Source organism: Equus przewalskii, chromosome 13 (genome assembly GCF_037783145.1).
Source record: "Equus przewalskii isolate Varuska chromosome 13, EquPr2, whole genome shotgun sequence".
NCBI classification, from domain to species: domain Eukaryota; kingdom Metazoa; phylum Chordata; class Mammalia; order Perissodactyla; family Equidae; genus Equus; species Equus przewalskii.
The window spans coordinates 46,567,883-46,856,240 of NC_091843.1; the positions used below are offsets into that span (position 1 = coordinate 46,567,883).

Consider the following 288,358-nt stretch of genomic DNA (forward strand, 5'->3'; position numbering starts at 1 on the left):
CCTCTAAAAAAAAAAAGGAAAGAAAAATAGCCTCTGGGGGCCAGCCCAGTGGGCAGTGGTTAAGTTTGCATGCTCTGCTTCAGCAGCCCGGGGCTGGCAGGTTCAGATCCCTGGCGCAGACCTACACACTACTTCTCAAGCCATGCTGTGGCAGGCATCTCACATACAAAGTACAGAAAGATGGGCGTAGATGTTAACTCAAGGCCAGTCTTCCTCAACAAAAAGAGAAGGATTAGTGGCAGATGTTAGCTCAGGGCTAACCTTCCTCAAAAAAAAAAAAAAAAAAAAAATAGCCTCTGTTCCTCAGCCCAGGCTTTGTGTGCCATGCTGTCATCATGAGAGTTCCTCCTCCATCAGCCCAGGAGGAGAGCAATTGGTGGCACACACAGCCTTCCCAGACAAGGAACATGAGACTGTCACCTTTAGCAGGGCTGTGAGTCACCAACTGCTTCTGTCTGGAATTGGGACAGGAAGTGCTGTGACTATGGGGTTGTGCTAATTTACCTGATTCCAAAGGCAAACATCAGCGTGCGAACATCACAGATGTTTCTGTTTGTTTCTGAGATGACATCTACTTTGACTTTGCACAAAATATGGAGCCATTAGGTATCCAAAGACCTCTTCATGTCAATGGAAAAAGTGCAAAAATACAGGACACAACCAGTATCACAATAAGATATTGTCACTCTTTCTGCACAGCTATCTCCACCACTAGCAGACAATCATTCCTTTGTAGATTTTGAAGGGGCAAAAGAAGATAGATTCGCCTACTCAGGCAGTCTATTCCAGAGAAGGCATTGTCTCTTTGAGCCAGAACTGAAAAAAGCCAGAGGGAAGAATCTGGAACAGGAATGAGAGGGGCTCTTGGGGAGAGGCAGCTTACTGCTCCAAAAAGAGACTGTGTTGGCACCATCCTTTTGGACACAAGGGAAAGAACCATACTGCCTGAAGTGCAATTTCAAACAGGTATCACAAGGGCATGGCTGACGAATCCTGGGAGATGACAACCTCTTCAGCGAGGGAAAGAAGGGAGATCATTTTTACTGATTATCTACATGACAAAAACAACTGTCATTTATTAAGGACATATGCCAGGTTCCTTGCAAAAATCATCTCATTTATATGCACAATAACCCTATAACAGGTACTGTATTAGTTTGTAGGGCTGCCATAACAAACAATCACAAACTAGGTGGTTCAACAACAGGAATATATTTTCTCACAGGTCTCAAGACTAGAAGTCAAAGATCAAGATGCCAGCAGGGTTGGTCTCCTCTTAGGGTCATAACAGAAGGATCTGTTCCAGGCCTCTCTCCTTGGCTTGTCGGTGGCCAGCTTCTTACTGCCCCTTCACATGGTCTTCTCTTTATGCATTTTCATCCCTGGTGTCCTTTTGTGTGTCCAATTTCTTCTTCTTATAAGGACACTAGTCAGATTGGATTAGGGCCCATCCTAACAGCCTCATTCTAACTTAGTCACCTCTTTAAAAGTCCTATCTCCAAACACAGTCACATTCTGAGGACTTCAATATATGAATTTTGGGGGAAGACAATTCAGCCCATAACAGGTACTATGATTTCTATCTTACTGATGAGGATTTTAAGGCCTGTCATGTGTAACATAGCTACTAAATGGTGACGGCAAGATTTGAATCTGGGTCTGTTTGACATGAAAGTCTGTTATCTCCACCATACAACACTGCCTCTAAAAGCTGACGAGCAGTGCAGAGATGAGGCTAAAAGTGACATCAACATCAGCATTTACAGGCTACTGATATGTCTAGAAGGTTTTGGTGGAAGCTTTACTTAGAAGCTTACTTTGAAATGCATAGTAAGTGTAAGTCCTGCAATTGTGGGTTAATTTACATTTCACTCCTTTGATACAACAGAAAATTTCTCTAAGCAACAGAAAAATCTGTAATCCACCCCTGCACAGGCACATACCTGCCCTGGCTAATTATTTAAGACATTGTTCAAAGCTATGCTCCTAATTAACAGTGTGCAGTGCTTATGCCAAAACATGAGCACAGTGTCTCTCACAGTTTGTAATCCATCTGGTCTCCAGGCCCACGCTGCCAGTGTCAGGTATGGCTGCCGTCCACACATCACCTCTCCTCCTGCATGGGGTGGGAGGAGGGCTCCACGGTGGGTAATGAATCAATAATGCTCAGCCAATTCTCCGGACTCTGTTGACACGCATGGCCAGTTTTCTCTCATGATTAATTATACTTGCTTTTGCAGGAGGATTATTTCACTTTTCTGGAGAGCTTTTCTGATTTCTGCTATTAAAAAGCAAATCTCAACAATCCCCCTAGCTCAGAAGCAACGGAGTCCAGTTCAGTGTGGCTGATCACAATTGTCAAAATCCATGGCTTTAAAGGGAACATGGTTGCAAATAGAAGGAAGGATTTTGTGTGTGTGTGTGCATGTGTATTTATAGATACATATAATATGTACATATATGAGCATAAATATAAATCTTGTACCACTATGATTTTTCTCATTAAGATGACTCTCCCTTTTTTCATGATTGCCACCTTTTTCAAAAAGCCTACTAAAATAAATGTACAAGCAAATCAGATACTGCACATCTCGGATAATAATATAGTCAAAAAAGAGGAGTAGATAACTGGAGACATATTCACAATTAGACATAACTCTCTTCAAACAAAGAATGACCCCCAGTTGATTAACGTTTGTCAAGCACTTTAAAATCACACAACTCAACATCCTAGACATTTCTACCTAAAGACAGGAAGACAAAAGATGGGGGGAGCAGCTTAGGCTGGTTCTGGGTCTGTCTTGCTCAGTTATTCATCAGATTTACCAAAGGGGAGGAAAACCAAATGCACACAAAGCAGCTGGAACTAAATTTCCTTAAAAGCTATTGCTCTGTCTCTACCTCTCATTTTTCTTTATGAGCAAATGGGGAATAATTCTTCTGAAAATCATTTCACAGGAGCAGTAACATCAATTCTTAATTATTAATATCACAATTTGTTATTTATTGAGCATCAACAGTGCATTAGATGTTGTACAAAACACAGATAGCTCCAAGTCTTAAATCAAGCTGATTCACTCTGAATGTGGGTCTTTAGCCTTTTTTTTTTTTGCACAGGATTTGGGCAGTGAGCGGGATAACAAGGTGCTGCCTGCCTTGGAGGAAAGTATCTTTCTAGCACTTAGGTTTTATCACCCACCAAACAACAGCAGAGCATCTAGCTGAGAATCAAAGATTCCAATCCAGGGAATGGACCTTGAAGGGCGTCACGTCCAGTGGTCTCCAAACTTGGCTGACCATGTGTCCACCTTGGTAAACAATGTGAGCATGCACCCTCTTATATATTCATTTATACATTATATACACACACTGTTGTACTGATACATTACAATTATCATAAAGCATACAAAAACAGAAAAATTTTAAAGATAACATGAAGATAAAATATTTTAAAATAATTTTTATTTATTTTATTAATAGGAACAAAGAATTTTTGCTCTTACTAAAAGATAACACCATTGATAAAATTTTTTACTGAGAATAATACAATTGAATATAATTCAGTTTTTTTTCAATCTTAGTTTAATATTTGTGATACAGGGATTTGAAAGTTTGGTGCAGCTTTAACAGCTGCCACTGCTAAGAAAGATACTTCTAAAAAATATATCCATCCAAATGGGGAAAAAAATGCTTTGTTGGCTGGCCTAAATCATGAAACTTATTTTTAATCTCATCCACCAACTATGTGAAATTTCTGTAGAAATTTGCTAGTAAAATTCTATTTTTCCTGGCCTATTATTTGTTCTTGCCAACAAATCAAAACTTACTGTATTTTTATATATTTAATAAATGAATTAAAAATACACTGAAACTCTTCATTTTTAAATTAGCTTTGAAATTCTATTGCTAAATTTTCCAAGTTTGTGATGTTACGGTTTTTAAAGTTTACACACTTACACAGCTTTGGCAACAAAAAAAAATTAATGAGGGAAAAATTTTCAGCCATTATTCTCAAAATGGTTTCTCCATAACACAAAAAGCAACTTTCAAAAAGCAACTGATTTCTCATTTTAGAGAAGGAGCAAATTAGTTTACTTGACTGATTAGAAGCCTTCATTTAAACTCCATTCTTTCATTGACTAACTGAGTGATCTTAGGGACATCACTTCACGTTTCTGTGCCTCAGTTTCCTCATCTGTAAAATGGAGTAAGTAGTCCCTATCTTCTAAGACTGTGTGAAGAGTCAATGACTTAACCCATTTAAAATAGAACAATGCCTAGCCCATACTAAACCCTATATAAATGGAACATGTTAAGTGTGTTTAGTTTTTCAAAAATTTCCGCCAAGAGTCCTACTACCAACAGCCACTTGTCATCACAGGAGGTCAGCAAAATTGGACACGTGTTTTTGTAAAAGAAAAATGCACAACTTTAAGTTTGACTATGCTTTAATTATTTTGATCCAAGATAACCCACAAGCCTCTTTGTGACGTAAAAGATTGTGATGGTGGGGCCGGCCCTGTGGCCTAGTGGTTAAATTCAGTGTGCTCTGCTTCAGCTGCCCAGTTCAGTTCCTGGGCTTGGACCTACACCACTCATCAGCAGCCATGTTGTGGCAGCAAACCACACACAAAAAAGAAGAAGACTGGCGCAGAGCTCAGGGCAAATCTTCCTCAAGCAAAAAGAGGAAGACTGGCAACAGATGTTAGCTCAGAGAGAATCTTCCTCAGAACAAAAAAGATCATCATGGTTATTCCCCATTTCATTCAAAATATTGAAAAAAACCCTACTATTTGCAATTATATTATTTAAGATAATATGGTCCATAAATTTCTTTAACAGGGCACAATAAACTTCATGGAAACATGTTAAAGTGAAGGAACAAATGAAGACACTGCTGCGGCTTTCAGTGCTAGAAGACTCCTGCTGTGCCTGCAGTATCCTACGTGACAGTTCAGATGCGATACCAGACTGCATCAAACATTAGCAAGTTTACTTCCTTTTTTTACTTTTAGATAAAATATGAATATGAAGGAGATGTCTTTTTTCTTCTGCTCTCTGCCGTGGAGTCCACTGATCTCCTCTAGTGGTTTCCTCGCAGAGACTCTCTGGATTCTGCCCAGAGCTGCCGCATCAGACTCCCAGGTGCAGACTGCTTCTCAGTCAGCTTCCAGCCTGCATTAGTCTGACAACTAGATGACCAGCTTCCCCACAAAGGTGGCTCCCTTACCAAGAATGTAGCCTTGACAGGTGGCCACCTTCTTGAACATTTCCAATGATGAAGAGCTTATTACCTTCCAGGGTGGCCCACCTCGTTTTTGGACTACTATAATCATCAGAAAACATTTTCTTCTGCCTCTCTGTCATTTTCCCCAGTGGTGTGAGTATTTTGCTCTCTGGTGTCCCACAGAAAATGATTCACACCATCTCCTCTCCCATTCGCCTCTCTCCTCCACAGGCCCTTCAATCAATCTCCATTTGACTTGGTTTCTAGGATGTTTTTCCATCTCAATTCCACTTCCCTGGCTGCTCTCCTATTTGGAAATGTTGCTCAATATCCCATATGTCATCACACCAGATCAGGTGGCTGTGGGTGCGTGACCTCCTCTGACTGCTGCTGCAGTGGAATCCTTAATGCCAAAGAGATTCATCATCTCCAGGAGAGGTTCATGCGTGCTCTCCATTTGTGTGCTTCATGTAGATGTACCACATACATTCATTAATAATAATGGAAATACCTTTTGTAATTGAGTCAAGGTATTTTCAAACTCTCATCAAAACATGTATGTAACATGTTGGTCCACAGTGCAAAGCCCTAAAGATCTGATATCGTCTATTTTGTGCCTCTCTTAGTCCTGTTTCACACCATAAAAAATATGGGATCAAGACAAACACTGAACCTAGAGTCAGGTCAGCTGGTACCATCTAGGCCCAGTTCTGCTGTATAACTTTTATCAAGACACTTACCCTTTCTACATCTTTCTATGCTCACCAATAAAATGAGAATATCAGCGCCTACCCTCCTGACCCCAGAAAGTTTTAGCAAGAATTAAATGTTACAAATTGTGAAAGCCTTTTAAAATGGTTAAAAACGTTTTATTATAATAATACAACCTGTAGGCACTTAACAAATATTGATGGGGAAAGGAAACAGATAAACGATAGAGAGCAGACTGAATAATGACAAGAAGGGAGGATCAGAGGAAAGATAAGACATAAAGTCAATTCAAGCTCTTGGCACCTTAAGCCAGTTTCTGTCACTGATGGCAACACAGAAAATCACAGAAAACAATGCACTAAGTCCAGTGTGCTGTTTAAAGAGTGCAGGCCTTAGTTTCTGGCAAGGGAGCATACCACCCATGATTTCTATAGCTCCGTGCAGTTAATGAGGCATCTAGTAGCACCTGTTCAGAATTTAGCCAGGAAGAAACGTAGTAGGAAGCAGGAGCTAAGAGGCAAGGCTCACATTCATCAATGCACATTGCTAGTCTTCTGGAGACAGCAAAATATTTAACTGCTGAGCAGCAAATCCCATTTGACTATTTAAGTAAAAGGTAATGATTAATATCAAGCTAAAAGCGTGTGCCTTTCTACATTTTATTAAATAAAAATTCATTAATGGTCTATGTCTGAAATAAAATTGCATGTTCAAGTTTTTCATTCTCCCATGAACTAAGCATCACAGGATAGTTGGTTCTCTGCATTTAGTCATCCATCCATTTATTCAAACAAATATCTCTTAAGTGAATATTCTAAGCCAAGCTTTATTCCACGCAGAGCAGGAATAAAAGATGAATAACCTTATAGTCTGGGAACTGCAGGTGGTGAGAAGGAGAGAGAGAGAGACAGAGAGAAAACAACTTAAATGCAATATGATGTGATAAGCACAGGCTGACTCAGGGTGCAGTGGGCTCACACGCGATCTTTGAGCAGCAGTAAAAACAGGACTCAGTTGCAGGTCGGAGAAACCACTGCAGCGAGTTTAAGTAGAAAGAGATTTAATACAGGGAATTAGGTGCTAACAAAATCATTGAAAGGACAGGAGGAGCAGTCTCTATGCTGAGCCGGAAAGAAGAGTCCTAGAACAATACTGCAGAACTCCACCCCCAGGGGAGCTGCCCTCTCTGTCATATCTGGAAGCTTGGGAATCAAGAGGCTGCCAATGCAACAGTGGCTCCAGGAATACACCTCATTAGCAGCTCTCTAGGGATCATAATTGTTGGTTCCTGCTAGATCCCTACTGGAAAATAAATAAATAAAAGGCTAACAGACCACCATTGCTGTTGCCATTCAACTCAGTTCTGAACATAAGTCTCTTGTGAGCACATTTAGTTAGCAGAGCCCTAAATCATATCTGGAGCTCTAGCTGCAAAGGAGTCTCTTTCTAGCCTCTGCAGTCCAGGAGCACCGGCAGGAGGTGTGAACAGCTGCAAGTGGCCCATCTAGCACATCCAGCCAGTGGATAAGGCAAAGATGGAGAGATCTCAGGGCAGAGAAGGGGACAGGCTGAAGGTAGGAGGAACAGCAAGTGCATGAACCTAGCCAACATTGGAGCTACATCCCTGATGAGCTATGAACAGAACCGAGGACAGCAACTTAAATATCATCATCTTTTCTGTCATCATTGTTACAGACATTGTAACACTAAAGTCAAATCCACATTAGTGAGTGTTCTGGTGGAGTGACTATGAACTCAGAGTTGAGCGACAGCAATGCTGCTCCTGGCTCTGCCACTAACAGTGCTCCCTTGTGGGGGAGGGTGTCAGTTAACATTTCTGGCTTCATTTTCCCCCTCTGTAAAGAGGAAGAGTTTCCACGATTGCTAGTAAACCAGGAATTCATAAGAAATAGAAGCATTAAAACTAACCACCTTGGGGGGCTGGCCCCGTGGCCGAGTGGTTAAGTTCGCGCGCTCCGCTGCAGGCGGCCCAGTGTTTCGTTGGTTCGAATCCTGGGCGCGGACATGGCACTGCTCATCAAACCACGCTGAGGCAGCGTCCCACGTGCCACAACTAGAAGGACCCACAACGAAGAATATACAACTATGTACCTGGGGGCTTTGGGGAGAAAAAGGAAAAAAATAAAATCTTAAAAAAAAAAAAAAACTAACCACCTTGGTGTGAGTAGTTTTACAGACACTAGTTGAAAATTCCATTTAGGAGGAAGAGGAATCTTCACAGAATTTGCAGAAACTCACCTTGTGGCCAGTAAATTCCTTTCCTAATAATACAGTATTGCAATTTTGTTAGGATAATGTCGGAACAATGGGCACCCATAAATATTTGTTGATATGAATAAAAATGTAATCAAATCATCACAGAATTCAGTTCTCCTTGGAAATGCAGAACTCTTCCCAGCTTTCTTCTCATGGTGTGTTGTAGAAACCTGCAATCGTGCTGCACATTTTGACTGGCAAGGTAAATCAATGAGAGAGCCAGAGCTTTGCACTGATTGCCAGGCCTTACGCTCAGCCAAAGTGAGTGCTCGGCAAGTGGCGGAGTCTTCTGTTTTGCAGTTTTCATGAATATGTAATTCATCTAGTCACAATAGATGTATTTCATGCAGTTTGGAAAGCCACATGTTATCTCCTTGCTGTAATGGCCTCTTCTGCCCCTGCTTAGAGACAAAGAGGCTCAGCAGCTGTTGAAGGTCAAGCTACCACTGAGTTACTGAGTTACAGCGCACAGATGGGGGTGGGGGGCTGTGGCCTGTAAATCACCTGCAGGAGCACAGGTGACGTTAGATGGCTAAGAATTTTAAATACCTCCCTCTCCCTCTCAACCTCCAGAACAAGAGAAAAGAGGAATCCAAGCAAGCTGTGAGAGATAATATACAATCAGATAAGCTTTTAAAACAGGTGATGGGCAGAGAAAATACAATGAAACATAAACTCACTATTTCATTTGGCTAAATTTTCTGCCTCATAATCTGCACTTATATGAAAGTCAATGATGATCAGAAAGGAGACCAGTGCTAAACCAAGAAGCCACAGATGACACCAGAATTAGGCCCTGGGGGGCAAAAGACCGTGAGTAGATGTCTTCAAAGTGACTATCTACCTCACGACAGTGGAAGGAAAGAGTAATTCTGGGTCGTGAGCTTTCCCCAGATGAATGGAGCTAGTAACATATGTCTCTGCTGTGTCTTCATTTCTTCATTTTTACACACACATACAAATACATGCACACATACACGCACTCACACACGCTTGAGAAGAAATAAATTTCATAAAGATGCTCTGTGCTATAACCAATTAACAATTACAAACATAAGAAATATGACTATACTATAATTGAATTGTCATTAGCAGTACAAGAGGGCAATGTCAAAGTTTCCCTGTACTTATAATGAGTTTTTCCTTATATTAAGTGTCTTTTATTCCACCAAGCTTATGCCAATTACTCCTGTCTTGTCTCTTTGACTAATGGGAATAACTGATCCCCACTTTCTTTCTAATATTCATATCTGCCAAAGTATTGCTATCCTTCAATCTTCCTGCTTTTTCCCAGAAAATAGCTAACACTCCTGATTTTATAAGAATCTTTTAAAATTTATTACCATTTCAAGAGGTTTCTTCTGAATCCTAGCCAACTTGACTTGCTGTTATTAAAAAAATGAAACGTTTAAAACTGAAGAACGCTTTACGCCTGCAGGGTAAGGAGCACCAGTGTGTGGTTATATGGCTAGTTGATGCTGAGATTTTTTTTTCTGCTTTAATCTTTTTAACGTGTGGTAGCCATCGAGAGTTGTATATAGCTATGAGAAGATGGTCTTGGGCTTAGAGTGTGGTCAAAATGTGGGTGTTGTAGAAGACTGGCACCTCTTACAGTGGCTGAATAACTGTCTCTAAGGAGTTATTTAAAGGGACTAACAAAAGCATAGCAGGAACTGCGGAAATAGAATCCCACACAGGAATTATGGAAAAGAACGCTATACAGAACTAGAGAGCCTGGCGCATGGTGTAGGCCTTGGGCTGAACCTTGGAGGCCATTCCTTCAGCATTCTCTGGGCCCTCTCAGGACTCCTGGCCCTGACATGAGTGTCTTCTCTGTGGAGGACACCTTCCCTCAGCAGGCAGGTGTCATGCAGAAATGGCTTGGTTCCAGGGCGAGACCAGTTGGTTCTTGAAGGCTGAAGAGAATGACTATCAGGTTCACCAAGACAGCCCATCTTCCCTCAGCAGCCAGAGATCACAATTTCCCTGGGATAATGCAGGGGAATGAATGGGTCATCCAACTCCTTCAGGGGTAAATAAGAGCATTATCCAGCGACTCCAACCAACAACCCATGTAGGATTCACAAAGTGAGAGAAGACTTTAGAGATTTCTTCCCTAAATACCCGAACATAACCTCATATTGTGTTCACAGTCTCTGGATAATTGTTCTGCTTTTTGCTTCACTTTACTTGAGCAACCTCAGTGCTCATGAAGTCCCTACAGCGTGGGGTGAAACCTTCCACAGAGACAAGATGTATTAGCTACAAATAATACCTTTGCCAACTGCAAATTTTCTCATTTTCTTCAAGCATACAGAAAAAAACTGCTTTATTAATTATTCTAACCATTTGCCAGTTACTTAGGTTTTAAGGAGGCTTTCATGTGTTTTAACACCACATTTGTGTTAAATACCAAAGTAAATGAAGCATAGAAATGAAGAGAAAGGCTGTTGTATGGGATCGCAGTTCATGGAGATGATAGTTCTCCTCTCATTTCAGCTATTTCACTCCGAGGACATTAAACTATTGTCAAGATTGTCTTCCCTTCCAGGCCTCAAGGACAGATTTAATTTCGTACAACTCTCAGACGCGATGGCTAATAGCAATAATGCTGAACACAAACATCTGGACTCACTACAGGAAATCATTTCCTTCACTTGGAGAGCCAGGCACAGTCCTGAGTGAAAGGCCTGGAAGAGCCTCCTCGCCTCAGCCACCGACGGAGAAATGAAACGAAAAGGTTTTCTGTGAAGTAATCAGGGAGACTGACAAGAAATGAAAACTGAACTTCAGAGAACATTCTCCTGCCATCAAGGTGGTAGCCTATTGGGAATTTCTGTATTTAGAAAATGGTAAGGAAGAGACATAGAAAACAAGATTTTTTATTCTTTTTTTTTTAAGTAACTCATAAATATTCCTAATTTAGCTAAAATCATGCATTGTACCCTAAAAAGACTGACAGAACAAAATGAAGGGGAAGATCTTTAATAATTATATTTGAAATCTTGGTCCTAGCCCAACAAGATGGAGATAAGGTTGACCCAATCATTGTGGAAATGCAATATATCTCTAAATATCTGGCTGGGGGCAGGGATTTACAGTCACAGAATTACTTTTTTTCAGCTTTCCAGCCTCTATTGAATTGTTGTTCTCTGTGAGGTTTCCAGTGATCAAACCCTTTATGTCAGTCACCCTAACATGGGACCCAAATTCCTCTCAGTGACTCCACTTGTCACTTCCCCCCTCACATCCAGCACCAAAGCATCAGCAAACTATGTAGCAGAACTTTCACTGGAAAGGTAGAAGCCAACACATGGGTACAATGGGGGAGACATTATGCAGGCTGTCACATCTTCCACTGTAAGAAAAGCACTTGAAAACCCCAGATTAGTCCTTTCGGCTATCCTACCACCAGTGATTTTTTACTGGTTGTAGCCCCCCTACCATTTAACCTCCCACGATTCTGCTGATCATTCTCACCTCTCTCCCTTCACATCTGTTATGGGTTGAATCATGTCCCCCGCAAAAAGATATATTCAAGCCCTGACCCCTAGCATCTGTGGATGTAACCTTGTTTAGAAATAGGGTCTCTGCAGATGTAATCAAGTTAAGAGGAAGTCATTAGAGTGGGCCCTAATCCAATATGACTGGCGTCCTTATAAGAAAAGGAGAAGCGGCACAGACAGAGACACACAGGGAGAATGCCAGAATCACAGGGTATGATCAGAGCGGCAGAGATTGGAGTGATGCAGCTGCAAGCCAAGGAACACCAAGGATCGCCAGCCAGAAACTAGGAAGAGGCTCCTGTAGGAAACATGGCCCTGCTGACACCTCGTTTCCAGACTTCTAGCCTCCAAAATATGAGAGAATAATTGTGTTATTTGAAGCCCTCAGGTTGGGGTACTTTGTTACAGCAGCCCTAGGAAACTCATATAACACCCCTCCTTCCTTCTTTCTCCCTCCCTCCCACTTTCTTAACAGAGATAACCAGCATCTCTTTTACTATCTTGACGCCTACGCTTGGAGCCTCAACTTTGACCCACAAGCAGCTAATGTCAAGGACAGTTGCCGCCCTAAGACAAATTCTGGTGCCGGAAGTTGAGAAAATATTTTTTTGTCCACTACCTATAGTGTATTTAGATTGTAAAAACAAACAATCCAAGCGCCCAAATTAGATTTTAGGGTCAAAACCTGACAAATCAGCTGTTGCTCTTGATCAAATAAGCATACCCGTGCTTTATCACCATTGATGGCTTCCCGTTGTCTATAAGGATGAAGACACTTATCCTTATCAGAGCCTATAAAGCTGACCCGAACTAGCCCCTACCTCCCTCTGACTCATCCTGGACTTCCCTCCCACTTCCGCTCTTTGCTCTGACCATACTGGCTTCTTTCAGTTCCTCATTTTCAACACATACTCTCTCTGCTCTCACAGCATCGACTCTGCTGCTCCTGCTGCCTGGAACACTTTTCTCTGGACCCCTGGCCGAGTCCCTCTCTGAGCAAATGCCTAATCATCCTCTGATCTCAGCTGTCAAGTCCTCTAAGAGGCCTTTCCTGATGCGCCAGGACTGAGTCACATCCTCCAGTTACAGACCTTCGTGGTGCCCACTGCTTTTCCTTAGTAATGTTTATTAGTTTTTAATTACAATAGAAACTCTTTTAATTGAGCTCCTCGGGGAATTAACTGATGTTTTCAGATCCATCTGTAAAACGTATTGACTGATTGCCCAGAGCAAGATAAATGCTTATGGCTTCTGCCGCCTAATACCCTCATGATTTCTACCCCCACCAGCTGAGCTGTATCCTTACTAAGAGGGGGTTGTTTTTGTTCCCAAACCTGTTTAAAGCAGTTGTACTTGATTACTATAATTATGTGGTTTAATCAAATATCATAAACTGATGAAATATGAGCATAAAAAGAGAGTTGCTATTTCTATGAAAACTTAGTTAAATGCTTTGGAAAAACTTGAAAAAGCTGAAGAAGAAAATTGTTCTTAAATTAGTCACAAGCAAGACAAGTATAAAAGACTGGGGAAAACATAATAAAAATCTAAATGAATTCAAATTACTTCACAAGTGTTTTTAAGTTCTCCCTCCACTTCAAATTGTCTGAAACGGGAAACTGTAGATGATATACATTTTGAGTGGGCTTTATTTATGTAAGAAAGATGACCCTATCAAACTTGGTAAATAAATGTTCATTTATGTATTTTAAGTATAAAATAAAATTATATATATATACACACACACACACACACACATATATACATATACACACACATATACATATTTTAATGATTTCCCAGTTTAACTGCATTTTCCAATTACCTAATCAGCTACTAGTCTTACTCTCAGTGGAGAAAAGACTTCCTACAATAAATATTTATTGATGTGATCATTTGATTAACATTCATCTCCTCACTTGACTGTGAGTTCCATTACAACAAGGGGCACGTCTGTTTGGTTCAACCCTAGGGTTCTAGTTCCTAGCACTGGTATATAGTATGTACTCAGCATTATTCTGAATAAATGAATGAAAGATAATTTCCCTTTATTTTGTACTATGCAGACATAGCAGATAATATAGCAAAATATTTAAGCATATTTCTCAATGATGCTCAAAGCAGTGAAAAGAATTATCCTTCCGAATTCTTCTGAGCCGTAAGTATTAACTCCCGTTCTGTGGAAGACTGTTCAGTGTGTCGGGGCATGTCTGAGGACAGTGGTGGCTTTTCTTCCCAACTGATAGGCTGGCCGCCCTGTTTTGTCTGAACAGGACTCACTGTATGCGTGTGGATCTGAACCAGGGAAGGAAGGAGGCACTTTTTACTCTTCTCTCCCTTCTTTACGCTGTGAGAAATCCATCCTCCTCCATGATTCAGGCTTAGTGAACACAACAGATGGGATTAATCCATAAAAATGAAAAACTTTTCCCATTTCAACTCCATTTCCTGCTTTTCAAGGTAAAACAAAACTTTCCCTGAGGAAATGACGTTAATGCACTCAAACGTTCTTAAAAGATCCCACATAGAGCAAAATATGGCTATGAACTAAACCGTGTTTCTTTTCATTTACATTTAAAAAGAAATATGAACGTGGTAGTAGAAAAAATATAGACAGGAATTAGGAAATGCTTTCCAATCCTCACGTCATTGTGATCTCCCTCCCTAAGCTTCGATTTCCTTGTCTGTAAAATGGAGTTGGTAAAAACACACGCCCTACCTATCCTATAGAATTATTGTGAAGAATCAAATTAAATAATGTACATGGAAACCCTTGAAATACCACAAAAGGTGATACAAATATATCCTGTCATTGTTACTACAAGGTCCCCACACCATATTTCCTCAACAGCTTCAGTGCCTGCCCCTCTTTGTGCCTGGCAGGCTGCACACGATTCATTTCCTTTAGCATAGACACAAGCAATCTTCTGTTACTGCACTTGAGCAGACGTTGGAGGCTACTGACTTTGGAGTAGACAGTAATGGACCTGCTCCAACAAACCTTCGGGGGAAATCCACGGGACACTCAATCCACATCTCTGCTGACACTCTTTTCAAAACAGATATAGAGAGGGGGCAGGAGTCAAGGCCCTTGTGAAAACCATAATTTCATTGTCAGTGTGGGTTTAAACTTTAACAGCTTTGGTATCCATCTGTAAAATGTCATTTCTGTTGGTTCCATCCTAGTAGCTCAAACAATAGAATATCACAAATCCACTTCCCCCAATAAAACGTAAAAGTCTACAGTCTGTGTATAATATATGTGCACTCAAGCTATACTAATTTAGTCTACAATTACTTTTATTTTTTAGCCTTTTTTTTGGCTCTTATACTACATAATTAATGGTGTTTACATGGCAAGCTTCTTTAACTAATGTAAATGGCATAAGTGGATTACTGAGCAAGCCTTAAAACAAATAAACATTTTTCTCTTTTTAAAATTTTCTTCACTCTCCTCTGAATGTCTGGGACCAGAGCAGAGGTTTTTAAATGTCAAGGGGGATATAGAAATTAGGTTTCTGGGGTCCATTCTCCCCTAGTAAGACAGGCTTATAATTCTGTTTCCTGTAATGGTTGGCCTGGGGGAGTCAACAGTGACCCTTCTGACCCAGCTCATCCAGACTCAGAAGGCTGTCTTTTCTTTGGGAGGTTGCCACTGTTTTTCTCCCCCAGACTTTAAACAGAACACAATGTCTGGCCCATACAGATCACTTCCTGCAGAGTTTGCAGTACTGGGGATGAGAAACTCATGATATAAACAAATCAGCTCACTATAAAGACCAGAAAAAGACCAGGGAAGAAAACCTCCCAGGTTTCTAAATATCTCCACCATCACGATTACATCACCCAATTGTGGCAATTACTGGCACTGTCCCTCCTAGTCAAAGTTCAGATTGCGTGTATTTTGAGTGGCAGCATGGAGCAAGGTAACTGTAAAATAGAGTTGGCATGACAGTCACTACCTGTCAGGACACACATTATTATCCTAAGGAATTCTCAAGGGAAAGCATTGGCATCAAAAGCCATTTCTTTACTCCTGCTCTCCCACAGGAAAAGCCAGCAGGCCAAAAGTGAAGATGACTCCCACCACACATACAGCCCTTAGGAGGCCTTGGGGGGAAGCCTAGGTCCAGGTCGTCTGGAAGAACAGGCAGTGTGTCCTCTAAAGGACCCCTGGAGTTATCTCAGGAGCTGCAGACCAGACAATACCAGCAGGCTTTCTCTAGAGGAGGTTTCAGTCTCAGAACTGACCATAGAGCTGGTAGGGCGTTGAGATGTAAGAGAAGAATTCAACTCAGGTGAGTTCTGAACTGACATTCCAGAACGCGGAGATCCTTGCACCTGTCCCATCCAGATTCCCAAAGCATAGTTTGGAACTGGAGTCCAGACCTAGAGGACAAGATGTAGGTCAAATGCCTATGACAAGCATGTTTTGAGCAAACAAAATTCTACAAGACCTATCCCTATTCTAAGACCTTCATATACTCTGAACACTCTTACTTTAACATCAATTGAAATACATTAAAATGTGTACACAGTCCACATTTAATACTTTTGCTATAAAAGATTTTATAATTTTGCCTTTGAAATTATTTGGCTAAAGTAATTTAAAATGTGCTATGATTTCTCAACACTCATCACATATATTTAGGAACTCTCACTCGATTACAGCATCTCATCTAAAAACTGTTTTCAAATGTAATAAAATGGTAATGAACACTAAATCTAGCAATTAATGAAGCTGAAACAGTATTATATTTTGTGACCATTTAATAAACGTTTATTAATTTTTCTTTGGCAGTTTTCTTTTTTTCTTTTGGAGACAATAGTTTTTCTTGGTCAGACTCCAGACATTTTCCAAAACACAGCTCATATGTCTATCAATGTAAGTGCTGAATCTAGAGGCTAAACTTGTCCTGTTGGCTCATGGCACTCAGTTAAGCATTCCCGGAGTGACTGGGCGTTAACTACAGTGAGTTCTCAGGGTTTTCCAGCCATTTCATGGGACTTCCACCCTTGACTAAAACAATCATGTGGAAGACCAAGTCCGGTACCATCAGCTGAAGAAAACCTAGGAATTCTTACCAATTAAACTCAAATTCTGAAAATTTTTGTGAATTTTTGGCTCCTTAGAGAAATTTACCCAAAACCAATGCTAAAAGCCTTCACTGTTGGCCTTTGGCGAAGTCATTCTTCTCCTTCATTGATTGAAATCAGGTTTCATAAATCCAATTTATTTCATTTTCCAACAAGAAATGAGATTTGGAAGCTGATTTGCAGTTGCATTTCCAGGAGGCTTTTCTATCACTCCACAAAAATGTAAGCTATGGATGCTCCATCAAGGTGTTTATAACTAGACCCAAGATAACTCCTTTAAAGATATTATATCAGAAACTGATACATGGAGTGCACTTTGTTGATTGACTTTTTTTTTTTTCAGAAAGATTACGTCTTATCAGAGTGTATCAACTCAAAAATAATCATAGGTAGTCTGTTGACAGTCACAAAATCCACTCTTTTGCTATCAGCAAATGCTGAAGTGACAAAGAATTTGAAAACTCTATTTTCTAGGTGTGTCCTTAACAATATCACAAAATCAGTGTGGTTTGTTTACGGGATTCATTCCTGACCTTGGTTTGTTTTGCATCTTTTTAAAAATCACTGAATACATATTGAGTGTATAGTGGTAAGCTCATGGATGCTGGCACCAGACAGCATGACATGAAATTCCAACTCTGCCATTTCCTAGCTCTGAGAATTAGGGCAAGTTATTAAGCCTCCATTTCTTCATCTGTAAAATGGTACTAATAATACTTAATAGGATTGTTCTAAGGATTAAACAAGTTAATGAGTGTGAAGCTGACGGTGAGCAATCAATAAATGCTAGCTTTCAGTATTACTCTTATTAGCATCCATCATTTTCTCACTATTTACAGCACCACCATTCAAGCCACCACACCTCCCTCCTGGACTACTTAGCAGCCTTCTGCCTTCCCCGCTTGTACTCTGCTCTCACCTACCCCCAAACCCCTCTCATCTGCTTCCCAAAGCCGAGTGATTCTTTCAGAATGGAAAGGCAATCAGTTCAACACCCTTCCCACATACAAACAAAAATAGAGTAAAACAAAAATTCCTCCAGCTTCCCTTAGCAAAAAACTGAAAGGCCCTGTGTGGCCTGGCTCCTGCCTCCCTGCCAGCCTGTGTGAGCCTCTCTCCCCACTCCCTCTATCCTCAGCCATACTGTCAGTCTTCTGCATATTGCCCATGCTTGGCTCCCTCCAGTCCCAACCTTCCCCAGGCCTGGAGAGGTCTGTCCTTGCCCAAGCGAGTCCTTCACATCCCAGCCCAAAAGCCACTTCTTCAACTAGATCCTACTCTTTTCATGGGTCCATATTTTCTTCCCTTTCAAAACTCCTACCTCAGTGAATGCGTGACCCATTTAAAGGCTAATTTCCTAATGTCTGACTTGCTTACACAGCTTTAAGTTTGGGGAGGGTACGGCTGCCAGTTTGGTCATCATCTTGTTCCCCATAACCGAGCTCAGCCCGTATTGACAGGAGGAGGACAGTAAACCGTAAATTAATGTACGAATGAATGCAAGGGGTTAAAATGGCCTGGACTGCACATTCTCAAAAAGTGGGCTCCCACACCCGAGGCTCGTTATTAAATGGTCCCAAACACACTTGGTCACTTTTCTGTGGCCTTTTTTTCAATAGTTTGGTCTTGGTCTTGTGTCTCTCTTTTCACGTATAACAGCCAAGGGCGACCATCCTTCAGACGGGCAACCGGCCCCGCCCTGAGATCCCGGGAGCCCAACCCGAGGGGGCGGCGGGCCGGGGCGGAAGTGCAGGGCGGGCCCGGCGGCTCGGGCGGAAGTGCCGAGCGCGGGGCGGAAGCGGCGACGTAGGCGGCGGGAGGCTCAGGTGGGTCCCGGTGCTGGACGCTGCCAGGTGGGTGGGAGAGGCGTCGCGCTGCCAATTTCGATTGACGTTAGAGGGAATTTCATTAAACCGGGAGCCATAAATCCATGAGCTACGGGGGCGGATATCATAAGCGCGAGGGCGCTCTGGGTAGTGAAGAAAATAACGGGCGGGAAAGAGGCAGCTTTTTAAGAGAAAGCAGAAAACTTCATGTTTCTACCAGTGATTCACAGGTGCCCCATCCCAGGTTTAATTGAATTCTGTGAAGTGGTAATATAATCTAAGTGGCAGCCCGCTGAGATGACTGCCCTTTTAAATAAATATTTTTGAGCAGCCATGTTGACCTTTAATTGGGGTGAAAAGGTTGAAAGGGGCAGTAAGGAACACTGTGAGTCCCAGGGCTCTCTGGGCTTCCTCTCTGCTTTGTTGGGCAAAAGCAGCCCTCTGGGTGTTGAACAATGAGAGAATAAATCAGACTGTACAATTCTCAACAAATAGCCTTTAAAAAAAAAAACTTAGCCTTGTCAGTCACCCCTAAGAAATATCAGCTCATAGAATTTTTTAATAAGTCCAGAGGTAGAAGAGTCCCAACTGAATTGTTACTTACATGAATAGGCAAGTTACGTACTATGCCCGTGTTTAACAAGGAGCTTTGTTGCCTAAGTGATCTTTATTCTTGTTTCTTAATAGAAAGTGTTTTATATAGTACTTTATATTTTCGAGCACTTAAAAACAAAATCCACAGTACAGCCCAGCTTGACCTCAAGATTCTCAGCTCCTCCAGGACAGGGATGGTGTCTAGGATCTGTTATATCGCCAACATTTTCTAGCACATTTCCCAGCAATGAGCAGGTCTCCTGTTGGTACACTGACTTGGTTAAGCAGCCACTAGAGCCATGTCTCAGTGTGCATGACCCTGTGCAAGCTGAGGCAGCTATTAGAGGCCACAGTCTTCTCATTTAGTAATTCTGAGGAATAGCTTATGAAAGTGCATTTGAAGCTCTCTACCAGTATTTGAAGCTGTATACATTGAGATTTAAAACACTGGGAAAAAGAGGTGTACCCTGGAAATATTGAGTGATTATAGTAATATTGGGGTAAGGCAGAACTAATCATGGTTCTTTGTGAAATGTTACAGCCTAATAACCCAGGTCTTGCTCTGCTGAGGAATTGCGTAGAATCAGAAAGGACCTGTTGTGAAAATTAAGATTGGTGAGGCTGGTGTTTTAGACAGGCAGACTCCCCAGATTTTCTTTCTTCATGCTTGCTGTGGTCAGTAGTAACAGCCTGCCAAGGAAGGATCAATATTTTTTTGTCTGCTTCACCAGAGGAAAATGTGGCTGTGCAGTTTTATTTAGATGGATTGATGGCAGGTAAGGTAATAGAAATGAGGATTTTCCAACTTGGGAATTTATTGGACTGTATTTCTGTTTTATTCCAGACGCCTGGCTTTGTCATGCTCTTATGTACCCAGAGGCAATGTGAAGATAGGCCTTCAAAACAAATTTTTTTTTATTATTAAAGTTTTTATATTTCATAATGTGTGCATACCCTACCTGGCTGATGCTTTAGTTTTCTAATGCCAGAACTTGGGGTTTCACACATAGCAGGACCTTGAGGTGATCTGATACAAGTCGTAAGCTTTTTTATGTTCCTTATTTGAAATGTAATTTTGCCACTGCTTTATTCAAGGGGTGTACATCAGAGGAAGCCAAAAGCCAGCTGGAATAGTTCCTGCATGCAGTTTTAATCTTGTTTGCAGTTATTTTGAAGGGGAGAAACCATCTGGATCCGGGGATGTGTAGCTGCACAGGTAGCAGGGACGAGGCAAGCTTACTTTACCCTTCTCGTAGTATTACACAGCAAGTTTGAGGGACAAAATTGAGAAAGAATATGCAAAATGAAAGATTTTGGCTAAGTTTCACATAGGTGTTATCCCTGTATCCCGTTACAGCCACGGGGAACTGGAAGCATGAAAACATTACTCTCTTTTTATTCCAATCCTTACCCAACATAAGGTTTCCAGAGATAGAAGCAAAACTCAAAGTACCTCTATTTTAAGACAGTATCCATCTCTAAGGATTTCACAGCATTTCACCAGTAACATCTAGTAATAACCATTTTACTGCTATAGGCTTCATCACTGTGGTATTATTGGTAAATCCTTCTCCTGCCCAAAGTGTGAGTTCCTGAAGGGCAGGGAAAGTATCTTAATCACTTTTATATTTCTAGTGCCTGGCATGTTGCAAACACTTGGTACCTGGTATAGAAATGAAAAGACAGTGTTCCTGAAGGGAGGCTGGATCTATAAGGAGGGTGAAAACATCACTGGAGGTACAGCAAGGTAGAGAAAAGAATATAAGTCAATAATCTTTCAAGAGCTTACTAAAAGCAGTTATAAATGCTGCAGTTACTAATGCTTTGATAAACAGCTTGTAGTGGGGAAGGGCCTGTTTAAGAATCCATAGATGGTCATCAAACTGCTTTCTGAAAGAAGATCTGGCCTGCTCAGCTGCTGGGCCTTTGTTGTGTTGAATGGAATATGCAAGCTGAAAGGCTCCACCAGCCCTGTCTCAACCCTCCCTCCAGGCCTGATGTGTTCAACCTCTCACCCAAACACTTGAGCAACTATTTGAAGAGCATCCATTTGAAGGTATACTAGAATTAGCTTACCTAGGGCACTAATATCTTGGTTTGGTCCTGCCTTAAGGATAGAGGACCTATGTATGGTCACTATTTTAAGGCTAGGTTGCCTAAATAATACTGAAGGACAGCCACAATCAGCTTTTCTACTTTACTAACATTCCAAAGGAGTTCAAAGTCAACAGCTTTTCGCGTTGTAATAGGGGATGCTTGTGGTATATGCTGCTTCCTTCTGTTGACAATGGGTCTGCAGCAGAAACCAGAATGTTACTACTGGAAACAGATGAACTTCCTCTCATTGTTTCTGTAATTTTTCATATTAATCATGAAATAATGGGGAAATGGCTTCTAGTTTAGTCAGGAGTAAGGACAGAAGATTGAATTCTTTGATTTTTTAACTCTTTACTTTTTAAAACATGTAGTTCTCCCAGTCAGCCAAAAGAAAGGATACTGTTATTTAATAGAAGTTCAGGCAGCTGAGGCAGCTTAGGACATAAGACTGAAAAAATGGAGATCTAAATTCCACTCTGTTTCTCCAGGTTCAAAAATGAACTTAATCTGAATCTTCTTAGATTTAGAGATCAGAATCTCACTATTATAGTAAAAGAATTCTGCCATTTGTAACTGAGACGTTCCTCATTCTCTCCATCCTTAAATTAAGCCTTAATATCTGTTATTTGGTGTACTCTGAGGATTAATGTATAAAGCTTTTTGAGATTTCTTTGGAAGAAAGGAGGTTGAATTTGGAGGTCCCTTCTAGTTTTGAAAATTCTGTGTTGGTCTCATTATGTATAAAAATAGGCCATTGTTCAAGAAGAAAATATAGAGAAATGTACCAAAAAATGCAGTATGAGTGGCCTTAGTTAAACATTAGTTTATTTATCCATAAAGCAAGGGGATCTCCAAAGTCACTTCTCAGTTCCAAAATATTACGACAGTCTATCAATGATAGCTGTTAAGTAACAGACTAGAATTCAGAGGATCATGGAATCTCACATAATTGCGGATTGCCAGGGCCTGACCTCAAGAGTGGATGGTTCCCAAAATTTAGATTGAGCACTGTTCTTCTGCTGGCCTAGGGGTTGTTGGGATCACAAGTCCAAGGAAGTGCTATATTTAGTAACTCAAATGCTCCAAAGTCATTTGCTACAAAATGGCTAAAAATGAGTGAAACATCTTTCAGGTCTTGTGTGGTCATAAGAATAACTTCACCTCTCTGGAAATAGTGGCGTCTTAGTGACCAATGAAAGACACTGCCTGGATGGTTGGATTTTGGATTGCAAACAGTTGTTTTTGGAAACAGGATTGTGTGCTTTTTAAATAGCAAGGCAGTACTAGCTGGGTACAATAAGACTACAATGTTTTAGTGAAATTGCCTTCTTTTTGGGTCAGTATTAAGTATCAGAGATATCTTCAAAGGGAATGGGTCATTTTGGTTAAGGATAATGTGGAAAGGAGTCTGCATAATTCCTTACGCACTTTGTTCCCATCCCTTGAACTAGAAGGATTTTGCCCTTATCTTAATGTTATCTTTATGGAATAAAGGAATTTTCAAATTGGTTTTAAACTCTATTAAGCCCTCCTGTATGATATAACCCAACCACATTACTCAGGTTTTCTTGGCTTTCAGGGACAGCTTTACAGCCATTATGTCATAATTGTACTGAACATTGTTGCACTCTGAATTCAGAATATGCCTCCCTGGCTCCAGGCCAGATGCTAAGTCTGTATCTTTGGGGTTGAGGATGAGGGGAGGGTGGCAGTGTGTGCAAGCCCTGTTGTGTTAACATGAATTAGCCCAGAATCCCCTTTGAACCCCTAGGTGTTAGAGGGAGTGTAGAGTAATAGTACATTACTGTTTTTGCTTAGCATCTTCTTTTTATTTTTCAGCTGAATGTTTTTCTGGAAACCCTTCCCTGACATTGTCATGTGCACCAACCCCATTATCGAGTAGCCTCCTCTGAAGCAATGATCAGGAAAGTGTGACTGCTAAGGTCCAAAGATTTTGAAATAGACTCTTGCTTACACTGAAGATTCCTCTCCCTTTCCACTTCACATCTGTCAGCTTGCTATAGGCCTAGGCACCACAGTAGTGCTCCTAGACGTGGAGGAGAATGCCAAGATGACAAGGGTCTGTCATTAAAAAGCATTTTTAAAATGTGTCTAATAGTAAGAAATAAAAATACACTATTCCTTTTTGGAGGTGCTTTTCCAACTCAGATGCTCAAACATTTGTGAGATGAGTGCCTGGCCACTCTAATGTCTCCTCCCCCATTTCCCTCCTGGGTCCTTTCTGATGCCAAGGCTTCCCGGTTATTGAGGAGCTAGAGAAGCAAGTTTGCGATGAGTAAGTGCCTGTACGCTTCTACATGGATCTGTGCATGAATTTTGGTCCTTTTTTTAAATGGACTAGCATTTTAGGCTCCTACAGGTAAAAATGACTTCAGAGTCTCTGTTCGGAGCCTTTTGAAGTCATGGGCTATTGCCATGGCATTTCTTCTGTGTGTGATTTCCCCCTCTCTGATCAGGAGGACCCAAAGCCTATGGCACAGTTTCTCCACGTCTCTGAAAATGAGAGAACAGGACAGGGGTAGTATTTCTGTTTTACCATTGATGAAACTGAGGCTTAAAGAGGTGAGGAATTGCCTGGCATCTTAGAACTAGTTAGTGGCAGTTGCCTGTCTTTAGGGTTTATATTTAGCAAATCCTCACCCAGGAATTCAAACATGCTGAATTCCAACTGAAACTCTACATGCAGAGCAACTTTAAAGTTCTAAATGAAGAAGTATACAATTTGCGCTTAACTGAACTGACTGATGAGTTAGTGAGAGCTGTGTAAATTTAAATTATTTTGACTTCTCTACACAATTTATTCAAAACTACCTTGGAATAAGTTTTGTCTTTAAAAATTATTAATAAAATTCAACTTTACCATTACCTAGGCAGCTTCTGTTTTGATCAACATGGGTTGAGGATATCATTGGTAATGTAATAGCGGTACTGAATTTTCCCTTCTTTGAAAATATAAAGGCAAGTATGGGGAAGCAGCAACTGGGCGGGAACTGACCTTTGTTCAAAACCTATCAAGGGGAGGGGCCAGCCCAGTGGCACACTGGTTAATTGTGCACGTTCCGCTTTGGTGGCCCAGGGTTTGCCAGTTTGGATCCCGGGTAAGGACGTGGCACTGCTTGGCAAGCCATGCCGTGGTAGGCGTCCCACATATAAAGTGGAGGAAGATAGGCACGGATGTTAGCTCAGGGCCAGTCTTCCTCAGCAAAAAGAGGAGGATTGGCAGCAGATGTTAGCTCAGGGCTAATCTTCCTCAAGAAAAAAACACCTATCAAGGGGAAACCTCAACTCCTCAAAGACTAAATTTCAGTGCCCTGTTCTGTAATCTCATGAAGCCTGAGTAAGCTGAGACAATACCTGGTACCCAGGTATTTGTTGGTCTAGATATTCAGTCTTAGTAGAAGATAAGCATATTGGGTCTTTAATCAGTGATATCGTATCTTGGAAATTCCTTTTTATGTTCACAAACTGAAATTTTCGGCTATTTCTGTTTGAAATATTTTTCAGTTTTGCAGTTCGCTATTTCTGAGATTGTTATTCCTGGAGTTTTAAATCTTCCATTTGAGGCCAGTAAAAACACATTTCAGCCAATAGAATCATCATTATTAATAACAATACCGTACTTTTAGTATTATTTAGTAATAGTTAAGCCTTATTTCTCTATTCTGCTTTACAACTTACACAGAGATTTTTACATGTATTATCTTTTTAAGACGCCCAGTCAACTTTTGCCTTCACTCTTCTCTCCCAAACCACTGCCTCCATCCTCACCAGAAATACCTCCTTTTGGTTAAGATGTTAAATTAGGCAAGAAGCAGACAAGGGAGTTTATTTTAGGGGTTAGCATTGGTTGGAAGATTTCATTCCCTTGGAGCAAGATCAGGGACATCTTGCCTGATTTGTGGTAGATTCTTTCACTCCCCCTTCCTAGTCCAAGCCTTCGTCACTCTTTGACAATGAGCCACTCCATTCTGGAAACACTTTGTCCTGCTGGCTTCTGTGATGACACACTTTCCTGGATTTCCTCCTACCTCACATCCTTTCTGTCTGCCTCCTTTGCTGGCGCCTCTCTACCCAATTCCTAAATGTTGGATTGCCTCAGAGATCTGTCCTGGCCCTCTTCTTCTCTCCTATTGAGATCATCTCATCTACTTCCACAGCTGTAAATACAGCCCTTAGAATGATGGAGTCTCAAATTTTTATCTTCAGCCCTGGCATCTCTCCTGACTACCAAACCTATATATGCCACACTCTAGTTGAGCTCCAACTTGTTCCTGACTGAGCTCCCAGTCTCTACATCCCTCAATCTCTTCCTGCCTCAGTTTCCTCATTTTAGTAAATGGCACTGCCACTCACCCAGAGGCTCAAGACCAAAACTGGAATTGTCTTTACCATTATTTTTATTTTTTTATTTTTTTTAGAGTGGCACCTGAGCTAACAACTGTTGCCAGTCTCTCCTTTTCTTTTAAAAGATCAGCACCTGAGCGAACAACTGTTGCCAATCTTTTTTTTTCTGCTTTATCTCCCCAAATCCCCCCGGCACATAGTTGTATATCTTAGTTGCATGTCCTTCTAGTTGTGGCATGTGGGACGCTGCCTCAACGTGGCCTGACGAGCAGTACCATGTCCGCGCCCAGGACCCGAACTGGCAAAACCCTGGGCTGCCACAGCGGAGCACGCGGGCTTAACCACTCAGCCATGGGGCCAGCCCCTTTACCATCATTTTTAATTCCTCATATTCAATTCATTGGCAGGTCCCGTTGGCCGTGTCCACACCACCATCCTTTCTCACCCAGACTACTGCAGAAGCCCCCTAACTTGGTCTCTGCTTCCATCTTGCCTCCTTAAAATCCATTCTTTACACAGCAGCTAAAGTGATTTTTAAATCTATATGAAATCATGTCACTTCCCTCCTCTAAATCTAATTGTACTTAAAACCTCAATTCCTTTTTTTTTTTTTTAAAGATTTTATTTTTTTTCTTTTTCTCCCCAAAGTCCCCCAGTACATAGTTGTATATTCTGAGTTGTGGGTCCTTCTAGTTGTGGCATGTGGGACGCTGCCTCAGCGTGGTCTGATGAGCAGTGCCATGTCCGCGCCCAGGATTCGAACTAACGAAACACTGGGCCACCTGCAGCGGAGCGCGCGAACTTAACCACTCGGCCACAGGGCCAGCCCCTCAATTCCTTTTTTTTTAAAGATTGGCACCTGAGCTAACAACTGTTGCCAATCTTCTTGGGTTTGCTTTTTTTTTTCCTGCTTTTTCTCCCGAAATCTCCCCTAGTACATAGTTGTATACTTTAGTTGTGGGTCCTTCTAGTTGTGGCGTGTGGGACGCCGCCTCAGCATGGCCTGATGAGCGGTACCATGTCTGCGCCCAGGATCCGAACCAGCAAAACCCTTGGCCGCTGAAGCGGAGTGCACAAACTTAACCACTCGGCCGCAGGGCCAGCCCCCCTCAATTCCTTATCATAGCCCACAGGCCTTAGGTGATCTGACCCTGCTGCTGACCATTTTTGAGCCCTCCTGCCACTCTCTCACTTGTTTACTGTGCTTTAGCCTTATGGTCCTCTTTGTTTCTTCCAAAAAGTCAAGGTTGTCCTCACCTTGGAGTCTTCGCACTTACTGTTCCGTCACCCGAAATGCTCCTCCTTGAGATCTTTGCACCTCACCCTTTAGTCTCAGAAAAACGACACCTACTCAGAGTACCTTATTGAAAGGACCTGCCTCAGTCACCATCACATCACCCTGTTTTACTCCCTCCCCTCTACTTAGCACTATCTGATACTGTCTGACATTAAAGAGTCTTTAACGTCACTAGATTATAAGACCCCATGAGGGAAGGTACCCTGGTTTCCTGTTCACCACTGAACCCAGCATCTAGAATAGTATCTAATACATGGAAAACATCAGATAATTGTTGAATGAATAAATGAATGACTCTCATCCCACAAGTGGATTGTCATAATTGACCTCTAACTCTTTCCCGCCTCCGTTCTCCTTTCCTCTGCAGTCCATCCTGCATGCTGCTGCCAGATCACTCTTCCAAAACACTGATTTTATCACATCACTCTTGTTCAAAACCCTCCGGTGGCTCCCATCAAACAGGCCACAGCATTCCTCCCTCAGTGCCTTTGTGTCTGACCCCAACTTTAGAATGCTTCCCCTTTTGTCTACATATCTAAATCCTACATGACTTAGATCCCTTATGAAACCACCTCCAATCTCAGCACCAGTACTCTTCTCTTCCTTTCCCCGTATAACATTCAAAGTTGCCCATTAGATGTCCCTGTTGTAGTCTCTCTTGTATTTATAGTTTCAGTTAAGAATTTAACTCCCTGCTGAATGCACTGAAATAGATCTTTCTTGTTGCTTATATCCAGCATGTGGAGGTGATATCCCCACCTGAGAGTTTTATTTGGAGGGAAAGAAATGGGCTCAACACTAGGAAGGATGAAGAAAAAAAATAATGACTTAATTTTACTGAGAATTTGAAGGGAGGGGGATATGGGGGCAAAGTGCATGTAGTAAGTGGTGGATATGTAAATGCTGTATACCTTCAGTGAAATTGTAGTCTTATTGGATAGGCAAGGCCCACACTTCAAACAGTTAAAAAATTTTTCACAGAGCAGAGTGTTGAATGCAAGTGAACGCAGCACCCTTTGAATACAAATAGTAGAATAGAGACTTCAAGATACTTGGAAATCCCAGTCATAGTAATAATTTGAAGTAAAAAGGGGTTTTGTCACTAGGAACTCATGTGACCATTCATTTCTGGGACTGATTACTGGCTTCTCTGGACCCCTGTGAGGTGATCCTGTGGGCACTGAAATCTGGAAGTAGAAGCTGCAGGGAGTGTGGTGGACACATGGTGTGAGAGGCTGCTTCTTGCACCCCAGGGCTGGGGCATAATGTGGGCCTACTCATGGTTTCATGTGTTATATGGGTCCAACCGGCAGTCCAACTGCATAGCCAGAATGAAGCTGTTTTTGCAGTGTATGCAAATAGTGAATCATTATGTTGTACACCTGAAACTAATATATGTCAGTTATAATTTAAAAATCTTAAAAAATTTTTTAAATTTTAAAAACTTTAAAAATTTAAATTTAAAAAGAAGAATGAAGTTGAGCATGACACCACATACATGTGGGCCCACAGATGGGTAGTTAGCTCGGGATCTTTCTTGTAACGTCATATCTGAGTTGGCTCCACCTCGTAGGCAGTTCCCCTGTCCAGGTACCCTGATTGCTGAGGTGCTGGAAAATCACCTGAGATCCCACCCACACCAGTGAGTGAGGGCCGCTCTCCAAGTTGGGCCTTCCACCCCGCACTCCCTGTTTCTGTTCTATAGCCTCATTCTAGCCCTGCTTAGCTCCTTGAATTGGCACCTCAAAGTATCTCCTCAATTTTCAGCTTTGATTGTGTCCCTTTATGCTACCTCTCCTCGTCACTCTTGGCTCCACACTTGTCCCCAAGATCCCAGGCGAGGCTCCCACTTCTTTGCAAGAAAGGGAGGTTTGGACACAGCTGACTGACCAAAAGCACAGAGGAACACTGGGGAGGCGTCATTTGTCCCTGTTTCCCTGGATTAGGTAGAGCTCAGTGACCCAGATGAATCTCTTAAGAGCAGCCTCACCTCATTACATAAACCTTCAGTAATCTAAAATATGGGTTTTGTTCCCAATAGAGGGCTGTGTGTGTGTGTGTGTGTGTGTGTGTGTTTCTAGTCATTTGGGTAAAAATAGGAACATTATACTTAGACGGCAGTGAATGTGAAATGGAGCACTTGACATCTCACATGGCACAAATGACTAAACGGAAGCCCTGAGCCTCTCTTTATGGAACACAGGTTCAGTGAGAGCTACGCTAATAGTGTTTGGTTAATGTCAGCTAAGCATTAAATTTACATTATACTCTTGTGAAGAAGCTCCAGCATTACCTGTTAATAACCAAGATGTCCCTGGGTTTATATAGACTTTTTGATTTTGCACATGAACTAACACTGCAGCTTGCTGATGAGGGATCACGTGAACTTAGAGATTTGGTGTGCCAAAGGATTCTTTGTATGCATAAAAATTCTGGTCAGTGAAGGTCAGTTTCTCTACTCAAGTGAGAACAATGTTGTTTCCCTTCTAATCAGACACACACAGTGTTTGAAGAATCCAGGAGCCCCACATAAGTGATGAGCAGCCATAGCCTGGGCAGCTCCTCATGCAAGAAATGAATAATCCTTAATAAAGGCTCCAACGACCCTGGCTTCTTTCTGTACTGTAATCAGTTGCTTTAATGGTCTGCCCTTCAGTGCTTCGCAGGGAAAATGCTATAAAGTTAAGTTATCGTCCTTATCTGGCTTCAAGGAGGACTGAATTGGTCCAATCAGTCCTCCCCCCATGTTGTATTTGATTCTGCCATAAAGACCACTGAAGTCAGGCTCAGTTTGGTTGAAAAGCTAGCATTCTCTTTCTCTTTCAGGGTGATCTGTGCCTCTGAGCAGCAGTGGACTTGAAACAGCAGGAGTCACCATCTTTTATTGTTAGGCTGTGGAATTTGTTTTAGGCACATTCTAAATCCAGTCTTATGCCTTTTGCTTTTTTTTTTTTTTTTGTCTGGGACAAAGGTGACCCAATTGTGCTTCTTAGATATTACGAACATGGCTCTTTTTGCTCATATCACAGAGGCATAGAACAAAATACAAAGGATAAAACTGTGTCTGTGTGTGTAGTAAGGACACATATTTCATGACTAAATTCAATGACATAATCAAAAATGTGTTGTCCTCTCCCAGTCAAGAGCTAACAGGCAGAGACCGCCTTTCAGAATATTTTTATAGTGCTGAGATACTGTTCAAAAATAATAGAACTAATGAAAATGTCACATTGACACAGTAGCCCATATTAAGATTTTACTTCAAGAAGGCATGATTCGGTGAATGTGACATTGACAGCAATGGTGTTAGGGTTTACAGAGTTAATAAAATATTCTAAGAAGAATATTACAGACTTCCAATTGGAATGTATTGTTTTTCATTTTATTTTTTATTTCTAGAACTAAGTGGACTCCAGTGTTCATAATTTTAGCCTTAATATCTTACTCTGCCTAGGAGATGTGTAGGGAGCTTTTTCTTTATATCAGGCTCTAATATGATTTTATAATACAATGCTTACATAGAAATCAGCTAATTTAACAAGTGGTAAAATGCATCTGCCTTAGGGCATTTGGAAAATATGCAGGTAGTAAAATTGCATAATGCTAATGCATTTCTCAGTAAACATTGTGCCATGTTTAAGTAATTAAATATATGTAAAAAAGTAGAAATGGAGACTAACTGTGGAAAAGAGAACTAGTTTTAAACAGAATGGTTGTAGCATCACTGAAGACTTTACTTAGCTCTCTGCGTTGGTTGAACAAATATTCCAGCAAATCTGGAATGAATAGCAACTCTGTTTACTATGACAGGTTTTATTTGTCTTGGGCGCAACCAAGACCACATGCTGTGTTTTGTCATGTTGGAAATACTGAAGCAGATTTCCATTGTGAATGTGAATCTTTTTTTTAAAGCTTTAACACCTCAGTCTTAACTCAGCTGGGTAAAAGCAATAAGTTTTCCTTTCCTTACCAGCCAGACATCAATAAATCTTAAATCCCCCCACTGTTTACCGTCCTGGTTCTAGTCTTGGGTCACTGCCATAGATGGCCTGATCCATCTCATTTCCAAAGGCTGTCTCTCTGCCTTTACTCTGAGAAAGCTAATTTTTTATTTTCTTTCTCCTCCATACAGTACAGCTTTTCTAACTTCATACTCTAGGAGGGTAGGCCACTGTTGGCATACAGCCTTCCCAAAACCAATGATGTAGAAATTTCTACCTAGCGTAAACATGGCTAACACTATACTTTCCCCTCTCATTTCCATCCTTTGTAGACAAAGCCACACAGTGTTTAGAAGCTGTTGTCTCCAGCCACATTCACCTATTGGAGTTGTTGATTCTGCTGAATTTATAGAAAATGTGCATACCAGGGCTTAACACTTAGTTGAGAGTACCACAGCATATTGTGAAATTGTTTAGATCTGCTTTCCACCCTGGAATAATGCTGGGTAGCAGATCCTTGCAAAATTCTCATAACATTCCTTTTTAATGCATTATCAGGATTGTTTAGTTAGCAGGAAGATCCAGGGGGAAGTGGAAGGCTACAGGTTTAAGAGTGAAGGAAAGATTATTGTTTTCATGAATCAGAATCCAATCTTTTTGTCCTGTGGTCTTTACACTAGTTTGATATGCGTTGGTGTTCTTCTCTAAAGTCATGTCATTCTGTTTGAAATGAGTTTAAGGCTAATCTTACACTGAAAAGCCTAGTCACTAGTAGAGATTAGCACATAATTAATTTAGTCATGCTCTGTGGAGCAGAGCAGGGGGAGATTCCAGGTGGTGGTGAAGGGTTGGGACCAGCTGCAGCACCCTGGCCCACAATCTCATGGACTTGCTGAGGAGCTCTCACCTTTAGTTACGATATAATATCTGCCCGAAAATAGTGACTGCTCTGCACACTGAGTATCTGATCAGGGTTAGAGGTGAGACTAAAGAGGGGGAGAAAGGCTCACTCCATTACTTTTAACATTCCAGCAATATTTGCAATATTTAACATTTCAGCAAATATTTGAACACCTACTGTATGCCAGGTTAATTGTAGATGCTCAGAGATACTAGTGTGGACAAGTACCTGCTCCTATGGAACTCTCATTGTAGTAGAAGGACAATATACTTGTAGTAGAAGGAACATATAGGTAAAGAAATAATTTTAGATCGTGAAAGATAAAAGAAAACTATAGCAAGGTATGAGGATGGAGAGTGATGGGCTGGCCACATTGGTAAGAAACTCACTAAGGCATCGCTAAGGAGGTAACATGAGCCCAGGCCAAAAGAGGAAAAGATACTTAAGAGCTTTTCATGAAGAGGGGCAGCAAATACAGAGATTCTGATGATCTTTGGGTATTCAAGGAACAAAGGGAATCTTTGCAACTGCAACTTGCTAAGATAAGGGAGGGAAAGTGATAAAGTTGGAGAGAGGAGTAAAGTCAAGAAACGAAGATCTCAGGAATGAATCTGTCTTGGAAATACTGATAAATCATAAAGTCAACAGTACATGTGTGCTTTAAAAGTGAAATTATCATATTTGTAGTTTTAAGGACAAAGTTCGAGGCTCAATAGAATAACTAGGAATAAGTAAGGTATCTTATGTCAAGCAAAGTAGCAGGATGAGGGAGCTTCAAAGCCTAATGTTTGACATGCTGCTGTTACCAAGCTGTTCTTACTGGAATATCTCTGGTAGAAACACTAGTACATTTGTGTATGTTTTCGAAAATGATGGGAATCTCCTTTTAAAATACTTCTTAAGGAGATGAGTAGTTTTTATTTCTGACAAGTTAACTCAGCTTAATTCTCCCCTGCAGTTCCACTAAGTACAGCCCTGTGTTTCCCCATCTCTTGCAGCAGAGGAACAGATCTCATAAGTGATAGCTTTAACCTTCAGCTGGGGACCTGTGCTGCTTGGCTTATTGTTTCTTTTACCATGAAGGTGGCTGGGTGTTGTTGAATGCTTGTCCATAAGATAAGCTATCTCCGTGAATAAAAACCATCTCAGGAAACGTCCACATTTTAGGGGATCATTAGGATGTTAGCAAAATCTGCAGGTGAAATTTAATTTTGTATTCAACTTAATAAACCCATGCAGTTTGCTTATAGAAACCAAGTGATTAGGCACACAGCTAATCCATAAATGTGGATTTTTTCCCCATTCTAAATTCTCTTTTGTTTGGAATATAGTGAACTTCTGGGCCTCTCTGACACTCTGGACTCCAAGAAGCAATTCTGAAGTCTTCAAATTCCATCATAGGCTTGCAGTTTATTGTTCATATTATAAAGAGCAAAGTCTAGGGCACATAAGTTTACTGGTCTGTTTTTCTTTTGGCAGAATTAAGATGCTCTGGTTTCAAGAAAATAGCATGCAACTTGCCAAATGCTCCTTTCGACTCCTCTTGAGGAATCTCTCTGCCTCTAAGACTGCTCTGCCTGTGCTGACCTTATTCACAAAGGTACAGAGTGAAAAAGAAAAATTACTACTTTAAAAACATAAAGTTTTAAAATTGTTGGGTAAAAAATGTTGTACATTTAAGAAAGGGAAAAATGTTGAAAGGAAAGCAATGGAATAAACTTTCTTCAGACCTGTTCCTCAAGTTTTCAGTTCCAGTTACGACAGTAGTAACTCTGTTTCCTACTCAGATACCTCATTGTCTCACAATTATCAGAAGGGAAGTTAATATATTTAATAGTCATCTGATCCCTACATTGAAAGAAAGAACTATCAGATTATAATATGATGTTTACAAATGTATCACTTAGAAATATAGTCAATTCTTGTTACTTGTGATACTTATGTCTTACAAGGTTGCCACAAACACTGAATTAGCAAGTACGACACCACTGCTCCTAGGGGAAATATAGGGTTAGATTCCTATGAGCTTCTGGTCACAATATATTGTGTCAACTGATCAATAGGTAACCTTGTTTTATGTGTGTTACTGTTTAAAGACACCTTATTTAATATATATTGTTGATTCATTAACATTGAACTCACAGCTAACAGCACTATACACTCATGCCTGAACAAAGCTTATCTAATACAATATTTTCTCCATAAGGCAGATCTTGCACAGCCATCTTGTACTTAGAAACACTAGATAGCACTTCAGCACTGTGCTTGGGGACTGTTTTAAACAGCAAAATCACCAACAAAAGGCACAAAAATATGAAAAATGTGGCACTAAGTAGATCACGAAAAGGACACTAGTTTACAGTATGAGAGCTGAAACAAGAAGGCAGAGCATTGTCTTGGTCCACCTTTGCTAGGAACGTGCACTTTGAGAGACTCAAATTTTTCACTGCTCTCTACACGCACATGTCCGTGAATGACTGCAATTCTCCATGTGTATTGATTTTGGGTTACAAACAAGTTTTAGTGAATAGGTGAATTCACAAATACAGAATCACAAATAATAAGCATTGGCTGTACTTGTTTTCTTATCCCTAATACTAGTTTTACGCCATAAAGGTAGTTTAAATATTTAAGAGCTTTTCCCTGAAATGTATCATACAAACATTTCTGATTTGCTTTTGCTAGTTAACATTATTTCGTGTGATTTATAGTCAAAAAAGAAATAAAGTACAAGGTAACAGAATTGACTTTAGTGAATAATACTGTAATTCAAACAAAAAAGTCTCTTGTTTAATAGATTTTTCAGATTTCAGGCATTTTAGCAATTTGAAAATATCTGATGGTTCTCTAATAACAAAGTTTAAGTAGTTTTTTAAAAATTAATTTCTTGCTGAGAATAGTTAATCAAAACTACTTTTCATAGCCATAAGTATATATTGCACTGCTGGAAATTATGGAACAAAAATATTTCATTATCTGTGTCTGCACATGAGAAATGTATGTGACAATTAACCACAAAAATCAAATAATCCCTAAAGGCTAATGGAGCTCACTTAGCCTAACTATTCTGCACTATTTTTCAGTTTGAGCAACAGCCAAGTTAACTGAAAACATCTGCCAAAAAAAACACACTAATCTTCCATTCAGCTTAAAACTTGTATGAAACCCTTGATTTGTGTCATTAAGCGTATAATAAGATATCACTGTCACCTTGAGGAGTTCACAATCCAGTGAAAGAAAAAGTACAATATCAGGTCTCTTTCAGTTATAAATAATAGAAAGTACTTCCCAGAGTGGCTTAACACAAAAAAGGGATTTATGAGTTGGTCAGGTTTCAGGAGTAGCTTGATTCTGAAACTAAGCATGTTACCAATCTCTTCAGCTCCACATCTTCTGGGTTAAATCTGTTCTCACTCGGGCTCTTCTCTTGGAAGACTGCAGCCATCCCAAACCCCAGATCCCACATCTCGGATATCTACAGAAACTCCAGCAGAGGCCTCATGGCTGTCCATTGGCTCTAACTGGCTTATCCCTGAGCCTTTCAGAGTCAGAGGGACAGGATGTGCTGATGCCTCAGTCTAAGCCAGGTGTCCTAACTTCGTTGTTCAGGGATGGAGTCAGCCACATGCTGAGAGCAATTCCTGTGAGGCAAAATCACAGCATTTATGTTACAAGAAAGGGGAGTGGGTGTTAGATGGCAACCCAACAAATTTCCACTATAATTCAGGGACAGAGTAAATAAGTGTTCTTTTGGGACCATGGAAAATCCTAGATAAGAATGTTTGAATGGTCCAGACTTCTGGGTCTTACGCTTTTTCAGTTCATAAGCCTGTAAAATTTGGCGAACCTTTCCTCATAAAAATACATGTACACATGATATTTTGCATAGAGTTCCATGTTTAAAAAAGCAAAACAAAATGAAAAACGTGATCTGGGTAAAGTTTTTTAATATAAAAGCAAAATGTCAGTGCATTTGGTACTTCTGCAATTTAGCTTGTTCTTGTTTTGCTTTTGCGATCCTCTGTTGACTTTTGAAACTTTCTCAGAAAATTTCAACATGATTATCTTAAAACATCGCAGACTATCCATAATCTGTTTATTGATAATGCTAATAATAACATGAGCTGCCTAATTCTCTGGGCCAGACAGACCCTTCTGAAGGAAGACTGCCTTTTGATGATCTGGGTCCTTATTTCAAAACAAGCTGTGAGTTAAGCTGGAGGAGGGGCCTTTCTTTTACATAACAGGTTATCTCCTCCTGTCATGTTAAAAAGCAGGTTTCATATAAGCATCGGTAATGTTCAGTCTATTTTGAGCTCCTGCAAGAGAACCTATAGCTAGTCCCTGTCCAAAGAGTCAAGGGCTGAGAAGCCTTTACAATCTGCCAATGATCCAAAACATTCTCAACAGACTTCTCCACTGGGTGGTTAAAGAGTGCAAACAACAATGGGCACTAAAGCTTGCTTGCCCCTCAGTGCAGAATTAGTTCAAGAAACCTAATGCTGACACTTAGAACTAACAGGCAAAACATTAATGAATTGGTAGAATCATCATCCAAATTAAGGAGAGATTTTTCCCTTTTTAAAGATGAGGCAGTCACTTTTAACTCGGTTTCAGTGGGTTTGTTCCTGTGGACTGATTAGGAAAAAGGCTGCCAAAGCTCAGTGTCCCCTAGTCAAAACAGACTTCAAGCCATTCTGGTGATGTTAGCTAGGCCAGGAAAGTGCTCCTGACATAGGAAGGACAAAGCCCTGGGACTATATAGATCAGTGAAAAATAATCTTCCAGATATCAATTAGATGAAGCCAGTAACAAAAAATCTAAGCATCTAAATTTAGTGTATGTGCATATGTATGTATCTATCTATACATATATATAATAAATTTAGATGCTTACACTTGTCACACACATATGTGTGTATATATTATATACACATATATACATATCATATATACACACGTGTAACAAATATAAGCATATAAATTTATTAGATATGGATAAAATCAAAACAAAACAACTACAAAATGCTGAGAGCCCATTTACCATGAAATACTAGCTATTTATAAGATTCTATGGCAGCGTTTTGCTTTGGAAATAAAACAGTGTAATTAACCTAGTAGAAAACAGTCCTTTAAAATAAGTATAATCTGCTTCTTGTGGTTTTTGTCAGGCTGCATGCCATTCTTATGGTTTAATGGCTTTATTTTTTTTCTTCCTCTAGCATCCATGTCCCCTTTGTGATGAAGCCAAGGAAGTACTGGAGCCTTATAAACACAGAGTAATATAATACAGTGTGGCTTTATGTATATGGAGCGGATAATGTACATGGTATAAAGTATCTGCCTAGATCCTTTCTTTAGGAAAAGAGATTAAATGATTTTTCATTTAAATTTTCTTTCTGCTCTTCAGAGAGAGAATTTAGTGCTGATTTCCATAAAACTCATTACCCCTTAAGTGTTTTTCTCTGAGCAGTACTGGTTTTCTTACTCTGACTTTTAATATGAGTCACAGTTAACTAGCAGGTGCAGTATTCCTGCTTGCTTTAAACTTTTGTCCCCATTCATCTTATTTTGTCATTTCCAAGGAATTGTTTTCTGTAGCAAACCATGACACCTTTCCCATTCTTATAACTAAAACACGTCTGTCCTGATTCTCGGGCAGCTTCCCAGTTGGGACACATTTTATTTCACTGGGAACTGAGTAGTGCCCGAATGTAACTGATGTAGCAGAAAAGTAGCAAATTCAGGAGTTAGGGAATACAATGAAATCAATCAAGTTGTGGAAATCAGGGACATTAGATCACTTTGGACCTCAAACAACAACCTCTCAGCATTAAAATAAGTCTGGGGATCGGTTTGTCACTGCAGTTATTGCTTTGTTCCATGTTCTTTAAAATATAGAGCTTTAGTCTTTCTCTGTTTCAGTTTATTTTACAGGAGGTGGACATCACACTTCCAGAAAATTCTGCATGGTATGAAAGGTATAAATTTGACATCCCCGTCTTTCATTTGAATGGCCAGTTTCTGATGATGCATCGAGTAAACATCTCAAAACTTGAAAAACACCTCCAGAAACTTGAGCAGCAAGGTGCTGGAGGCTGATGAACACCCTCATGATTTTCCAACCTCTCTCTCCTGAGGAACTGACCATGGCCTCATATTCTTTTTGTCACTTTCACACAGCCCTAAGAATGTTGTGAACTCAGTGGTGCCAAATATCATTCCTCTTCTGATTGATGGAAGTACCAATGTGGGAACTGTTTAACTGTTGGCAATTTATAAAATAAGAGGAGTGTATTGGCAGGGAGGGGATGATGGAGGGTGGAAGAAGTCCATTTGTTTTATTTACTTTTCTCTTTTGTATTCATATGGAAGCATTTCATATTCACTGGACAGAGCCATTTATAGGAAGAAGGCTCTGTGTCCCTCCTGCTGCCCTCGGGGCTTAACTTTTTAATGAAAGAATAAATGCGCCTTCGTTCAGTAGGTACAGTGAAATGTGAATTGTTAATAACTGTGCACAGTCAGTAAAGAGATGTCTTAACAAATACGTCTGCATGAAGCCTATTTCAGTGGGATTTAATAATACCTGTTTAAAATTAAAGTACATTTTTTGGGGTGGAAGAATAATTATCCTAGTTGAAGAGGCTTCATTAGAATAAAACAGAAGAAAGATTTAAACCCCTAAAATGTACAAAAGAATCTCAACATGCTTTACAGTCAGTGAATTGATTTGTAATATTTGAAGACTGCCTTTGATAGTTATTCAGTTATCATCAACTGAGTTAATTCAACTTATAAAACAGTAGTTTTATCAGGTTTTAATCTCTTGGGGAAAATTCACTTCTGACCATAACTGGACTGATATGTCATCTAAAGACAAAATATTCTTCACCATTTTATGTAAAGTATTAAAAATATAGTTGTGTACCCTTATTTATATTTAATCAGGTTCAACCAATATAGGAATAGATTCACTTAAAAACAAAACTGCCTTTTCCTCTTAAAATCACATCATTGCGGGGCTGGCCCCGTGGCCGAGTGGTTAAGTTTGCGCGCTCCGCTGCAGGCGGCCCAGTGTTTTGTTGGTTCGAATCCTGGGCGCGGACATGGCACTGCTCGTCAGACCACGCTGAGGCAGCGTCCCACATGCCACAACTAGAGGAACCCACAACGAAGAATGCACAACTATGTACCGGGGGGCTTTGGGGAGAAAAAGGAAAAAATAAAAAATCTTTAAAAAAAAAAAAAAATCACATCATTGCAATTTCATCTATAATGAAATTCTTTTGTGAACTATTTTAATGAATTTGGATATTGTGAGTCACTTAGCTGGATTTTAATTTCAGCAGTATCATTTAGACTTAGAAATTACCAGAAGACTAGAACTGGCAACCTTATACATTGTCTAGTCCCACTGCCTCATTTTATGCATGTGGAGGAGTCTGACATTCAGAGAGTTTCAGGGTCTTAGCCTAAGTTCACACAGCCAGTCAGCTGTCAGACCAGGTCTTGCCACCCACCCCAAATTTCCAGTGCTACCTGGGCCCCAGTGCAGGGGTTTCATTGTATTATCTCACATACAGCATCCTCAACCATTCTAGAATCAACACAAATTTGGAAGCAACTTAAAAAGCCTTCCAAGGTGACAAAAGAAAAAAAATCTTACAATCGAATAGCAGTGTTTATAATTTACAAATTTCTGGAACACATCTTATTTGATATTATATATATTCATCAAGCCCTGTGGTAAGCAAAATTCTAGGATGACCTCAATGAACTGTCACCCTTGTATAACCTCCTCCCCTTTAAGTGTGAGTAGAACTCATGAATATGATGAAATATTACTGGTGTGGTAATGTTCCATTATATGGCAAAAGGAAGATTATCCTGGGTGGGCCTGATCTAATCAGATGAGCTCTTTAAAAGCAGAGAGTTCTCTCTGGCTAGTTGCAGAAGAGGAAATCAGAGAGACATCCTCCAGCTAGCCTACAGGGAAGCAAACATCAATGCTGTGAACTGCCTAGGGGGCCACACGGCAAGAAGCTGTGGGCAGCTTCTTGAAGCTGAGAGTAGATCTTGGCCAACAGCTAACAGGAAAATGGGGACACCAGTCCTACAGCTTCAAGAAATGAATCCTGGCAATAATCAGTGAGCTTGGAGAGGATCCTGAGCCCCAGATGAGAACCACAGCCCTGGCTAACACCTTGATTTCAGCTCAGTGAGATTCTGATCAGAGAATCTAGCCACACCATGCCTAGACTTCTGATCTACAGAAACTGAGATAATCAATGTGCATTGTTTCAAGCTGTTAAGTTTGTAGTAATTTGTTACACAGCAATAGAAATTTAACAGACGTCCCTACAACAGTGAAGCACAATGGCAGGTGGTGGGTGTTCAAAAATGAATAAGGCACAGTCCTTGTCTTAGACAGTGTCTTTTAGGGAGCAAGGAGAGGCAAGTTGGTAAAGCACTACAACATAGTGCAGCAAGGGCTGGAACGGAGACATGTATAAAATGGTACAGCAGCCAGATGGGGAAAGTAGCAAGAAGGCTTCACAGAAAATTAGACTTAAACTAGGTTTTGAAGGTTGAATAGAAGCAATGGAGGGGGATTGAGAATGAGAATGTATTAAATATAAATACACCCAGGGTACAGGGGGCCGTAGACAAGATGGCCCACTTGAGTGTCTGAGCATCCTGGTTCCTTCTTCCCTTCTCCAGGCAGAGTGACAGCTGTGTGGCCCCTGTGTCCTAGTGTTGCTGATCCTTCTCCTGGGCCACCACTTGGAAAAGTTCAAAGAGTTTCAGGGTCTGCTGAGCTGAGAGGGGGAGAATCTGTGGGCTGGCGAGACCCAGGAGGTTTGTTCTTTAGGAGCACTTCTTGCCTGAGTATAACCATGTGGTTATAGGTGTATAGGAAGTACAGGGACTTCAACGAAATGACAAATTTCTGACATTAGAATTCCAAACAAGTAAACAAAACTCCATAAGATACTTCCGGGCATTAAAATTAAAGTGTTGGGTGACGCACCAAGAAACAATAGGTGTTACACTCCAAAGGAATACTAGATGACAGAAGGATTGATGGAGATTGGGGAAAGAGGATATTTGGAGGATGTTTTAAAATGAAATGTGTGCTCTCACTTCCCACCAAAGTAACCAGTTGGGGTCACCTGATGTCAAGAGAAAGGGACATAAGTGGGACTCAACAAAAAGCCTAATGTGTGTCCCTGAGTAGGAAGAACGCAATGGCTGAACTCCCTTCTGGGAAATCACATGAGAGATGGGCTAGCAAGCCAATTCTGCTGTAGAGTGAAGGGCAGCTGCTGTTGCTCTGAGTTCATCCAGGGAGAGAACACGTGCGTGTTTCTTTTGATCCAGATGTGGGCTAAACACGAAAGCGGGATGGCTCGGGGGAGGCTTAGGTGCAGGCAGGCCTCAGGAGAAGCCAAGGGAGAACACTGGGTTCCTAGAGGCTGAGGAAGCGAGTGGCTGCTCAAATGGAGAGCATGTTTGCCTGAATCAAGGGAACTGCAGGTGAGACACCACCAGCTGTGAGCACAGTACCCCCAAGAACCTACAAAAGCCTCTGAAATGTGGTCAGCTCTAAATGTTTACCAGGCCCAGAAAGCTGGAGGCCATTTCACAACTTCACCATTCAAGTGACAGCACTCCTGTCCCTCACTTCTCTTGCCTTCTCCCATCCCAACCCCAGATGAATCAGAAGCTGGCAGGAGCAAGGAAAGAAAGACCTTCCCTTTCCACAGTTTTCCATTGGCATATGGCTTCTCATTGGGCTACAAGTATGATAACTTTAAACCAAGTTCTAAGTTTCAATTGTGACATAGGAACAGACAGACTAAATGCAATTTAAAGTGACCATGGGACTTTCAGTTGCCTGAGAATGCTCAAAACAGTCCTGACACTGCCTGTTTGTTGTGTTTTTTTATCCAAAACAGAGTAAGAAGTTTCCCATTGAACACATTTTATAGGGATAGTGAGAGACATAAATAAAGATGCTTTCTGATTGTAGTCCAAAGTATTGATTATATGTGCCTACTGTTGTTTTTACCTATAAATCTTCAATAAATTTACTGATTTGAGAGAGGAATGTAGTCATGTGACTAAGAACCTGGAGACCTTCAGCAATCCCTCTGGTCTACCAGCTGGCAAATCGAAAGGCAGATATTGAGAAATATAGCATCTAAAAGGTAGTGATTATCCCACTGTTGAAAAGTATCAGACAATGTTATGTCACTTATTGTAGTCATCTTCATTCTCTTCCTTTCTGAAATTATGTTTTCAGGGATCAGTTTGTTTATATAAAAAGACGAATTTTGACACAAGCAGCTCATCATAATATTCTCCCACCCCAAAAGGAAATAGTGCTATAAGCTTCTCTTTTTTTTCCTAAGCTAGTGATTTAAAAACGAGTGGAATAAACATTGAGTTTGGGACTGCATATTGCTGTTCTTAGAGCAGTTACAGTGCTGCTTTCTTCCAGATGTCTCATCATAACATTAAAAGGGCTTACTGGAACACAGAACTCTTTGGCCAGTTTATTGCAGGAAGCAGGGGTTCACTCACACTAGGGTTGATTTGTTTGTTTATAATAATGCAGCAACTCATGGAAATCTGACAATAGGACTCATAGTAGGGCCAGGCCTCAGGGAGTAGTCTTAAAGAACCACAGAAACTGAGGCAGCACCCTTTTCATAGGGCCTCAAGCTTCTTTCTTTCCCTGTTCTCTCCTGGTCCACCAGCAACCCTGCTTACTCACAGTATCTGCTTTCTCAAAACTGTAGCTTGCTCATGCCTATCATTTCTGCTGACCTTTATGTTCAGTAATACAGTTGTCTGAGTCTCTCAGCTTCTCTATTCTGAAATCCCAAAAGAATAATTTTACTCAAATTTATAGATAATTTAAACACAAGTTTACAACCAGCGACCCAAGTCATACGTTGGCTGATCAGACCCACAGAATGAGCCACCGTTGGGTCAGGCACCTATCCCTGGCCCAATCAGCTATGGGGACCAAGATCATGTGATATGCGAACCATAGTCACTGCCCACTGAGCAGAGACTGAAAGCATGGCTAGCAATGATCAGTAGTTCTGGTACACATCCAGAAAGTTTAAGAGCATGTCATTCTATCATATGCAAGAGAAGTCAAGAGGAAGAGTTTGGTAACTTCATTCATTTCTTACTCATGGGAGTAATGAGGACTTGAACCAGGGCAATGGGAGTTAGAAAGAGATATCAGGAGACATTTGGGAGTAAGGTTGACAAAACTTCATGATTGACTGGAGGAGTTGGGGTAAGAGTGAGTAGAGAGAAAGCATGGAGTCTGGGATGACTCCCAGTCTTCTTGCTTTGGCTATTGGGTAAATCCTGGTACTTACTATTCCCTGGGACATAGCATAAGAGGAAGGGGAGGTTAGTTTTTGGTTGTGTTTGATGGATGAGAAAGATGGGACGTGGGGAATTTGCCGTGCTTGTGGGACATCCACGTAAAGATTAAAGTTGGAAGTTCAAATCAGAGGTCTGGGCTTGAGGTGCAGATTTGAGATCCCCCAGAAAATGTTTGGAACTACAACATCTGGCATTGAGGAGAAAAGTAGGCTAGAACTAAGCCCTAGGGAATACCAAATTTGACCTCATGGGTAGAGCAAGGGCCAGTGAAGGAAAATGAGAATGAGAGGTGACAGAACTAGGAGTGAGAAAAGTTCATCCAATTTATACTATTTGATGCCTTTCATTATGTGATAGCACCAGGCACTATTCTACGCAGTGGGGATAGAGCAGTCAACAAGATAGCCAAGGTTCCTACTCAGGGGCTTGCATTCTAGAGGGAGAGACGCACAACAAAAATAACACATCAATGGAAAATAGCCGTATCTTGAAAGTCAGAGGAGGAGTTCTTCCCACAGTAGTTGACAGTATCAAATGTCTAAAGAACTAGGATGAGGACTGAAAAGAAGACAGTGGATTTGAAAATTAGAAAATCAGTGCTGTGGTAGGCTGAATAATACAGCGCCCAAAGATATCCAGGTCCTAATCCCTGGAACCTAGAAATGTTACCTTATATGCAAAACAGACTTTGCAGATCCGATTAAGTTAAAGATCTGGAGATGGAGAAATTATCTTGGATTATCCAGGCAGGTACTAAATGTAACAAAAATTGTCCTTTTAAGAGGGAGACAGAGGGAGATTTGACCACAGAAGAGGAAGCCAGAGATATGACAATGGAAGCAAGAGGTTGGAGAGATACAAGAAAGGGGTCATGAGCCAAGGAATGCAAATGGCCTCCAGAAGCTAGAAAAGGCAAAGGAACAGATTCTCTTCTAGAGCCTTCAGAAGGAACAAACTCTGCCAATATCTTGACTTTATCCCAGTGAAACTGATTTCAGACTTCTAGCCTACAGAACTGTTAAGAAAAAACACTTGTGTTGTTTTAAGCCACCAAGTTTGTGGTAATTTGTGACAGCAGCAATAGGAAACTAATACAAATGGTAACTTGACCTTATTGAGAACAATTCTGGTGGGGAGAGTATCCATCTTTCAGGAAGTTTTCAAACATATCTCATTTGACCCTCTAAGGAAAAGCATCAGAGAGAAGAGTTGATGACCTGATTCACTGATTATCTTAACACCTAAAAATGGCAAACCGTGATGGAGAAGTACCATAAACTTCAGACAATCTCAAAAGAGCTGGGCAGCAGACTTTAGGGGTTTCCAGAGTGACCCTGACACTCAAGCGTAAACCATGGCAACCCATCCTAGTCCACAGACACACACTAGACCCAGGGCTCTTATTCACCACATAGACCAGAATACTTCAATATTGTGACCCAAAATTCTGCACCTGACACAGATCTTATCTCTCTCCACTGACAGAGAAATCCATGTTGACTGTTGAGGCACAGTCAACAGAGAATGGCCTCATCTGCCCAGTCTTGAATTTAGGCACTGATGTTTTGCACTTTACCTTCTCATTCAAAAAGAATGACTACAAAAGCCAAAGTACTTCTGAACTCTAAAGACTGGAAGGTCATAAAACTTCAGGAAAAGGCAAATATTAGAATCATACAAAAGATGGAGAAGAACAGCTCATAGAGGCAGTGCCAGCCAGTAGATTAGACACAATAAGAAGAATCCAGCCACAGGCCCACACTGAGTGTCAAAGCTGTCCCTTCCTCATGCCAAAATGTTATGTTTGAACTATTCCTGATGGAAAGCTTTCTACCCTCATAAACAGGGTAGGCCTAATATTGGAATTTTTCTTAATGATTCAGAAACACCAAGAAGTAGACAGGATGTAAGTTAAAGGTAAGTTAAGCCTATGACCTCATTGTTCTACTCACAATGTATAAATATGACCCAACTCCCCTGAGAAACCCTGACGACCCTACTGCAGAATTGCATTGTGTAAGAAGATCCCAGCAAGATCCCCAAGTATTCCTGAAAAGGTCAACCCACTCCCTGCCCACTAAGGCAGGAGAGAGGGAAACCAACCAACCAACCATAGAAAACACTGCCTTAAAAACTGGAGTCAAATGTACAATTGCATCACTGGACTAGGTTAACTATCAGCTGGGAAAATTCCTTATTTCTTTTCCAGGCAAGGGAGGTGTTGTGTCATATGTTCTTTGTTAGGAATGTAATGCTCAGAAGAGAAAATGGGCATCTACTCATAATTTGGGTAATAAAAAGGTGTTAGAAGTTGGGAAAGAATTCCAAGAGGAGCTAAGTTTTAGGATTTAACTCCACCTCCCCTACATTTTCTTTGTAAAGTTATCGTCAAAGTAAGGCCAGCATCACTCTTTTAAGGTCAGAGGAGATTAACACATTCAGAAACCACATATTGTGGGATTTATTCCCATTGTGATTCCTGACTTCTAGTATCAGCCTTTTGTTCTGCATGACGGCTCTCGCCTTGCAAACTAGCAAGATTCCTGAATTTGGCAAGGATCCTGCTCTGTGAAGCATTTTCAAGTTAGTTTTTAGCAATGTCACATTTCTCCAAGCCAGTAAGAAAGAAAACGTTGAGAGGGCAAAGGATGCCACTGAGTTCTCACCTAACAGCACAAAACAACCTCCTAGCTGGCAGGTGCAGGCCAATACATCCAGGTTGATCAAGGCCTTTGAGTTACAATAGTAATTTTTAAAAGTCTTTACCATACCATGTAACTTTAATAGATAAAACATAATTTAGATATTCCGCCTTTTGCTCTATTCATTTAAAGTGGTGTTTTCTATTTTTATATGTGTGACTACATGGATAATACAATATTGTATTCTTGATATGTTTTATAACTTGTACACAAAGTGAGGCCAAAAGATGCCTTCAAGAGAAATAAAGGACACTGCTGTCATTCTCAGTAAATTTTCCAGGAGGAGGAAAAAAGGGTGGAACAGATGATTACAAATACTTAGGAAGAAGCATCACTTTGCCAATGGTGCAGAGCCTACAATTATGTGCAATTGCCTACTTAGACTTTTTATTTTTGCTGAACATTGAAAAAAGCTAAATGATAGGGAAGAGAAAAGAGAAGGGGGGAAATTTAAACATTCGATGTAAGGCATTCATTTAAGTGGAGATGTTGCCTCACCATAAGGGGGCAGTTAAGAGTTTGATAGTCCCTCTGCCATCCTATGGTCAAATCATTTTTTTTTAAACCATGGATTTGGGATCCTTATAAATCTTCCTTATTATTTTGAAAACAAGAATGGTTCCTCCTGCTCACAAAACATGATCACTTTTCATTGATATTTTTTAATGCTCTGACTGGTTTTGCATACTTGGAAAAGATAAATCTTCAACCCTTGGAAAGAAATCTTCTTTTTCCTCCCTGATTTCCAAATCCATCATACAATCCTTTCTCTCACTGACAGCATCATCAGATAAGCAGACGTGCCTTGCTTGCTGAGAAGTGTGCAGTGATTTTCAGCAGGAACAAGAATGTAGTTAGAGACCCAGACTAAGACATATTCAGTGCACATTACAAATTCTTTTCAGTTCTGTCTTGGATGTGTCCTGCAGTCTCAATTTGACTGTGGGACTCATTCAGAGCTGACTCTTCCCAAATCAGGTATCCTAGAGAGGAGAGAGAGGTGTCCTTCAGGACTTGGGCTGCAACAGGTGATGTGAAGATATGAGACTAGATGGATGCAGGGCCTTGGCCTCTTCAGATTCCTAGGGCCTCCTCCACCCCTCAAATTGGAGATGATTTTACACTAGAATTGGCACTCTGGGGAGAGGGAGGCAAATTTGAAGATAAGCAAACCACAGAACCACTCAGAGGCATCAGAGAATGGAGTTTGAAATTCTACAACAGCACAGATTTTTTTCTTGCTCCCTCTCGTCATTTATAAGTAAAATGTGGAACAAGAGAAGGGGAATAACGGTTACATTACCTAGAGTTACACAGCATTTTCTATTTTTCCCCAACTTTTATTTTTAAAATATATATATTTTATTATATTCTTTCAGCAATCCTGTGATATAAATAGGGCCGGTATTATTACCCTTGAGACCAGAGAACAGTGAGGCCCAGAAAGAGGAAGCGACCTCCATCAGGTCATGCAGTGAGTCAAAGACAGCCCAAGGAGTAATACCCAGTTCTGCTCTCCTTTAATCCAGAACATTTACCCTATTGGCTTTAAGCATCTATTTCCTCCTTCATTTAGTGGTCCTCTTTCAAACATGATCCCTCACCAACTGTGGAGTGAAGATGGATCCATGTTCAGAGTTGCAGAGAACTATTGTTTAAAAGTCCCCAAGGGACCTATTTCCACTGCTTACCTGCAAAGACAATGTTTGGACTTGTTATGGAAGTCCCTCAGGTGTCTGCTGGGATTCCTCCCACCTGAGACTGCTATAATTAGCTCTGCTAACAACTGTGATTGAACATGGTTTATTGTAGTCATTGTTCACTGACATGCACAGATAACAGTCACATCACAGCAAGTGGTTTACTAAATGGTGTTCCCTGCTTGGTTAAACTCATGTAATGCACTTGTCAGGGACACTGTTCCTAGACTCTGCTAGCAGCCGGCAGTGTCATTGCCACACTTTCCAAAGCCCACAAAGGAGGCCATAACAGATCCCCAGGCAGTAGGAGAGACTAATTCTATTTTGACCTTGCTCAGGATCTGGCTGCCCCTCCTTCTTATGGAAAACCTAGGTGTGGCCTTGCATGATTAAGAGAAAAGGCAGTCTCTGTCTTCCTGATCCTTAAGACTCCCATGGTTTCAGATCTTCCCTGCAAGAACACGTCAGTGACAGTTATAATGTGTGGTACATTCAGCCTGTTCTTGTCAGAGACTGTGCTCTTATTAGAAGCAAAACAAAGTGGTGCTTATGAACACCTGCTGGTGAGGACCAAGCCAGGAGGCAGTGTGGGTGCTGGATGGGAGGTGTTGCCCTGGCAGTAAATCCAAGTTGCTCACACCAAAGGAAGTGTTTCTAGGGAAGCTATCTGAGCAAGAGGTAAATACTTAGTCATTCAAACAGGCGATAAATAACTGCTTCATCTCCAAGAAGGGAAGGTCTGATTCCAAAGAAGTCACAAAATGATGGGATAGCATTTCTCTTTTCAATCCACCTTTTATTCACAATCTACATTCCTCTGTTAAGAAATGTAAGAGTCTGTAATCAAACCCTTTTTGGCAAGGTGTTAAAGAGCTACAATTTGGCTGCTTGGTGTTATTTCAACAATAGTTTTTATATTATGATTCTAAATTACAAAAAAGGACCATAGCCCTTCTGTGGTCTAAAATACTGTGTTGTATATATCCTGTGCCCTCTCACCTACTCCCCAATGTCACCAAGTTTTATGATTCTACTTAAACGTTTTCTCAAATTTGTCTCATTCCACTGCTCAGTGCTGTAGTCATAGTTGAGGGCTTCATCATCTCTTGCCTACACATTGCAATAGCCTGGCCTCCTAACTGGTCTCCTCTGCTCACTGCTCTCCCAACTCATCTCCCATCTACCTCATCACCACCTCCAATTATGCTTACAAATCACAGGCCTGATCAGACCACTCGCAAACCCATCATGGCTTTCCATTGTCTACAAAAACGAAAACCAAACTACAGAACTTAGCATGGCAGTAAAAACCCTGCATCTAGCCCCTAGTACTGTACCCTTCATGTATCCTAAACTCCATCTATTCTAGATAACTTGCCCTTACATGAAAGCACCATCACTTTGACTCTATCATTGAGCATGCCTTCCCTCCTTACAAAAGTCACCCTTTTTGATTCAGCTCAAATGCCATTTCCTCCAGGAAATTTTCCACCACTTTCTTACAGTTCAAATTAGTTAATCATTCTTTCCTCCAAGTTCATATAGCGTCATGTATATATATTTCGTTGAGATATAATTCACATACCATACAATTCACCCATTTAAAGTGTATAATAATTTTTTTTAGAATAGTCACAGAGTTGCACAACCATCACAATTTTAGAACATTTTAATCACCTCAAGAACAAACCCTATACTGATTAACAGTCCCTCACCATCACTGCCTCCCCACCTCCCAGCCCTAGATAACCACTAAACTATCTCTATACATTTGCCTATTCAGGACATTTCATATAAACGGAATCATACAGTATGTGGTTCTTTGTGACTGGCTTCTTTCACTTAGCATAATTTTTTCAAAGCCCATCCGTGTTGTAGCATGTATCAGTACTTCATTTATTGCTAAATAATAGTCCACTGTATAGATATACCATATTTTATTTATCCATTTATCAGTTGATGGACATTTGGGTTGTTTCAACCTTTTAGCAATTATGAATAATGCCTCATATACACTTAGATTATCATTTAATATGTGTGGCTTAGTACTATAGGGTTTTTGTTGTTTGTTTGTTTGGCCTGTGTCTGTTTATCACTTGATTATAAACTCCTTGTGAACAAAGCCCATTATTTTCACTCTTTAATCTCCACATAACAAGCATTCAATAAATGTTTGACAGATGTATGAATGGGCAGATATTATAGGTTCTTACTGTGTTGATTACCATACAAGGTACTAAAAATAAAAACATTAGAGTGGATTCAGTAAATTTACCCAGTAAATTATAACATTCAAACACTTATGGTTCTTAAATAAACTTTAATCTCTGCACTATTTCCTAGAATTCCACAGATGGATACTACAGTTGATTATTTCATGGCGGCAGTTCGTTTGCTAATAAGAGTTGTGAACTGGGTGGACAGAGGCCTGGAAGATGCCAGACTTTTTCTTCTGAATTGACTTCACAGTGTCTTGTTGCTCTTGACTTGACTGAGGCTATTATTCTAGTCTAGAGTGGTGGTTCTCAACCCTGGCTGAGCATCAGAATCCTCAATGGAGCTTTTTCATTATCTGGGTCCCACCTCCCAGATTATGATTTGGTAGCTTGGGTAGGGGCCCAGGTGCTCACGTGTACTAAAAGCTGTAAAGATGTTTCTGATGCATAGCCAGGTTCAACAATTCCTATTTCAAAAGTTGCCCTGAGGTTAGAAAGAATCTTACAGGGGCCGGCTGGTGGCACAGCGGTTAAGTGCACACGTTCTGCTTCGGCGGCCTGGGGTTCCCCAGTTCAGATCCCAGGTGCGAACATGGCACCGCTCATCAAGCCATGCTGTGGTAGGAGTCCCACGTATAAAGTAGAGGAAGATGGGCATGGATGTTAGCTCAGGGCCAGCCTTCCTCAGCAAAAAGAGGAGGATTGGCAGAAGTTAGCTCTGTGCTAATCTTCCTCAAAAAAAAAACAATAATAATAATTTAAAAAATTAAAAATTAAAAAAAAGAAAGAATCTTACAGAGCAAGTATGAGCACTTTACTCCTGGAGAGTATTTTACTCATCCTGGGATCACGCCCATTGATACTACCTAACATTTATACAGCACTTTTTATTTGGAAAGAGCTTTGCAGTCATCTTTTATTAGCTAGGTTTGAATGCTGGGTGACCTTGTACAAATCACATAATCCCTTCGTGTCTCAGATTTTCTCAAATGTAAACTGTAGGCAGTAATACTGACCCACCCCCAAGGGGTGCTGTGGAGACTAATGAGGGACTGCAAGGCACTCAGCAAACATAAAAATGTTCCATGATGCTTATTAGACAGGTATGAAGTCCTACTCACAGCCTTTTAAAATGAAACAAATACCCAAACAAACTCTGAAACAAGCCTTCCTGCAACCTTCATCATCATCTGACAAGATCTTTTCCAAGCACCAAAGTACAGCAATTCCCCCTTTCCACCAAGACTAATAAACAGGCATAATCAGCAGTCATAAAGAAAGACAGAACTAATGATGGCAGCAAATAAACATATAAAACAGTCCTGAAATATAGTTTGTTAACCTTCTCATTTATCATTCATAACGCAATTAGAGATTATATCTATAAATACACTCTTCTGAAAAATATTCTTAGAAAACATTTGTGCATGTTCACACAGCCTTTAAGCTGACGCTACATACTCACTGTTGATATTAAGCCTGAAGTTGTTTTCTAGTTTGCTAGATGGTTAGATGGTTTTTACATGGCTATATTTAGCATCTTCTCATCTCCCCCATGTGGCTGAAAGAATATATGGTAAAAATGAGACCTATCTCAAGTTAGGAATAGGTGAGAATGAGGAGGCAGAGGAAGAGTCTCCAACCTTGGAACCAGAGACAGGTCTTGTAAGGATGATGACCCACGACTAAAGGCTCATTTGCACTATATTTTCAGCTTGTTGGAAAAGGGAGTGAGAAAATAGACATGGTTTTCCATTTCACTTTGAAAGGGCCACAAAAGTTTCAAGGGCCAGGTCCAATTATATATTCCAGTTCATTTACAATTGAATGGTTTCTGTGACTATGAATGAGAATTCGTGCCTACACACCCACCATAACTGATTTGAGCCATAAATCCTAAGCAAGCATGACCTTTCTGGGGCCACTTGACCTTGACCATGCTCTTTCCTCTTTGGGCTCCTGAGGGTTTGAGTTTTATTCCCAAGGGCAGTTGTCTGCTTTGATTAAGCACAGGACCTGATAACAATTAAATTCTATCAACCAAATATTTATTGAGTACTTATGTCTGTGGATAATACTGTAGTGCTTACTGTGGAGGCTACCAAGAGTTCCTTGAGGTGCTTACTGGGGTTGCTATAACTGGATGACCTTGGGTCCTTGAGTCAGGACAAGACCAACAACCTCCCCAGAGGGACTCCCAGGTTTTGGTCAGTTAACATGCTGGTTTCTTGGGGACTCCTAAACGGGCCTCCAGCAGACACCAAGTTGAAATGTCATTTAACTTCTCATATGACATTTTTCTACCTGTGATATCCCATTAGATCTCGATCAGAATTCAGAAGTTCCTGTGAAAAGAGCCTCTGTGCAGGGAGGCTCATTGATCGGGGAAATATCTATTATGCATAGTTATTGTTTTTTAAATAAGGTTAATTCCAGCATGTTTCCACCTCAACAATCTCTGAGAGTCTCAGCAATTTTGTTGAACATCTTAAGGGGAGAAAGATCCACATAGGCTTCATTTCAATAGTTAGGAGAAATTAATGCTAATACATGCCTTCAATGGGATTCACTTAGGTATCCTGAACACTTTCTTCCATCAATGTGGAAAATCCCCGGAAGTATGCATTGTAGCTTTTTCCTCTGTAAAGAGATTTAAATGGTTACAATAAGTTGTATGATTTCCTCTGGGTCTTTCAAAGTCCTGTTTTCTCTGTATCTCAAGGTAAGCCTCCCTGCTTTGCAGATCTAGAAGCTGAGACATCATGAATTGGTTTCATCATGTTCCTCAGCGAAACACAGGCCACTGTGTCCCAGCCCATTGCTCTCCTTGAAATGAAAGGAAAAGTCATGACATTTTAAGAGAGAGGAGAAATCAGGTACAATACTCTGTTCTAGTGCTTGTCTGCCATATCTTTCATAGAGGATCCTTAAGATCTTAGATGAAATTTAATCATCCTTACATGTTAACTTTACTTTCTTTCAACTTCCTAAAAAACAAACAAACAAAAGCACAGAGAAACACTCAACCATTTACTCACTAATCCTCATGACTTGGGTCATAAAATACAATCTGGGCAAAGCCAAACAAGGCACTAGAGGGCTGAGAGACAAGGAGAATGCTGTGTGTTGGGTTTAGGATTTTGAAATGCCCCATTGTGGTGGTTTCCCATTTGTCTTCATGCAGAAGGTCAACATTGGTCTATCATTTATAGCAGATATTTGCTCTAAAGGAAGACTTCTTTGACTGATCATGGACAGGCATTTAAAAAAAACAAAACTCTTCCACAAAACCAGATCAATGAGAAGCATCCTATTTAACAGACGTTAAAATTTTCACTGTTTTAATTTTTATGTCACCAAAGTATCCACCCACCCCTTTAGAGCGTCTCTTTATTTCTTTATAGGAAGATTTAAATAAGCAATCTGTTTCCTTTCTAAATATTTTTGGGTTAACAATAACACTTCTCTCACTTGAATTTTGTCCTGATGATTAAACAGTAAAATGCTAATTGGTAGCCTGTATCTCAAGAGAAAAAGCTATTTCTTGATGGTCAAAAGCTGAGATGAAGATCTTATAGGGCGCTAAGATAAATGGGTTAGGTTGCATGCTAAGGGGAAGGGATTAAGGACCAAATTGACTTAACTCCAGAGAGAGATTCTGGTTTAGTGGAAAAACTAAGCTGAGATCAGAATGTATTAAAGATACTCACAAGACTAAAGTTTTCGAAATGCAGGCATTTGTTATTAATTGTAGGGCAGAGAAAATTGGGAAAAACATCCTTTGTCTTTTTGGCCTGGAGATGACTTTAGACATAACATAACTTGCATGTTAAGAAATTATTTTTGTTTCCCTCCTATCTACTTTTTATTTCTGGAAAGACATTGAGCAAGGGTAAGGGGCATATTATTAGATGGGCATCCTGAGTACACTGTCCAGAATCTGCACTCCTTCTTCCCATAAGTATCCATGAGGAAGTCAAGAGCGGGCCTTTCAAATTCCACATCTGTCAATTATTAACTACATGATTGTGAGCAAGTCTGAATCTCTAAATGCTTTAGTTTAAGCATCCATTTAAGGAGTGATAATAATAATACGTATCTCATCAGAATGCTGTGAAGGTTAGAAAAGCCAATGTATGAGAAAACACCTGGAGACTAAGCATATATTAGCACTCAGTACATGTTAGAATAATGAGCAAATGGGAGAAGTCAGAGATGAATCCAGCCCCACTGCCCACAAGCTAAAATCTATACATTTAGCTGGGCATTCAGTGTCCTGGAAAATGTGCTCCTATTCACTCTCCAGCCCTTTTTCCACAACTGCCCTGCTGTAGGCTAACATTTTCCAATACACCTTAAATTTGTCCAGCTTCGTGTCTGTGTCATTCCTACCACCCTCAGCCTCCGTTTGCCCAAATTCTACCCATCTCTCAAGGGCCTCAAATCCCACTGTCTCCAGGAATCCTAGGCGACTCATCTTCTCCTCCTCTAAACCCTGGTCCTTGATGTCTAGAGCACTCCTGGAAATATAATATATGAGTGCTTATTGCCCCAGCAGACTGCAAGTTGCTGCAAGGCAGAGGCCATGTATATAGCAGATACCTCTGTGTACCACAAACCATCGGGCCTTGCCAAGAGTAGGTGGTGAATAGACTTGTGATTGAATGGATGCACGATTTCTCACCCTGTCACTGTTGTGCTCTTGGACAAAACACTTTACCTTTTCAGTTTCAGTTGCCTCAGCTATGAACAGAGGATAACAGCATGGATGCATTCCCCAGGTGTGCTTTGAAGAATAAGCCAATGACTGAAAAGCAATTTGAAAATGTAAAATGAAATGCTATATATAAATGTTACATAATCAAAATCATTTCCCTCTGTATTATGTTTTATTTGGCTTTATATCTTGGAATCCTTTGTGGGTTTCAGAATTTCACAGATGCAGTACCATCCACATTAGCACCTAAATTCTCTTGAGTAATAAACGATTGTGTGTATTATAGCTCATGGCTACTTTTCCCTGGCATACTTACAAGCAAATGTCATAATTTGGGGTATTCATAACTAAAGGTACAATTCATTTCTAAGGGATAATCCATTTTTTTCTTTGGCTGGCCAGTTATCGTTCCCATATCGCTGCCTCAAGGGAAGTAATTTCCATTAAACCCAAAATCCAGACAATGATCACACTATTTAGAAGCCCAACTCTGCCAGGAGCTTACAATCTGAGACCTGGAAAGTGGTTTGGGGTTTTGAAGCACTGATTGTTTCTATGGTCCTTTTTGTCCCAAACTGAATCCCTCATTTGCCTTTTTGTAATACATGTGTTCCCAAGCGCTCACAGCAGCCTGATTTCCTAGGTACCAGGAAAAGCTGGGTTAGCCCCTTCCACATGAAAGCAAGGGTATCATTTAGACCAATGATATTTAAAATGCTATTTTCTCTCTTAATATGTTCAAGAAAGAGGTTCCTATAGAAAAATAAAGTTTCTTAGAAATCTCCAGTACCTATAAAAAGAGACTTTTGGGGGCCAGCCCAGTGGCATAGCAGTTAAGTTTGCACGCTCTGCTTTAGCAGTCCATGGTTCGCCGGTTCAGATGCTGGTGTGCAGACCTACGCACGGCCCATCGAGCCATGCTGTGGCAGGCGTCTGACGTATAAAACAGAGGAAGCTGGGCACGAATGTCAGCTCAGGGCTAATTTTCCTCAAAAAAAAAGGCTTTTGACTTTTAGTGCATAGCAGGATATTATTCCTAGAATAGTCCTTCTACACAGATAGAAACTGAAGACAAAAAGAACGCAGTGACACCTTAGGGTGGTAATGAGGATCAAGTGAGTCATTAGATGAAAAGGCTTAGAACAGCACACAGCACATAGTAAGTCCTCAATAAATATTAGAGGTTATTACCGGCAGAGGGCCCACTATGAACCCAACCCTGTGCCAGGAGTTACTTAGAGCTTCTTGCTTCAAATTCAAAACAAGCCAATGAGACAAACCTAATCCCTACACCCTTCACCTTTCTGGCTCAGAGAAGCTAAGCAACTTGTGCAAGGTCTCAAAATTAGGAAGCAGTTTGTTTTAGTTTTATTTATTTATTTTTTAAAGATTGGCACCTGAGCTAACAACTGTTGCCAATCTTTTTTTTTTGTTCTTTCTGCTTTTTTCTCCCCAAATCCCCCCAGTACATAGTTGTATATTTTAGTTGTGGGTGCTTCTAGTTGTGGCATGTGGGACGCCACCTCAACATGGCCTAATGAGTGGTGCCATGTCTGCGCCCAGGACCCAAACCCTGGGCTGCTGAAGCGGAGCACGAGGACTTAACCACTCAGCCACAGGGCCGGCCCTGTTTTGTTTTATATCAGGCCATTTTTCCAAGACCATTCTAGTCTTTCATCAGACTTGTCTTTACATAGTGGCATGCATTTTTAAGAAGTCTGATGCAGTTTTTCTTCCGGAGCATGTATGACGAAGAAATGCCATGTTTTTGTGGAATAAAAGCTTCCCTTCCCCACCTACTTCTGTTATCACATTTTTACTTAGTTAAACCTGTGGCAACATAACTCTCATATGGGGCAGTTGCACCGTCATTCAAATGCAGTGAGATATCATTGTTTTGTGGGTGGTATCACCGTGGCTGCAGATATTGGGCCAGAGTAATCTCTCTGCTACAAAAATATCTCCTAGTTGTGATGTACAAACTAACATCATACTTTAGTTTGCCAAAAACACCTACATGATATTTTGTAGTCTATACAGCAATTAATAGTTCAAAGTACATTATCACTAGTTCTCTCTCCTAGCTCTGTGAAATTAACTAGAAGTACTGCTGCAGTTTCACAGATGGAAACTAAGGTATGGGAAGGTTAATGGCTTGCCCAAGGTCTTACAATGTACCCATGGCATAGCTGGTATTAGAATCTGCTGCTTCTGATTGCACTTGTTTGCTAAGGTCTTTAGCTCAACCTGTTCAAATTCTGAATAATTTTCAAAGTGAATATATATTGAAAGAGGTGGTCAAAATGGGAAAGAGGGAAAAGTACCACTCACTTAAGCAAAGCTTCTGAAACATTGGTAATCAAATAATAAAGACTGTGAGGGCCCTTTTCCTTCATTTCCATTTATGGAATGAAAGGACAATAATCCAATGAGATTAAAATGAATAGAAATTGCAAGTGCAAACAGGAATTGTTCAGACCACACTATTTTCCCATTTCAACATCATTTTGTTCTCCTTTTTGGCAGTCAGTACTGCTATAAATGACATGCATTTGCAGTGCTTTGTAACCATTGTCACAGTGTCCCCCTTAAGCAGATAAACACAGTGGACCAATTCCGCCACTGCTGTTTTATGGCCAAGGAAGCAAGGGTAAACAGAGGTTAAGTGACTGCCAGGGGCACTCACCATGCCAGCTGCTCAGATTAGAATCCATGGCTCCTATCAGTCACACCCTATTGAAATTTAGAAGGTCCCAAATATTGTTTCAGTGTCAGAGATGGGTAACAGTGCCTGAAGGCAAATTTGCTCACCATTCACAAAGGGATCAGCCCTGCTTCCATGGTCCCACCTCGATCTTCTCATTCCCAAGCCATTCCACAAACTTCCTTATCTCTTTGAAAGACAGAAATTTCCTTTGGTGGAACAGGTTAGAACTAAACAAACGACTTCCACATACAGATTTCCCTGGTTTTGTGTTTGTTTCATACAGACAGGACTGCAATAAGTTCTTGGACAAGTAACAGACCTCATTTTCCCTTGTAGGATATGCAGATGGCCTAAACTCAAGAAGAGATCCTAAGGGGGACTGGCAACCAAAGGAATAAGCCTTTGTTCAAGGAAAGCTTTTGTCAAATATCAATTACAAGAGAAGATGGTGTGGAAATATGAATGTAGTCTAGATGTGCTCTGTCCCTTCCACATCATCCATTCTGTAAAAGAAAATGAGACCAGTTACTTGACCAAGAACCCATGGGCGATCATGTCCACATGAAACAAACAAATGGAAAACCTTGGAAATTGGGACATGGAAGTCAGTTGTTTAGTTCTAATTTCATGAATAGAAATTTCCTATTTCCTTTTTTCATTATCTAACATAAATACTACAGCAAATACAGTCAACAGCCAGTGTTTGGCTCTTATTACCAAGGTGACTTTTAAAATAATCATCAGCATCTGTGAAAAACCTTCACAGGGTGTTAATATGATAAACACTGTTGGCAAACTTTTTGTCTAGTTATATCCAGGAGTGGGGGGGGGGGCGGAATCCAAGGAAATATATTTTTCCCCTTGTCCCCCGATCCTAACCTGGGGAGAGACCTGGTGTATATTCATTCCATTCATGTGATCTACATCTAATGCCTTCTGGGCAGAGGCCATTCTCCCAGGCCACTCAGCAGCTTGCTAAGCAACCCTTGGAACTGAATGGAATGGTCTCCCTCACCTGTCTCAGTCTTTTGGTTCACTAGATGAGGAAGGGTTAAATATGCACAATTTCTGCATCACTAACCACTTTTTCAGGGCCTAGTAAGGACTGTCCAGATCGTGATTTTCTTGCCCTTCTGACAGCCTGCCTTATGACCTTTCCCCACTGAGACAGGGAGCTGAGGAGATAAAATGTGAAACTCAGTCCAGGCCAGAGCTCACCTCAGAGCTGCAGCCTTCCCTGCTGGAGGGGCCATTTCACTCCTTTTCAAGCCACAGGCCATCTGCCTTCCTTCTTGCCAATGACCCTCATCAGAACTTACTCTTGAGAGAGGAGCTACAGATACAGGCCCTCATGAGGGCCAGGCAGCCATTGAAACAACACCTGCAAAGATTCATACTCCGTCACATATGATATCCTGAAGTTACCCACGCTGAGAGACTAAAACCTTTAGGACATCTGGGATCTGAGGGAGACAAGGGTCAGTGGTAAAGGTGTCAGATACCAGGAAGCTTGACCCCTTTCCTGCCATGCATACCTTCATTTTACTAACATGGGTTGGGTGCCTACCTACGGCAAGTGCAGTTTCAGGCACACAGAGGCCACTAGGCACCTACAGCTTACCATGTAGGGCTTGCTACCATTCTAGGTCTCAGCCTGGAAAGTGACACCCAGCTCTTGGTTTTTTGGCTCTTTACACCCACAGCTACGTAGGTATGTGCGCTGCAACCAAGGTAAGGGTTTAAAACCCGCCGAAGGGCTCATCCGCTGACAAAAAGAGCAGCTCTGACCCGGCCGCCGGGAAGGGCAGAGCCCACAAAGCCTTCTTCCGGGGCTACTCCGCCGCGAGTGACCCAGCGAGCTCAGGCTACCCCCACGCCCGCCGCTCCGCAGGTCTCTGAGCTCGGTCCAGGGGCTTCCGAACGCGAAGGGGGCGAGAACGTGCAGGGGGACAGACTGGCTCGCTCTGTGGCATTCCTGCCCGCGAAGATGGACTGTCCTGGCCTCTCTGGCGGACCCAAAGGACAGCAGCAGGAGTTCCCACTGCTGCGATGCCACACCGCAGGGCAGCCCGACCGGAGGAAGGGTCTGGCGGTTTCCGGCGTCGTCGAGCGCCCGAGCCGCCCTCTCGCCCCCTGGCTCTGCGAAAGTGCCCGGGGCGCCTGGGGTCGGGAAGCACGGTCCCCGCTGCCGGGGGTGTAGAGAGCAGGGGGGAGGAGCGGGCGTGCAAGGAACTTTCCGGAGGTGTGCGGAGTCCGAGGTTTCTTTCGGGGATCACCACCAGACCGCAATCAGAACCTATCCGGAGAGCTCGGGGCTCCCAATTCCGGGCCCGGGCCTCCACCGGTGCTGGGTGATCTGGCTCGGGACTCACCCTCTTTGGGTCTCGGTTTCTTCCGACTGCGGGGGCTCCTGTAGGGCCGCCCAGCTCCGCGCCTCCTGCGGGCGCCAGGTGTGGGCGTTGTCCACCCCTTCTCGGCCGGCGCTGCTGTTGGGCTTCTCGCCCACGGCACACGGCGGCTCCGGGGGCTCTGGGCAGCCCCAGGCCTCTCTCACTCACGGGCTTGTCCAGGCCGCCACTTCCCTCCGGCAGCGCCGGGGTCGCGCCGCAGCCGCCCCAACACCCCCCGCCCGCAGCCCGGGTTCCCCACCGCAGCCAACTTGCCGGCCGCCGGCGCTTCTCCCAGCCAGCCCTCCGCCGCGGGCGATTGGACAGCGGCGGCGGGGCGGAACCGGGTGCTCGGCACCACCCGCGGCCGCCCGGGGCCCTGGAGAGACCGCGATTGGCTGCGGTCTCCGCCAGTCATGGGCTGAGGGGCGCCCCGCCCCGCAGGGCCGTCCCGGGGCTGGCTCCGCCCGGCCCGCCGCCTGACCCCGCCTCCCTCAGGAGCCCGGTCGGCTCAGCCAGGCGATCTGCCTCAGTCGCTGAGCAGGTCGGTGAATTGTCAGAGCGCTCGGGGCGGCTGCTGAGCCTGGGCGGCCGCCGGGCTTCTGCTCCCTCTGAGGTGCTTGCCCGAGCCAATGTGCCCGGGTCAGCTAAGGCGAGAGCAGTCGCCGGTTCGGGGCAACTTGGGATTCAGGACCCGCAGCAGGGGCGTCGGATTGCGATCGGGACTCGGCGAGGAGGGTGAGTGGCCGCGCGCAGGGCGAGCGACTCCTCTAAGCGCAGTTCAGCGAGCAGGGGGACTGGACGCGTCCGGGCGCGCTTCGGTCCGTCGGTCCGAGCGTGGCCGCTGTGGGGAGGTCAGGGCTGGGCGGAATTTACTCCTTGCCAGTATCCCCGCTCCTGAACTTCTTGTTTCAAAGCGTAGCAACTCGGCCCGGGACGCGGCTCTGCGTTCGCGCGAACTTGGCGTGTTGTGATTGCCATCATTAGCTGGGGCCTGGAGACGCGTCCCCTCGCCCTCTGCGGCGGCGACACGCGCGCTGGGGGCGGCCTCCGTGCCCAGTGGTGTAGGGACAACAGTTCCTAGATGGCTTGCAGACGGGTTCCTAAAAAATTAACCCGCGCCGGAGCCGGTGCGGAGCAACAACCCGGCGTCCCTGTCTGACCTGTGGCCTGAACCAGCGCTCGTCGTATTCGGGGTGGGTCTTCAGGGATCAGAGAACCTGAGTGACCAGCCAGGTTCTGTAACAGGGGCTTCAGTGCTTTGCGATTATTCCTTTGAAAGGAATTGACGACGTGGATATTAAACTTTGCCAAGTAATTACTTTCGATTAGCGCTTGAATCCGCATCCTTCCTGAGGTGCCAGGACCTCCACATCCACCTGCAAGGTGTGTCTGAAGGACTTCGTTAGGACCAGGGGAGAGCTACTGTCTGTCCCAGTGCCCGGAGCCCCGGGAGAATCCAAGACTAGACCGTGCAAGGGACCACCACGCTGGTTGGTTGGTGTTTGTTTGAGCACCTGTGTGTTTAAGTGATGAAGTTGTGACAGGAACTGACAACAGGATTCAAGGTTAAACCTGACACTTCGTTTGTGACTCAGTCTGGGATGATTTTTTTTTTCTCTCGTAATGATAAGGGGTAAAAGCAGCTGGCTTTTCTAAGGGCAGTTGCATACATGTAATTTATATTATGTGTGGACTAAAAAGAATTCAATACAGTATTTTCTTGTGATTCTTATTTGACGTGACTGAGAGCTTATTGAGAGTACTTGATAGAGACAGGTATAGAATTTGGGAATATTTTGATCTTTGAAAATACATAAAAACGTTGAGCTATATGGCTATTCATACATATGTAGATGTGCATGTCTGTGTGTGTACGTGTGTGTATAAGATTGATAGGTGAATGAAGTAGAAATACACGGAGGGGGAAACAGCCTTGAACTTTCCCCGGGTGAACACCTCTGATCTGTGTGGTGTATCATGAATGTGTGTGTGAGCATGTCTGGATCTGCCTGGTCTGTCTGGGTCAGTGTATGCCCATGAACTTTACCAGCATGCAGTTCAATACCACTCGGTACAGATTCTGCGTTCCTGTTTTACAGCCCAGCAGCCGCCAGCCAGCCCATCTGTTAAAACAGAACATGTACACTTCAGCGGGAGCACTAGGGCGGAGCGTGGGTTGGGGGCGACCCTCAGTAGAAACAACAAGCTACAAACAGAGCGGGCCTCTCAAGTTTTATTTTCATTCGGTATTCAGCCTGAATTTGTGATTTTAGTGAAGGCGAAAAGGAGTTTGACTCTTCAGAAATGGCAAACTACATTTTGTGAAATAATTATAGCTGTACTTTGGGGAGGGGGAGTTTATAGGAGAAAAAGATCTCTCTAGAAAAGAAATGTGCTTGTCACATCATTGTTGCAGTGCTGGTTTACTGCTTTGCAGTAGCATGTATATCAGAAACTGTTTTCTTTTGCTTCTCAAGAGAATGCATTAAAACTGAACTGCACCAACAAAAAAAATCCTTAGAAGTAAACAAAGCTTAATTCAAGAGGCTATTTAGTCTACTAGAGCTAAGACTGCCTTAGTAATTGTAATGAAACATGTTTTTAGGAATTTATAACTTGGATATAAATTCTTATTCAGCCTAATCACCAGGTGCAATGTTTCACAATTTATAGTTTCAAAAGTAATAAAAAACCTTTATCACAAAAATTCTGATGACTAAAAGGCTATGGGAGGAGTATAACAGCTTAATAAGTTCCTTCAGCCAAGTGACTGATACTTAAAAAAACTATAAATTCCTTTAATAGCATAATTACTTTTGGTGACAAAATAAAGGCAATATTTTGGAGAAGCATACTTGATATTTCTCCCAATAATTTTATGCTCATAATTACATTTTAATAATGGTGTTCATTACATGTGGGCAGAATAAACTGGAATGGTTTAAGAACTTATAACAAGGGGCTGGCCCAGTGGTGTAGTGATTAAATTTGCGTGCTCCACTTCGGAGGCCCGGGATTCCTGGGTTCAGATCCCCAGGGCAGACGACTCATCAAGCCATGCTGTGGTGGCCTCCTATATACAAAATGGAGGAAGATTGGCACAGATGTTAGCTCAGGGACCATCTTTCTCAAGGAACACGAGGAAGATTGGCAACAGATGTTAACTCAGAGCCAGTCTTCCTCACACATACAAAAAAAGAACTCATAACAAGAAGTATTGTTTTCATTTTTGTGATACTTAAACATTTTGCGGAAAATATGCAAGTCCCTAATCTGCGAATGTCTTTAAATTTCAGTTGGACTACAGAGACACAATAATTCTCCTGCCTTGTTATGGATTATCTGATGTCTAAGGATCATCTGCTCCTTAGATATTCAGTTCATGGGCTGGACTCCAGTCTCTGGGATTCCATTCAGGAGTCTGGGGTGGGACTTACTGCATTTTTATCCAGCACCCCTAAGTGATTCTGATGCCAGGGATCCCCTCACCAGATTTTGAGAAACACTGGAAGAGTGTTTATGATATAAAAGACAATTATAGTCTGTGAGTTGATTCAACAAACAATTGTTCCAAAATTTCCAGGTGGCATTTACCAGCCTTGTGAAATTTATAGGCAACACTTTAACTTTCTGTCCTCAATAATGGCACCTTTTGTTCTTGTGACCACAAGCGTTTTGGATTCCTCAACTATCCCTATTCCAGGTTAGCCCCAGTTCTAAGGAAGACTGTCTGGGGAAGCAAGGTAATTTAAGACCCCAGCCCAGTCTTAGTCCCTCCATTCCCTGCTCCAAGTCCATTGAGCTCCTGGGGTGCTCTGGGGTGATTTTGCCAGTCCTAACTCACATTGTTGGGCGTATGTCCCTGGACGGTAGAAGGATCCCAGTCCGTGGTAGCCATCTTTGACTCTTCAGAGCAGCTCCATACTTATCCAAGGTCGAGGATCTCCTGGGAAGCTGTAGCTGGTCTGCCTCTCACTTAGGAGAGTGTCCCAGGCCACCCACTCAGAGGCCCAGGGAGTCTCATTTTTAGAAAGTCATCTTAGAAGTATTTTGAGCTGTTCAATCAATTGGGTAGATAGATTTTTTTTCAGCATCACAAAGAGGTTCAGAATTGATTGCCACCTCTCCTTTCAAATCAGTGTGAATTTTGATTTATTAATTATTGTCAATTAGCTCTTTTATTTATAGTTTGATACTGACATCTGGATTCTATTCTCCCATTTCAGGCTGGCATAGTTCTCAATTTAAGACTCCAGGTAAGGTTTAAAAGAGAAAGGATCTATCAGAAATTGTTGCCCTTCCCTCTTTCTACCATCCAAGTACCTAAAAAGCTAAATGACTTCTCAGAGGTCAGAGGTGCCCGGATGTTTACTTCCCTGATGACAAAAGGATATGAATAGGCTGGGACACTGAACTTGGATTGTTCCAGGCCACTGGATCATTACTGGGACTTTTATGCAGCAATTTCTGTTGTAAGGAGCACTTGGCAGGCATGTTTATAGGTCACTTATCTTAACAATCCTTTGAGTACGATGATTTTTCTCACTTTGTTACAGATGAGCAAACAGCAGCCACAAAAGGATAATAATATTTAGATCCTGTCTTTCATAGTCAAAGATGACACCAAAAACTGAGAAATAGGCCTTGCATTTTGAATTGTTTTTATTTATCATCGTGGTGATATAATAGGGTTATGCTTAGTCATTCATATCATCTACAATTTTTTTTTACCTCTTTCTTCAAACTTTTTTTTATATTGAATGTGACCTTGGAATAGTTTCCTTTATAAAGTTAACCACCATATACGATTCACCATTGGTTCAGTGACCCTCATCTTAACCAGCCAGCCTTGACCCAGAATGGCAAATGATTTGCTAAAGGTCATAGAGCACAAAGGCAGCAAAGCCTATATGTCAGATTCTTTGGGCTAGTATTTTAGACCTGTTCCGTTTGCCTATTGAGTCTTGTTCTGCTGCTAATGTTTTTATGCTGGCAAAATAGAGTTGCTTATATTTCCTTTGACCAGTGTGTGCATGATTGGATGGACCTAGAACATTTTAAAAGCCTAAGATGTAATCACAGCCCCTGACTATACATGGGAGTGATTTGTGCCTAATAACTACAGTAGAAGGCTACTTTTCTTGAAACTGGGCCATGGGTCATAGCAAGCTTCTAAGCAACAATTCTTGCTCTTTTTTCTTTGACCATAGTATACTTTTGGCAAAAAGAATTTGACAAATTCTTTTCAAGTTTTTGACTCTTCTTTCCTTACTCTTATTCCCATGACGAAATCTACTTATAAAAATTTACTTTTCAAGTCAATCTGCCCTTTTAACATCTCCTAATACTTATATTTTAGCCATTTTGACTATTTTTCCTCCAAACTGCCCTCTCAAGCTCCTATCTTCGCTTTAGTTTTTTGGATCTGGTGACATCCTCTAACATAGAACAGTCATGGAGCTGTAGAATTTTTACTCTAGCTTTGTGAGTTTAACTATACCAATAGTAAGGAAAAAAAAGAAGGATAATATTAAAGTCAGATTGATAAGTGTATCATATTAGATATTCCCAGCTTATAGTCTCTGTGAGGAGTTTAAGATCCAGATGAATGAAGTAACAGATGCACTCATCTGTGGCCTTACAGACAGTCTGCTGATAGAGGTTGAGAAATATAACTGAAGACGGCATCCTGGGCTACAAAAGAAAAACAAATGTTAAGCTCTGAGAAAAGAACTGGCAAGAAGTGAAGGGTGGGGGTGTGGGATGGGTTTGGAAGAGGGATGGGAAAGAAATACCTCACATAAAATGTCAGACAGGTTGGTAAGAAATTTATAGAGGTGCTGATGGTTTGGGGTTTCTTGGGGGCATTGATTCTGTTTTATATTGTCTTCACAACCCACTCGCCCTGCTTTCTTTAAATAATTTATTATTGCAGCAGGCCTTCCTCTGGTTAGTTTCTTTTTTTATAACTTTTTCCTTCTCATCTCTGGGTCTAATCAGAGGCATATATAATAGTGTGGCTGCTCTAGAGTACTTAGGAAAATCCATGATCAATATCACTACATTATAAAGCCATGGCTGTTCTGTTCTATTTTGCAGTGTTTTCTTCCCTGTTATATTAATTCAGTATCTATGTTTTAAACAATATTTTATTAATCTTTGTACAATGAGACTTCTGGGCTTATTCTTCTTGGCTGGAACTATCTTTTGAGTAATCCGTCATCAGACCACCATGGATCTAATGATGTATTTATTGCTCACTATTGCAGCACTGGCAAGAAACCCAGTATGGTTCTAAAAATTTGATTAAAAAGAAATCAAGTTTTTGCAAGGCGTTGCCATCCAATTATGTTAGCAGCTGCCAAGTGTATTTTATGCTAAAATATACACACATATTTCAAGTGAGCAAAATGTGATCTTTTCAAAAGCTTTTAAAACTTTTTGCTATGAAATAAGTAGAACAAGATGTCTCATAATTAGGAAAACTATGAGTTCACTCCCCACCTCAGCCAAAGGTAAGGTATAGTATTTTTTAGGATTATTCCCTGGACACTAAAATGGACAGATTGATCTTTTCAATTGACAATAATAAAAACACTGGTGGGGCAAGCCCAGTGGCGCAGCAGTTAAGTTCGCACGTTCCACTTTGGCGGCCTGGGGTTCACTGGTTTGGATCCCGGGTGCGGACATGGCACTGCTTGGCAAAGCCGTGCTGTGGTAGGAAGATGGGCATGGTTGTTAGCTCAGGGCCAGTCTTCCTTAGCAAAAAGAGGAGGATTGGCAGCAGTTAGCTCAGGGCTAATCTTCCTCAAAAACAGCAAACAGTGGTGATACGAACTAGCTCCCGGTCCTTGAATGATCTTCCAGGTAATCATTACAAATCAAAATGAACTGAAATTAATTAACAAATAGTAATTGAGTATCAATCACAGGAAGCACCTCTTCTCTCCCTACCTAACTCAAAAAGCAGTTCAAGCCTTAGCGCCTTTGGGAAGCTTTTCCATGTCCCTCTTTGGACTGGTGTGTCTTGTCCACAGAGCCCTTATCTCCTGTAATCTCCCCCTCCAGACTGGGAGCCACTTGAGGACAGGGACCACACCTTTCACCTTTAGCTCCTCAAGAAAGGGTATTCAAGAAATAGTTGCTAGGTGCACTAGAGGCTACAAAGAATTACAAGTGAACACTTGCCAGCCTTTGAAAGGATATGCACAAAGATATTCACTAAACGTTTGATGGTAGCAACAACTGAATCCTAGTGCCAAACTTTGGGCTTCGGCACCAGTCTCAGCACCTCATATAACTGTCATCCATTGCTGCCCCCTCCATCTTCAGAGTCCCTTTGCTTCATTCCTGCCTTGCCTCCACTCACCACCTCCCTGTCGTTTCTTCTGCAAGAATGACTCCAACTGCTACGCTAGTCTAGGCCATCTCCCTTGGTTTCTTTTTCGTTCCCATACTTTGTCATACCTTGAAAAGGCAGACTCATGGGCCCCACTTTGAGACTTGGGACAGCCTCACTGTCATATCTTTCAGAGTCTCCGATGGCTTCATTCCTTTCACCATCCAGTGCAGGTGACTAGCTAGCTTTGGCTGTGGGAGGGTTGGGGGCCTTGGAGGAACAAGTTGGTGCTGGGCCTAGAGGCTGCTAATATCCAGAGCTCAGCATAATGGGGAAAGTTGATATTTGTTAAGAGAAGATTGAAAAAAAAATTCCAGCAGATTTTTATCTCAGACTAATTTTCATAATATTTTTCATTTATAAATCTCCTTTGGTTCGAGAAGTGCCCCCTACATGGTCACGTTTATGATGTAGTCTGATGGCTTAGGTAAGCACTAGTTCTTACGTCAGAGCTGGCTTACTGAGGTTGTGTACAGGCTGTGTGCCCAGGTGGAGTTTATAGATCAGCCGCATTAGGCATAACTGCCTGAGGTCAGGGCCATTAGCATAGCCCTTTTATGTCAGCTCTTAACGGGCTTTAAAGGACTGCAAGAGATCAAGGACCCCGATTTTCTGTCTCATCTGGGAGATTAAGCCTCACTTAACATAGGTGCTTTCTTCTCATATCTGCCAAGAAAATATCATGAGAAAATTGAGTGATTACATCTGAAAGTTATTTAGATGTTCAAGGCAAAAGAGAAGATGAGCAGTCCTAGATTAGGTCATGGACTCAAACACTGGTTTCTTTTGGAACTTGTAAGTCAGGAGCACCTGCCACTGCATATCCCAGGGCTTCTGCTTTCACCTGGGAGCTGGGGCCTGGGAGGACTGAGGGAGGCTCAGGTGAGGGGTAGAGGCAAATGTCTGTGGAACACATCGCTCATCCCCTTCCCTGCAGCCAGGGAGCTTCTGCCAGCTTTGGCATTTTCTCAAATCTGCTTTTCAGCATCCCAAATACCAAATCTGCTTCCTCTTACACTTCGAGACTATCTTACGCAAACAGAAGTTCTCACAGTCAGAAAGTTCTCATCCTTCAACTTCTAAATTTCCCTAACTTCAACTTCCCTCTTTCATTTAACCCCACCCTCCAATAGTGTCTTCCTTTCTTTAACATTCTCTTTCCTTTCAGTTCAGGTGAGACCTCTACTTTATAAAGTTTCTGTTATAATCAGTGTGAATCTTATCTCTGCGGGAGTAACTGCATTTTTGACCATTTTCAAAGGACTTTCCTAGAGCATTCCAGTGTCTTTCTGATAACTAAGAAAAAGATCCCAATAATGTGGCTTCTTCTCCCTGGGATATTACAGGCTCTGATGGCCTGACACAGTGCAAAAGTAATGAGGCTCACACAACCTCACTTTTCACCAACCTTACTCTTACTTGCCACCCCGCTACCTGCCTAATCACTCTTACCATCTCCTGCTCATTTTTTCTGTTATTAAAAAACAAGATCAGCTCTTTCTTGACTCTATCTTCATGGAAGTGTCAGTGGTGGCCTTGGTTCACTCCTTACATGCAGCTTTTTGTCCACACCCAGGAGCTACACACCCTCAAGGTGACCAGCCAGGAGAACCCACAAATCAAGGCTCATGTAGCCTCGCCAGAGGGCATCACTCCAGGAGATCAAGTTGTGCTCCTGGCAGGAACGCCCCTAGAGGATTAGGTACCCTAGGCCGGTGTAGGGTGGAGGCTCTGACCACTCTGGAATTATCTGGCCACAAGCTTGGAGGTAAAGTTCCCTGGCCTGTGCTGGGAAAGTAAGAGATCAAGCTCCGAAGGTGGCCAAACAGGAGAAAAAGAAGACAGGCCGGGGCAAGCAGCGGATGCTGTACAAGCTGCACTTTGTCAATGTTGTGCCCACCTTTGGCAAGAAGAAAGGCCCTAATGCCAACTCTTAAATCCTTCGTAATCCTGGCTTTCTCTAATAAAGCCACTTAGCCCGGGGCGGGGGGGTGGGTAAGGGGTTGGGGGGTAGATTACAGGGCTCTACTAGCAACACATATTCATTATACCAAGGAGAGGACTTTCTACAAAAATCAAGACAGGTGTCCACAGAATGAGGAAAAGAAGGGCAGGGCTTCCTTAATTTCTTTAAAAACAAGACATGTGGACTGATGCGCCTGTGTTGATAAGTTCTTCATTTGTTGTTCTGACCAAGCATGGTCTGTTTCTCTTGTGAGCTACCTTGTAGCTGATGTCAACAGTTGTCACTTTTTTCTTTCCCTCCAGAATTATTGCCAGTGAGTTGCAGTTTTCTCTCCTTCAGTTATTTTACTTAATTTTTATTTCTAGTTTCAGGTTACTTTTCCTGGTCTACCTCCTTACATTGTGTTGTTTCTGATCGCTCCAGATATTTTTCTGCCACTCTCCTGCCCCTGACTAAGTCACGTAGTTAGAGACCATCCGCACATTGAATGAATTTCCATTTCGCTGCAGATTTATAATGAAGACACTAACTGGAATCCTGATAGTGACCCTTTCCAGAGCTAAGGCACCATGTACTATTCTGTTTTAATTATGATCTCTTAGCAAATTTTCACCAGTTATAATATTCACCCCATTTTCTAAGTAATGTTTCTCAAATACTGTACAAATTATGATATCTGTGTGCATTACGTTTTCTGCTCCCCATTATGTGCTAAATTTATAATTCCACAATTTTCTTGTAGGAAAAATGCTTATTAGACTGGAATGATTTCGAGCCATACTGCTTTTTTGCTTATTGTGAACTATTAGACATTTATGTAATCTTTTACTTGATTCCCAGCCCCAACTGGCAGCTCCTCAAGCAGTAATCCTGCTCCATCCTTTCCCTCCACAGTCAGTTATCATATATGCTTTTTTTTGTAAGATGGGTATTTTATTTTACTGGTCCCTAATATTTTCAGTTTTAAAGTAACTCTACATAGCTAGAAAAAAACAGCTGTTGTCCTTTGATGATCATGGTATTTCCCCCTTCCTTTTCAGGCAGGTCTGCCTCCTGACTACAAGTCACAATTTTGTACCTCTCCTCTGGATTGCTTCTGCCCCTTAATCCTCTTGTCCAGTGGAGTGTGAAGCTGCTTCTGCTTCCTTAACATCTGGCCTGTGCCTGGGATCTGTGCTAGTCCTATGTGGTCTCTATTGAAATTCTTGTAATTGGATAAGGGCTCAGAATTCTTAGCCTTATGGAAAAAAAAAGACCAATGAAAGGTTTACTTCATTTAGGTTTGGGGTGAAAAACAGATGTCCTAAGCAGGCAGGAGGTGAAAGTCAAGGTTTTTAAACAGGTTGGGAAAGCCACACTCAGGGACCATTTGGTACCAGCTACCCATGCCAGAGTACCATCTTCCTTTTGTGATTTTGAGGGTGTTTTTCCCTTGGGCTTTTCCAGGTGACTGTCCTAGTGTTGTAAGTTAAAATGCTGTATCATCCCATATCCAGGATTGTTGGAGTTCACTGAGCTAGAGTCAGAAGTTCTAGTTCCATTCCAAGACCTTCCCAGACACAAAGAAATGAGTGATGTTGCCAAAGGGAAATTTTCATGTGGAGTTAATATGTTACACCTGCTAGGAGACCTTCTGTACATAACATAAACCCCCAACTCAAATCGACCTAAACAATAAGGGAAGTATATTTTCTCATGTGAGAAGTAGGGCAGACAGACAGCAGGATTGGTTGATTCAGTGACACAATGGCATCATCAGGGATACAGGTTCCTTTCATCTCTCTGCCTCTGTTGTCCTCAGGGACCAATTCACTCTAAGACAGGTTCTTTTCTTGTTTGCAAGATGGCTGCAGTCATTTGGATGTCACTTGTGGGTATGCCAATGTCTAGAGCACAGAAAATGGATACCCCCTTCCTGGGTCTCCTTTTGAAGAGTATGAAAACATTACCAAGAAGAATCTGAGAAGACCTTTCTTCTCATCTCATTGATCAGAACAGCATCACAAACCCATCTCTAAATCAGTCACTAGTGAGAAGATTGCCATCACTGCCTGCGGGAGAGGGGAGGTGAATTTGAACAAAATTGAGATTCTTTTAGTAAGAAAGAAGTATGTATATGGAAGTCAAGGAGCAAGAGATATTGTCAGGCAATTGTAAGTGTCTGCTACACGTTGTGACTTGGAAGGTAACCATGAAATTGCCCTTATGACTGCTGTGTAGTTGGTAGGTACCATGAGCTGCTACACATTTCTGGATACAAAATGGCAAGATTAGGTTGACAGAGAAAGAAAAGCCACAATGCATGCTAATTAAGGACAGAGAAATGAGCCTAGATCAATAATTATTCTGATTAGAACCACAATAAACCCTAATGAATTTGAATGCACTAATTTATGTCTATTTGTACTCAATAAATATATGATCATTATTGAATAAAAAAGATTAAAATAATTTGTTTAGTGCTCAGTAATTCTATATTTCTGATATGTTATTTTGCAGTATAGGCCTATTTGAATGTAAAAAAATTTTATTAACTTTACTTACATATCATAGCATTAACAATAGTGATAAAATTACTGATGATTGTAACTGGCCATTATTTATTGAGTGCCCTTTTATAAATTAGAAATTTAGCATCCAAGAGTAGCTAGTAATTTGCTTACGTCACATAGCTACTGAGTGGTTAATCTGGGATTTAGACTCAGGTTCATCCGCTCATGTCCCTTCCCTGCTCTCCATGGCTTCCCTTTGCCTTGGAAGACAGTCCCAAGACGACTGCAGGGCCTTAAGTGATGGGCTCACCCCATCTCTGCGACCTCATTACTTACCCTCTTGCCCTCATTCAGTTTTCCAACCACACTAGCTTCCTTGTTATTTGTCTAACAAGCCCGTCTTATTCCCACTTCTGACCCTTTGCATCTGCTGTTCCCTCTGCTTGGATCACACATCCCCGGTTCCTGTGGCTACATCCTCTCCATTCAGGGCTCCTCTTCATGGAACCTCTCAGGACTATCCCATTTAATCTGTTATAGGAGACCTCCCCCACCCAGTTCTTTGTTTCTTCCTCATTTTTCTTTTCTTTGAGGTTCTAGGCACAGTCTTATACAATTTACCTCTTTGTCTACTTGTTTTTCTCTGTCTCCCCCTCTAGAATATAGGTTCCATGAGGGCAGAGACCCTGTCTGTATTTGTAAATTGAATGAGTAATCAAGTGAATAAGTTAATGAAGAAATGAATATGTAGCAGTTTTGACCTCTAATGATCCATAGTCAGTCTTTATCTCCTACACTAGGAGTACAGTAAGATGCCAATTGTCGTTTGAGCTGAGTACATGCACCTTAGATTTTTTTCCTATAAAACTTGAAAACTAACAAAGCTTGCTTTTCTTTCTTTCTCTCTTTGAGGATAAAATAAGATATAGATATCAAAGTTCTTTGGAGAAAAGATAGGCTTACTACAGTAGTGTTACATAAGAGGTCAAGAGAACTTGGCACAAGAAGGAAATTTGAGTAATACTCAGCTTTATTTTTTATGTTGATTATAGTTTTAAGGATTCCAACTCCCTTAATTGGGCATAAACTCTTAAAAAATGAGGGTATACATATAAGGATAAATTGTAAATTGGGAGAATTATGATTGCATGATAATTTGAAGTGGTAAATTCACTTAAAGTAAAATTGTTTTCTCTGCTTACCCATAATTTTTCATTTGAACTCATGTATCTACTAAAATGATTTATTCTTAGTACTCTGTTCTTAATTATTCTAAAATAATTATGAAGGTGCAAATTGAAAAATAGCTTTACCTCACATATTGATTTGGAAGAGATTGACAGAAATGAAGCAGAGTGCCTTCCTCCAAAGTCCTTTTGCTCTGTCTTTCAGCTCAGAACCTTCTCCACTAAAATACTTGCTTTTGTGTTCTTTCTTTCTCTGTCCTTCTGCGGGTTGCTATGTCATTTACTGAATATGTTGTGAGCCATTATTTTCTGAAGCTTGCAGTGTGACTTTACAACCCAACTAAATAAATCATCATTTCAACGCTGACAAGAACTTCACATTCCCCCCACCTCCTCATCTTCCCTGGATCTTTCCCCAGGTGACCTTGCAAGCTAAGGTGTCTCTCTCTGTGCAAAGTATCAGTCTAAACCCACTTGACACGGTTTTCTGCCTCCTGGGGTCCCCACTATCACGAAAACCTGTAGAGTCGCTTACTATGAAATATACTCCTCAGCTAAACTTCTTGTATCAGATTTCCAAAAGCAGATCTAAATTTTATGGTGAATAGAATACATATATGTTTGAGAGTAATTTTTAATCTGGTTCTTCCAGATTGTTTTTATGTTTTGCATCAGAGTCAAGTCAGAAAAAAACTGAAGGGGGAAGACAGGGAAGAGGATGTTTTGATGTTGTTCACATTGTACTTTCTTCCTGTGTGTCCTGGTGGGGTACTCTCTTTCTCACTTTATAACCTAAGTAGATTTGGGTGTATAATTGGGTAAGAGCCTATAAGGGTCCAGGTGACAATGAGATCGGTAATTAAAGGGCTGGGTCAATGTGTCATTATTATGTAAGTTAGGTGCACAATCTATGTAAGCTCTTGAGAGCTTGCCTTTGACAGGGTAGTTTTCATATACAGTACATTGGCTCTTTTATGGCTCAACAAAGGCTTTCTTTTTTTCTTTTTCTTTTTCTTTTTTTTTTTGCTTTGTAAGCTGTGTGGGTGGGAAACAGCATGAAGTTATAGAAGATGTATAGCAAAAGCAGTAGCAATGGGAAGGAATCCATAATGGGTACACACACATTGCTGGAATATTTCCTAAGTACTTGGGGGGATGGCAGTGAGGCTTCTTTGGCAGAGGCAAAGTAGAACATGTGCTTTTCCATGTGTGAACACTGTGCTTTGAAAGGTCTTTTATGATTCACTAAAGCAGCTGCTTTCTAGCTGGTGTAGCCACAGAGTTTTGGAAATTCACTTAAATAGGTGTATTGCAGACTCCTGACATCTGTTTTGGAGATTTGGTTGAGTGTTGAGAATTTGCTAATTCACAAGTGACAGTAGACAAGTGTAGTTCATTAGAATGTAGGACCTGTTGTTCATTTCTTTAGGGTTTGTGGATAAAAGCTAACAAGAAAAGACAAAATTTTGAACAGTCTTTTGCCATCACATACATACATAAATTTGCAATGATGGCTTTCTTCTTAATTTTGAAAACTGTGTATGACAGTTTTACTTTGCCTAGTAAATCAACTTTCCTGAGTTACTGTCAGACATATTTTGTCATATTGGAAGGCTCTCTTGCTAGGTATTTGTAATCTTATTATGCATTGTTTTTTGGTGAGCTTTTTAGTTTTGCCCATAGTTTTTTACCTAACAACTCCTGTGGCTCTGTCTTTTTGGAAACTACTATTCCATTTTGGAGTGTTAGTTTTTGTCTACTCTTTTATCATCATTAGTAAGTTATTTTCACTTTTCTGAACATTTCAAACCTAAATGATAACTAGCAGAGTTGTTTCCTATCACTTTCAACAAAAATCATTTGTGTCCAGTTTTTCAAACAAGATAAGTAACCAGGTCATGATTCTTTCACTTTTTGCTAGTTAGTTTTCAATTTACTAGATACTAATATAAGTTAGCATTTTCACACATTCCTTTAAAAAAAGGTGAAAGCTTTGTTTTTAGTGAGTCATAACTGTTATTATGTTTCTAACAGAGCAAAAAAGATTATCACAAATCAAGATTAGTGTGGATATCTTGAACTGGAAATCATTTGAAATGTTTCATGGCGACATTTTGTGCTAAATATAAAAATAATTGTGTTTCCCATGTGTGAGCATCAAAAGCCCTAGTTGGAAAATCACATGGTATAGCAAGTAGGTCACTATTGATGGTAGAACATGAGACAGGAAATGTCACAGCTAAGATTAGAGGCCCAAGCAGTATGTCTCGCCATGCTTGCTGCATTGTTCGTTCTAAGTACAAGGACTCAACAGGGTATAACTAACTTTAGCCCAATTTGAAAGTATTAGCAAGAATAGCCTTTTAATCTGTCACTCCCATTTGTTTCTAGGTAACTCACTTTCCCAGTTTGGCAAAATAATTGAACTGCTTGGGTTTGCACGTTTGCCGACCTCTGAATACCAATTAAAATGGCAGCCTTTACATTCTAAAAGTATAAATGGGAAACAGTATCAGCTATGTACAGTCATAACTATAGCTATCAATTTACCTGGTGTTTGAAATCACTAACAAGGAACAAGCAACCAGTTAAAAGTGAATTCTCTTAAAATCTCATTTATCTTCCTATTTGAAAGTGAGGTGGTGTAGGATATGAGGGAAAAGTATAGTTTTAGGGAATCCAGTTACCTTTTCCTTTTCTTTTTTGGAAAATTTAAGAAAGATTTTTATTTGTAAGTGGGAATTTTCTCCACAGAATGTACCTAATTTTGCATACATTTGCATATTCTAATTTTTAAATACAAGGCTAGGGAAAAATAGCAACGCTGTCCTGTGTCTGGCCCAATGAGAGAGAATTGTTTGGGTGGCCAGACCAAGATGGAACCTTGGCTTCTGAGAGAAGCCGTGCCCTCATCTAGATGAAGCAGTTGAACACAAGCCCAGAGAGCTCCCAGTTCTTTGGATGAGTAGATGGAGGCATGCCGAGGTGATTGCATTCGAATCTGTCATTAGAGCACCGAGCATTTGTTCACTTCCAGCACAGAGTCCTTCACAGAAGTACCCTGGCTTGTGGATTCCGTGTACTCTGCATGGATAGGTTCATTGCTTGAATCTCAGAGGCCTTCCTAGGCTCCTGTTTTCAAAGGTCCTTAATGCAGATTAATACATTCTGCTTTGAACTAGGATCATTTCATGCAGGTTATAACTTTCAAGAGGAGAGGTAAGAGGTGTGGAGGCTCAATGCAAAAGTGTTTTGACAGTGTTTTTAGTCTTTATTCCTTTTCCAGCTTAAACACAGAGCCTAGATTTTTATTCCTGTTGGGCAAAAAGGGCTGGTATGTTGGAAAAGGGGTTGGAAGCACAGCTCTTGCAGACATCCCTCTGGAATCAAAATTCTGGGAGTAGTTTCCAGTTGGCAGTAAGAGGTCTGTTGGCTTCTGATTGGACACAACACAAGTGATGTGGCAGTTGGGCCTGGTTGCGCCATTAGGTATGCCTGGTTCTGGCCCGTCGTGAAGCCAGCTAGTTGTGAGCTATAGAGTTAGCTCATTTTCTGGGTCTCTGTCAGAGACTGTCAGTTGACAGAGGTTGGGGGGAATACTGTGGAAAATATATAGGAGTGTCTGAAATAGGTTTTTGCTTTGAAAAATCCCTTTTCTAGTTTCAAGAATATACAAATAACTAATGAATATTTCAATCTTTGTGGGCCTCATGGAACTCCTTTCCACCTTATAAAATTGGTTATCTAGCTTTAGTTACTGCTCGAGATGTCACTTTGATGGCAATGTAAATGACCAGTGGGCCAGGTCCCCCATTCTGCTTCGACCCCAGTCAGAACCTTGAGCCTGGATCTGGCTCTGCTTCTGACTAGAGGTGGATGCAGAGTAAGTTCCCAGGTTCCTTTCTGGGCCTTACGCTCCTCATCTGGGAAGGGAAGTGGATCATTTCTCTAGACCTGTCCTGACATTCACACTATATGATTCTATTAATCTTTTAAGTCTGTTTATTTTTCCTTTTTGTAGGGAGAAAGATGTAAAATTTCCTAGTTGGCAACTTTTAATTGCAAGGGCAGTACTCACCAGGTTACTAGTTATCTCTTTAAGTTGCTATTTGGGCTGTTTCTTTTACCTGTGTTGTATGGAAGAGCTCAAATACAATTTGTCTGATCACAAATTCTAAGCAAGAGTAACCAGTAAGCTTCATATTTTATTGCAAGAAGAAGCAAGACTTTGAGGGGCAGGGGAGGAGTGAGGTGGTAGTGATTGGTGGGGTGTGGAGGGTCTAGTTTCATGAGAAAATAAACAGAGGGAATCCAGTATGCAAACGTGTAACAGGAACCCAGTCAAGATTTACACAGTTAATAACCTCTGTCCCTTCATATAGGAAATACAATACCAGTACTTATGAACCTGGGTGCAAGGAAGTAGTAGCATGAATAAAAACATCATTTATAAGAGCCAATCTTGTCACTTTCTAAAACACCTAATAACAAGGGTATTATAATTTTAAGTGAGATACAAGTAACCCTGTATTATCTTGTCTCATAACGTTGGTGGAATTGCTAAAATACAAAAAAAAACCTAGATTGGATTGTTTTTCTTGTTGTCTTTCTTTTTATTAATAAAATTTTATTCCAAAGAAAGAAGCACTGACTGATGTCTATATTCTGTGCACCTCCCTTTCCTCAAACACAGACCTAGCCAGCCAACTTAATTTCCTAAGGGTGAATTCTCCTTAGCTTTTGTGAAGGACTCTGGTTGTGAGAGTGGGTTACCTCTGAAAGGAATTGGAGACTTCGGAATCTCCTTAGAAGTTCTTAAAGAACAAGAGAGAAGCTTGTTTTCATGGAGGAAATTTGACTGGACCGATTCTGGAGATCATCTTTTGGTCTTATCTGTCTTTCTTTTAAAACCTACCTACATTGTTGTAAGTTGGCGCCTTAAGAGATTTTACTTCAGGGTAACCAGATCTTGCTGCTATACAAATCATTTCTCCTAAACGTTTATGACTATCCTTTCAGACTCTTGAAATAGGCTTTGGTCACAGGACTGGGTTGTCTGACCGCTGCCTGGCACATGACTTTGTTACCACTGGCTTCAGTCAAGCACACTGGACTTCCTGCTCCTGCCCCTCGGCATGGCAGCTGTAGAAAACCATGTTCAAAGAAAATAATCCAGGTGATAAAAGACTCTAAATTTAGAAGACTTTTCCCTTCCACAATAGAACACAATTTGTTTCTTCTTCCCACACAAAATAGAGCTGTCTAGAAAAGCAACCACGAAAACACATGACCCCATCACATCCCTCCTACTTGCAGCTGTCAAGGCTTCCAAGTGAAATTTGTGTGTGCTGAATAATTTTCCTTTGAGACACATCACAATCACATGTTTTAATGTTTGTTGAGGCTGAAAATTGCCCGTCCTTCTGTGGGGTATGTGACTGTAGACTAATGGGAGACAGAGACTTGTCGACCTTACCCAGTTGTGGATGGATTCAACCAGACTCTCTTCTGGGTGACAGCAGAAGAAAACTCACCTAGGTAACCTGCCTTCATTTCTCACGCAGCGGGCTTTTGGACGGCAGGTTTCTCCGGAGCTACCAGGAAACATAAGTTTGGGGATTATCCAGGAGTTCTTGGAACAATCAAACAATGAGAGCCAGTGCCCTTCTAGCAGAACCTCCATTAATTTTTAATTTTTGAGTTGGAAATGGTACTAGAGTTTATCTAGACTAGGGTTTCCAAAGTAGAGTTTGTAAGATAAATCATTGGAGCATAGGAAGAAAATACTGGAACTTCTGTTCATTTTTTATACCTCAAAAATAAGAAAAATTAAGTTTTACTAACATGTAATATATGAATTGACATTTACACCCTCCCCTGTTCTTGAGGTCAAAAGGCACTGTGTTCTGAGGGATGAGTGGATTTCCTTCAACATGCAAGGACTGACACTGGTTCCCTCACTTGTCTACAGCATGTTGCATTGTTTTTGTATGTGTCCAGTTAAATTAATTTGCAGAATATGAATTAGTTTCAATTAAACTAGCAATCAACAAAAAAACAAGGTAAATAGCTTTAAAAGATTCTGGCAAAAATAAAAACAAAATATGTATTGTTGGTATCACTCATTGTGCAAGCTAGCACAGAGAACAATATGAAAATGGAGTTGACATGTCCTTCTAGGACAAGCTCTTTGTTAGCCAAATTGTGAGTTAAAACCAATAACAGTACCATCAGTTCTGATCAGAAGTTGGTCCCCACATCTCAAAACTATCGAGATGACTAACTGAAATATGGATTTACATCTAATATCATTAAGAATGAACATATTGGAAGGAAGTGTATACTTTGCCTTGAGAAATTTTCTAATGATAATATGAAGGTACCGTGGTTGGAAAAACATGGAGAATAACCTTTGCAAATTTTTTTTAACCACTGTTTAAATTCACCTTCTAATTTTTACAAAATTTCACTAAACTAAATGGTGTTTGAAGCCTCTTTTGAAGAGTTTTACTTGTATACAAAAGTAAAAAAGCTACATATCTTTAGGAAACACTTGTTCTTCCTCCTAATATAAGACCAGATAAGATAATGTGTTGAAAACTATCTATATAAAATGAGTTTCTTTGTTAGAAAATGCTGTTGAAAGTATTATTGAAGATATTACTGAAATCTTGAAGAAACGAATACTGTATCAAAACAGCTATGGAGGGCAAAAGACTTGTTTTAGGGGCCGGCCCGGTGGCTCAGCGGTTAAGTTCTCATGTTCTGCTTCTCAGCAGCCCGGGGTTTGCCGGTTTGGATCCTGGGTGCGGACATGGCACCGCTTGGCAAAAGCCATGCTGGGGTAGGCGTCCCACATATAAAGTAGAGGAAGATGGGCATGGTTGTTAGCTCGAGGCCAGTCTTCCTCGGCAAAAAGAGGAGGATTGGCAGTCGTTAGCTCAGGGCTAATCTTCCTCAAAAAAAAAAAGACTTGTTTTACAAGTAAGATGTTAGATCTAACCTATTGTATTTGTTCATTTGTTTCACTGATGAAATACACTAAGTCCTTCTTTCTAGTGAGATTCATTCACAATCTTTATGAAAATATTTTATGAAAAAAACCAAGTAGTGTTTCCTCTTAAGGAGCAGCTGTTTCTTAGAGAAGGATTCCAGGGTACAGTTACAAGAGATAAGCAGCAGTGATGTTGAAGCCAGAGGTACATAAACTGCTTCAGGTTGTTACTGTGTAGTTAATTTTATAAAAGCAAACCTTTAATATACAGTGTAGTAGTAGCCATACAATATTTTGTTTTAAGTTGAGAAAGGACCCTGAAAATCTTTGTACATCACAGAGGTTTGCTGGTTATCTTGTTGAAAAATATCTGTAAGTTTGACAACTCTTAATTAGGTAAATTATATTCATTTTTCTTTTTATAAAAAGGAAAGAGTTCCATATTTTGTTAACCATTTCTCTGATAATAAGCAATTTCAGTAGTGTGCTACCTAGAGGTTATTTTTTTAAAAAATGAAGCATAATTAATTTGTCCTTCCGAGATCGAGGTGTCATTTTAAGAATAATAAAATAACTGAATTTTAAAGAAACTTGTATTATAGAGAGAACATTGTGAAAAATGGTGTTTGGGAATGTTTACATTGTGTGTGATTTTATTGCTTAAAACTACGACAGCCGTTAAAACCCAGCTATGTCAAATAACTTGAACTTAGAATTAGACCTTCAAATTAACATATCACAAATAATTAAATCTAGAATTTTTTAAACATGAAGCATATTCAGTCACATCGCCCTTGATAAAATGATTATTTAGTAAAATAAAAAGAATTTGTATTCTTGGAAATGTTTAGAGAAAATAAATATTTAAAGTATTGTTTATTTCATGTTTACCTTATACTTTTGTCATTTGGATGTTTGTTTTATAATGTACCTAATGTAGTGCATGCATACATATCTAGTACATGAGCATGGCATGCGTGTTCAAAAGCTTTTTAGTGTTGGGATTCCTGATCCAATAATTTTGGAGACTCTTGCTCCTAGGCTAAAAATGTTGAACTTTTGGGGGCAGAGAACAATCACAGATTCTTTGAGACAATAAAAGCTATGTACCCTCTTCTCAGAAAAATTAAACACACATTCTGCCAATAAAATTTTGCCCAGAACTTCAGGGCGCTCACATACCCATTGATGACTGTTGTCATGGACTCTGTTAAACCTCCTGGATGAGGACACAAATGCCCTAAGGCATTATATGACTTACCCGGGGTCACGCAATGACATAATCTGATCTTTCAGTCAAGACTTCCTGAGCACATGTCAGTCCAGTCTTTGGGCTGGTCTCTGAGGATGCAAACGTGAGGATGGAACTCTATCTGGGCCCCCAGGGAATTCACAAGTTCATTGGGAACTCCAGTGTGCAATAAATAATCATAATACAATTTGTGTTTAGGAGAAACTTGTTTATTTAACCAGCATTAAATGACACCAGCTTTGGGAGGGCATTATGCTGAACTCCACAGGAAACACAGAGAGGGGTAAGGCAACCCTTGTAGAGAATCAAGTTCCAATTACGTGCTTCAGCTTCCAGGGCATTTTCTAAGGCACCTTTTATATTGCTGAACCGCGTGATGCTCCTCACTGGGGTTTGCAGCTCTGTTTCCTTCATGCACTAACTGGTGATGTACAGGAAAGGGAGGTGAGGCAGGGGGTCATACTCCTTCCTATTTCTGAGCAACCCAAAGCTCTTTCTGTGGGTTTATGTGCACTTCTTTGCCTGTGGAATAGAGAACTGAACTCTTAGATAAATTGGCAAATGGAAGAAAACAGGGAGTAATAAAGGAGGTATGGAATTTTATAAGCTTCATGATCTCCTTCCCCAAAGGCCTGAATCTATGTAATGAGGTAGTAGAACAAATTCCTGCCGAGTCTGAATTTATTCCTATAAAAAAGGAATGATAGGAATAAAGTAAATGTAAATTTTTTTCTGCCTAGGTCATTAGTCGGTAATATTCTTGAAGATGATATAGTTTTTCCTACAAATATTGGGCTCTGTGTAGGGGCTAAAAATAAACAGAGCAGCCCAGGGAAATAGGCAAGCAGTATTGATCTGTGTCAGGGCCGTTTCCACTTTAATGTTTGCAAAAGGCACAGCCTGGTTTTGCAAACCTATTTATAGAGAGCAGCTCTTTCATTGCTATATATAGATGATAAAAGCAAGCTGAATTGTCAGGTAAATTTTGGTTTCTATTAGGAAATAGGACTAGATGGGATCTCCTCCGGAAGTAGCGAAGAGGATTCATCTGTCGTGTTCCTGTGAGACAAAGGAATGAAGTGTGGAGCCCAGTGCCTGGCCTGCATCGCCCACAGACGAGCTCCTGGCCTGAGTGCTGCCTCCAGCTGGTGTTTGCCCACTGGCTGCCCCAGGCTCCCCCAGCTGCCCCCTGTCCTGGGAGCAGAGGCTAAAACAAACAGGGCACCTCCCAAACCCCTTCTGCCCTCCAGTTGCTCTGGCGAGTTCTAGTTCCCCATTGGTTGTTTTTTGTTTTTTGTTTTTGAGGAAGATCAGCCCTGAGCTAACAACTGCCAATCCTCTTTTTGCTGAGACAGACTGGCCCTGAGCTGACATCCGTGCCCATCTTCCTCTACTTTATATGTGGGATGCCTACCACAGCATGGCTTGCCAAGCGGCGCCATGTCCGCACCCGGGATCTGAACCGGCAAACCCCGGGCCACCAAGAAGCAGGACGTGCACACTTAACTGCTGTGCCACCGGGCCAGCCCTCCCCATTGGTATTGCCCATGCTTGTGTGCACGTGTGTGTGTGCATGTGTGTTTGTGTGCACACACACACGTGCACACCTCTGTATGAATCAAATGTTTGTGGGATCCTGTTTTGACATTTGGTTCTCTATGTTTTGTAAATTTTGTAATTTTTTTCTCTCCACTCATTTCCTACCAGAGCTATTTACTCTAATACCTCAAAACCCTTATTTTTCTAGTCTCCTTCCCACTCACCAAGCTTCCACCCCTGGGCTTTTTTTTCTTTTTTTTTTTACAACTGTCAGTTCAATTCAACAAGCGTTTAGTGAGTGCTGAGCACCTATGAGGTTCTGGGCTAAAGAGACAAGACTGGATCTCTGTCCTCAAGTTGCTCTGTCCAGTGGGACTTGCGGTCAGGGCTCTGCCTTCTTCTCTCTGCTCTAGTTATCGATCCACTGCCTCCAGGCAGACTCTCCTGCCAGCAGCGTACTCCTTTGTAGTAATAGCTAAGCATTGGTTCAGTGCAAACTTATTCCATCTTAAACCCCCAGCAACATGTGATTTATGAAAGGGACTGAGTTTGTAGCAAGGGGCTCACCCACCCTGAAATGTGGTACAAGAATGGGTTGGATTCTGTGCGTGTTAAAATGCCAGAGGGATGCTAATGGACCGACCCCCTTCAAACACTCTGCAGTGTTGCTGTTTTACCTAAGGGTGTACTTATCCAGACTCTGGGAAATAGCCTGTTGACAGTTTCTACTCTGATGTGGTGGTCTTAGTGCCAACGCAGTACTGGAATGCTAAAATAAGTAACCATTTTTAAATCGGTACAGAAAATAGACAAACCAACCCTGACTAACCGTAGTAATGGTTTACTCCAGTTTGGGGCTGGTGAAATTGCTTTCTGTCATGTCTTCCCTTTAGATCTTTTATATATATAAGTTTCTCTGCCTATCCAAATACAACATCAGTTTATTTTCAATGAAAGAGACACCAAGAATAGTGACAGGCAGGTACATCTTTCACAGTCACAAAACTATGCCAGTTGTATATAGGCCAGACTTAACACAAGTGGTGGAGAAGGAACTTGAAAACTTACAAACAATTTAAATATAACCCTCATCTCTATTGCTCAGTCTTCTCAAATCACCAGACAAATGGTATCAGGGCTGAGATAATGCGAGATCTTTTCCCTTCAAGACCTTGCTGTGTGCATGGAATTCTTCACTGGTCTCATCACTTGTAATAGGGTTAATGTCTTCCTGGTGGCTGGGTATTGTTGGTTTCCCAGCTTCATTCTTTAAATCCTTTTGTGCCATGTCATTCTTCACTAAGGCTACTGAATTCATCGTTGGTCTTCCTCTATTTCTCATTCCGTACCCTCTGGAATGTGTCACTATGTGTAGTGGCCATTCTGTAGTGTCTCCAAGTGGCATACATCCAAATGATTACAGCTGTCTTCCTTGAGCCCTCTATAAAGTAATTCATTCTTGCCTTTTCAAAAAGGAGTGATGTTATGAGGTCACTGGCACTGTCAAATTCAAATTGTTCCTCATTCTCCTACGTGTTACATCACTGCCCAGGGTTCTAGGCCTACTAAAAGTTGCTGGAACCAAATTCACCATGACTTACTTGCATGCTCTGAGCACCCTGATCACTGGCTGTTACATGGAAAATAGATTGTACATGGACATAAGTGGAAGCAGGTCAACCAACTAGGAGGTTGCTGTAGTAATTCAGGTAAGATCTGATGATGGCTTGGGTAAGGTGACAGCAGTGGGGATGGAGAGAAGTGTATAATTTCAAGGTGGCAGAACAAAGAGGACTTGATAATGAATATGTGAGATAAGGAATGGAATAGAAGCATGATGCCTCCTGAATTTTTGGGCACAGGAAGGTTAATGAGAGGGTATATTAAAGGGGAGGGAAATAGTGATAGCACAAATAAAGCTGGTTAAATGATGTTAAGGATCTCTTTCAATTCAGTAGTGAGAATTTGACTTAAGATCATTAATATTAAAATATATATGATAGCCTTTTCAAAACCATAAAGTTTAGAGTGACTCTAAGGCATTGTTATTATTGTGCTTTGGTTCCATAATATGGCTTCGATGGAGTGGCTGAATCTACCCAGTGTGGTCCGTTAGTCATGGGCAGGTTCCCTGAGGGTGAGGGCAGTGCCTTATTTGTTTGTTACTCCTTCAACACTAACAGTCTTACAATAATAGGTGTTTGGTATGTTCGTTGAACAAGTAAGTTATATTGTATATTTGATTTATAGAGAAATTGATCATCTGGAAACAAACAGCATGTTTTGAAAATACATCTCTCTTTGAGGGGGCATGCTGCCTCCCTGAAGTGGCCAGGTGCCAGAGTACCAGTGACTGAATCAGCTGGGAGACATTACTGCAGGGTGACATGATGGGCAGAAACTGTAACGGTGGTAGGGTAAATTCATGCCTGGGACAGAACAGTAAGTATCAAATCTGAAAGTAGTGAGCAAGTAGCCTGTTAGAACAAGGATTGAGGTTTGGAGCTTGGAGGCCCAGGATACAAGTCAAGGCATCGAAGACTTTGCCCTGTAAGTAGACCCCATGTCCCCAAGGTACAGGCTGCCCAGTAGGTTGTGCTGTGCTGGCTGGCCCTAATGTGCTCATTGAAAGCTGGTCCGTTCATAATTGCCATAAAAATGGGGATTGTGTAATGAAAAAATAAGTCTGCTATCTGGAAAAAGGAAGAAAATGGGCCTATTTTCTGCATCACTTACATTAGATAAAAACTTCTTATCCCCAGTGGCAGTATTTTTTTATGTGTTTTCCCTGACTGAGGCCTGTAGCTCACAGACCTGCCAGTATTATAGGATCAATATAAAAATTCCCGTTGTTTTGCTGACTTTGGTATTCACTGAAGGATTTTTCAGGAGACAAGCCTGAAAAGCAATTATGTAGAAAGTTCTATATGCTAGTTCTCCTTGAGAGGGTTGCTGAGAGGGTCCTTTTGGGGAGCCTCTCTGGTTCTTTGGCATGTGTGCTTTCCCGTGGATGTCTTGTGGCATGTGGTCATATTTCTTCCAATTCTTGGTTTTTTGCTCTGTCCGTCACTTCAGAGGCTCTTTCGGTAACGTCCACAAATCTTTTGGAGCTTGTTCCTTTAACCACAAATCTTTATAGCGTCTCAGTTTCTTTTGGCATGGCCTGGGGAATGACAAGGAGGAAGTGATTCAGGAGAATGTGTGAAACTTCTGTTTAGAAGATGGCTTTTCTCAGGTTGATATACACAGAAATATCTGTGAGTTGTTCCCCTCTTTGGGTGGATTTTAACATTCATGAGGCTCTCTTCTCCCTGCCCTGTTCTTGACCTTGGCCCACCTCCTCTTCCTGCCTGTTTTCCCCAGTGTGGGAAAGTACTTTTGTGGCCATTTCCACCTGATGGCTTCCTTGTGTGGCCTCAGCCGTGGAATGCTGAATGTTTGCACTGGGGTTGCTGAGAGCCAAGTCAAGAAACAAGCATGCTGGTGTGAGGCCAGGTGCCCATCTAGCATAGCTGCTCTGGTTTCGCTCCTGATCCAAGCTGGGGTACCCTCTCCAAGTTGAGGAAAGCCAAGGAGTGGCTTGAAAAGGGAGCAGGAACTTTGTGCTTTACCCTTAGCTACCAGAGCAGAATTCTGGTCCACCATAAGTCAGCACTTCCTGTTTTCTGATCAGCAGCTGGGCCTGGTTGGTTCCTGATTATCCGGTTCACTGGCTGCCACATGGGCCACTTGGAAGCCACTGCTTTTGTGCTTCTGTGATCCCCCCTTCCCTTGCACATTAAGTTTTCTAACTTTTACTTTGGGACCTACACAAAATAAAATTAAGAAAAAAAATCCACCAAGACCTAGGATTCCCCATGATGTGAGATGTATTATGTCCTGCCATTGAAGAGACTGTTTTATGATGTCAGCAGGAAAGTTCTTAGGAATAGGGTAATATTCTTTTTTTTGGTCTCTTAATATTTTCTCAGTTGTTTTTAGATTGCCTATGCCCTCTGATGGGTTTCTGTAATAAAAGTGCTTCAATATTTTCTTTCTGGTGATAAATAATCAGATTATTTATGATCATTTTCTAAAACAACTGGCTGTGTTTCCTTGCTATATTGATACTATAGCACACACGGTTAATTCCCCAAGACTGGTAGCAGTCAAGCCTAGGTTGACCAGGTAGACTAAACGGACACAGAGAAATAGTCTGATCTAACATAATTTCTTAAGAAAGAGGTAGGAGATTTGAAAAAAGGATAATCTTACTGAAAAATAAGGTATCCGGTCATCTTGGGTAAACTGGCATTTAGAAAAATAAAGTGAATAGGCTGTTCTGTTTCTATTAGAACAGGATCTGAATCTACAGGAAAGACCTCTCTGAGGCCGCTGGCCCTTCCACTTTGGGGGTCCAGTAAGATAAGAGAGAGCAAGCCTATTGATTAGGGAGAAGATTCTCTTCTACTTACTCTCATCCCCACACTTGCAAAGAGGACATTCTCAAGAAGGTTCTTAGGATAGAGCACTAAGCAAGCATATTGGTAAAGAACAATCCTTTAAAAAGGGAGGTTGGTGGCTCTAATCAAATATTATTCAAATATGTGGGAAAGTTTTTTACCTCTGACAAAGAAAAGGAGATCAGAATTTGTTTTAAAGTGCACGTGTACACATTCAGGCATGCATGTGAGGGGGCAGTTCCTTACTGTTTTCTCATTATTAGCCTAGTTCGTGGGTCTTGGTCCCCATAGCTTCAGTCTTTAAAGTCTTTGTTGGAAGGGTGACTGTGAAGGGTTGGGATTTTCAGATTTTGAAATTCCTTTTTGCTTCCAGTACTAATCAGCTCTGAAAGAGAATTAAGAAAGACAGATGTCCACTTGTCAAGTGAAGGGCTCACTATATTGTTTTCTTGTTTTCTCCTTGTGTTGCCCTTTCTGTGCATCTTCTGCTTTGCCAATCCAAACCCTAATCCTGCCCTCCACCAGGGAGTCTGCTCTGACCGCCTAGCTTCCCCACACTTTCACATCATGTCTGTTGTCTTTCCCTTTGTCTTAACTTGCTGCCACACTCTATTGTTAACTGCTCAAGGATTGGAATAATAACATATCCAGTATCTACTTATTAAATTAATCTGTTTAATAGTTGTTAAATTGAACTTCTAGTCCCTATTGCCCCTTTTACAACATTAACCACTGGTCCTCATACTAAATTGCAGGCCAGCCCTGGAAAGTAGCATAAGTATTCTTTAGTACTTTTCTGTGATCATCATCATTGTCATATGCATCATTGGTTAAAAAGAAACTCAGTTACAAAAGAGTATAAATTAAAAGTAAGTTTTTCTCTTTTTCCTACCCTCATTTTTCACTCCCTGGATATAACCAATATTAACAATTTTTATGTATCCTTCTAGAAGTTTGTATGCATATGCAAACATAAATGGGAGCCTATTATATATACTCTTCTGCACCCTGATTTTTAAATAATTTAAGTAATTTATCCAAGAGATCTTTCTATGTCTTCATGGTGTTTTTTTCTTACTGGCTCTGTAGTATCCTATTGTGTAAATAATCAGTTATTGACTTAAGCAGTTCCCTGTTGATGAACATTTGGATGATTTCCGTTTTCCTATTAGTAATGGTAATGCTGCACTGAAGGTTCTCCTGCATTCATTATTAGCGTTTTTCGCTAATACCACTCCCTGAGAGGATTAAGGTCCTGGATCCATACCCCACTGGATTGGAGCAAGTGCTCTAATCTGTCAAGCCTGCCACCAGTGTGCCCTCTTCTTTTCCTGTTGTTTTTTTTTCTCACTTGACTCTTCACAACTCACTACTTGACCACAAGCAATCCACTTACACCCGTGTCTGCAGTGAAATGCCTTTGCGGAACAGGTGGGTAAGTTAAATAAATGAAGCCATAGTGTGTGAGAGAATAGGATGTATTGGGACTTATGGAGAAATGGAGAAGCCTGAGGCCTGAAGACATTGAAATTCCAAAAAACATTTAAATACCCATGGTTTTCAGGCTTCAGGATGCCGGCTGATGATAACTGATTTAGACAAATCTGACTCGCGAGGCCCTTTATGCAAAGTAGCTCCTCAGCCTGGAATGTCTGCAGTCCCGCATCTTCATCCATTAAGGGCCCAGCTTAAATTCTGCCTTCCCAAATTGTTCCAGCTTCCCTTCCCACTTGTTGCCTTAGCACTGTATTTATGCCTCTGTTGGTCACACCTTACACTCTGCCTTTCATTGGAGATGTCTGAGTAGCTGTAGGAGGCTGCTGAAAGTCTGGGTCTTTGAGGTTCTCACTCTGTCTTGCCCTTAGCATTTATTTCCAAATAGTAGAGTTTCAGTAAATGTTTTTATTGGGAGAAAGATGAGGAGAAATAAAGCCTAGTTTCAAATCACAGCCGTTCCAAATGGAGACAGTATATTATGGTCATGGCATCCAGTGGAAAATTAAACAAAAAGCTGTGACTGTCCAGGCCGTGAATATTTTTCTACTGAAAACAATTCTGTACAAGTAATCTATAAGAATATCACTGAATTAGGGAAGTCCCTTTTCTCTTTGTCATGTCCAGTTGGATTAATATAGATTAATTAATTTGCTTCATCATAGAAAACACAACCCAGGGCAGGCTTGAACTCTCAGTCTGAAATAATTTCTTGACTCCAGGGGTTGTGAAAGCAGTGACACCAGGCAGTTAGAACTCTAGGCAAGACAAGGTAAGAGCACGTCCAGCGCCCTGCAAAATGAATAGCACCTTACAGTCAGAACGTGAGGAGCTCTCTCCTGGAGGACAGGCTCAAAAATATCCTAAATGAGGAACTCCACGCATGGCAGCATGCTGGCACATGGCTCCATCGATTTACATATTAGTGCTTTATTTAAACTATGTCCCCAAGAGTAACTGACAGCCTGGCTTCTGAATGCTACCAGACCCAACCTGGGAGAAGGCCTCTAGATCTTGATGTAAGTGGGAAGTTAATCAGCTGTTTTGAAGTCTGCCCTTTTTTTTTGGCCAAGGAAGATTCGCCCTGAGCTTACATCTCTTACCAATCTTCCTCTTTTTGTATGTGAGCCTCTGCCACAGCACGGCCACTGACAGACGAGTGGTGTAGGTCCATACCCGGGAACCAAACCCAGTCCACTGAAGTGGAGTGCGCTGAACTTAACCACTAGGCCACCGGGGATGGCCCTGAAGTCTGCCTTTCTTAATCACCAAGCATTTTACACTGAGATTTTGTTTTTAAGTTGAGTTTATTGAGGTATAATTTACATACAGTAAAATTCACCTTTTTAGTGTACAGTACTATGCATTTTAACAAATGCATACAGTTGTGTAACTACTACCACAGTCAAGATATTAAACAGTGCCATCACCCCAAAAATTCTCTCTTGCTCTTTTGAAGTCAACTCCTCCTTGCACTCCCAGCCCCTGGCCACTACTGACCTGTTTTCTGATTCTATAGTTTTGCTCTTTCCAGGATGTTATATAAATGGAATCATATAGCATGTAGCCTTTTGAGTCTGGTTTCTTTCACATAGCATAATGCATTTGAGATCCATCTATGTTGTTGCATGTATCAGTACTTAGTTCCTTTTTATTGCAGAGTAGTGTTCCATTGTATGGCTGTATTATAGTTTATCTCTTCACTAATTGAAAGACATTTGGGTTGTTTCCAGATTTGGGTCACTATGAATAAGGTCACTCTAAACATTCACATGTTATTTTTTGTGTGAACATATGTTTTCATTTCTCTTACATAAATACCTAAGCATGAGATTTCTGGGTTAAATGACAGGTGTATGTTTAATTCTTGTAAGAAACTGCCAAATCATTTTCCAAAGTAGCTGTTCTATTTTGCATTTCTATACTAGTCTCTGAGAGAGGTCCAGGATTAAAGTTACATCTATGCCATTTTAGATTGTTTCCATAGAATTACATATTTCAGATAGATTGAAAGTCGCTTAAAGGTGTTGATTGCATTGTTCTGCCTTGGCTGCTGGTGCTTTGAAAGGAAGGGAGAGAAGTGGAATAGGGACGTAGACCCCATCTCAATGGGTTAAGCTTTTTATTTATATACAGAACTTTTTCTTTTTCTGCCTGAAAATGATTAAAGTGAGTGTTTGGCTGCTGGGTAAGACTCTGCCCTGATATTCAGGGGCTATTAGAGCAGCTTTGTAGATAAGCTCAGAAAATCTACTGGGCCACAAAGTCATTTTCCAGGGCCTTCAGGTAGTCACCAGTGTTGTGGGATTGATGGCAGCTGCTGTGTTGAGTATTGGGAACCTGAAAATGGCACATCTCTTAAGGGTGGTATTTCCAAGTTTTATTCAAATTCTCAATTGCCTAATAACTGATTTCTTTTAGTCCTTCACCCTAAATGCCTTCAGATTCTGACCACTGGAAATACTCTGTCTGTAAGGCTTCTTATCATCTAGATTTCATATGGTTGAAATAGGGGATTATGGATTTGGCTTCTTACACTTGGCCTTGGAACCTTGGCCCTAATCCAGGAGAGATGTGTCTGTGTGCTTTCTGGCTGTTGCTGCAGTCAGCACCTTTGTACTCAACAGGATGGTCAGTTCGAAGGCTATTTGGGTTGGAGGCCTTGTCCTCCTATGGCTGTTGTGGGTCATGGTGGTCTGCTTTAGAATCAGCTGGGTATCAAAACAGTCAGTGACTTAGGGACCTCTGATGCCCTTTTTTAACCTTCAGAGTTCTTTGGTAACTGTATCAGCACCCTGACCTGGAAATCCAGCCAGTAGCCTCCAGGAACTGGTTACTCACAGTGTTTAAATAGGAATTAACTGAACAATCCTGACTGAGGAGAACTTTCAGCCAAGGGCACCACACTCAATGGAGTTCTTGTGTTTTACTCGTAACTCCACTTTAACAAAATAGAAAGGAGATGGGAAAGCAAAAGGAAGATGATTGTTTTCTGTCTGATTTTGCCACAGGGGAATATCCATTCAGTGCCTGCCCGTCAGCCGCAGAGCTGCAATCTCCCTTCCTTCCTTGAGCTTGTGTCCTCGGAGGTGCCCTCCGTGGAAGGGGTTGCAGTGTCATTAGGGAGATCTTGTGTTTCTGGCTGATTTGACATTCTTCTTATGGATACCAGTTTGGACAGAGTGGTAAAGACCAATAAACATGATATCTGTGGTATCAGAGGAGGAGGTTTGTTTTGTTTCCAGCTACAGATTTGACCACAGGTGAACCTTTTAGAGCTGAGCTATCAGAATGTGAGAGCAGAAGAGAAGCTGGCGCTGTGGGGGAGACAATCACAGGTTTTCATTGTACCGTATATCCTGGGGCACCCAGCAGTTTTGTGACTGTTCACTGGCATTAACTAAACCCACAGGATGCCTTTCCCTTTACTGTCTGGTAGATTTTTTCCCCAGAGCTGCCAGCATTTGCAGTCCCAGTGAATTGTTCAACTTTGTATATTGCTCATGGCCTGAAGAAGACCCAGTTGGCAGGCCCTATACATCAATTCCAAGAGGCAGCAAGTAAATGGAAATATCTTTGGGGACTTTTGCTTGCTAGGCATATGGCAAGTTCACAAAGCTAGATATTTTATCAGGCCAAGGAATACATTTGCCAAGGAAAAGAATACAGTGATAATGGATGCAGGGAGAAGAAAACGCACTACTGAAGAAGCCATCACGCTGCTAAATTTCATTCTGAGTAAGGCACGTTGATATTACTGCAGACGACACCGAGGATCAGAGCCTAATATAATAGGAAGCTCTTCCTAATTATCAGTGGTGTGCTTTAAGTATTGTAATTAATATATCCATACTGGTGCTATCAGTAAAACATTCCTTTCCTCTACATGTGTTACAATTTATGGTTTGCTAGATCACAGTAGCACTGAACACTCCACAAATCTCACTCCCCAGCCAAGGGAAGGTGTCAAGATGAATCTCTGCCCCCGTTCAGGAGGCGTTAGGTCCCTCTTTACGCTTAGATTTACAGTGGACTGTCACTCACTTGTGCCATAAGATCCACAGTGTCTGGGGAGCGGGAGGGGATACTGAAGTTCTTAAGAACTTCCTTTGCTTTCTGACAAATAAGACAGTTCAGAAATTTCCAAATTGTCTTGCTGCTTGAGCCTCTAAATCTGCATTTGAAATTGTTCCCCTTAGTCCCGTAATTATAGGCTTTTCTCTTCTTCAATGAAGTGTGTTGGTGATGTCAGTGGGAGTTACCCACATAAAAAAAAAATCTTTTACCTCTGAAAGAATATTTTTGAAGAAACTTTTCTTTTTCTCCAAGTTTTTGTGAAAATGATACATATATGAGTTAAAAAATAAAATAGTACAGAAATGCTCATGTTGAAAAGTCATGGTCCCCTCCCACCACTTCGCTTTTATCCGTCACCATACGTATGTGTCGTCCGCTCCCCAGGACAACACATCTCCCTGGTGATGGATGCTCAGGTGGTTCCTTGCTGCATGTTCAAAAATAAGCTTACACTGCTATTCTTTGATTCATCATGTCGATTATCTGTTGCCTTTTTGCTATTTGTTCACTTCCATTACCTTCCTCCCTTCCTAAACTGACGGTTCCTTTTAATTATTCTATTGATAGTCTTTGTACCTTAAAATAATAAGTTTAAACCTCTATTTTTTGCTCTGTCTACTTGTATAGTACATCTTGACTCTCCAGTCTGTTGAAAATATTAATATCCCTGTGGAAACAGACCTTGAGTTCTCTTTAAAATTCTCTTGTGTTTTCTGAATTATCTGTTTCTTCAGGCATCAGGTGTCATGTTTAAATTACTTGGCTTTTCTCTTTGGGGCTTCTGATTTGTTTTTAAGTAAGAGTGGTGAACTCTGGATATCCACCCATAATTAAGAACTAGGGGCTGAGTTGATTTTTCTAGATGATTGGGGTGGTTTTTCCCTGCTGTTCTATATGTTGTCTGATGTCCTGTTCAGTGCTGCCCCTGAATAGAAAGGCTGCATGGGCCATTCGTGCTGGAGGGCTTGCTTCCTGGTCATTACACATCAGCATCAACACTGAAAAAGGGGCTGGGTTTTCCTCAGGAGTTTGTGTGGGTGGGTGTGGGGGGCTCCAAATGCCTGAGGGGAGGGCTTTATTGTAGAGAGTTGGCATATACTCTAGCCCTCCTAGCTCTTTCCAGTTTTTTTAAAAACTTGTTATTTGGGACTAATTTTAGACTTAAAGTTACAAAAACAATGCAGAGAGTTTCTGTATATCCCTCACCCAGCTTCCCCTAATGTTAATATCTTACATAGAATACAATTTCCAGGCAGTTTTTAAATTTCTTTATACATGAAGAGTCCGCTGATAGCTTGCCCTCAAGTGAAATTTTGGGTTTCTAGCACAGTGCATGGACCTAAGGCAGGGGATGGGGAAGAGAAGCAAAGGCACCCACAGGCCCAGTGTACCTTAGGCAGACTTCAATGAACCTCTCTCTTTTTCGCCTCCCTTTGAAATCTCAGTTTCTGTTGCAGCTGCCCAGTGAGCTTGGGGTTTTACTGGTACATTGCCAGGCAGCTCACCCCCACCCTCCCACTTTCCCAAAGTTTTCTCTTACATGTTCTAGGCTCCTACATTCTTGCTCTATATCAGTCAGGGTTCTCTAGAAAAACAGAACAAGATATACAGAGATGGAAAGAGCAAGCAAGCGATAGAGAAAGACTATCTATATCTCTTTATATCTATCTATACCTATCTGTCTGTCTATATATAGAGAGACAGATTGATCTATTTTAAGGAATTGGCTCACACAGTTGTGGGGCCTGGGAAGTCCCAAATCCACAGGGCAGGCAGACTACAAATTCAGATAAGGGTTGATGTTGCAGTCTTGAGTCCCAAATCCACAGGGCAGGGCCAGCAGGCTGGAAACTCAAGCAGGATTTCTGTGTTATAGTCTGGAAGCAGAATTCCTTCTTCCCTGGGAAACCTCAGTTTTCGCTCTTACAGCCTTCAGCTGATTGGATGAGCTCACTCCCCGCCCCCTGCATTATGGAGGGTAATCTCCTTTACTTAAAGTCAAATGATGGTAAACATTAATCATATCTACAAAATACCTTCACAGCAACATCTAGACTAGTGTTTGCCCAAACAGCTGGGCACCATATCCTACCCAAGGTGACACATAAAATTAACCACCATCTGTTCTTCTCTCTTTGCCATCCCCTCCTTGGCCTCCAGAAATGTGTTGAAATCTTGCTTCTTTCCCTATTGTTCCTTTCCCAGTTGCTTCACTTTTACGTCCCTCCCCCTTTTAGCATCATTTTACTGGAGTCTAGGGAGACAAATGCTTGTACTCATTCCACCATCTTCTGCTAGTAGAAACCAAAGTTTGTTTGTTAAAGAGAACCTGATGCTCATGCAGCTGCCTCTCCTAAATGGTGGTATGTCAGCAGAGGTCAGCAGTCCTTTTGAGATTAAAAAAAAAGCATCACATAATTCAGCTCAAATTTATTTGCTTTACATTTTACTCTAGCAGATTTACTGATGTTGATTCTTAGGTATCTATTGCATTGTACTTATTTAGAATTTTTCAAATATTCATTTTATTTCATCTGACCTATCTAAATGAAATTATTTTCCTATTTGTTTGACGTAAATCCATGCAACTTTGAAATATTTGAAAAATCTTCATAATATGAATTCTCAGCTTTGAAATCTGACCCTTAGCTTTCTTATTTTAATTTTTAAAATTATAAACAAGGCTCTTTGAAGTGCTTATTCATTCCTGTAATTCACGACACCTAGAAGTGCTTTATCCAAAGTAGGTGCTCACAAAAATTTTTTCAGTATGCTTAAGTTTTCCAAGAATACTTTAGCTTTATATAATAATGGCGTAATTTAATATGGTATTTTAGAGATTTCAAATGCTTTAATTTCTGCTATCTCATTGACTGCTCACATTTGATCTATTTGCCGGAGAGGGAGGTAGCAGGTATTTTTAGTCTCATTTTATAGGTAGGATGCTTGAGCCCTGTCTGAAATGAAAAATAATTTGCTGAGGTCATATACCTTACAGTTTCTTAATCTGCTTGATTCCAGGTCTTCTGACTCCTAATTCTGTGCTCTTTAGTTTACATATGTTACAGTATGCTATACATATCCTGGGGGTATATTAGACAATGAGCATGTTTCTGTGAATCCTGGTACCACTAGATATGCTTGTGATGGACTCACACTTAGGGCCTGTTCTGCTAATGATCTAAACTATCTCTTTCTTTTGTAAGAATGTAAGTTTCCTTGGACAGTCCGTCCACCCCACTGTGTCCTTGTGTGTTCTGTACCCATGGATCAAATAGAGTCATGCAGGAAAAATGCTCCCAAGGTCAGGCTCTTTCCCAGCAAAACTGTGTTTAAGAAGAATCAAAAACCACTGTGTATTTTCAGAACCAGAGCCTCCCCACCACCACCAAAAATTCCTCCATACAGAAAAGACAAGTATTAATACAAAAACATCACATTAAACCTATCACATAATTTATTAATAGCAAACAGAGCTACAACCCTTTCTCTCTCATACTTCCCAAGACACATCTTTTCAAAAATCAGGCTGTGATTGAATTAAATGACTAGGTGAAAAGTAACAATGCCCTGTTTAAAAAAAAAAAAAGGCGTCATTTCAATATAAGTACAGGCTCACGGTCACAAATAGATATTTTTTGTTTTCTTTCTTTTTTAAAAAAATACCATATGTCCTAATTTAGTCACATGAAATGCATATGACAAAAGCCAAGAGTGGTCCCCCAAAGCAAGGACCCATCATGTGGGGCCACTCACCATTGTTCTGAACTTTCTCCTGCCACCACCTCGGGGTGAAGAGGGGGACCCTTTCCTTGCCAAACACTCCCCACCTTTGGTTTCCCTTTTTTTTTTTAAAGGAGTGGCACCTGAGCTAACATCTGTTGCCAATCTTCCTTTTTTTTTCCTTCTTCTCCACAAAGTCCCCCAGTACATAGTTGTATATTCCAGTTCTAGGTCCCTACATAGCACAACTATGTGCTATGTGGGACGCCGCCGCAGCATGGCCTGACCAGCAGTGGCATGTCCGTGCCCAGGATCCAAACCGGCAAAAACCCAGGCCGCCGAAGCAGAGCGCATGAACTTAACCACTCAGCCACGGGGCCGGGCCCCCAATTTTTTTATTCATCTTTTTTCAGGGCTGCCTCTGAGACCTGTCTCCCGCCCTCCCAGTCCCCACCTTTCCAGTGGAGTCAAACGCACACACTGCAGCTTAAGTGCCTAACTAATCTTTGCTGTAAATTATGTATTATTCAGACCAGTTTCAGGCCAGGTCTCATATTGTTCCACTTAGGTTGCCAGAGGTTTAAGGGATTAAACAATCCTTCAAGTATTTCCTGTTATCACTCCTCTTATTTCAGTGCATAGGAGCATCCTCAGGGCCTGGGGTTCATAAGCTCAGATCTGTGACTTGGCTTTCGGGACCTGTGAATCCCCAGAAGGGAAAGGTGGAGTATAAGTGTATTTTCTTGGGGGAGTGGCTCTGTAGTCCTCCTCAGATCCTAAAGGGCACCCATGTCCCAAGAATGCTGGCTCTGAGAGGCCCGGTGCTCCCGCCAGCTCCTTCTGTTTTCACTTGAGGCCTGGGCTGGGCTCTGGCATCGATCCCGCAAGGCCTGGAGCAGCAGCCTGTTTCCTGTCTGGTTCCCCCATCGGCCTTCCCGGATCTGCGGACTCTCTCAGTATGCTGCTTCTTGGCTGGACCTAACCTCTGCTCCGCTTTCCATGCTCCTTTTCACATCCTCCTGTCCTAACGTAGAAGGTGTCACTGTCCTAATTATTTCCCAAGCATCTTTATTCCAGTCTGCCTTATCTGAGTTTCTTTTCCTTTTTTTTTTTTTTAATTTTTATTATTTCCTTTTTCTCCCCAAAGCACCCTGGTACATAGTTGCATATTCTTTGTTGTGGGTCCCTCTAGTTGTGGCATGTGGGACACTGCCTCAGCGTGGTTTGATGAGCAGCGCCATGTCCGCACCCAGGATTCGAACTAATGAAACACTGGGCCGCCTACAGCAGAGCGCGCGAACTTAACCACTCAGCCACGGGGCCAGCCCCTGAGAGTTTCTTTTCTGAATATAGAGAATCACTAGAAGTTTTCCTCAACCCCCCTACCCCCTCAACAGTTCACCTGGCCCATCCCAGAGCCGCTGCCCTCCTTAAGGGGTGACACATTCCCTTCCTAAGGAGTCACATCACTCAGAAGGCCAGTAGCCTCTCCATGCCTGAGGACTCGTGGCATGGTCTTCCCTCTCAACCCCCTAAAATTGCAAGATCCCCCATTAACATTGTATAATACCCCCACCCCAGTCCCGTCTAGTCAGCTGCACTTCATCAGCAGGTTTTACTTTGCTTCAACCTCGCTTTAATAACTTCTCTCTCTCTTAGTCTTGTTAACATTTTCTGGTTAATTTTTTAATATTAGAATTGAGAAAAAATAGCCAACACTGATTAAATATGGAAAACATAAATGAAGCTGGACACAGATTAAAAAAAAAAATAAGAAAAAGATAAAGGAACATAGATTTCCAGTGCTTGCTTTTGGTTTGGGTCCTTGCTCTGGTTTAGGCTTCTTCTAAGAGAACCCCTTGCATCCCGTGCGCCTTCTGATTTCTGCCCATGAAGTGTCTGAGATGTGGAGAGGGCACAGTTGGGAAGTAAGTTGAGGGATCTGGCTCCTCGGCCATATGAGCCTCAGTGGACTGACCCCAGCATCATAAATCAAGTTGGCACTGAGGGTGGATTTGGGGCGCTGAGTAAACTGCTGTTCTAGTCCAAAGTTAGCTCCCCACGAGGTCTGCATTCTGAGCCTGCTGCTGCTTCCGATAGCCTTTGCTGATATCCAAATGAGAATTCAAGCCCTGCCATATTTAGATCCCTACCCTAAGTCAGAGTTCTGAGCTGCTCTGTTGCTGTTTGATACACGATCCTGAGCCAAGGAAGTGACCAGCCTGTGGCCTCACAGACTCAGAGGAAAGCTTGGCCATGGGCAGAGAGCTAGTTCCTGTCCTCAGATAGGGATGGGGGTGCCATGGCCCTGCCAGATCACTTGCCCACCGCTGCCCTCCCAGCCCGAGGCCAGCTTTTCAGAAGGGCTTATCTATCCCTTCATTACTGAAAAATAAGCAGCTCTCTTGGGAAGCTAATGCCAGCTCCCTTTGGGGCCTGTGAGAGCTGCTGGGCAATATACACACCATCTAGCAACATGATTCCTCCACGCATTTCTTAATCCAGTGCTCCTCCCGCAGAGGGAGGATAATGAAGGCATGCACAGCTGACTCCACAAGAAGTCTTTTTCACAGTTAAGAATCGTCAAGACTTTGCAAAGTAGTTTAGAGCCCAGAGCTAGCAGCTACCTCGGTTTAATCTATCCAAAGAGGCTGTGGGAGAAGAAAAAGTTATGATTAGTGTTTAGTTAGCTGTGTGAGTAGGGTGTCAAGAACAACCTAAACCCATGTGTATTCAGTGTAAGTTCCCCCTGTGTCACACAGCACACGGAGTTTTCACCCATGACTCTCCACATACCACACTACCTGCATGCACCTCTGCTCCTTCCACATTTTAAGAAACTAAAACAGCACAAAATGTTGGGACCTGCTCTGCACCTGTGTCAGGGTTAGTTGTAAGGTCCACACTACCTTCAGCCAGCTGAGTCATTGTGCCTTTCATCAAAGGAGTCACCCTAATGTGGGGCCTTGTGGAAGACAAACAAAATTGTTCTTTTTGTCAGCCAGCCATATTTGCAGTGTGACAAAGACAATTCAGGACAAGACATACAGACCCCACTTCACCCCCAACTTTCTGAGTGCCTTCTATGTGCTTGGCACTCTACTTTGTACTTCACATCTGATTAATACAGGTTATATTATATTATATATATATATATATATATTATATATATATATGCTCTGAGATTAATACTCAGAGCATTTCCATGAAGAAGGTGTATTTAGCCCATGTTACAGGTAACAAGTTGAGCGAAGAGAGTTAACATGCCCTAGGTATCACAGCTAACCTCTGGTAGCCCAGGTTTGGAGCCATGTCTTCTGACGCGAGATGCCTTGCTGGTCCTGCTACACTGTGCTATTGTGGCAGTCTGTTAGATCCCGGAACTGTCTATTAGAATCATCTGGGGGACTTTGGAAATGAGTAAGTCAGAACCTCTGCAGGTGGGGCCCAGGCCGCCTCGGGAAGAGCTGCCAAGCACTGAGCTTCCTCTCCAGCACTGAGAGGACAGCCACCTCCTCGTCATCGCACGGCCCAGCATGGGTGTGAGCAAAGCCACCAGCTCCCCTGCCCTTGCTTCACCATCCCTCCCCTCAAGACGGAGCCATTCACTGCAGTTCATTCAGCTTAGGGCTCAGCCATGGCACAGGAAGGATTGGAGCAGGAGGTGATTGCAGAGCCGGGCAGGCAGGCCGGGGTGTGGGGCTGGGCCAGGGAGTGTCACTGAGGGCGCAGGGGGAGGCAGGCAGGGGAAGCTGTGGAGGCAGAATAGGGAGAACCGATGTCTCGCACAAGGATGGACGAATTAGACTTGAGTGAGGTAAAACTGACTAGGTTTTAAAGTTAGTGTGGGCAGAAGGTTTTATCGTTAACACAGATGAATAAATAAAGAGGAATATTGTATTTGGAGAGGGAAAATGCTGAGGTCATGCTGTACGCACTGAGTTTGAGGTATTTCAGGAACTTGACATGAAGATGTCCATTGGCAAGTGAAAATGTGTCCTGAGAAACAACAGAGGACTTGCTCAATTTCCCAAACGCATCGAGATGTGATGCAAACTCTCTGGAGAAGGTGAGAAAGTTAATAGCAAGAGCAGTACTGCCCAGGCCCTTTTGGAGCATTCAGGAAATACTCCTGTGTGTGTGTATGACATATATATCTCTCTCTTGAAAACATTATGCTAAGTGAAAAAACCCAAACACCAAAGGCCACATATTATATGATACCATTTATATGAAATATCCACAACAGGCAAATTCATAGAGATATAAAGTAGATTAGTGGTTTCCAGGGCCTGAGGGAAAAGAGGAGTGGGGAGTAACTGCTGACGGGTATGGAATTTCTTTTGGAGGTGATGAAAATGTTCTAAAATTGGTTATGGTGATGGTTGTACAACTCTGTGAATATACTAAAACCTACTTTAAGTGAGTGAATTGTGTGGCATGTGAATTATATCTCAATAAAAAAATAAGGGTATATACATATATCCTTCTCAAATTGTCATTATTTACTTGACTGAAAATAACATCTAAACAGAAAACTAATTCCAAATTATATCCAACCTTTAACTCAAGTATATGTGGGCACCTTGACTCCTTATGCATGGAAAATACACCTCTTTATTCAGCACCTCTCTATAGGTTACCTTAACTGTCAATGCAAGAAACAACAACCTGTGAATTAGGAGATGGGAAAGCAGTTTAAAGAATAATTAGAATCTCTATTTAAAGAACCATATCTATTTGCAGGAGAGAAAAAGCCCATGATCTTTTGCTGCCTTGTTTGTTCCCTGTGAGAACCATTCATACTTGGCCTCTATTTTAACATGTAGGCTCTTATATATTTAGAATTGAAAAAGTATGCTAGGAAAGGAGAGAGCGAACACAGATTCTTTCTTTAGGATTTGCACTAAGATGTGCATTTGATCTTGGTCCACAATTTTTAAGTCTGAAAAGTAAAAATGTTTGAACAGTGGCCCCAGGCTTCCTGATCATCGGCTTGTCCTTATAACATGTTGGAACTGGGCACTGAAAAATCTGAGATAACCTGACATGTAAAAAGGCACAGTCTATCAAGTTGTCTTAAAAGGGAAGGAAAGTGTTAACAAAAGTAGAAAGTACTGTTTGGAAACAACCTTAGATATTTCATGAAAAACCTTGGGAATACTCCATTTTAGGGATTCTAAATACTGTAGTAGTCAAGTAATGTGTTCTCTTTATAAAATTAAAGTGAGCATGCCTGGCAGCCTATGAAGAACTAAGCCTCGCTCCAAACATAATATTTGATATTGTCCACACTTTAGTACGCTGTTACTTTTGGCGTAGGTATCTGATGTGATATTTTCTTTTGTTGTTGTTTAAAGAAAAAGAGTTGGAAGATTCTTGATTTGCTGGTATGGTGGGTGGGGAATTCTGTGCATGCACAAGCATAGATCTCTCTCCAAACTAAACATGTACACAACACTTTCAGTTTGAAGAGAACAGTGTTTCGTATTATTTCCTAAAGCCTTGCAAAGTACGTTAATATTCTGTATCCATTTCACTAATGTGTTTAAAGAAAGGAAGGCTCGAGGAAGTTTGCTCCACATACAAATCTTAGATCCAGAGCAGGAACTAATTCTTACAGCTCTCAAAAGTCTCATCTTCTAAGTTAGATGCTTTTGCATGACTTTCTCCACCAAACCCTCAGAGACCGTGCTGTCCAAGAATTGGGCTGAGGGCCCCCGGTCCTCGAGTGCTGGAGTAGTTGATCCTGGAATGGATCCACGTTTACTCGATGTTTTGTCCAGCCTTACTTGACGGTGAAGTAAAAGGCAAAGTAGGGTCCCTCTATTAGGAGAAGTTCCATTCTTCTGAGAAGCTGTTCTTCCTCACTGGCCAGCGACTCTCCAGAGAAGTTCTGGAAGCAGTCATTTGTTCCCTGCTGGAGGCTAATATGCGGCCCCACAGAAGCACATGCAGTGCAAGAAGACGTGGTGGGTTGTGGATTTTTCTGCAGATTCAGCAGAACACTGCACACTAGCAACCAGCTTGAAGAATGCTGAAGTCATGTGTCAGTGCACACTGGAACAGTTCTTGGTGCAGCAGAAAGCTTGACTGGTGGCTTAAGGGGGAAAGTCACACACAACTGTTACTACCCGCTCTTGATTTTCAGTTTAGGGCCGTGGATAGCTTATTTCAAATGCACAGATAAGTCTAAAAACAATTTTAGCGACTCTTCAGCCACTTCCCCAAACTGAAAATATTAATTTCATCTCTCCTTCATACCCTTAATCTGCCTGACTGGGCCGGAAGATGATTCTGGATATTCCCCAAACAAAAACTGAGTTTGCAAACTGGTGGCCCTCAAGCCCACCCAGCCATAGATGATGTGTTTTATTTGGCCTGTACTGTGTTTTTAAAAGATATTTGAATGAGTTGTCAACATCGAAATCTCAAGAAAATCCACATAAAATCTACATTTCTGGTTTCTCTCTCTTTTTTTTAAAGATTGGCACCTGAGCTAACAACTGTTGCCAATCTTCTCCTTTTGTTATTCTTCCCAAAGCCCCCCAGTACATAGTTGTATATTCTTGTTGCGAGTGCCTCTGGTTATGCTATGTGGGACGCCGCTTCAGCATGACCCAATGAGCGGTGCCACGTCCGTGCCCAAGATCTGAACCAGCGAAAACCTGGGCTGCTGAAGCAGAGCACGTGAACTTAACCACTCTGCCACTGGGCCAGCCCCTCTGATTTCGCTTAAAATTCTCATCTGGCCATCCTGGGCCCATTTTCTCAAGTGATAATGATGTGGTGAGGCCAAGGGGCAGCTCTACCCTTCAGACTGGATGTGGCTCCTTTCCTGGCTGCCCCAGTGTCCACTTAGTCACTTGTATCCCTTCTGTCACCTACTAGTTCCTATAGGGATTTAGGTTTGGGATCCCCAACAAGAGAAGGAGCCCAGAAGAGGAAAGATTTGGCTTTCCTTGCAGATGTCCATGGTGACACAGCCCCTGCCAGTATGAAATTTGACCTACTGATGAACAAGATTTATCATACACATGCTGGAGTCCTGAATTCGGGGACAAGTGAAGTGAGTTCAATTTAGGGTACAGGATTTTACTCTCCTTTCTAATAAGGAATAAAGACTATTTCAAACAAAGTTAGAGAAGTATAAGGAAAAGCACACTTAAATGGAAGACAGGTAATCTGAGTTTTTGATGCAACTGCCCTCCCCCACCGTGCTGATACGTCAGTTTCCTTACCTGTGTGATGGAAGTGCTAGCAGCCACCACCTGTCATCTCCTTCAGCATGCCTTCATTTAACCACGTTTATAGAGGGGGGCTGACATTGAGGGTTTAGAGTCTTACAAACAGGGATCTGCACTTAGGACTTTGTTTTCCTCATCTATAAAATAAGGATCAAAATAATAAACACCTCAGTGTCTGGCATATTGTGTATACTCAATCCTTGTGAGCTTTTATTTTTTTCACTCAGTACCAGCTGTTTGCCAAGCTTTGTTCTAGGCCTTGGAAATAGGAGGTTTTTTAGAAGAGTTGCATATCAGGCTTCTCAATCCGAGGTCCTTGACGTTGAGGGGATCATCCCATTGATATTTGAATCAGAGCCATGACCCCTCCCCAGAACAATGTACACACACAATAGTTTGCATAACATTCCAGGGATTTAGGAACCTCTAAACTCATCCACGGGGCCTGCTCCATTAGGTCCTCACGGGATTGGTCACACAGGATGTGGAAGCAGTGGTTCCAGAAGAGACAGAGCCGCACATAGGAACAATCAGACAGGGCCGTTCTGTGTGAGGGCAAGGGGCTGAGGTGCACAGAGGCGAAGTGGGCAGTGAGGGAGATTTTTTAGGAGGACAATATCATTCTTTTTTTTTTTTTCAGATAAAGAAGATATCCCTATGACAACTAAGATAGAACTAGCATTGTGTGTGTCTGCCATGTATATAATTGTGGCTACTCTGACACATGTTAAGCTCTGGAATTATCTTCTCTCCTATGACCCTTTCACCATTTTTTTTTTCTAGATTGCTGTCTGTCATCATGGGTATGAAAACCAGTCTCAGTATTTATTAAGTCAGACCATTGCTTTTGGATAGGGTGGATAGGGTTTATTGCACTTTTCTCCATATTCCAGTCTTTTCCTAGTCTTCAACCTGCAGTTCCCAGTATGCACAGAACAGATTGCACATGGGACCTGATTATCTGTTGGTGACCCAGATGGAGCTGGTCACTCTGCACGGCCTCTGCCCTTGACAGCCTCTGACCTTTAGGTTGGACGTAACACTTTATCACGCTTCCTCCAAAATGAATCCAACTGCAAAAGTATTGGGAAACAGGTAGGTTTTACTGAGGGGTTAGAAGGCAGAAGAAAAAGAAAATTCACCACATTTCACACCAAAATTCCCATTAGACAACCCTCAACTGCCAAAGCTTTTCCCTTTCAAAGGCCGTCAGCCCCCTCATCTTTCCTCTACTTTACCCCTCTTCTCACTCTGTAGCTGTGCTAATTCAGAGAATGGAGCTCCATAAGCTTCTGCAGTTTTGCTTCCTCATTCCTGTTATGTAATACTGCTTTGACTGTGAGAAAGCCTCTGTGCTAAGGATGACGATTTTGTTTATACCAGGCAACAAGCAACAAGCGCTCCTTCATATTCATGCTATTTGTGGTGGGGTTGGGAGGAAGTTTAAATAACAGATATATCCTCCTCTCCTCCCCCACTCCCAACCACAAATTTCTTGCTTCTTCACTTAATACATTGAAGGCATCTTTGATGATAGAACATGTAAACTCGTATCTCATTTTTGAATGGCTGCATAGTGTGCCATTGTATACGTGCAACATGATGTATTTAGCCATCCCTGGACACTTACTTTATTTCCTTTTCTTGTTTTCCATTACAAACAATGCTATAATCAAACAAATGCTGCACATTTGTGTGAGTATGTCTGTAGGGTAAATTCTTATAATTGGTATTTCTGTGTCATGAATATGTGGAAGGAAGGGTGGGGGAGGGCAAAATGGGTAAAGGAGGTCAATTATATGGTGATGGATGGAAACTACACTTTTGGTGGTGAGCATGCTGTAGTATATACAGATGTCAAATTACCATATTGTTCACCTGAAACCTGTGTAATATTATAAACCAATGTTACTTCAATAAAAAAAGAAGATCAAATGGAAAAAATTTAGTAGATACTGCTGTCCAGAAATTTGTCTTCTTTTTTTTTTTTTTTAAGATTTTATTTTTTCTCTCCAAAGCCCCCCGGTACATAGTTGTATATTCTTTGTTGTGGGTCCTTCTAGTTGTGGCATGTGGGACGCTGCCTCAGCGTGGTTTGATGAGCAGTGCCATGTCCGCGCCCAGGATTCGAACCAACGAAACAGTGGGCCGCCTGCAGTGGAGCGCGCGAACTTAACCACTCGGCCACAGGGCCAGCCCCCAGAAATTTATCTTCTAACCAGCTGTGTAAAAGAGACTCTGTTTCAGTTTTCCATAAAATCATTTCATTTTGTATGTTTGTTTATTCATGTCCCACCTTGTTTCAGGAAGGGTTTAAGGTGGCTGGCAGGGAAATATAAATTAGAGGTAGATGGGAAGGGAAAGTGGAAAACTAAGATAAAGACATAAAATGGACCAGTGAGTAAGGTTATCTAAATGTTCATTCAGATTCACTCTGTGCCTTAGGCAATCCTCAGGTTTGGCACTAAGCTTTCCAGCAGCCAGTGCAAACGGGAAACTGATCAATTCATAACTAAAAACAAAGCCATGGTTTGGCAGCCTCATATAAATGTCATTGTACAGAGACAGTGTCCTCTGCAGTGTGACCTCTTGTGAGCCCCATAGCACCCCTGTATCAGCCCGTGTTTCCCAGACCCAAAATATGTTGCCTGAGAGCTGAGCCCTGTCTTCAGGTGGACATGTGCTGATTATGTCGGACAGGAAGCAGCCTGGCCAAGATTGATAAACCAACCCCCTGCCTCCAAATGTGCTTGGATAGCAGGGCATTCAGAGCAGGCATCGTCACTCAAACACACAGACCTTCCTTTCTCCTAAAAGCTTCTGGGAATTGCCTTGGAGGATGAGACCAGAGGCAAATCTGGGCCACTATGTGTAGGCCAGGTCTGGAAAACACTCCTAAAAGAGCATTCTCAGGCAAGATGTGTGGGCTGCATGCTAGGTGAGCGGGCAGAGGGCCAGACGGATGTGCTCTCCAGGCCACCGAGGGCCAGAGGCAAGGATCCTCTGAGGGAGTGAGGAGCCAGAGACCACCTGTACAAACTACAGATGCCAGAGAATGGGCTCTTGAAGGGGCCTGGGGCATTTCAGCTCCAGATGGACCTCAGCGAGAGGAGATAGGAGTAAGCCGAGGGAGCTGAGCTGGGTAGGGAGGCTGGTCTGATCAAGTGCCCCAGGTGTGGAGCTGGCAGAGCAGCTGGAGGATGTGGCAAGTCCAAGCCAGAGAGAAAGGAGACTCAGCTTCGCAGAAATCACCAAGGGGCTGAGTCCGCCGGCAGAGGATCAGATGGCTCTGCAAGGAAGCTCAGACCCAAAGCAGAGAGAGTGGAAGTGGATATCAAGCAGCAGAAGAGCTAAGAGAGAGCTGGATTTGACAGCAGGGCAAACTAGCAAGAAAGGAGAGGGACTCCAAGGGTCAGGGCTGGCAAAATGCACAAAAAAACTGATTGAGTCATGTAAGATTTTGTCCCCAAACCCCACTGAGCTGTGGATAATTTTACCCTCAAGGTAACCTACAGTGTCATATGGACACCCAGACATGTCCTGTAGAGAACGTATTGGGAATGTATCATAAGCGGGAAAAAAAGAATTAAGAACATGTGGCTGAGCCCCATGAATAAAGAAGGGGAAATGTTTTCCTTTGTCATTCTCTGGGTGAGAAAGTAGGAGAAAGTTATCCAAAGGGAACAATAAAAAGACAGTGGAAACCTGATTGAAGGAGCATTTTTTGAGCATCACCCTGGGGAACCACAAAAGAGAGATAGCGACAGGGACGTGGGAACAGCAGGCAGCTACAAAGGCAGTAAAAGAAACCAAAAGAGCATTGGGACAAGTCTACTGGGGATATGATATAGCTTGGGGAGAAAAGGAGGTACATTTTCTAGTCACAGAAGATTGATCTATTCAGGGGCCTTTAAATTCCCAGATTCCTTTCAGGTGTATCCACGTGAAGGTTTGAGCTTTGAATCATCATAATTTTTAGCCAGTACAGATATTCTGCGTTTTAGCTTCACCCACATAGACCCTGACCCACTACTTAAAAGCCTACTGCACTTCACGTCAGTCTGCTAACAGACTCTGTTTTTACTGTACCTGGGAGAATGGCTTCCTCATCCCCACATTCTGCATCCCTCCAGGCTGGCAGTGAAGAGCTGCCCAGAGTATCGGCTTATTGCATTGGCAGAATGTGGCTGATGAGGAAATATGACCCCAGCTTACGTTCTAGTCTAATTTTACCAGACTATTATACAACTGAAAACATAATTTGAATTTATATAGGGGAAAGCATGAAAATGTAATAGTAAACTTTCAGTTTTAGAATACCATATTTCTACTTTAAAACAGATTTAAGAATGAGTGTTAGCCAGATGACTTCAGCTGTCACATGTAACTTAAATAGCTTTCCATTATGACTTTTAAGTCACAGATAAAAATTAATTTATTGGAATAAAGTAATGCTCAGAATGTGATTAAATATGTAAAAACTTGGTAAATGGAGCATAGGTTACAAAAAGAGACCCATTTTCTTATTGTCTAAATAGCCATAGTTTCCATAAATCTAATGTGGTTATCTGAAATCTTGGTCAGGACTCCCTGAAATCTGTTTTAAAAGAGTTCATCAGATGAACACTGCTAGAAGTGATTTTGATTTGAAAACCTTCAATTAAGGCTCTTAATCATTTCCTTGGTAACAGTTTTGAACAAAATACAAGAGCAAGAGTATTATAAAAAGGTTACTTATTTTCCCCTCCACCTCTGATTATGTTGCAAAGAACAACATTGCCAGACATGGAGGAAAGCAGGGGCTCTTTTGACCAAAAGAACAGAATTCAGAAATAGAACATATTGTTGAGGCTTCTCCCGTCCTGGGGTGATGGTCTCCAGGACTTTTTTTTCCCCCTCAATTGGATGTAGACTTGACAGAGGAAGATGGGAGCCAGGGGCCTGTATCATCATCCCCAGCAATCAGATGCTCTTGGGAGAAGGAGAGTTTCCCACCCAACTTTTCTTCCTTCTTGGCCCCCACCTTGAAAAATAGCCTTTGCTTAGTATTATGGATATGAAGTATATATTCCTCTAAGAGATCCTTCAGCCCCCAAATTATAATAAATGTTTTAAGTAATGTCCTTTTCTGCCATCACTTTAGGAAGTTTTTGTATAGTGATAAACTATAAAAATGTATATATGTTCTGACTAATAGAGAAAACTTACTGCTTTATAATTACAACAGAACCAATAATCCACACTCAAACTTTTTTTTTTCCTATCACTACTGAAAAGGGTGGCGTCATTACAATGCATTTTAGGCAAAAGGGATGTGTGAATTAAGGATTGTTCCCCCAAACTCTCTTCTGCTACTTTCTGCACGCCTGGGATTGTCTGTCTGCTTTAGCATCTAACTAGGGGAGAGGCTCAGGCACCACACAAATCAGGAGCGGTGTGACCTCCAGGCTGCCAGGTTTGCAGGTGCACCCCTGCAGGTGGAAGCCTTACTTCCTCTGGTTTGCTCCACTTGGCAGGAGCCCCAGAGAGGTGGCATTCCACGGGCTTACTCACTCCACAAACTACAGGCTGCTGAAGAATGTGTTTACTCGGTTAGTGTGACCTAGCATGCAAACATGTGAACACAGGGTAGTCACAACTCCCACGGCAACCCAAACCCGAAGGAGCTATGCAGGTCAGGTTGTGAAACTGCACCTATGCTTATTTGGATGGGTGTTTGGAATTCACGGGAGCTTGGTTTTGTTTTAAACTCTAGTAGAAAACAATGAGTGTGATTACTTTTTGTTCTCCCAAACACCAATACTTCTCAAGGGAGATATTTGCCATGTGATTTCTCCAGGGAGACAAAGTGACATAGAATGGAGGTCTTGTAACCAGGTATATGGCAAAAATAACTAAATAAAGAGTGTGGGAAAAAATGCTGGAATTACAAGTAAAAGTAAAATGTGCAAATGAGATTATGAACAAAGATATTTGTATTCAATGTAAAAAGAATGAGAAAACATTTTAAAACTGACATGTGGTGTAAATAAATAGGTATATAATTTTTGCTGAGTATGGGGTCAAATGTGGTATATATATTTTGCAGAAAACAGATTTTCTCCATTGCAGAAGGCATTTGGGATTGGTATCTAAATCCTCCTGAATTTCCAAGTTTTCTTCAGTGTTGTTTCTTACACCCTGCCTCAACATTGAGGTTGCAGACATTGGACCTCCTTTCCCCAAGATCTGGATGCTTTTTTTTTCTCATTTGAACAAGAGACCAGCAAGAATAAATTCAAGCATACAGTTGTAAAACCTCTTTCTCCCTCCACTTACCTTTTGACAGCAGCCACAGAAGATGAAACCTGTGCGGCATGTGAGTGGAGGGTGGAAAGGCAGTACCAGGTGGGAGGAAGATGCTGATTGAGGAATCTGGCCGTCAATTAATGAATGACATCAACGTCTTTCATGTTGAATGGCACACCCAAGGGCTTGGTGAGACAAGCAGGAAAGAAAAGAAAGATCATACATATCTTAATTGACCTAATCTCACCTCCTCCCCTAGAACCACAGATGATTTATAACATAGAACTTCCTTTAGTTTCATCGAACAGCCTTGCCCAGAAATGACGCACAGTAGTGATTATGAATGAGGACATACTTTGCCCCTATCTCTTGACATTATTTCCTCTATGAATTTATTTAGGGAAAGCTGACATGAAACTCACTTCTTGGTTTTTGAGGGTGGGGTTTTTGTGTGTGTGTGTGTGTCCTTTAATTTTAAGTGATCACAACCTCTGTTTCAAACGGAGTGCAAATCCGACCAGTTGTTTTCTTCACTTTGTATTATAAATGTTGGGATCTGCAAAAACAGCAACAGTAATGGTGGAACTGGTGTGGATAATGAAAGCTTTTGGTCTTGGAAAGAGAAAAATGAAAAGACCTGTTCAGAATTGTAGGGCCAGGGAGTTTGGCATTTTTCCTCACATTTCTAGGTGATAGACAAATTGTTAGTTACCACATGTATAATTTATTAGTAATTGCTCTAATTTTCTTCCTAAGTTTCTAAGTTGCCAGTTCACTGAGATCAACTATTTTGTCCCCATAAAATAGGAATCATGTGATAATTTAATGAAGTAGCTAGCCAGTTAGGACGATTTCTGTGCAAATGCAGTTCTTGACATTGTAATTTAGAAAAGAAGAGGAGGAATAACAGAGTCAAATTTCTTAGAAGCCCAGTGACTAATATCACTCACTGGGACTAAAATGCTACACGCACATTTTCCTCTTGTGGACATATGGATACTAAGATAACTGGATTTCCTTTGGGTTGGGTTGCAGTCTGTTTAAAAGAAAATGCTTCCTTCCTCTTCGGAGCTCGGTAAGGGCTGCAGAGGATGGATGCTAAACTCCTCCTGCGGGTGGTCGGGCAGACAGAGGGCCTGAGAGTCTACAGTTGAAGGGTGAGCGGAGCTGGGCCTGCTGCAGCGATGTTGCAGACAGGGTTGGCATAGAACTTCTGTTTCTTCTCCTCAAAGCAAATGTTCTGCTTCTCTCAAAAAAGAATTAACTGGCTTCAGGTATTGCTAGAAGAACATAAATGCAAAGTGTCTTCTTGTGGCCAGCCTGTCAGATTTCAGTCTGTACTTAAATCTCCTCCATTGACCAACAGAAACATTTTCTACTTATCTTCTCTACAGAATAGCCAAGAAAGCTGAGGTCTCATTCTGTCCCTGTGCCATCAGCAAAACTGTAAACTCCCTTCTGCTTGCTGAGCTCTGTTCTTGCTGATTTATAAGAGGCAGGAACACAGCTTAATATTTGGTTCTCAGGTTTAAGCTTGTGGTCCTGGAAATGGCAGAAAGTAGGAAAATGAAGTTTTTAGCTGATCTGTGAGAAAATTGAAAGTAGAGGTGACAGAATAAATGTGGATAGCTCAGGACATTTTGGAAAGTCACTCTTTTGCCCAAGTCAGCTGGCAAACATCCTGGGACTGATAAAATTCCTTTGCGGTTCATCAGAATTTAACTTTGGCTCAATCTGTCAAAGTCACAACCACATCTCTCAAGAGTACCATTTGGCAACAGGTCAAATCCTTTATCACAAACACAGTGGATGTTCCTGAATAGCATTCCTTACCACAGCTGATGTCCACGTGCATTGAGCAAGATCAAACACCAAAAAAACATGAGAAAAACAAAGTAATTTAGATAATTCCTACTGATTTTATTGAAATCAAGGTGCTTTCCCAAGTGACCAAATGTCATTTGGAAAAACGACCATACTCTTGGAAGCTGAATTGAGACTGTCAGTGAGAAAGAATTTTAAGCAAATTTAGAAACTATACTTACGGCCTTATGACTTCCTTAGTATGCTGTCAGCATGCTCATGACCAAAGAGGAGCAAGAGATGAGTCTCCTGGTTTAATGCTTGCTTGATCAATGTTCAGTAAGCAACAGGGTGGAATTGGCAGCCCATTTATCTTCAAAGTGTGGTCTTAGAGCCAATACCATCAGCATAATCTGGTAGCATATTAGAAAGGCAAATTCATGGCCCTACCCCAGCCTACTGTAGCAGCAATTCTGGGGCCCAGGAATCTGGGTTTTTACAAGCCCTCCTGGTGATTCTGATGTTCACTCTGGTTTGAGAACCACTGGCCTCAGGGTCTCTGGAATAAACTGTCAGCTAGCAATTGATAGTTTGTCGTTGTGCCTGGATGCCTGCCTTTCTGCAAATGAAAGAACTGTGGCCATCATGCTGTCCTTTTTTGGTTGGAAGCTACATCCCAGGTGCTGACTTTTGCTTTCTTTTCTCCGCAATATTTCCTAATCCCTGGATCAGAACTATGGAGTACTATACATTGAAATGACTTAAGGTAACAGTCTTGTTTTTAAAGTTGGAACTGTAAGGAGCTCCTCCTAAACATATTTAGACTGTTTTAGTTTTTTGATACTAGGAACTGACCATACACCTAGACAGTAATACACACTTTTCATGAATCAGCTCTCTAAACATCTTTGCCATCTGAAATATAGCAAAAAACCAGAAAGTAGACAAGACTTCTCATCATTGAACATATATATTACAAAAACTGTGCACCAAAGCTCATACTTCTTTATTTATTTTTAGTGAGGAAAATTGGCCCTGAGCTAACATCCATGTCAGTCCTCCTCCATTCCACATGTGGGACGCTGCCACAGCATGGCTTGATGAGCAGTGTGTAGGTCCATGCCCAGGATCGAAACCCACAAAACCTGGACCACCAAAGCAGAGCATGTGAACCTAACCACTGCACCCACCAGGCAAGCCCCGCTCATACTTTTTTAAAAAGTTCTTGGAGGCTGCCAAATCTCCTCACTCTTATTTTCCAAAACTGGTTGTTCCTTAGAATCACATGAGAAGCTTTTTAAAAATTCAGATGCACAAGACCTAAACGTAAGAGCTAAAATTATAAAACTCTTAGAAGAAAACATAGGTATAAATCTTCATGATCTTGGATTAGGTAGTGGTGTCTTAGATATGACACCTCAAGCACAAGCAACCAAAGGAAAAAATAAATAATTAAAATTAAAAACATTTTTGCTTCAAAGGACATTGTCAAGATAGAGAGTGAAAAGACAGCCCACAGAATAGAAAATATTTGCAAATCATATATCTGAAAAGAGTCTAGTATCCAGAATATATTTTAAAAATTCGTACAACTCAGCAGTAAAAAAAAAAAACAAAACCAATTAAGAAATGGGCAAAAGATATCAATAGATATTTCTCCAAAGATGATATACAGATGGCTGATAAGCACACAGAAAGATACTCAACGTCATTTGTCTTTATGAAAATGCAAATCCAAACCACAGTGAAATGCCACTTCACACTAGGATAGCTAGAACCAAAAATATGGACAATAACAAATGTTGGTGAAGATTTGGAGAAATTGGATCCGTTATACACTGTTTGGGGGAATGTAAAATGTTGCAGCCACTTTGGAAAACAGTCTGGTAGTACCTCAAAAAGTTAAACATGGAGTTATCATATGACCCAGTAGTTCTACTCCTAAGCATATACCCTGTAGAATTGAAGACATAAAAACTTATATATGAATGTTCATAGCAGCCTTGTTCATAATAGCCAAAAAGTGGAAACAACCTAAATGCCCATCAACTGATGAATGGATAAACAGAATGTAGTATATTTATACAATGGGATGTTATTCACTCATAGAAAGGAATGAAGTGTTGATACATGCTACAACATGAAAACGTTGAAACCTTGAGAACATTAAGCCAAGTAAAAGAAGCCAGATGCAAAAAGCAACATGTTGTATGATTCTGTTTATATGAATGTCCACAATAGGCAAAGCCATAGAGATAGAAAGTAGATTAGTGGTTGCAAGGGGATGGGGCAAGTGGAGAATGATTGACTGCTAATGGGTATGGCGTTTCTTTGAGGACGATAATGCTCTGGAATTAGTGGTGATGGTTGAACAGCTTTGTGAAATAGTAAAACCACTGAATTGTGCACTTAAAAAGGTATATTTTCTAGTATGTGAATTATATCTCAATTTTTAAAAATTGTAGCAAATTGGATTCGGCCTACAGGGGCATAGTCTGCCAATCCCAGTTCTAGCATGAAAAGAAGGGAGGGGCAGAAAAAAGATTGACAAAATCTTGATAATTGTTGAACTGTATCTGGGTATGCAGTGGTTCATTACACTATCTTTTTTCTACTTTTGTGTATGTTCAAACATATACAAACATATTTCCATAATTTAAAAAATCGTGTATCATGTACACAAATTAGATATTAGAATCACCAGGGATGGGGCCTGGGCATCTGTAGTTTTGACAAGTTTCCAGGTGATTCTTTTTAAATCAATCAATTGCTGGTTTGAATATTAATCGTTGGGGATCACTGATCTATATATAGTTCTATTAATTTGACTATCTTAGAAGTTTAGAAGAGAGGAAAGCAACTCCTATAGGGAAACAAATAGGCAATAGCAAAAACAAAAAAAAAGGTTGCTGACAGCCCAACAAGAGACAGAAAAGAATGAGATGCAAAAATGAACACTTAAAAAACTCAGAATTCTGAAGCCACTTAGCATAGAAGCAAATGGTCCTAGGGGCCCTAACAAACTGAAATCATCACTATGTTACAGAATAGCACAACTTTTGATATTCATAGTGATGACCTGGAGGCATTCAGAGAGGATTAAATTGTGTTCAGTGAATGTTATTTAAGACATGTGGAGGTAAATATTCATTTTAGAAAATAGCATTTTAAGAATGCTCCAAGTAGTAAAACCTCAAATATTGAGGAAATTTGATTATCCAGGTAAGGTAGTTTAGAAATCCTTAATAGCTTTATTTTGAAGTCTTCTAATTTTTTTCCACTTGGCTTTCGTAAACAAAAGTCTGCCTTCCTTGCAACTAAGGAAAAATAACAGGATATAAACTTCCTGAAACAAGCGTTGGATACAGAAAACTTTATGCAGGAGAGAAACTGAGATGGAGGAATTTTTGTTTTTTAGTGCATACTCTCTTCTAAGCCAATAGTCTTTTCTTTAAAATCAACTGTACTGAGGTATAATTTACATATCATATTTTAAGCATATCAGTGGAATACTTTTGACAAATGTTTACACATGCCCGTGTAACCACCCTCCCAATCAATACATAGAACATTTCCACATCCCCAGAATTCTGTACCCCTTTCCAGTGAGTCCCCCATTCCAACACCTACCTTGCCCCAGTAAACTACTGATGTGACTTCTGTCACTATTGATTAGTTTTGCTTCTAGAATTTCGTATAAACAGACCCATTCTGTGTATATTCTGTGTCCAGCTTCTTTCTTTCAGCATGATAACTATGAAACACCATAATGCATGAGAGTGCCAGTTAAACCCATAACCTCGACTTATAAATTAGCAGAGGGACAATTCGCTCTCTCTTCATGGTTTTCATCTCTCATTGGCTCAGTATTTTGTCTAATGCTTTAGGAGCTTCACCTTATATTTATGTAAACCTTTCTCCATATAGTTCCAAGCCTTTTTAGGCTTCAATCAGCATTAATATATTATTAATATACTGTTAATTAATTATGTATAATTAGTATACTGTTATTAAAACTAAAGTTTTAAGCACACAATATTTTTTCCCTACACTGATAGCTAAAAACTGTTTCTAAAAGAGCATTTATTTATGTTCCTTTCTAATAAGCAGGCAATGACTATGGTTGAATCCTTGACCAACATCTTGGCAATTTTTGTGGTTTACCCTTTTGAAAGTAGACTTTGTGTGGAAGTCAGTGCCTCTTTCATGAAAGACGAACAGTACAGTTTAGTGATAAAGATAGCTTAAATAGGTAGTCAGACTAGTGTGAGAATCTTGGCTTCTTTCCATGGGCTCATTCTTTAACATGTAGAGCCTTGGTTTCCTCATGTATAATCTTGGGAGACAGAGGTCGTAATTATACATATCTCATATAATTGTACTGAGGACAATGATCTCATGTATGTAAAGCCTTTGGCAATCTTCCTGGACCATATTTATTGCTCAGTAAGTGGAAGCTTTAAAAAAGATGTTTCAATGTGATTGAAGAAAGAAGTCATCTTAAGAAACACAGGGATGTGTTCTAGAATGTAAATTCCCTCTCCTCCTTGCTTTGACCAGAGGCATGTTTCCTCTTTCTCCTTGGAAGTCAGGGAGACTCCCATTCCATTAGCTTTCAGTGAGCCCATCCTCCTCAAGATCATTCCCTCCGTGCCCTTCACTCCTGCTGGTGCTGGTTAGTATGAGAGGGTGTGACCCTTCTCTCACCAGGTTCCAGTCTAGCTCACCTGCTCAGAAGCCTGGACTCAAAACTGACTCACCAGTATGCCCTCTGCCTCAGCTGTTTCAACTAATCTCACACCGAAACATCCTGCTTCCTTCCAGAACTCAACCTTAACCTCCCACATGCTCGGGAGACTTACGATAGGAAAAAATAGGAAATTTTTTTTCAATAGGAAAAAACTCACTAGACTCACATCTTAAAATACCAGAAAATCATTTTTTAAGTTTAATTTTCCCAAGGTATGGACATAAGGAAAGGAAACTCCCCAGTCTCAGGCTTTCAATTTAAAGATCACTTGGTAAATGTTTCTGTTTTCACTAGCACTGGGAGCTTTTAGGGAGTAGCCAGTATTCCATCTTCCCCAGCTTCTGAAGTCTGTCAGGAGGTGAATGAATCACACCAATAAATAAGTTAATTAATGTAATGTGTTTATGTATATCTAGCAAATAAAGCAACCAGGGAAACTCAGGTTGAAGCAGCATTATGACATTAGACTACTCATTTGAACACCACATTGAGTCAAATCTTGATATCCTTGCCTTCACGTGTGTTGTGCCTTTTGCTCTATGGCGTTAGTTCCACCTTCAGGCCAAGGACAGACGAGGCATAGCAAAGGGGAGGAGGGGAGGAAGGCAGAGGTTATGATTCAGCAGGGTTGGGGTGAAGTCGTGCTAACCTTAGCTCAAGATCTTTCTGTCAAATACTCTACAGTGTATCAACTGCAGGACAGACTGTCATCTTGGACCACTTGGCCCAAGCAAGCAGCTAGCTCACTCAGTGAGTCCCCGTGGCCAGAATTGGTCAAGGTGTGAGACAAACTTTATATTAAATATTGAAAATAGTACCCAAAGTAGGAGTGCTCTTCAGGGAGGCTCCTTAGGCCTCTGATGCTCTGTCCGTTGTGTCAAGTTCTATGTTACATGGAGAAGAAAGAATGACAGAAAATGTTGGTGAATTATTTTGATGAGCTTCAAGAGTTTAAAATCAATACCCTTGACAAGCTGACATCCTAGTCTGTTTTTCTTTGGCTTTCTTGACAGAAAAGTGTATACCAATTGAGAAGAATCAAGATTCTCACTTCAACTGCTCAAAAACTCCAGATTTTTTCTTGAAAGATTTACCAATTTAAAAACTAAATTTAAATTTTTGTCAGTTTCTGTTTCTAAAAATGTTTATCTTGTGTTAGTTCAAACTAATAAGTAAATCTCTGTAGCAAACATCTTTTATGCCATTTACTCAAGCAGAAAATGTGGGTGCTTGGTTTGTTTTTTCATTTTCTTTTTATATGTAGCATTTCCTTTTTTCTTTTTCCAATAGTTAGCAATAACATGCTAATGATTTTTTTTCCTTGATAACTTTGACAAGTTACCTAAGATTGGTGAAATCATCTACTTTGGTATATATGGGTATTACAGTTAACGCTGTCTAGGTTTGTCCTACAAAATGGCAAATTCAATGTGTAATTCCTCTAGTTTATCTTTTAAAAGAGAATTGCATTATCTTAGGATCCCTTCTTTCTGTTGAAAGACTATATTGCCAGAATTCAGGTGTTTCTTGTTTAAATAACTAATTCATAAAAAAAAATTTTTGTAGCAATTCATAAAAATAATTTCCCTTCAAAGTGGACAATCACCAGACTCTTCATTCTTTGCTCACTTGTTTCATAAACAAAATAAAGAGGGTTAGGAAATAGAAAAAATGTATCAAGTACCTATTATGTGCCACACACTGGGCTAAACATTATATCCATTATCTCGATAATGCCCGCAATGTACTCTAAACAGTAAAGAGTGCTATTATTGTCTTAATTAATATATAAGGAAACTAAAGCTTAGAGAACATTAACTTGCCCACAGTCACATGGAAAGAAAATCTTGTTATTAAAAAATAATAATAAAATGGACTTAGTAACAAGTTACAGAATCACAAGTTTATATTTGGTTTTATTATTGTTGCTATTATGGAAAGCATATAGTTATCACATATATGCATAAACACACACAGGTAAATGATTATTGTTACATAAACTAAGACTGGCGGGGAATTACAATGGATCATCTAATACCCTCATTTTCCAAACGAAGAAGTTAAGGTCCATGGAAGTGAAATGACTAGCCCACAGGGACACAGCCAGTTAATTGAATTTCAGAATCAATCAGCAGATGTATTTTGTGTGCCTCCTGTGAACACGAGTTCCTCAAATATTGGCAATTCATCCAAAACCCTTCCCTGAGTTCTCACGTTGCAAAACTACAGTTTTGGTGGCATAGACCCATCCTTGTTTCTTCATGTGATGCTGCCTCCCAGGCTCTGTAGGACAAAGAAATATGCTGTATATTTCTGTTAAGTTTTGCAAATGCCTGTTTGTTTACATTGTGAAAGGGTTACCATGGTAGCTTCAGTGTCGTCACTATTGAGCCTGTCAATGTAATTGTGTACTGGTATCGCCGGAGTTGTGAAACAACCATTAATATCCATCCTTGTGTTTATATTTAGCAGTGACTGTTAATGGTGTGATTATAGGATGTAAACATGCTCCACCCAGAGTGAGCCCGAATGACTAAATGATTGCCTGGGGACCTGGGTTACCCAATGCATGTTGCACTCTGAAATGAAAATACCCAGCATAGACAACTTTATTATGACTATAATTTGGCTTCCTACTATTACCACTTCAAGCCAAATTATATATGTTTGATGAGGCATAATTTCTTATTAGATCCAGAGAATACCAGGGCAGAATACATCATGATGGAATTGTAATTTGAATTTTAATCAAGTTTTGTTCATTCTCCAATACTAGCTAATGAAATAAATTCAGTACTGTAAGTTATACAAATGAATAAGGGGCAACATAGGACAAAAAAGGAACAAGTTATATTGCTTACCATAAATATTTTTTATAATAGTAAGCGTAACTGTTGGCATTTTTTTTTTCCTGACCTTTCCATGAACCCTCTTTCATCAGCTTTATGGTGGTCCCTTCTGAAAGACAGATGTCTGACTCTGGGTTTTGGCATCTCTGATTAGGATTTAACATACTGAATTCAGCCCTTTAATGATTCTCTAAAATTTTATTTTGATAACCTCTATGCAAACCCTGCATGTGGATCAATCTTCCTCATTTCTAACAAAAAGAATGTATTGAAACCTTTCCAACAAAATATCATTAGTGAAGTGGAGAAGGAATTTAGTATGAAGGACTTTGGTTTGCTCTGTTCTGCTTGCTGTATTTCTCTCTTTTCCCCATCTAGCACACCCAGAATTCAAGTATTTGGAATAATGTTTATAACAAGAGATGCCATCAAATGTATGAAGTCATAGCTGGAATTGCTTCTGACACATCATCTTATTGTCTGTTCTAACCACACCATCAGCTACATGAGAATAATATAAATAATAGAAAATGAGTTACCTAAATAATGACCCTTTTCTCCTTAATCGTAGCCACTTTTAATTCATTCTGGTGAGTACTTAACTTCTAACCAGAGTATTTATTGTCTGGTCATTTTTCTAAATCACAATCATATATTTGAGTTTATGAACAATTAAAGTTTCATAAAGGTTAAGGAGTCAGGTGGAATAAGCCAGTGGAAACAAGGTGATATAATTTTGAGTATTAAAACTGTGGTATTTGCCACACTGCCAGACAGTTCTCACTTTTTTAATGTGCAAAAAATGGCAAAATATCATTGCTGTACATGGCTTGGGGGCCTGGTTTTTCTAAAGTATTTAAGTAGTCAAAGAAGAGCAAGAGGTCAGCGTTTAGTGTTGCTTAATAGCTGGAGGCAGATCAGGATGATCTTAGATTTGTTTTTCAAAAGATTTTCACAAGGGAAAATGTTAATAAAAAATTAAAATGGAAAGTTTTAGAGTTGGCGTAAAATGAGCAGAAATAAGATTTATACTCTGCCTCTGTAAGGGTATTGAATATCATTTCGATTTGCAAATATTGATACAACTGTCATCTTATTTTCACATTGTGACAATTTTGAGTTTTCTTCACTTGAAACATTGTCCCAGGGGCATTGTGACTGTTAAACTAATCTTTATTCATGATTTATGCAGCATGAACTCAAATCCTGGAACAAAATTAATAAATCATGTGTTGATGGAGAGAATGGCAAAGACTGTAGACAGTTTGATGAACAATTTCTATGTGACTGGTACCACTTATGCCAACTTTTAATTTATGGAAATTTTCTACTTAAGACATAAAAATTCTTAGGACCTTCTAGAAACTATAGAAATTCATTTTCTTGCCTAATTTACTCCAAAATGGGCTGAAGCCAGGCTGGACCAGACTGATGTCAACTCTTCCTTTCAAAGATAACTAGCAAAGAATAGCACATAGCTTGACTTATGGCACACCAAAGCTCTAATTCAAACCCCTCCTGCTGTAATTTATGTCCATTTGTTCTTGCTATTTTCTCGGGGAGCTCTTAGAATATAACTGAGTACCCTCTGTGGAACTAAGCAATAGCCAAGGAGACAAAGGTACATTGGTAATTAGTCCAGGAAGTGATGCTGGTTGGAATACCAAGCAGGACTAGCTGTCTATTAGTTACTGAGTTGTTTTCCATGGTGGTATAGTAATCTCAGCCTTAAGAACACCCAGGAATTATTGGCTGTAATTACTTAAGATGTGATTATTTTTTTAGTAAACTTAATTTTTTTACAACAGTTTTATATTTACAGAAAAATTGCAAAGATAGTACTGAGAGTTCCCATATACCTCTCACCTAGTTTTCCCTATTATGAGCTTCTTACCAAATTCTTAGTACCTAGAAGAAATGGATAAATTCCTAGAAATGCACAACCTTCCAAGACTGAACTATGAAAAAACAGAAACTCTTAATAGACTGATTACTAATAAGGAGATTGAACTAGTAATCAAAAACCTCCCAACCACAAAAGTCCAGGATGGCTTCACTGGTGAGTTCTACCAAACATTCAAAGAATTAATACCAATCCTTCTGAAACTCTTACAAAAACAAAGACGAGGGGGGAGTGCTTCAAACCTCACTTTACAAGGCCAGCATTACCCTGATACCAACACCAGAAAAGGATCCACAAGAAAAGAAAATTGTAGGCCAATATCTTTGATGAACATAGATGCAAAAATACTCAACAAAATATTTGTAAACTGAATTCAACAATACATTAAAAGGACCATAAAAGGATCAAGTGAGATTTATTCCAGGGATGCAAGGATGGTTTAACATCCACAAATCAATCAATGTGATACACTACATTAACAAAATGAAGGATAAAAATCTTATGATTATCTCAATAGATGCAGAAAAGCATTGACAAAATTCACCATCCATTTATGATAAAAACTCTCAACAAGTGGGTATAGATGGAACATACTTAAACATAATAAAGGCCGTATATGACAAGCCTACAGCTAACATCATACTCAATGGTGAAAATCTGAAAGATTTCCCTCTAAGATCAGGAACAAGACAAGGATGCTCACTCTCACCACTTTTGTTCAATATAGTATTAGAAATCCTAGCCAGAGCAATTAGGCAAGAAAAAGAAATAAAAGGCATTCAAATTGGAAAGGAAGAAGTAAAACTGTTACTGGTTGCAGATGGCATGATTTTATATATAGAAAACTGTGAAAGCTCCACAGAAAACTGTTAGAACTAATCAATGAATTCAGTAAGATTACAGGATAGAAAATCAATGTACAAAAATATATTGCATTTCTATACATTTACAATGAACTATCTGAGAGAGAAATTAAGAAAACAATTTTATTACAGTTGCATCAAAAAGAATAAAACACAGGCACACCTCATTTTATGGTGCTTCACTTTATTGTACTTTGCAGATATTGTGTTTTTTACAAGACCCTCCACCAGCAAAAATATTATGACTCACTGAAGGCTCAGATGATGGTTAGCACTTTTTAGCAATAAAGTATTTTTTAATTAAGATAATACTTTTTTTGCATATAAAGCTATTGCACACTTAATAGACTACAGTATGAGGTAAACATAATTTTTATATGCACTGGGAAACAAAAACAAAATCGTGTGACTTGCTTTATTGTGATATTTGCTTTATTGCAGTTGTCTGGAAGCAAACCCACAATATCTCTGAGGTATGCCTATACCTAGGAATAAATTTAACCAAGGAGGTGAAAGACCCAGATACTGAAAACTATAAGACATTGATAAAAAGAAATTGAAGAAGACACAAATAAATGGAAAGATAGCCCATAGTCATGAATTGGAAAAGTTAATATTCTTAAAATGTCCATACTACCCAATCTACAGATTCTGCGCAATGGCTATCAAAATTTCAGAGGCATTTTTCACAAAAGTAGAACAAATAATCCTAAAATTTGTGTAGAACCACAAAAGAATACCAAAGCAATCTTGAGAAAGAACAACAAAGCTAGAGGCATCATGTGATTTCAAACTATATGACAAAGCTATAATAGTCAAAATAATGTGGTACTGGTATTAAAACAGATACATAGATCAGTGGAACAGAGTAGAGAGCCCAGAAATAAACCCACGTATATGTGGTCAATTAATTTACAACACAGGAGGCAAGAATATACAATGGGGAACGGACAGTCTCGTCAATAAATGGTGCTGAGGGGCTGGTCCGGTGGCATAGTGGTTAAGTGCGCACATTCGGCAGCCCAGGGTTCACTGGTTTGGATCCCAGGTGCGGACATGGTGCCGCTTGGCAAGCCATGCTGTGGTAGGCATCCCACGTATAAAGTAGAGGACAATGGGCACGGATGTTAGCTAGGGCCAGTCTTCCTCAGCAAAAAAGAGGAGGATTGGCAGCAGATGTTAGCTCAGGGCTAATCTTCCTCAAAAAAATAAAAAAATAAATGGTGCTGAAAAAAACGAACAGCCACATGCAAAAGAATGAAATTACACTACTATGTTATACCGTACACAAAAACTAACTCAAAATGGATTAACAACTTGAATGTAAGACCTGAAACCATAAAACTCCTACAAGGAAGCATTGGCAGTAAGCTCCTTGACATCAGTCTTGGTGATGATTTTTTGGCTCTAACTCCAAAAGCAAAGGCAACAAAAACAAAAATACACACATGGGACAACGTTTCTTGCCAGCAAAGGAAATCATCAACAAAATGAAAAAGCAACCTATTGAATGGAAGAAAATATTTGCCAAATCATATATCTGATGAGATATTAATATAAACTCATACAACTCAATAGCAAAAAAACCAATAATCCAATTAAAAAATGGGCAGAAGATCTGAATAGACATTTTTCTAAAGAAGACTTACAGATAGCCAACAGGCACATGAAAAGGTGCTCAACATCACTAATCATGAGGGAAATGCAAAGCAAAATCACAATGCGATATTGCCTCACATCTGTTAGAATGGCTGTTATCAAAAAGAAGAACAAGAAATAATAAGTGTTGGCGAGGACAAGGAGGAAAGGGAACCTTTGTGCACTGTTGGTGAGAATGTGTAAATTGGTGCAGCCCCTATGGAAAACAGTCTGGAGGTTCCTCAAAAAATTAAAAATAGAACTACCGTATGATCCAGCCATTCCACTTCTGGGTATTTATCCAAAGAAAACAAAAACACTAGTTCAAAAAGATATATGCACCCCCATGTTCACTGCAACATTATTTGCAATAGCCAAGATATGGAAACAACGTGTCCATTGACAGATGAAAAGATAAAGAAGATGAAAAGATAAAGTAGACATAAAAGATAATGAAATACTATAAAGCCGTAAAAAAATGGAATCCTGCTATTTGCTACAACATGAATGACCTTGAAGGAATAATGCTAAGTGAAATAAATCAAACAAAGACAAATACCTTATGATCTCACTTATATGTAGAATCTGGAAAACAAAACAAACAAACAAACAAAATAAAACCAAGCCCACGGATACAGAGAACAGATTGGTAGTTGCCAGAGGGGAGGCAAGGAAGCGGGTAGATGAAATGGGTAAAGGTGGTCAAAAGGTACAAACTTCCAGTTATAAAATAAGTCAGTCATGGAGATGTACTGCACAACATGGTGATGATACTTAACAATACTGTATTGTGTATTTGAAAGTCACTGAGATAGCAAAAAAAAAAAATCTTACATTAGTATGGTATGTTTGTTACAAATAATGAACCAATGTGATAATTGTTATTAACTAAAGTCCATAGTTCATTCAGATTCCTTAGTTTTTATCTAATATCCTTTGTCTGTTCCAGGATCCCATCCAGGATCCCATGTTACATTTAGTTGTTATGTCTCCTTAGGCTCCTCTTGGTTGTGACAGTTTCTCAGACTTTTCCTTGTTTTTGACAATCCTGACAGTTTTAAAGAGCACTGGTCAGGTACTTTGTAGAATGTTCCTCAATCAGAATTTGTCTGATGTTTTTCTCAGAAAAAGACCAAGGTTATGAGTTTTGGAAAGGAAGACCACAGGAGTAAAGTGCCAGTGTCCTCACATAGGTAGGGTACATGCTACCAACATGACTTATCATTGTTGATGTTGACCTTGATCACCTATCTGATGTAGTGTTTGTGTTTTCTCCATTGTAAAGTTAGTCTTTTCCCCCTTCCTAGTGTACTCTTGGGAAGGAAGTCACTATGCATAGCGCACACTTAAGGAATGGGGAGTTAGGCCCTATGCCCTACCTCCTTCAAGTCTCAGCGTCTACGTGTTTTATTTGGATTTCTTCTGCACAGCAGATTTGTCTCTTCTCCTCTCACCTTTTATTTATATATTCACTCATTTATTTGTGTCAGTATGGACTCATAGATCTTATACTTTGGGTTATAAAGCAATACTACTTTATTTTGTTGCTTATATTGTTCCACCTTTAGCCAGTGAAGCTCTTACACTTGGATCCCATATCTCTTTGAAATAGCCCCATCATTGTGGATTTTTGTTTTTTTGTGGGTTTTTTAGTGATTGTTTGTTTTTAAGTTAATTGTGTCTTGCACATAAAAATCAGCCAAATTGGTAGTTATCAACTTTTCTCCTCTGTATACCAGTAATCAATCAATTGCTATGCAAGTGAACAAGTGGCATTTTTTAAAATGTCTTATTTGCTTATTAACCAGAAGATTTCTCAAAACCCTTGATCTTTCTTCTCCTTGAATATACTACTTAGTCATGAGACCCTTTTTGGAGTCAAAGATTAATTATTTTAAAAGTAGTGGTAAACAGATCAGGTCAGAAATAAATAGGGGTGTAGCATAGAATATGAAGAATTAGATAATGAAAAACAAAAAATACAGAATACAAAAGCAGTGGGCTTTTAGAAATTAAAAAAATGTATAAAAAAGTAAGCTTAAAATTCAAGATAAGTACACTAGACCATTTATCAAATCAACATACACCTTAATATAATCAAGAGTGTCTCAGCCAGAGAAACGACTTAGAGCACACTAAATGGTAAGCTGGAGACACCTCATCAGAATCAGAAACAAGACTCACTTTTCACCATGATCATTCACCATTCTTCTGGCAGCTGCAGCCCCTCCAAGAAATAGAAATCTGAGGAAAGGAGAAAAAAGACAATCATTATGAGTATGTTGTATTTCTATTTACCTAGAAACTTAACAGAATCAACAAAAAGTAATATAGTAAATAAAAATTTGATAAAAAATTATAGACAAGATAAACCAAAATCAATATCATTTCTATGTATGGGCAATAAGTAATTACAAAATATAATAGGAAATATCCCATTTACTAGACTATAAAATATTAAGTAATAAATCTATATTTAGAAAACTAAAGTACTTTACTGAGGAAATAAAAGAAAACTTTAATAACTGCTATGTTCCTGGATGGAAAGAGTAAATCTCAACTTTAAAATAGTGACTCAAAAAAAATATTGGGAAGAATAAACAGAAATGATGAGTAAAATCTGGAGGATAATAATGTTGGAGATCTTCCTCTACCAGTTATTAAAATCAATTATAAAGCTATAATGACTTTAAATTGTGATGTTTTACAAGAATAAACATGTTAATAAAGCAGAACCTAGGAAGAGATTCTAGCATGTATAAGAATTTACTATAGATAAAGCTGCCGACATATAAATGAAGTTATGAAGAAATAGGATTGAACCGATGGATAAACCATTTGGAGAAAATGAAAGTTAGCTTTTGACACCACACCATACAGCAAAATAAATTATAAAAGGGTTGAGAGTTAATGAAATCATAAAAGTCAGAAAATCTAGGATGAATATTTATCTACACTTGGAATGAGAAGACCCTTCTAAGTAGAGGAAAGCAGAGGAGTAATAGGAGAGATCACAGAGAAAGTGATTGATGGGTTAACTTCTAAAACCTTTGTGTCAAATAGACTGTAAACAAAATTAGAAGACAAATGACAGGATTTTTAAAAGTTAAACATATATGGCAAAGAATTAATATCTGTAATATATACATAGAATTTCTAAATACCACTAACAAAAAGGCAAAAAAAAAAAAAAAAAAGGAAAATTGGGGAAAAGGCATGAATGGAAAAATCTGAAAGACAAAATACTATAGCCAAGAAATGCATGATAAAGTTTTAAAGGAATATTTATTTACTTAATATTTATTTATTCATTTAAATATTTATGAATGTCAAGAAGCTCTAATAATGAAATACCATCCTTAACCTGCCAATTAGAAAAGATATTTTAAATGATAAAACCCATTCTTGGCAAAGATTCAGTGAAATAGGCAGCTTCATTCACTGCTGGTGGAAGTAAAAATTTGACTGAAAATGGAAACTTTTAGGGGAGGGAGCGTTAGTGGAAAAAGATTGGAATGCAGGCTAAGATCCTAGTCCAAGCTTTCTAACTGTCTTGCTGTGTGAACCTAAACAGGAAATCTAAAATCTCTGCCTCTTTGTTTCTTCATCTGTAATCAAACACATGGGTTTAAAAATATGGTCAGTGTAAGTGAAGACAAGAGGAATCCTGAGATTGGAAGAAAGATGGCAAATTTAGGGACCAGAGAGAATTATTTTTAAAAAGAATCTGACTAAAGTCTCAGATCTATTCGTTGAAACAGAGTAGAAACCCCAGAAACAATCTCCAAAATGTATGTGAGAACTTGGCAGAGGGTACACAAGGCATTAAAAATAAATGGGAAAAGGAAGGGTTATTTAATAAATGATTTAGCTCTCATTATGAAAAAGAAAGATAGATTAATGCCTCACCTCATACAGATGGATAATTTTAGATGGATTAAGGGCCTGAATGTGTAAAATAAACCTTTAAAATTACTAGAAGGAAATACAGGAGAATATTTTTCTGACTATGCAGTAGAGATTATTTCTCAGTCAGTACACAAAAAGGACATTTCATAAAAGAAAAGATTACATTAAGAAGTAAAACTCTTTTATGCAAAAGCCACTATAAATAAAATTAAGACACAAACCCGGGACTGGAAAAATATGTTTTCAACACATAAACCAGGAAATATGTTGGTTTCCAGACTATATAGATGGAGAATCCTTACAAATCAGTATGAAAAAGACAAACAACTGACTACAAAAATGAGTAGCAAAGGATCCCTTCAGGGAGTACACAAAGGAGGAGATTTAAAGGACCAATAAATATAAGAAGAGATGCTGAACCTTACTAACAATTAAGAGAAATGCTTACTAAAACAAAGAGGTACCATTACTCGCCTATCAGAATGGCAAAAATAAAGAAGTATGACTGTCCAGTGTTGGGCAGGATGAATGGAATGGAGAATTTTCCCAGCTTGCTGGACATGCAGTCTGGTACCCTACTTTGGAAAGCAACCTGGCAATACCTGGTAAAGTTGAAAATGTGGTCTATGAAGAAGCAGTTTTACTCCTAGAAATATTCCCTACAGAAGCACTTGCAACAGAAGCCCTGTACAAGGACATTCACCGAAGTATTCTGTGTCATGGCAAAACCTATGTCTGTTAGTGGAGGAAATGTAAAATAAATTATGCTGCGTTCATGTTTTGTTTCCTTCATTGCCGTGTCCCCCACCACCAGAACAGTTCCGGGAACATTTTTGGTGCACATAAATATTTGTTGAATGAATGAATATGGGGAATGCTCACAGCAGTTAAAAATGAATAAACTAGATCCATCTGTGTCAACAGGGATAGATTTCAGACACAATGTTGGGTGAAAGAAATGATTTTGGAATATATATCCTATGGTACAAATGTAATACATATAACACAATCCTGTATATTGTTCATACATACCTATGACGTAAGGAATAAAGAACAGCAGAAATTAAAAATATGGTAGGTGAAAGTTTAAAAATTCATTTACTGTGTTTAAAATAAAGTCAAGCAAATCTCCTGGACCATAGAAGAAAAAGACAAGAAGATAGAATATACAAGAGAAAATTTAATAGACATGGACACCCAATCCTAGAAGTCCAACATCTGATTAATAAGAGCTCCAAAAAGAGAACCAAGACAAGGGAGAGGTACAAGTATTTAAAGAGAGAACAGACATTTCCCAGAGCTGAGAAAAGGCGAGAGCCTTTAGATTAAAAGGGCCAATTCTTATGAAATTCTGACCACAAAAGATAAAGAGAAGATGCTAATAGTATTCAGAGGGGGGAAAAACTACTTACAAAGAAAGAAGAATCAGACTGGCATTTTATTTCCAATCAGCAACACATTAGAAGACTGAATTGACAGTTCTGAGGGAAAATTATTTTGAGCCTAGAATGTATATGTTATTAAGCTATTAATCAATATAAAGGCAGAATAAAGATTTTTAGGAGTCTCTGGAATAAAGCTCTCTGGGGGAGGGGAAGGGGGGAATTGGGAATATTCTTTAGCAAAGGAAGCAGGGACTCCCAAAGACAGACAGAACATCATCTGAGAAAATATTCACCATAATCTCAAAAAGTACAATGAAAAGAAATCCTAGGGTTGTGGCAGGTTTAGATAACAATCTAGCTAAATTACAACATGAAGTCAAAGCAACAGGAAGCATGACTTCAAGAAGAGCGTGGATTTTCTGTAATGAATTGATTAACCAGCTGTATCATCTGAGCATTAAGGTGAAAAATATGCTACTGTTGTCAGCAAGAAAAAAAACAAAGGCAATTTGAGCTGTCAGGAAAAACAAAAAGCTCCATAAGAAATACATAGTCCAACTATGAAGCAAATGAAAATCTGTTTTGATTTTGAGCAATTGGTGGAATATAATAAAATTTAACAAGGTTTGACATTGAGGCTTAGAGCATTCTTTTTCAAGCAACCGCAGTTAAGGAACCCAGCATCTCTCAGGGTCCAATCTCACTGCTTGGTTCTGAAGTGAATAGTATGTATAGAATCTAATAAGAAATGCCCTTTCTGGGTTTCCATTTCTGGAGTTTATTTCTAGAGAATCTGTGGAAGAAAATTATGATCACAGACAATTATAAACCCTAAGAAAGCAAAATTAATGATATGGCTGAGAGAATTTGGGTGATGGAAGAGAGGAGCAATGGGAGGACGTGAAATGGTGCCAGTTTTCTCAACTAACACAATTAGTGGAGCTTAAGAGATACTGTCTTAAGTTGATAGATTAAATAATATGCCTAAACGTTTATTTCTTAAAGTTATAAAGTTGTCAAAGAACTTAAAAAATATATAGCAAAATTTAGGGAAAGGCAGAAGAAGGGAAGAAAAGATAGCTAAATTTCTAATTTTTTAAAACAGGGAATTAATTGATACTGCTTAAATTTGATAAATCAAGGGAGGAGCTAAAAGTACTACCTGAGGAACCAAAACCAAAAATTGTTACAAGTGGTTATTGAGACTAGGAATGGTATATGAACTGGAGGTGTTCATATTTATACCCTCCTTTAATGAGTGAATTTGTATTACCATGAGAATACATTACTTTTATAATAAATTTTAAGAGGGAAATAAAAACAACTTTAAGGTTCCCTTTGCCTTGCTGATTCCATTCCCCACTGACCCCAGCCTTAATAAAAAGAGAGTCTAGATGGAGAAAATGCAAAGTTTGCTGTAGAAGCTGTTTGTGTTGTAACTTCTGTATCCTTCTTAGAGGGCAGAGCACCTAGATTACAGTTATGCCAAAAGTCAAAAACCTACAGAGCAGGGGCTGGCCCTGTGGCCCAGTGGTTAAGTTCCCGCACCCCGCTGCAGGCAGCCCAGTGTTTCATTGGTTTGAATCCTGGGCGCGGACAAGCACTACTCATCAAACCACGCTGAGGCAGCGTCCCACATGCCACAACTAGAAGGACTCACAACGAAGAATATACAACTATGTATCAGGGGGCTTTGGGGAGACAAAGGAAAAACTAAAATCTTTATTTAAAAAAAACCTATAGAGCAAACACTGAACAGTGGACAAAAGTGTCCAAAGAATTCAAATGGAAACATTAAAGGTCACTGCCTTACAGACAATGCTATTGGTATACATCCTGACCACCCTTGGCCGGATGAGTCAGACATCACCCCAAATCAACAGGGAACAGGTAAATCCTGTGAACCCAGTCAGCAGAGAACTGGATGGGCTCAAAATGATTCAAGGAGGTGAATCAGAGGTATAATAACAAAGGTGAGATTCTACGCTCAAGTTCATTGTTCACTCAAAGAAAGTTACAGTAGTCGAAGTATGACTCAAAATATTTCATGAAAAAAAACCCTGCAAGAAGTACAACATTTTGAACTCTGTGATTATTACAAAGGTAATAATAATTAAAATAGCTAGCATTTTACTGAGTGCCTATTATATGACAAGCCCTGTGCTGAGTGCTTTACATGTATTATTTCATTTACTCTTCAAAAGAATCCATGAGCTTAGTACTGTTCTTATCCCCACTTATAGATGAGGAAACAGTCACCGAGGGTTGAATAACATGCTCAGGTTTAGCAACATGGAGATAACTGGTGACTTTGGCAAGCAGTTTCTTTGGAGTGGTGGTGGCAAAAGCCTGACTGGAATGGGTGTAAGAGACAAGGAAAGGTCCAGAAGGAAAATCTTGAAGGTCATGGATTGGTTTGTTATCTTGACTTTGGTCATGGTCTCATGGTGTAAACATATGTCAAAACTGATCAAGTTGTACACTTTAAATTTGTGCACTTTACAGTACTTCAGTTATACCTTAATAAGCCGAAAGAGAATGGGAGGAAAGAAATGAAGAAACCTTCTCTTTTGAGGAAATTTGCTGCAAAAGAATCAGAGAAATGAGGTGATAACTATAGAAGTAGGGTAAAAGAGCAATTCTTTTTGAGATGGGAGAAATAACTGTATGTGAGTATGCTACTGAGAATGGTCCAGTGAGAGAGAGAAATTGATGATGTTAAAGATGGGAGAGTTGCTGGCATGAATCCTGTAGAGTAGACAGGCCTGTTGCGGGGGAGGGGGGATCTAGTGCAGAAATGGAGAATGAGGAGCACAGGTGGTTCATTTATGGTGACAGGTGGAGAGGCAGATTCTACATGTACAGATACCAGTAGGGGAGGAGATGCAGTGGTGGGAGTCTGTGGATGTTCTCTTCACCTTGCTTTGCTTTTCTCCGTGAAGTGGGAAGCAAGGTCATCAGCTGAGAATGAGCATAGGGGAGAAGATATTGGAGGTTTGACGGGAGAAAGGTCAATGTGAAATCATTGTCAAGGAGAATGAGAATGTGTAAAGGAAGGGAGTGAGGAATGATTGCTGGGCAGCATTTAGGGCTCATTGAGTCTTGCGGCCATAAATTTCCATTCAGTACAGTTGTGTGTTTTTCTCCAACCATGTTCAGCCGCAAAGGTATAGACTGAATTGGCAAAGAGTGGGATCATGGTTTCGCCAAGAGAATAGACAAGCAAAAGAGGCAAAAGAGTTCTGGGTGCATGCAAGAGATTGATTATAATGATGGACTATTTGTTTAAACCGGATCAGGAGGGGAGAAGGGATGTCAAGGGGATGAGAGAGAGTGAACAGGTGGTAAAATCAATGGGTTGGAGGTTCTGAGGGAGTCAAAAGATTGTTGAAGTTGAGGTATTGGAGGAAACGAGCTGGAAAGGTTGGGGGCGGTGGTCAAAGAGTGGAACACATGACACAGAATTCCATTTTATAGATGTACAGGGTTCCTTTAACCAGTTGGCAGCCTTTTCTAAGATGACCCTGTAGGCTCATGGAAGCTCTCTCCTTTATTTCTGCCACCTCTCATCTCTTGGTCATTGCTGCTTCTCCTTGAGATCCCAGGAATTTCTACAAGGTTCAGCCCCTTCCTTCTCAGATCGCTTACCCCCAACCTAACTGTTCTCTGTAAGTACATTTGCCTCTCTGATCCCAACTCTCTATAACATCTGCCCTAGAATTATACTGGGAATTCTGTGACTCCTTTGAGAACCAGAAGGGAAGTGAGGAGAAACCAATCCACTTGCCATATGTCTGTCCCTCCAGTGTCTCCTTGGGGCACTCCACCTTGTCAAGGGCTGAGTGTTGGGTGAAGGGTTGTTAGAATGGAGAGATGGGGCATTTTCCTTTTACAGCTGGGGTTCCAGCTCCCTGGTCCAGAATGCAAAGATAAAAGGGTTTAGATTTTTCAGGGTGTAGCTTTATCTTTCTAGGGCTCTCCCTGTACAGAATGTGATCTTCCACTTTGTCCAAGAAGGCATTCTTTGTTTCCTGTTCCATTGGAACCACTATAAATGTCATTTGGAGATACACCAACCATTGTGGTGTCCTCATATTTTTCTTGGTTTAAATGATCTGTGTGTTATGATCTTTAATGGGAAATCAGTTAAACAGGATAATTAAATCCTTTAGGGAGGATTAATTTGAGATTTCATATCATTTATTAGCTAACCTAGTGCCTTGTTTTCCTTAACATGGACGTGAAGGAGTTGGCATTTAGATTTGAATGCATTTATAACTGTGCCTCCTAAACATTGTCTTTTATGGTATTTCTTCCACTGGAATTTCCTTATAATAAAGCTAAAATTCTATTCAAAAGAAAGAATTTCTTTATGCTGGTATTATAAGCTTTGTTGATTACCAAGGAAGATTCTCCTTCATGGTGGGAGAAATTCTTCCTCTTCTCTACATGCCCACCTTGTTCACCTTCCCACCCCCATAGCTGCAAGCCAGCAAAGGCACACACCACAAAAACATACATGACAACTGCTGCCTGTCCAAGAAGCCTGCCCTCGCTGTGACACCTTGCTCAGCCTGCTCGTGCCAGACTCAGATATTTAACAGTATATCAGCATCACATCAGTATGGAGATTCCATCCATGTTTATTAGTTCCCTGTGGTCTCTATGTCTTCTTTGTACACTAGAGTCCTTCCATAACAGTCACCAAATTGCATGCTGCAGGTGACACAGACATGGTGAAATCCATAGGCACTTAAGAAATAACCCCTGTCAAACCCAGCCCAAAGATTATTATGCAGAACCCCATGTAACAGGGAAACTCTGGTGCCACAACTTTAGGCTGCTTTCAACTCTTCATTCTCTCATAAGATCTTTCATTCAATGTACTGTTTCTCCAAGGAGCGTGGAGGTTATCAGGGTACATTTTTCTCTATTCTTTTCTGTGTTTCTGGACAAGCCCTAGTCTGATGCACGCAGTGGATGCTCAATTATTAACAGATTGAGTGAGAAACTGGGCAGTCCCATTGAAGATAGCCCACAGAGCCTTGCAGTGGCCCACCCAGGGTCGGGGAGAGGGGCTCTCAGTAGTGTTTGGGGAATGGAAGTGGGCAGTTCCTGGCTCAGCATTGTTTTATCCATGTAGAAAGTATACATTGCTTTCTCCCTCCACCGAAGGATGATTTTGATGAGTGAGAAACAGGATAGGAAAATGCAGTTAAGCAGAAAAAAGGGTACCAGCAGATCATTGATAGGGGTGTCTTCTCTGACAAATACACAGTTGTCATGTTTTGGGTATCTGTTCTCACACTGCCGCCCCCCCCCCCCCCAGCCGCCGTACACACACATGCTCACAACCTAGGAACCCATTTAAGAGGTGGTTTCCTAATGGCTGTGATTTCAGTGACTGCCTGAAATGGGCATATGATGGCCTGCACCAGGGAAGAGATGTTCTTTTGCTCCCTCACCTTCCTCAGTGGAATCCAGGGTTTAAGAGGTTATTTTTAGCCATTTTTGTCAGGAGGGAAAAGAGGAAAGGGGAAAGTGCAGGAGCCCTGATGTTCTGGCTGCAACTTCCTGTAAAGAATGGGCTTTAAAAAACATCATTGGTGAAGATGAATTCCTTTGTCAATAAATGTCGGCAGCTAATCTAGTGCCAATTGCATCTGCCTGGGGAATGAGCCCTGTGGAAACTCGAAACTAAATCATCGTGTGGTGCCGTGCTTGTTTTTTTTCCCAGACACTGACCAGGCATCTGCCATTACTTTCCGTTCTTTAAATTGCAAAGGAAAAAGAAATGCCAAACGGTTTTTACAACTCCAAAGGGCAAATTGGATATGTTTTGACATATGTTGAAAATAAATTCTCCTAAAACCTATTCACATATAGAATTATCTTTCTGGGACACGCCAAACTAAATGTCAGTTTCACTCCTGGATTCGTTTGTGTGCCAAGCCATTGGGCATCGACTTGCCTTGCGTGGTTTTAGTTACTGAGTTTGACTCACAGTCAGGGCTGGGCTTAGTAACAACAGGGCAATCAGAGGCCCTTAGTACCCCTTTCCCCCACCATTCACACACCCACCCCTACTTAGAAAAGACACTCTCCCTCCCTGGCCTATGGCTGTTGGTCACTTTCATGGGCTGTCCATTACGCTGGCTTCCAGATGGCAGATAAAGCCCGGGGTCCTACCTGGCCCAAGGAGTGTCAATTTTTATTGGAAGCTAAAAAGGCTTAGAAACCCAGGGGAATAAGTTCCTGAGACATTTCCAGCTCCTGAAGTAGGAGAAAGCCAGGCTGGCCCTGGTTCTCTCATCCTCCTTCACCCAGCTCCCAAAGCTCACAGGAAGTTTCCTGTTGGAGAGGGGCTTTCACAATTTTCAACTGTAGCCCTCAGGAATAAAATTTACATGGCAACCCAGTACACATGAACATGAAACAAAACGTACCTTGCAACGTACAATGCGCTCCAGTGCTTGTTTTTTATCTAATTCCATTTAATTCTATTTCTTTTTCTTTTTTTAGTACTACTCAAGACCCACTAAATTGATTTCACAACCCACTAATAGGGCACCACCCAGAGTATGAAAAACACTTTCCTACACTAGCAGAACAGCAGTGCTTTAAGCTGGGAAGGGGCAGCAGAAACAGCCTCTGTCCTATCAAATGCGTGCAGCGCCAGTGTGGTTAGTTGGTCTGGGCTGAGATGCCTACCAAGCAACTCTGAGGAGCCGGGCACGTGCTGAGCAGTTTACCTGCAGCTTCACAACCACCCCAGGGGCTCTGAGTACTGTCATTACCCTCATAGTACACAGGAGGCTCAGCTGAGGTAAGAAGCTTGCCTGAGGGCCCCAGCTGGCAGAACCAGAATTCAAATGCCAGTCCTCTGACTCTGAACCCCACACTCGTAACCTTTACCCTGCCTGCTCGAAGCCCACTGGTAGCCACTCATTGCCCTCAGGGTCAGAGTGAACCTCTTACTTCTCCAGCTTCATTTTTCTCCTCTCCTCCCCTCTACTTTGCACTACAGCCTTAAGGAACTTCCTTCAGCTGCTCTAACACTCTGGGTCTTTGTGCATGTTGTTACTTCTCTCTGGAACTCTCTTCTCCCTCCCCTTTACCTGACTAGCTCCTCTCATTATTTATTATTATCACTGTTATTATTACTACTTAAGGTCTCAGCTTAAACCTCATTTCCTCCAGGACAACTTCTCTGAATGCCTCTGCCCACCCCCACAATCATAGGTACCTCCCTATATGCTCCCAGACCACTCTTTACTTTCTCCATCGTAATACCTGTGCCATTTTATTATTTTGCTTCTATATCCAATGGTGTGCTGGTAAATGTTCAACAACCAACACTCTGGAGAATAGGGCGTGGGGAGTGATTTGTAGCATTTGCCAGTTTCCGTGGTGTAAATACTTTCACTGTTGCCAATTTCAAGCTATCAACATGGCTTCACTCAACATGGAGTTGGAAGGAAATCGGTGAGATGGTTCAAGCTGGCTCCAGCGTACCAATGGATGTCTGTCTTACCTTCTCAGAGCTCAGAAAGCGGAAGGATCATCTTTGTCTTACTGACTGTTGTATACTTCCTCAGTGAATAAAAAGAAGGCAAGAAAAGGGGCTGGTGTTCTGAGAAATACTGAGATAGTCAAATGTATTGCTTCTTCAAGGGAAGGAAGGAATAGGAGAGGAAAGGATAAAGGCTATGTGTAATAAAAATAATAATCAACAATCACTCCTTCCTTATAGATTATAAAATGCTTCCACGTACATTGTGTCATTGGATCATTTTTGCAAAAATGTTGTCAGGATAAGTGTTATTTAGTAGATGAAAAAGCTGTCTCCCAAAGGTGAAGTGATCTACACAGGGTCACACGGTTCACACCTGAGCTGGAACCAAGGTCTCTTGAGTTCTAGCCCACATTCCTTTACTCTTCAGAGTAGCTTCCCATATCAACATACCTGTTCGTGGTGAGAAAGCAGATATTTGGACATATGAGGGATTGGAGCAGGGAGGATAATGGTGCAGAGAAGGGCGAAGACTGTCCCAGTATGATGAATGTTTTGGGTCCATATGTGTGCACATGGGCCAGTGCACATGTAACACAGTATCTTGGGAAAGGAATACCAAGTGAGTGACAGAGCCATTGGTGACAAGATCCCTTGGTATTGAGAGTGGGATTGTGAGTGGTTAAGAGCAGGGGGTCAAGAATCTGATATCTGAGTTCAAATCCTGTTCCACCACTTTGCTATGTGACCTTAGGCCTGTAACCTTATTGTGCCATCATTTCCTACTACTAATAATAAGTCTTTAAAAAATAGTCGCTACCTCAGAGTATTGTTATGAGGATTAAATGAAATAATACATGCTAATTGCTAAGAACAGTGCTTGTCATATTGTGAACACTCAATATTTTTTTTATATCTTTTATTGCCTTCTCTCTTTGTTTTTCCAGTGTTTTCTATAGGACACTGAGGTAATTTAGCCCCCTTCATTGATGTAAATCACAATAAAAGAAAACCTAATAGTGTAAGCCCATTAGTATGAGTAAGGATACAATACCACTCAGCATTCGAGCTCAGGAATATTTTAGTCAGTCTTTCTGAGGAAGTTTCAAAACATGTCAAAAACTGTCCTAAGATAGTCACAGTTAGAACGAAAGCCGATGACCACTTGGACTTTTCTTCTAGAAAGTTCTGATGATTTCCCTTCTCTGTAAATTCACCAGTAGCTTTACATGGCCTGTGACATGGTTTGCAAAATACAAACATAAGTAAAATGTACAGAGACATTAAACTCCATCTAATATAAATAACATCCTCTACTGTTTTCTCACCATGCCTGGTATATAGGTCTTTCTCTGTGTTTTATTTGTATGTCTGTGTCCACAGTCACTGCTTTAGATAGTAAACTCCTTTAGAACAGGAACTATGTTTGCTTTTTCAAACTAAGAGAATGGTTTTTGCATTTTTAAATGGTTTTTTACAAAATTAAAAAAAGTAATATTTTGTGATGTGAAAATTATATGAAATTCACATTTCAGCATCCATAAATAAAATTTTATTTAAAGTTTTTTATAATCAACCTCATTCATTTAATATTTTCTGTGGCTCTTTTCATGCTCCAAAGGCAGTGTTGAGTAGTTGTGACAGAGATTGTATGATCTGCAAAACCTAAAATATTTACTATCTGGTCCAGTACAGAAAAGGTTTGCTGACTCTTGGCCTAGAATAACTGGTAGGTCTCCTAAAAAGTTAAGGTTTTATCAGTAAATGCTACAATGGCCATATTGAGGCATTCACAGTTTTTATTACTTCTTAACCCACATGGGGAGTGGTGGAAAACGTGCTGTGAGGCCATTTCTTTAAAGCTACAATGTGATTAAATAGCTCAAAATGCTCAAGAAGCCTTCCTTTCTTGTTCTACAATAGCTGTGGTGAGGTTATGAAGGTAGTTTTAGGTAAGAAGCACAAGGCAGGAAGACTGCAACCTTGAGTCTCAGACAGCACCATGATTCTATAAAGCAGCAATGATAACTGGTGTTGCACAGGGCTGTTTAGAACATTAACTGAGGTCATCTGTTCATTGTTATTATAAGATACCCTCACTGTCTGCCTACACCTTACAGGACCTAACTCTCATCACCTTCTCAGACCTTTTCCACAGGATGGGTGCCTGAGAATCTGTCTTGGATGGACGCAAGGATGGCGGTAGGTCAGAGTACCTGCTGGCAGCTGCACCAGCAGAAGGGCCCCCAGGTGCTTCCATGGTGCTCTCACCAATGAACCAACAAATGAACTAATGAACATGTGTTCATGGGATCAGGGCCCAAGTGCAAAGAGTGACTCTGCCAGAATCTTACTTTAATGTTGGCCTAGACCTAGATGGGAGTCAGTCTTGCCTTATTCAGATTCTACTCCGTGAGACTGTTATCTCATGTAACATGTGGTTGGCTTAAGCTTTGAAAACCCAAGCACAATTCCAAAAACTGTTTCTAACAAGTGTGAATTTTCCCACCTATTTTTTTTCTTATTTATTACACCTCCTTGTTGGATAGATGGTGTCAAGATTTTTCTCCACAGTTTAGAGAAGACAACAACTTTTTAAAAATAGGATTGAACTTCTAAATATACTTGCAGTGTTAGAAAGCTCCTGAAATGCAGCTCAGCACAAAGGGCTTAAGGAGACAGAGGCCTTGTTTTTGACATGTTCAGCTCAACATCTGTCCCTTTCCAGAGTATTTAGTACGGTCATGCGTCACTTAACGACGGGAATATGTTCTGAGAAATACATCGTTAGGCAATTTTGTCATTGTGTGAACATCATAGAGTGCATTTATACAAACCTAGGTGGTGTAGCCTACTACACACCTAGGCTATATGGTACTAATCTTATGGGACCACCGTCATATATGCAGTCTGTCATTGACCAAAATATTGTTATGTAGCATATGGCTGTAATTGTTCATCATTCTTCTACCAAATTCTGAACACACCTTTCTTGAACCAGAATAAGTTATAATGCATTAATGGTAGGTTTATCTGAATTATAGAAATTAACTTTTGTGTTTGTTCAAATGATAACTCAGTCTCTGGACTTTCTCTATTTTCTTTTAAAACAGGGAATTGGAGGAAATTTTGTAAACTTTTAGCTTTATATTTTCCACCACTCACAGTAACATTCATTAATTTTTGAAAATCAAAGCTTCTAACATCCGTTTACTTAAAAAGGAACAAAAACAAGCAAATAAATAATGCACAGTTGCACTACAGTTGTAATGGCCCTCTAGCATAAAAGTATTTCTCACCATTTAACATGAAAGAGCAATTTAATTGAGGCTGTATCAGTGTTTAGGAGAAACAGATCAACAAAGCATGATCTGGGGCTGGCCCAGTGGCGCAGTGGTTAAGTTCGCATGCTCTGCTTCAGCAGCCTAGGGTTCGCTGGTTCGGATCCCAGGTGCAGACCTATGCACTGCTTGTCAAGCCATGCTGTAGCGGTGTCCCACATATAAAGTAGAGGAAGATTGGCACAGATGTTAGCTCAGGGCCAGTCTTCCTCAGCAAAAAGAGGATTGGCGGCAGATGTTAGCCCAGGGCTGATCTTCCTCCAAAAAAAAAATTTTTTAATGGAAAAAAAACCCAACAAAGCATGATCTGCTATTGGATAAGAGATAGAATTTCTACACTTGATCCTTATTATTTGCAAATTTCATATTTGAGTATTCGCCTACTTGCTAAAATGTATTTGTAACCCAAATATCAATACTTGCTATACTTTTATGGTTATTTGCAGACACACACAGGGTGGTCAAAAATTTGAGTCTGACCCACACATTCCCAGCTGATGTCCAACAAGGTGATACTATGCTGTTTCAGACCTCAGGATGTAAACAAATGTTTTTTTCACAATCTACTTTTGTGGGTTTTGTTGGTGATTATGCTCTTTAAAATGGCGTCCACACAGTGCTGAAGTGCTGTCCAGTGTTCCTAAGCACAAGAAGGTTTTAATATGCCTTATGGAGAAAATAGAAGTTAGATAAGTTTTATTATCTAACTTATATAGGAAAGTATGTTAGATAAGTTTCATTGAGGCATGAGTTATAGTATTGTTGGCCCTGAGTTCAATGTTAATGAATCAACAATTTATATTAAACAGATATCTTTAAACAGAAACAGACATAAAACAAGGTTATGTGTGGATCTATTGATGAAAATGTGACCAGAGGCTTGCAGGAACCTATTCCTGTATTTCCATTAGGAGCATGTTCGGTATTCACTAATTCAGTGTTCACAGCAATGTACAGAACAGGACTGCCTTGAATAACAAGAATTGCTGGTTTGGGATTTCCTTTCTGTTTGTCTTACATTTGGGGCTTAAGTACCTTTGGTCCAGAAGAATCTCTGGCTGTTAAAAATACAACTGTTTTTATAGTTACAACAGGTATTTTCAAGGAACTATCAGGAATTTCTTCCAGTTCTTCCAAGATAGTTACAGTTCTCTATTTTATTTACTACTACTGTACCATGTTCCAAAAAGAATCATACTGAAGGTTGATCACCCAGCACAGATGATATAGGAAGGGGTAGGGATGGGAAGGAAATGAAGAAATGAGTAGTAGCCAGGGGAGTATTAGCAAGTGTCCTTCCATCCCAACCACTCCTGAGACCTTTTGTCCACCCTGGCCAAACCGTTTATGGCTTTTAGCCTTCCTTTCAAGGAAGAAAGGGCGTGAAGCCAGGGATTATATGGGTGAAGGAAAGGTACCCAAGGGGGTGGAGTTGTCATAAATAAATAATCACAATAGTGTTTAAGTTGAGGATCACCTGCTATGATCAACTCTAGCATAAAGTTATGTTTCTTGTAAAATTGGATGCTAACAGGAATTTGAACATGTGCTATTATTATGCAGTATCCAAAACGGGGGAACCTCTGGTAACCCTTATAAGATTTTCTAAGAAGAAGAGCCATTTGCAACTTTAGTGACTAATATATCCACAGAATTCACTTTCATTCAATGAGAGGACAATCTCAGACTTCCTCCCCTACTCCCAAATGTCTGGTTTTAATAGCAAAGTAAATCACTGTATAATTTTTCTTGTTGTTCACAAGAAATAAGGAAAAATTTTGGGGGGGCCTCTGCAAAACTGAAGAAATACTACGTTTTTTTCATTGTAATGCACATGTGAAGTTATTTCCCTCAAACCAAATTCTAATTTTCTGTAATTCAGTAGGACAGCTCACAGAACTTTCTAAAGTGCTATGGGGGAAAATTAAATCATTGCACAAGATGGGAAGTGGATGAGTTGTGATGCCTAGAAAATGTGTGATGACTCACAGATAAGAAAATTTCACTCGCAGTGGGGGACCTTGGGAACACTAAGAAAAGTGATACATTTTTAAGTGTGTTCGTATTTATTTTCTACTTCTTTGCTCTACATATTAACTCCTAGCTTAAAAAAAAAAGTTCTATAGAATCAGATCAACAGAGCTGAGAATTATGTTCTACTGTATGTTAGTAAAATGGGGATTGAAAAAATATGAGGTACTCATCAGTGTCAGTGATAGCTGTAAAATTTAATGATGAAATCTTGCAACAGTTACACACTGTCTTACCCAAGCATTAAATACCAAGAATTCTTCCTGTTTCAAAATTTGGGTCCTATCAAAGGAACACGTACTTTCCCTTTAAGCATTCAATCCTACCCAGTGTTATTAGGAAACTCGGGAACTTTTTTGTGGGATATGCTTGTCATAACTGGAGAAGTCACCTACTTTGTTACCTCTAACTTGGGGGGAAAAAGGTTTTTCACCTCTTTTATTTCCCTTGACCTACTTTTCTATCTCACCTGACTCTCACCTCAACCAGAATGACCAAGGGCACCTTGTATCGATGCATTCAATCAGTATTCAATAATAATAGTGATAGCAAGGCACAGAAATTGGGGGCAGAAATGGAATTATCAGCTTCTTCCACTAACTTTAGGGTGCTGAGAAAATCGTGAAATCCCTTTGCTTTGGTTTCTTCATTTATGGAACAGAGATGAGAATACTCACCAATTCTTGTAAGGCCACGTGGTTTAAATATACAAGTGATGGCCGGGCAATTTGGATATAAAAATTCAAAACAAGAATGATAAATGATGCTTTAGAAAAGCATGGCTGGTTATTACAGCTCCTGTTTTTACATTTGTCTTCTCTAGCAAGGATATGACTCACGTTAACTATGAGGATTTTTAATCTAAATTGACATGTTTCTGGTTAAAAAGAAAAAGACAACCAAATATTAATTTAGGCACATTGTATTTATATGGAGGAAAAAGAGAATATCCTGTCTGGGTCATTTTGTCTCTCCACTGTTGACATCTGTGCCTGCCACCAAGACAGGGGCCAAAGAGGGGCCACTGGAGGATTCAGTCATGAACCTGGTGGTGGGGACCACTGATGACCTTTTGTCACATTGATGCTTCTGTACTCAGGGGTATTTGTGAATTTACCATTTCATTTTATTCTCATGTGGTGGCTGCTTTAGTTCTCATGTATTACCGATGAAAGAACCAAAGCTGAGGGAGAGCAAATGACACACTGGTGGTCCTACCGCCAGTCAGAGACAAAGAGCCCAGGGCCTCTGGGGCCCCACCCAGGGGTCTTCCCAGTAAACCAGCTGTTCCCTGGAGCGGGCTGCCATGGAGGAGGGCTGCTGCACTTCCTTCCCTGGAGATCTGTAATGTCACATCTGCACATATGGAATAAAGGAAATCCTCCTGGTGCTTTTTGGATTATTTATAATGAGGCGTGTGCTTTTTTGAGTTTTGGTTTGGCTCGCTCTGCTTTGGTTTTGGTGTTTATTGTTTGTTTTCTCAGGAGGTAGTTTAATGTTTCCTTCTTAAGGTTTATAAAATGTTATCTGTTCATTCTTTTTTTGCTAAATATAATAAAAATATTTTTTATTTTAGAAAATACAAAAAGCATAAACAGTAAAAGTAAAGTAAGGATCACTTATTACCTAGAGAGAACCATTGTTTGCATGTTGATATACCATCTTTCTTTCTTTGGTAGTTGAAATTATAGATATAAATACTTGTATATTCTACTTTTTTTCACATAGCCTTGCATTGTATTTTCCAGTGCCATTGAATATTTAGTATAAAAGTAATGTTAATGGCCCCACTAATAATCCATTATGTAGATATATTCTGTTTGTTTAACCTTTCCCCAGCTGTTGGGCAGTTGTCTTGTGCTACTAGAAAGGAGCACTGCAGATCATGCATGAGCCCTTGTTTGCATTTCTGATTATGCCCTAAAAATAGATTCCTAAAAGGAAAGGCACAGCCAGTTTGAGGCTATTGGTACATACCAACAAATTGCTTTTCGTTGTGTGTGAGGGCTCATCACTCACGCTGAGAAGAGCCTGTGTCATCTCTGCCCAGCACACCTCCTCATCCACTCTCTTAGTGTGTGTTCAGGGATCATGGATTACTTTTTTACATAGCCTGAGCATCACTAGGAAGGAAATTGGGAATTTGCCAAAGTTTTACTTTATGGATTTTAAAGCCAAATATACATGTATATACATGTATACTTTTTAGATTGTCAGTTCTTTGGTGTTTCCTACTGTATTAGTCAGCATTCTCCAGAGAAACATAACCAATAGAATAGGAAAGAGAGAGAGATAAAGAGATTTATTATAAGAAATTGGCTAATGCAATTATAGAGGCTACATCTCAAGAGCTGCCGGGTGAATTGACAAGCTGGAGACCCAGGAGAACCAACAGTGTAAGTTCCAGTCCAGAGGCTGGCAGGTTTCAGACCCTGGAACAGCCAGTGTTTCAGTTCGAGTCCAAAGGCAGGAAAAAACCAGTCTCAGCTCAAAGGGAGTCAGCCAGGAGGAATTCCCTTCTGTTCAGGGGAGAGTCAGCCTTTTGTTTTGTTCGGGCCCTCAACTGATTGGATGAGGCCCACTCACATTAGGGAGGGCAATCTGCTTTACTCAGTCTATCAATTTAAATGTTAAACTATTCCAGAGCACCCTCACAGAAACACCCAGAATAATATTTGATCAAATATCTAGGCACTGTGTGGCCCAGTCATTAATCATCATTAATAAATTAATAAAATTAATCATAAAATTAATCATCACCTGTGCCCCCTTTGCCCACCTGTTTATCCCAGTCAAATGCTACAGGTAGCTCTTTGAAAAAGCAAGAGAGGGCTGGCCCAGTGGTGCAGCGGTTAAGTTCGTACATTCTGCTTCAGCAGCCCAGGGTTCACCGGTTCGGATCCCAGGTGTGGACATGGCACCGCTTGGCAAGCCATGCTGAGGTAGGCATCCCACATGTAAAGTAGAGGAAGGTGGGCATGGATGTTAGGTCAGGGCCAGTCTTCCTCAGCAAAAAGAGGAGGATTAGCAGCAGATGTTAGCTCAGGGCTAATCTTCCTCAAAAAAAAAAAAGCAAGAGATTTTTTTCTTTACAACAGTAGCTGTTTCTGCTGGCTTTGCTACTTCCTGTCATTCAGAAACAGAATGGGCAGGCCTTCCTCAGCTGTAAACATGGTATGTTGTGACAAATAGAAACCTGATATGTGATGATTAGATTCCCACACTAGCTGATAAGAGCCAATCACCTAATAGCGTTTCTGAATATGGGAAGTAATGGGACCATTCCAACTATATCCAGCCTTTTTATCCCCAGGGGGAAAAAACCTATCCAAGTCCAAGTCAGGATGCCTGAGACATGCAGCTCCACCGTGCTTCTGCCTCACACTGCAGAGCAGGACTCTGGGCCTGGGCAGACAGGATGAGAAGATCTTTGAGCCTAAGATCCTCCTTTTCTGCACCTTCAGAGTATCCTGAATTAAGAGGAAAATGGGAATTGCTTTACCTCTGAAATATTTTGGATCTTTTGTCTACTCATTCAGTCATTTATTAATACATCATTCTTTCTTTCAGTTTTTAAACAATACCCTCCATGTCAACTTAAGACATCTATGTGCATGTGGGCGAGTGGGGAATTAGAAGTTCTTTGTTTTAGAGATGTTTGCAAGCCATGTCTAGGTTGAGTTCAAATTCATGGTCTGCCTGTTAATTCTCCTAAATGACCTGTAGATAGATAGGAGTGCCTGATTTCAAGTTTGGTATTGAACATATGCATTATTCAAAATTTAAGAAGAAAAATTAAAATGTAAGCAACTATCAAATAGCAGAGGAGATTCTAGACTGTTTAGAAGTTAAGTTAGATAGAGGGTGTTGTATTTCTAAGTAGGAGGTCTGTGTCGGCCCTGTGATTGCATGACTTAATAACCTGGATCCACAATTTGATGTCAAGATAGTGAATTCATTTATTCATTTAGTGAGTCAGCAAATATTTTTAAGTGCTCATTATATGCCAGGCACTTGTGAAAAAACTGTGGGTCTTAATAATATTGTAAAAAAAAGAAAGTAAAAAGGAGCTAGAAGGTGGAGGGAAGACCTGTAAAATATACCTTTTAAAGTAGTCTTCCCAGTGACCGCATTGCCATTAAAGAAGATTGCTCATATAAAGAAACCACATATGTTTTGTAGTTTAAAAAAATAATGCAGTTTACTGAAGCAGACTGGAGCTTTATTCCTTGAAACTAATAAAAGAGGCTTATGGGAGTTGGAAAGAAATAAAGGGAATGACTTTATAATCATTTGTAGATACACAAGTATCTTTAGATGGCCTTTTTACTCTTTGTAATGAAAATATCCAAAAACCTCCACAGTCATGGGTAATTCACCCAGGAACTCATCTTCATTATTTGTGTAATTTTTAATTCCCCCAGCTTTTAGTTTCATGTACATCAAAACCACTTAAGGGCTCTAAAATGATGCTGAAGAGAACACCATGTTTGGAGCAGAAATTTCTGTTATTGAATGTAGCATCGTGATCATTGTTTGTACATCTAAGAGATGAGTCCAATTTATGAACAGACCAAGCGGGAGGAATGAGTGTACCTCGTTTGTATACATACATGCTGTCATCCTGGATTAGCTTTGGTTGCATTTTCTCCCCTAGCAGACAGGATGCATATTTTACGTCACCTTGAAAGTAGAACTTAATAAAAATCGTGATGCAGTGTATTCCAGCCTCTTTTAAGTATCCGGATCCTTATGGCCCAGATACCCAAAAAGTTGTAAATTTCCCCTCCTGCTTATCCCTGTTTTATTAAAAGGACATACATTTCTCCCTAATGTAACCTAGTAAACATCTAAGTGGGCCCTGTGCTGAGTGCTGTGTAAACAAGATAAAGAGAGTGCCTGGTTCTACGAATGTTGGCATCAACAGATGAAAGTAGAATTACAAACTCAGTTTGATTCTCCTCTTTGTTGTTCGGAAAGTGCAAAGACACGTCCTCCCCAGAAAACAGTGGGACCATTCATTCCTCTGTATCTGTACTAAATGCTTCACAGTGTCTACCTCCTTCTGGGGCCAAAATGGTACCTGGCTCTTGGGGAAACCCAGGGAGGATAAAGGGAAAGTTCCAAGAACTATAGGGGTCCACCTGGTTCCCCAGAGCCTCATATTTGCCTTCCAGCAAAAACAAAGGGAGGCAGTTTTCTATTCTCTATTGTATTGACGCTGTGTTTTGGTGTCATATTCTCTGCGCAACTCACCTTCCAGTAACACTTAATTTCTTTAGATTTCTGGTGTGCCTAGGTATGTGTGTTCAGTCCCACCTCAATATTCACCTGGCAAGTTCTATCCCATCCACCACACTCCCGGATCACACCTTCCAGTGGCAGGATTCATCAGGCCCACCTCTGTCCCTCCTGGAGCCTTGTATAATATTCCAATAATAATGGGAGAGTCCACTGAGCGGGCATCCACTAGGCGAGGCACTTTTTTTTTTTTTTTTTGAGGAAGATTAGCCCTGAGCTAACATCTGCTGCCAATCGTCCTCTTGTTTTTGCTGAGAAAGACTGGCCCTGAGCTCACATCCGTGCCCATCTTCCTCTACTTTCTATGTAGAACGCCTACCACAGCACGGCTTGCCAAACGGTGCCGTGTCCGCACCCGGGATCCAAACCAGCAAACCCCGGGCGGACGAAGCAGAACGTGCGCACTTCACCACTGCACCACCGGGCCAGCCCTGGGCGAGGCACTGTGTACACTCTGTGGGTTAATTGCACAATGACTCTGTAAGGAAGTCACTTTCTCCTTTTTCACAGATGGGCAAATTGACATGCAGAGAAGTTAAGTAACTTATCCAAGATTGAACCCTAGTAACTGGTGGCTAAAGCCAGTATTCAAAGTCCTGCACCTGATTCCTAAGTTCGTGTTTTTTTTCTGTTCCCTACCCTGCCTCTCAAAGTACTGTGTCGCATGATAGGGTCACTGTTGTCATAAATGTCTGTTGGCTTGAACAGAAATATCGAATGCAGTAGTATACCCTGGAGACATTTGAAGTTGCTGTGGCCCTAGCACATAATTGCAGCTAGCAGAGTTTGCTGTGTGCCAAGTTCTATGCGAGGCACTTACATTAGTTCATTTAATCCTCAAATATGAGATGGGCACCACTTTTTATCCCCAGCTTGAGGAGACAAAACTGGTAGATGGAAAAGCTGGGATTCACACCAAAGGTGTCCAACTCTGGGTCTCATACACTGTCACTGCACTAATCACCTTCTCCTACTTCGTTTTTAAGAAAGAAAATTGTAACCCTTTTTACCAGTGAGGCTAATGATTTCTGGCTTCTCTTCTAGTCAAGTTGCCTATTGCCACTGGATATAGTCACCAATTTTCCTCCCATTGTGCTCATATTAGAACTTTGCAGAAGAGTTTATATATCAATAGTCCCTAGGCTGCATGGCTTAGTCCAGAATGGTAAGATTTTATGAGGAATTGTTAGCAGGTGGATGGCATTACATTACAATCATTAATTGAATATATTGAAGTTTTATTGGATTGGGGAAAGAATATGGCAATATAGAGAGTGTGGGTGCGCGTGCATTCATGTGTGTGCGTGCGTGCGTTCCTGTGTGTGGGTGTGCGTTGGAGGATATGCTTTTATTTGCATTAGCCGAGAAATCAGGCCCCGAAAATATGACAGAGTAACAATATTACTTTCAGACAGGGAATTATTTACTAGAAAGATTCTCAGTAGGAATTGAATTGCTTTTATTAGTTTATTTAAAGTGTACACTTCCCTTTTCGCCTCTATTTCAAAAGAGAGTGTTTGCACTTTTTCAGAAGGTGTGCAAGTCCTGCATTTACAGAGTCATGGAAGATGTTTTCTGCCAGTTCCTTGGTTCAGCAGCTCTCAGTGAGTTCTAGTGAAGACAGAAAGAAAATGCTTCCATCCCGCTCACCCTCTTTGGCGTGCGCTTCCTAACCCATTCCCCTCCAACTTAGAGCAGCGATCCCCACACAGGTGTCCACAGGGCCATTTAGGAATGTCCTCTCTGCTATTCCTCTTCTCACTGCTTTGCTATTCTACACTCAATTTCCAGCTAAATAGAAATGCACATGGGCACAGGAGCATCTAGGCTTCCCAAAATACACATTTTTCATGAGTGCTTCCCCCTCAAAGTATGTGGACAGAGCCAGCATATTATCTTCCCATTATCACTCTGTTTTAGTGTCTGACAGATGCCTGTCAGTAAAACAAGGTGATAATAGGCAGAAAATCTCTCTGCTCTTAGAGAGCAAGAAATACAGACCCTGGATTCCCATCAGTCTCAGAGACACTTATCAGCCATTGTTAAAGACGACTTATAAATGCCTCTGTGGGGGATACTCATGGATGGCCTAAATGCTTTCACTCTTTTTAGTAAGAAAAAGAGAAGGGAGCTGTTTCTCACACATGTGCAGATTCTTCCCACACTGGAAGCTTGCCCAGCGTGTTAATGCATCACTCCTGCAGCCCTAGAGCGGGGTGTGGCTGTGCCAGATGTCAGCTGTAGGCTTCACTGGATGAGAATGGCTTCCTGAGGGGTCACAGACAAGGCCCAAGCTGATGCACGCTCCGTGACCTCTAGTAGTCCCTCTGGAGCAGCATAGTCCTGCCGACCCACTTCCACACACTTCAGACACCTGCAGATGTGTCTGGTAAATAATACCAAAGTAGAAGTCTACCAGGGTGCGGGTGACACCAAGTTATCTGTGCCACAATAAGCAAAAGGAGGGCTATTTTAGAGTTGTTCTCGTTTTCCTAAGGGATCAGTCAGTGCAGAAGGCCTCTGTCTGCAAGGAGCGTTTGGCCTAAGGAAAGACACTATCAACCGTAAAGATGAGAGTCCGATACCAGAGCAGGTGAGAGAAACAGCACCTGGACTTCCCAGTGAGAACACTACGAGACAGCAGGGTCCATGGCCTAGACTTACTTCATGTCCCTTTAAATCTCAAATCCCGTTCTCTATACTCAAGAAGAAAAGTTAGTTATGGGGTGGCGGTTTGATCTTTTTTTTAATTTCAATAAAAACGGGTGGACCTTTAAGAAGAATAATAAACAATAACAAAAACAACTCAGTTATTAAAGGATATAAATAAGGCACCAATTCCTAGCTCTGAAAATTGGCAAAGGAAAGAAGTAAGCAGTGATCCTGCTTCTTCTGTGCAAATTGTATTTCAGGATAAACATATTGCCCTGGTTTATGAAGGATAGTTCTTCTTTATGTGAGAATTCCAGCTACTAAATGTGGGAAGGAGGTTAGAATTGGAAAAGCATAATTTTGTAGCCCCCAAATGAAATAATTGATTCAAACAACTGTTATCACTGGATGCAATTATTAGATTATCAGAAATGTTGATGAGGAGGTTCACAATCAAGGAATAAGGCTGCTGTCACCTGGACACACTGAAAGTGGGCAGGCTACACATTAGGTGTCCCGTCCTGTGATGCAATGAGAAGTACTCAGTGCCACCTATGAGCTATTGTTACCTAAGAGCTGAACTTGAACTTAATCAAGCTGATCCATAAGTTTCCAGGAAATACAGGGGATAGATGAACAAGTTAAATGATACCACAAGAAAACAAATTAAGAATGTGGCTATTGGAACCGGGTTCAAGAGGAGCCCCATACAAGTTTCTTCAGCAAGACAATTGCATGGGGAAAAACAGGGAGGTAGCTGTGTGCAAGTAAGAGGGACTTAAGTGACATAACATACAAATGTTACACCTTGTTTGGATCATTTAAACAAACCAACCATAAAAGATTTTTCAAGATAGTTGAAGAAATTTAAATACAGTTTGGGGATTGGATGATACAAAGGAATAATTACATTTGTTATGTGTAATAATGGCTTTGTGGTTATATAAGAAATGTCCAATTTTTTTTTTCTTTTTTTTTCTCCCCAAAGGCCCAGTACATATTGTATATCCTAGTTGCATGTCCTTCTAGCTCTTCTGTCTGGGACACTGCCTCAGCATGGCTTGATGAGCAGTGCTAGGTTGATGCCCAGGATCCGAACTGGCGAACCCTGGGCTGCCAAAGTAGAGTGTGCTAACTTAACCACTACACCAGCAGGCCAGCCCCAAAATGTCCATGTTTTTATAAATTTGTACTGAAGTATGTAGGGGTAAAGTGATGTAATTTCTGAGATTTGCTTAAAAATTTTTTTTTTTTTTGGTGAGGAAGATTGGCCTTGAGCTAACATCATTTGCCAATCTTCCTCTTTTTGCTTCAGAAAGATTGTGTCTGAGCTAACATCCATGCCCGTCCTCCTCTATTTTTTTATACATGGGATGCTGCTACAGCATGGCTTGATGACTGTTATATTGGTCCACGCCCAGCATCCAGACCTGCAAACCCTGGGCTGCCGAAGCAAAGCACACGAACTTAACCACTATGCCACTGGGCCAGCCCCTAAAAATCTTAATAGGAAAGGAGGAAGGAAGGGAAGAATGGAGGGAGGGAAAAACAAGTGTGGCAAAATCTTGATTAATTGTTATATTGGGATGATAGAGTATATGTGGGTTTACTATAGTAGTCTCTCTACTTTATTTCTTTGAGACTTTTCGTGATAAAAGTATTAAGGAAAAGAATAAAAGTCTCTCTCAGAGACAGTAGTAAGGGTCCATTGGAGCTGTAACTAGAAAGAGGTCGTTATCTGATGATCAAAAATTTTATGTTTTTTTCCTTATTGTTTTGAAGATATTCTTTATTTTAAAAAAAGGGGGAGAAGAGCTGGCCTCGTGGCTGACTGGTTAAGTTCGCGCACTCCACTTCGGTGGCCTGGGGTTCGCCAGTTCAGATCCTGGGTGCAGACCTGGCACTGCTCATCAAGCCACGCTGGGGTGGCATCCCACGTAGCACAACCAGAAGGATCTACAACTAGAATATATAACTATGTACTGGGGGGCTTTGGAGAAGAAGAAGAAACAAAAAGGAGATTGGCAACAGATGTTAGCTCAGGTGCCAAGCTTTAAAAAAACATTTCTTAAATAAACTAGTTTTGCTAGATTTTGGGGGTAATCACTAGAAACCAATTTCATTGGCTTACATCAAGCAATTGGAGGAGAATTTGGGAAACGAATAGTTTCTGATGTGAAAGTGAATGCTGATCTTAGCTGGAATAACTTGCTTTCTTCAGCATTTGCAGTGGCTCGTCTCCAGGGACTTATCTAGCTACATGTGTTTTTCACATTTATTAGTGAAATTGGAGATTCAAGAATAAAACACAGTCCTCAGGAACATTGTGTTAATTTGTGACACACCAGAGATTTTTTAGCCCGTAAAGCAAATGAATGAGCTCCGTGGGGGTATAAGTGTTATTTTCACCCTGCAAGGCAGTAAAGACTCACTGTATTTATTAAGCACTTAGAGAGTGGAAAAGGAATAGTGCTATGAAAATAGAAAAATACACTTTCACTACTGCTATTAATAGTGTAATTTTTTTTCATCTGTTTGGAAGGAAAACTACCATCAGATGAAAATTTAAAAGTAAAGGTAGACCTCTGTATGATATTTAGTTGTTTTGTCTTAGATACTATTTTAATTCATTGTCAATACAGAGTTGTTTTTGTTTCTATCAAACAGTCTGTATCAGGCTAAGGAACCTCACCTGTTGTTTTTGGCAGGGCTGGATATACAAAGAAATGAACAGACTAGATATTTGATTCAGGATCTTCCTTCTGGGTGGTTGAGGGGCCTAAGGGGACATTCTGCGGGAAGACAGCCCTCCATGTAAGCTGATGCACTGGGGCATTTCTAACAGGCTTTATACACTCGGCTCTCAGGAGACTTGGGGAGAGAGCAGGCTGGTCTTGACGCTGAACAAGTCCAGACAAAGCCAAAGCTCCAACAAGTGGACGCTTTGTAAGATGCAGGGACTAACGCAACCGCCAAAGTCAAGATGCACAGTGAGCTGGGACAGGCAGCTGAGTGAGTGCACGAGGCGGGTATGTGCTCCAATTAGGAAAAGTAACTCCTCATAGTTTCCTTTGAAGGAGTTCAAAGTGCTTTACATTGAGGTAAGTAGGAAGTAAGAAGGAGGAGGCCTCGTTCCTCACCAATTTCATGGTCCACAAGAATCCCAGATGTGCAACTGTGAATCTGTGGTTTGTGTGTGTATGTGTCTATGTGTATGGTGGAGGGGCAGCAGAGCAGTGTCTAAGGGCCGAGAAGAGTAATTCCAGGGGACACTTCTGTGCTGTTTACCTGTGTTTACACAAGACTGTCAAAGCGGATGTCAGCAGTTCTGCCCCCATGGGATGTTTACTTGGGGAGGTGGGAGGGTAGCCAGGAAGACGCAGAGCTGGTGGGCTAGGCAAGGTGACCTAGAGGTAGGATCTGGAAGGAGCTCACCTCAGCCTGGCCCTGGCTGTTGCGAGATGACCTCACTGCAGTCCAATCTTAAGCACTGCCTGTTTTCTAAGTGTCTTCTAAGTGCCAGACCCACACCTACCCCAGGTCCTCAGTGTCAGGGAGGAAACCCGGGCTCAGCACCAAGTGTCTCTTCCGTGGATAAGCGACTCCCTGACCCAAAACCAGGGCTCTGTCCCCTCTCCCTCAAAGGCTCCCCGAGGACCCATTTTTAATCCAAAGCCAAATATGTACAAAGATAAAGCAAAAACACCCAGAGACTCTGACAGGTCTCTAGACCACGTGTGAAAGAACCAGCGGGGTTTGGGAGATATGACACATATGAGAGGGAGTCTGCCTATAATGCTAGACAGGGCTGAAAAGCAAAAGCCAGAGAGTTTTAGTCTTTACTCTGCGCTTGCCTTGACATTCTTTCGCAAGCAGAGTTACCTTGGTTATCCTTGTGTGTAAATCCAGGATAACGCAGCCAAGGCTCTTGGGGCCTCTCGGACCTGAAAGCACTGCAAGGAGGCCTGGGCCCCGCGAGCCTGGTGGAATGCAGAGCTTGGACACTGTGCTGTGGGAGGGCAAGGCTGCGTCCTGCCGTGGTCTTGGTGAAGTGCCGACGGGGAAAGCCCCAAGGAACCCTGGCTTAAAATAGGCTGCAGGCTTTATTCTAGGATGTAGGAGGCTGGGGTTAAGAATTAGCACATCTAGGGGCCAGCCCAGTGGCACAGCGGTTAAGTGCACACGTTCCGCTTCGGCGGCCCGGGATTCACCAGTTCGGATCCCGGGTGCGGACATGGCACCGCTTGTCAAGCCATGCTGTGGCAGGCGTCCCACATATAAAGTAGAGGAAGATGGGCATGGATGTTGGCTTAGGGCCAGTCTTCCTCAGCAAAAAGAGGAGGGTTGGCAGATGTTGGCTCAGGGCTAATCTTCTGAGGGAAAAAAAAAGAATTAGCACATCTGTATAAGTGGTACTGGGCTGTTTGTACAGAATACAGTAAGGTACAACTTGGAATGAACCCCCACTTCCTTAATGGTAGACATTCACTTGGATGCTGGTAGAAAATGCATGTGAACTTGACAAATCGGAAACTTCTGCTTCTTAGAGCGTATTCAGCTCTCATTGTCGCTGAAATGTTTTTCTCCTGTGCGATAAGATATCCTGGTCAGCATGCAGTACCCTCCATACCTGTCCTCGTGCGGGACAGGTAGCTGTTTGGCAGTGGGCACGCTGAGTATCGTTTGAAGAATACACTTTTATTTTTCATCTCCGACTAATGTCCATGAACATCTCGTTCTGTCTTGCCTGCTCCCTTCTATTTTTTTAAACTTGACCTTTAAACTTTTCTGATGTGCCCTTATTGTTCCCGAGCCGCCTCCAGAAGTCATCCGTGCAGCTCCGCTCTCCCTCGCACTCCCCTGGCTCAGCGGGGCTCCGTGTGTGGGAGCCAGTTGTTGTTTACAGGTGTAATTCAGCTGTCCCTGTGTCTTTGAACACATAGGGTTGTTGTGGGATTTTTAATTGCCATTTTCATCTATATAATTAAAATTAAATGAAAAAAATGGATAGCCTCCAAAATCTGAATTAAAATGAGTACTTCTTGAGGGGAAAAAATATGTATAAATAGATAATTGTTATTTGATTTGCCTTCAGCAGACCTAGAGGATTTTACCTAGCTGAGGAGAAAATATAGTAATTTTAAATGAGAAAAAAAGATTAGTCTGATACTCCTGATATTTCTTGTGGCTGAGAATCAGAATTAATAACGTGGATGGGAAATGATAAATCACTCTGGATATAACTTTCAGATAGTACACTGGGAACGTGTTATTGTAACTCTCCGGATCCAACTTGCAGGGTGCTGGTCTGGGTTTTTTTCCCTTCGTTCCCCGTTGGCATTTACACATTCCTCAAGAAAATACCATTACCTCCAAATCAAAACCTGCTTGATGCTCAGAAACAGGCGTTTCACCTGCTTACCCTGCTGTGTTAGTGTGACGATAAGCACATAGCGGAGAATAATGAGACAACAAAAAGAGACGTATTTTTTTAAAAATTCATTGGGCCAGCCAGAGTTTCACTCTGCAGACTCATCAAGCACCTGATGGACATGTTTATAAAGACTTGGATGGTCACTTTATTTGGAATGACAAACTCTCCGCTCCACATAATGAGGTCAGTGAAGCATCCAGAAAAGAAATGTATAATTTGGTGGCGTGGGTCTGTAAGCACAGCTCTGCCGCGGCTATTTAAGTTTAATGAAGCAGCTACTTTGCCGCTACACATTCTTGGTGAATAGCCTCCTTGGCATGTTTTTGAAAACTTAAATGTTGCTGGTAATCACGTCCCAGCAATCTCCTTGGAGAGCCTTTGTGCTCTGTTCTCCAAAGAAATATGCCGCTTTTACATGTTAATGGTTTTGAAATTAGTCGTTTGCTCCATTTTCTTTGGAAAGGAAGGTCAGTGTGTGATTTCTTGCCTGCCTGCATTTTCTCTGAACATTCAGGGTTCTCTAAGTCAGTTCATCGTGCATGCAGGGCACTGTCTGGTTATAACATGCCTGAAAAGCCAGGGAAATGTTCTATCAAAGAGCAGTCCTATTCTCAGATACTGTTCTTAGAATTCAGTCTGAAAATCTCACTCCAAGGGGAAAGTTCCTGGACAGGCCATTATTGCTATTTTTTCCCGTTTCAATCACTGACCGACTTGCCTCGCCCATTCATTGGTCTCATTAGAGGAGGCCTGGCTCCCTGAGTATGCAGCCCTTCACAGAAGGCTAAGGGACATTTTAGAAATCCTTTTTGAAGTAGATTTGTTCATGTAAAACTAAAGTCAGGCTTCTGAATCCTGGACCAGTGTTAATGATGCGCAGCTCTGTGGGAGCATAAAGACATCCAGCCATTCCATAGTTCTGCAGTTTCATTCCCCCAAATTTATTGGCATTGGGTGGTCCTCTGAATTAGCAAGGGCATGACTGCTAGTGGAAAGGTGCCATGTCCCCATGGCTCTGCAGCCCCGGAGAGGGTCTGGGGAACACTGCAGACGATTTGGTCGCCTATGCTTTTCCTTGGGAAACATAAAGCAAGACTTGACATGGCTGGACCCTGCAGCACCAGAAACTTCCAAAGAATACCTAGTAAATTCTCAAAAGATATTTGTCTGGAGCCAGTCCTGATGGTCTAGTGGTTAAAGTTGTGCACTCGCACAGCTTCGGCGGCCCAGGTTTGTTTCCCAGTCACGGAACCACACCACACATCTGTCAGGTGCCATGCTAAGGTGGTGGTCCACATAGAAGAACTAGAAGGACTTACAACTAGATGTATACAACCATGTAGTAGGGCTTTGGGGAGGGAAAAAAAAGAGGAAGATTGGCAATAGACATTAGCTCAGGGCAAATCTTCCCTTGCAGGAAAAAAAATATTTGTTTGAATGGATGAAAGAATGAATAAATTAATTTGCTTCTTTGATTTGCTTTGTTGAAACTCTGGTTGTGGAGGTGACGCAGGACCCTTCCAGGACATATTGGGACCTGAGGAGCCTACTTCTTAAAATCTCTAGAATTGTCCTTAGGGTCAAATTTGGAGGTTCACTCTTGCTCCAGACTGCCCCTCCAAGCATGGGCCTGTTCAGACCACTGCCCAGGCAGCCCGCATGACCTGGCAAGTGCCAGCCAGCACACACACTTGTATGCTGTTGTTTCCATAAGTAATGTTCATACCCAAATAGAGATGCCAGCATAACAGTCTCCTCCCCAAAATAGCCTTCTCATTCTAGATCTAAGAGATTAAAGTTGACCTGGCACTGAAAATAACAGTTCTCATAGAAGCCGGCCCAGAGAGACACTTGGCAGTCACTTGTATTTTGTTTTCTAGTGTATTTATCACACGCCAGATAAACTAAGATAACAGTAGCTGCTGTAACAGATAGGCCCAAGAATCTCAAACATAATAGCAGGTTTTCATCCTATATCTTTGGTAAACATTTTCAGGGAAAAGTGAAACCTGGGTTCAGGGATCGGGAGAGGACGGGGCTCAGGAGAATGCGGAGAAGTGTGTGTGCAAGGATGAGACTCCCTTTGTGCTCCCCCGCCGAGGGAGATGGAGTGGTGCAATGTCAGAGCTCAAGTGCCATCCAAAAGTACAGCATGGTAGAAGTTAGCCAGCTATGGGGGAAGAGAGTTTTCAAAGACAGAAATGAGATGCAGCCCAGGCCAGAAAAAGAGCAGGAATTGAGGTTAACATAGTCATAAAATGCAGCCTTCTCTGTGCGGGGCTCATTCCAATTTACAAAGCATGTTCGCCTGTATTATCTTATTTTAGGCCTCACAAACAATCAGATGAGGTGGCTCCGGAAGTATTAGTACCCTTATTTCAGCTGTACAAGAAATCTCAGCAGTCTGAGAGGCCGAGTGATTTCCCCTGGTGAATGGTGAGCCAGGACACAGGCTGAGTGTCCTGCATCTGAGAACACAGCTTTTTCTCACAACTCTGTGATCTTCATGGAGGTTCTGGGGTGGGGGGTTCAGGGGGCACTGAGGCGAGAGAGCTCACTCCCTTCCCCTCCCCGCCGTCCTCTGGACGCATCCTCACAGTGCCAGCCATGTTCCCATGGAAATAATTTACCAATGGCAGCCTGTTCAGAAACGCAGCAACGATTAGCTGCAGTCCGGTTGGGTCCTTGCTTTTGTAAAACCTGTACTCTGTCCTTTAAAGGGTCATAGGCTAACAGGACTTTTTGTCTTAACAGTTGTCTGATCCGGCTTTCATTTATTTAGCCCCTCCCACCATTTTTCTTGTCTCCCTCTCGTCCACCTAGTCCCACTCCTCCCACTGTGTGCAGCTGAATTTGGCCAGTGCCAAATTATGTTTTATTCTCAGCCTGAGAAAGAAATTCGATGAGGTGTCAAGCCTGGCCAACAAAGGACCTGTCCTACCAGTGCAATTTGAGGTTTCAAGTTTACAGACACCACTCCCTCCCAGCATTGTGTTTTTGTCCTGAGAGAGCCCAGAAAGCAGAATTCTTGGGTGGACTAGGTAGCTGCTTTCCCTCAAGAGCAGCAGTATTGATAAGAAAGCGGTCAAATGGTGCTTGAAATTCTGCAGAAAGATCAGTGGAAGACCAGTGCTAGGCTGCAAACCCACAGCTCAGCTCTTTCTAGCATCCACAGCAACAGCCTGCTGTTTTCCCAGGTGGCTCTGAATGAGACAGGGAAATGCAGTGGGCCATTTGTTACTGCCCCAGGTGCAACATATGCATGCCAGTTGGTGCATGCAGCCTGCAGAGGCCCACTCCTGCCCATGTCTGGATCTAGGCCTGTGAGCTTCCTTTCAGCTGAGATTGAGGAGAATATGCTCCCTTCTTTCCTCCTCCACCTGAGTAGATGATTAGATCCACTCTTCTGGGGTTGGAACCAACTCAACCCTCCTCACCCTGATCAAAGGTGCCCATGCTCTGTACAAACCCTCCCACTTCAATTTAAATTCAAGACATGGTCTTTTAGGAGTGTGAGGACTCGTCACTGACATGCCAGTCTTAGTATCTCAAGGTTATTCCGTGTGTGGTGGTCAGTGGATATGCTGGTGTATTCTTCAGTGAGTGCTGGACTGGAGTATCAATTCAGTCAGGTCCTAGATTGGGTGCAAGGTTCTGCAGAGATGGCACAAGAGAAAAGTACCAGGGCTTGCTTGCAGAAGAAGGCAATGTAGAGGTGCTTTTGTTCCTTTATGCCCAACTCAGTGCCCAGCACCGATATGAATGGAATAAACTGATCAGATGGCTGTTAACATCCCTTTTGCCTTTCAGAAGAGAAATGAAATGAAGTTTATCATCCAGAAGTGAAATTCCAGATATAAAATAAGTTTAAAGGACACTCTACTTCTAGAACTGTTTTAAGGGCATTTTACTGCAGATTTAGTTCAGACTTTAGAACTACTTCCTTTGATGAGGACTTAATCCAGGTTATAAGTGAATTGGGGATATCATGTGCCTGAGTGACAGTCCCTTCACTCAGGGTAGCCTAACTGCTGACCACCCTGGTCTCCTTTTCACACTCTGTGCACTCTTCCCCTCCTCCTTCCAGTTCCATCGAGTGTAGGGAGGGAGCATTTGGCCCTCTGAGTTGGAGTTATGCAAAACCCGAAAATAGACTGTCAGAGTGCACCCAGACATAATGATTCCATGCGGCAAGAAGGTCACTGTGTCTGCTTTTCCTGCCAACACACCCCTGGCTCTTAATCTATGGCCGCGTTGTGAAGCAAGAGAGCTGTGCCAGGAAGTTACACTTTGTGACTATGAGGCGTTATGAGAATTTAAAATCATGTCAATGGGGTTTTATAAGAGTAGATCAGGGGAGGGGAATTAGACATAGTTTTAGAAGATGATCTTTGAACATCCTTTTGTTCTGTAGCCTGAGAGCTACCATAACTCAGTTTAAGGAAAAAAAGAAAAGCTATCTGGCCCCAGCTACAAATCAGCTCCTCCCTGCCAACCCTGCCAAAAATTAAAAAGATATCCACCACTTGTTATCCAAGTGGTGGAATGATGTGTGAGTTTTATTGTTTTCTTAGTGCTTGTCTGTACCTTCTGTAACATATACTTCTTGCTTTTGCAGTGTTAAAAAAAGCAGCAAATTCTATTTAAAAAGCAAAACGGTGCCAGCTAATTATCCGACTGTGTTCCTTGAATGCTCAGTACCTGGTGGTTGAGAAGCCCACCAGAGTCGTGACATTGGCATGGAAGGGGCAGCCCTGCCTCTGCCCCTGCTGCGTTCCAAAGGGCTCTGGGAGGGGCCAGGGTGCAGACCATGAGAGGACTTGTGGCAGCCAGGGAGGACCGGAAAGGGAGCATGCTGGAACAAGGCCAGCCAGACACCTCAGCAGCAAGGAGGGGATTCCGTTCCCATCCAATTATCTTGGACAGTCAGCCCTTCTGATATGTGTTTATTGGGAGGGACAGTGTCAGCTCAAGTTCATCTGGAAACACTACATTCTCATCCTGAGAATGTCCAGTTAATGCACATTGTTCTGGAAGTTGGGAAGATCCTGTTTCCCAGACCAGTAGGAGTCAAGTAAAATGTAATAAGCAGAGACAAATATCTGGGAGAAAACAACCCTTTGAGGAATTCCAAAAATCCTGATGGGGTTGGGGGACAGATTTATTTGGACTCGGGTCCTTGACCACTCAGACTGGTCATTGACATGAATTCAGTCCATCAGCCAATCCTGCCACTGTCTCCCGAGCCCAGGCTGTGTCCGGCTCAGGAGCTTGAGGTGAGCAAGGGCAGAAACTGCCCTTATGGGCTATGAAACTGTATCTTCTCCCCGTTAAACATAAATAATTCCTCCTGCAAGTTTCTGTAAAAGCTTCTATTTCTTATGCATCATATGCAGACCTATTATTGGATGCAGTGGGGTTCCTCACTCCAGTAGTTCTGAATGCTTTGAACTTGAGGTCAAATTCAAGCCTGTAGTACACAGATCAGGAACAGAATTCCTTGCAATCTATATGATAGATTATGTGTCAGGGAAGTAAGGCCCTTAGTAAGAGTGGATTATTTTTAGTAGGTGGTAGAGATCTCATCACTTTCTTGCCTTTTCCAGTGTTCTCCAGTGATGATGCGGTGTCCTCTACTGTATTTATTGTAATGTCATTAGGAAAAAATATAACAAGCTCATCAAACTCATCATTTTCTGAATAACTTTATTTAAGACAATGATAAGATAGGTTAAGTTTTTAAAAGAAGTTAAATTTCAAGACATATTAAGTAGATAATTGGCTTATGGGACACAGGTATGGCAAAAGTCAGAAAGGTGGTACATAAATTGAATGATTTGTGCTTGGCCAATATTGTCCTAGAAGGTGCTACTTGGCCAAATTTGTTTTTCTTTTTTTCTTTCTTTCCCTCTCTTTTTTAAATCTTAATATCCCAGAATGAAGCTGCATGGAAAATAAATTGCTTACAAGAAAAAATACTTGTGAACAGTTTTAATAATGATTCTAGTAACTTTTAGAGAGTGTCATCAAAGACTTATTGCTTCTCTGACACAGAACGGGAGAACCGCTTATCTTCTCTGCAGATCTGGCTTCAGAGCCACCATCCCCTCCCCTCTCCAAGAGCGGGGATCCTAAATGTTTATGTACACCCACACGCTTGCTGTCTTGTTCATAACCACATCCACTGTTTCTTGTGGGATGTGTGTGTGCATGCGCGCGTATTAAGCAGTAACAAGATAATGTGCCATGTCTAGGCCAACCCTGTTATTTATATTAAATAATGACATGATGTTGGTGGCCTGTAATTCTCCATTTTCTATTAACCACCCTGCCCAAATAAACTGTTTTCTGATCTCTCTTAGATGGAAATCCTGTATGAATGTGGAAGCCATTAGCAGAGTAATTGCTGTCTGTTACCATGACAACCAGCCGCTGCAGTCACCTGCCCGAAGTGCTGCCAGACTGCACCAGCTCGGCTGCGCCCGTGGTGAAGACCGTGGAGGATTGTGGCAGCCTAGTGAATGGGCAGCCACAGTATGTCATGCAAGTTTCAGCCAAGGACGGGCAGCTGCTGTCAACAGTAGTGCGGACTCTTGCCACCCAGAGGTAGTACCACCATTAAAATAAATGAATCCGTAATTGATCCGGAGAACTCTCTGTCAGAGGGAAAATGCTAAAGGGAATGTAATTAGTGCTCAGGTCTTTGTGTCAGGTGAGAGGAGATGCTGGAGGAAAAAAAAGACTCCACAAGTTCCGTCATTGTCGTTTCTATAGCAATGGGATGTAAAGCTAAAATTGTTGAGTTTTCCACTTAAAGTCACACGTGCAGAGAGCCAGGCGGGGAAGGATCCCACAAGACGCAGGGTCGCTTGCTTTACATTTGTTATTTTGACATTGTGACGGTAATTACACCCTTGTTGTCTCCAGGCGCTAACAAAGTAGCCCTTTGTTAGAGTAGAATGAAGGAAGCACCTGATTTAAAGTGATTGGATTTGTGGGGAAAACTTTTGAAGTGACATTCCTGGTGTGCATGCTAATCAGCGCCACCTGATGGGAACACTGCCCAGGGTGACTTCCCGGGCGAGTCTCTTCCCTGGCACATCCCCACTTGGGGGCCTCTTCTGTTGCCCCCTCCTTCACTCGCCATGAGCCCCACCCCTGATCCTTCACATACACCCTGCCCTATGAAGTACGATTGTTAAAACCCCCCCAGCTTGTCTTCCCTGAGTGATGAACCAAAGCCTGGCTGAAGGCTCTGAACAGCCTGGAGACAGCTCATCCAGGCCACACTTTGTCTCTGGAGGTCTCCTCCTGGACTGTAGCTGCCCAATGGCAGACTGAGAGCTACAGGCTGCCCAGCCATTAAGCACTCCGTGGCTTCTCCAGCTTCCTTTCAGAATGGGTAAGTGGGACTTTGACCTACGAATGTAAAATGTGTATCACACTGGACTTGCCCCCAGATATCAGCACTGACACTTCTGACCCTGAAACTTAGGGTCAGTCACTCACGCCTTGACCACTTACCTTGGTCTGAGCAATTCAGCCAGCTCCTCGGCCCACAAATCCATACATGCACCTGCAGCAAGACTACTGGTGGCATCACAGCATTTGCTGTTGCCCCCAGCCTGGACGTGGTAGCCACCAGACATGGCCTCACATACCCACGTATGTTGTAAACATTGTCCATGTGCCTTCTACTTACAATCTGTGCAGCTATTGCAAAGGGAAGAAATAGAAGAAAAGTCAGTACTGTATGTATTTTTCCACCTCTTAAAAAGCTCCTAACAATTAGTTAGGACTCAGAATACAGTGAGGCAGTGAGCATCATTGCTTCTCCGTGAACTGAGACAGATAACTGCATGTGTGCCCATCACCCTTGCAGCTGTCAAACACTTCATTTGATCAGGAAGAAGAGGCTGCAGAGCTGAAATGACTGAGAGCTGTGAGCCGGCATGCATGTGTGTTTATCAGGCATTTTTACTTGTCCTCCTACCACGCAGAAACGTAAACCAGAAGTTTGAGAGTTTTACATGCATTTGGCTAAGTGTGAATGAAGGAGGCCAGGAATAATGAGAGAAAAAACCCAACTCTTGAAACTTCCTTTTCCCGCCCCGGAGCATGAGTGGGTCTTTTGGGCAAGTTGGAAGGAGATCTTTTGCTCTTTCAATCCCCTTTTCGCCTCCACTCATTCCCAAGATCATCACCAGAAAGGCCTTTGGGAAACAGCAGCATTTCCATTTGGACCAAATGTGGTGTCAAAGAGAGTAGTGGGCATGAGTCATCTTTGGGAGATGGGAAGAGGCAGGGGAAGGTGGATAAAGAGCCTGGTTCTTGAGTTGGCACATACAATGATGACATATTTTAAAATCTCATGCCCAATAAAGGACAGCTCGAGCAATATAAGATGGCATTGATCAGAGAGGGATAGTCCTCTTGCAGGGCACAATATCCATTGAGAAGTGAGGCCATCTTAGTTTGAGCCTTCCATTGGCCACTGACTTATATGATGAGGGCCATGTTATTTGATTTTCCCTGACCTGAGTTTTTCTACGTGTAAAAGTAGTTAGCATTAACTAGGCATTTACTACATGTTGTTCCCTGTTCTAAACTTCTAATCCGGACCATCTTTTCTCATCTTCATAGTGACCATATGAGGAAGGCACTCTTCTTTGTGTCCGTTTTAGACATGAAGAAACTAAAGTACAGAGAGATCACGTTACTTGCCCAAAGTTAGCGAGCTGGTAAGCAGCAGGCTTGAGATTCGAACCCAGGCAGCTGGACTCCAGAGCCTGCCTCATGAACCACTATGCTGTGTGCCTTCACAAAATGTGCAGGAATGGTTTTTCCAAATTTTAAAGGCAGAACTCCAGATGGAGGCCACCTTGGTAGGACATACTGGCTTTCAGGTTAGTGTCCTTAGCGTCCCAGAGAGCATCCTAGGAAAGCTCAAGGGACAGACCTGCCACTCAGCTTTGTGCCCTGGCTCAGACTGCAGTTCTGTGTGGCAGCTTCAGGGTTGGCTGCCAGTTAACATCCCTCCTCTCATTCTCCCACCCTATTGAAAGGAACCTCTGAGTGTTCAAAAGTGTCCTGACCTGGTTCGAAAGATGCAATTTGTCTAGAAACTACAGTTGGTGTCATTTCAAAACAATTTCTGTTCTTAATGGTGAGGGATGGTTTTTATTTTTGATTGGTAGTTTGCCTGAACTACATCTAGGTCCAGGGCAAAAATAACACGCTGCTCATTTTCACTCACTTTTGATCCTGGACCACACCCAGCTACTTTGCTCTTGGCTACCCCCTATTTCTTTGTATCGGGAAAAATAGACACCCAAGGACCCCGGCATTGGCCCCCACTGCTGAATGTGAGTGTGGATGTAGAGTTTTAAAGCAGGTGTCTATTCTGAGTGGTTGCACTGCGGAGGGTCCAAAGGACACAGAGCCAGAGGACCATCCATTTGGCAGTGGTTTCCAGCCCAGTGACCAGCAGGTGCCCCTCCTTCTCTTGCAGCCCCTTCAATGACCGGCCAATGTGCAGGATCTGCCACGAGGGCAGCAGCCAAGAGGACTTGCTCTCTCCATGTGAATGTACGGGCACCTTGGGGACAATTCACCGGAGCTGCCTGGAGCACTGGCTGTCGTCCTCAAACACCAGCTACTGTGAACTCTGCCACTTCAGGTTTGCAGTCGAGCGCAAACCCAGGCCGTTAGTGGAGGTCAGTAATTGGGGCATGTCCTGAAAACTTAGCTCTAATGAGCAAATGATGTCTGCTTTTATGCCCGGATCACAAACCCTGTGCAGCGTCACTGAAGCACAGTAATAGCTCTGTGTGAGAGCGTGTGTGTATGTGTGTGTGCGTATGCGTATGCGTGACACAGACAGAGCACTCACCTAGCTCACCCAGGAGCCAGCAGTAGAAAGGTGACCTCCACGAGGTAGAAGAGAGCAGAAGAAATCCACGTGAGGAGAAAGGGGAAGTTCAGAGACCTGATCTCCAGTTTTACATCCCTATGAAGTGGAGCAAACGGATAAACACTTTTCTCTTTGCGCACCATCTGCCCATCTTGAAACAACAGACAAATGGGCATTTGGGTTGCATATTCTGAAAATATTTTTCTTTATGAAAAAATATAGGTGAATAGTATAATGGATGTAGACCCAGACTTCCTGGGTTTGAATAGTTCTGTGACCTTAGGGAAGTTATTTCACCTCTTGGAATTACTATGAGAATTAAATGAGCTAATATTTATAAAGCACTTAGAATACCAGGTACATGGGCAAGTATTTGAATTAAAAAAAAATCTCCTCAGAAGTTATACACAAGCTTTTTTCACCTAATAACCTAGTATTGGAACCTCTTTACTTAAAAATGGTGCTGTCAACCCAGCCATTAAAATGGCAGGACGTTCTCTTTCATGTTTTAGGAGCCACAAGACTCTTATTTAGACCCAGGGTCTGGTCTTGTATTTGCTGGGAGTGTTGGAAAAAATCGTTTGATCATTTTTGCCCCTTCTCCTACCCTCCACTTCTACTACTCAATTAAAAATTGGATATTGGCAACAATAAGTATTCTAATATATTATGAGCCAGAGCTAGTTGAAAGAGACCAAGACATTGTGCCTATAATCTAGACCTGCTGGTAACCCTCTCCTTATTTCAGCAGCTGACCCAGTGAAACTTTGGCCTTAAACTAGAGACGGAAATCAAGACCCCCTTCGTGGAGACTATTTAAAACAGTGTATTAACGCCTTGGCACTGAGGCTCTGGAGAGCTCTGTATATACATTCCCTTGGTTCTGACCTGGAAAATTTAATCAGGACCTATAACTGGGGCCTGTTTTAGCTATGACTTGCTTGCCAAGTGGCACAAAATTAATTTGACTTGCCCCAATCTGTGCTTTTTTTAAGACTCTGGATCAAGTGACCTCTTAATTTAGCTGTCTTGCTGCTTGACATCAACTTTCAGAAATTCACATTTGTAGAGCCCATCAGAGAGTTGGCCCTATGCCACACTCACTGGGATTTACATTCCAGAACTTTCTGCAGAGGGGGAAATAGAATTAAATGATAAACAAAGGAGATGAAGATTTCTCAAGCCCAATAGCAAAAGTTAAAAAGAAGCCTATTTCTCCTTTCCGGAAACTTTTTGGAACCTCCCCAAGTTGATATTGCAGCTTCTTCAGGGAGGCTGGCATCCCAGAGTAAGGAAACCCTGCTTCAGATGGGCTGCATCCAGTGGTCTTCTTTCCTAGATCTCCCGAGTAAAGATTTTGACTTTTGCTTGGTAAAAACCCCAGTGCATGTGTGCATAATATATAACAAAGGAGGGTGTGTATGTGTGCATGCACACAAGTGCAAACACACACGTACACACACTTGCACACAGCTTAGTTTTTCTCCAATGACACGCATGTGCCGAATCACTCAGTGAATCCTTTCTGTCCCAGAGAGGTTTCTTCAAAGTTGCCTCTGTTGGGCCGCAGACAGACTCCAGGACCGTTGTCAACTGTCATTAAACAAGGAAACGAGGCAAATGACCTTGAGAATGTGTGAGGTGCTCTGCAAGATTTAGGGCCTCGCCTACAAAAACTTCACCCAAACGGTCACCGGTGGTGAAATTTTCATTGCACAAATGGAATGTGACATTTTTCAGAGTTAATGATGATTGAACAAGTTGAAAGTGAAAGGCAAACCTCCTCAAGCCGGGGGAGGCTGGCCGTTTGATCATCCCATGGCGAGATGAACTTGCTGTTTGACCACAAGCAATAAAAAGAAGTTGTCTTTGGTTTCTCAGCTGGAGGACAAATGAGACCCAGGTGCACACAGATTTTTAAACAAATAACATTATTAATTGACTTTTCCTCTCTTCCCAAAGGGCAGGTTTATTCCTAGTGAGCATTGCTTCTCAATATGTTTACCTCAAGATAAACATGAATCTTTTTAGTAAATCAGCAAAACCTGCCTATTTGGGTTAAGCAATAGGAGTATTGTTACTTCATTTCTCATTTTCACTCTTTTAATTGCTTTAATCATTACTTTATTTACCAGTTGGATCTGCCTTCTCATTAAAGCAAGAAAATTCCATAATGTTTAATTTGAAAATCGATGTGATAATAACAGCTCCTGTTGCTAGAGGAAGCAGTTGAAAAGTCATTTATAAATTATGTATCAGCCTCCAGACGTTAACATTGGTTGGAATTACTTTAACACCTCAGACTCCCGCTCTTCGGTAAACTCTCTCTGCCCTTCATTCAGCATAGCCCTTCATCCTGCTTAACACCCCTGTTCCAAAGACACTTCCCCCTCGCTTCCTTTCCTGCACTCTGCAGCCAGCAGTTGGGTGTTCATTTTCAATTGTTCAGGAACCCAGGGTTGTTGTCTGTACACAGGCTACAACACAAAGTCTTTCCTCTCCCTCCCCGCAAAAGGATGAGTTCCTATTCATAATGGCCAAATCAGTGGGCTGGTTTTTATTAGCACCTCCAAACTGAGCATCACCTCCCTACTTTACCACTGTCCATTTGGGTGGCGTGGCTCAGTTTTCTGAGCTGCAGTATGGAGGAGGGTGAGCTAGGAGCTCTCCCTGATATCTTTGGTCTCTATTAGGCTCTATAAGGCTAAAGGTCCAAGGCTAAAGATCTTGTCCAAAAAAAATGCATTCTACTCTCCAGATGAGTACATTGTATGGTATGTAATTTATACCTCAATAAGTTGATTGTGTGTGTGTGTGTGTATCTACTTACCTACCTACCTATATCTTTTAGTCTCTTTTGGTAAGTTCCTTGCCAATTTTATACCTTAAATATTTTCTTGATTTAAGTAAGCCAGTAGAATGAGAGAGCTAGTTTCAACCCGAGAGCTACACTGCAGTCATCTAGTTTATTCAGATGTTGGTGAATTTCCTCTATAGTCCAGCTAATATAAATCTCATAAGGTCTGTGTCCAATCAGGTAAAGTTTGAAAGGAAAGTATTCAAACTGTACATAGCAAAAAGGAAGAGCAGATATAATACACATACGTTTCATCCCTCCACAGCTAGCACTTCTCATGAAAGCTACATATTTTTTATTGATGATGGAAAATGTACCCAGTGGCAATTTGTCAGATGAATTATTCCCAAGAATAATGACCTAGTAGAATGCAGTAAATAGACATCCACTAACCATAAAAAGATGCACTGAATGACCAGTCTGAGTGGTTTTATGGTCTCCTTCCTGCTCATTTCCAGTTTTCCTCATTTCTCTCTGTAACTTGAACTCTGATGCCATTTTTTTATAAGGGCAAAATACAGCAAACCAATAAAAATACCGTGATTTGTTCCCAAAAGTATGTGCCTTGACTCCGGCCCATTGCCATGATTGCATATCTGATGGAGCAGTTGGCCAAGGAAGCCCGTCTTACTATGTGCACATAGCATGCTTGCAACATCAGTTTCTAATGATGGGAATACTTGCCACTGGGCTTTCCTAAGACGTGCATCAATAACACCCACTCTTGCCCGGGAAATTTGTGAAGTAATAGATCAGCTCAACAATGTCGTGATTAAAATGAAGCAGCCAGGAAATGGTCGAAATCTGGAGGAAAGGCTTCCTAGAATCTGATCTTCCTCTGATCAGGAGACCTAGTGATTTTTCACAGAGGGAGTGCTTGCGTTTCTAGATTCCTATTTCCTTTACACAGACCCAGCTGATTGATAAGAATTGTATGAACAATTTAAAAGCTGTTCCCTGGAGTCAGAGGTTTAGCTAAATTGAAACTGAGAGTGTTTTCACACATATCAGTTACTCGGAATAATGGGATGTAAAGCTAGGGAGATGAGGATTAAGGATTTTTTTCAAACTTTTTATTTATGGTTTTTTAAGTCACTGGAGGAAAATAGTTTTAAAGTGTGCCCTGGATTCAGTGTAATCTCCAGCTGCACATCAGGGAGCAGAATTGAACTGCTGTGGAGAAACCGCTTCGTACCTTGGCACTTGCTATTTGATCAATTTAAGACATCACTTACACCCCCCTAATATGTATATATCAGACCTAGGTGGAGACATGGCTCAACTCTTATTATAGTGGGGTTTGTTTTGTTTTGATTTTTAATATGTTCATTTAAGGAAAAATGTGAGCTTTTGGTTTCAGAGCATTCATTTTCATCTGCAAACCCTTATAGCATTGGGGTAACTAGTGAATGACACCATAGGGGATATGAACTGATTTGAGGAGCTTCCCAGGCATAAGGACCACCTGTTCCATTCCTTGAAGGAAGGTGGGCAAGCTCTCGCAGCCCAGTGAGTAACGTAGCTAGACCATAATCACAGCAAGTGATAGGCAATCAAGAAGGGACTGTGCATTAAATAAATGGATGAATGGAGAACCTCGCCTCCCCCAGTGGCAAACCATGTATTATATTTTTGGCCTATGGTTGTAAATCAAAGAAACTGACCCCTTGCCCTTAGAATTCAAGACGGACACAGTTGGACAAAGGCTTATATAATACAAACTAGCAACACTGCTTTGAGCCACACAACAAATGCAATGATTCTGACAAATCCTAGCTTCCCCCCCCCCCACCCCCTGCCTGTTATCAGTCCTCAGTCAGGTTTTGAGGACTGGCAGGTGGCAGGAGCCCTGGATGCACTGTAACCGGTGAGGAGAAAATGTTCACTTCAGGGCTTGGTGGGGAACACTGGCCTGAGGTAGAGAAGTGTGGTTGGGGGTGGCGCAGACCAGGCCACTGTGGAAAGGTTCAGGCCCCGCCTGCATTTGTCAAGCTCTTAGGAATCCAAGCACTGCGCAAGCAGACACGAAACACTTCACCATAGTCTTAGGGGTTAAGGATCATAATTACCCAATTGCAATTGGTAGAAGGAACAGGTTTCCAGTGGTTGTGTTAGATCACGATCCCTCAGGGAGGAAGCAATAAGAAGGTCTCCTGGCGCTGCACTGGGGCTTCTCTCTCATACTCCATGCAGTGTTCTGGGGGCACAAAACAGAAGAGAAGGCCACACCCCAGCGTCTGTGAAAGGGAATGTGGGAGGGATCTGGTTGAATCCACCAGGAGTCCGCTCTCATGTCCACCACAGACTGCCACCTGAACTCAAGGGCGGCCAGCACAGGTTCTTCCTGCTCTGCCACCTTGGCCTGAGTAGCCCCTCCTTTCCAGCCCCATCTCCCTGAGGCCACTCTCCCGCTAGCTTCAGGCAAGGCTAAGGCCCCACAAAGCAGAGTGAGGAGTTGTAGCCTGAAGGACAAAGGAGATGTCAAGTACCAGAAAAGGGAGTGTGTTGAGGGACTTTGTGTCTATTTAATGGGTAACAGAACAAAGACCCTCCCACTGAGTGAAATCTGTGCCAGTGACTTCTCCAAGCAGGGCTTAACATCACGATTGTGGCCACTGTTCTATAACTGTACTACAACCTGCACTGGCTGGCCGCAGGGAGCCTCGGATTTCTGTCCTAGCTGCCCACAACCTGCAGTGAGAACCTGAACAGCTCATTTCTCCTCCTTATGCGTTAGCTTTCCCACCAGTAAAATAAAGCAGAACACGAAAACTGGCAACCACGTCCATGCACACAGGTGTGCTTTATTGAATTAACATTTTTTTTTATTTGAATGCCTTCAGGTGGGACATGCCCTCTCCAGTTCCCCCAGGCCTTGCCTTTTGCTCACACCCACCCAGCCCTCTTCACCCTCTTACATTACCTGCCTGCTGTTTACATTTGAGGTTCCAGAATTGGGTGATTTCTCCCACCTTTAAAAGAATTCCCTAATACTATGAGCATTTCTTTCTACCAACATCTTCCTTTCAGGGAAGTATAGACTGAACCTAATGATCTCCCTCATATTGTCCGCACGTTCTAAATGAGCTGAAATAGCTGGTTCAAAATAGGAGACAGTGCACTAGCGTGGACAGTGGTGAGAATAACAAGGGTTCAAATACCTCGCACTTGCAGTGTGCCTGAGTCTTGGCCAAGCACTTCCTTGACCTCTGATAAGGTCGCTGAGCAGGCCACCAGCCTCCACATGGACTTGCGTCTCCATCGTCTGTGCCAGCAGTTGAGATGACGTGCCTGATGACCGAAGTCCAGGAAGCCTTGATCCTGAGTTGTTCAGTCTTGAATTTTTCTCTTGGTTTTGGTGGCTAATTTGGCAGTTGCTTCGTTACTTAAAGCTTAGTTACAAAGAAGCTGTTTTAGGGTATCTATTAAATTCACAGCTTGCTTCATTAAAAATCACTTCATTAAAAAAGCAAGCCAACCGAAGTGTTCACATGGGCATGCCAGATGGAAGTGAGCTAACTGCCCGGTGCCTGTGTTCCCAGCCCATCCACTGCTGGTAAAGGATTAATTTGGAGGGGAAATCCAGTTCCTTGCATAAAAGAATTACATGATCAGATTCTATTATTTTAAATTGTGTTGATACTTGCAGAGCACTTGGGTTGAAATACAAATTAGAATCCACGTTCTCAGTCCTCGCCGCTGCCTGCCACCTCTCCCCATCTGAGGACCTCTAGGAGTGGAGACATGTCCATGCAAAACACCAAGAGCTGTTTCACACAACTTTTTTATTTTAATTATTCTATGTTTTAAAAACTACAGAGGAGGACAAAGAATCATATATCAAACAGGTGTGTATCCACCGCCTAGAATTAACAAATTTTAGCATTTTGTGAGCAATGTACCTTTTAAAGAACAGCCTCTGGGCGGGCAGGGGGGTAGGGGTCAGAGAGAAAATGTCTGTAGTCTTCACTAATTCATCCTCAGTAGTCTCAAATATAGGAGAAAATTCAGCCAAGTTTTCCTTAAGCACATCTGGGCCAAGAATAAGAGGAAGGAAACAAAATGAGACAAATAATCCTGAAAGATTTCGGACCCTTTGAGCTAACTCCAAATGTAAGAACAAATAGTACAGCTAGTGTTGGCCACCAAAGGGTCCACTTCTTTGAAGGGCAGACAATTAGAAGTTACTACATGGGAGCTGGGGTGCGGGGTGAAGGTGAAAGTGCCCCTGGGCAGCTGGTGGGAGAGCTTGGTAAAGGGGAGTCTGATAGGGGAGCGGTGAAATGTTACTGAATGACCACCACTGGTAATCATCTCTCTTCTAAGTCCTGCTGAAATAACAAGGCACAATTAGCTCGCAGGGCCCACCTTGTGTAGGTGTAGGGGGCCGGGTTGAATCGCAGAAGCCCTGGTGCAGATTTCAGAGGCAGAGTTTTAGACTGTGCATAAAACTCCCCGCTGAGGCCTTCTGCCAGCCCACCTCTTGCTTCTTCAGTATTTAGTGTCAACAACTGACACTTTAAACTCCAAGGAAAGAATACACATTTTTAAACAAATAATGGTGTGAAATATTGTGAGCAGTACATGATTATGGTTAAATGCTGTCTAATGGACAATTGTATTCGAATGAGCAAAGTGGAGCAGTATCTTCAGTTAGGCAGTGGGAGACCAGTGGTCGTTTATTCATTGAATAACACCCTGCTGTGCCCGGCTGTGCTGAGAACTTCGTTTTCCAGAAGAGGTGCAGATCTTGATGCGACACTCCAATCCAGTGGCATTAGTTAATTTCACTGCAAGTCCATCTATTTGTATCCCTAAGACGTTCACACCTCAAAGTTTTTTTTCTTCTTATTTACCCATTTCCTAGGCAAAGAGGAAATACTACATGTTATGTGCTTTTTTTAACCGTCTTATTTGAGTGTCTCAGGTATCCCGAAAATGGATAGTATCCCATTTTATAGATAACGAAGCTGAGACTCTGAGGTATTAGTTAAGTCAGTCTCCAGAGATCTGAAATACTTTCTGCCACAGGGCTACTAAGTGGAGAAGGCAGAAGAAGAACCCAGGTCTCTCTGGCTCCTTGGTCAAGCTCGTTCTACCAGACCTGGGTTCTTCCTTCCTGGCTCAAAAGTACTTTCTTTCACTTGCTCATTGATACACACACGTGCAAGGACACAGAAGTGCGAGCTTCTTTACCAATAGCCAATAGCCTTTCTAGGGGACCAGATGTGCTTCGGAAAGGGAAAAATGAAAAAAAGTGATGATTAGAGCCCTGGTTCCCTCTTGACATTGAATTCATCTATTGAATCCAGAGCTGTTGGTGGGGAGGGAGGGATGGCTAGGCAGAGTACAGAGGGTTTTTAGGGCAGTGAACCTATTCCATGCAGTGCCATAATGGTGGACACATGTCATACATTTGCCCAAACCCACAGAATGTACAACACTAAGAGTGAACCCTAATGTAAACTATGGCCTCTGGGTGATAATGATATGTCAGAGTAGGTTCATTGATTGTGACAAATGTACCGCTCTGGTGGGGGATGTTGATAATGGGGAAGGCTAGGCATGTGTAGGGGCGTATGCAGGTATATGAGAACTCTCTGTCCTTTGCACTCAATATTACTGTGAACCTAAAATTGCTCTAAAAAATAAGGTCCATTTAAAAAAAAAGAAAAGAAAACTTGAGCTGCCCCAGATTGAGTGCGGAGATAGTGGAATGGCATTTCTTCTCTGTGCTTCTTTACACCCTACTCTAGTTGGGAAGCAAAGCTCTTAGACTCACCACCCTATTAGAAGCCAGAAAAGTCATTCTTGCTCCAAGAGACTTTACATACCCTTTCTTTTTCTCCTCTCATCTAGTTGCTCTTTCTCTGCATTTGAGTCTTCATTTTACCAAGTCATTATGTCACCAGTTCTTCTGAGATTGCTGCTAAAGGAGAGATGTTATTAGAAAGTCTGGCAAACTCAAAATTGCTAAGAGCCTTTCACAAACAGTTACAAACGTTAATCACTATATATGTTTGTGCACACTTGTGAAGTCAATTTCTTTCAAGACTGTCATCTAGATCATTCAGATTAGTAAAACTGGTTTTACAACTCATGAAGGAAAACACTGGCTTTTCTCTTGAATTATTTGTATAATTGCCTCAATTCTTTCCATCACTTTCTTGACAGGTGCAGCAGATTTGGAAAAAGCTAAGAAAGACCCCATTGGGCCTTGTGGCTTTGCTTGCCTCCTCCCTTTTTCACTGAATGCGTATTTCTGTGCTGTGCCTCAGCACTGCCTGCCTTCATTCTCGAAGAGATAGGCACCTTGTGAGATTGTCTGGGATAAAACTGTTTCTTTGCAATCCATTATTACAGAGTTAGAGGTGTGGATTTACACTGTGATGGATATGCGAGAGGAAAGTTACGTTTATGTGTGTATAACATGAAAGAGAAAAAAGTGCTTTTGAAGATTTTAGTTTAGAATACCAAAAAATGGGCTTAATTCTTCAGTATGCCACTTATGAAAATGTGCAAAGATCTGTTTGTGAAGATTGAGGTCAGATTAAAAGAAGAAAAGGAAGTATTTTCTATTCATTATTTTATCACTGCGTCACCTCCAGCAATGCTATTAGAAACAGAAAGTTGGAATAAATGATGAGGTTCAAAATCTTTTAGGGCTCTGAGGGAAAATGGCTAATATATATAAAATGCTGGCAGGTAGGAGCAGCAGGAAAGTTGTAAAATAGAATTTATAGACATTTAAGGACTTATATCTGGGAAGAATCAGTAAAAGCAGAAATTGGGAGATGAAGGGAAAATATTCACCATCCTAGAAAATAATGCAGCTGCCCCTAACAATTTACCCGCTCCCAAAGGCTTACTGTTTGCGTTAAAGCTGGTAGATGATGGGAGAAAAGGTATGAGAGATGGAGGTAATAACATGTCTCTAATATTTTTCTAAACACCGGCTCATCTGCTTAAAATCTATGACTTTAATGTTGAAACCCAGAAGTCATTCATTCGTCAAAATATACACATTTTCAGCTGTTTGTAAGACGTACCAGACAGATAGTATACCTGAAAAATAGCCCTATTAGATGAAGATGTGGCAAGGCAAAAGGAAATATCTACAAACCAGACTTCATGCAAGATGGAGGATTCTTTAGGGGAATCTACAGGACACTTCTTATTACTTTTCCCAAGGGGATCTTTCAGTCTCAGATTTTTTAAACAGCTTTATTGAGATATAATTCCCATACCATACAGTTCACTCATTTAGAGTGTATAATTCAGTGACATTTAGCATATTCACAGAGCTGTGTAATCATCACCACAATCAATTTTAGAACATTTTCATCACCCTAAAAGGAAACCTCACACACTTCAGCCTTCACTCTCCAGTCCTCCTGTCCTGGCCCCTGGCCCCTGGCCCCTCCTCCAGCCCTAGGCAACCACGGATCTATTTTATATCTCTGTGGATTTACCTACTCTGGACATTTCCTGTAAATGGAGCCCTACAGTATGGTGTCCTTTGTGACTGGCTTCCTTCACTTAGCAAAATGTTTGCAAGGTCTAGTCTCAGATTTTATAGAAAATGTATCTTAACCTTCCTTGCTATAATTTCATTTATTTTTGATTCCTTTTCGACATCCTATTCACCTTAATACACTGCTTCTCCTCCTACTCATTTACTGAGTCCTTACCCTGCATCACTGTTCTAGGCACTTGAACATTCTACTATTTGTATGTACGACCATCTCCATCATAGAAAGGAGGAAACTGGCACAGAGATGTTGATGGTTTTTTCCCTTAAAAGTTTTGCTTTACCCTACCACAGTTTATGTGATGAAACCTTGTTCATTTTTTAGTCTTTTATTGTATAGAAATCATTTGTGCATTGATTTTTTTATATTGCCTGAATTTTGCCATCTTTGCTCAGGAAGAGTCCTTTTCTTCCTTAAGCCCATTAATTTAATTTGGTTGCATTCTTGATTCTGCTGCCCTACAACTATACAATTAATTTTTTTAATATCACATATTGTGCCCTAGGTTGATGTTTTTATAACCAAATTCTAGGAAGAAATGATGGATTCTCAGAAGGCAATCAAATCCTACTGCCCATATTCTTAAATTCATCAAACCTCAGAAACTTAACTGGACCAAGGTGTGTCTTAAGACAATTTAGGAAAATGCACTGGAACAGGGCTACTTCCCCTCAGAGGGGTTTGAGAATCTGATAAAAGCTTGAACTCTTACAGTGAATGTAGACAACTATATTGTACTATAATCATCAAACCTGCTAAGAGACTAGAACTTAATTATTCCAACCAATAAAAAGAAAGCATACCTAGGTACTGTGATAGAGGTGCCAAATATTGCTACAATTGCAGTCATATTACAAAAAATATATAAATGTATCAAATTAACTTATTGCACATCTTAAATTTACACAATGATGTGTGTCAAATATATTTGATTAAAAAAATCATGAAAAAAAAAGCTTGAACTCTCTCCCCTGAAATGCGCAGACATCCAGTATTCAAATATAGTTTCAAAGAAGTCACAGGTTTTCTGAAGCCCTACACCCTAGGTCAAGGACCCCCAGTCTAGAAAGATAGTTATGTAAACTGCAAAGGAACACATAGATTTTCCAAAATGATTTCTATACAATAAAAGACTAAAAAATGATTTTCCAAAAGTGTCTCCTGCACCCTTAAAATGTTGTAAACTTGAAAAGTAAGGAAAACTTCTCAACACTTTACTACAAATTCCCACCTCTGTGAGGAAGCCACATTATAATTCAGTGGATACCACAACGGTAGATATGATTTGCTGTCTTGAAGAGAGAGCTAGTGATTCAGTTATGCACATATACAGCACTGGGCTGGTTATTAACTTGGGTTCCTCCATGGTTGGCTTGGTTCTGCCTTGGGGACACATGCGGGGGCACATGTCTCAGGATCACTCAAGCTAAAAATGTATGTGTGTCTCCGTAGTTTCCCACCGACAGTGCTGTGTTCATCCAGCCGGTCTCCTGCCTGCCCTTCTGTAAATGCCAGTCCCTGATGTCATGACCCATGTCATCTGAGCTATTGGCCCCACCCCTTGAGAATGTCTTCCCTGAAGACAGCTCCATGAGACCTGTAGCAAAAAGGTCCACAAACATTGAACATAATGTAGAGAAGTAATGCCAGCAAAATGGAAAACGTTGCCCTCCCCTTGTATAACACCATGGCTTATTTTGCCTGGTATTCTGATATTCTAGGCCCCATACGTAATAAAGGGTACCCAAAAAGGCTGGGGAGCAGTAAGAACACAGGGCTGGGTTGGCTTGGACAGAAAGAGGGCAACTTTAACCTAGATGTGAGGAGGCTAAGGAAGGGCATGTCTGAAATCTTGAAAACCATGAACAGCTTAGACAGTGTGAGCATGGAGTGCGTGACATGATCCAAATTACTTGAACGCTGGTGGGATCCCTTTGAAATTTGAGGAGGGAATTTCAGACAAAAATAAAGAGGTACCACCAGACACTGCAGCTCATGAACTGAAGCCATTGCCTCGAGGGGAGCCTTGAGAGACTCCAGATCCATTCATTGCTGGGATGTCTGCCAGGTCCTCCTAAATATTTGGGGTCCTTTCTGGCAGCAAAACGTTGGACTATAAGGACTATGAATCTAAAACTTCCTCTATGCTCACAGTCCTTCCATCTAGCAGAGATTTTCGCCTTTCTGAGTGTTCCCATTCTTGCTTACTTTGGAGTGTGTGGCCCTGGTGAGAATGTCTTTTATCCTGTTTTACACATGTCTCATAGTTCATTGAAATCCCTCCACCACACTCTGCTTGGCTAGTTTTCATACGCACATTCTGGCTACATCTAAGGGATACAGATTTTTAAATGTGGTCCCATTTTGAGGGCCTGGTTTTGAGTTTGATTTCTCCCTCTCTATTCTTTTGAACATCCCCAATTATCAAAATAGGAATTATTGTCCTTATTCACGTTATTCATCATATTCTCATTTTTTGTCCAGTGTTCAAATTGGGGTTCTTACTTGGTACAGTGTCCTGGCACCTTGTACCCCATGATCCTGTCCTTCTGCTGGAAGCAATTATTCAAAGCTTCAGAAACCTGGGCTCCAACAGCAGGCCAGTAGAGAGGGTGTTAGATGCGAGCAAATTTACCAACTGGGGGGCCAGGGGCCCTACAAGAGCCAAAATGAAGCAGCGCTTGGGACTGGGAGCTACTGTTTGTGTCCTGTTTGTAATAGACAACACAGTATGAATCCATTGTCTCCCAGAGTAAATCATTTCTGGTTTTGTCACTGTGCATTTCATTTATCAATTTCTTCCGGAAATTTCTGTTTTCTTGCTCTCCATCCTCTCTTGGTTGTTTATCTCCTCTTTTTCTGTTTCTGGCTTTATGTTGATCACATATGCCACATAATTCTGCAGCATCTTCTCATATTTCGGATAAGCAATCTCCATTTGGCTGTGATCACTTCTACACAGTGACGATCTAAAACAATTAGAGAGAAGTGATTCCCATGTTGCTTATACCTGAGGTTGCAAGTGAATATATAAAATTATTTTGACATCTAGTCCTGCTATGCTGCAAATCTTTGGAAAATTTCAAACTATTGGTGTGAATGTGTGTAGCATTTGTTTAAATAATGCCAGAGCCAAATTATAATGTCCCAGACACAAATATAATATTTATGGAGCATTATAGCCCATTAATTGGCTTATTGGCCCAAGTCCTCCAAGGAGCATCACAGATCTCCAAGGTGTCCTTGAGTATGACTTATTCTTCAGCCAAATCACAGCTGTGAATGCCAGGCAACCAATAGGTCTGTGTCTGTGCCCCATGGCACAGCAGTTAAGTTCACACGTTCTACTACAGCAGCCTGGGGTTCGTGGGTTCAGATCCCGGCTGCGGACCTACACACCACTTGTCAAGCCATGCTGTGATAGGTGTCCCACATATAAAGTATAGGAAGATGGGCACAGATGTTAGCTCAAGGCCAATCTTCCTCAGCAAAAAGAGGAGGATTGGCATCAGATGTTAGCTGAGGGCTAATCTTCCTCAAAAAAAAAATTACTATATTTGATCAGAAGAGTCAGGGTGAATGTTCATATGTATGTATGTATATGTTTCAGCTAAACTCATCTGATTTCTACCCAAAGCAATCCTCTGGTTTGGAAGGATTTATGTATTCAGCTAACATTTATCAAACACAAATTAAATATTTTAGGAAATGGGTATATAACTGTGGCCAGAAGAATGTCGTGTACTAATAGAACTTACCTGCTAGGGAGAAAGACATAGAATAAACGAGTAAATAAATAAATTATTTCTGATCACGATAAAATGTTATAAAAGATAAAACAAGTTGTTGTGGTGAGGAATGACTGGGTGAGAGAATGTGTGGTGGTTTGTGACGGTCTTTGAAGAGGTGACATTGAAGCGGAGATGTGACCAATGGGAAGGAACCGGTGTGGAAAGAAGAGTTTCAGGCAGAAGGAACAGCCACTGCAAAGGCTCTGCAGCAGGCCAGTTCAGTATTTCTGAAATAGGGAAAAACACTGCGAGGAGCATTTTATGAGAGGTCAAGGGAACTAGATCCCTTGGCAGTCTGTTGTAAGCCTATGGATCCGGCTCAGGATCATGTTTTTAATTGATTAAGATAAAATACATAGGAATGCAAAGAAATCCATTTACATTACAATATAGCTATCAAAATATTTAAAAGACAAAGTTATGATATAAACTATAAGTTTATAAACTATAAGTTTATAGTTAACACATTTTGTGGCAGATCTAAAAACTAACTTTGAAGTAACACTATGTCAAGATATATGTTTACAGCTGTAATATGATAGGAAATATCTGTGGTTTCTATTGGTGACAAAGTCACAGGTACTAACTGTTAGTACCACTGAGATTTCTGTATAACTCAACGAAATGCTAAATTTCAGTTAGAGGTTGTGAAAATAAAGATGTGATTTATTTTTCCCCCATCTGAAAATCTCAGATCTCATGAATCCTATCCTCAGATGCCTTGGGGGTCTGTGGAGCCCGAGGTACACACACCTGGGCTACAGCACACAGGGCCTGTGGGCCACGGCAAGGCTGCAGACCGAGTGCGATGGGGAGCCACTGGGGGATTTTAAGCAAGAGAAGTCATCTTGCTGCTTTATAGAAACAGGATTTGAGGATAACAGGAATAGAAGAGTGAGGAGGCCATTACATGGTTCAGGTGAAAGGTGAGGGTGGCTTGGAAAAGAGTAGAGGGACTAGAAAGAAAGAGAGAGGTGAACGTTTTCAAGATGTATTCCAGAAGAGTGACAGGACCTGCTGATAGATGGATATGGGGCCAGGGGAATGAGGAGTGAATAAAGAGGGCGCTGAAGTTGTTTACGAGAGCCACCAGGTGTGGGTGTTGCCATGTACTGGTGTGAGACAACCTGGGAGACAAATCGGTTTGTGGGAGAGTTGGGGTGGCGGAGGTGAATCCAGTGTTCTACTGTGGACCTCAGAAAGTTTGAGATGTTTGTTACACAGATGGCGAGATACCCAAGAAGCAGCGGGATACACAAGCCTACAGCTCAGAAGAGTTGGGCTGAAGGATGACACGTACACTCTTTAGTAGAACCTGATGTTTTGAACAAGAGTGAGAACTTAAGACAACTAGAGAAGGTCTTTCACCACTCCCCTCAAAGCTGCACCTTCCTCACTCCTTTGAGGAAGACTGTCATTTTTCACTCCCCAAGAGTTGAAAGAGCTTGATAAAGGTCACACAGCATTTGGGGGAGCCAAGGGGATGCAGCTGGAAGCAGTGTCCCATCTCCCGCTTCCTAGCCCATGTTTTATCCCTTCATCCATTGTAGGAGCGAACAAAAATTAGGATCAAGATATTCTGTAGTGCTAAAGCAAGCAGAAGGAAAGAGCTGAAAGGACAGTAGGCTAGAGATTTCAAATACTGGCTTCTCTACCATGTAACCTTGACCAAGTACTTAACCTCGCTGGGCTTTAATGTCCCAGTTCAGAATGGGAATAATAACACCACCTGGTGTTATTAAATTCAGTAAAAATATCTGGCACACAATAGGCACTCAGTACATGTTTTTGATTGAACTAGAGTTGTGTAATTTTTAAATGGACATTTGGTATTGTCTTTTTCTCATATATTTCAAGGTAGTTTTCTTCTAGGAAAAAAGATAGTAATTGTGACTAAAACAGTACAAAGGACCTTGAATAATTTTCTGGGTTTCTCATGCTATTTCATGATCTCTGGAAAAATAGATGGTATCCCACAGTTATTTACATCTTAGAAAAAAAGCTTGAATGGAAACTACAAGTTTGTCACCCTGTACCAACAAAACAATGCGTAGGTATTTCTCTTGGAAACCTAAAAAAAGCGATACATAAGGAATGCTATCTCTAGTCTAGAAAGTTAAAAGCAGTGAACTTGATGACATGATGTTTACACACCAACAAAGTTTCTCCTTACCAATTGATTTAATTAGTCTAACTAATGCTGTAAGATCATTTCTTGTCGGGCTACCAGCACCTGAGAGGTTTTTCATTCATTTTCATTAAGCAGCTACTATGGTCCAGCACTGTTCTTGGATTGAGGCATTCAAAAATGAACAGCCATCATGGAGCTCTCATTGAAGTGGGGAGCAAAAAATAAACAAGTAAACAGACAAATAAATAAACAGCATCATTTCAGAGAGTGTTGCGTGCTCTGTAGAAAACAGAGCCAAGTGATGTTGGCAGGTACAAGGAGTGTTTTCAATGAGAAGGTACCAATTGAGCTGAGACCTAAATGATGAGAAGGAGCCAACCGTGCAAGAATATGGCAAGGCCTGTTCCCCGTATGGAAACAGCCACATGTAAGGATTGGAAATGAAGGGGGAGAAGCAGTAGGAGATGCAGGGATGAGGTCAGGTCTTCTTACAGTCCCAGGTAAAGCGTTTGGCCTTTATTCTAACCACTGGAGAGTTTTAAGCAAAGGAGCAACATGATCTGATTCACATTTTTAACAAGGTCACTGGGACTGTTGTTTTGGAACTGGACTATAGGGTGGCCAGAATGGAAGCAGGGAAACTGTTGCCTCCCAAAGAGGAGACAATGATGGCCCAGGGATAGTGGCAGTGGAAATGGAGAGAAGTGCAGATTCCAGATGTATGCTGAAGGGAGTGCCAATAGGACTTACCGAAGGGCTGGATGTTTGGGGGAAAACACAGAAAGGAAACAGGATGACTGAGCGACTGGGTGGATGGTGGTGTCATTTACTGATATGGAGACTTGGAGGAAAAAAAGGGTGGTGAGGTAAGTGCTAAATCAAGAGTGCTGTTCCGGACAGATGAAGTTGGAGTGTCTATTAGTCATCTACGTGGAGATGTTGAGTGGGCTGTTGAATATGCACATCTGGAGGTTTGGAGAGAGGCCAAAGCTAGAGACTGACATTTCAGGGTCATGAGCAAATCCTCCATAAAGTTTTCATTTGCAGTGCACTGCTGCCAGCCTGGTTTGGTGGATGTCTGGAGCAAGCATCTCCTGAGCTCCTCTGGGTCAGAATTTCCTTCTGTGCTACTTCAACAGTCCTGGAAATTCACTGACAGACTGTGGAGTTCAGGGATTTAAAACACTGGTAGGAGTTTATTTGTTTGTTTTTGTTCTCTGCTATGTTTCGAGTTCATTGAAATGCGTGATTTTTAGGTTTCATCTTCAATTTTAAATCATGCAAAGGACCTGTCACATATCACCTAATCACCGCACTGCCCCTTTCACATTGCGCAGGCCAGCAAGACAGCTTAGCGTAGGATGTGTCGTGCTTGGAATAAGACTCATCCCAAGAAAGGCAAGCCCTTGGTTAATAACTCTGCCAAGTGTCAGATTAACTGGACACACTCAGACAGATAAACCCAAGTGAGTAAACATCGTGAGACCATGCCTTTTTTTTTTCTGCTCCATAAATTTTTTACGGTTCTATCAGTTATCCCTTCTATCAGTTTCTTTCATTCTCGTGATGTTTCTCATTAAGAAGATTCATGGGGAAGGTGGTAATTGATCAGAACTATTAGCCACCAGAGTGTAATCTGGTTCTAGTACAAACTGACCTCCGCGATGTCCTGTCTACCTTGGGAATTTAAGCTGATTAACTCAGAGCCTGGGAGGCAGAATCTAATGTCCTGTAGCACTGCCTCCCCTTCACCCCTACCCACCAGTAAGGGATTTAAGAGATTGACGCTGTAATTAGATCCGAACCCACAGTTAACCCACCTTGAAAGTAACCACTAGTGCCTGGCTCATGTCGGATGTGCATTTACAGCCAGTGAATGATGCTGTGTCCCTGGCAGTGGAATGCTGCCCTAATTCCCTCTGCTTTCTCACGCTCTACGCTGCTGATCACAGTGAGGGTTTCTGTTTTGTTTAGCTGGTTGGTTGGTTGGTTTTTGTACCTATTTGCAAGAGTAGCCCAATCTTATGGTTTAGGCACAAGTTAGTGATTGGAATGAGATCACCACAGGAAAATAGGCAGCTCACTGCCAGGCCTTCAGTAGCACGATCTCTGTCTGCTTTATGTTTCTGATGCAACCAGAGAAAAACAGGCAGGAAGGGTGCCCTGGGCTGCCCACAGATCCCCTGGCCGCCATATGGGTGGGCTGCCAAGTTGAAAGATGCCATACAAATTAGTATTCTCAGTCATTGACCTCCGTTTTTAAAATACAGCTAACCTCCCCCGACAATGTAAGCTGAGGACCAAGGTTAAACTAAAGACTCTTCAAGAATGATATTTTAGCTGCAAAAGCCACCCACAAGGCAGGATGAATTAATTGGTATCTCAAACCAAGGGAACCATAAGTAAGTATTCCTTTTTCGCACTGATAAGAATGGTTAAGTTGTGAGCCTCTCTTCCCTGCTTCATGCCCCCCTTTTTATTTTTAACTGAAAAATGATGATATAGGGGTGGGCCCCATGGGCTAGTGGTTAAGTTCAGTGCGCTCCATTTTGGCAGCCTGGATTTGGTTCCCAGGCATGGACCTACATTGCTTGTTGGTGGCCATGCTGTGGTGGTGACCCACATACAAAATAGAGGAAGATTGGCACGAATGTTAGCTCAGGGTGAATCTTCTTCAGCAGAAAAAAAGATTCTATAATAGAGTGGTTAGGAGCATAGTCTTTGGAGATAGACTACATGGATCAAAGCCAAGGCCAATCTTCTACAAGTTATCTAACTTCTCTGTGCCTCAGTTTCCCTATCTGTAAAATGGTGGTGATAATAATGATACCTCTTTCAAAGATTATTGAAGAGAGAATCATTTACTACATGTAGCTTATAAGACAGAAGGCAGTGCTGGGCATTCCATAGGGTCTGAGTAAATATAAGCTACTGTCATTCATTCAACATTGTGAGTGTTGAATGTGCTACATGCCAGTGATGTAAAGATAAGGGCCCACGTCAGGTCAGGTGGGAAGACAGACACACAAACCTGCCATTCTGCCTCAGCCTGCTCTTTATTGAATGTTTGGGATGTGAAGATACTGCTACAGAATAGGTATAATACTCTATGTATAATAAGTATAACTGATAAGAGAGGCAGAAGACATATAAGAGCAGGAATGTAATTGAACAATAATTGAGATCAACCTTTTGTCTATTATGAATTAGGCCAAAAGGCATGATAATGTAGCTGAGATTAAGCATGCGGAAAATGGACCTCATTGTGGCTTGGTAAAAGAGTTAACATAGAAGAGAACAGCAGCCTAAGAATATTTTATAAAATTACCATGATAACATCCTGGCCAGCCAACCATTCAGCTACCTGATGTATCAATAAAACAGCAGGACTTACCATATCCCACCTAGCTGAAATTTGCAAAAAATCTAGTGGATGCACATCACACGCACATGCACACACACACGCATGGGCACGCACACACACAAATGCCATTTGGTGCAGAAAGAAAATGTAAATATGGAAAACAAGGAACAGAAAAGTGAGGCTGGTTTGCATCCCACTTCTAACACCCACCTGCTATCTATCCTTAGGTGAGTGATTACACTCTCTGCTCCCCAGTGTCTGCATCTGTAAAATGGGGATAATGTTAGCACCTGCTTCACAGGGTTACTATGAAGACTCATTGAGATAGTGCCTCATAAACTCCAAATTTCCAGCACTGAGCTTGCCCCAGCCATAGCTCAGTAGTAGTTTTTTCACTGCTATAGTTTGCTATGCTCTAGCTAGACACCTCCCTCCCCTGACTCCCTCGTCTCTGCCTGTCTCAGTGTGTGTGTGTGTATCTGTCTCTCTCGATGTTTTTGCACAGCTAATATATACATATATATTTCCACAGGTAATCCATCATCATTTTAGAAAAACAAGAAAATACATACAAAAAGGAAAAAATTAAAGACCACTCATGATTCCACCACCAAAAATAGCCACTATTTTGCTGGGTATCCTTCTCATCTTTGTCTATGTAAATCCACTACGTCTATGTAAATATAAATGTCTATGTGTATGTAAATACACTATTACATATAAAGGATCACATTCTGTCCAGTAGAATTCTTTTCCTGCTCAGTAATATATCATGTCAGTAAATATAAAATGTACATTATCATTTGAAATTATATATCATATTCTATTTTACATAAATTCCATAATTTATTTAGACAGTCCCCTTTTGCTGGAAAATTGAGCTGTAATCACACTTTCTCTGTAATAAACTCTGCTTACATAAATATCCTGTATCAACCCATTTGGATACTTTGGCAGGGGTTCTTACCGGGGCTCAGGGCAATTTTTTCTCAGCAACAGTTTGTTACCACTGCTCTTGTTCGTGGGGCCTGCATTTGTGTAAGAGATAAATAACACTTGAAGTTCTGAAGAAGTCACAGATTTTAACATCATAGTACCCATTTAGAGAACTTCATACCTAAATATGACTCAGCAGCAAACAACACAAAGAGTAAGCTGAGCCAAAAATATATATGTAGCGTTAATAAGGAGTGGACTCCAGATATCGGGTGATCACGGACATATAAAATAACCTGGAAATTTTTTAGGAATGTAGATCAGAGAATAATTAGGAAATAGGAAACTGGGAACAAGCAATAGTAATTTCTAGTTTGCCTTTGCAGTTTATTTTACATCAGACAGAGATAAGTAGTGATTCATAATTACCTCCTCCCGTACCTGAGTCATTTTATTGGGTAATGTCAAGGGCCACATAAATAATTAAAGTACTAAATTCTTTTTAATAAAATGTATCCAGAATTTCCAAACAAAAGAAATTGAGGGAAATCTCAGCCAATGAGGTCAGCTTGTCTGTGCACATCTGTCACGTATTTATCAAGAACTTCCTCTGTTCCAACAAGTGGGGAGTACAGAGGAAAGCAGGTCGGGCTTCCCCGTCTGGCTCCAGGGAAGCAGGGAGTGAGGTGGCTGCATTTGGGGCACCATTGTTTAAGAATCAGGATTTCTAAATGTCTTGCAATTTTAATTTTCAAATATTTCGCTGATAGGACATCTAAACAAGAGTGGAAAGATCCTGACCCTCTTCTCAGTTCAACCCCTGAACCCGCTGGGACAGTCATTTAACCCTGCTGAGCCTCTGTAAAATTGGAATAATAATGGCTGATTTCTCCTCTCCACTTCAGAGCAACATTCCCAGGATTTAGGCAAGAAATGTTAATTAATAAGAACTCTGAATTTCTTTGAAGCTGCTGAGATGTCTAGGGTGGCACGACAACACGCGCCAGGGTTAATACCGTTTGCACGTGATCATTTTGGTGTTTATATTAAATTTTTATAATGCTGTATTTACATTCACAGACAAGTCAACTGCCCATTATCTAGTTTTTGGTATTTATACAGGTCTATTTCTGATCTGAGGTTGACTTCTTTCAGCACCTCAGCCCATTGTTAAGGTGGGTTGTTCCTGGAAAGTGGGATGTCTGGCATTCCAGGTCATTGATATCTGCCTCAGGCAAGCATTGGAGGATGGGCACCTCCCAGAGAGCATTCTTCTGTGCCTTTTTCCTTCCCTCTCTTCTGCACACTCCTTGAGGCTTTTGCAGCCTTATACTGCTCTTTCCTCAGCTTGCTTGCCCTCTTTGCAGCTCTTCAGTCTCTTCCTTCTGCCCTTGAGCATGGCCTTCCCTTCTCTCCTATCAGTTCCACCCATTCTTGTCTTCCATGTCATAGTCCATTCCCTCCCACCAATGGTTTGTGGGAATTGCTGCCCCGGCCACTTGGGGTGTCTGCTCAGCAGCCCACAGTGCTCCCGTTTGGCATGCCACCCCACAGCCCTGCTAAGCCCATTCGTTGGTGGGACGAGATGGAAGACAGAGTCAGCCAGTGTCTCTCCCCACCCCCACTCATCTGTGTTTGACCCCACTCCTCTGGACTCCTCGGCCTCTGTCATTACTACATGGGATAGTGAGATGGGAATGTCAAATTATTTGGGGACATGTGTCAGTGCTAATCTGAAGAAAAGCCAAAAGGCCTCATTCCCACTATTACTGACACCACTACGTAAGCATGACTTTTCCTAGAATGGATTATGGAAAACATTTAAGCAGGCATTCAGCAATTCTCCAAGTGGGAGGACAACAACCCTGTTTCCTCTCCTCTAGTCTTTCAACAAGCACGAAGTTTTCCCCATCCTTTTTGGGGTTGGCCCAGTCAAGACGGTAGCACAATTAAGATGTCAGAGAGGGTCCTAAGTAGGAGGGTCCTAAGTAGGAGGTTCAGGGTCCTAAAACATGAGGGTGGAGTCATTACTGAGTTCATGGAGTCAGGTGTGTCTCATTCTATGTGGGGGCATCTTCAAGACCCTCAACCTCAGTGATTGACTAGAAGGACACACGAAAGCTCTTATACTCATGGTTACAATTTATTACTGCAAAAGGACACAGGTGAAAATCAGCACAGGGAAAAGGTGCATGGGCAAAGTCCAGGAGAAACCAGGCACAAGCTACCAGGTGTCCCCTCCCAGTGATGATGCACAGATGTGCTTAATTTTTCCAGCAGCAATTTGTGACAACACGTGCAAAGTGTTATCAACCAGGAAAGCTCTCTGTGCTTTGGTGTCCAAATTGTTTATTGGGGTCAGTCACAAGGTATGCAGCACCTGCATGACTGACCCCAGCTACTCAGACTCCAACCCCCCAGGGCAAAAACAGGTGATCAGCTGAAATCACATTTTGGCATAAACTCTTTGATCACACTGGTACCATGTGACCTTGTGACCACACAAAAACTCAGTTATCGGGCAGAATATTACAAGGACTCAGAACTCATCTCTTAGGAGCCAGTCTTGAAACCTGCTGTTTCTTGGGAACCTGCAGGATTTGAGCAACCCAAGCCTACTGAGTTAACCCTTTCCTGCACATATTTCCAGAGGCAAGACCCTGGAAGGCTTTGGCCACATGACAGAACTTCTTGCACCTCAACTGTTACCTTCCAAAGATAACATCCTCTCTACCTTTCACATACGATCATTGTGATTCATAATAGTCACCACTGAATTATTTTCAGAAATAGCAAGCTATCTACAGCAAGGACACTTTTAATATTATTATTTATTATTATCATAATTGCTATTGTGATATTATGTTATTGTCATAATCACTGTTATTCAGGGGCGGGGACATGGGAATGAGCCCCTAATGCTTCCTTGTGATTTCAGAACCAGTCAGAAGTACCTTTCCCCAGATTCTGAAGACAAAGTCACCTTCAGAGTAGTGTCTCCACTCCACACTGGTATTTAACCTTTTCCTTGTTTTTCTCTGTCTCCCTTTCCCTGGCAGTGGCTCAGAAACCCAGGCCCCCAGCATGAGAAGCGGACTCTGTTTGGAGACATGGTGTGCTTCTTGTTCATAACTCCCCTGGCCACCATCTCGGGCTGGCTCTGCCTGCGGGGCGCCGTGGACCACCTGCACTTTAGTAGTCGGCTCGAAGCCGTCGGACTGATTGCACTCACTGTCGCACTCTTCACTATTTACCTCTTTTGGACACTAGTAAGTACGGCCGGTGGCCCGGGGTTCAGGCCAGCTGGAGCTGGCAGCCCCACAGCTGGCACAGCCTTCCCTCTTGTCTGTAGCACATCTCACCTGCCCCGTAGAAGACAGACCTTCAAATGCTGGCGAGAGCGTGTGGTTTGGTTTATTACTGCATGTGAGTGTCCGTGCATGTGTACATGTGTGTGCACTGCTGGGAAGAGCAGATCAAGTCCAGGAAAACCCCCACTCCTGAGAGCCCATCAGTCAAAGACACACTCCCCCCGGACATTTCTCTCCTCCAGGAGTCTAGGACTCCCTCTCTTAGGAGGCATGGGGTTTGCTTTCTCTTGTTTATGTTCCTCACTTTTGCTGGGATTGTGGGGTATTATGAATGATGCACTTGGCCGCTGCTGTCTGCACAGATCATGAATCCTCCTGCTGGTTCTTTTCTCCTGACATCCTGACACAGCCTAAAGTCTTTGTTGGACGTGGAGCTGCACTTTGCGTGATGATTATTCTGTGCGTTGGGATATTGACTCTACTGCCCATAAAAACACTCATTTATCTAGCTAAGAGGCCGCCACCAAAGAAAAACCATTTCGCAATAAGTATTCCTGCTGCACACGGGAAAGGATTTTTAAACATCTCTGTTTTTTCATCCTTTTAACTCGTGAAGTAAGTTGATGGCTCGGGCACCCGTTGGCAGCACCCAGAAGTGCACCACGTGGTCCCTCTCTCTGTGCAGGTCTGGGACCTGCAGGGAAGAACGTCACTATCTTCCAGAATAGTTTCAGAAAGCAGGCCCCCTGCTTCCTGGTGTTACTCTCCCGTGCCTGCTGACTTCTAATCTGAGCACGTTCCATTGTTACTCAATATGTGTTTCCTGTCTCAAGTGTACATTCCCATATCCCATAACTCAGGGTCAACATGGGGCAGCCTCTAGCACTCACAACTCCTCCCTTCCGCTGTCCTCCACACCCCGTCCCACCAGCTGCCATTCCTCCGACCCTGAGCACAACCCTCTGCTCATTTCCGGCTCCTTCATGGCGCGGCTCTCCCAGCTCTGTCCCTCCCCGTGGGTGAGAGCGTTCAGACGGTAAATGGGGGAGATACTTCAGTCTCAGTAACGGGCACATGACTCGAGCCTTGGTAAATAGGGAGTGTTCTGATGCTGCAGACTTTATCCGAGTTTTCTAGTTCATTTAGGCATTTGTTCCCAGCCTAATGAAGCCCCCAAGCAAAACTATTATTGCCTCCTTTAAAAGTCTAAGCTTCCAAAATGTGTCCTGATTCCTTGGGAGTCAAGCAGTGAAACTGACTCCGAAGTCACAAGGACACTGTGATGAGAAGAGGGTTCGAAATAAGACATTAAGTGGCCTCCGTAGCACTGTCTAACTCCCTGTCGAGTGCGCCACCTTGGGAGAGTCATTGTACTTCTCTGAGCCTCAGTGTCCTCATCTGTGAAGTGGGGGTGATAGTAAAACCCATCTTGCCAACTTCCCCGGGTGCTAGGAGATTGAGGTGACAAAGTACACAGGAAAGTACTTTGGAAAATAATCCAGTGACGTTTTTACCATGTTTAGAGGTTTACTAGGCTGTGATTTTTCTTAGAGAGTTCCTAAGATGAAGGATGGATGAAGATGTAGACCTAAATACTGGGCTTTCAAATCATTTCAAGGCCTTTCTGAAAACCTGCTTTGTAAAGCAAACACTTACACAACAAGAAAGAAAGAAAAGGGAATGAGGAGGGGGAGCAGAAAAAAGAAAGGAAAAAAAGAAAGAAAAAGATTACCTAGAGAAGAATGGATGTCACCCTGTTTCATGTCCATTTCAGGTGAAAGGAAGGTCTGGGTGGGAAAGGTACGTGGAGTCGGCTCTTCCAGGAGAGGGAGAACATACTTCACTCTGGAAATGTTCCAAGAGGCCGTGCTGCATAGGGAAAAGCACGTGCATTTAGAATCTAAAGGCCCTGTGTTCAAACTCAAGATTTAGCATCCTAATAGCTGTGTAACTTCAAACAGGGTACTTAACCTCTCTGATCATCCTTCCTTTTTATTAAAAGTGATTGATAACCCCTGGGTCAATGGGCTGTTGTGAGGATTAGGTGAGATAACATCAGTAACATATATCAGAGCACCCAGCAGAGGCACCAATTTTTCGAGTTTTGTAATGATGGCTTCCCTGCTCCTCCAGCTCCCACCGCCCCCTCTCCCCCACTGCCCTCTATATAATGCAAAGCAGCTAGAGAGAAAGAAAGGCATTTGTCCCCTTTGACTGGTGTGAAGAACGTGTTGCCACGGTGTCAGCTCAGCAATAGGTAACCGAATCTAGACTAACTCCTTCCCAGATAAATGCTGTGCTGAGCGGCTCTGGCAAGAGCCATAATTCAGAAGCTGACAGCACTTGGAAACTGCCCTCCAGCAGAAACCCACTGTAAACAAGCTGTCAGGCTTAAGGAGAATATGCTGTGAAAATGTCTTAGATAAACAAACACGGTGTCAGTCCCAGCCTGGCTCCTCAGACGAGCCTTTTTGGAAGGGCCTCGCTGGGCGCTGTGAAGAGGGACACGCACCCATGCTGCACACCTGAGAGTGCCTTTGGAGTTCCTTGCCAGCTCACGTGGCCATGAGGCCCCATCTTGACACAAACTTGGGAGTTCTGCCTTCTGGAACCTGCTATGCCAAAACTCAAGCATCTAAGAACCAGGAAGCCAAGGCCTCAGCCAACTCCACTCTGCGAGCTCAGGGGAGAGGTGCCCCAGAAACATCACTGTTCATGTCACAAACCATTTGAAGTCCACGCACAGGCACCAAGAGAGCTAGAGGAGAACTGAGTCCACCCCACGCATTAAGAGACTGTCCACAGTGGAATTCGTTTCCCAGTTCAGAGGTGCAAGAATGGAGGCCACAGGGCAGTGACCCACAGGAAGTCCTTCCTTTCACTGTGTCACTGCAACCAGTACCCAGCACAGAACTTGGGTTAAATCACAGAACAAAATGCATGAACGATCCGGTTCCTCCAGCTGACTCCCAGTCCCATGGCTTAATCATGTAAATTCTCATTATCAAGGGGAGAAACCTCCAAGAGAACACTGTCCTGGAGGTCCACTGTGGGCTGGTTTAGACACACCCGGGCAGCCTGAGGGGGTCCAGTGTGATCCCCTGCAGGGCATTTCTCTGGGTTGATTTACTTCCACACAGTCCTCTTCTCTTCCCTGGCGCAATCAGGGATCAGAGAGCTGGGCCCATTTCAGGGAAGGCAACTCACAAAGCCCCGGCCCCATCAATATGCTTGGGTAGCACCATAACCTCCAGAGAGGAAGGGCAGAATACCAAAGCCTACCTTGACTTTACAGCAAACCTTGGGCCACAGCCTGCCACCTCTCTGATGGGGAGAAGAGAATGCTAATATATTCTAGCCCTCCTTGTGTCACCCATGTCACCACAACTCTGTATAGACCTTGCCCATGATAGGAGGTTAATAAATATCCTTGGATGAATAAATGAATACACTTCAAGAAATCCATCCCAGAAGGAATAGTAATTTTAAAATAGTGGCCTTGTGCTCTTTATTCCTCCTCTCTCCTTAAAACCTTGGAAATTTAGGAAATAGCTAAATGAAGTTCCCAACGTTACTATTGCTATAGCTTCTTTTTGGTTTATGTTGTCTATTTTTTCTCACTGCCTCTTTATTTCTCTAAATCAAACCTCCTTTTTTTCTCTTCTGTCCTGTGGCGGAGAGGGAGTGACTTGGAGCTCCCAGCTCCTAGCATTAACCCAGGCCACTTCCAAACCGTGGTCCCTTCTGCCTTCTGCCCAACTTCCTTTCTTTTCCCTGATAAGGAGTCATCTTCACATGATACTTTCTTCATATTGATTGAATTTGCCTGCAGACTGTAGTGGGTTATAGCAATTAAGATAGATTAATGCATAATAAGATCTCATTTATTTGTCTGAACAAGTGAGCTGATTTTTGTGTTTTCTGGCCAAGTCGTTGACCCCCTGTGTTCCTTGAAGCAAGGCTTCTTGGGCCTGGATCTACGTGAAAATCACCTGGGGATCTTGTTAAAATGCAGGCTCTGATTCCTTAGGTCTGGGTGGAGCCCAAAATTCTGATTTTCTAACAAGCTCCCAGGGGGTGCAGCCTGTCCTGGCCCAGAGCCACACTGACAGCAAGAGAAATAGCCCAACCTCCCCTATCCTCCCCACCACCCCCCAGTTTCTGGTATCTTAGGAGGAGTCTCACAAAATTATCACCTCCTTTCCCATATTTAACACATCAAAAATTTCAGGCCAAGAACACTAACGTGTGTGTGTGTGAGGCACTGTGCTAAGTGCTTTTTATGCATTATCTCAGACATCATTATTCATTTTGCAAACGAGGAAACTGAAGCTTAGAGACAACCCCTCCAGAGTCCCAGAGCCACTGAGTGGAGGATGGGGATTCAGCCCCATGTGCCTGGCCCCAGCGCTCGTGGGCTGCTCCCTTCACTGTGGAAGAAAGTGCTGCCTCCATGCGCCCACAGCTACCTCTCTGCTTACTGACGCTGAGCATGACAGCTCTTTATTTATTTTTTTTATTTATTTTTTTTTTTAGGAAGATTAGCCCTTAGCTAACTACTGCCAGTCCTCCTCTTTTTGCTGAGGAAGCCTGGCTCTGAGCTAACATCCGTGCCCATCTTCCTCTAGTTTATATGTGGGACGCCTACCACAGCATGGCTGCCAAGCAGTGCCATGTCCACACCCGGGATCCGAACCAGCGAACCCCGGGCCGCCGAGAAGCGGAACGTGCGAACTTAACTGCTGCGCCACCGGGCCGGACCCTGACAGCTCTTTAACGTCGTGGGTGAAGGGCCCCTCAATTTGCAATCCAGCTTTTCTGTAGTATTTCCAGATTCCAGACTTCTTGTACTGCCAGAGCTCTTCATTAGTAATTGTCTATGTTCTACCTCTTCCTACCCTCGGCCCTGAACAGCAGGCTCTCCAACCTGCTGCTCTTACATTCATGAGTAGCACCAAGCAGCAGCAGGACAGAATAGATATAAGAGAATCAAGCTTAAAAAAAAAGAAAAGAAAAAAACCCTGATCCACTTCAGCGTGTTCAGGGCCTTTTGGAGAAAAGCACATCTGCGTGAGTTTAAAAGCTTGTATTTTCATACCCAGATCTCTCTAGCACTCAGCCATTGGCATCTGCTTTCTAGCCTCAGAAATTTGAGTGAGCAGCCTTGAATTTTATGATCTGGCCCTGAAGACTAACAACCGCTTTCTGATCAAGGGCCTACACTCTTCTCCATTTCTAGAAACACTGAGCCCAAATCCCTGGACAGCCTACTCTCTGACCACCGTGGACCTTGTACTGGGATCAACACACCCCACTCACCCCAGATGGTTAAACAGCCCTTAACTGGATAATTTGTCACCCTAAGCTCATGGGCACCTTCCCTCCCAGCACTTACCTAGTCACCTGGATGCACTCAAACTGGAACCTACCCCATTTTTAAAGGCAGTTTGTACATCTTCAAAAGTACAGATTCTTTGAATTTCCCGGGCAGCCCATCAATGCTTTATGACAGCCTTCTCCAAAACAAACCACAGATGTAAGTGTCTCATTCCAGTGTATTTACATGAGAAGCAAGCACTTTTGGGGCACAGTTATGTCACAATTGACAATAGGTTTACTGATGTATATTATGTAAGGGAGGCCTCCGTCTGAAGCAGAGTTGCAATCAGAAAGTGTAGGATACTTATTCACTCATCCATTCACTCAGCAAACTTCTGAGCAACTTCCTAAGTGCCAGACACTGGGATAGGTTCTGGGCATGCAAAGATGAATATGACAGAAGCCCTGCTCTCGAAGCTTCTAGTGCAGAGGGAGAGAGAAACAAGGACGCTTGATGCTATGCTGAGGTAGGCACAGGGCGCTGGAGGTGCCCTTGTAAGTTGCACCTAACCCAGCCTGAGGTTCAAGAAGAACTTATCAGGGGAGTTGGTGCCCATGCTGAAGCTTCCCCCCTGGAAACCATAGAATGCTGGAGCTGGAGGCAATTGGGGATCACTCGTCGAGGCCACCAAGTACAGTTGTACAGGTTGTCCACAGCACAGTATCAAGAGTACCCTTCCTATCATAGTCATTGTAAATGGGGTCCTTTGAGTTGTAGAGCATCCAGCCTGCAAGAGGTGCATGAAGGCCTAGCATCCCTCTCATTTAATAGAGAGGAACCGCGGGGACCAGAAAGCACATTGCACAGGTCCCACAGCTGGACAAGGGCTGGCACTGAACCCACTCTGCCCTCCGCCTTCAGCCAACCTTCTTCACAACTTTGGGGCCCAAACATCACTCCCATGAAAATAAATGCAAACTCAGAAGGAGCCTCATTTCCACTCATACCCTGATTTTACCCAATATGAGGAGGAATGAAGGAAGCCACGGGGGCTCCCTTCCCCCGGTCCACACGCAGGGCTCTCGGCTTGATGCCCAATCTCCCAACACTCAGCTGCTTGCTAGAGCAGCTTTGCCCAGGGTTCTCCCCCCACCTTACTGCTGCCAGCTGTTTGGAGCTGTTTTAAATGACATATTTGTTTCTTGGATTGATTATCAGCTTCTGCTTATCTGAAACCTTCCCTTATTTTTCCTCTCCTAAACCCAGGTGTCATTTAGGTACCACTGTCGATTGTACAACGAATGGCGTCGGACCAATCAGAGGGTGATTCTCCTCATTCCAAAGTCTGTCAACGTCCCTTCCAACCAGCAGTCCTTGCTGGGCCTCCATTCTGCCAAGAGGAACTCAAAGGAGACAATTGTTTGATATTCGTGTGGTTGGTTGGTTGGTTGACTCGTTGTTTGGGGTTTGGAAGTTTCTGCACTGGGGCCATGGACTGAGCCACCCCAAACCCTTCCTTAAGCCTGTGGCTCTGAGAACATCCAGAGCCGCGTTAGCACACCGTCCCGCACAACGAGCTCCGCCAGAAGGAAGCAAATGCTGTTTGACTTCAGATCATGGATGCTGCAATCATATGATATTTGCTAAGCTGCCAAACATGTTTATTTAGCAGATACTGTATGGAATTTTCTGAACACCTCTTTAACCTATGAGGAAGGTTGTCCTGCTAAGGATGCAATTCAATTCTTCCTTTTTTATTACTATTTCAAATATATATATATATATATATATTAAACTTAGATGATAATCAAAATTGAAAAGCCAATGTTAAAACTGGTTTCTTGGTTTGGATGGGTTGTGTTTGGGTTAGTTTATTTGTTTTCTGGTTCCTACTGTACATTCTTTGGGGTATTTGATAGCCTGAGTGGTCTTTTTCATCTCTTTTATGTCTCTTACTCAAGGGGACAGCATAACAACTGCAGAACAAGTCATATGTGGAGGATGTTTTGTACTAAACTTCATTTAACTATTCAGTTTTTAAAGGAGAAAAAAACAAAAGGTGTGGCAGCTCTCCCCACAGTGAGCTGTTTATTTAAATTTCATTAAGGAGAAAAAAAAATTACGGTGAGAAGCACGCTCCTTTCAACCTGTTTGGTACTGACAGCTGATAGAAGCTATTTTCTAATAATAAATATCCAGTGTGTGAAAGACAAACCCCACTGATTGCAATCCTTTTTTTTTAATCATAAAACCTGTGAAGTTTCCCAAAGTAGATTTTTAAAAAAAGGGGGGAAGCAAAAAGGGTTGGTGTTCTTGCTCCCATCTCATTGAGGACCCATCTTAATTCTGCATTCACAATGAATTGGAGGATCAGTACACATTTCTAGGAACTCCAGACCTGTTTTGCATATCAATTAGCATTTCCATTGCTCTATTGAATTTCTAGCTTGACAGGTAGATGTGGCAAAAAACCCTGTCCTAGCAGCCTAAGACCCCTTTGTCTGATTTTCAAAAAAAAGAGCCCCACACAGTGCCTTCCCCCAGCCATGAGCCAATTCCGTCACAGGCTAAAATAGACTTTTGCTAAGGGCTTCATGTCCCTTTTTTATCCATCGCAGTGTAAAGGGTCTAAAACGCACCCTGCGTTTGCATGTTCACTGAAGCCAGGGAGCAGATGTGTCGTCTGAGGAAAGCACTTGCTTGGGTTGGCGCTCAGCCTCCCACTGTCCACCCCTCCACCCACACGCGGGGAGGAGAAGGCGGAGCCCAGCTTTGGGGAGTGCTTAAAATATGGATTTCTAGAACATGACCCACATTCCAAATATCACTCCAGCGGCTGCCTTATGCTCCCCAGGTGGGAGAGAGGAACAGGCAGTGAGGAGGGTAACGATTTTTGTCTGCAGATTGATCAAGCTGATGCAGGTGTTGCCTTTGTCTGCAGAGCCCTCCGTTCACGGACAGCTCCCCACGCTGCCTGGGGAGGGAAACAGCTGTACTGCTCTCCGCTGCAAAACTCAGACGTGCTTTATGGCTTGTGACAATAGATTTCCTCCCCACCACGCTTCACTTCGACACTTCAATTCCAGTAATATACATCTCAGCCCTTCTGTTTACTCGGTCCTGTCACCCCTCTGGGCTGTCATTAGCCGCACCACCATCAACCGTTTCTTAATTGACCTTTTTAAAATGCTGGATACCACTGGCTTCATGCAGCTGTCACACATTAAATTTCCAGAGCCAAGAGTCCAACTTGGTAGCTTGCAAATTGCAGCCCTGTAATATAGTTGATAAATGATGTCCACCCAGGCTTGGTCCCTGAGCTATCAGGTTAACCAATGACACCTCCCCGGTGAATGGTGTGAACATTCAGGAGAGGACCATATGGTTTCTCCTCCCAGGTTCTTCCATGAATTAAGGAAGCAGCAGATTCCCAGGATCACTTCCTGTTGGGCTTGGCTGCAGAGTATTCTTGCTGTCTGGTCCATGAGATGAGATATAATGATGTGAAATATCGAAGGCAGGCAGCCCCCGGCAGCTCCCCGGGGCTCCTGCGCTGGGAAGGTTATCAGTTAGTACTGTGCCTGTTACGTCTCTTTCCCATATTTGCATCCCCACCCTGGGAAATAAAGCAGAGTCTAAACACAAGGAGTAGGTTGCATGTGGGGTGGTGGCAGGACATTCCCGGCCTCCTAGAGTGGCATCAGTGCCTCCCTTCCCAGGCTAGCAGCTTGGGTCCTCCTTGGGAGAGGCTCTGAGCTCCATCAGCACCAGGGCTCATCTGAGATTCTGAAAGTTCTTAGAGGACACTTCTTCCTCTCTTGGCCCTTTAACCCTGACATCGTTCAAGGTGGGAGAGTGTAGGGAACTGAGCATATGTACACAGCACCAGCCAAGAGGGCAGGGGGCAGGTGGGGCTGCAGTGCAGCTCTGCGTCTCTCACCAACCATGCTGCATCTGCCTGGAAGAAGGGGTGCCTTTTGCTAACTGGCGCAAAGGTGCTGCACATGTTACCAGCGACCCTGCTAGCCTTGTCCTCTTTCTTTGCTTCCTTCTTTTTGAAAGATCAAGAATGAAGCAGGGAAAGGAACAAGGAGGGACAGGTAAAGGATTCTGGTGGTTTACGGCTTCCTTTTTCACCAACTTCTTGCACAGGCCTCTCTCATCTGTGCCCTTGCCGCATCCTGTCCTAACTATTTGTCTTGAGAATACTAGTAGAGACAAGTATGTGTCGCAGGGAAGCCAGAGGGGGAAACTGACAACTGAAGCAAGTCCAGTGTGCTCTGCCTCCCCCACATTGTGTGCGTGTTTCTTCATGTTCTCATCCGAGGGCAGGATGGAAAACACAGAGCGTCACGCAAATTCTACAGCTCCTCAGAGAACTGAGCCAATGCTCAGACGAGCTGTAAAACTCAATTTAGGATAAATAAATGGCATGACTTAAAAGTTACTTGTCTTTCGTGTCCTGGTCTCCCTTCCCAGTGCCCTGAGTGCCCTGGATTGTCACTTTCTGCTGGGCTGAAGCCACAGTCATTTCATTTTCAGGAGAAAATGGAAGTGAAACAGCAGCCAGCTATCTGCATTTGGCCAGCAGCCAGCTGGAGGTTCCGTTTCCTCCCTGGGCCTCTTTGTTCCCCTCTTGGCACTGGCCCCCTCAGCCCGGGCCTGTCTCAGCCCTCCTGACACTCCACACAGCTCACAGAGCAGGCATGGCAGGCATTATAACATTGTCTTCAGCCTGTCCTTGCCAGGAGTATCCCAAGGCCAAAAGAACGAAGGAAGAAAGACATATAGGAAGGGAAATTGGCACATGCTTCCTTTCCACTTGAATCCCAGAAGCTATCTGAAGATCAGCCACACGGCTTGTAGCCCTAGGGCCAGATGAGAAATCCAGGTTGCAATTCTGAAGCCTTAACTGGGATGGAAGGTGAGCCAGCGAGTGCGGACGGGGCTCAGGATTATTGAGAAAGGTTGAGAACAGGATGGAACTGGGTGGACGCTGTCCCTCCACCAAGCACGTGAAAGATCCAGCAGGCTGCCGCTGAGGCCTGGAGGCTGGACTCATGGGAAGTTGGCACTCCAAATAGTGATGCCTGGGCAATTGCAGACCCTTTCCACATGTGTCAGCTCTGCAGAAATACGCCGGCTATTATGTTCTACCATCCTCCTTTTTGGCTTTATAGGAGTCTCAGTGTCTAGGAGTTGGCTTTGGGACATAGAGCCTTTCCCTTGCTGTTTAATTGTTCTGGGGTGAGTCTGGCTCTTTGCTTCCCAGCTCAGTAGGGTGTGAGAGAATCAGCTATGAGTCAGATTGGTGGGTTTGAACCTGGCTCTGCAGTGTCTTAGCTGCCCATTGTGGACAAGTGACCCCACCTATCTAAGCCTCAGTATTTGCCTCTGTAAAATGGGGATCATACCTACCTCAGGCAGTCCTTGTGAGATTTGTAGGGCTTCCCTCCCAGTAGTTCATGAATGAATGGCGGTGCCTTTCCCTCCGCTTCCTTCCACACACTTGCTCACATCTGGGTTACTTACCCTAGCTTGTGTTTTGACAAACAGCTTTGATAAATGATTTGAAGGACCACAAACAAACAGTTTTAAATCCTTTTCAAAAAGAAGAGGGATTAATTTTAAATAATCGACAGATATATATTGAGTACACTGTGCTTGGGAGAAAAAAGAACCGTAAGAGACCCTTCTGGAGGTTGAAATTACTGCCTTGACTGAGATCTTTGAATTATGTGTAGATTTCAGTTATCCTTGCATTTCCTGAGACTGGAGCCTATGGCTAAATGAGAATTCATCACAGATAAAAAATTTGCTAGTTCTGGATCTAGTGCTACAGAGGAAAACAAATAGAGTCCATCAGTTGTTTCTGTGCACAAAGAGAGCAGAAGGAGATTGGCTCAGAGAGCCCTGCTTCCTTTTGAGAAACTCTGCTTTTTGAACACACCTTTCACCTATTAGGGCCATAGTTACCCTGTCAAGGAAATGAATATATGGACCCTGTCAGAGGTTTTATTTTATTTTATTTTATTTGTGGGCACCAGGTGCAAAGAATTGAGTTAATCATACATTTCAGTCTGATGACACAATTTCTATCACCATGAGCCTATATGGGTCCCTGTTCTATTTTATTCCACAAATATGTACATTGTGCCAGGCACTTGCCACGAGCCATGCGCTATTCAGCACTTTGAAAATTACCTCCTTTAATACTCACAACGACCTCATCTATTGCTGCCTAACAAACCACCCCAAAATTTAGTGATCTAAACCAGCCATGTTATTACATCTCACTATTCCATGGGTTGGCTTGGACTCCCCTGGGTGGTCCCTGGGCAGTGCCTCTTCTGGTCATACTTGGGTGTCTCAGACAGTCAGATGGCCCAGGTGCTCCTCCTGTGGCCTCTCAGCCTCAAGGGCCCCTCTTTTTCCATGGCAGCTCAGGGCTCCAAGAGGGAAGAAACTTCTGTCCTGCTTAGAAGTCCCAGAACGTCACTCCCTTACATCCTATTGGTCAAAGCAGTTACAGGCCCAGCCTCTTGATAGGAGGAGCTGCTTGCATACACAAGGGAGGGACAGAATTGTTTGGGGCCGTCTTTGGAGATTAGCTCTCAGACCCTTTTTATACATGGAGAAGCTTAACCAGAGAGGTTAAGTTACTTGCCCGAGGTAACAGAGCTAACAAGGGGTGGAGCTGGGATTCAGACCCAGGTTCTCGAGCCCATGCTCTTAATCACTATGCTCTGATGCCTCTCAGCTTCTAGTTTTATAATATTTTCCCTTCATCCCTAATCTCCACTCTCATCTCCTTCCTGCATTAGGCACCCACTCTGATATCTTTGATATATAAACTGGATATGTATATATCTTTGCAAAACATTATTTTGTGAGTATGTCTTAATTTACGTAAGAGTTATTATGCTATAAATCTTGTTCTTTTTTCCCCCACCTAACACTACGTTTTTAAGGTCTCTCCATGTTGCTGCACATGTATCTAGCTCATTGCTTCTAATGGCTGCTGGGGATTCCATTTCACTTCCATTCCCTTAGTGTTACTGCAACTCCCTGACCCCACCAACAGTGCAGCGATGGGCAGCTTCCTCCTCCCCTTCCTTAGTCCTGTGGGAGAGCTCCGCCGGACTCCTATCCATCGGTGGCAATGCTGGTTCATAGGATGCGGACAAATTTCATTTCACTATTTTAGTCTTGTTCTCCAAAGGACTCTACCACCTTAGACAACCCCTAGTGGTGGCTCAGTCTCCCCCTCCTTTCCTACGCTAGCTATTTTTTATTTGTTCATTTTCAGCCAATCTGATAGTATAAAGCTATGTCTTATCACTTGTATCTGTTCAAATCTGTACTTCTCTATTTTCCTATTGGGTTTGGCGTCTTTTCCTTTTTAGTCTCTCTAAGTCAATTTGACGTGCTGCAGAGTCTCTCATCTGTTCCACTGTCTCTTAAGTTTGTCTGTGGTTTGCTCTGTTGAACGGAAATCCTTACCTTTGACATGGTCCAATCTGTTTTGTGTCATGTGGTTTTTACTATGGGTGGTCATATTTAAGTTTTAGAAGCCCTTTCTCATTCCAGAATCTCAAAGATAGTCTCCCATATTTTCTTCCCTTAGCTTTATAGTTTTAGGTATCACCCTTAGGCCTTCAATCTACCTGGAGCTCCTCTGTATGTGACACAAGATAGGGAACCAACTTTAGCTCCCTAACTTTAGGCATTTTTCCATCACCATATAAACAATCTGATCAATCTCCCCTTTCCTCATTCATTTGTGGCGTCACCTGTCCCATACACCCAGTTCCATATAAACATGAGGCTGCTTTCGCATACTCAACGTGTGACTTTAGTCTATCTGTCTGTGCCTGCATAACCTCACTATTTTTCTTACTGTAGCTTCATAGTGTCTCCATACCTAGTGGAATGAGCACCTCCTCCCACCCCCTGCCCACTTCAGTCTACTTTTTTCCAAAATTGACTTAGTTATTTGTGGACAAGCTTTTTATTTTTGTGTATAAATTTTAGAATAGTTTTGTTAAGTTGTTTCAAAGGTCTTGATGGAATTTTGATTGGAATTGTCATCAATTTATACATTAATTTCATGAAAATTGACATCTTTACAATTTTTGGTAATCCCATGTGACAATCGTAGCATATCACCAGTTATTCAGGTGTTCTTTTGTGTCTTGAAATGGAGTTTTAATCTTTGTCAATAAAATTCTTGAACATCCTTTGTTAGCTTAATTTGTAAATAGTTTATAGTTGAGTTGCTGTTGTCAATGATACCTTATTTCCTATTCTATTTTCTAGTGGGTTAGTGCTGATATAGAGGAACACTCGGTTATCCCGTACTAGCACTTTTGCTGAACTCTGTATTAGTTCCCATAGTTTGTCGATCCCCTTGTAAGCCTGCTCTTCCGCTTAGCTCAGTGTCTTAGCAGTCTCAGCGCAGCGGCCAGGCCCTCCAGCCGTCTTCCCTCGCAGCTGTGCTGGCAGGCATATCTGTTGGTCTCCCAGGCTTAAAGAGTGCTCAAAGTTTCTCCACCGTTGCTATTTGCTATACATTTTTCTTATGTAATTTCACTGAGTTATTCTGTTTCTTTTCTATTTCTAGTAATCTAAGAGTTTTTACATTATTATTTTAAATAATATATTTAATTAGTAATAACTAAATATAATTAACAATAATAATATTGAGAAATAGTATTGAGAAATTTGTGTGACTTTTTACTTTAATCCACGTAGTAAGATATGGTACTCTTGAACCGTCCCTTCAGTCCTGGATAAATCTTTCTTAAGATTTTCTGTGTCTCTATCTATATTGAAAATGAAGAGTTCATGCCACCACCCCAATTTCAATCCCATACCACTGAGTTCAATCTTATTTTTTCCATTTCCATATTTATGGCTCTCTCCTACCATAAGAAACCTGGTTTTCATTGTCCCTGATTTATTTACCAATTTAATCAATCCCTCTGCAGGTAGCCCATGTCTCATCTCCACAGCCATCCCCTCCCTGGGTAGGTGTCCCCTCACCATTCTCCAGCTCTGACACCCCAGGCCAGGCCGCCCTCTGTGGGGACGCCGGTCTCATCCCAGTCCGACTGGTGCAGCCAGTGGGTGTTCCTCACCATCATTCAGTCTGTATGTATTTCCTTCTTCATTTGCTGTTTTATTTCCATCCTCTCTTGTGTTATTTTGTCTAGCCAGTCTGAATTAGTGGTGTTTTTCATTAATCTTTTCGAGGAATGAGTTTAGAACTTTCCTAATCTTCTCTTTCTCTCACCCTCTTTTGTCCTCTATTTCAATGATTTTTTAGCCTTATCTTTATTATTGCCTTCCTCTTGTTTTTTTTTTAAATTTGCTCGTTTCAATCTTTTTTTTGTTTTTGGATAAATGATTTAAAGGTTTAAATTTTCCTCTGAGTACTACTTTATCTCCCACAATTTTTGAAAATTTTCGATGTTTAAATTTTAGTTCTAAATATTTTTGAATTTCTCTTATGTTTCTGTCTTTAACCCAAGAGTGATTTAGTAGTGATTTTATTAGCTTTCAGCAAATGATCGGTGGTGGTGGGGGGGGGGGGTGTCTATTCTTTTGTTTTGTATTTCACTTATTATTGTATTATGGTCAAAGAACCATGGTCTCTATGATGTTGATTCTTTGAAATTATGGCATTTTTTTGTGGCTTAATACATCGTTGATTTTTGCAAATATATATACATATATGTATATATAAATAAATAACCTACAGCTTATTGTGTAGTTCACGTCTTATCTGCTTTTTTTTAATGTTTGATCTGTCACTTTCTGAGAAGAGTCTATGAATTTCTGATTACAATTATTGATTTATTATTTCTCCCTTTAGTCCTATTGGTAACTGCTTTATATATTTGAGACAATATTAATAGATTTATCTTTATCATTATATCTTCTTGATATATTGTTCCTCTTACCAAAACATAATATTCTAATATTCTGTTTGTCCATTTTGATGTTTTAAAATTCTCTTTTGTCAATTAGTATTAAACATTTCTGTATCTTTTTATGTCTCCTGTAGAAAGCATACTGCTAAAAGGTCTTTTTAAAATTTAATCTGGAAATCTCCATTTTGGGATGGGCGAGTTTAATCTATTTACATTTATTTTACTATTATGTTGACTCTTAGTTCCACCATCTTATTTCATGCCTCATTATTGTTTCCTGTGATCTCACATTCTCCTGGGAGTCTTGACTACCTTGGCTAGTGATGTGTACCCATGTGATGGGGGGAGCTAAGTCCCTGGTGGGTCAGCGGAGTGGGTGGGCCACACCCTAGGGTGGGAGACGGTCTGGCGCTGCCATTTGGACTCAACCACCCTCCACCTGCCACAACTCACAAGTGACTCTGCCCCTCAGGGGACATCCTCATACCTCCATCCTGATCACCGCTTTCTAATCTAAATCCCATCTGCCTGGATTGCAGTCAGCTTGCCTTGAAGCATAGAGGGCTGGGGAGGGGGGACTCCATGTGGCTGGCAGATCTGCCTGCACATATGTTATGTGCACCTGCCCCAGCACGGATGGAACACAGCCCTAATGTCACCCCACTGACCTCGTGGCACTGGGCTGGCAGTGCTCATTTCTGGGATGAGATGAAACAGGCGATAACCCATCCAAAAATACTATAGAAGAGAGAGAAAAGGACGCGCACCCCGACGCCTGGCCCCCAGCTGTGGCATCCGGCCCTCTTCCACCCACACCTTCTGTAGCCTGCGTGTTCCTTGGCTTTTGATAGTCTTTTCTCAGATCCACCTCCCATTCTCTCTCTTCTTTAGCACTTTCAGGGTTGATTAGAGGGAAGAGGGGCGGGGGAGCCAAGCTTCAGGGGAAGTTTGCCATACTATTGCCATCCGCACGTCTCAAAAAGTCCTTCTTGGAGCCCAGGGGTTGTTGCGGGGGACAGAGCATCGGAAGAGCCCAACATCCTTGGCTCTGGTGCCCCTGCCATTCAGCCACTTAACCTCTGCTTTATACAGTGGGGATCTGGGCTAGATTTCATTTGAAAGAAAAGTGATAGTGTTGAAAGCTGTTAGTCCTTTCTTATTCTAAAATTCCAGGTAACCTCACCTGACTCCCTGGCTCTTAAGGACCCCAGTGTTTGCAAAGGGCAAGGAAGTGCTTGGCAGGAAAGGATCTGGACCCCGTTGGGCCTGTCCTATATAAAAATGACTAACTACATGCTCTCCTGGCACCCTCCCTCCTGGCCCCGTTCACAGAAAGGAGGCATCTATGACTTTCCCCCCAGCTGCAAACAAGTAACACTCAGTAGACATATAAACTGCATTTTATTCTCAGAGAGGCCTTAGAGGCTGCTGACGTCAGGATTTTTTTTTAGAGCCAATCTTGAGATTTGTGAGAGAAAATGTCCGGGAGCTGCTTTGAGGGCGACTCTGCAGAACACCCGTCTAGTCAGTGCCCTGTGAACACAGACCAGCCAGTGCCATGGAGGCCCCTCAAGGCCAGGGAGGTGGCAGAGATGCCTGCTATGAAGACGCCCCCACTATGGGCGAGTGGCATTACTTTTATAGTATAACAATAAGATCTATGTTTTCCTGCCCTTTAAACAGACTGGAACAGTCTGGAAGCTCAGACTGGCTTCTGCGCAATTTGCAATTAACTTGGCTAACATATAAATGTACTCCTACAGAGCTTAACACTGTCACTGGTTTTCTCCATCATTCACCTTCCTTTTCACTGCCCCTGCCTAGTAATGCAGGGCCAACCATATTTGATGCCTCCACTGCAGCAGCCGAGGGCACCAGGTGGCTCGGTGAGGTCCACAGGACACCGCTCAGGGCTCCTCCCCTACAAGGTTTCTCAGCAGCTGGGAGGACCAGTAAACCTGGTCCTGAACCACGGAGACAGATTAAGGAGGGTCTATGGTAAGCTATCCAAGACTCCAGGTGTTGTGGATCTGTTCCTCGGTCTGTGTAGGGGCACAGGACTCAGTCCTTGTGGGCAATATCTTAGAACAAAATTAGCAATCCTGAGTTAGGAGATAGGTGTGTGAGGAGAAACTCCCCAAAGGCAGGCACCATTCTGGAAGGGCTGGTGCAGCCTCCGGGGCTCACAGAACAGCACACAGGGGCAGCTCTGGCTGGAGCAACCTCTGGAGTGCTGCAGAATCCTTGCAAGTCCTCAGCCTGAGCCTCCTCCCGCAGAAGCCTGTGCTAGCCGGTAGGGCAAGAGGAAAGAATCCCATGGTTGTTGGTAATCTGCTTCACCCCAGAAAAGAAGGTCTAGGAATCAGACTCAGGCAAGGTCTTGTAGAGGTGAAGGGACTTTCAAACATCGGGACCTCAAACCCCTGTTTGAGGGGGTGCGGGCAGGAGTTATTTTGTTTAATACAGCTGGTGAAAAATGCACTGGTAGGTGATCACGCCCACGTGCAAGGCTTGGGTCCCCTCTGTGTGTATCTCTTACACGCTCATCAGTATTTATGCAAAGTCTTCAAAAACTGGACCCAGCTGGTTGTGGTCTCTAAATCCTACTAAATTCCTACTAAAAAGAATCAGGTCCCCTTGGAGAAATGTCTGATTCTAGGTTAGGGATAGGAAAGATATGAGATGAATCTGGAACACCTTGTCATGCCAGAAAGCAAGGAAGACTACTGTGGTCGCATCCAGAGGACAAAGGAGACAATTTATAATAGGCTCCCACCAGGCTAAGGTGGAACAATAAGCGCATCAAAAGGAATAGACGGCACAGAATTGTTCACATCATCCCTGTTAAAATTCATGAATTTATAAGGATACTTTAAAAAAGAAAACTTCACCAGTTACCTCTGGAGCATGCTAAGGAACCAAATCATTATTCTGATAGCTGCTTTTAAAAAAAGCATCTTGTGTGCACTGGACCTTGGCTTATAATTGATGCAGGAAAGTTCTTTAGAGAAGACTTACACCTAACAAATGTAGAAATAATGCTAGAATCTAAATGAAATAATCGATCTGCCTAATGATCATTGACAGATGGTAAACCATTAGCTGATGGGAACTTTCTAATGGAAGAATCAGACCCTCAACACCCAAAGGCACAGATCAATTCTTAACATCACAAACAAGAGAAAAGCCGACATCATGTGCCTCCTGATGTGATGCGATAGGAAGTGCACAGAGACGCCCGTGAGATAGTCTCGCCACAAGACTCAACCTGAATGCAGTGCCATCTAACTACTAGTTTACAGGAACCAGAGGGAGGATAAATTGTTAAACGACACCAACAGCGGGTTTCTCAGCAGCGGCACTATCAACACTTCGGGTTAGGTCATTCTTTCAGAAGACTTACAAAATGTATCAACACGTGTAACATGTGGACCTTGTTTGGATCCTGATTCTGAGAAACCAAATGTAAAAAAAAAAAACAAATCATGAGACTATCAGGGAAGTTTAAACACTAGATATTTCATCATACTAAGGAATTACTATGTGTTTTAGGCATAATAATAGAATTACAGTTATGTTTATAAAAAGTCCTTGTCTCTTAGAGATATATTTTGAAGGATTTATGAAGAAGTTATGCAACATCTCTGATTCGCTTTATAATAATCCGGTGGAAGGCAGAGGGTGGGAGTAGAGAAGAACCAAGATTGGCCATATATGGATATTTGTTGAAGCCGGGTGATGGGTACATGGGGTTCATTACACTATTCTCTCCACTTTTATATATGTTTAAACTTTTCCACTGTAAAAAGTTATTTTAAAAAAGTAAGAGCTGGGCACAGCTGCCCAACAAAGCTCTCTCTGAGAGAACGCACGGCTCTGGGACCGTGGCTGAGGAGCGGGTGGGCTGTCGCTAGTGCAATAGGAGTGAGAGGCTCCGCATGAACAGAAGAAACTGAGAAGGAGTTTGAATCAGAGGCCGTAGGTGCACGTTTGGTCCTTTTCCTTAGAGATGTCATGTGTGCCAAGGTCGACTGCTCCGATGTTTGCCACGCTGTGGTGAGACCGTGTCAGGCAGTACAGTGACACTGGGTGCCGACAGCAGCGACTGCCGAGAGAGGGGAAGGGGGGAAAGGGATGTTCAGAGAAGAGGCCTCGGTGCTGGGCCAAGAATGATGCTTTCCATCACAGATAGAAGGCCAACTGGCCTCAGAGCATCTGATTAAAACCCCCCACAACCTGCTGAGATTGGAGGGTGCCAGTGAGGCTGTCACCAATCAGACAGTCCTACTGCCAAAATGAGACCTCCCACCACTCTGGAAACAGAGAAGAGAAATTGCCAGAAGCTACCCTGAAGCCTCTATTCTCCCTTTATAAGGCGAGTCGGGGCACTGCACACGCATGGCTCCTTGTGGAGGCGGTGGGCTGGGGTTCAGTGGTAAGAGGGATGATTTTCGTGAGCTTGTTCTCGGAGTTCTCTCCGTGTCACAAGGTCAATATGGGAAATCCGGGAGGTGCTCAGATGGCCAGCAGCACCTGCACGTGGGCAGGCGAGTCTGCCCGTAGCAAGGCTTCCGCAGCCCTGGACCAGAGAAAACCCGATAGTTCCGTACTGGCCGAGTGCCCCTGGCAGGCCAGCAGAGGGACCACTGCGAGGGCACATCCTCTGGATCTCTGGGACAAGGAGGGTGTGCCTTATGGGCCCCAGGTCATAACAGAGACCTGCTATCCAAAGGGCAAAATGAAAAGAAACCTTTGTCAATCAAAAATCATTTTGGACCCTCTGTGTTCCACAATGAATTAAAAACATCTAGACAGAGACCAAAAATGGAGTTCTTCTCCTAGAGAAAAACTTAGCAATTTAAGAAGTTATTCTAAAGCAGAACATACACCATATACAGACACATGTGTGCACATGTGCACATTAAAACACTGTCATGTGCTCTCGCACACAAACACCGCCCCCCCCCCCCCCCCACACACACACACGCCATTAAAAGAATCCTGGGACAGGTCAACTCTTTCTTGTTGTCAGCACATCGCAAGGTGAAGTCCTCTGAAAGCCCTCATCCCCTTCCTCCCCCTCCCACACTCCTAAAGACAGCTCCACGTGGCTCAATTCAGCATCACTCACAGAAGAAGAGTGCCTGGAACAGGGTTGCTTGAGGGGGAAAAAGAAGGAAACAGCAGATATGAGAAACAATAGCTGATCCGGGGAGGATTCAGGGAAGCAGTGGCTGTATGCCTGGACAGGCTCAGGGGATTAGAGATGAGGAGAGGATACATCTGTCTCCACAAACGCCTGCTCGCTCTTCTGAATGTAACAGGGGTCATGAGCCCTGAGATGGGGACAATTTGCCACACGATACAAGTCAATTAATGGGTAGCACATATCTTCACATTTCCTGCTCCTCCCATCTCTTCTTGGAACCGAGTGCACCCTTCAAACAACAGCCTTCTGGAATCCTAGCGGTTTCCTCATTCCACCCAGAGACAGTTATCAGTGAGCGTTAACTTGTTTCCCAACTATAACCACCCAAAGTCATTCCCATCAGGTCACCCATCGCCTACTGAGTCTGTTGACAAGAACACACTGAAAAACAAATTGCTTAATAGCGAGGTGCCCTTTGGTACCCCGTGAGAGCTCTGATCTCATTACTGTAACTTAGGACACATGTGCCAGGGATGACAAAAGCACAACTGCCTTCCTTTATTTCATAATTCAGTGTTTCCCAATCCTCATCATGCATCCTGGGGAAGAGTTGCCAAAGACCCATAGTTACTTCTTCTAGCAACCTGGGTGAGGTGGAGAGGGGAAGTCCATCCCAGTTGGGTCACAGGTTGCTTTAGAATGCCAAAGGCCATGCCCAGTGACATGTCAGTCCCCCTCCCCAGCTGAAGGCTGGAATTATTATTTACTTAAGTGAAAACCTGAACTCAACCTACAGCCGTCATCAAGGACAAGTGAGACCCTATCATCTCAGTTGCATGAGCCAAGTACAGCAAGTTGGCATTCACCGTTGGTACAGAGCACAGACATGAATTTCCAGCAGTGGGAAGACAGTGCTAACTCAGCGCACAGGCCTCATGCACTGGGAAAGTGCTGAGAGAAGGACGGCCACCTGGCATGAGCCAAAAGATTGTCTGTGTCTGGGTCTCAGTGGAAAACTCAGAAGGGATTGCCAAACGTGTTCCAGAAACCCTCTCTGTTTCCCATTTGAGCCCTGAGCACATGGGGCACCTCAACTGTCACTGTCACCCATCTTTGGTTTCAAACAACAGGGGCAAAAGTACCAATGTGGCCAACCTGTCACAAGTGTTGACAGAGCTCACCAATGCCTCGTCCTGTCAGAAAGAGAGGGATCCAACAGGGACACGGCACCACCGCGCGGTGGAGACAAGCCACAGGACTAAACGTTTAAATGATTTGGAACAGATCAGGACAATGGAGACTACTTGACCGGAGAGCTGATGTCTAAAATGGAAAAATCCAAGTGTACTTTCTAGAGTCTCTAGCTGGGAAATAGTCATCCTCCCTCATGTAACAGTCGCTTTTCGAAGTTAGAGAAACAGATGTTACTATTCATCAAACTGAGCGTTGCTTTAACATGTCTCCAACTGGGTGTAGGGTGGGAACGGGGGTGGCTTATGACCCCTCTCAGGTGTGGGTTTCTTATTGCAGGTGACACACACAGCCTATCTTTGACACACACAGAAATTCCAAATTTCCAGGTGCTTCCAGGTTCCAGCCAAGTCCCATCAGTGACAGCAGACAGAACCATGTCTCAGAGTACCTCCAGACTCTGAATGCCACTCAGCTGGCTGGGTGAAGTATCTGACAGACCTTGGCATGCTCCCCTTCCACGGAAGCAGTCCGACTCACCTGGACCCTTGAGTTGAGCACCTGTGAATTTCAGGTCAAAGACCACCAGGGAGGCCAGGGACACAGGCCCCAGCATGGCCCATACGGGTTTCCCCTGGGATGTGACCACACTGCCCCTCTCCCCCACTATCCCTCTCCATCCTGGCTGGAGTTTGGACTGATAGATCCAGATCAGGAGCAAAATGGCCCTTAGGACCACTTGCTGTATCCCTTGGCTAATACTCTGAGAGGTGGTGGTCACAGTTTTCAATAAACTCAAACAATCCTAAGAGGAAGTCAAAGAATTTGAACACAGTGTAAATCACCCTTGTCGTGACTGTGGGGGTTTGCACAGCTGAGTTCTTCCAAGGTGAGAACTGTCGTCTTTGAACTCAGCCTCCACCTAGACAAATCTTTCCTAATGGCCATTTCCCCTAAGACACCAGCTGCCCCTGAAGCCTGCAGTGCGGGTGCCTTCCTTTGAGAGGCGCACTTGTCCCGGCTGTCCTTCCCGGGTCTGGGGGATGATTTGATTGAGGCCCACGCTGAGCTGTAAGCTCCATTAGGGTCAGGACTGGACTTCCTTTTACTCAACATTTTATTGTCAGTTCCTAGTACACAGCACGGCACTGAGTGCTTTATGTTGTTGAATTAATGTTTATTCATGAAATGAGTACAATGTGGTGCTTCCGGTATTCTCAATAGCTTTCCTTGTTTAACCACTCAATTGACCAGGAGAAAGGTTAACTCTGACCAACACTGTTTTCACTTGTGGACTTCCATGCACCAACAGCAATGAACAACCCTGCCACTTCACAACGGGAGTCTCACCTCACTTCCCAATTCCCTTAATCAAAAATTTTGAAGTAATCATCAGTTTTAAATTCTTAGTTATTTATTTAGTCCTACTATATTGGTATGATCCTTCCACATGATCTAATTTAATCCTCCCATCAACTCTCTGTAATAGGATTTTTAGTCTCAATTTACAGATAAGGAAACTGAAAAGCAGGAATGTTTGCTTCTTTGGGATCATATCCCTAAGTGACAGCAACTTCGAGTCACCCACTGCTGCTAGGATCGGGGTTTTTCCATTCTTAGAGCTAGTTCAAAGGCAAAAATAATGCCGCTCTTCATTCCACTCGCAGCCTGTCTATGGAGAAGGCCCACCCATGTGGGAAAGCACAAATTTGGGACATAACGCATGACTACACTTGGCATGTTTTAAAGAATGGTTAATTCTCTATCATTAAGAAAAATTTTTTTTATCTCCTTTCTAATCAGAGCTGAATCACCAGTTCCAACAATTCCTGTTATTCATAGCCTCCTCCACTGCCCACTAGGACAACCGGAGTGTACTTACACCCCACCTGGGTCATTTTCGACAATTCCCAGATGTGTTATTCACTTGTTGTTTCCCTGAGGCCCAACCTGCTTTCCACTCCTTGCCAGTCCTCCAGCACCTCTGCTCAGCTTACCTCCCGGTCACTCTCGCCCACAGAGACATGTAAATCAGAACACTTCATTACCTCCCTGACGTCAGGGAAGTGCCTTCTGAAACACAGCCGGCTGGGGAGAGGGCCGTCTCCCCATGCCTAGCCTTGCTGTCTTCTCTGACAGCACAGAATGCAGGACAGCGAGAGGACAACAGAAACATGGAGCTGGGGGCCGTGGAAGCAGAACCCCCTGCCTGCTCCTGAGTCACATTTCCAGGGCGGAGAGGCACAATCAGCTCATCCACATGAAAGCATTTTCTCAACTGCACCATGCAAATAATATTTATTCCAGTTGCCTTTACTCTGAAGAACATTAGAAACAACAGAGACTTAAATATGGATTTGGGGCTTACCTGACAGTTGGAATTGTTCCCATTCATTTTTGACAATGAATAGCACTGTTTTCATTTACAAACTATGTAAATTATTTTCTGACAACTGCCTGGGACAGAATAGGCATAGTTGTCAAAGACACAGACCTGTGTGATCGCACTGAGCTCCCAAGAAACAACTGGATCTCTGAGCTTGGTATTCCTGGCAGGCCCTGCTAGGCAGGGCTTGGCAAAACTAACCCCCAGTGAATGGTTATTGAAGGAATGAATGAGTGAATCAATGACAACCTCTGGGCACATCACCCCTTCTGCAAAACAAGGATAATACCACTGATCCAACGTGGTACTGTGGGCTTTAAGGTAACATGACAAGCCTGAAGAGAGCGCTCGGCTCAGAGAACGTTCCATCAATGGCCCTTCCCTTTCTCCCTCCTTCCTCTTTACGGATCTCATGTTGCTTTTCTTTCCCCCTATGAGAATGAAACTCTTCCACAAGTAAGGAAGAGACCAACGTGTGAGATTTTGCAGTCCCCACATAGCGTCAGAGCAGCACTGCATTTCCAGAACCTTGCCCCCCCAGATTCGCTTGGTTGGGGTCCCAAAGTTCCCTGGGTGCATGACACAACTTCAGGCTCCTACGGAATTTCCAGTATGAGGTTAGCCTGAGTCACCCGAAGCATCCCCCTCTGGTGCCCAAACCCTTCCTTCTCCACAAAAGGACTCCTCCCAGATTTGTGAACATCAGCAGCTCTTTTCCTGGTGACCTCACAGCTGTACCTCTCAGACTTCAGTCCAGGACCTCTATTTCTTTTATGACATAGAATAATGAGATGTGCAACAGGCGCTCAGTGAATGTTTTCAGCTCATTTTTTCCAAGGTTCCAATTTCCTAACAATTTTTCTTAGCAGGACAAAAACTTAAGAGAAATGATCTAACTGGGCAGCTGGGAAGGTGGTTCATAGGGAAATTCTGGCCCCAGAAAGAGCCTGGGTTCACACTTCTTGACACTGACTGGAAGGCAGCATAACAAAGGAGTGGGGAGCTGGCACAAAGAGGAAGGCTGGGTCACGGCCCGGCCTTTGGAGAACGCACCAGCTGCCGGGCTCCCAGTCAAAGAGTAGTGCTTGTTAAAGGGCAGTGTGAGCAGAGAGGCTCCCTGGCTCAAATGAAGAGAGTGGAGGGAGGAGAGAAGGGAAAAGGAAACTAGCGACCTTGGACTCAGTCTGGGAAACCAGATAATGAACAGTCCTCTGAAGGTCACTCTCAGCCACTAAGCCAGAAAGCCAGTTTCTGCCAAAGGGAGACTTACTCAGCACAATGAGATATCCATGTCCCTCTGGTTGGCCACACAGTGGCTCTAGCTAGCACTTGTAGCTAAACTTAGGTCATGGGACATGGTCTATATGGAAGGGGGATGTGGAAATACTTGAGTATATTCAACAGATTGAACTAGACAGTTCAAAAATAATTATTCAGATTGAGTCACAAAATACTGAGGAAAAAAATACTAGTGAAGGGACCACCATACTATTACAAGCATATGGGGAGGTCTGCCCCCAAAGCTGGTCCATGGAGAAATTCAGAAGGCTGGCAGATGCTAGAGTAGCAAAGAAGATTAGGGTACCCGAGCTGTGGGCCAAGTGGGTCATGAAAGAAGGCTTAAAAGGTAAGTGAGGATTTTCTAATTTTAAATCAAAGAAATCAACAGCAAATTTAAGAAAATGGCATACAAAGTGAAGAGAAATCTTTAGGATCCACAAGTCTATCTGAAGTACTACATGCCAAAGAAAGTATAAAAACCACTGAAATGGAACAAGAGCTGCCTTCCCCTAAGAGCAAACTTGGCTAGCATTTAAACGGAGAATTCCAATTCAGATTGGTGGAGGAAGCACTCCCATAATAAATCTGGGCAACTATGTTTTATTGTTATAAAGTAATTAAGCTACTGAACAGGCTGTCTCCTTAAACTGAGAGGTGCACTTTTGTCTCTGGAGAAATGTCAGCAGAAGACAGGATTTACTGTGCTGGTAAACGTGAAGGAAAAGACACGACTGTGGATGTGAGGGGAAGAGCTGGCAGGGAGGTGACTTCACTCTGGGTCCGACGAGTGTCTCCAGGGCCAACTGGCTGCTGGTGGTCTACCTCCACGATTACTCTCTGCCCCTACTCGGACTCTCCGAAACAGCGAAGAGCCATCCACTGCCAGGACTGTTCCCATTAACTGTTCTTCCCATTCAACGCTGTCATGTGAAGCTCCTTCTCCCACAACCTGAAATATGACTTCTGTGAGTTTTGCATGTATTTTGCCTAAATATCTTCCTCATTCCCATCAACTTGACTCAGGCAGGCAAATGGCAGAAACCCAGAATCTTAAATACCACCTCCTTTGGTGCTTTTTTTGGCAGGGGAGGGAACGAGAGTCAGCCCCAATTTCAGGATGCTGGGCTTTGCCAGGTAAATATCATGAAAATACGAGAACCTTACTTTAGAGGTTCAAAAGTTTGAACCCTGAGTGCCATTCTCCTGTGGTGGGACCTCCTGAAATTCCTATCCGTGCTGCTACTTCATGCAATAGAAATCAAAGATCTGCATTTTGTTTAGCAGCCAATGATCCAGAAGCATGGATTATTTGAAGATTCTTTTCAACTTCTAATTTTGTTTTTAACGTTTTGACCAGGAAAATAAGAAGTGTTGAAATAAATTTCTTTGTAATGTAAGATTTGAAGAAAGGGATGAAGTGGGTAGGAGACCGAAACCAAGAAAATGATTTAGGATAATCATCTCTCTCTTACAAATAGACACATGTGCAAATAAAGATGAATGCACGTACTTGTATATGATGGCAGACTAAACTGACAAGAACAACCCCTCCCTCCTTCCACTATAAAATTGATAAAATATGACTAAATTTTTGTTTTAATAGAGAGCCAAGCTTAAAAGAACAAGAAATGTCCAAGTGCCATAAAGGAACAAAGAACTCCAAGTCAAAAATATAAGCCCCAAGGGCTGAGAGGTGGGGACAGGAAATGCGGCTTTGAGTCCATGCAAGGGAGGAGCTAGAAGGGAAACAGCTGAAGCTTAGAGCGCTCCCCACACCTCACACTACCTGCACCCTGCCTGCCTGCCCAGAGCAAGGGCACACTTCTGCTGGGGCTTAGGGGCACCTGGAAGTCACCCGCAGAAAACAGGGAACACCCATGCTTAGTGGACTTTCACTACAAGGTGCAAAGACAGCAACAAAAAAGGCCCACACCCCTACAATCACTGGGGAGCTGGCACAGAAAACCCCCAAATTGCTCTACAGCAACACCATCAAAACCCTGGGACACGGACCACTAACAAAATAAACAACCTTGCTGAAAATGAGTTCACAATCCTAAAGGTCTCATGAGGAAGTGAAGCACCATTAGGGAGCCAGCGGATGCAGCTAACAGAAAGAGAACTCTCAACAACTCAAGAAAAGAGAATGACACAATAAAATAAATGACTAAAATGATTTTTAAAAGAAAAGAAAGTATAATGAAAACAATTAGTTGAAAAATGAACAGGCAGATTTGAAAAAGAATCAAAGACAACTTCAGAAATGAAAAACATAGTCAATGGGCCAGCCCCGTGGCCGAGTAGTTAAGTTTGTGCGCTCCACTGTGGCGCCCCAGGGTTCCGCTGGTTCGGATTCTGGGCGCAGACATGGCACCACTCATCAGGCCACATTGAGGCGGCGTCCCAAATGCCACAACTAGAAGGACCTGCAACTAAGATATACAACTAATGTACGGGGCGGGGGTGAGGGGGGCGGCAGGATTTGGGGAGATAAAGCAGAAAAAAAAAAGATTGGCAACAGTTGTTAGCTCAAGCACCAATCTTTAAGGAAAAAAAAAGAAAGAAAATAGTCAGTGAAATTAGAAACTCAAAGGGCAAACAGATGACACAGGCCTCAGAAGAGAAGCAGTGAGATTACAAATACCAAGAAGCTGCTGAGTTACTGAACATCCAGCACAGAGAAACCGAAAACCTATGAGAGAGGACAGATTCAATGTAAGTCTAAAAGGAATCCCAGAAGGCAAGGGCAGTTAACATGGATGAGTTAATAAGCAACAAAATAAGAGCACCCAGGATTTTCTTAGTGAAGAACACTGAGAAAGAACTGAACAAGAGGAAATAAAAAAAACCTGTGTATAAAAATAGTGGTAAAACTAGAACATGGAAGACAAATAGGTCAATAATGCAGAATTCCATCTTTATGTGAGGTATCTCTAACCTCTAGTGACCGAGAGAGGCAGCGCGGCCTGGACCCTCTGCTTCCAATCTTCTGTGGGGACAGCCGTAGGCGCAGCTTGCCTTCTGAAAACCTCAGTTTAGTCTAAAGCTCGTCAGTCTAAACAGACTCAACAATCTACCGGCACACATCCAGAGGCACCAAACTGTGTTCAGTGAGTCCCAGACTTTCCTAAATTTCACTAAAGTATATGCTGCTCGTCTGTATTAAACTGCCAATTCTTCTTAATTCCTACTAATTAAAGTGTTGATTTCCATAACCTAATAATCTATCCAGCAATAAAGTACCTTGAGTGAACTTTAATGACAAGAACCCCATCTTGTGGCAAAAATCTTCACAACCAAGTTTGCCCACAACTGCATTCATTGCCATTCTCATTCTGAAGATAAATCCGTGCTGAGAAGTTATCATTTTATCTGCTTCACCAGACAGAATTTCTAAGCCAGCATTTATCTTGTGTCTGCGACGGCACCAGAAGATGCAGTAAATCTGCAGAGCACAGTAATTCTGGGACTTTGCGAGTTATTTTCAAGTGAAAGCTGGTCGTCTTTGCACAGCTTACTGCAGGATTATTTTAAGAGAAAAGCAAACCCTGACTCTAGGTTAGCTTCTGAAATGCCGTCAGCTGTTAAGCATGATTCGCTACTCCACTTTCTACAAGATGAACTCACTTAGCTAAGGCAACCAGAAGACAAAAATTCCCCAAAACCCCTAACGAATGACACCCTAATTATCACTATCCGTGACAAAACTACCCACCAGAGCACACAGCTACCTGTATTTCATATCATTCACAACCTACTCCTCCAGAAGGTGGCTTTTCATCAATTATCTTTTCCTATTTTAAAAGACAGTAAAACCACATTCTAGAAATATAATCTCCACTTTTTTCCTTTAAAAGGAATGTTTTCCTCAATGTCTTCTCTCACAGTCCCTATGTTCCCATTTGGCTTTCCTACTTAAAGAGATTTTGAAAGATCTTATTGTTGATAAGATAAAAGATGTAACGCACTGAGGACAATGGCTCAAAAAATTAGCCATGATTATTGCTTTTATCGTTATTATTACTAATGACAACAGAATACTGACAAGTGGGGAGAACTCCAAAATAGCTTGTGTGTTTATCTTCTTCAATGTCAAAGTCTTAAAGAAATATCTAGTTTCAGGCAAGAAGCCAAATTATTTTTATCAAAAGCAAAACTGAAATAATACTTTTCTTCCCTCAAAATCCAGGGGTGTTTTGGTGAGAAAGACTGTCTATGAGCTAACATCCACTCCAATCTTACTCTATTTTGTATGTGGGATGCCACCACAGCATGGCTTGATGAGTGGCATGCATGTCTGCACCCAGGATCTGCACCTGTGAACCCCAGGCCGCCGAAGCAGAGCTCGCGCACTTAACCGATACGCCAGTGGGCCAGCCCCTCAAAATCTGTTTTTAAAGTTAAAAAAGACAGTAGATTAATATTAAAACAGATTTTTATTTGTTAATGTCACATAAGAAATTTAAGCAAGTTACACTATCTTAAAAAACACAACTAATGCATTTTAAGAGAAATCCTCCCCTCCCCCCCCATCCCCTTCATGAATTAAGAATCTAAGAAGTAACCATAAAACAAAGTTTTGTGGAATCCTTCATCCAGAGTGCTTACATGATGATTATGTTAATATTGCCTTCTTAAAAAATTTCTCTTTTCTATTTAAAAAAAAAAAATTTGTAACCTTGATTGTTTATTACAAAAGAATTCAGTACAAAAGTTCGATATATTGAAAAATGCTTTCCCCCTCCCTCACAGCACCGTTATATAGAGCAGAGAATAATCAAGAGCAGATTGCTGATCTAGACGAAGCAATCTTCAAATTATACCCAGACACACAGTGGTCTATTCACCCTCCCCTCCCCTTCCCATAGGAACTTAAAAAAAAATACACATACAAAACAATGTCAAAAAATTTGAGGGACCCTTTCCAAACAGTACACAGTTAGTTCAGTGTCAATAATTCACATCTTGTAACAAAGTGTATGGATATGATTTCTTTTACAAAACTTTCAGTGTCAAAAAAAGGAAATTAAGGCCATCAGATTCGCAGCTTAAAAATTCACATAAAGGAAATACAAAAATATTCTGTGCTTCTGAGAAGGCTCTGCACTGTACGTAGGGTAAGGATTACCATACTTCTTTATTTTGAGGAAGACAGTTGAGAAGTTTACATAATTGCACAGCTTCTATTGGACGCTCCTGGGGCTCCCTGATAAGGAAAACAGAAAGGAAAATTAGTGCTAAGAAAATGGACCACGGTATTTTAAAAGAAGACAACAGAGAGACTACAAATCCATGTCACCAAATGTCAAATGGACCTTATCGTTTCCCACTTATCCTTTTGAATCTTCTTCCCTAGAACATTCCAACAAATTAGAGAACAGTGCTTCTCAACTCCAGCTGCACATTCAGATCCTGAGGAGCTTAAAAAAATTCTGATCTAGGTCCCAAGATCAATTAAATGAGAATTTCTCATTTAACTGGGGAACAGTATCTATTTATACATAACTTTAAAGCTCCCTAAGTACTTCTAATAGGCAACTGAGGTGGGAAACCACCGTTGAACAACCTCCTTTTATACCTGAGGAAAGAGGAGATCAGTGGACTCCATTCTCAACAACCACAGAGACGGCAGCTGGCAGGATCCTCAACTTTCACGCCCCAAAGCATCCGCACTGGGTTCATCCTCAAATGTGAAGTCAAAACGGCTCCTTCTAGCCATTTCTTTATCACTCACTAATTCCTTAAAACCTCACAAAATGACTTGCGACTCACTACTTGACCGGACTGAAATTGGTTTCTTGAAGGTCACCAAAAAAACTTCTAATCACCTCGAAAGGTCACTAGATTCATTCTCTAATTTAAGTCAAAAGAGCTGATCTCTCTTTGGAACCTTAGTATCATTATTTTCTCTGATCACAAAAGCTAAAAACCTCACACGTCCTTTGACTTCTTCTTTTCTTCTCTCACCCTCAAGTTCAGTCACAATGCCTTAATGAATCTCCATTTATACATTCCCTCAGAGTCTCTGCAACCTCCCTTCTAGAGTCAATCCCTCTGACATTGTCTCAATTTCTCCTTTGCTCCAAAGTGTGCAGAAGCTAGTTACCTAAACCTTCTAAACTAAGGCAATTTACCACCACCTTCCAAATTTGTTGTCTCTCCTACACACCTACAATACAGCTGGATGGACTGAAGTCTTAAGTGCTTAAGTCTTGACATATCCCCTGTGACGAATTAAAGATCATGACAAATTCTCTGCCACTCCTCCCATAAATAAATAGTGGAGACTATCTGCCTTCACCTGGAATTGCAGCTGGCCTTATGACTGACTTAAACTAAAAGAACACGGTAGGATGGACACGAGGCGAGTTCTGGGCCAAGCCCAGTGCTCTCCTTTTTCATCCTCTTAGAAGCCAGCTGCCATGGTGTAAAGAAGCTGGAGCTAAACTACCAAGAAGCCACGTGGAGAGAGACATGGAGAACATTTCAGCCCTGGCCAAGCTCTCAGCTGAATGCAACTGCATGACTGACTTCAGTCTCCATCATGAGCAAAGCAACTGCCCAGCTGATCCCAGTCAAACAAGAGTCACGGGAACTAAGAAATCATTATTTTAAGCCACTAAGTTTTGGGGTGGGCTGTTAATGTAGCAACAGATAATTCAAACACCTGCAGAACATCATCGTCTGCCTTCTAACACCCAAATAATTGCCCATTCTCCCCAAGTATCTTTCCCAGAGATCTCAACTACTCTGGTGGCCCAGAGAACCTTCTCCAGAGTCCACAACTCATGCTCTGAGGCACCTGTCTGGCATCTTGAGATCTCTCTTACTTTGTTATTTTACTTCCAGTCATTATAATGCTTCCCATTGAGGGCAGGAAATAGATTTTAGCTTGCTTCTTGTTAAAGCCAAGTCTAAAGTATCTGTACTTAAATATTCCTCCAAAATGTATGAGGAAATATCCCAGCCAAAAATCCATTCTACCTCATATAAACCACCTCGAGTGGGTCTAAACATAGTGAATGTTGATTTACAGTAGGACTGGGACTAATGAAGCAAAACCAATAGGTTTATAAATCTGGAGACAGAGAGACAAAGTCTTATAAGGATAACAGTAGCAACTTTGATTAATGATCAGACTCAAACACCTTGAGACTACAAACTGAAGGCCCATTAGTTACTAATAATTCCAATTTAATTAATTAAAATGAAATTTGGATTTTCTTTATTTCGAAAGCTCTCAAAAGCCCAAGCATCAGCTAAAATCTATCTTGCAATTAGATGATTAGGAACTTAATATACCAAGAATTTTGTTTCATACTGAACTTGAATATTACACTCTTTTTTAAGTTTATATGCAAAAGCTTGCTTTAATTTAGTGATCTAAACTTCTCAATCACAGAACCCCTCAGTAAATAATTTTGAGTATGCATTCCAATCTATATATACTTATTCATAAGTGATCTATGTCCTACCACAACAAAAAGAACTGCTAACATTTTCTTCCAGTGCCCTAATGTGCTATCTTGAACATCCCCTCAGGAAAACAAGCCCCACTTGGTAGATCAGTGATCTGGTTCATCAAGTAACAGGGGAAAAAAGTCAAACACCACTACTGGTTTTGGTTTTCATAGAATTCTGACAATAAAACTTAAAACAAACATATTAAAGGAATACCTGCTGGTGGAAAAGTTCTTCCTCCACGACCACCTCAGGCGCGGCTTCCTCCTCCTCCTCCTCTTCAGGTATAGTTGTTTTAAAGACTGTACTTCTTTGAGCAACCTCCTAAAGATAAGAGTTGTTTGATTTTCAGTTAAAATCATACTTAAAATCACAAAGCTTGCAGGGGAGGGGGACCTTCTCCGTGCTTAAATTTAAGAAACAGCATTCCTGGTGCCAGCCCCATGGCCAAGTGGTTAAGTGGTTAAGTTCACCCTCCACTTCGGCGGCCCAGGGTTCACCGGTTTGGTTCGAATCCCAGGTGTGGACCTACACACTGCTCATCAAGCCATGCTGTGGTGGCGCCACACATGGAAGAGCTAGAATGACCTACAAGTAGGATATACAACTATGTACTGGGGCTTGGAGGAGAAAAAAAAGAGGAAGATTGGCAACACATGTTAGCTCAGGGCCACTCTCTCCTCACCAAAAAAAGAAAAAGAAACAGCATTCCTACATCAGGGATTACTTAAAAAAAAAAAACAAAGTGGTTCATAAGCATCTTAAGCTACTGAACAGGAATTTTCGCAAAATTAGTAGCAGTTCTTAGATCTTCAATATTCCCTGCAAGGGAGCTACTGGCATCCCATTTGAAAGACCCGCTGAGAAGTTTCCACTGCGCTTTATCCCATTCCGTTACTAAGAATTCTGTAAATGATTTGGCACACTAAATTCTTTGTAACACTCAACATGAATTCAGCATAAAAATCTTGGCTCCTGGCAAAGAGAATGTGCTAAATAAAGGCTGAATAAAATGAAGTTGGAGGCCAAGTGCTGTGATCCCAGGGACTATGGTGGCAACAGGACCACCTGATGACTGAGCTGAAAAGGACAAGCTCCTTCATTCCTTCAACAGCTGGTTCTTCTTAAATGAAATGGAATCAAGACAGGATGAGCACTACTTACTAGTAAACACACTAGTGAAGTTCCAATGTATTCCGCACATAAACTACATCTCCTATCATTCATTGGCAGTTTGACAGAAAGTAACCATTTCCATTTTCTACTGAGAGGCTCAAAGACAGATGACTCTCCCGTCGAGAATGCTGACTTGCTCGAACGCAGCACTGATAATCTGGCAGCAAGTGAATGAGTGTGTCCTAGAGAGCGCTGTGGAGCATCTAATTTTACTCTGCACCACGTCCTAAGGTCACTCAAGAAAGGTAACTCCACAGAGGAAGACACTAAAGCAACATCAGTAAAAGCTTATCTGAAATTTAACACAGACCAACTAGCCTAAAAAGGCAGAGGACGAAAACAAAAAACAAGTGCCACAGAAATGAGACTTCAATTTTAAATATGTCCAAGGATATATTTTGGAAATGAAGTAAGGTAGTACAGTAGTATTTTGTGGGGAATTTTGATAATGCTGCAGGGCCAAGAAGATGGACCATTCTGAGTCTCTCATTAGCCACAGCATCAGTTCTGTGAGATCACTCTATGTTCACACACACAAATAGCCATTTCACAAATATCAACCTGCTTTAACCAAAACGCATAAAAAGCACAGGAGTCCTGAGATCAACTACAATTCTGTGAACTAAGACGTCAATTGGCGGATGGTGACATACAAAACGGAAGAAAAGATTCTCAAAAAGCTTTCACAGTCCCCAGCTTTCCTCAACTCATCTTAAGATGAGGGGAAAAAAAGTCAAAGAAAATCTGTTAGAGAATTCTCACATTCCAGCTTCTGGCGGCTCGTGCCAATGTATCCATCTCCCATATGGACACAGGGGCTCTCAAAGCTCACCATGTAATGTGAGACTATTAGCCTCAAATGAGAAGCTTAGCAAACAGCAACCTACCCAACTTCATTAATTATAAATTACTACAACATAACTACTTTTAATGTAACACCCTGCTGTTAAGCACTTTTCATCTGACATTTGGAAACTGATTAATCTAATGCAGAAAACCTGTATGGAAAATGAGTGAGATAAATAATGTCTAAAAATTTAGATAGAAAAATAACAGAACAAATTTTAAAAGCAAAAGTTGTTGGGAGGTTTAGGCCCAGGAAATTGTTATTAGTCAAAGTGCTAACAGAAAAATGTTTTCACCAAAAAAATCCCTCTCAGCAAGATGCCCAACCCCATCAAGCGCTCTGAAAGGCACACATACATGGTGTCTATGTAAAACGTATTACCGGTCTGCCCGTGTTAAAGTCTTGGGCATGCAAAGGTACACCCATCTATTCAGCAGTGCACTGGAGCTAGCTAGACCAGCTAATGTGCTCATCTCTGCACAACTCTGTGCATATTGAGAGCCTGAAATCACCACAGTGGGAGTATTTACACCACAGTAATCAGCAAATGCTACAAATCAGGGCAGTTTTTATTGATGGAGGAGCTGATTGTTAAACTATATCTCTGTCCACGGAAGTAACCATCTGCATATACAAAAATTACAGCTATGCCTCTATTCTGGAACGTACAGGGAAACTGCTTTATTTTTTATTCCCCTCATACAAAACCATTTTATTTTACCATAGTGACATTGCTATTTTTAATCATCCAGCACCCCGTCCCTCATTTCTCAGTAAGAGCCCCCAGGTTTGCCTGGATACCCATCTCTCCCACGGAGATGTGGCAGATGTGTCATAAGGAGCCAAGTGTAATCTAGCTGTGGAGGGGAGAAGAAGGCTTCAGCTCTAACTCTGTCCTCCTGACTCCAGGAACTGGTTTAGAGGTGGGCATGTGACCCAAGCTGGGACAAAAGAGTGAAGCCCAGGACGGGGACCTCACTGGGGAAGATGCTCCTTCCCTTAAGAAGCTAGCCTGGAATGACGTACCTCCAGGAGCAGCCAGCAGCTATCCTGCATCCACGAGGAAGACAATCAGGGAGGCAGGGACAAGAGAAAGATCCTTGGGGTCACTGAGTGAGCCAATGGATCAAGTCCACTATCTCTGGATTTTTGGTTTTGTAAGCCCTATTTCCCCATTATTTTAAAGCTAATTTAATTGGGTTTTCTGACATTTCCAATGCCTCAACAAGAAGAAAATATACATAAAAAATTAAAGTGACTTAAACCAATTACCGACAATCTTAGAGAAAAGCGGTTTTTATGGTGATGATTACAGACTGTCGCTAATATGGTCTGGGACACAGTCTTATAGAAATGGATAAATGCCAACAGTTCTTGTCTGACAGTCACAGAAATAACTAAGAACTGTATTCATGATACTTTCCTCATTTCTGACAGAAGTCACTTAACAGAGCCTAGCAAGGAGAAGGCAGTAGAAATTTGTTAAAGAATAGACAAACCAACCAACTAATCTAATATTCCGGGGTTTGAATTATGAAGGGAAACCTGAGCTTCAGTCAGCTTTATTAAAACGACACCGGTAAAACTACCTCGAGACCTAGCCCAGTCATAGGATCCGCTTTGTTCGCATGTCACTGTATCTACTGTGTGGGCTTCTAAACCTGCCACGTTCCAAATCTCCTCCTGTAAGTTTATTTCTAACTTGGAACATATTTTCACACAGAAAAAAATGGTATAGATGGCGACTAGACTCCAGGGCTCAAAAAAGCCTGCTTCATCGGCCATGGCCCCTTATAACAGTGCTTTTCAATCTGAGCGAATCACCACTATAACACTGTTTTCAGAGAGATGTATTCTGCCAATTTCAGATGACAGGGGAACTTCCAGAGTAGGAGCTACAATAAGTCCAGCCCTTGGGTGCCAGCATGCACGACAGCTGGGAAGGATTCCAAAGTGCTGAAGGCAAGAAGCAAGTGAGGGTTTGTGCACAGAGGACGGGAGGGCATCAGCACTCTGAAGTCTATGAATCACTGAAGCCGTCTACAAACTGCTCCCTGCCCTGAGCGCCCAGCAGGCACCTGCAGGTGAACTCCCCAGATGCGCCCAAACCCTCACACAACCGTCCTGAGGCCTAGCGGGAAAACGTCAGATGCCGTTTCATTTTCAGTCTCAGTCTGAGAGCAAGGGCACTCTCCATTCAGGAGACAACGAATTCCTTATAAAGAACGGTCTCAACACATGCAGATGTTTACAGTGAGGGATGATGGGACGACGGCCAGGCACAGGGCTTCTCATGCAAACACCTCAGAGCCCCCATAACAATGCTGTCCGTGACGTCATTGCTCTGAACTTAAGTGAAAGCCCATGTTCGATTTGTTAAAAAATTTATCCAATAAATTCTTACTGAATGTCTACTATGTGCCAGCCATGCCACCAGGAAAAAATGAGAGTAATTCCTTGCCCTCCATGTGCTTATTCCTTTAGTGAGAGAGGCCAACTGGACAAGCAGTGCGCAGGTAAGGGGTCTGGCACTATGGGAGCAGAGAAGGAGCCCCTACAAGGATAGTGTGATCTGACCGTGACCATTCCTTCCTCCACAGACCCTTTCATCTCTTGGGGGGGATCTGTATGTGACAGTTGGGGTAGGTAAGGTTCTTTGACAAGAATTCTAGGACAGACACATTGAAAACACACATGCCAAGCAGATGTACACTCCACAATCTTCAGACTCAGAGTTCTGTGAACACTCCGAGAGCTAGTAACAGGGTTAATAACATAAGCATGTACTCAAGGCCACACACTGTTCCAAGCGCCTCTTAAAGATTGTCTCATTTATATTATTCTCATTCTATTAATATTACCTCATTTATATTAATTATCTTATTATTATTTTCATTTTAAAATGATAAAGCTAAGAGAGGAAAGAACTTGCCCAAAGTCACCGTGTGCAGTGGAGATGGAAACTGGACACAGACTGACTGGAGCCTGTGCCACTAATCGGTACTGTATGATACACTCCTCGATCCTTCCTAAAATCTGAAGGCAGCTTCACTTTCAATTACTCAGCAGCTTTAGTCTGATTAAGCAATCAGTTACTTCCCATTTCAATTTGATTTTGAGAAAGAAATCACACTTGCATGATGAATTTTCAGGTGAAACCGACGTTGCAGTGGTATACCGTACCTCTCCCTGAGAATTTTTCAATATAACCTTCACATCTTCGCCAGTGCCCCAAGAGTTCTGGTTCTTCCAGATGAGGTCAGTGGGAGGACTGGCTGTGACACCAGCATTTGCAGCCCAGATCTGGAAAAAAGAAAAGACATCAGTCTACTCAGAACCCAGAGCTCCCACACACCAACAGCAGCAACATTCTGATGAGACGTGAACACCTTGTAAGAGGACTGATTCTAAGTCTCAGAACTATGTCCCAGCTTCAGACTTGCTATATTAACCAGCTGTGACAACCCACAGAGCTTGTCTAGGCCTCAGCTTCCCCATCTGCTAAGCGAACACGCTGACATACAGGGCTCTGAAGCTGCCTACATTCACATCCTAGCTCTTCCACGTCAGGTGACCTTGAGCAAGTTGCCTTACTTTCGTCATCCATAAAATGGGACGGAAATGCCACCTATAATACACGGGATTGTTGTAAGAACAAAGGATTGGTTACTCACATTAAGGGGCTGGCTCACTCAATAAGTATTAGCTCTCACTGTCAGCATTTTATTCGTCTATGGTTTTATGGGCCATCCTCCCGTGGAGAAGCCTTCCAACTCCCCCCACCGATAGTATCCTCCAGCTGCCTACAGCAAGCCTTGAGGGGATGACTAACTTCTCTCAAATTTTTGACGGCAAAAGGAAGACTGGAGATGGTGTAGGCAGGTATATTTTTAAACAGGGAGAAAAATCTATGTTACTAAGAAAGAGCCTTTCCTCTTCAGATGCTCACTTGAAGCTTTCAGATCTTCCATCAGATTTATAAATGGAAAAGGGCAGAGAGCATTTACTGGGATAAAATTGGAAAAAGGAACAGGATCTGGGCTGACTTTCAGGTTATGTGAAATGTTAGTGTTTTCCTAATTTCAAGCAATACTTTTCACTAGTCCATATGGAATCATATAGTTGGTTTAGTGCTAATAATAATCATAAAATGTCAGTAACTTTACTGGGTAATTTAACCTAAAACTAGTATGTCCTAGAGCTGTGTTGCTCAATATGGGAGCCATATGTGACTTATGAGCACTTGAAATGCGGCTAATCAGTACGGATATCTGTGAGTTTGAAGACTCAGCTTGGAAAAAAGAAAGTAAAATATCTTGACTAATTATTTTTTATATTGATCACATGTTGAAATGGTAATATTTAAGATATACTGGGTCAAAGAAAATATAGTACTAAAGTTAATCTCACACCTTTCTTTTAATTTTTCATAATGTGGCTACAAGAAAATTTAAAATTACATATATAGTTCTCTTATTTGTGTTCTAGAGTTTTAGAGTGATCTTTGCTATTGCCTTGTACAATTTTACAGAAAGATCACTTATCACTACCATGTTCCAAAGAGCTTATCACATTTAATGCTGGCTACCTAAAGAAAAAAAAAATGCATTACATTATTTTACATGATAATTGAGTTCTCCACTAGACCTATATATCTAGTCTCTGAGAAACTATATCCAGTGGAAAACGCAGATGACTGGCTTAATGGTTTCACATTACTTTAGAGAGATAGAGAGCACACTCAAATCTGAATCTTCTGAAATAAAATGTCAAATTCTTCCCACCACATTATGTAGCTTTTATAATAGGACTGAGCAATTTTCTCTCACTATCATAATTACTGAAGAGAAGAAAGCATAGTGTAGTTAGGATATTTGTTCCCATTTTTACCATTATTACAAAATTACATCTGATATTTTCACAATGCGGCATCAAGTCCTATGAATACCTTTTTTAAAGAGAAGGTCTAACCTGTTTGAGCCTCTGATCTTTAAACACTAAGTAAGGTTTGTATCAATCAAAACTCAAAACGTTTATTTTAAAAAAGGAATAAAAGGAGCCAGTCATCTCTACATTCTTTAGGGATGAAAATAGTGACTTCTTTAACATCTCTAGCAAAGCCAACATATTTTATTATTTGCTAAATCTACTTGCTAAGTAAAAGCAAGGGAATCTTGTGTTTGCTCAGTGAAGCATACGTCTCTAAAAAGTGAGATAACGGTATCTTCTAACTACTAAAGACGTGGTATTTCACAACTCAAAACAGAACAAACAGCCCATCTCTCACTATATCTTGAACCTCAGACACTATGTAAAAACCACATTACTCTCGCTGAAAGATTATGTTTAAAGGATGATTCCTTAAGCAGTGCCTATCATCTAACGACTTTTCTTCAAACATGGGTCCCTATCCCAAGACCAGAGATGGTGACCAAGGGTGAGGTGGGCTCTGGACATCAAAACACTACCCAGATGATTCTGATGCTCGCCCAAGGCTGAAGACTGGTTTTAAGGCCTATCCTGGCATTAAGAGATTATCTTCCTAACAGTTCTTTATGCCAAGCAGTAGCTCCTGAATTACACTGGGCTACAATTATCAGTCAAGAGACAGCTGTTTTCTATCTACTGGAGTAGACAAAATAAAAAGAATTCAGAGGTCAATTCTTTCACTTTTAATAGTTAATTACCACTCTCAATAAGATAGAAATTTTAAAATCTTTAATAGCACTTGTAATTCCCTAATAACGTCAAAGATGTTTTAATGCCCATTTCTAAAATGTTTCTCTTTAAGCCAAAAATTTTCTTGAATTACTTTAACTGTTAGTTAAGACAATGAAGTTAAATGACAAAATGCACTTACTGTAACAGTCTGGCCTGCCTTCAGCACATATCTTGAGGTATATTTGTAACTGACGGACGTGTCTCCAATTTTTCTGATCATCTCCCAGCCTCCCATTGGTTGATCCTATTCACAGAACAAAATTTTAAAAAGGTCACTTCAAATATACAGAAAGTTATGGAATAATCAAATAAATGAACTCATATAGGCAATTAAACTAAGACAGCTTTATGGCTGTACTCCCACGATTCGTATTTTCCTAGTACAAAAAGAAAACATGGTTTTGTCATTCAGCAAAACAGCAATTCGATGATCCCACAGTTTTGATTATTAAGGTACTTAATTTTAAAAAGGACAAAAGTGGAAAAAAGAAATGTGAACCAAATTAAATAGTCATATTCACTGCTAGATCAGGAGGGCCTTTTAAATTTACAACACAATCTAGCTGTCATAATCACAATTATAAACATCTAATATTTCATTACTTTAAGCTTCTAAAATACAGACACATAAACTTAGAAACAGAAGGAAGAAAATATGTTTCTTCTCTATCTATACCACTTCTGCCCACATTTAACTCTCTTACCTTAAAGCGTAAGAGGCTCAAAAAGGGTCAATGATGCAATGAGCCGGTCCCAAGTGCTAGCTATTAACTCTAGCCCCCAGGCTGCCCAGACCTGCCTGACACCTGAGGAAAGGTGCAGGGTATTAAAGCAATTAACTACAGTAATTTATATCCATCTCTAACTCACAGAGAGAACAAGCCAGGCTGAGAGCCAGCTTCAGAACAGCTCCACACGGCTACTATGCCTTCTGAAAAACAGTCAAACTACAACAATGGAGCAGCAGACGCTACTCTGTTCTTGAGCTTTTACAGTCGTGACTAGGAGGGCTTAGAGCCTATTCTCCTTAGGAGCAGAACAGCCAGTGCTCCTCTGCCCATCCAAATCCTTTATTCACTCATATGCAAGATGGCTTTAATAGCTCTTGTGAGAAAAGGAGTGATTTTCACAATGTTTGATAAATCCTGACCACAAGCTTCACGAAGTGACATCCATCCCACTGCACCCCCTTTTCCCCAAGACCTGCCTTTCTCTAACATCATCTCACACCCCTTCGGGGCCCCCAGCTGCACGGATGCCTCGCCAGGGAGGACCTTCACTACTGAGCTCTCGAAAGCTCCAGCTCGAAACTGCAGCATTCCCTGCTATGAGTATTTTATGTTTACTTTTAAACAACTAATTTCGAGACAGGTCTTCATACTATTTTTGATATAAATTAAACCATTACCATTTGTCCATTCATTTATTTAGAGAGAAAGACACTCCCTGCATATACCTGAGTCTGGGCTCCTATTTCCTTCCTTTCATAAAGTTAACAGCTGTCAAAGAACATCCCCCATTTACACCCACACTCCAACTTTTTCACAGGTCTGGTTAGGGCAGGAGTAACAACAATGCATCCTCTGGAAGGCCACTGGGACAAAATAACTCTTCTCATTCTAAATCAGGTGTGAATAGGAGCCCTGGCTCCATAAAGAAGGGCTCCTGAAGGAAATCTTTAAACCACTAAGTGCACCACCTCCTTTTTCTCCTCCTGTTTTAATTTCTACTTCACGAATGTAAGTAAAAAGGAGGAGGGAAACTCTTAGTGCCTGAAGACTACTGAATCCAAATAAAGGCTGAGGGGTTATCACAACTGCAGGAGAGCCCACCAAGCAGCAAAGCCGTGCTGGGAAAAAATGGGTCTGTGTTTTCTACCTGTTCGGAAGTGTTCTTCAAGCGGATAAACTTGCCATCGACATCTATCTCTTCAATGCAGACATTCCCAGTGGCTGACGCGGAATGAGAGATGCTGACACTACTGCTCGCCTCTGACTCTTCCACATCGACTCTCTTCCGCTTCCCTCTAGTGGTACGCACGCTGCGACTTGAGGATGCTCGTGATACTGTCACACGAGAAGAAGGGCTCGGAGACAGCTTCAATCTACAGGGGAGAAATAAAATGTTCCATTTATGAAACACATATGCCCTTCCTACCTCAGTATCCTGCACACAGATTTCTAAAACAAAACATCACTGACGATCTGTTAGACAAAGCTGATATACAACTTAACTAAGATAAATTTTATTAATGCTAGGATGCCCACTACCAATTTTCTTTAAAAAAAAAATAATAAAAATTTTTATGTTTTCCCTAGGAATAGAAGATAGCCATAATGTAGAAAGTTGGAAAACAGCGGGGGCCATCATCCCATCTGCCACCACCATACCACAACCACTGTTATATTCAATATACTTTCTTATTCTTTTCATATCTGTATTTTCTTTTTATCAAAATTATAATCACACTGTATGTAATATTGAAATCAAATGGCTTTTTAATCTAAATCAGGTACTTTCCCTCTGGAACTTTCTTCTGAGAACAGGTGTTTAAAGAATTTATATGCTAACAAGATTTTAAAAATAAGTATAAAGTCTCTTTCAGCAAAGCTGATATCCTGCAACATATTAAATTATCAAAACATTTAAAATCTCAAAGGAAAGACTCCATCTTGAGATAGTCCAGCATTTGAAATAATAAAATAAGACTACTTGAACATTTTCTGTTGTTGAGGTAGAAATACAATCTATTACTACCTACCTCTACACGAGGTGATAAAAGAAATGACACAGAAAATATTTAAAGTTGCTTTAATTGTCAAAAAAACAAAACAAAACAACCCAATCCTATTTACTCTTCTTCAAATAAAAAGGTGGGGGCTGCAAGAAGACCAGGGGGTAGGGTGACACCCTCGTCACTCACCTCTCTTCCTCGCCTTCTAGGAGTTTCCTGTAAGCACTGATCTCCATGTCCAGAGCTAACTTGACATCAAGCAGCTGTTCGTAGTCGTTCAGCTGCTGCTGCATCTGATCCCGTATTTCCGCCATCTCTCTCTCTTTGTCAGTCAGCATGCGCCGAGAGTTGTCTCTTTCTTTAGCAAGCAACTCTTCTAACTCTTGAATCCTCTCCAAACATGCTCTAGACTTCAGATTCAAGGGAACACATTTACTTTCTAGGAACGTTCCAACATTAGCACAAGGCAGCTATTTTAAACCGTTTCCTGGACTGGAAAACAAGAAGCCTAAGGAATCGCTAACATTAGAATTCATGAGATTTTAAGAAATTAAAACCCCAAATTCCTCCAACATAAAATACAGCCCTCAGGAAAGTTCTGGCTTATACTAGACTAAAAAACGTTATATTTATCAAATTTAAGTGTCATAAATGTACATGTAAGTTTTCTGTATTTAGCCAAATAAAGTAAATTTTTAAGCTGTGGTTTTAGTAAAAGTCAAGTCTGGCTCCCCTACGAGCTGAGCCTTGTTCAAAAGTATACATTAACAACAGTAAAAAACTAAAAAGACAGGAAACTCACTGACAAACCAAAGGGTGGGTGAAAGTATGTTTTGGAGAATTGCTGGAACTATTCAGAAAGCAAAGAAAAGGATTCCGGTTATGCCTTTAGAGACAGCAGCCCTTTAGGACTGCTCTGCTCTCTCATGCTCGATCAGCACACAAAGACGATACATCGTAGTGTGGTCTGTAAAAAGTTACTGTAAATGTAGAAACTTTATTTGGTATTTAAAAAACGAGAAATCAAGGGCCAGCCCCATGGCAGAGTGGTTAGAGTTCCGCACACTCCACTTCGGCAGCCCAGATGCGCGGGTTCCACTCCACTCATCAGCCATACTGTGGAGGCATCCCACATACAAAAACTAGAGGAAGATTGGCACAGATGTTAGCTCAGCGTGAATCTTCCTCAAGCAAAAAGAGAGGACGACTGGCAGCGGATGTTAGCTCAGGGCGAATCTTCCTCACCAAAAAAAACAACAAGTCACACATCCTATACCAGAAAGTTCATCTTAGAAACCCTGTAGTTCACTAGGTAATTATTCTTCTGCATTTGTCCAAGACAGAATTCATCTCAGTAGCCTCAGAAAACGACAAGGGTAAACAACTCAAAAATACTGATGGATAGCTTAGGCCCTTAGAATCACAAGTGGCTACATCAGAGGAGGAGAGAAAGGGCACACATTGTGCAGAAAGTAAATACGGAAGGCCGAAGACAAACAGGAGCTCTACACTGTGCAGAAACACGCACTGTAGTTAGTACATTTATTTCTCACAGGAGTACAGCTTACAAATTTAGAAACTGCTTTACATGTATATGGGGTTGAACAAGTAAGTCAACAGGATGGTAGAAACCAGGTTCCTTACTCTCAGAGAGAAGTTACAGATAAGCGAGGAGGGAAGCCAAAAAGGAACCCTGTGGTACAGAGGTAGTCAAAGACATCCGTATGAACTCGTGTTTAGCTTAATAAAGATACAAGTGGACAGAGATACAAGTACAGATAAGTGTGTACACATGGATGACATACACACATACTACCTAGCTCTGCCCACAAGAGGGCCTAGAAGCAATGACACCCCAGTACCAATGAGCACTCAGTGCCCAGATCTTCATTTCTATATTTCATTCTCCAACCAAAAGAACCAGAGCTCCTTAGAGAAATGGCTGATCCTAGTGCTGAGGTGGGGAAAAGACAAGGTGAGCCTGGAGCATCTTATAGTACCAGAAAGCAAAGAAGCACCCAAGAAAAAGGGGACATGGTAGCCAATCGGACAGAACTCCTAAGGGCCAAAGCTGGAACAATCCGAGACAATAAAATAATGTAGTATTAGATTATAACCTAAAGTGTAAGACAAATATTCATGAGTCCATACACAAATCTTCAGAGAAGAATTCCATTTAATAAATGTAGATACTCCCTTCAGAACGTGGAGCTTAATTCCTGCCCCTCACCCTTGAGAGAAGGCTGGACTTAGTGATTTGCTTCCCAAGAAGAGTATGGAAAATGAAAAATAGTAATCTGACAGCCGGGAAACCTGGCAAACACTCCCTTTCCCAATGACAAACACTGACACGACCAATGATGATATGTGGATGTCATGTAATCCCTGATAGGATATGACAAGAAGGGCAATTAAAACCCATAACCCCAGCCTAATCACAAGAAAAGCACCCAACACAGCCAGACTGGGGGACGGTCTACAAGATACCTGGCCAGTTCTCAAGGCAGTCAAGGTCATGAAAAACAAGGAAAGCCTGAAAAACTGTCACAGACCAGAGGAGACTAGGGAGACATGTGGTACCCTGTCACAATAAAATGACAGTAATAGAAAATCTGGTGAAATCCAAATAGTCTAGAGTCTAGTCAATAGTAACGTACCAATGTCGGTGTCTTAGTTTTGACAAACGTACCACGGTAACATAAGATGCTAACAATGGGGAGAAACTGGCTACGAGAGAGAGGGAAACTGTGTGTACTATCTTGCCAACTTTTCTGCAAATACAGAATTATGCCAAAATAAAAAGGTTATGTAAAAAATAATCAATTAATCAAAATCCAGAGTAGCACCTGACATTCTATATCAGAAGCGAGCATTCATCTTAAAAGTCATGCTAAATATAATTACCGCCTGAGAGGACTTGCATTTGACTACATTTGCAAAAACCATGCTATAAACGGAGAAATCCATTTTTTTCCTCTCAGCCTTCTTATATTTTCGTTCCTCGAAAAGAAAAAACGGGCAAGAAGGTGGAATCTAAAGGACAGTTAATGAGAGACATAAACTACCCAAGACTCAGCGATAACCTCTGAGCCCAGGTTTGGAAATACAAAAATGCATCTATTTGTCTGCTTTCAGTGTTATAAAGTTCCTTAAGAGGGAAAAATCAAAACCTAGCTATACAAAAGTTTTAAAGTTACTCTGAATCATTTTGTATTTTAAATAGAAATATTTAAATGCTATTTTAAATAGCTGCACTATGCCTGTTGTGTAGTGAAATACAAAGAACACAGCTTGAGAAAGACCCGCCATGAGCTGCCTCTGAGACTCCGGGCAAGCTGCAATCAACCTCACTGAACCAGCACCCGCATTCGGAAAACGAAGAGCTCTCACTAGGCTATCAGTAAGATCCCGCCTCCAGCTCTAAGATTTTATGACTGACTTCTCGTGGTCTTTGTTTTTCTATTTTATAGTATATAACATAATTATACTAGTTTACTATGGTCTAGCTGCAACAGAAGTTTCCAGAGTCTGGGTGTTAGAAAAACAAAAATTGGAGGTGCTTTCAGAGTGCCACTGGAGGCTTCTGCAGGCCCAGCTGACCAAGCAATTAACGTGGCCAAAGTCAAAATCCAGAGGGAAATGATAGAAATGCTGTAAGCAACACATGAAATTCCTAATTCCAAAACATAACACTGCCACCATGTAGAAATTATTTTAAAATATTTTCTAAAGTCAGCAATTTAAAGGCTATAACAGTTTTAAACGAAATTTAAGAAGTATTTCACTAACATGAGTGACGTAACCAAAAGGAAATTCTATGGCCTAACAGGGAGCATGACGAAACTGATGATTCAATAACAAACGCTATTTAAGGCATACAAGAGGGAAACATTAAGAGAGAGAGCCTTTTTTTCCCCTAATGATCTAAGGCTAAAATTTGTCAACTACTGAAGCTATTCCTCAAGATATTATTATTTATCATAAAAATCTGATACCAGTAACAAATAGAAGAAAGGTTTCCCCCATCCCCAACCCAACGCAGAGAAATTTAAAACTACTCTGGCCGAAGGAGGTGCTTTTCTCCTGTTCCCTAAGGAGGTAGCTCCTGGAAACCCCCAGGGCCCCGCCTAACAGTGTTTAAAAACCACTAACCTGCAGTTAACAAAAACACTTGCGAGGATGGAAAGATGACTAACAGGAAAACAAGGAAACAGCCCTGAACCTGAGTCGGAAGACGTGGCCACCAAGTTCACAGCCGACCACTAACCACAGGGCAGTCTCAGTCTCCTCACCTGGAAAACATCCATGCCCAGCATAGGCAAGGGCATTAAGCAGCAGCCCAAAAAGTGGGGGAGGACATAAATTTGAGGGGGAGAGGATAACTAGAATATTATTTTCTTAAATGGAGAGAAGTTGTAAATGTCAACTCAGAATAAGAATAGAGAGGCCTATTTTTGGAATGGTACCTGTTAAGACGGTGTAGTAGAAAAGATTATCTGTTAAATTCCTAGAAGAAAATCTTTGAAGAGAGTGAGGTATAAAGGGAAAAAGTGGCAACTAGAAGAGAAACCCATTGATCAGCCTGCAGCCTCTGGACAAGTCACTAAACTTGCCTAGGTTTGTAGTCAGACCAAGAGAACTCAAAGGTCCTTCCAGCTCTGTTACATGAAAACCTCAAAATACTATCAGGACAAAATGGGTCTAAAATAATCTGTAAATTTATGTTGTGAGTAATAAAGTACATATGATAGGTAATGTAAAAGATTCTATTTTAATTAATTTTTTTTTATATATATTACCCTATTTTATGTAATTCACTGTCTGCTTTCTTTTCTAAATTCCTACAATAAACGTCTTCAGGTTTTTTTGTTTTTTAGAGTTTTATTTTTTTGAGGAAGATTAGCCCTGAGCTAACATCTGCCACCAATCCTCCTCTTTTTTGCTGAGGAAGACTGGCCCTGAGCTAACATCCATGCCCATCTTCCTCTACTGTATACGTGGGACGCCTACCACAGCATGGCTTGACAAGTGGTGCATAGGTCCGCACCCAGGATCCGAAACGGTGAACCCTGGGCCGCTGAAGCGTAACGTGCGCCCTTAACCACTGCGCCACCGGGAGGGCCCATGTCTTCAGTTTTATAATCAGAAAAAGATTTTACTAAAGATAAAACAATAAAAAGAAAAAAGTTTAATCAAGAATAAAACCCGTGGCCAAGTGGTTAAGTTCACCAGCTCTGCTTCGGTGGCCTACGGTTTTGCTGGTTCAGATCCTGGGCGTGGACCTAGCACTGCTCATCAGGCCATGCTCAGGCGGTGTCCCACACAGCAGAGCCAGAAGGACCTACAACTAGAATATAAAACTATGTAATGGGGGGCTTTGGGGGAGAAGGAAAAGAAAGAAAGAAAGAAAAAAAGAGATTGGCAACAGTTGTTAGCTCAGGGCCAATCTTTAAAAAAATAATAATAATAAAATAAAGTTTATAGAAAATTGAAAACAGCAAAATTTCCTCCCTTAAGGAAAACAAAAGCTGAAGTTACTTCCCATGTAATTAAGGTGAGCAGTAGATTATTACAGCCTCCTGAGTACTTGGGTGGTTGTCTCTGTGCTCTGTGTCCACAGCATCACCCTTGGACTGACACACTTCAAGCAGTGTCCACACCTGTGTAAGCTGCACCTACAGCACACCGTCATGTCCTGACAGGCACCTGGTCAACACAGCCAGCAACGCCACCTGTCACTTAGTTGTACGAATGACTGACTGAGTCACTAAATTCTTAACTTATACACAAATTAACGCTACTTCCCAAGATCCAAGCTACTAAGTAGTTGAAGCACCAGAGAATTTGTCTAGAAACACAAAGTATTTACCACCCACAAGACTTTTTGCATGTTTTTCCCCATCATGGTTTCCTAATGTGATGAAAAAGGAGAACACTGGGAAGAGCACTGTGTGGAGATGAGGCTGCCGGATGGGTCAGCAAACCAGGGTCCGGGGGTAAGCCCAGGGAAGACACCAGCAGGGTGCTTCCTCAAGAGCAATGGCCTTAGCCCTGGGCAATCTACTAATTTAGGAATAACAGTCTCTGCTCAGAGGATGTTTATTTAAGGCAAAATGAAAAAATCTGGGCAGCAGTGTGAAGCAGGGCGAAGGAAAATACTCCCCTCTCTGGAAAGCGACCTCAGGCAGAGCAAAGCAGGGAGACCACCGCGGGGGCATCCTTCAAGCCCACCTGCAGTTCTTCTCAGGGGAGGACGCAGCTTACCTCTTTCTGGAGATTAGAAAGCTGAGATGAAAGGCTCTCAATTCTCATACGACTTTCCATCAGTTCTTCCCTGGCACTGTTGACAGTGGAAGTGTTCATCTCTGACGACAGTCTGGCATTCTCCAGCTAAGAGAAGCAGCAAGACAGGGTCAGCCTTAGCTGGTGAAGTCGCACAAACAAATGAGGAAGGATGATTCATCTCAAGGCATTTCGTTTCAAGCCTAAGCCCTGCTGGTAACTGGCTGATGAAACAGGAAAAGCATCATGAAGTCTGCTGATATGATATGAATTACCTGAAGTCTTTCTCACTTGTCGACTCAATTCCCAATGTATGAGCTCTAACAGTGCTAACACACCTGGTCTAGACCAAAAGTCTATTACTTCAACATTTCATCCATTATATCCCTAGTGTCTCAGATAACACTGCTAATAAGGAAACTGGGCAGTAGCAATTTAATAGTGATGTTTGTGGGAAAATCAGTATCACACTACCCCAACCCACCAAATCTAATACGGATTACAAAGCTCTAAGCAGAAAGTACTAATTTACAGATTATTTCAAACCAGACAGAAACATTTCCTTTCAGAAGCAAAACACAACTCCTCAAGTAGAAACAACATCCTAGTCCTCCAAATTCCCAAACCTTCTGTTCTGCACGTCTCGGGCACATGGCTATGTGTCGTCTCTTCCCTGGCTCCCTTTGAGGCCACAGTCTGTGTTAGGGACAGCGCCTGCCTTTAGCTCCTTCACTGCCCAGCATGATGCCCAGCACTGAATAAGTGTTGGACAGTTGAATGTAGGGTTTAAAAGATCTCTCCCTTTCACCACCCAATTACTACATCATACAACAGATTAAAAGCAACATGAACAGTTTGAGGCCATACAGTGGAAGTGATTTTCAACACTACTATGACCCTAATTTTCTAAGTCTTCCAATAATGTCTTCTCAATCAAATCTTGTAACATTTAACCCCTTGAGGTAAACTCATTTACTAGGAAAGCCGGTACTTGTTGTTGATTTTATGGATTTTTGCATGTTCTGCTAATAAGAGTGGGAAGTTTCTATAATCTTTTTTAAATGAATAACAGCGGCAGAGGCAGAACTACCAGAGATCTTCCATTTGGCCTTTGTTCAAAGAAGCCCAAAGTGCAGTGGTCAGAACCTACACACAAGGATGACGTGAAATCAGAACGAGATGCAATCCAACAGCATTTACTATTAGATGGATGAGCAGGACAGCACGATTAGTACTGGTTATTGTAAGAAAGTATTTTCAGATGGCTTGGGTTTAACTACTATGACATGACATGAATGATCAATGGGATGAAAAGATAAACCCTGACTTCTGATAAAATCGGAATAACCCGACTTTCTTTGAATAATTTCTAGTAACATTTACTTTACAGAAAACTGCTTTTTCAAAAAAATCCACTTTCTATATTCGTGGCGACTAGAGGAATTCATTTAAGAAAACCAGAACAAACCAAACACCAAGTCATGTTCTCAGGGTGACTGGGAAGCAACGGCTGCATGAGTGGGAACCAGTCCGCAGGAGACTGCTCACTTTGGCATGGTAAGTCTGCTCCAGCTCCTCCTTGTACAGCTTCACTTGGGCATCGTGCTGCTCTCGCATCTCGTGAAGGGCCTGAGCCAGCTTGTACTCATACTCAATCTGACGTCCGGAATCCACCTCTACCAAGCGAGTTTCATGCTTCCTTCTGGTCTCATTAATCTCCTGGGGAGGAAAAAAAGACATAAAACCAAGTTACTTATCACAGCTACACTGGTACAAGTCTGAGGGACATCAAGGCCCTCTGAAGTTTTTATAAATCGCCCTCTTCATGTCCGTCCTAGGACAGGCATGTGAAGAGACACTTTTTTGCCTTTGTTTTCAAATGAGAAGATTTTTGAGATGGAACTAACGACAGAAACGGTAGCATCTCAAGCCCTAGAAATTTTATGTTTTGTTTTGTTTTTTCCCGTAGCATAGCTATTTATTTCTCTGAAGGCAAGGCATGGCCTGGAAGACTTCTAAAGTACCATGCAATCGTGGAGAACAACGTACACTAAATGGTAACTGTCCTTCTAAACTGTTGTATTGACGATTCTAAGGACACTTCTTTAAAAAAATCCACATGAAAAGTTAAACTTAGGACAACAACTAGAAGATTCATGCACAATAAAACTACTTTCTTAGACATACTGAGATGCAAGAGGTATAACAAGCTAATTTACGTGACATTTTAAAAACGGGTGCTAAGGTATCAATATTAATTGAGACAGAATCTTATTAACAATGTTACTTTAGTATCTCAAGTACATACGAAAATTCATTATTAAAGAATAGAAATAGTAGGCATAATCTTTCATTTTAGGTTTTAAGGGACTATCCAAAACTAAAATAAAATGGCTAGGAACACAATTCCAAGAATAAAATTTCCATTGTGGCTTACAGCTGAACAGATGTCTTTAATGGCAATAATAAAAGAGGCCACAAGAGGGGGATATAACCCACTGACGTTCTTGTTTATCATCCTTCTGTGTGTTTTTCTACGCATTTCCTCATCTTTCTTTCAACAGTTCCTTGCAGAGGAAAATGCACTTGACAGAATCAGAAAACCAGGGTTCAAATTCCAGTTCTGCTATTAATCTCTCAGGGCTCATAGCTGTGAAGCAAATGATACTGAAATCATGAAAACATGCAAAGGAAGGTTTAGTTCAACAAATATTGAGCGCCTCTTAATGATTTTGATGTTTGTCTACCTCCTTTTCTCTTCTTTCTGCTTTTCTTCTTCCTCTTTCTTGTCCCCCCTTCACTGTTCATTATAAGGAACTTAGGCATATTTATTGAACAGAATTATATCCTCCACGTGAAAAAAAAAAGAGGAATATTTTAAATTCATTCTCAAAAAGCAAAAACCAAACACTCAAAGATGCTACCCAAACACTCTAAAAACATTACATTACTTCTTCCTGATGCCATTTTTCATCTACTATTTTATGTAGAATAGTGACTTGCAAAGAAAAGAATACCTTCCTGCTGGGTTTAAAGATGCAGGAGTCCACACACAGTGTAAAAACTAAGTAATGACAGATCATGCATAATTTTAACAAAACAAAAATGTAAGTCAACTTAAGATAAAAATATCTCCATTTATAAAGCAAAACTGTAGTTTAAAATTATATGATAGCATTCACTATAGTTCACAAGGAGCTGGCACACGATATTCCACTGTGACCCTCACCACTTCTTCAAGAAAAAATAGCAGGTACTGGTGTTTCATTTTTAAATAAGAAACTGACTCAAGAGTTGTCTAAATCTGACTGCTTGTCCAGTGAGCGCACTTTGCCCCAACAATACCTATTTTGTTTTAATACTATACTGTTACAAAAATGGTCAGATTTCCACCATATTTTTTTCTCCAATAAAAATAAACTTTTTTAACTTCTACAATAAATTCCTATTTTTAAGTCATTAAAATGACACTTTTCAAAATTATATTACTTCTAAAAACATTAAGTATTTAATTGCATGTTCTCCACCCTGGGTTAATTCCAACCCTCTTCAATTTTGAGGAAATATACATTCCCCTTTCTTCAATTTTATTACTTCTTTTTTGGCAACAGTTGCTACCTTCAACCTTTCACCCTATCCCCCCAAGGCTCGGCCACAGAAGTTAAAGCTTATAAACGACATTTAAAAATACAGATAAGGGGGTGCTGGGCCGGTGGCCGAGTGGTTAAGTTCATGTGCTCCGCAGCAGGCGGCCCAGCGTTTCGTTGGTTTGAATCCTGGGCACGGACGTGGCACTGCTCATCAAACCACGGTGAGGCAGTGTCCCACATGCCACAACTAGAAGGACCCACAACGAAGAATATCCAACTATGTACCGGGGGGCTTTGGGGAGAAAAAGGAAAAACTAAAATCTTAAAAAAAAAAAAAAAAAAACACATACAGGGGCTGGCCTGTGGCCGAGTGGTTAAGTTCACCCACTCGACTTTGGTGGACCAGGGTTTCATCAGTTCGGATCCTGGGCGCAGACATGGCACCGCTCATCAAGCCATGCTGAGGTGGCATCCCACATGCCACAACTAGAAGGACCCAAAACTAAAATATACAACTATGTACCAGGGGGCTTTGGGGAAAAAAAGAAAAAAAGAAAAATCTGTTAAATAAATAAATAATAAAAATAAAAATACACATATAACTCTAAATGCTGTGGGCAGCCAGCCTTCAGGGCAGCCCCCAATGGGTGCTGCCTCCTGGCATTCAGGCCCTTGTGCAATCCCCTCCCACACTACCACGAGTGGCCTGAGTGATGGAGGGTGCTAGCAGATCACTTCTGGGACGAGGTTACAGAAGATAATGAGGCTTCTGTCTTGCTCTCTCTCATCACTCACTCCTGGGGAGAGCCAAATCATGAGCAGCTCTGTGGAGAAGCCGGTGCTGGGCTGACTCCTCCAGCCAACAGCCTGTAGATGAGCTCAGAGGCACTTCCTCCGGCCCACACTGAAAGCCTGACTGCAGCCTCACGAGACCCGGAAACATAACCATCCAGTTAAGCAGCTCTGATTCCTGACCTTCAGAAACAGCGAAAGAATAAATGTCTGTGCTCTTTCTGTGGTTTTAAGTTGCTAAACATTGGAGTGATTTGTTACACAGCAACAGATAACTAACACAAACGCTTAAACAGGTTGACAGTAATTAACTGTTGTGACCAAATCTTTATAGGGGAGATCGAGTGAAATCACGTTTGTGTATTATAACAGCTGGAGTTCTCATATGCAGCCTTTTAGCAGCAATACCATGAATAATTTACCTACAGAATTTCTTCCATTTTTTAAATATATATATAGTTATAACAAAGCCTTTTGGGATCCCCCTCCATTCCTTAAAAAAGTAAAATTATATACAGTTACCTCCTCGTACATGCTTTTACGGAACTCCAGGTCCTCGGTAAGGCTCTGACAGCGATTCTCCAAATCTACTTTAAGTAAAGTTTCATCTGCTAACTGTTTTTTGGCAGCAGCTAAGGAGGCTTCCAACTAATAAGAAAAAGGAATTGATGAAAATTACACAGCAGTCATTTAGTAATGAATTTAATAGACACCTAATTTCTATACACACACACACACACAAACACACATTTAGATATATATATAAAAATGCATAACTCCCTCATTATAACCTTTATCACAGAACTGTGTATTCAATTACTAGTCCTACCCACAGAGCGCCACACCAAAACACCTTCAAATTCGGTAACTGGCAACAGGGAACGACCAGACACCTACGACTTGGATTTCAAAACTCAAACCAACGATGTTAGCGCCCACTTTCATTTTCTCCTGCATGCAGAGCACCATTATGAGACCTTCTCTTTTCCTACCTCACATTTGATACAATAATCAAATAGGCTTTGAGAGCAAGAAACAAAACGAGCATAAGCCCAACAGAGAGGAAGAGGAGCAGCACAAGACCTGCACAACCCAGATGCAACGGCCGAGAGGTGAGGACGCTCGCATAGTAGCTACCTTAAGACTATCCTTCTGGTAAGCCACCAAAAAAGGAAACTAGTAAATTTTTTTAAAATAAACTTAAAAATCAATCAATCAAGAGAGATGGGACAGTTACCTGGCCAAACACGGCAAGAGCAGCGTTTGCCTTACCTGGGCAATCTGATCCTTTAGATCCTCCAACTCCCCCTCTAAACTCTTCTTGTCGCCAAGCGCGGTCGCCAGTGCTGCATCTTTAGAATTCAGTGCTGCTTCATACTCTCGAAGCTTGACCTGGGCTCCATTAAGATCGGACTCTTTCTTAGCATAACTGTAAGACATGTGAAAAAGGGCAAGACATCAAATTACACCCCTGACTTGAGACCTTCCCCCTCCCTGCTTAAGAGGGAAACAAAAAAGGGAGTTTCAATAAAGGCTGCCACAACCTACCAAAATTAGAGGAGCAAGTCAGCAGCAGTGTACCTAGTTTTTGGTGGATAACAATTAGTTCCTTCCATGATTACTAACGACTCTCGGTCAAAGAAGTCCACAGGACCAATGACCAATGTACCAGAATCCTGGCTGTCTCTGAGTGAGAAGACGTTCTCCTTGTTCTATAGAGGCACTGCGTGTTTCACTAAACGACAACATTTTTGAAGAAGTGGAAATTTATCATTTTTAAATATAGCAAATATTATAAACCAGGACGTACAGGAGACATATATCAAGATGTAAAACGAGATTACATAAACGAAAATGAAAAGTTATTTTAAAAAGTAATTTTATGACTTGATAATACATAGAACTCCCTTGATATTACATAAGAACTGACCCCAAGCTTGCAAGCACTTTCCATTTCTTACATAAGAGGTGATTTTAAGATGTCCCTAACTACAAATAATGGCTACTTAAATTTTGAAGAAAAATTCATTATTTCAGTTTATATTTTTAACTACCCAAAAATGAGACTCAAATTGAGGGGTTTTTTTCCTTCTAAATATCACTTTCTACTAAATGAAGTTCTACATTACAAAATTAAGGTTCCTTTAGATATATTTTGTCAAATAACTATATTTTAAAGGACTATTTTTTCATCCAAATAATTCTGTTATCATTAATTAGTGACAGCAGAAAAGCTTTAATAATATCAAAATTCTCAACACCTGCTCTTAATTAAAACTGCTATTGTAGAAGAGTATTTTTACTACTGATGTTTGAGAGTAGGCTAAAAAAGGAATCTTCAGTTGATAGAAATTTAAAAAGTAATCTTGTAATAATAGAATAAAATGAAGGAAAAAACTGTCCAAAAAATAAGCAAATGCAATTTAAAGAGAAGACTGAATAGTATTCATTTCATTTATATACATAAAATCTCAGCACTAATTATCACAATAATTTTTTTCTTAAATCCTTTATTTCTTAAAACCACACGATGGCAGCCTTTCACTAAAGACGTGCTGAGGGGAAGAAAACGCAACTGTGAAAAAAAATCCCATACAGTCATTAATTTATAAAAATGCCTAGTTCATACAAGTGCTTTGTCCTAAAGCCGGGAACTCCATAGAACACAATTGATGCTTGTGGAGGAATTATTATTTTATCCCCCTACATACATGACCAGAGCTGGGCAGAGATACATATGACTTTAAAACAAAATCATATTTTATAGAGTATCACACAGCATTTACAAAAGCTACTGACTCAAAATTACTTACTTCACAATTACAAAAAATTCTACTACACCACTATCAAATATTTAAATCTCAATTCATAATGTGATGCTTCTCAATGTGGTGGCTCACGGCAGGAGAGTAAACCTGTACTTCCCAGAAACCAAAATGGCCCAACAAGAAAGATACTGAGGCACCAGCCCCATGGCATAGTGGTTAAGTTTGGCACACTCTGCTTGAGTGACCCAGGTTCACAAGTTCAGTTCCTGGGCGCAGACCTACACCACTTGTCAGCCATGCTGTGGCAGCGACCTACATACAAAATAGAGGAAAACAGGGGCCGGCCCGGTGGCGCAGCGGTTAAGTTCGCACGTTCCGCTTCTCGGCGGCCCGGGGTTCGCTGGTTCGGATCCCGGGTGCGGACATGGCACTGCTTGGCAGCCATGCTGTGGTAGGCGTCCCACGTATAAACTAGAGGAAGATGGGCACGGATGTTAGCTCAGAGCCAGGCTTCCTCAGCAAAAAGAGGAGGACTGGCAGTAGTTAGCTGAGGGCTAATCTTCCTCCAAAAAAAAAAAAAAAAAAAAAAACAAAATAGAGGAAAACTGACACAGATATTAGCTCAGAGCGAATCTTCCTCAGCAAAAAAAAAGAACAAGAAGAAGAAGAAAAGAAAGATACTGAATTAAAAAAAAACACAGCAATTTTACAGGCTACTGCATGTTCTGCGTGTTTGATTTCATTGATTTAATGGATAGTAATACATGCACATGGTTTCAAATTCAGAATGTTATACCACAAGTGAAAGATACTGTGTAATATCCTATGGAGTACGGGAAGTACAAGAAGCCAAAAACTAAGACAGTACATCTAAATGACTAGAACATGGTGATTTCTTCAACAAAAATCTAGACCAGAGAACACAAGCAGTGGTGGACTAAAGGGGATGAGCAGGATATGCAAATTAATTCGTGGTACCTTGAGCCACACAATGATACCAGTTGAAATCTAATGTCAAGTTCTTATTCACTTATATCACTGTTTATTCTGTAAAAATATACATTGTTCCACTATAAATTCTTTCTTAAAGCTATAACTTTCACATTACTGAACAAACTAGGGAAATACAAATCAGAAGTTGGAAATGTGCTTAAAACTGCAAATAAAAGCTAACCTTATGTGCCCTGGCTCAAGAAGGAAACGGAGGAGAGGTGAACACTACCATCACACCTTGCACATACTTATGTAACACTTATCATACCACTCCAGATTTGTGCATGTACTTAGCTACCTCAAGAGACAGAGAACTCTGAGGGCAAGGGCCGTCCATGACTTACTACTCCTCTATCTCCCGCATAGATAACCTGCAGATAATAACTATTTTGGTAATTCTTAAAAGAAACTCCCCCCAAAAACCCACTGTGCTTTTTTTATGCTATGTAAAATATCATGACTTTTCCTAAAAGAAAAAAAATAACACTTCCATAATCTCTAAAATTCACATTCCTAGAAGTCCTCCCTATCACCCTGCCAATTTCCTAGACTGGATGGATCACAAAGAGATTCTTAGATTACACTCAAGTCTCCATCTGATAAGAAGCCATGAATCAATGAGTTTTATATGCCACATGAGCTGCCAATACCAAGAATACACAGGGGCCATGTAGCAAGTTAACATTTTGAACATAATCTTGTCATCGTTTTCTAACTGCATTATTTTTCATTCATTAAATATGATGCAGGAAGTCCTGGTCTACTTATCAGCACGTGGTCAAAGTACAGAAACCTGCCGAACTGACATCCTCAAACATACACACAGAAATTGGCTGTAGGCTTCACCTAAGCAGGGAGGAACATCGACAACCCCCCGGAACAAAGAGCAACTTAGAAAGGATCCAGAGTTACCAGAAGCTATCATTTAAGGGGTTGGTGGGCATTCTTCTTTGACTATATTTCCAAACTGGATTTGTTCAGTGTTACTGACCTGCTTAACTAAGCTATTCCTACCTCCAGATAAGGAGACCTTCCTATGTTTTCATTTAAATTCAACATGCAAATCTACTGATGGAAATATGGTCATTGCTAAAGATAAATCAGAAAACATAGCCATTTACTGTAGATGTTTACAGAAGAGCCAAAACTCCAACTGCAGCCGGGGAAGAAGTTTTATAAAATATAGTTGACACACTATTCTAATTAAGAATTTCCTCCCTTGGGGCTGGCCTGGTGGTGCAGCGGTTCTGTTCACACATTCTGCTTCGGTGGCCTGGGGTTCACCGGTTAGGATCCCGGGTGCGGACATGGCACCGCTTGGCATATCATGCTGTGGCAGGCATCCCACATATAAAGTAGAGGAAGATGGGCACAGATGTTAGCTCAGAGTCAGGCTTCCTCAGTAAAAAGAGGAGGATTGGCAGCAGATGTTAGCTCAGAGCTAATCTTCCTCAAAAAAGAAAGAATTTCCTCCCTTAATAAACAAAATTAGCTTTCACTTCAACTAAGTTTGAATTTCACCAGTTGTAACAAGCAACTAGATCTAATCAAATATCTGACCATTAAAAAAAAATAATCAGCTGGAAAGGATACATTTACATTCCTGTTAACATTCTATCTCAGTGACTCGAGTAACAGACCTAGCTTCAGTGATACGGTGCGGATGTACCTTCGCAGCAGAACCTAGTACCGTTAACCATCTGAGAGTTGTCCCTACAAGCTCCCAAGACGGCCCAGAGGACCAACCTAAATGCAGCTGGGTCTACAGCAGAATACTATGCAACTCTCTGGCTGCTTAGATCACCTCTTAGCAATTCTGAGACCCTATGATAGATTGTCAGGTTCATCTTACATAAAAATAGACACTCAACAAATACAGACTGACAAGTTTCCCTAACGCACATATTATAATCTCCTAGATGGAAATGAGACTACAAAGGAAGATGAAAGACCAACAAAGGAACGCCAGGGCGACGCTCCTTCTCTGCCTGTGTCCAGCTCCCTTTCTTAACTTAGCCCTCACCACTAACACTTCACTTCAGGACCATTCTTACTTAGAAAAACGAATAAATTAAAAGGGGATGAAAGGGAAAAGCCATTTAGTTTTACACACGTAATCAGATAATACAACAGAAAACATTCTATACAAATTTTTTATTTCTAATCAGATCCCCAAAAGAATGAATTTTAAATCCCTCAAAACAGTGCTACTCTACATGGAGAGCCAGGCCAGTGAGGTCCAGCTGTTTGAGCTCTGTGTTTTAACATACTGTAAGGTCTTCTGAACAGCTGTCTGGTGGCAGCTGAACACCACTCAACATGAGAACAGTATTCAAGTGACTAGCAAATAATGCAGCTTCTGAGGCTCTCTCCACACCCAGAGTTCAGAATCAACATGCCCGCTATTATCAAGTGATGGCCAGACTTTTAGAGGAAAAACAAACTTTATTTTGAGTTTAAGGCAAAGGTTATTAATATGCCCCCAAAAAACACTTCTGTCCTGAAACTAAATAATCTATTTAATAACAGACTGACACTGCATACTAAATATGCATTTGCTTCAAATTCATTCATCAGCTTCAATACTGTCCTCAAAGCACCTTCCCTTCCAAAGGCAGAAGGGATGTGATACACAATATTTCTACTAAGGAAAATTAATGAACTTCTCCGCAATTAAGATAAATGTATTTTAATACACAGAAGTCTCTGGAAAGTCATGTGATCACAATTTCCACTAACAAGGGTCTCCTCTGGCACAAGCAAAAAGACTAAGATGCTTTTCTTTTGTACAAACTCAAAAGCTTCAATGGATTCATTTCCAGTGGTAACAAATTCTGCTACTCATTCAATAAGCTGAATAGTCACCAAATTAGCAACCACCCAATCAGAATCAGGCAAATCCTAATTGAAATCAGATTAAAATTAGGAAAAATACTAAATAAGACTGAAACAAGACCACAGAACTATTTGTTTGAACAAAAGAAATTCACTTACATGAATAGGCACAGGAGTGGGGAGTGGACGCTTACAGCTTAAGTCCTAATAAAAAATGACTTACTGGGGAAAAAACAACCAACAACTTCAACTTTGTTACATATGTCAGGCCACTGATGCAGGTGCTTGGAACCCAGCAGTGAGCAAAATACACTGAGTCCCTGCTCTCAGGAAGGCACATTCTACTGAGCAGAGGCACACAGTAAACAAATACATATATAATAAGGGTAATCAGTACTCTGAAGAAAAACAAATCAGAACAAGGAGCCAAAGAAAGGGGAGGATGATTACTTTGTATAGTGTGGTCAGAAAGAGACTGATTTTATGCCTATAATTAAAACCAACAATCATTTTTCACACCAGAAAAATCACTTTTCAAACTTAGATTTTATCTAGCAATACAATTACTAGTATCATTAGTTATCTCACTACTCCTCTATGTGTTATGTGCAACCCAGTCTTATGGGAAAATAGCCTCCTACAGAAATAGTAATCACTAAGTCAATAGTTATCTTGGGGGAGCCTAGAGAGTGCTAAGAAATGTGCTGACATAATAGGAAGAAAAACCAGACACTAGCCCTGTTCACAAAGAGATTCCACTCTAACAAGGGAATCAATCAGTCATACAAAATTGTCCTAATCAACAAATCACACTTGTCAGCACCTTTCCTGACAAACTCTCAGAAAGAGAAGAAAGTACACAGTGCTGCAAGAGAACATGATGTAACTTCTGGGTAAAAATGGCACATTAAACATGACTCCATCCCCCCTTCCAGAAACTCAACTAAAACAGCAAAGGTACAAATTCACAGTGAAAAAAACTGGAAGAGGAAATGACAAAATTTTGGAAAGTAAAAGCAGACAGATGAGTGAAAAACAAGCTTAGCCAACCCAAGAGTGCTGACTCCTAAGCCAGACACAGGGATATCTGAGAAGGACAACATAATTTATACTGCAGATACTCTTGATAGCAAGAGATACCCTGATACTCTGAAGTAGGACTAGTTGAAAATCTATTTATAAAGCAAAGCAGACCCCTACCCAGCTCCATGCTGCTGGGCTAATGGCCCCTCATCCACCACAGAAAAAGATGAAACGTTTACTCTCTGAAGGACAGTAAAGCAGAAATTTCAGAATTAGGGGCCGGCCAGCAGCGCAGTGGTTAAGTGCACACATTCCGCTTTGGCGGCCAGGGGTTTGCCAGTTTGGATCCCGGGTGCGGACGTGGCACCGCTTGGCAAGCCATGCTGTGGTAGGCATCCTGCATATAAAGTGGAGGAAGATGGGCACGAATGTTAGCTTGGGGCCAGTCTTCCTCAGCAAAAAGAGGAGGATTGTCAGCAGATGTTAGCTCAGAGCTAATCTTCCTCAAAAAAAAAAAAAAGAATTGGCAGTCACCTGGCATAGCCAAAGGCAGTAGTATCATACTCAAAAAGCAGGGGAAGTCAGTGGACTTTTACAGCTGCTGTTATCCCTCTCAACCTCCCTCAGCTTATAGTACACTGGACAGCCAAAGCCCAAGAGCAAAGGATGAAAGACACTGACATTGGGTGTTCCCAAAGAAATGATCTTGCCATTTCACCTACAATGAAGCTCGGTCAAGAAGCTCCACTCAGGAATAGAGCTTCCCATCAGATTTTTACAGCCTCATTTATGAATATAAGGGGACAGAGAATAGTCATCAGACACCTGAGAAAAACTCTCACTGTGGATTGACTCACCCAATGTCCATTCCACCCTCCTAGTTGTGCTTTCCTAAACTGGAAAGCTAAAAAAACTACATTTCCCAGAATCTCTTGCAGCTAGGATTCTGGATGCAAATTAGGTTCTAAACTAATGAATGCATTCATAAGTGATATGACAGAAGTATCACGGGGGCCACGTTCCTGGTCCTTGTTGCAATTTTTCTGCCACCAAGCAAGGTTGTTAAAAATCTTAAGTTTTTCTGTCCTTATGTCAATACCACACACACTATAGTTTCATAGTAAACTTTTTTTCTCCCCAAGCCCCAGTACATAGTTGTATATCCTAGTTGTAGGTCCTTCTAGTTCTTCTATGTGGGGCGCCACCTCAGCATGGCTTGACGAGCAGTGCTAGGTCTGCACCCAGGATCCAAACTAGCAAACCCCAGGCCGCTGAAGCAGAGCGCACGAACTTAACCACTATGCCACCGGGCTGGCCCCTTCACAGTAAATTTTGAAACCAGGAACTGAGTCCTCTAATTTTGTTCTTTGTCAAGAACGTTTTGGCTATTCTGGGTATCATGCATTTCCATATGAATTTTTAGGCTCAGCTCATCAATTTCCGTAAAAAAGGCAGTGTATAAAAATACAACTGAGTTTTGTATATTGCTCTTGTGTCCTGAAACCTTGTGAACTTAAATTTATTAGCTCTCAAGAGTTTTGGGGCAGGCCTCATGGCCGAGTGGTTGAAGTTCTGCACGCTTCACTTCGGCAGGGTTCATGAGCACAGACCCCAGGTGTGGACCTACTCCACTCATCAGCCATACTGTGGAGGTTTGAGGAAGACTGGCCTGAGCCAACATCCAGGCCCATCTTCCTGTACTTTACCTGTGGGATGCCTGCCACAGCATGGCTTGACAAGCAGTATATAGGTTCCCACTCAGAATCCGAACCAGCGAACCCAGGGACACTGAAGCGGAACATGCGAACTTAACCCCTGCACCACCAGGCTGGCCCCTGCAGTCCATCGTTTTAATCCTTGTTTTTATTTTAGAATTCATCTCAATTCAACTCAGCAGCTATCCAGCGAGCACTAGGGGCAAAGTCTACAAACAAAATAATACTTTGCCCTTTGCTCTCAAGGAAATTAAACTAACATGGTATTTATTGTGCTAGGCGCTCAGTCTCAATTAAGAGGACTCCACCAAGCCTCCATCCTATCAAATTTACTTATTCATTTACTTATTTAACAAATAAATGCTTTTTTTGTTTTTAGCATTAAGTAAGGTAATTGTTAAGTCTTTTTACTATTAAGTATGAAGTTAGCCATAAGTTGCCAACTTAAAAGGCAAATTTGCTGGTTATTTCACCCTCAAAACAAGTTTATTTAGGAATAGCCAAAAGAATTGCAATCCAGGATGTGCATGCTGTGGCAAACCACAGGCAAATCCAGAAAACAAAGGAGAACTTACTTTTATAGAGAAAAAAGAGGAGTAAGGAGGAGCTGTTCTAAATGAAAGTACTTTGGGGGAAAGTAACAGTTCAAGGTGGCAACAGCTTCTCATTGGCTGAACTGCAGCATTTCTCAGTGGCTGAACTATTGCCAAGGTGGGAAAGAAATTTTCCTTCAGTAGTAAAGTAGTTTTACTTCCTGTCGAAGATGCGAGCGCAAGTCTCTTCCTGTTTGGAGTAACTGATGACGTATGAAAAGGTGTGAGAGCTCCCCCTAACGGTCTTCCTGACTCCAATTTTGTTAAGGTTTCTTTTATTAATTTCTACAGGGTTTCTCATAGATATCCTTTATCAGGTTAAGAAGTTCCCTTTTCTCATTTATTTGAATATTTTTATGATGAAACGGTGGTACACTTTGTCTAACGCTTCTTCTGTATCTAAAATGATTATAAAGTTCTTGTCCTTTATTCTACTAATACGGTATATTACATTGTTGACTTTCGCAGACTGAACCAACCTTGCATTCCCAGGATAAAGCCCACTTGGTGATGGTGTACAGTCCTTTTACATGGTGGGTTTGGTTTGCTAGTATTGTGTTGGGAATCTTTACACCTGTAAAAGTGCTACTGGTCTGTGAAGTTTTTCCAGTCTGTGAAGTTTTTTCTGGAAAAGTGTTCCAACATCCATTCTCTAGTTTGCTGCGTGTCACGAGGCAGTTGTTCACACAGCAATAGCAGTGGCAGCTTCCTGGTCCTGATGAATTGTAGTTATAATCTGTTTTTTTTAAATCAGTGGCTCCAGTGGTGGCCTCAAACATAAAAGCTCTCAAAGAAGGTCAGTTCTATAGTGTTCTAGGCATTGCTAGTGCTCCTCTAGCCCTTCTAATAATTTATTCTGAGCACCTACATCCCATATTGTTTTCCTTTCTGCTTAAAATATCTAGTGGTTTCCATTTCCCGTACTGACAGATACAAAGACTTAAAGAGAAAAAGAAATTAACTTGGAGCAAACAGGAACTATGAAGGAAAATAAAGACTTCTGAAAAGATAAACTGCATCCATGAAATCTAAATAAGATCAGGATGCTATTAAGCAACATCAAGAGAATAAAAAGAAGCTGTTAGAAATTTAAAATATCATAGCAAAAACTGGAAGGTAAAATTCAGAACATCTAGTAGAGAAAAAAAATTTTAAGAAAACTAAAAGATCTATTTAAGAGGTCCAACATTTGAATAACAGGAGTCTCAGAAAGTAATAAAAGAGGTGAAAATCATCAATAAAATAATTTAAGAAAGTTTCCAAGAACTGAAGGACATGAATTTTCAGACTGAAAAATTTCCACCAAATGACCAACACAGTGGATGAAAAGAGACCCACACCAAGGGACAGCATTGTGAAATTTCAGAACTAAACTAAAAAGAAGATCCTACAAGCTTTTTAAATTTTTCACTCATTACTACTTCTTAGCAACAACGAAAGCTAGAAAACTACAGAGCTTGCCTTCAAAATACCGAGGAAATAGTCTTTACAATTAGAACTGTACGCACAAAATATCAATGCTCATGCAATGCAACTAGACTAGAGAAAAGCAGAAGGCTCCAAACAATGTTTTTAATAAGATAAAACTAATAGAAAACCTCACAATTCCAAATGATTTGATGTTTTAACCTTGGTGTCAAGTCTTTCTATATAATTAGACAAAACTAAGTAAGTAGGAAAAAATACTATTTTCATAGGCAATCAAAAGGTATGGGGAAGAAAAGGAAATCATAGTACAGTACTGAACTGTGCTGGGGATTATGTTCATATAGTACAGGCATTTTGCTATAACATAATATATGTGTTCCTGAAAACTTGAATTCTGCACACATTTAAATTAACAGAGCGAATGGAAAAAACAAGGTTGGAACAAACCACTCAAAACCTGTGCAGCTGCGTAAGCAGAGCACCAGCAATAACAGAAACCATGAGTACCTCAGGGGATGGTTGGACAAACCAGGCCGTCAGTCTAGCGTGGCTAAAGTTGCCTCCAGAGATGCTTAAAAAGGCACAGCAACAACTGAGTGGCCCGGCTGGCTTAGAGGAATGGAGACAGTAGAGAGAGCAGAGCTCGGAACACAACACTGGCTACAAGAGCAAAGGGGGTGCACCTCTCTGGGGGAGGGAATCCTGGGTGCAGGCGCTCACTTTTGATCTTCTTAAAATAGGGTTGAAAGTGGAGCTGAGGGTTTTCTTTCCCTCTCAACTCTACTCTTGATATTCTGGCTCCCCTTTACTAGGAAAAGTCATATACAAATCAACACAACCTCCAATTATAGGAACATCGTTTCTCTATCTTCCAGTCACACATGAGCTAATAGGTGTTATAGAAGCATTTGTAGCAGAACACACTGAATTAATTCCTTAAATACCAAAAACTGATCTAAACTGATCCAAACTAAAATGCAATGTACAACTACTAGAAGGATAAGGGGAAAAATAATGTTATGCAGAAGAGAATGAAAAACTCAACTGCTTCCATAGCACAATGTCAATAATGCCACTTAGACACAAAGATAAATATCAAAGAAGCAGTAGAAATAGTTGAAGGTAATCTTTTTCATGAGAAGCCTTGGAGAGCTCTCTTGGAGTCCTTAAGCTACGTACACATACACATGGCTGAGGAGTCATAGGTTTGTTTTTCTTCAAGGCTGATAGGGAAGACTTCCCAAGGAAATGAACAGAGTGGAGATCTGAGGGATGAGGAGGCGTTAACCCAACGATGGGAGAAGTCCAGACAAAGGAAACCATATGCAAGGCCCTCATAATCGGGAGCATGGTAAATGGGACTGAATAAAGAACTTCACCGTTAGGGGCCTGCCCAGTGCCACAGCAGTTAAGTGCGCATGTCCTGCTTCGGTGGCCTGGGGTTCGCCGGTTTGGATCCTGGCTGTGGACATGCCACCTCTTGGTAAGCCATGCTGTGGTAGGTGTCCCACATATAAAGTAGAGGAAGATGGGCACAGATGTTAGCCCAGGGCCAGTCTCCCTCAGCAAAAAGAGGAGGATTGGCAGATGTTAGCTCAGGGCTAGTCTTCCTCTCAGACAGGAGCCAGCTCACGCTTGGAAGAACCTTTAGGTAGGGTGACAATTATGTCTCAGTTTCCCCAGGACAATTTCCATTTATGTCAGTTGTCTCAACATAATTATGAATAGCTCCTTCTTTCGCACACAGAAGTATACCTGTTTGGATGCTAAATTATGTGATGTAATAAGGATTTTAGTCTTTATTCTAGAAGCTACTGAAGTATTTTAAGCAAAGCGAGTGAAGTGATCACGTTTTTTTAGTGCAGAATCTTAGAGGGATAAGTGTTCTGGTACCCTAGTGAGAATCTACTTTAAATCGACCTTTAAGAACATCTCCTCCCCTTCAGAGCTAACATTCGTACACGAGTGATCTAAACTCATGATCTCCTTCTTCCCATTCCTTCCTTAATGATGGTCAGCGGTTTCCACTCCACTGGCCCTCCTTCACGAGCATTAGACACTCCTGAGTCAACACTAATTTCCCTGGCACCAATGTCAACAGATACATTTTAGGCCTTACCAGACCAAAAGTATTAGCATTTCTTAGTCAATCTCCTTGTTCCATGACTCAACTCTGCTCCACCTCTCTAGCTATTACTTTATCTCCACTGTGGGTCTTCCTTCCTCAACCTAGTCCTCATACATAGATGCTTTCCATGTCTGACTCTGTCCCTCTTCTCTCCTCTCTACCCCTAAATATCACCTATGCTCCTAAAACTGCATCTCTAATCCAACTCTCTTCGGAACTCCAGAGAAGTACCCCAAATTGGCAGCTGACATCTCCATCTGGAAGTCCAACAAACACCCCTCACTCGCTATCACCATTAATGTACCGCTAACCCAGGTAGAGTCCTCCGAACCTGTTCCTTCCACATCAGCCTCTGTTCAGAGCGCACCATCTCCCCAGGCACCCATGCATGGAAGCAACGTCACCCTAGCCTCTGTTCTCCCTAAGCTCCCAAGTTCAGACTCTCGTAAATCTACCTTCTGTCCTTTAGTTCAGGGGCCACCTCATTACTCCACCACAAGAGTCCTGACTAGTGTTTGTTTGTTTGTTTGTTTTTGTGAGGGAGATCATCACTGAGCTAACATCTGTGCCAATCTCCCTCTATTGTATGTGGGACACCACCATAGCGCGGCTTGACAATTGGTGTGTAGGTCCGTGTCCAGGATCTGAACCCACAAACCCCCGGCCACTGAAGCAAAGCACAAACTTAACCACTATGCCACCACCAGGCTGGCCCCTGACTAGTGTTTTTACCTCTACTCACTCTTTTTTTCCCTCCACACAATAGCCAGACTGATCATATCATTCTTCTGCTTGAAATTCTTGAGGCTCTTCATTACCAAAAATCCAACCCTCCCCCACCACATATGTATACACACACACACACACACACACGTATATGCAGCTTCAGTCAGATGAACTAATGCCAATCAGAATAAGAACCTCTCCTAACGTGTTCCATTTAGATGCCAACTCCTACTCACCTCCCAATGCTCAGTTCAGATTTCACAACCTCCCCAGTTCTCCTGGGATGTCTTTCAAAACTCCACAAGGCTCCCAGTCTGCCTTGGGTGGTAGTCTTTTCCTCCATAGCACCATGTGGATGCTGCTATCATAGCGCTTATTACATTGCATTAGGGGGACGCGTTTACAGTATCACAGTATCACTGTAGTGTTTGTTTTCTGTCTTCCCCACTAGACTGGAGGCAACTTGATGACAGGGACTGAGCGCCCCATCCCTCTATTCCCAGCATCTGGTTCAAGGCCTGGCACACAGCACCTGTCCCACAAATGTGTGCTGAATAAAGAACAAAAAGAACTCTCCTGTCAGGAATATTAAAGACTTATTCAGAGATTTTAATTTGTTTTAAAATTATTATTAAGGCATAAAGTAGGAGAGTAGCTTTTTAAGAAGAAAAGACAAAAGAGCTCTCTTTCAGTAATTCATCTTCACCCTTTCCTTATTAGCAAATGAAGCCCTCAGTTAGTCTATCAAGCAGCAGCTTCAATTACTGCTCCCTCCTGACAAATCCAAAATTACCTCCCTGGGGACTATGAAGTGTCACTGTGAAAAACACACATCTAGTAGCACCCAAACGGACCTGAAAATCAACAGTCCTATGGGAGACTTCAAGTCCTACGCAGAGATGACAGTGCTCTGTGAGCTTGCTGCAGGTCTGTAAGCTCAACTAACACCTGCAAAAAGGATTAAATAAAGTGATACACGTAAAAACCCCACAATAATGTGAGAAGACAGAGCTAGCCTAGATCTATTCTCGCTCCACCACTTATCTGCTAAGTAATCCCAGGCAAAATACTTAATTACTCTGAGCCTCAAGTTTCACACTCATCAACAGGGTGATCATAAGGCTTAAAAACCAGGGTCTGTAAAGCATCTAGCATCATGCCTGGCAAACACAGTAAGCAGAAAATAAACATTAGTTCTTTTTGTCCTGCAATCTTGCACAAGTATCTTAATCTCCCTAGGTCTCAATTTCCTTCTTTTTTTTTTTTTTTTTAAAGCTTTTTGGTGAGAAGGATTGGCCCTGAGTTAATATCTGATGCCAATCTTCCCTATTTTATTTTTCTTTTTCTCCCCAAAGCCCCAGTATACAGTTGTATATTCTAGTTGTAAGTCCCTCTAGTTCTTCCATGTGGGACGCCACCTCACATGGCTTGATGAGTGATGCTAGGTCTGTGCCCAGGATCCGACCCGGTGAGCCCCAGGCCCCCAAAGCGGAGCACACGAACTTAACCACTACGCCACCAGGCTGGCCCTGCTGGGTCTCAAGTTCTTTATCTACAAAATGAGTTGATTAGATCAGATGATCCAAGACCCATTCTAGCAATAAAGTTGCTATAATTCTACCTATGATCAATAAATCCAAATGCAGTGAAGGCAAAAAATTAACTTTAAAAAGGAGGAAGTAAATAGATTAGCTAAAAAAAGCCTCACTTAACATCTAGGCCTACAACCAAAATATTGGCAGAAACCTAAGATTCTGACCCAAATTTCAATCTTTTTATTCCTTTATGCTAGCAATATGAGAATAACAATAAAAATGATCAAGATCCCCAAAGAATCTCCAGAAATTAAAATTAAAATTCCTCCAAACAGGAAATGGACACTCATCTGCTGCTGGTGGCATCAAAAATGGGCAAAATTATAATTACTTTATCCAGTGGTTAAAATTTAAACCAGTGAATTAGTTAACATTTAACCATTAAGTTAACCTGAGGAAAAACCCTGATATCGTCAACAAGAGAGGAGAGGATAATTATGGCCCTCTATGGCCTCTGACAAACTTGGTAGATACAGTCACTGTAAAACCTACCATCCTTGGTCACAGCAAACTAAGTGGCCAATAAGGGTTACCGACGAATCTTCACAATGTGTTAAATGATGCTATAGTACTTTACTGATGTGTGAAGATGTTCACAAAACAGTGTTGCACAAAAAAAAGTTACACATCAATATTTATCATGAACTCATTTTTTGTTAATATGGACATGGAGAGGAAAAACTTTAGAGCCAGTATTTCTGGGAGATGGAACTAAGGGTGATTTTTATTTTCTTCTTGTGTTTATTTGTATTTTCTAGTTTTCCATAATGTACGTATATTTTTTGTGTAACAAAAAGTTAATTTTCAAAAATTCCCCCAATATAACAGCCAAAACCCAATCCCCTTATCACAGAGGTACACTGGAAAAAAAGGAGTTAGAACTCTGATTAGGAAACTTCCCTGGATCCCAGAATTGGGAACTTCAGTTACACAAGGTCCCATCACCCAAATGACACAAGGCTCTTTCTCACTATTTGTGCATGAAATAGTCCAACACTGCTGATATGAAAGTCTAAAGATCTCCAACTCAGACATGTGAGAGGTGACGTCATCCGAACAAACGAACAACAAACATGGACTGTGTGGAGGAAAAGGACCCAGCAGCATATTTCTATAGAGCTTCATCTTTCACTTTGTGTGTCTGCTTCCTTGAGTCTGGGTATACCAAAAGACTACCTAGTGTAGACCCCCAGGATAAATAAACAACTCCAAAAGATATCTTGCTCTGCCAAACATCCTTTGAAAGCATGGGAAGGAAGTGTCATGACAGTTTAATTACTTAGGACCTGCTTCCTATTCCTACACTTTAACACCAATTCTAGGAGCTTCATCCCTCCAGTTCTTCCCTTGAAAATTAAAGTAATACTTAACAGGAAGTTTTATAGCTCTTATATTAAGGCCAGGGTGTTATTCTACCAAGGCAAAATCAGGACATAAAAAATGAAAGACAAGTAATATGTGGGATGAAGGTTTTCGTTTTTCAACTAATTATCTTACATACAAAGAAAACTTCCTAAAGCAGATTAGCATTTATTATTTTAGGTTTGGAAACCAAAAAATATGAATGTAAAATAGCCCTGCAGATGGTGTTCAGCCCATGCGCATTTCCTAAATTTCCAAAATATGTAGACAGCCAAAAGAGCAAATATATAATAATAAGTCTAAATATATAGTAAATCCACACCCCTTCTTCACTAAGAAAGTAATAGAAAAGAAAATGAGTTTATCGTATTTACATTTCAGTATGCTTCCTAATTTCTTCAAATTACTAATTTGGATAAAATTCATCCACTACTATGAGACAAGTAAACAACAGGCTAGAGGAAGGTGTAAGTTTCTTAACTCTTCCTGAGATACAGAAAACTACCACTGACTGCTTACCCCGATTATACACATGAGGAAATGAAGGCTTCGAGTTAAGTATCCACCCCAAGTCACACAAAGTAGGAAGCTGCAACTTCAGGCAGTGCTTCTGCTCGATACCACCCCATCTCCGGTTCCTGTGACAGCGTTCCAATTATACTTGCTAGTCGCACATCAGCATCTCTGTGCATTTTTTAATGAAAACACACAAATCCAAATCTCTCATTAGAAGTTTCCTTACTAACCTATTGACAAAGCAAAGCTGAGGAGAGCTGTTTTCCTCAAAGGAATATACTATGTAGGCTTGATCCCTCAGCCCCAAACCCATCCTCCTCAAAGCAACGATGCCTGGGGATGGAGGCAGGAAGTCTGCAAATCTTCACATCCATACGTACCATGACAAAAAAAATCAACATTATACTTTATTCTGTTTGGAGAAAAAAATAACTTTTATTTTGATAAAATAAATTATATTTTAAAAGCACCATTTCTTTTTAAAAGGTATGAAATTCTGCTTTAAACAAAATTTTTGTATAATACCTCAAACATTGACTTGAAAACATTGCTTTTGAGGCCTAAAATCTCTAAGACATTAAAATGTGTTTTTTGGGACATCCTTTAAAAAAACTTTTTACTTGAAGGGAATTGGCTTGCTCAGCATCTCAAACAATCCTACGGCATCTAATATATTAGTTATACACCACTGAGCCCCCATCACCATTTTCCTAATTAATAGATAATTCTCAAAAAGACAAACTTAGTTTAGAGTTAATTTTGCAGCTTCTCAAGCCTTACTATCTATCACAAATCAAATAAGGAATAAAAAACAACTCACAGAGCATGATGAGTCAACTGAACTTAGTACGCACCAGTCAATTTAAAAACACAAATCCAGGACTGGCCCAGTGGCACAGCAGGTAAGTGTACACGTTCCGCTTTGGCGGCCCGGGGTTCACCAGTTTGGATCCCAGGTGCGGACATGGCACTGCTTAACAAGCCATGCTGTGGTAGGCGTCCCACACATAAAGTAGAGGAAGAACGGCACAGAAGTTAGCTCAGGGCCAGCCTTTTTCAGCAAAAAAAGGAGGATTGGCAGCAGATGTTAGCTCACGGCTAATCTTCCTCGAATAAATAAATAAATAAAAACACAAATCCATATAATGCACTTCCAGAGTTCTAAAACTTAAAATTTTCATTAATTCATTTGGTGACAAAACCTGACCTAAATGGATGTGAGTCTCTTTTCAGTTGTCTTTCTCTACTTACTGTGACTATTAATCTTTCCCTGCAGAAGTATCGGTTTCATGATGGAGTGCTACCCCAGACCCCACTGGGGGTGTCATAGACAGTACGTCCATCTTATTACCTTCTTAAAATTGGAATTGGTTTTATTCCCAAAACACATCTTGGCCTTAACGGGTTTTACAGAAAAGATTATAGGCTTGCATCACTGAAGGAAAAAGAAACATACGCATCCACAAAATCAGTTACTAAAAGATTGATCGACATACTTAATTTTCTCTTATATCCAGTTTTCCCACATAATTAGTTAATACTGAAATTCTAAAATAAGTCAATTTTTCTTTACTTTTTTGTTGAAAGTGTTCACTACTGGCAGTCAGCATCATTTTTGGAAATTGTTCCCCAAAAACGCTTCCAGGGAAATATAATTTGGCTTAGACTGAATCAGAGAGGCTGTATCTTAGCTCTGAGATCTATTTTCCCAGGAATCAGAAACCACCCCATTGTCAGATTCTCTCCAGCAGGACCAAGTATCTCCTTGAATTCTTCCGTCCTTGAGTTACGTTATGTACTGAGAAACCAAAAAGGGACTAAGTAATTTTGGAATCAATAATTCTCTCAAGACTTTTTTTAATCTAAACCCACCTAAGTGATAGATTAATTACAAAGACTCTGGCTCCAAATAAAAATTAAATACAGAAAATTATTTTTAAGCAAATAAAAGACCTAAAAGGACCCAAACAGACAATAAGACATTTCTTCCTTTTCATCTTACAAATTATTCTTCAGAGGCCAGCCCCATGGCCAAGTGGTTAAGTTGGTGTACTCTGCTTTGGCGGCTGAGGGTTTTGCTGGTTCAGATCCCAGGCACGGACATGGCACCCCTCATCAAGCCATGCTGAGGCAGTGACCCACATGCCACAACTAGAAGGACCCACAACTAAAAAGACACAACTATGTACCAGAGGGCTTTGGGAGAAAAAGGAAAAATAAAATCTTTAAAAAAAAACACAAACTATTCTTCAATTATTGCTCCAAATTAACTGATTTCCAAGATGACAGCTTACTATGCAGGCATAAGCCTTCCACTAGACTCTAATAAAAAGGCGGCAAAGTACATGATGCAAACTAAACCCAGGGCACCAAAGTGAACAGAAAAGGGATCTCCAGCAGACACTTCAACAAATTTCTAAAAGAAATACAGGTAAAAGTACATATCACAGAACATGCACACAGGGACTGCAGGGGAAAGTGAGGTGGACTTAAAGCGGAGGATGAACTCATGGAACAGCTTTATACCTGGCCCTTCGCAGCACCCCTGAGCTTAACTGCAGGCTCTCCAACAAGTTGGCCCACAGCGCATCCCATTCATATCTAAAGAGCTCCTAGTCTGATTCCATTCAGAAAAGGCGGGAGGAGCTACCTGAACAGTAACAGCAGTGACACTCAACCATTACCTAGTTCTTCATCTGTAAATGCAGACAACCAAGGACCATCACGGATGTGACAAAAATCGACAGCAAGAAAGAAAAAAAAGGCAAAGAAAAAGAAGAAGTGACCAGGGAGGAGAAACAGATAATTGAATTAACAGAAGAGAATTTTTAAAAAGAAAACCCTAAATATCATCCTCAAATAGATTAAAGAAAATAATACATCCTTGAAATAGGAACAGCTGAATAAGAGAAAGATCTGTAAAAAAAAGATTTCTTAGAATTAAAAGTAAGATTTCTGCCTTTAAAACGTCACTACTGAGTTGAAAGAAGAGTGAAAGTAATTTCCCAAAATGAAAAAAAAATTATGAGAGAAAACAGACCAAAGGGCTTAATGTTCCATCTAGGGAAAACAAAGACTATGGAGCACGGAAAAGATATGGAACAAAGAAAGTTTCCCAGAGCTAAAAAACATCAAGTCTTTAAACTAAACCCATGCACTCACAACAGCTAGGACGTTATGACAGAACAGCCATACCGTGACCTACCACCATGCAACTTCAGAAAACCAGGATAAAAGAGAATTCCAAAAGCTTCCAGAGAGGAAGAACAAAAGTAACTACCAAAAGAAAATAACTGTGACTGGCATTAGACAGACATTAACAAGGATAGGCTAGAAGACAATGGAGCAATATGATACTTTCCAAGTTCTGAGAAAAAATGTTAAACCACTATTTTATACCTAGCCCAGCTATCAATCAAACATGAGACAAAACAAAGTTATTTTCAGACACACAGGCCTCAGAAAGTTTACACCCTCCCATCTTTTCTCAATAAATTTACTTAAGGATGTTCTCTAACAAAATGAAGGAACAAACCAAGGAAAGGAAAACATGTGATCCAGGAGGAAACTGGGTCCAAATTAGGTAAATTTCTAGAATGTCAGCTGCACAGCATGCCTTAAGAGGAGAGAGTTCCAGGGAAGAAAGTAGTCTTATGTAATAGATATCTTCAAAGAGTTTGAAGATAATGCTGAAGACAAATTTTTCTTTAGTCAACAAAAAAATGAAAGGCTATTTAGGGACAAACTTGTGTAAGGGAAGTCAGAGTCGAAATAGGAAACAAAGTAAAACGTGGCATGTTTTGAACAACTGATGGCATGTTAGAAAAAAAAAAATGCATCTAATCCTAACAATACGAATACACTACAGACCTAAAAAAAACATAATCCCAGGACACTATTTGACACCTCAGAGAGTATTGTTTTCAATCGTCAATCCCTCAGACGTGCCTTCCTTAACCACACTACCCCTTCATCTTGCTTTATTTTCATTTCCCTAGCATCCGTTATTACATAACATTACATCACATAGTTTCATTGACTTTAATACAAACATTCTTCTCACGTTCATCCTACTGAAACCAGCAAGCATCTTACAATCCATACACAGCATTTTACAGCTACACTCAGGCAGGTGGCAGTCTTGTTACTGTGTGAAAAACCTTCAGCAGATACTTTCTGGAAAGATTATAAAAGCATCTGCGTCAAAATGCCTCAGATTAGATGAAATAAGAATATTTATTTGCTTGTTACTGTAACTCTCAGAAACACAAGGGCAGTAATTTTTTTTTTTTTAAATCTCTGTATCCTCCACACACAGAACAGTGACTGGCACGTAACAGATAATGTCACATTCTAACATCTGAAACCAGTACGGGTCCAACAGGATGATGGTCCTACATACTTGGTTCTGATGGTTTTTTCTTCTTAGTGGTACACATAATAATGGTGAGTCACACAAGCAACGGCACGAAAGATTTGAAGAAATTCAATAACAAAAAATTTGGAGGAAGACAGAGACAGTAGTGTGAGTGAATGGACCCATTTCAAAAGCTGACTCCAAAGGCTGGCAAATCCAAGAAATAGAAATATAAGCTTATTATTTGAGTTATGGAACTAAATACCCAAAGAAATAAAAACAAAAAGGGATAAACGTGATTGCCTCCTGGAAAGAGGCAGGAGACTGTTAGCATTTTTCACTATAAGCCAGTTTAATAGTATTTTATTTTTACCAAGTGCACATACTTTTCTATGAACTGTTTTTCAAATGTTTAATAAGAGGGGGAAGTAGAGATTCACACATACAAAATCTGAGACTGAGACAGGGACATTCACACGGATACAGACAGAAAGACATCCAGGGGCAAAGTCAGAATCAGGCATCTCCAAAAACTTCAAGTGGCAATCGGGATGGAGACTGTGAATTCTGGGTGCAAATTCAGCAAATCTCTAAAGCGTGACAGCAACAGTAGTTGCCTACTAATGACGATTATGCCATTTCGCTCATCAGAAAGTCAAGTTAGGATCAGCAAGAGCTTGCAAGTTTACCCTTGCGACCTGGACTGAAAACTCAGACCCCCTTAAAGTAATTACAAGCTCTCTCTCGCCCCAACAACTCCTCATTTACACAACACCCTTTCACCTGCCCTGACCTGTCAGCACAATGACAGACACGGGGACTGTGCATGGTCTCTTCATTACCCGAAAGACGAACTATACTATGCGGGTGCAAAAGATGGTGGAGACTGCTGCCTGGGGGTAGGCGGTCCCCGGATCGGAGAACGGTGCCCATGACGTGCAAAACCTAGCTTGGGATTTCCGTGCACGGAAGCATCCAGGGTCCCGCGCCTGTCTCCGGAGAAAGGATGCCTTTTCCTTGAGAAAGCTACCGAGTTCGAAAACCTACCTTGCCCTGGGCCGGCAGTGGCGCGCAGTTGAGACCCCGCCCCTCCCTCCTCGCCTAAGGCAGGCGCAGAATGATCGCAAGATGTCACAGGGCCAAGACGAAGCGCGCCAAAGCGGGACCCACCCCCGGGAGACCGGGACGCTGGAGACAGGTCCCTCCCCTTCCTCCCTCCGCCCGCGCAGAGCTCATTCATTCTTGAGGCGGGCAGCCGGTCCTCCCTGGCCGGCCATCCCTGCACCGCAAACCCACCAGACGCTTTGTCTCGCGCCGGGCCGGAAACCAAGGCGCGCATTTGAGCGCGCGCCCGGGCGCCACCTCCCCGCACCTGGGGCCGGGGGCCTCCGCGCCAGAGAACCCTTCTGGATCTGGGGGTCGGAGGCCCGAAGCCAGGCTCTCCTCCATGGGGGCCCCAGAAGTGCGCTTCACCCGGTGCTGATAAGTATCCAAGATCGGGAACTGTGCATCCCGGTCCCACCATCACTACAACTCGAGCCCCCTCCGCGACCCCTGCCTCCGCTAAAAAACACCAGACTTTCTTCTTCCCGGAGACGGAAACCCTGTCCCTTCCGAAGGGCGTGGACGGCATGGCTCTCACTCTCCCTCCCCGGGGTGCTCGAGGCTGCGCCGGGCTAGGCCCCCAGTCTCTTGTGTGCATTAACGCGGCCGCCAGGCGAGCACTCACTTGAGGAGCAGCTGGTCGTGCTCGGCCTTGAACTTGCCCAGCTCGATCTGCAGCTTGGCGCGCTCGCGGGCCGTGTCGTCGAGCGCGCGTCGCGCGTCGGCCAGCTCGGTCTCGTAGAGCGCCTTGAGGCCGGTGAGCTCGCGGCCGCGCACCTCCTCGCGCTCCGTCACCTGCAGCTGCAGCGCGCTGTTCTCCGTCTCCAGGCTGCGCACCTTGTCGATGTACACGGCCAGCCGGTCGTTCAGCTCGCGCAGCTCCTCCTTCTCCTGCAGCCGCGACAGCCGCGTGGGGCTCAGCGGCGTGGCGGGGCCGCCGGCGCGGCTGCCCGTCCGCGGCGGCACGGGGGTCGCGGTCGCCATGGCGGGCGGCGGGGCGATCGGCGGGGAGAGCGGAGCGGGGAGGCCGCGGGCAGCCCCGGGACACGGAGGGGCTGCAGGGAGCGAAGCTGGGACCGATGGCACCAGCCGGCGACCCGCGCTCGCGCCGAGGGCGGCGTGGGGAAGGCAGAAGCACTTGGGATGGCGGGAGGGGGGTACAGCACAAAGAGCAAAGGGGGAGGACTACGAGTCAATCAATCGTAAAATGCCCTTTGTAAGAAAACACGCGCGCGCGCACACACACACACACACACACACACACACACACACGCGGGAAGATACGGGGGAGGGTGACCGGGAGGGCCGTGCAGGGTGCGCGCTCCGCCGCCGCCGCCGCCGAGTCTCCCGCCCGCAGCACTTTGTTTCCTCTCCGGCGGCGCGGAGCGGCGGGCGGGGGGAGGAGGGAGGCGAGGGGCGGGCTGGAGGCAAGCGGGGTGAGGGGGGGGGGGTCGGAGGTGGCGCGGGCCCGGGCGCCGCGCTCCCCAACATGGCCGGCGCGCGCCCGCCCCTCCATGTGACGGCCGCCGGCCAATGGGGAGCCGGCGGCGCGCTCCTGCGGCTCGGGGGCCGGGCCTGGAAATTCAAACTCGGGCCCTCGGGCAACCGTCGGCGCGGCGCGCCAGGCCGGCCGGGGCGGGGCGGGGCGGGGCGGGGCGGGGCGGGGCGGGGGCAGAGCTGAGGGCGGCGGGGAGGGGCGCCTGGGACTGCTCCTCCGGCGGCCGTGGGGCTCAGCGCCGGCCGTGCCTCCTTCCAGCCCGCGGGGACCCCTGGAGGGGCCGGGCCAGCGGGTGGCGGGAAGGAGCCCGGAGGTTTCCGGGGCGGGCCCGCGCCACCGCCCACACCCGGCGGTTCAGGGAAATTCAAATGTAAACGTCCAACAGCCACACGCAAACCCAAAAAGGCCCGGAGGGCCGCGGGCGTCGTAACGTTCTCCCCGCCCTGCCGAGGGGCTCAGAAACGGCCTGGAGGCCTGGCGGCTGTGAGTGAGGAGACTGGCGCTGGTGTCCGAGGTGCAAAATCCACTGCGTGTCGGTTCCAAGTGCAAGCCTTTCTTTTTCTCTGCGATGGAAAAGGGTGTATCAAACCTCCTCCCGGTCAAATTGATACGGTCCGCGGGTCTTGAAGACGACAGATAAAGACCACAGAAAAACCAGAAGCCCTGACTTTGGATCGTTTGCTGCCAATGCTGATGGGCGGTCCCTGATCCGTTTATTTAACAATTTAGAGATTTAGAAAATCAAAACCACCTCACAAGTGATATGATTAGCATGTGGCTGAGTAAACAGCACAAGCTTTTAATTGTCATGCTTCACTAAAATCCGATGCATGAAAATCTAAACCTGTGAAAATTTAAGTAGAAATGACTTTTGCTTTAAAAAGGGATCCCCTAAAATCTAATCGACAACTAGTCCTAACAGAATGCCCATTAATCCCGTTGAAAAGGTTTTTATTTAGGCTAACGTTTATTGGAATTTACTAGTGCCGTGCACTGGGCTTTTCGTGGCTTATCCGTTCACGCAGCCCCTCTGCGGTGTGGGAACTGGATTATTTCCATTTGAAAATTCATCCATTTTAAAGATGAATTTCCTTAAGGCCGCCCGGCAGGCGACAGGACTGCGTTTGAACGCAAGCGGTTTCAATTGACTCCAGAGCCTCGCCCTTAACTATAACCTAGAAGGCGGGCTCACAACATATTAGGAACGCGTATGTAGAGTAATTACAGGTTAGTTACCTTAATAATGGCAGAAATGAAGAGCAGGATGTTCTTTAAATAGTAATCAAGTCATGTACATAAGAATGAGTGCGTTAGTGAAGGGCACCGGCTCTAGCATCCTCTGTGAATTTCTGGGCACTCTTATGAGTGATGATACCCTCCTTGTTAATGTTCTGTTTCCTGCCCTGTTATCTAAAATAGCTCCTTCCTTAACCTCGCTGAGAATTAAAGACTTGAAAAGCTTCTATTTTGAAGTTGGTGTTAGGAATTTCTAAGTAAGTATTCAGATAATTTTAATAACTTAAAAGGATCTTGAAAATCCAAATTACTCGTGAAATGAGGCCTGAAGAAAGTGAGTGCTGGATCCAAGGGGATGGAATCGGGATTGGAATGTAAATCCGCTTTCCTTGATGCCCTTTCTGCTAGCTGATGGTTTGGTTTCCGTTCGGTACTCCCCTCACCACAGACTTTTAAAAAGTATTTGGAAATTTTCTTTTTAAATTATTTTGCGTCCATTTTTGAAGTTTTAAGACTGTATGTGAAGTGATTTTAGGCATGATCTCTACTGTTCTCAACCCCATGAAGCTTTCTCTTGATAGAGTCCTTCCATCTTGGATTCTTTTAGGAGACTCAGATTATATCCTATTATCTGAAACAACAAATACATTGAGTCGGGTAGTTGAGGATTGCCATTGTGAGCTGTGTAACTTTATGGAAGTTATTCCTTGGTTTCCTCATAGGAAAATGGGGATGATGATGATTCCTACCTTGCAGGGGGTTTGTAAAGATTAAATAAAATAATACATGTAATGTGTTAGACATATAATACGTGATGCTAAATAGTAATTCTTCCCTAGTAGTAATCACGGGTCTCCAATCAAAAGCAATGAAAACATGGAAAATCTCTTGGCCTTAGAATTAGGCAACTGTGCAAACTTTTTTTTTTTTGAGGAAGATTAGCCTTGAACTAACTACTGCCAATTCTCCTCTTTTTGCTGAGGAAGACTGGCCCTGAGCTAACATCTGTGCCCATCTTCCTCTACTTTATATGTGGGACACCTACCACAGCATGGGTGCCAACCCGTGCCATGTCTGCACCCAGGATCCGAACCAACGAACCCCAGGCTGCCAAAGCGGAACGTGCACACTTAACCACTGCACCACTGGGCTGGCCCCAACTGTGCAAATCTTCAGTCAGGTACCTTACCAAATGCACACTTCCCTTACTCTCTTGGCTTTTACCGTACCGAGTGCTCTGTACCTGGAGTAAAGCCTGTTTCTTCCCTGCTCTTTCATACTAGGTTTGTCCGGTCCTCTTCATTTAAATAAGTCCTGAAATCCTGTCACCACCGATGTTTCCCTCAATGATTTAGAAGAGAAGCGACAAATACTATTTAAGTTTGGTGACAATGCTTCTGCGTTTCTGAGGACAATCGTGATTTCAAATATCCTGTTTTTCCACAGACCTTCCCTTACTTGTCAAGGCACATGTCCTGATTCCTGGTTAGGCCGTCTAGATCCCCACCAAGCCTCCACTTGCCATGCCATCCTTTCCCCTTTGATGCTCCTCCCACAGCACCCTGCTACCTTGCTCGATCCGGGAGAGAACTTATTTGACATTTGCCCTACTTTCTGTATGTTATTTCCATCTGGGACAGAAAAATAACAAGATACCTATCAGATCTGGGTAGAAGGGGCCCAGACTCCGATGGGGGTGGGGAGGCAGAGAAGGGGAAGGAGAGACTGAAAGCTAGCAGTAAGCCACTTTTGTCCCAGGAGAGGGGAGTGACAGCTGGCAGCTAGCTGAGTATACAGTGCAAACAAATGAATAGCTAGGGCTGCGGTACAAAACGAGGAAAAATATTGCTAAGTACTATCTCTTCAATAGATGTTTGCTGAATATATGAATGAAAAAATTAATCCATGGTTTTCTACTAGGCTAGGTTGTTTCTATTCAATACACTTTAATACTTTTCCCAGTTATCATAAAAGTGTAAGAATAAATTATGTTTCATAAGTTGCGAATCCCTTCCAGCTCTGATTTTGATTTTTGTGTTTTAAAAAGAGCTTAAGAGTTTTAAAGGCATATTTATCATCTCCAATAGGATTGTTCTCTTAGCATAGCCACATGAAGTTTATATACTGCTCAAAATTATTTTCCAAATTGCTTGTTAAGATCTGGATATTTGGCGGCAATAGGATTGGCAGAGTTATTTTAACTTAGTGGTTCCGTCTTACTGATGGCTTATGATTTAGTCAAAAAGAGGACCAATTTGCACTCTTACACTTTAGTTTTATTTTATGTCAAAATATGGTCATAACACTACAACACTTTTCTTCAAATTATTTTTAAAAGATATCTTTAAAGCATTTCTTAAACTAAGTATTTCTTAAACTAGTATTTTTGCATCTCATTTTAACAGGTTTTTTTTTTTTAATCTTACAGAGGTATGCCCCTTCATCCTTTATTCTGCATCTTTGCCTTGAGAGAGATAAAAGTAAAATAAGACTGGAGTCAAAGTGTAAGGTTTACACATAATTCAGCTCTTTCTGCTCTGATTGGCACTGGCCCTGCTCAAAGAGTTAAGGGCTTTCCCTTTTTGTGACCAGTCTTTGGTTAGCCACTTTATTTATCTTGATGTCTGGCTTATCCTTACCCAATAGCATTTTAATTTATTCGTTTACTTCTGAGACTATAGAGGTGAGACTTTTCTCGCCTAATCTATCTTCCCCGCAAGTCTCCCTCTCTCATTTTGCCTGAAATTTCCACACAAGACCTAGTCTTTGGGGTCAACACAGAAAAGTAAAGGCACTGTTTCCAGACCCCACAGCTGAATTCAAGAAAGCAGAGGAAAAAGGAAAATACAATATTTGCATAGTTGATATGGTAAAATAAAAGAATGAAGTTTCAACCAGGTGCCACTGTGTTCTTTTCTTCTTCCTCATTACTACAATTTTAGGATGCCATTCTTCCCAGGACGGCATTGTCAAATCAGGACTAAATACGTTCACACCACCCTCAGCTTTTAAGTTCAATCGCTTTGATATAAGTATAAGAAAAGATTTGAAAAGAAAGGCAATCTGGTGAACCGGTCGCCTCCATCCCATCTTCCCATCCCTACCAACCCAGTCCCAATAAAAGCCTTCTGACTGAGGAAGGAAGGAGAGTGTGAAACCAGATATACTATTACAGTCATGCTCCTTTGTCCTACCCCTGGACTAAGCTTAGGGTAGGGGTTGAGGATCCAAGAGTAGGGGTGGTTTGTGCCCCACAGCAATGTCCCCTGTTCCCTCCATCTTGGTGTAGTAGAACAGAATCCAAAAGCAGCCTTGTCTAGAACCATGGTAGTCAGCAGCCTCAAAAAAACGACAAAGGGTGTGAGGAGCAGAGTGTAGAACAGCCTAACCTTCTGTGATGGTTAATTTTATGTGTCAACTTAGCTGGACCACAGTGATCACATATGTGGTCAAACACTACCTGGACATTTCTGTGAAAGTTTGTGGTTGAGATTAAAATTTAAATCAGTGGACTTTGAGTAAAGCTGATTGTCCTCCATAATCTAGGTGGGAATTGTCCAATCAGCTGAAGGTCTGACTAGAACAAAAGACCAACCTCCCCCCAGCAAGATGAAATTCTAATGGCAGACAGCCTTCAGACTTGAACTGTAACGTTGGCTTTTCCTGAGTCTTCAGCCTGCTGGCCTACCCTGCAGATTTTGGACTTGCCATCCTCCGTAATCACATGAGCAATTCCTTAAAATAAATCTCTCTCTATATACATACACATCCTACTGGATCTGTTTCTCTGGAAAACTCTGACTAATAAACCTTCCCTATGCCCATGAGAAGGATGTGGAGGGGTCAGGAAAGCCAGCAGACTGAAATGACTGAATGGGACAGGGAAGCTGCAGACTGACCTGCGTGAACTGGCCACTTGAGGCATGGTGGCACTGTAGACAACTCAGCAGAAGCGTTGAGGACAGACGTGACAGAGACCAACGTACTCAGGAGCCACAATGTCACATCTAGAGAAGACCAGCACAGAATGGAGTTAGAGCAAGACCAAGAAGCAGATAGCTCTCCCTCCAGTTGATAAGAATCTCCTTAGACTTAGAATCGACCTCAAGTAGGACAGAAAGAACAAAGAATCTGAGGGGTATTAAACTGATATGTAATTGAAGTATAAACATAACTGGTCCATGCCACTGGGAGAGGGCAATCCCAGCATCAGAATGGTCTCCGTCTATATCTCTTCACACTGTTTTTCCACACCAGTAGGTTTTATTCCAACATAGGCTGTCTCTACAAGTTAGAAAAAGCTGGCTTCTGGGCACCCTAAGCCTAAGTTCTAGCAGCTCACAATATGACAAATCTCAGGAAAACCGATTTGCTCATTTGGGTCACATGCTCAGCCCTGAACCAATTACTGTGTCCAGGGCTAGAATGTACTCTGATTGGCCAGGCCTAGGCCAAAACCCACCCCTTTGATAGGCAGAGACCAGGAAGAGTCAGGAGTAACACTGCCCTCACCAAACTACATGAGATGGGATTCCATCAAGAATGAGAAGTTCATCCCAAAAAGGGATGAAAGGATGTTGGACAAACAAAAACAACATATATCTACCTCATGGAAGGGGAGTGAGAGGATTAACCTACATAGTCCTTTTCTGGCCTAAAATTCTCCAGAGATTTGCATATTTAAGAAAATGTTAAAATAGAAACTCTTAAAGGTTTAGGATACCTAAAAAGTCCTATTCATTTGCTCACTCATTAATCCATGCATTTGTTCATCAAACATTTGTGCAGGACTTATTACATGCAGAGCGAGGATGACCGAGGAACATGATCCCTGCTCTGAGGAGCTCAACAGTTCAGCTGTGGTCACCGGCAAACATACCTATAAATAAATTCTGCCTCCAAGTGCCAGGTACTAAAAAGGAGGCATAAATAAAGTAGTGTAGGTACATCCAGGACCAGACAGGCCTCTGTGTCTAGGAGGAGGAAACACTCACAGACGGATAATCTCTGAGCTTCAAGACTATGAGCCTCCAGGGACTGGCAAATGGACCCAGTACTTTGTGGAGAACTGTAAATGGCAACTCACAGCCCTCAGAGAGAATTAGAGGGAAACCCCAGATGGAATCCCTAATCTCCTTATGGTGTGCTTTTTATTTCAAACCACAATGCCTAGGGGGGGCTTTAAACTGGGAAGTAGTAAAAGTGGTAAGGGAAGTAGATTTTAGTCAATCTTCACTTTAGGCCTGGCTTACATTAGTCAAGAAAAATGAAAATTGAAGAAATTATCATATAATAAAAACAAGTAAATTTCTTAAGCTGAGTCATAAAATAAGTTATGCCTTGCCGAAAGCAAAACAAAAATAGAAAACCAATTAAGCAGGAAATTTTATTGAGTAACTCCTGTGTGCAAGGCACTGCATTGCCTGCTATGAAAGAAATTTTCTTTAAGTATAAACTGCAGTTCGTTCCCTCAATAAAAGGATTGTATTGTGTGTGTGGAAATAAAATATATACTACAGGTGAATAAATAGGTTAAGCAATGAAGCCTTGAATAACAAAGGAGCAAAGGAGTGACACTGATGACCTGTCAAATCACTGGGGCTGCTAAAATTTAGAGAATGAAGAAATCCTTTCAGGCCAGGACAACATGAGACGACATCATGGAAAAAGAAGATTTGAATTGGACATCGAACTAGGGAAAGATTTATCTCAGTAAACGATTTGGATTAAAATATTAGCTTTCGACGCAAGTTTTTCAGGAATAGAACTATTCCATAAAGTACTATGACTATATTTTGTTTGCTATATCTGTATTTGTGTATGTCAAATATGCATATTAGAAATGGAGCAAGAATTATCCATAATTTGGATACCCACATTTGTTGTTGTTAGTGCCGTGGAGTGGATTCCAACTCCTAGTGACCCTGTACTTGAAATCTCGGTGGCATAGGTTTCAGCATCACAGCAACACGCAGCCACCACAGTGTAACAACGAAGGTGGTGTGGATGACAGACAGGTGGTGTAGTTCCTTGACTGGGAAACAAATCTTGGCTGTGGCGGTAAAAGCACTGAATCTTAACCACTAGGCCCCCAGGGCTGGCTGGACACCCACATACCTGGGATTTAATGCTACCAAAACCACTCTGTTAAAGTCTCTGAAAAGAGATGACGTTGAAAAGTAATTAGGGGCCTCTCTGATTTACGGATATATTGAGTAAAGAGCAACTGGAACTTTCATATATTGCTGATGGGAGTGTAAAACAGCACAACCCCTTCAGAAAATTGTTTGACGGTTCCTTATAAGATTAGAAATGCACCTACCCTGTAGTCCAGCAATTCTACTCCCAAGACTAATGAAAGTGTATGTCTACCAAATGACTTGGACGAGAAGTTTATGGTGGCTTTATTTATAATAGCCCAAACTGGAAACAATCCAAATGCCCATCAACAGGATAATAGATAAATCATGGTATAAGTACTATTCAGCAATTAGAAAGAATGAACTATAGATACATGCAACAACATGGATGACTCTCACAACATTAGAGAGGATTTTTTGTTTTTGTTGAGGAAGATTCACTGTGAGCTAACATCTATGCCAGTCATCCTCTATTTTATATGTGGGCTGCTGCCTCAGCATGGCTTGATGAGTGGTATGTAGGTCCATGTCTGGGATCCGAATCTGCGAACCCAGGCCACTGAAGTGGAGTGCACTGGACTTAACCACTACACCACAGGGCTGGCACCTCACAACATTATGTTGAGCGATAGAAAGAGTACATTTTGTATGACTCATTTATATGAAATTCAAGAACAAGTGTGAACTACATGACAGAAATCAGAATAGTGGTTGTCCGTGGGGCGAGGATTGATTGGAAGGGAGCATCAAGGAACTTTCTGGAATGATAAGGTCATGGCTACATGCATGAATACAGTTATCAAAGCTCATTAAATTGTATGCTTAAGATCTGTACGTTTCACTATATGTAAATTTTACTATGTTAAAAAACATATTGTGATCTCATATATTAGATTTTATACACTTTGAAGCTTTTTTTTTGTAATAAAGTTTCCACCTTATTTACTGCTTGAATTCTAAATTTTCTGTGGACTCTTCATTTTTTACACCCATGCTATAAAAGGTGTGTGATTTCTTCAGGAGTCAGGAATTGTATACAACCGTTTCTTTTTTTAAAGGCTATGAACTGATTGGATTTGAAAGATGAATTTGAGGGGCCGGCCCCGTGGCCGAGTGGTTAAGTCCTCGCACTCCGCTTCGGCGGCCCAGGGCTTCACTGGTTAGAATCCTGGGTACGGATGTGGCACGGCTCCTTAGGCCATGCTGAGGTGGCATCCCACATGCTGCAACTAGAAGGACTCACAACTGAAATATACAACTATGTACTGGGGGAATTTGGGGAGAAAAAGCAGAAAAAAGAAAGACATCTTTGAGTAATGAAGACAGGTGTTAAGGGTGAAACTGGTGGTTGGAAGAGAGCTGCTGCCATTTTTGTCTCGAAAAGATTGGAATATGAATACTACAAAACTGAGAACTTAATAAAGAAAAAAAGACGATTATAAAACAATAGTTTCTACCTATGAAATTCTGTTTTTCACTACTATATTGACTAAATTTTATAAGATTATATATTTGGGCACTGATCATTCTATTGATCAGATACAGATACTGATCTCTAGTATTCAAGGGACCTAACTTCTTTTAATAATGTAGCGATTTTCTAAACAACCCAAGAACACGCCACAAATTAATTCAATGAGGGTAGAGAAGTAATTTTCTTTTTTTTTTTTTAAGATTGTCACCGGAGCTAACAACTGTTGCCAATCTTTTATTCTTTTCTGCTTTTTCTCCCCAAATCCCCCTGTACATAGTTGCGTATTTTTTCAGTTGCGAGTCCTTCTAGTTGTGGCATGTGGGACGCCGCCTCAGCATGGCCTGATGAGGGTGCCGCGTCCGTACCCAGGTCTGAACTGGTGAAACTCTGGGCTGCCGAAGCGGAGCATGCAAACTTAACCACTCTGCCATGGGGCCGACCCTGAGAAGTAATTTTCAAGGGGGATGGGGATGAGAAAGAAGGAAGGGGAAAGGGAGTTATCAGAATCTGGGGTAGCAAAAAAAAGTTACCTAATGTTGTAATAATACATATTTAAAAGTTTGACTAAATCTTGGTCAAACAGGCTTTGTAAAAGTTGCGATTCTCAACTGGATGTGGTGGGGAAAGACAGTTCTCTGTTCAGAAGGGGCTTCCGCAGATTTTGGGGGCTGATGAGATTTTTATGTTTATCAAAAGAGATCATGGGATGATAAAGTTAAGAGACACTACTATGGAGAACGTAGAGGACACACAGCACAAAGCTCCTGCCCTTAGCCTCGCTGGGGTTCTTGAGTTACATCCAGAACTATGTAAGTGTGTATCTGATTACATACCAGAAGTAACTAGGTAAGACAACTCACCATGAGAGCCGTGACTGCAGAGAAGTTATGTCACTGTGACATTCATTTGGAACAACCACTCTATAGTAACTTGAATCAACTCACTCCTTCACAGGGTTTCCAGAAACCTGTTGTCATTTAAAAGAAATTGGTTTCATTTCTCTAATCTTAACGTCTTAGTTTTTTTCACTGACTATATACTTCCTTTAAGGGATTTAAGTTGGGTTGACCTCAAAATGAGGGATGGAGAAATGAGGTCTCAATTGTCATAGGGAAAAAGGAAGTCACAGGGGTGAGTCCAGCATTTTCATTTTTTAAAGTAAAATGAATCCAAAATGTCTGCTTAACCCCAAAATAATTAAGCTGTCATTCCTCGTGTGAACCTCCATAGCACTATCATCTATAGCAGTCATTTGGAACAGAGCATATTGCTTTTTGGTCTTTCGTTTCAACCGAATCATAAGGCTCTTTCAGGCAGCAGAATTTCCCTGAGGGACTCGGCAAATGATGAAATGCTGTGCCTTTTCTGTCCACAGCACCCACATGGGAGTACAGCAGCATACCACAAAGGAGGATCTAACTACCCTGGCCTTTCACCAATCTGTCATTTCTCATAATGAGTCTATCTTCTCTAAGAGATACTTCTGCGTACTTCCTTTGAGCAAAGAACTCTCGTAGGCATGAGTCAGGAGATAGTCTTAGAACTTCTCAAAACAGTTATTTAAAGACTTTGTAAGAATTCCATTTGGAAAACTTATTTTCCATTATTCTTGTCTGAAAATAAGAGTCTGGTCTGTAATGTTTGTTTTAGTGACTATCTATTATTGATAAAATAGCACCAAATATAGTAAATAGCGTATAATGTAAGACTTTTTCTCCTTAAATGCCAACAGCCTATTTCAGTTTCAGATTTACTATGTCATCTCTAATGCTTCCAGCAAACTTGGTCATATTATGAAGAAATTGGAGGAAATTAACCACTTGGTTAAAAATTCATATTTAAGAAATTGAGTGTGGCATGCTAAGCAATGAGAAAGAGAACCATAGGGCCAGCCCTGTGGCTGAGCAGTTAAGTTCACGAGCTCTGTTTTGGCGGCCTGGGGTTTCGCCGGTTTGGATCCTGGGTGCAGACTTGGCACCGTTCATCAAGCCGTGCTGAGTTGGCGTCCCACATAGCACAACCAGAGGCACTCACAGCTAGAATATACAACTATGTATGGGGGGGCTTTGGGGAGAAGAAGAAAAAAAAAAGAAAGAGAACCATAGATGTAACACCTGCCCCAAATGGAATTTAGTTAACATTGGCCATGTTGCCAGATCTAAAAGATGTTCAGCCAATAAGATAAATATCAAACACAAGAATAAGATGCATACATTACATATTAGCAAGCACAAGGAGAATGTGAAGGTTGGAAATTTGGTAGAAGGGAATTACAGAATTGCAGGTTAAGATCACAAGTAACACTCTGTTCTGGATCACCAGCAATACCCTATTTCACTTCCCATTTGTCCTTTAAAGCTCCAAAAATGATTTGAGTGGAGGAGAGTTAAGTAGTTGAAGACCTGGGTGCCAGACCTCTTTCTGCCATTGGGACTGGGAGTGAGAAAGAACATGGAGAATGCTTTAGAGATAGAGTGCACTGATTTGACCAATCACTGGACAAATAAATCTGAGAATATGTGGGGCACAATGGTGACCTTGGGGTTCAGGTAGAATAACGGCAGGGCAGCGCAAGCTTTAGAGTCAGGCATACCCAAGTATGAATCCTGCCATTCACTCACTATGTGACCTCTAGCAATTTACTTCACATCTGTGAACCTCCATTTCCTCAACTGGAATCTCAGAGAAAGAACTACTTTATCAGGACGTTAAAAAGATTGAATACATTAATATATGCAAAGCGTATCTGGTATATAGTCAGCACCCAGTAAATATTTATTCCTTTCCCTTCCTCTCCAAAAATAGATATTAGGATCTTTACTTCCCAATTTTGAAAGCTACTATTTAATTTCACACATAAAGCATTATACCAGTACTGAGAAAAGTCAGTGCCTACTCCAATACTGCATTTTCATAATGATAACTGTTTCTTTTAAGTTGTCAAGCTCACTAATGTTTATCTTGGTATAAAGTCAATAATTTTAAAAATATTGAGTAATACATGTCATGATTGACTTACTATAGCTTGATTTCATTTAAGAAAGTTTCAGTGAACACCATTCTGGCCAGCTCCAGAGAAATTACCATCAAGACAGAGTCCCCACCTCACAGAAACTGAAAGTGTGCAAGGAAAGGCCAATGCTAGGACCTCTGACATGTGGTCTGCTGAGTCTTACATCGATCTGTCAGCCAACACCTCTCCAAACACAAGATGCTATGGCTGTTGAGTTTGGACCTCATAGCCAGTTTTATCATTTTATCGATTATTTTTCAGATATCCTGGCACAGTTTGGTTAGTTTGGATTGATTTTTGTAACAGAAAGAACAGATCACTTTCCGTTGGTGTTGTCAAAATATGAATGGGCATCTAGTTATTGTAAAAGATGGAAAGAGATAACATCTATTTTTCTTAGATATAATATTTAAATCTAGATTTTCCCTTCGTATGTTCCTCCATCACTTCCACATTTCAAAAAAAGAAGAAAAGTCCATGCTTTCTTCATGACCACAAGATCAACCACTACTGCCAGCTGGACACAAAAAGGGTGGCATTAAGGATGCAGCCATCTGCTTGCCGCTGGCTCTTGGTGAGGTAAGAAAAGCTAATTAGCAGCCCCACCTTCCCCCTCACCTCCACCCTCCTTTCCTTGCCTCCACCATATGGCTGGCCTCCCCTTTCCTCCCACACCAGCTTCTTTCTGCACTGTCTGGCTTGGGGAGGTCAGAGAAGTTTGCCTGTCTTAGAAAAAGACAAGAACAGGCTTCAGCAGCACCCTGGGCCATGAATTTCTAAAATTTGAAAGGAAATTACACAAATGACCTTCCCACCTCCCACCAACAATGCTCTCTTTCACTAATGCCTGTTATCTCACTTAAAATATCTTTTTTTCCCTGTTCTGCAAAATTGGTAGTTCTGGAATCCAATCTATTTCATAATGGACAGTTGTCTAATGATAGGCAAGTACCTAATTCCTATACCGAGTCTCTCTCATCAATTTCATTAGGGTTTTGGGGGCAGAAGTGGGATTAAAAAATCATTAAGTAAATATATTTCACCAAAAAGCCATAAGAAATGGCGAGAGGGGGCATTTAATATGAAACGTCAGTGACAGCTCGAATGCCATTACTCATTTAAAAGATGTCAGATAAATAGAACATCAGCGAAGCAGACTAAGATTTTGAGACTTTGCAGAATAAACAGAGTAAACGTTCTCACTAGTAAACAAATACAGACTAGCTATTAACATACAAGAAATATGATTCTCCTGTTTACCTGAAAAATAACGCAATTTGGATAAAGTGATGTTTCACCAACAAGAATCCTTGTGAATCTCGGATCTGGTTACAAAAATAGGTATTTTTTTTCCTTACTTTGTTCTTCTTGACTTATTTTCTCTCTTTTTCTACCTTGTAGTAATACAAGCTATCTACTTTCTTAAAGAAAATCTAACAGTGCCAGTTTAAGGGAAGAAAGGCAACAGAAAACAAACTTTGAAAATTACCAAACTGTAAATATTAGCTCAGAGTAAGAATCTGATTAGAATCTTAGAGATAAGCTGTAGTTAAGATTACTATGAAAAGACTTGCTCCACAGTTATATTTCAAACACAGCAGTGTAAACTTGAAAAAGAAAAAAAATACTGTGAAGTTTTGATATCAGAATTTTTGCCTTACTAAAAGAACTTGCCAAAAGAGATTGCTCACGTATATCTTTTTATTTTAATAAGAGAAGGAAAGGAAGGCCAACAGACCAGTTTAGAGTATTTTTCTAAGTTGGATAAAATTAAGCTGTGACTCAGATCTGTACAGAACAGCAGATGCTTCCTACCTGTAGGGGACATCTGTAAATTTTTTGGCTGTCACCCTCTGAACTGTCTTCCTATGTCTGGGGAATTCCACACCATTTGAGTCTTAGTAAGAGACAGGGCCTACTTCCCACTCTAGATGCTAAAAGAGCCAGTCAGCCATTTCTTTTGCAGGCGTGGGTTTAGCCAACCAGATGCACCAGCCCCACAATTTGACCCAAAGCAATGGAGGAGGGGTGAATCCATTTTAGCAGCAACATCCAATTTCCAAAGGCAGTAGGGACAGAGCACCGTCCTACATGCAATGTTGGTAGGGGTGGAAGCTACAAGGTCTACTCTTCCTTCGCAGCAGCAATGACCTTCCCAGACAAGTTCCGGGATCCCTGGTATATAGCCTCCTTTGACCTAGGACCTCTAGCCTTCCCATGATTCTGTGAGCTATCCAGTATATCTTCAGTCCTTTCCTTTTCTGAAGTCAGAATCAGCTTCCACTGCTTGCAGCCAAGAACCCTAAGGGACAGAGAGCCTTTGGAATAGTGACTTTTAGAATTAAAAAGAGAGAAAGCAGGGGATGGGCTATAGTTTCTCTCATAAGCTGCATACTGCTCATAAAGGACATCTAGTTGAAGATAAGATCATGAGGGAAGAGGTATGTGTGCATTTTTCCTTAATGGAAGTCAGGGAGCTGTGTCCATGAGGATATATGGGGGAAAGGACAGTTTCAGTGATAGTCTAGGGAAAATGAAGGGAAACCTTACCCCTTTATCTAGGTCTGGGCACAGAAACCTTATACAACTTAAAAATGGAGTACAAAATAACTGTATTCATTTGACAATAACAAAAAACAAAATAATGTACATTAAAAACAAGAAAATTGTCTATGGGAGTTGGAAATAGGAGTGGGGAATAGAGATAAAAGGGAATTTTGTGCAAAATGTGGGGCTTATATCTGCAGACCTCAGGCCCGTGTGCCTGGGTGCCACTTCCTCTGCCCCTGAGATCTCCAGAAGGCAAAGAAACTGCAGCTGTCCATCCTTTGGGCTTGGAGAGGAGCAGAGCAGAATGGAGCCTGCGGGTAATGATGGGATTCACCACAAGGCTGTGGCTCCCAGCTCAGGTACAATTAGGTAGCAGAAGGTTGTAAGAACACCTGGGATGGGGAACCACGGGCAGAGGGTGATGATATTAAACACCTTCTTTTATAAACAAAACTCTTTTAGTCTAAGCCTAATTATAGCATAGCAATGTTCTAAGAATTTTGTTTGGGGTGATGAAAAAGTTTGGAAATAGATCATGGTGATGGTTGCACAACATCGTGAAAGTAATTAATGGCCCTGAATTGTGCGCTTAAAATGGTGAAGCTGGCAAATTTTTTAATATATATTTTACCACAATTTAAAAATATTAATAATGTAATATATCAAAACCCATTGAATTGTTTATTTATTTATTTTTTTTTTGGTGAGGAAAATTGGCCCTGAGCTAACATCTGTTGCCAATCTTCCTCTTTTTGTTTGAGGAAGATTGTCACTGAGCTCACATCCATGCCAATCTTCCTCTATTTTGTATGTGGGACGCCATCACAGCATGGCTTGATGAGAAGTGTGTAGGTCCATGCCCAGGATCCAAACTCGCAAAACCTGGGCAACTGAAGCAGAGTGCACAAACTTAACCACTACACTACCAGGCCGGCCTCAAATTGTATACTTTAAATCGTTGAACTGTATGTGAATTATGTCTCAACAAAGCTGTTAAAAAATTATTCTAAGCATTTAGGATCCTCACTTCTTTTTTCTTTCTGTCTTTCTTTCTTTCTTTCTTTTTTTTTTTTTGGTGAGGAAGATTGGCCCTGAGCTAACATATGTGCCAGTCTTCCTCTATTTTGTATGTGGGATGCCATCACAGCATGGCTTGATGAGCAGTGCGGGGTCTGCACCCAGGATCCGAACCTGAAAACCCTGGGTCACTGAAATGGAGCGTGTAAAATTATTCACTATGCTACCAGGCCAGCCCCAGGATCTTGACTTTTAAACATTTGGCACTTGATACTAAACATTATGAGCTTTTGGGAACTGAGAAATTGTTCCCCCATCTAATGGATAACTAGTCACTTTCCTTTCACAGCACATTAGATGTGTATATCTGGAACAATAGAAACACAAACATCCCAAGGTTTGGAATACATCAGGGGTTTATCATTGAAAAGAAATAGAAGGGAACAAATAAGAAGAATCTAGCAGAGGTGGACACCTTCACCTAGAAATAGGCAGCACTGCCACAGGGAAGTTAAGAATTATCAAGTGAAAATGAAAACCACACTGAGCTCTAATTGGCTTTTTTTTTTTAAATCTATGAGGTTTAAATGAGAAGCTGCTGGCTCCAGGACCACTTCATGTAAGACAGTGGGCTTGAAAGCTCCCGGAACTGCATCAACTGCAGCTGGAAGTGTCTGAGCTGCGACGGGATCCCAGGCCTGCCAAACATCGTAGCTGCAGAGTGTACTTTCTTCATTTCTAGACAGGTTCCTGTACTTGCTGCACATTCCCATCTCCATGCCATTAATCACGCTGTTCCCTACACCTGGAACGTCCTTTCCACTTATCAGCATATGTCTGAATCCTACTGACCACTCAAGGTTCAGCCCAAACAGCATTCTCTCCCTTTCCTAGCGCCAGCTGGAGAGTCACCTTCAAGACAAATCAAACTGACCTCCAAATGATGATTGCAGACACAGTTCTCTGATATTTTTGACCAGGCATGGCATGGTGGATGGAGAGCAGAAGTGTCTAACACGACCTCTTTGCCTGCAGGGGTAAGACCAGCAAAATAGTACTGATTAAGGGAAAAACCCTCCCTACTGCTCCCTACCATTCTCATATGGGGCGAGTCCTTCTACACATTTAGACTTCCTAGATCACCAAAGGATCTTCTTTCAGTATCAAAGAAGGCATTTTTAAAATAATTATTCATGTAATGCACCTAATGATTTTGACATCTTAATTCAAAGTAATGGCCACTCTTCACAAATCATTGTTCTATAATTATTATGGGAAAAACATCTTGCAATATACAGTTTTTCTCTCCTAGTTTGACATTTAACTTTTGTTGAATTACTATTAGGTGCTACTTTGGGTGGCTTCCAAGGAAATATTTGAATTGCCTAAAACAGTTGCTTCCCAATCTTTTAAAAGTCGCACACATAGAAAATGATAATTTTTTATTTTGGAATACAGAACCAAAGAGCCAAATCAATCATATCCCCAATTCCTCTGCACAGCGCCCCAACTCCATTTATTTATTCATTCATCTATCTATCCATCTGTTCCCTTTTATCTCCATTCCAACTCCACTCCTGTTTCCAACTCCCATAGGCAATCATTTTCTTTTTTAATTTAATTTAATCTTCTTTTTTTGAGGAAGATTAGCCCTGAGCTCACTGCTGCCAATCCTCCTCTTTTTGCTGAGGAAGACTGGCCCTGACCTAATATCCATGCCTATCTTCCTCCACTTTATATGCGGGACACCTGCCAGAGCATGGCTTGCCAAGCGGTGCCATGTCCGCATCTGGGATCCGAACCAGCAAACCCCAGGCTGCTGAAGCAGAACATGTGAACTTAGCTGCTGCACCACTGGGCTGGCCCCTATTTTTTTTTATTTTTTATTGCAGTAACATTGGTTTATAAGGCAACCATTTTGATGTGTTTAGTGTTCATTATTTTGTTTTCTGTGTTACTGTAAAATGTACAGTTATTTTGTACTCCTGCATTTTTAGTTTGTGTAAGTGATATCATGTTATAGATCTCATCTTGTTTCTTTATTTCCTCAGCATGGTTTTTGAGACCCACATGTTGCTGTGTGTACATCTAGTTTGTTACATAGGACTTCATGGTGGGCATCTCCTATGTCTAGCACCCGTTCCCATGGATGGGCACCTGGATTGCACCAGCTCCCTGCCTCCGCATACCCCACCATCATGAGCACCTTCGTACATGACCCCTTATGGACCTGAGAGGGAACTGTTGGGTCATAGGGTATACAGACATTCATTACGAGTAAGGACTCTCTACTGCTTTCTAAACTGCCTACACTAGTCTAAGAGGTGTGCATAAGGTTTCCTAGAGGCCTACAATCCCATTTGGCATGAAAGTGAGAATATTTGTACAGGACACTGCTGAGAAAAGATGAGGCTGCCATGGCTGGCTGGTGGTGCAGCAGTTAAGTGCACACATTTTGCTTTGGCAGCCTGGGGTCTGCCGGTTCGGATCCTGGGTGCGGACATGGCACCGCTCATCAAGCCATGCTGTGGTAGGCATCCCACGTATAAAGTAGAGGAAGATGGGCATGGATGTGAGCTCAGGGCCAGTCTTCCTCAGCAAAAGGAGGAGGATTGGCAAATGTTAGCTCAGGGCTGATCGTCCTCAAAAAAAAAAAAAGATGAGGCTGCTGCCTAGAACAGGCCCCGGTCTCCTGTAGCCTCAGGCCCTCCAGCCTCCACAAGGGCAGGAGTATCAATGCCTCTGGGCCCGTAACCAACCCCTTTGAAGGCAGTTCTCTGTGCCTCAGCACAGAGGAAGAAATGCCAGAGTAGAATGCCCTCCTCATCTCACACCATCTTCTTAAAAAGATAAGTCAAATCTCAGGATTATGCAGAACGAGGAAAACTGCTGTTAACTTTCTTGGGGTGGCACTTATTGTACCAGGATCCCCAGAGGTCTGAAGGTGCCTTTGAGGAACAGAACACGGGGTCATCACTAGCGCTACCACCACTGTTCTTTCCTTTTACCACTGTGCTCGGTGCTGCAGCTATTGCCTACCATCCTGCCTCAGTCCTGGGACCAAATGTTATTATTTCCAGTTTAAGGAAGAGCCAAATAAGGACATAACTTAGTCAAGGCCTCATAGCTAGAGTCTGCGGGGCGATTGGGATGCAGGATACAACTTCTTTGTATGTCCTCCTGGAAGATATTGCAAGAACAAAGGGCAGAAATAAGGCCTGCAGGAGAAATTAACCTTGCTTCCTTGGGAAACCTGGGAGTGCCACGTGCAGAGCTAAGGGCTCTACCACCGGGCTCTCCCTTGACCGCTGCAGATTCCAAGGAGAGCACAGGGCCCTTTCTTTTGCTTTGTTATCCCAGGTTTCTGGGATTTCAGTCTGACGGTTGAGATACAAACTCATAAACTGCATTTGGAAAAATGTGATGATCTAAGAATCCTGGAGATTGCTTGGTTAGATTTTGGTTTTTTTTTTGTTTTTTTTTTGAGGAAGATTAGCCCTGAGCTAACATCTGCTGCCAATCCTCCTCTTTTTGTTGAGGAAGACTGGCCCCGAGCTAACATCCGTGCCCATCTTCCTCTACTTTCTATGTGGGACGCCTACCACAGCATGGCTTGCCAAGCAGTGCCATGTCCGCACCGAGGATCCGAACCAGCGAACCCCTGCTGCAGAAGGGGAAGGTGCGCATTTAACCGCTGCGCCACCAGGCCGGCCCTAGATTTTGTTTTCTGTTTAGTTTTTTGTTTTCCTTCAGAGGCGTAAATTGAGTGACTAATGTGTTTTCACAGCCTGTGGGGCTGGGGTTGACAGAGGGAGTGAAATAGACACCTTTTCCATTCCTAAATCGTGGAAAGAAGGAAAATATCCCCAAGAGTATATTTTTTGGAGAACTATAAAAAAAAAAATCCCAGCTGATGAGATGATAAGGAGATAAACAGTTCAAGAGACGACATCCTCCTTTATTCATATATTCAATATTTCTTGCAGTCTGGCGTGAGGATTTCCAGGAGTCTCATATTTATCAAGTTATGAAAGAGGGAGAAATATTTGCTTGTATGCTTCTCTAGAAATGAAGATAATCTATTAACCAGACAGGGGTCTGTCCATGCTTGGTCTACAATTCATAGTTTGTGATCACATCTAGAACCGAGGACTGAGAGGGGTTGACACAACCCCTTCCTAGTAATGAAGTGTTTGAATCTGGGGTCACTGCAGGCATGCTGAGTTGATCTCTGGATTTCTAGAAAAGCATTTCTGCAGTCTTTCCACCTCAGGACTTGCCCTAGATGTATCATGTCCAGTATATCACACAGCTATGGGAAATAGACTTAGGACATTGGTGTGAGACAAAGAAGTGGGACTTCAAACAAGGACAGGCTACTAAAATATGACTCCAACAGCTATATTTACATGTACATAATGTAGGCATTGTTAATTATGGTTTTCCATCTATATATTTAGAAAGACTGTGGATAGCATAGTTTTTGGATGTGATGAAGGACAAAGATATCAAAATGTATGTGCATGTGTCTATATACACAAATTCAAGACTAGAAGCCAATTAATATCCATGGGATAGGACAATAATGATACATTTTTGGACCTTTAAAATTTTTTAAATTCTATTTTAAAAGTTAATCAAATAAGAGATTCGTCCTTGATTGTATGTTCTAGTAATTGCAAGTTGTTTGCCTCTCACATACGTCCCATGCCATATCAAGATGCCAGACTCATCCTATATTTTCCACTGCTCACACCTCTGACTCACATCACTGCACTAGGCCTTAATTAATTTTTTAAAAAGTCTTGAAAATAAAATATTAGGAAAGAACACATAATTTAATGTGTTCATCACTCTACTATGGAAAATATAAACAAAGTTTGCCTTTAACTGTAATATGTAGCTATGGTATTAAAGTCGATGTGTGGTGGGCAATGGACTGCCCCCACTTTTCTGTGAGAACTTTCCACGGTCCCCAAACAATTGGATTCTTCTAAGTCTCATCTCTCTTGTGTGGTTCTACCCTATCATCATAGCTGACTAGTCCAGAGCTGAACCCTGAGCAAAGAGGGGACCATCAGTTTCTCTCTACCAGGAAGTGGACACTTTGACCGAGAAGTGTTTGAGGCAGCAAGCACTCTAAGGAGAAAATCTCTGAATGTGTTCTTGCTCACCTAGGGACCCAGAGATGCCCTGGTTCTGCCCTCTCAAGGCCTGGTGCCCGCTCTGCCCTGCCTTCTAGGAGATGCTCCAGTATTCTCCCACAAGAGTCTCCACCCCTCAATTTTTTTGCTTAAGCTTTCTTTTTTTAGTTACTTGTAACCAGAGAAAACTCAATTTCACATAACACAACACACATGTTTACCAAGATATTATTTCAGTGCTAACATGGAATTTATGGTTTATGGTAAAATGAAGATCATATAGTCA

The 288,358-nt window shown here is 41.8% G+C and overlaps 4 protein-coding genes and 1 pseudogene across 6 annotated transcripts; 3 read left to right on the top strand and 2 right to left on the bottom strand.

Annotated features, from left to right (window-relative positions):
* Positions 1-18,546: 18,546 nt before the first annotated feature.
* C13H5orf63 (chromosome 13 C5orf63 homolog) lies at positions 18,547-39,091 on the top strand. 2 transcript variants are annotated; one of them, XM_070569357.1, is made up of 4 exons: positions 18,547-18,644; positions 33,319-33,439; positions 37,061-37,117; positions 37,764-39,091. In XM_070569357.1, the coding sequence occupies exons 2-4, from the start codon at positions 33,326-33,328 to the stop codon at positions 37,938-37,940; spliced, it is 348 nt and encodes a 115-aa protein (XP_070425458.1). In that variant the 5' UTR covers positions 18,547-18,644; positions 33,319-33,325; the 3' UTR covers positions 37,941-39,091. The 2 variants fall into 2 exon arrangements, with proteins under 2 accessions (XP_070425458.1, XP_070425459.1); XM_070569358.1 differs by having other exon boundaries at positions 18,568-18,671.
* Positions 39,092-49,577: 10,486 nt separating this feature from the next.
* Positions 49,578-61,029, bottom strand: LOC139075211 (WAS/WASL-interacting protein family member 1-like). The gene is made up of 5 exons (XM_070569996.1): positions 60,846-61,029; positions 60,167-60,329; positions 58,917-60,061; positions 54,592-54,678; positions 49,578-52,511 (listed from the first exon to the last, which is right to left on the bottom strand). The coding sequence occupies exons 1-3, from the start codon at positions 61,027-61,029 to the stop codon at positions 59,161-59,163; spliced, it is 1,248 nt and encodes a 415-aa protein (XP_070426097.1). The 3' UTR covers positions 49,578-52,511; positions 54,592-54,678; positions 58,917-59,160.
* On the top strand, positions 60,160-196,526 carry MARCHF3 (membrane associated ring-CH-type finger 3). Its single transcript, XM_008529948.2, has 5 exons — positions 60,160-60,420; positions 161,520-161,763; positions 164,669-164,873; positions 188,741-188,950; positions 195,579-196,526. The coding sequence occupies exons 2-5, from the start codon at positions 161,576-161,578 to the stop codon at positions 195,735-195,737; spliced, it is 762 nt and encodes a 253-aa protein (XP_008528170.1). The 5' UTR covers positions 60,160-60,420; positions 161,520-161,575; the 3' UTR covers positions 195,738-196,526.
* Positions 68,498-69,051, top strand: LOC103557417 (ubiquitin-like protein FUBI pseudogene; annotated as a pseudogene).
* A 22,145-nt stretch (positions 196,527-218,671) lies between the features above and the next one.
* LMNB1 (lamin B1) lies at positions 218,672-267,525 on the bottom strand. Of its 2 annotated transcripts, none has more exons than XM_008530090.2 (11): positions 266,626-267,525; positions 244,130-244,286; positions 243,380-243,505; positions 240,024-240,194; positions 238,458-238,583; positions 232,383-232,603; positions 231,338-231,563; positions 229,599-229,703; positions 226,922-227,041; positions 221,932-222,039; positions 218,672-219,460 (listed from the first exon to the last, which is right to left on the bottom strand). In XM_008530090.2, the coding sequence occupies exons 1-11, from the start codon at positions 266,982-266,984 to the stop codon at positions 219,419-219,421; spliced, it is 1,761 nt and encodes a 586-aa protein (XP_008528312.2). In that variant the 5' UTR covers positions 266,985-267,525; the 3' UTR covers positions 218,672-219,418. The 2 variants fall into 2 exon arrangements, with proteins under 2 accessions (XP_008528312.2, XP_070425462.1); XM_070569361.1 differs by lacking the exon at positions 266,626-267,525 and adding an exon at positions 265,944-266,010.
* Between the last annotated feature and the right edge of the window lie 20,833 nt (positions 267,526-288,358).

Excerpts from the sequence above, each read along its gene's own strand:
- C13H5orf63 (XM_070569357.1), top strand. The coding sequence starts at position 33,326 with ATGCTCTGGTTTCAAGAAAATAGCATGCAACTTGCCAAATGCTCCTTT. Across the intron at positions 33,440-37,060 it reads TGCTGACCTTATTCACAAAG|CATCCATGTCCCCTTTGTGA; the intron begins GTACAGAGTGAA and ends TTCTTCCTCTAG. Across the intron at positions 37,118-37,763 it reads TGGAGCCTTATAAACACAGA|TTTATTTTACAGGAGGTGGA; the intron begins GTAATATAATAC and ends TCTCTGTTTCAG.
- LOC139075211 (XM_070569996.1), bottom strand. The coding sequence starts at position 61,029 with ATGCGGATTCAAGCGCTAATCGAAAGTAATTACTTGGCAAAGTTTAAT. Across the intron at positions 60,330-60,845 it reads AGCGCTGGTTCAGGCCACAG|CTGACCCGGGCACATTGGCT; the intron begins GTCAGACAGGGA and ends CTCTCGCCTTAG. Across the intron at positions 60,062-60,166 it reads GGGCTCCTGAGGGAGGCGGG|GGCCCCGGGCGGCCGCGGGT; the intron begins GTCAGGCGGCGG and ends CGGTCTCTCCAG.
- MARCHF3 (XM_008529948.2), top strand. The coding sequence starts at position 161,576 with ATGACAACCAGCCGCTGCAGTCACCTGCCCGAAGTGCTGCCAGACTGC. Across the intron at positions 161,764-164,668 it reads CGGACTCTTGCCACCCAGAG|CCCCTTCAATGACCGGCCAA; the intron begins GTAGTACCACCA and ends CTTCTCTTGCAG. Across the intron at positions 164,874-188,740 it reads AACCCAGGCCGTTAGTGGAG|TGGCTCAGAAACCCAGGCCC; the intron begins GTCAGTAATTGG and ends TTTCCCTGGCAG.
- LMNB1 (XM_008530090.2), bottom strand. The coding sequence starts at position 266,984 with ATGGCGACCGCGACCCCCGTGCCGCCGCGGACGGGCAGCCGCGCCGGC. Across the intron at positions 244,287-266,625 it reads CACGACCAGCTGCTCCTCAA|TTATGCTAAGAAAGAGTCCG; the intron begins GTGAGTGCTCGC and ends CATGTCTTACAG. Across the intron at positions 232,604-238,457 it reads TTTCTAATCTCCAGAAAGAG|TCTAGAGCATGTTTGGAGAG; the intron begins GTAAGCTGCGTC and ends TTGAATCTGAAG.